The 288358-nt window shown below is 42.1% G+C and overlaps 1 protein-coding gene across 4 annotated transcripts; it reads right to left on the reverse strand.

The window, feature by feature from the left end:
- Positions 1-12046: 12046 nt before the first annotated feature.
- LOC144479676 (guanine nucleotide-binding protein G(I)/G(S)/G(O) subunit gamma-7-like) lies at positions 12047-228057 on the reverse strand. 4 transcript variants are annotated; one of them, XM_078198686.1, is made up of 6 exons: positions 227964-228057; positions 204615-204662; positions 195062-195126; positions 121633-121704; positions 47314-47434; positions 12047-33290 (listed from the first exon to the last, which is right to left on the reverse strand). In XM_078198686.1, exons 5-6 carry the CDS (start codon positions 47392-47394, stop codon positions 33165-33167), a joined length of 207 nt encoding a protein of 68 aa, XP_078054812.1. In that variant the 5' UTR covers positions 47395-47434; positions 121633-121704; positions 195062-195126; positions 204615-204662; positions 227964-228057; the 3' UTR covers positions 12047-33164. The 4 variants fall into 4 exon arrangements, with proteins under 4 accessions (XP_078054812.1, XP_078054811.1, XP_078054810.1 ...); XM_078198685.1 differs by lacking the exon at positions 121633-121704 and adding an exon at positions 226466-227014; XM_078198684.1 differs by lacking the exon at positions 121633-121704.
- Between the last annotated feature and the right edge of the window lie 60301 nt (positions 228058-288358).

Here is a 288358-nt window from a genome sequence, read left to right on the forward strand (position 1 = left end):
ACAACACTTGCTCCAACAAAACAACATTGTTCTGTGCTGTCATCTTTTTTTTTACAAGCCCAATAGGGGACCCCGAACACCTGTTAAAACAAATCATTGAGTTTTTGAAAACTTTCAAAATATAATTTCACTGTATTTTTAGTGAGGAAGTCAGCAGCAGGATCTGCATCTCCAAGGTTCAAGATTGTGGTTCTGGGTGAGCAAAGCTTCATTATCCATGTGGCTAATGAGTGAAATGTGGCTTCAGAGTTTTGAATCAATGTGAAATCAATTATAATGCATCCTAACATCCTTGAAACGGATTCTTTTTTCATTAAATCATCAGACGGGTTCATTCTTTTTTAAAATCGCAGACACATGAGGTGGGTTTTATGAGCAGTTTCGTCTGTTGATGACTCACAGAGTCAGTGGGACTGCCTTCTCATGTGCAACTGCATCGGTGTGTGAAAGCAAGGCGTTCCAGCCCTGTCCCTCTTGACCCAGGATTCTCAGCAGTGGAAATTCCTAGCATTTTATCCATTGCTAGCCTCTTGCTCATTCTGACTTAATCTAGCTTGGAGAGCTTTTGGAATTTTTTTTATATCAAAAGCTTTCAGGAAATTACCTTTCTTTCCTACACAAGAGATTCTCATCTGCTGTCTTTCACTCAAATCCAGATTTCCGACCAATCCTGAAACAGATTCCAGGCTTTCTGGAACAGACAAAAAAACATTCCATGTGTGCTTTCAGCAATGTATTGTTTTTGGCACCTGTACTTTAAGTTATACAACTATTTTCTTACATTCCTGACAAAGATTATCCTGGACAATAAACAAACTAAAGAAAAACCAAGGTATGTTGCACGTGGGAGAGGAAACACCAGAGAATCTCCTACATTCTGTTTTCTCTGAAACTTGCATTTTTAAGGAACCCTGCAAGCTGAGTTTGTGCCAGCAGTTCTAATCAGAATCTGTCATATAGTCAGACCACCTGCAAGGAAGACCTGGAAATCTCCAGCAGTTAGCTAATGTTAGTCTTGACAATGACATAACGCAATAATTATGTATAAGCCCCTATCTGTAGCAACAATGAATCTTTCTTAGAATTTTCCTTCCGATTTTTCCTCACTTCTCCCTCCTGTCTGATTGGCACTGATTCTTGCTGGCATTGGTTGCACACAGTCATTCCTCACAATAGCCTCAACATTGGGCACCAGGAAGCAGGGTAAACATGTGTGTGAAGGTATCCAGATGCTGCTACTTCACCTCCCGTGTTAGGAGAATGTTTAAAACTGCACCTCTGAATGCTATTAAAGGGATGTTCCATGCACTCTAAAACAATGGCTTGATGGATAGATACATCTTCTGCTATGGCTGAGTCTCACCGATTCAGGACTGCACCATGTTTAATCTCCAGTTCACTATCTGATCTGAGCTGTGAATATTAATTTGTCCTGAATGTTACTGCACCAGAAATGGGATCCTGTTCCTGATCTTTATCTACTTACACCTGTTGAAAATTGAGAGACTCCCCTGAAGGCTCTTGCAGGCAGATGCACCTGTGTGGTGAACCATAGATGGTTACCACTATGGGTACTTGTACATATGTTACTCTTGTTATTGTTGGGGTTAGGGTTGGGGTGTTCCACCTGTTAGCATTGTTCTGTGGTACACTCCGGTTGGCTCCGCCTTCTTACAGGAGTATAAAGGTCACTGCTACTTCCTAGTAGCCCTTAGTCTGGGATAGTATTGTTAAGCAGTATGCTCTATTCTTGTTGTGAATAAAAGCCTTTATTCCCGGGTACGTCCTAGCCTCCCGTGTGAATTAATCGCGCATCAACCTGTTGCAGTACCAAGCCACAGCTATCCAAAGTTCCCAACTTCACTGAAAGGGCACAACAATCAGGCTTTGCCGAAGGTAGGAAGAAAAAGATCTGCCAAAGTTCCCATTTCTAATCAAGCAAAAATCTCTTAGCCATATCCCAATCTGACACCAATCACCCAGGTACCTGCTCAAACTCTTCAGCGTCACACACCCCATAGAAATCATAGAAACCCTACAGTACAGAAAGAGGCCATTCGACTCATCGAGTCTGCACCGACCACAATCCCACCCAGGCCCAACCCCCATATCCCGACATATTTACCCACTAACCCCCCTAACCTACACATCTCAGGACACTAAGGGCAATTTTTTTGTTTAGCATGGCCAATCAACCTAACCCGCACATCTTTGGACTGTGGGAAGAAACCGGAGCACCCGGAGGAAACCCACGCAGACACGAGGAGAATGAGCAAACTCCACACAGACAGTGACCCAAGCCGGGAATCGAACCCAGGTCCTTGGAGCTGTGAAGCAGCAGTGCTAACCACTGTGCTACCGTGCCGCCCTCCCCACCTCTGTGACCGCCCCAGGCCTAAAACCTTCCTAGAGCCCTCCATTCCTCCAATTCTAACTTCCTTTGAGCTATCTTTCAGCTAAACTGTGGCCATCTACTGTTCCTAAACATTTCTGTCACTGCACCTCCTATAAGACCTGTCATAAAGAGCCCAAACCTCTTAATTAAGTTTTTAGACGCGACCTCATAGCGAGGGGATTCGAGTACAGGAGCAGGGATGTCTTGATGCAATTACACAGGGCCTTGGCATGCAGTTTTGGTCTCCTTATCTGAGGAAGGATGTTCTTGCTCTAGAGGGAGCGCAGAGAAGGTTTACTAGACTGATTCCTGGGATGGCGGGACTGAAGAGAGATTGAGTCAGTTAGGATTGTATTTGCTGGAATTCAGAAGAATGAGGAGGGATCTCATGGAAACCTATAACATTGTAACAGGACGAGACAGGGTAGATTCAAGAAGGATGTTCCCGATGGTGGGGCAGTCCAGAATCGGGCGTTACAGTTTGAGGATACAGGGTGGACCATTTAGGACAGAGATGAGGAGAAATTTCTTCACCCAGAGAGTGGTCAGCCTGTGGAATTCGCTCCCACAGAATGTAGCTGAGGCCAAAACATTGAATGTTTACAAGAAGCAGTTAGATACAGCATTTGAGGAAAAGGAGATCAAAGGATATGGGGGAAGGTGGGATCAGGCTCATAATGAATGGTGGAGCAGGCTCGAAGGGCCAAATTGCCTCCTCCTGCTCCTATTTTCTACGTTTCTCATAGTTCCTTCTTGGGTTCATTTTCAAGTTTGGCTGATTAATATTCTGTAAAGTGCCCTTAAGATGTTTTTTGCCCAATGTTTCAGGTCCTATCTGAATACAAGCTGTTGTTGTCTAGATTCACACATGTAGACTAGTCACTTGGGCAAAGTACTGAATGACTGCCAGTGACTGTTAATTGCATTCCAGTAAAAGACATCACTATAAGTAAAGAGATTGGAAAAGAGGGGAAACCAGAAAAGAAGTTACCTCCTCCCAGTAAAAAAAAGAGCATGTTTACTGGAGTATGGGTGAGGAGGACATGATCCAGCTCAGCTGTTTTGTCCCTTGTGTTACATGGAAATTGACATTAATGAAGAGCAAACATTTGGACAAGAACAGATTGTCTCTCTGACATTAGATAGAATTACATAAATCTACAGAACAGAAAACAGCTTAGATAGCCCAACTGGTCTACGTTAGTTTGAATTTATCACATGAGCTCCCACCTACCCCTTTTCACTTAACCCCATCAGCATATTCTCCAATTTCTTTCTCTCTCACATGTTCACCTGCTTCTTCATAAATGAACCTATGTCAGTTGCCTCAACTACTCCTTGTGGCACTATTTCAAATAACTGGCACCAATCCAAGATTGCCAAGCCAGGGAAACCTCTCAGCCCATCCAACTACCACCCCATCACACTACTCTCAATAGCATACAAGATCCTGGAATGCCAGCTGCTAAACAGACTGAGCCTCATCTTGGAAGCAGCAATGCATCTTCCCGCCCCAACACCCACCTTAATTGGGCAGTATTTTACATAGGCTGCCACTGCTCCAAGTAGGTCCTGACACTGACCTCACACAGTGAGGTCCATAGAGGTCTGGAGACAGGAAGCACCTTTGTTGACCTATTCTGTGCATGTGGCGCAGTGTGGTACACAGGAATGCTGCAGAAGCCTCCAATATCATGTGTGAAAACCCAACTGGGATGCACCCCACAAATGGATGACAACCCCATCTCTTGATATTGCACCTCCTGGTTGACTACAAAAAATACCAATTGCAACCTGGTAACTAGCCACATGAGGAGAGGCCAGGGCAGATGTGGCACTCGCACGACAAGAGGAACATGAAGAACAGCCCAAATTGTGACTGTCAGGCAATCGCCCAAATGCTGAACTCCTATCCTGAGAAATCCATTCCTGGTGGCATCACAACCATTCACATTGCATCAGCTGGGAAACCACTGAAAGATTCATTGATCTTGACATTAAACCATTTCCCCAGCCATGCAAACAAAATATTTATCCTCCTCTTGCCCACTCACCCAACCTGCAGCCTCTTGGGGTCCTCATCATTTACTTGCCCACCTAACTTTGCATTGTCGGAAATTCTGGATATTTTAGACTCCGTCCCCTCTTCTAAGTAATTCATATAGATTATAAATAGCTGAGGCCCAAGTACTGATCCTTACTGTACCCCACTGGTTACAGCCTGCCAACTCGAGAATGTCCCCTTTTTCCAAATCTCCATTTTCTGTCTATTAACCAATCCTCAATCCATGCTAATATATTATCCCCAATGTAACAAAATGTTTCCTCATGTCACCACTGGTTCTTTGCCAGTCATCTTAAATCTGCAACCTCTAGTAAACCAACCATTCTGCTTCTGGAAAAAGGCTCTTTATTCACTGTATCAAAGCTATTCACGGTGTTGAACACATCTATCAAATCACATCTTAAGCATCTCTGCTCGATGGAGAACAGCCATAGCTCACCATGTAATTAAAGTCCTCAGTTCTGATACCATTCTAGTGAATCTATTTTGCACTGTCTCAAAGATAGTGACATCCTTCTTAAAGTATCTGGAACTGAACACAATACTGCAGTTGAGGCCTTACCAGCGTTTCATAAAGGTTTAACATACTCTATTCCTTTATTAATACCAAAGATCCCATATGTTTTTAAAAAAAACTTATTTTGTGTTGTCACCTCTAAGGATTTTTGTACATAAATGTCAGATCTCTCTGTTCCTGCATTGCCTTTAAAATTGCATCACTTGTAGCTCACATCGTTTCTCCTAATTCCTCCTACCAAAATCTATCACTTTGCATTTCACTGTATTAGATTACACCTGCCCATTTCACAATCAGCATTTTCTGGATGGAAGGGAATTAAAACAAATGAAATGTATTTGCAAATGTAAAATGTAAAAGCTTCAAGTTTTTAGGTGTCCAGATCATCAACAACCTGTCCTGGTCCCCCCATGCCACCACTATAGTTAAGAAAGCCCACCAAAGCTCTACTTTCTCAGAAAACTAAGGAAATTTGGCATGTCAGCCTCGACTCTCACCAACTTTTACAGATGTACCATAGAAAGCATTCTTTCTGGTTGTATCACAGCTTGTATGGCTCCTGCCCTGCCCAAGATTGCAAGAAACTACAAAAGGTCGTGAATGTAGCCCAATCCATCACGCAAACCAGCCTCCCATCCATTGACTCTGACTAGACTTCCCGCTGCCTTGGCAAAGCAGCCAGCATAATTAAGACCCCATGCACCCCTAACGTTCTCTCTTCCACTTTCTTCCATCGGGAAAAAGATACAAAAGTTTGAGATCACGTACCAACCGACTCAAGAACAGCTTCTTCCCGACTGCCATCAGGCTTTTGAATGGATCTACCTTGCATTAAGTTGATCTTTCTCTACACCCTAGCTATGACTAACACTACATTCTGCACTCTCGTTTCCTTCTCTATGAATGATATGCTCCCTCTGTATAGCGCGCAAGAAACAATACTTTTCACTGTATACTAATACATGTGACAATAAATCAAATCAAATAAAATATAATCCTTCAGATAGGCAAGGCCTTTCTTTGCACTGACACACGTTGGATACAATTCAATGTGCATCTTGCTGAAGACATCATTTTCCTGAATAATTCTAAACAGCGAGTGTTGCCAGGCTACTTATTCAGGTTACATTGCAGGTGGCTGTGTCCTACCTGATGTGTATTAATCAACAGAAGTTATTAGATTACAATCAGGAATGGAACTGCAATTGATTTTCCCCTCCATTCCTAAACCAGAAGCACAGAGGCTAATTGCAGCACCACAATTGAGATTATCTAACAGTACCAATTGGTGATTTGATCATCTAGCACATATGACATAATGGCCGTGTTTTTCCCAAAGTGTCATAATGGCGAGAATACCGGAGCAAGACCGGTGCTGTCTGGACCACAATCATTCCACACTTAGTAATTCTTTTAGCAAATGAACAGGATGCTTCACTAAATAATCAGTAATGCTCAGCCTCACAACACACTTTTGAACTCCTATCTCCTGTATTCTTTCTCAAATTTGGAGTTGATTAGTCCTTTAATTGCCTTACTAACTCCTTAGGAGTTCGCATGTTCTCCCTGCCTGCGTGGGTTTCCTCTGGTTTCCCCTCTCAGTCCAAAGACGTGCAGGTTAGATGGATTGGCCATGGTAATTTGTCCCTTAGTGTCAGGGGGATTAGCAGGGTAAATGGGAGTATGGTCTGGGTGGGATTGCTGTTGGTGGAGGCTCGCTGGGCTGAAGGACTTCCTTCTGCATTGTAGGGATTCTATATAATAGGAAACACATCTCCAAACTCCATGGCCTGGGCCTCAGTTCCTCCCTCTGCAACTGGATCCTGAACTTCCTAACCCACAGACCACAATCAGTAAGGATAGGCAATAACACCTCCTCCACGATCATCCTCAACACCAGTGCCCCACAAGGCTGTGTTCTCAGCCCCCTACTATAACCCCTATACACCTAAGACTGTGTGGCCAAATTCCCCTCCAACTCGGTTTTCAAGTTTGCTGACGACACCACCATAGTGGGTCGGATCTCAAACAATGACGAGACAGAGTGCAGGAATGAGATAGAGAATCTGGTGAACCGGTGCAGTGACAATAATCTCTTCCTCAATGTTAACAAAACGAAGGAGATTGTCATCGACTTCAGGAAGTGTAGTGGAGAACATGCCCCTGTCTACATTAACGGGGATGAAGTAGAAATGGTCAAAAGCTTCAAGTTTTTAGGTGTCCAGATCACCAACATCCTGGCTCCCCATGCCGACACGATAGTTAAGAAAGCCCACCAATGTCTCTACTTACTCAGAAGAGTAAGGAAATTTGGCATGTCAGCTACAACTCTCACCATTTTTTACAGAAGCACCATAGAAAGCACTCTTTCTCGTTGTATCACAGCTTGTATGGCTCCTGCTCTGCCCAAGACTGCAAGAGACTACAAAAGGTTGTGAATGTAGCCCAATCCATCACGCAAACCAGCCTCCCATCCATTGACTCTGTCTACACTTCCCGCTGCCTCGGCAAAGCAGCCAGCATAATTGAGGACCCCACGCACCCTGGACATTCTCTCTTCCACCTTCTTCCATCGGGAAAAAGATACAAAAGTCTGAGGTCACGTACCAACCAACTCAAGAACAGCTTCTTCCCTGCTGCCGTCAGACTTTTGAATGGACTTCCCTTGCATTAAGTTGATCTTTCTCTACACCCTAGCTATGACTGTAACACTACATTCTGCACTCTCTCCTTTCCTTCTCTATGAACGGTATGTTTTGTCTGTATAGTGCGCAAGAAACAACACTTTTCACTGTATGCTAATACGTGGCAATAGTAAATCAAATCAAATCCTTTAATTGACTGCGGGTGTGCCTCTAACATTCATGCACATCTGCCTGGCGGAATCTCACAATGCGACACAATTACATCAGTCGCCCCTCCCAATGTCATCACATGCAATTTAACTCTGCATTGGGACTGCTGAACACCTGGACAGTTCGTGTAAAAGTTTGGCCCATGTTTTATAATAAATTTAAAAAGAAATTTACTGGAGAGATTGTTTAATATAAGAAAACAAAAAAACATGTAAAATTTGTCACACCTACAGTACTTCACTTGAGACTGGAGGTGGACTATGATCAGCAATTATAAATTATATTGCAATAGCAAAGAACATCCATATGCAATCACCGGGAGAGAATGCATGCACAGTGCACGCTTACTACTGCAGGAAGTGTGTCACGGACACCTTCCTTTTTTAAACTTTATTTAGTTTTAAAAAATTTTTTGGCAAAGTTATTGGCCCAATTAGGGTGATTTTCCTCGTCACTGGTAAAATGCCATCAGGGAGCTCCCCAGGAAGGGGTGGTTGAGGGATGTGGTGAAGCCACAGGCTCCAGCATCCAGAGAAGAGCATTGCCAGTAACCAATGATGTCCCTGTGGCCCAGACACTGCCACTGTTGGTGTTTCCCCTGTTCTCTGGGTACTTCCTGCCTCAGCCACATAAAAATTTATGTAATACACATACTTCCATGGGCCCTCAAAACAACATCCTTAAATTGGTCGTCTCCTTCATCTGTCAGTTCTTAACTACATTGTCCTGGCAATATAGTGGGGCAAGTCCCACCTTCCTCCTAAACATGCCAGCCTCCTGAAAGTCACCCCGACAATGGAACTTTGCATTGCCCCAGCAAAATCTCATCCAATGTCTCTATCCATTGGACAAGCTTAAACGTCAGTGCTTAAAGTCCTTTTAAGCTTTCCATTGTAAAGCATTTTATTTTACCTCCTGCTTTGAAGACAATCACTATTAAGAAAGTGGTGGTGAGCTGCCTTCTTGAACAGTGCAATACATGTGGTATAGGTACACCCACAGTTCAGTTAGGGAGGGGGGTGGTTCCAGGATTTTAATCCAGAGACAATATACTTCCATGTCAGGCTGTTTGGAGGGGAACTTCTAGATGGTGGTGTTCCCATGTATCTGCTGCCCTTATCCTTTTAGATGGTAGTGGTTATAGGTTTGGAAGGTGCTGCCTAAGGGGCCTTGGTGAATTCCTGCAGTGCATCTTGCAGATGGTACGCACGGCTGCTACCGTGCGTCAGTATTGGAGGGAGTAAACATTTGTGGATGGGATGTCAATTAATGGGCTGCTTTGTCCTGGATGGTGCCAAGCTTCTTAAGTGTTGTTAGAGCTGCACTCATCTATACAAGTGGAGAGTATTCCATCATACTCCTGACTTAAGCCTAGTATGCTTTGGGGGTCAGGCGGCGAGTTACTTGTTGCAGGATTACTAGCTCTCACCTGCTCTTGTAGCCATGGTATTATATGGCTAATCCAGTTACGTTTCTGGTCAATGGTAACCCTCAGGATGTGGATAGTGGGGATTCAGCAATGATAATACCATTAAATGTAAAGGGGTGATGGTTAGATTCTCTTTTGCAGGAGATGGTCATTGCCTGGCACTTGTGTGGCACAAATATTACTTGCCACTTATCAGTTCAAGCCTGTATTTGTTTGGATTTTGCTGCATTTTGACATGAGCTACTTCAGTATGAAGAGTCATGAATGGTGCTTAATATTGTGCAATCATCAGCAAAAATTCCCACTTCTGACCTTATGATGGAAGGACATTGATAAAGCAGCTGAAGATAGTTGGGCCTGGGACACAACTCTTGAGGAACTCCTGCAGTGATGTCCTGGAGCCAAGATGGCTGACCTCCAACAACATCAAACATCTTCCTTTGTATTGGTATTACTTCAAGCAGCAAAGAGCTTCCCCCCCCCCCCAATTCGCATTGTCGCCAGTTTTGTTTGTAACATCAAGGTGCCCTCCCAGTCAAATTCAAGAGCAGTCACTCTCACCTCATCTCTGGAGTTCAGTTCTTTTGTCCATGTTTGAACCAAAGCTATAATGAGGTCAGGAGCTGAGTGGCCCTGGCAGAACACAAACTGAGTATCCGTGAGCAGGTTATTGTTAAGCAAGTGCCGCTTGATAGCACGGATGATTATGCCTACCATCACTTTACGAGAGTAGATTGATGGGGTGGTAATTGGCCAGGGTGGATTTGTCCTGCTTTGTGTGTACAGGACCTACCGGTGGCAATTTTCCATATTGTTGGGTAGATACCAGTGCTGTAGCTGTATTGTAACAACTTGGCTAGGGGCGCAGTAAGTTCTGGTTCTATTTCTGGCACAGATCTTCAGCATTATTTCTAGAATATTGTTAGAGCACTTAGGCACTGGATACTGTCCAGGCTTTGGCGGTTTTTTGATACCACATGGAGTTAATCAAATTGGTTGGAGACTGACATCTGTAAAGTTGGGGACCTCTAGAGGAGGCCCAAATGGATCACTCCTGGCTTAAGATTGTAGCAAATGCTTCAGCCTTATCTTTTGCACAGATGTGCTGGTCTCCCCATCATTGAGACTGGGGATACCTATGGAACCTCTTCCTCCAGTGAGTTGTTTAAAGCTTCACCTCCATCTAAGAAAATCCAGGTCTGTTCAGGAAAGAGACAGATAATTATAAGCTGCAATTGTAATGATTTTGTCTTCAGCTGTACCTGATCTTTGTGGGTGCAAGTGATGTCATGTTTTAAATTCCAGGGCAAGTGTGTGATAATAAATAACCTCCTATTTTTAAACTCAGAAAGAACCTGCTGCTGGGAATTTTTAAATTGGGATTCTCACGCCGAGGGTAAGAAGGTACAGCCCCTCCTAAACAAACACACTGTTCATGGACAGTGAAAGGAAACAAATTTTGCCTTGACAAAATCATCCAGGTAGTTCATGGCTCAGTCTAAATCTAGGTTACACTTATCATTTATTTATTTTTGAGATTTGGGCAATCCAGAGAAATAAGGTTGTATATATTGGGCAGTCAGTTTTCCTGAGAATTGTGGGCAATTTTACTAATGAGGTTTCAAAATCGAAGCAGCTTGCTAAATCATTTCTCTTTCTTCATATAGCACCCTTGGATGCTAATCATGGTTCGCCTCACATCTCTATTTCTCCACAATATCACAATTGGGCAAGAAGAGGTAGGCCCCAAGAACCACCTCAGCCAGTACTGTGCTGTCAGCATCATTAAGCACTGCACTCTACCATCAGAGCTAACTGACCTTAAGTAACTTCAGAAAACATTTAGGAGTTAACAAGACACTGACGACTAATCACATGTAGGAAATATAGGAATGGAAAATTAATGTTTTTACAATAGAAGCTTTTGTGGTTAATTTTCCTCTGCTCCCAACCCATAAATTACCTAATTTATGAAACTAATTTCACAACTTGTTATAGGATCTGTACTTCGAACCTCAGTATTACAGCCAATACACCATTAAACCCATTTGCACAGTACCATATCTAGTTGTAGATATAAGCATAATATGAAGCATAGATAATATTTAAAGATGGCAAAATACTAGCACAATGTAGCGAGGTGTATTATATACAAGCTGAACAACAGCAACTTGCTTAGGCTCCTTCGACTTCTTACTGACAGATCTGAAATTGGAATTCCGCCATACCGTAGCACTGTGCCATTCTTTAACCTCTAACCGGAAGTTCATCATGAGTGTGTGTGGAGGGTCAACTTCATCTCTTTCCCTGTGAATTTACAGTTGGTCCCTCCTTCGCCACTGACCAACATTTAAAACTTGCAGAGGCAAGAAACAGTGGAAAAAGCTGCATTTGTAGCAGTCCACAACAGTTCCATTGGCCTAACCCGCTGTGCACCATCATCATAACCCGCTGTGCACCATCATCATAACCCGCTGTGCACCATCATCATAACCCGCTGTGCACCATCATCATAACCCGCTGTGCACCATCATCATAACCCGCTGTGCACCATCATCATGTAACCCGCTGTGCACCATCATCATAACCCGCTGTGCACCATCATCATAACCCGCTGTGCACCATCACCATGTAACCCGCTGTGCACCATCATCATGTAACCCGCTGTGCACCATCATCATGTAACCCGCTGTGCACCATCATCATGTAACCCGCTGTGCACCATCATCATAACCCGCTGTGCACCATCATCATCATGTAAAGAACACCAAGCTTGAATAGAAGATTGAAAATGTGAAGATTTTATTGTGTTATCAATCCATTTTGTTACATTTCCACAAAAATAATTAAACACTGTAACAAAGTAGGCTATGGCACATTCGAAACAAAATAAAGAATAAAGCCAAATTAGAGAAAGAATGCTACACACACTTATTACAGCAGTAAGAAATTCAGACAGGTTTGGCAACAAGATCAGAATTTGGCAAACAATTTTGCTACAAAAACATTCTTAAATAATTTTGAAGTGGTTTATTTAAATGCACTTTGCGAATCTGGTTAACATTAATTGCTGAAGCTTTAGATTATCTGCAAAGGGGTAACCAAAGTGAGACATGTACATTCCTGTATAAAATAAAATGATTTGTAGTTTCCTCCATTAATATAGCCCCACAGTCTGGCAACTATCATTCATTCATACAGCATGTGATCTTAGTAACAAGCAAATTCTAAACATTAACTTTTAATTTTCATTGGACAGAAAAAAGGTAACAGTGTTACAATAGACCCATGTACTCCCTAGCAAAAGGGAAGTGGAGAAAACAACTCGGCTTTTGTCCTCCTCAACTTCAGATAGTAAATAGTCTGAGTGAGAGTTTGAATCACTTGCATATAATCTTTATCTCAGTTCACACAAGAAGAATGATCTTTGATGGAGATAATGAACCAATAGAACGGTGTATTAGCAGGATTTTCTACTGCCTGAACAGAAGGGGAGAAAATAGACCAAAGCCTGTCACATGTAGCAAGGAGTAGATTTGCTGTCCATTGATGATGAATAGATAAAACCTACCCCAAAATGCATAACTGAAGAGACTGGAGCAAGGAGTTGATAATTAAAACACATTGAAATAGGATTAACTAGATGCGAACAATGCATGAGGTGATCAGGGGAATAATGCACAATTTGTACTTCTTAAAAAATGTTGACAATATTTCTGACTTCAGGAGTTACAAAAGACTTAATTTCTTCCAGTTCCCCCACAGACAGTAAATATCACAAAATAAATCAATACAGAAGAGCTATAGCCAATAAGACATCAACTTTATGTCAAATAGGAACTGGATGACAGATTTATCTGAATTCTCAGGAAGGTGGTCCCAAAGAGGTGTGCAGAGTTTGCTGACTCGTGAGATAAGAAAACTGCATACAGCTAATGATCAGACTATCAGATTAACTCACACCACTGCCAGAAGAATTTAGGAACATTTTCTGATCATGCTTTAATGGGATTACTACTGCACTCGTCAAAACTCTCCTGAAAGAAATAATCAGCTTAGTATCTCTAGTAGTTTAAAGTTTAGAGTGCATGACATTCTCATTAATGACTATGTAAATGTGCTACCATTTATATTGCATTGCTGCCTGTGTGGGTACAGTATGCCATCTTGCAGTATCTTCACTTGCTCTCTCTGCTAGAAATACATATCCATTGTTATTGAGTAAATTTAAGAGGATCAGGACAGTTTCTTTTGTGGAGTAGCTTGCTCTCACTTAGTCATTGGATGAGATCCCAGAAAGTGAGACTGTTACCTAACAACATATCAGCAGTCATTAGGAGAGATGAAGGAAGAAATCGGCTGATCGAGCAGCCATCATCTCCACAAAGCAAAACAAAATATACCTGTTAATTTTGTGAATGGGAAATAAACTACCTTCTCTCATCACACTATGCCAAGTAAAAACTAAAAGCAATGATTTTTATGTACAGTTAATTTTGATTTATCATCAGTAACCAATTCCTCACGCCATCCCAAGATCAACCCCACAGTGACCAGTTAGCTTGAAATTATTTTCAAAACCAGATGTCTACAGGTTGGGTTTCTCAAGGGGTCTAAATGCTGTTTAGATAGCAATCCTTTGATGTATAGATGCCAGTAAAGTTCAGAATGATTTCCCAAACTGTGCTGAGGATGCCAATCTGTAACCCTGGCATCAAGTGTATACTACGACTGATCTCAAGATGGTGAAGCTAGAGACAGTAAAAGTCAAGCAGAGTTCCTGAAAAAGTGCACATGGTTTGATATTAAGTGAAGAAAGGATTAGGCTCGGCACTAATTCTTCTGCAGATTAGAAAAAGGTGAACAGCTATATATTAAGATATTGAAATTGTACTTGTCACGTCTAAAGAAAAACACACTTTAAAAACCCACCATCATAATGAATTATGGCAGTCATTAAGAAAGTGCAAATTTTTGGGCGTCAGTTAGGCATGGAAATCCAATACTAGTAGTTTTATTTTAACTTTATTCTTTTTATTTTGTTTCTTATTATTTATTCGCTCCTGGGATTAGAGTGTTGCTGGCGAAGCCAATATTTATTGCCCATCACTAATTGCCCTTGAGAAAATGATGGTGAGCTGCCTGTCGTCTTGAACCAGTGTGGACCACGTGCTGTTAGGGACAGAATTCCAAGATTTTGACCCAGCGATAGTGAAGGAATGGCAAAAGAATTCCAAGATGTGGAGATGCCGGCGTTGGACTGGGGTAAACACAGTAAGAAGTTTAACAACACCAGGTTAAAGTCCAACAGGTTTATTTGGTAGCAAAAGCCACACAAGCTTTCGAGGCTCTGAGCCCCTTCTTCACCTGAAGAAGGGGCTCAGAGCCTCGAAAGCTTGTGTGGCTTTTGCTACCAAATAAACCTGTTGGACTTTAACCTGGTGTTGTTAAACTTCTTACTAAAAGAATTCCAAGTCAGGCTTGGAGGGGAGCTTGAAGGCGATGGTGTCGAAGACATTTGCTGTCTTTGCCCTTCGAGGTGGTCGAGGTCATGGGTTTGGAAGGTGTTGTTGAAGAAGCCTTGGTGAGTTGCTGCAGTACATTTTGTAGATGGTACACACTGCTGCCACTAGGAGTGAGTGTTTAAGGTGGTGGAAGGGGTGCCAAACAAGCACACAGTTTTGTCCTAGATGTTGAGCATCTAGAGTGTTAATGGAACTGTACTTATTCAGGCAAGTGCAAAGTACTCCATCAAACTCCTGACTTGTATCTTGTAGGTGATGGACAGACTTTGGGGAGTTAGGAAGTGAGTTATTCACTGCAGAATTCCCAATCTCTGACCTGCTCTTGTAGACACATTATTTATATGGCTGGTCAAGTTTAGTCCCTGGTCAATGGTAACCCCCAGGATAGAGAGGTATTCAGTGATGGTAATGTCATTGAATATCAAGAGGAGATTATCATTGTCTGATACTTAAGTGGCAAGTAACATTTGCATGACATATCAGCCCAAGCCTGAATCCTGTCAAGCTCTTGTTGCATATGGACAGAGCTGGCTTCAGTATCTGAGGAGTCTCAAATGGTGCTAAACATAGTGCAATCATCAGTGAATATCTCCACTTCTGACCTTATGATGAAGAGAAGGTAATTGATGAAGCAGCTGAAGATGGTTGGGGGGTGAGGACATTTCCCTGAGGAACTCTTGGAGCGATGTTCTGAGATTGGGATAATTGATTTCCAACAATCACAGCCATCTTATTTTGTGCTAGGTACAACTCCAACAAGTGGAGAGTTTTCCCTAATTCCTATTGTCTCCAGCTTTGTTTGGGTTTCTTGAATGTCACTGTTGTTCAAACATGGCCTTGATGTCAAGGGCAGTCATTCTCACCGCACCCGAGTTCAGCTCTTTTATTAAAAGTTTATTTATCAGTGTCATAAGTAGGCTTACATTAACACTGTAATTAAGTTACTGTGAAAATCCTCTAGTCGCCACACTCTAGCGCCCGTTTGGGTACACTGAGGGAGAATTTAGCATGGCCAATGCACCTAACCAGCACATTTTTCAGATTGTGGGAGGAAACCGGAGTACCCAGAATAAACCCACACAGACATGGGGAGAACGCGTGGACTCTTCACAGACAGTGACCTAAGCCAGGAATTGAACCCGGGTCCCTGGCACTGTGAGGCAGCAGTGCTAACCACTGTACCACCCAGACCAAGGCCTTAATGTGCAGTTTCATGACTTCAAGGTTTAGCATGACATTGCATTCGATAAAACCTGTGGCGAGGGCAAATGTGCTAACTTGCCTCAACCTAATGAACGATAAACTTCTCCACAAAATTCTGCAGGAACTCGATTCAGGCCATATTTAGAATGTGAATGAAATAGCTTTGCTCTTTTATGTTCACCCTAGTCAAGGTGGACAGCATCAAGAGTATAAACAACATAGAGGCTTTGTTTCAATGTTACTGCGACTGAAAGGTTATAGCTTCTCATAATAGAAGCACAGTGCTTCAAAAAAAAAAAGTGAAACATCTTTCCGTTGATTATGAAACCAACTAAACCTGGATGATGTGATATCACAAGGTGGATCCAACAATTCTATTGGAAAATGAGGTTTGGGCAGAAAATAATTTCAAATAATCATAACTGCTCTGTCCACTCTCATACCAATGCCACAAAAACCATTAAGCTACTTTTTCTTCCTCCATCCACCATGTCCTTAATCTAATAGATCCCCATGTTTTAGCTCAGTAAAAGTTGACAGCCATTGACACTAAGGAATAATTTGCAAAAAACCTGCTTGGGAGATCTCCAATCGTTTAAAAGAAAAAGACTAGTAAAACAAGAAACAAATATTGTTTCATACTTGTGTTTTTCTACAATCCAGCTGATTTAGTATAAAATAATAGAATAGTTACAGAACAGAAGAATGCTATTTGGCATTTTATGCCCATGTGACTTCTGTGGATTTAAAGCAAATGGCGCTGAAGAAACATGTTGTTCAGGTTCTGTATTAAGTTCTTGGTTTACAAAATGAGAGGTTCACAGTAGTTAAGTATTTGGATAAACTACAGATGCTAACCTGAAAAGAACAAGCATCATGTTTGAGTTAGTGTGCTCACTCATTTTAGAAAAAATAATTTCAGGAAAATTCATGTAAATAATTGCACAGAAATTTTAAATAAAAAATGGCAGTGATATTACTTTTATATTTATATATGTCTTCTTATTTTGGCAAACCACTTATGTGGCCAAAACTAGAATAGCACCCAAGATGTCAATACAAATGGGTAGGAACACATATGAACACAATATTCATGAGTGTTTCCATTAAATTTTAAGGCAGGTAGCAGAGCCTGTTGCAGCATGCGGTAGGTATACAAATTAAGTTTTTGAGAGATTGATTTATTGCCAAAGACTCTTATTCATTCATGGCATGTGGACATCTCTGACAAGGCTAGCATCTATTGCCCTTCTCTAATTGTCCTTGAGAAGGTGGTGCTGAACCACCTTCTTGAATCATTGCAGATTATGTGGTGCAGATACTCCCACAGATGGATAGAGTGTTTCAGGATTGTGACCTAGCAATGACAAAGGAACGACAATGGCCATAACTTACTCAGAGTGGCAATCAATGTCAGATTGCCACTCCGTACCCACTAACCTGTGCCAAATTTCTTCCGTGCCCATCTCACCTGACCTTCCAACTGAGCCTGGGCAAGATCCAGGCAGCGCAGTTGTCTCTAAAGCCCAGCATCTAAGTCTAAGAGAGTCAGAGTGAAAGACAACAATTTCCCATTTTTATGGCACTAGCTGTGTGGGTGGGGGCTCGGGGCAGAATCGCATGTGGGGATTGGTCTCTGCCATGCAAATGATTACCTGGGAATTTCCAAGGGGGATTCCCTAGCACTGGCGTACCACCCAAATTCGACACTGGGGAGTCTGGAGGTTATGGCCTGATACATTTCCAAGTTGAGATGACGTGCAGCTTGGAAGGGAACTCGCAGGTGATCGTGCTCTCATTCAACTGCTGCCCTTGTTCTGCCATATGATGGAAGTCAGTATTTATCTAATTCCCTTTAAAGGGTACTGCTGAATCTGTTTCAACCATCCTAGAAACAATGCATTCAAAATCCTAACCACTTGGTGCACTAAAAAGTTTTTACATGTTACCTCTGGTTCTTTTGCCACTCGCCCTAAATCTGTCTCTTCTCATCAATCCTTCAGTCATTGGAAACAGTTTCTTCTATCTAATCCCTAATGCTTTTAAATGCCTTTTTGCCAGGATCTGAGTGCCATAGGGTCCCCTAAAAATGACCTTCCCCTATAATCTAAAGGCTAACAGCCAAGCTTACCGTACAGCATTAATTTTCTACTCTTTTCAGTCCTGGGTGTCCTGCCCATTACCTCACTTTCTCAGTAAAAATAATGGAATGCCATTTCTTTTACTCTGCAAAAGAAATACACATTTTAAACAGGATAGGCATTGCTGCAGATCATATAATTGTATTTACTTCAAGTTGCACATGCTGGGGATGGAAGCATGCACATTTCATTCCCTACAAAAGCCAATCAATAGTTTGCTTTAAAAAGTAGTTGAGAATACATTTTTCCCATTATCTGTATCTCATGAGTACTGATTTCTGAAAAATTACTAGCCTATAGTTTATTTCCCTCAATTAGTTTAGCAGTACATGTTTTAGCAAACAGGACAAATGAAGCGTTTTTGAATACCCAAACTACAAAGGAGTCTAAAATAATTCTTAAATCCTCAGCCAGTCTGGCACCAGCTTATGCAACGAACAGTTGGTCAAGTTTGTACCCGAAAACCTTATTCAGGTTGATGGTTCCATAATAGGAGACACTTCATACTATTGTGGGAAAACATATTTACGGGGTGCTTAAACGGTTAATCAGGATTGTGTGCTTTTGGCAAACCCACTATATTGTATTATAATCATTGTTGTCAGGTACCAACAATTGATTTCAATTCGTTATAAAACTTGTGAATCACAAATCAACTTCAAAACTTTTTTGGAAAGATTAAAAGATTTATTGATCCTGGTTGGATAAGAGGAACTGCAGTATTTTTATTGCAGTTCATCCACGGTACAATCAGTTATTTTCCTGGATCAGAATGCCAGGAATAACTTATAGGAATGGAGAACTGAGTCAATGAAAAAGCCCCTTTCATCGGTGCCACTATTGTTCAATGAGATAAAAAACAAAATGGGAAGACCAGGAGGAAATAAATTACAATACAACTTCCACTGTATTTCCCCATCTTACAATTTACCGATTGTTGGTTATGGCATGATTGGATGAAGATAGGCACAAAGTTTGCTCAGATGGAAAGAACCCGAGAATGAGTTCAGCTGGCTTACTCCTGCACATTCTGGTGGAATAGGGGCATTTTTAGAGGCTTGGGAGAAGGTTACCCTTTTCATTTAAGAATGGTGCACACATGGGCACAGAAACTGCTCAATACCCTTCCTTATATTACTCTTTGCTTTAGAAAAGCACCAAGTCTGGGAAAAATCTGAAACCAAAGACATATGTAGCATTCTTAAACTCATCATTTTGGAGTTAACTTTGAGGTTGGGTCTGGTTTGCCAACGTACAACTGTCTGAACTTTGGAACTTGATTTTTCACCCCATAAATGATGGTAATCAAGGTCACTGCAACGTTATTCAACACATTATTGTAGGAATTGGAATATCTTGCCTCAAGAGGCACATAATTCTTGGAATTGTTTGAATTGCAGATTTTTTTTTGAAAACAAAAGTTTTCACTTGGTGAAATTACCACAAAAATTGGATCAGATTTGGATCTTTTGAGAATTTGTCAAACCTATACTTTAAAACTTAATGATAAATTCTTTTATTAAACTAATGAAATTTTCTGAGAAAACAAAATTGACAAGAATCCAATATTAACAATGTAGAATACATTTTAATATAAAAGATTTCTCATCCTGAATACATAGGTGGCAATTTCTGGGTAAGTGAATGCTTTCTTGGTAAACTGCACATTCTATCTCCTACTATCTTTTTAATTTCGAAACACACATTAACTGGCAACATTTTCAAACTTGCACCTTATCCAGTTAAAGTCATAATTGTGTCAAAGTAATATGCCAAACTGTCTATAGTTGTAAAATGAACTAGACAAACAAGTTTGAGTTGCCAAATCTGATAGGAAGAATGGGAACTTTTCCTTCTCAAATTAGAAATTTAAATAAAAACATTTGGGTCACTAAGACTCAGATTGATGCTATCTTCAATTCTCATGGGGACACAGCAGGTTACTCCAATGGTTGCCCTTTAAGAACAAGGATTCAAAATTGGCCATCAACGTTGATGGGGCCATCCAAGCCCCATCAACGTGTCCCACGAAGTCCAACAAAATCTATTCACAATTAGGTTTTCTTTTTACAAGTTATAACATTTATCGTTTACATTGTATGGTTTTGAAAGTGCTATCCTAAAAGACCATTCCAATCAGAAAACCTAAATCTACATAAATCTTGAGATGTTAACAATGGGTATAAGGATTTAAACTGGAGATGTTGCCCTGAAGATTTTGCACATGCCTCTTGCACAGAAAAACATAATTTAAATAACTGTCTTACATATGAAAATCAAAAAAGAATCTGCACTTCAATTTTTCTGACTTTTTGGCATCTTTTGTATCCTCCCCACCTCAACTTCATTTTCTCTCCACTCCTCTGAAAGACACTGATTCAGCAACTTTTAATTATTTAGCACTCCTCATGTGAAAGATAAAGGGTGGGATTTTACTGCCGCTTTACGCCCGTTTTGTGGCGGAAAAATGCCATAAAATCAGGCGCGTAAAGCGGCTAGGGTGAATAACACCAGTTTTATGACACCAGGATTTCTGGCGCGGTCAGCCTCTCATTGGAAATGGGCGAGAAGCTGGTTAATTAATTGAAATTGTGCTTTGCATCTATTTAGCGAGCCCGGCGCTCCATTGTCCGGGCTCACTCGCCTTTATGGCCTCGCTGGGAGAGGTTCTCTCCAGTGAGGAAAACACCTGCTCCTCATGAAAGGGGAACAGCCGTGTTGGCTTCGCTGGTGAAACCGGAGGCCATTGAGGCCCCCCCCCCCAGGGAGGCAGAGGTCAAGGCATTACCCTGGCACCTGGGCTATGCCCAGAGGGCACCTGCACAATGCCATGGGTCCCCACTGCCACTCTGCATGTGATTGGAGGAGAGGACAGCAGGACCGCAATTGGGGGGGCCGGGGGGGGAGCAAGTTGAGGCTGTTTGCAGTAGCAGGGGCCTAATAGTTCTCTCTTTGTCTGTCAGACCCCTGCTACTGTTAATGCGCATATTCAGCATCAGAGGTCTACACATGCGCAATACATTCCTCTACAGGCTGTCTAGCACGTTAAGCCCCGCCCACTGCCTTCTGTAGTGAGAAACAGACTAGCCCAAAATTTTAAAGACAGGATGCATAAAATTGGGCTTGAAAATGCACCCAAAAATCGGATCTGGAATTCTCCCAGTTTCACATCTGCCTGACACTTAGAAAAAAATCTCGTAAAATTCCGTCCAAAGTGTCTAAATATGCTTTCTGACAAGAAGGAAAGGGATGTAGTGGATTTTGAGCAAAAGAGTGAATAGGAGTGGTTATGATGAAAAAGTTGAAACAATTGAAGATGAGATTTTGAGAACAGTGAATGGGTAGCAAGAGTGAAAGAATAGGGCAGAGAATTCCTGAGGACAGGAACATATCAGTTGAGCAGCTGCTCATGCCTAAATGGAGGGAGTAAATGCCTGGGATAAGGTTTCATAGGCACCAGCTGCCTATTTAATAGCATTGCACCCCACAATGTCAGCAGGTGATTTAAGAAATGGGCATCACAGCATTTACATTATTTCCTTAGCTAAGGACCAGTGAGCCTGCGCACGCCAGTGGGAGAGAGACTGCAGCCAGAGTGAGTTTCAGCCAGAGTGAAGGCTTCGGGAATTTGGTGTCGAGGGGAAAGAGGTACTATTCTTCGAGAGAGGTGGACCTGCGAGGGAGACTCGAGGGCAAGTGTGAGGTAGAAGGAAATTGAACCGTACCGTCACAGTCAGCAGGTAAGTGACTGTTAAGTAATTTTTTTCTTTTCTTTTTACTCTTGGCATTGTAGTTGTACACTACAATAGTGTTTCCGTGGTTTATAGTTGGTAAAAGTTATATTCGGTAGTAACGAGGAGCAGTAAAGAAGGGCCCCAGAGAATTGGATATAAATGAAAAAAAAATCTTTCAAAATTCAAGGGATAAGACATGACAGGAGAGCTCCAAGCCGTGGTTTGCTCCTCTTGCTCCATGTGGGAGGCTGGGGACCGTTGCAGTCCCCTGGGTCAGCATGTGTGCAGGAAGTGTCTCCAGCTACAGCTCCTGGAAGCTCGACTTTCAGAGCTCGAGCGGCAGCTGGAGACGCTGTGGAGCATCCGTGAGTCAGAGAGTATCGTGGATAGTACGTACAGAGAGGTGGTCACACCGCAGGCTCAGACTCTGCAGGCAGGAAGGGAATGGGTGACCACCAGACAGAGCAAGAGAGATAGGCAGGTAGTGCAGGAATCTCCTGTGGCCATTCCCCTGCAAAACAGATATACCACTTTGGATACTGTTGAGGGGAATGACCTCACTGAGGAAAGCAGCAGCAGCCAAATTCGTTGCACCACGGTTGGTTCTGCTGCAGAGGGGAGGGGTAAAAAGTATGCCAGTACAATAGTTATAGGGGATTCAATTGTAAGGGAGATAGACAGGCATTTCTGTGGCAGCAAACGAGACTCCAGGATGGTATGTTGCCTCCCTAGTGCTAGGCTCAAGGATGTCTTGGAGCGGCTGCAGAATATTCTGAAGGGGGAGGGCGAACAGCCAGTGGTTGTAGTACACGTTGATACAAACGACATAAGTAAAAAAGGGATGAGGTCCTAAAAGCAGAATACAGGGAGCTAGGAAGAAAGTTAAGAAATCAGACCTCAAAAGGTAGTGATCTCAGGATCACGGTGCCACGTGCTTGTCAGAGTAGAAATGACAGGATATATCGGATAAATACGTGGCTGAAGAGATGGTGTCAGGGGGAGGGTTTCGGATTCCTGGGGCATTGGGACTGGTTCTGGGGGAGGTGGGACTTGTACAAATTGGACGGGTTACACCTAGGCAGGACTGGGACTGATGTCCTAGGGGGAGTGTTTGCTAGAGCGGTTGGGGAAGGTTTAAATTAATATGCCAGGGGGGTGGGAACCTATGTAAGGAGTCAAGAGCAGGAGGGAGCAAGGACAAAAACAAAAGATAGAAAGGGGAATAAGAAAAGTGATAGGCAGAGAAACCAAGGACAAAGTTCAAATAGGGCTTTAAGAGAAAAATACTGGGATCAAGACAAACAATGTTAAAAAGACAAGCTTATAAGGCTCTGTACCTTAATGCGCGGAGCATTTGCCGTAAAGTGAATGAACTAATCGCCCAGATAGATATAAACGGGTACGATATAATTGGGATTATGGAGACATGGCTGCAGGATGACCAGGAGTAGGAATTGAATGTCCCACGGTATTCAATATTTCGGAAGGACAGGCATAAAGGAAAAGATGGTGGAGTGGCACTGCTGGTTAAAGAGGAAATTAACAGAATAGTAAGAAAGGATATTGGTTCTAACAACGTGGCATCTGTATGGTAGAATTGAGAAATACCAAGGGGCAAAAAACATTAGTGGGTGTCATATATAGACCTACAAACTGCAGTGGGATGTTGGGAATGGCATTAAACATGAAATGAGTGATGCACGTGATAAGGGAATATCGGTGATCATGGGTGATTTTAATCTGCACATAGATTGGGCAAATCAAATTAGCCACAATGCCGTAGAGGAGGAATTCCTGGAGTGTATATGGGATAGTTTTCTTGACCAATATGTGGAGGAACCAACGAGAGAGCAGGCCATCTTAGACTGGGTACTGTGCAAGAGAAGGGAATCATTGCCAATCTAGCTGTACGAGACCCCTTGGGGATGAGCGACCATAACATGATAAAAAAAATTCTATCAAGATGGAAAGTGAAGTAGTTGATTCAGAGACTAGGTGTTGAATCTTAATAAAGGAAACTATGAGGATATGAGGCGTGAGTTGGCCTTGATAGATTGGGGAGAGTTAGTTAAAGGGATGACAGTGGATAGACAATGACAACATTCAAGGAACGCATGGGAGAACTGCAGCAACTGTTTATTCCTGTCTGGCATAAAAGCAAAATGGGTAAGAGGGCCAATCCATGTCTTACAATGGAAATTAAAGTGTGTATTCGATCTAAGGAAGCAACATACAGATTGGCCAGGAAAAATAATAGGTCTGAGGACTGGGAGCAGTTTAGAATTCAGCAAAGAAGGACCAAGGGATTGATTAAGAAAGGGAAAATACAGTACGAAAGTAAGCTTGCAGGAAACATAAAGACTGACACTAAGAGTTTCTATAGATACATGAAGAGAAAGGGGTTGAAGACAAATGTAGGTTCCCCTACAGACAGAAACAGGGAAAATGTATAATAGGGGACAAAGAAATGGCCGAACAACTGAATACATACTTTGGTTCTGTCTTCACAAAAGAGGACACAAATCAGATGCCAGAAATGTTGGAGAATGCAAGATTTAGTGAGAGGGAAGAACTGAGGGAGGTCAATGTTAGTAGAGAAATAGTACTGGGAAAATTGATAGGATTGAAGGCGGATAAATCCCCAGGGTCTGATAATCTACAACCAGGAGTACTTAAGGAAGTGGCTCTAGAAATAGTGGATGCATTGGTGGTCATCTTCCAGGATGCTATGGACTCTGGAACAGTCCCTGCAGATTGGAGGGTAGCGAAATTCACTCCAATATTCAAAAAGGTAGAGAGAAAACAGGGAATTATAGACCAGTAAGCTTAACATCGGTAGTGCAGAAAATTCTCGAATCCATTACCAAGGACTTTATAGCAGAGCATTTAGAAAGCAGTGGCAGGATCAGACAGAGTCAGTGTGGATTTGTGAAGGGGAAATCATGCTTGACAAATCTGTTGGAATTCTCTGAAGATGTAACTAGCAGAGTTGACAAGGGGGAACCAGTAGTTGTGGTATATTTGGACTTTCAGAAAGCGTTTGACAAAGTCCCGCACAAAAGATTATCGTGCAAGATTAAAGTGCATGGGATTGGAGGAAGTGTATTGAGATGGATAGAAAACTGGTTGGCAGAGAGGAAACAAAGTAGGAATTAATGGGTGCTTTTCAAATTGGTAGGCAGTAACTAGTGGGGTGCCACAGGGATCGGTGCTGGGACCCCAGCTATTCATAATATATATTAATGATTTGGATGAGGGAACAAAATGTAACATCTCAAAATTTGCAGACGATACCAAGTTGGGTGGGAGGGTGAACTGTGACGAGGATGCAGAGATCCTTCAGAATGATCTGGACAGGTTGGGTAATTGGGCTAATCAATGACAGATGCAGTATAATTTGGATAAGTGTGAGGTTATTCACTTTGGAAGCAAAAACAAGACGACAGATTGCTACCTGAATGGCTATAAATTGCGAGAGGGGAGTGTGCAGTGATACTTGGGTGTCTTTGTGCAGCAGTCATTGAAGGTAAGCATGCAGGTGCAGCAGGCAGCAAATGGCATGTTGGCCTTCATTGCGAGAGGTTTCAAGTACAGAAGCAGGGATGTGTTGTTGCAACTTTACAGGGCCTTGGTGAGGCCACACCTAGAGCACTGTGTGCAGTTTTGGTCTCCTTTGCTGAGGAAGAATGTTCTTGCTCTCGAGGGAGTGCAGCAAAGGTTTACCAGGCTGAATCCAGGGATGGCGGGACTGATGTACGAGGATAGATTGACTAGGGTAGGATTGTTTTTGCTGGAGTTCAGACGAATGAAGGGGGGGGGGGGGGGGGGGATCTCATAGAGACTTATAAAATTCTAACAGATCTAGACAGAATAGATGTAGGAAGGATGTTCCCGATGGTGGAGGAGTCCGGAACCAGGGGTCACAGTCTGAGGATTCAGGGTAAACACAGTAAGAAGTTTAACAACACCAGGTTAAAGTCCAACAGGTTTATTTGGTAGCAAAAGCCACACAAGCTTTCGAGGCTCTGAGCCCCTTCTTCAGGTGTCATGATTCAGGGTAGACCATTTAGAACGGAGGTGAGGAGACATTTCTTCACCCAAAGAGTGTTGAGCCTATAGAATTCATTACCACAGGAAGTAGTTGATGCCAAAACAGTGAATGTATTCAAGAGGCGGCTGGATATAGCACTTGGGGCAAATGGGATCAAAGGTTATGGGGAGAAAGCAGGATTAAGCTTTTGAGTTGGATGATCAGCCATGATCTTAATGAATGGCGGGAGCAGGCTCGAAGGGCCAAATGGCCTCCTCCTGCTCCTATCTTCTATGGGTCACAAAATGCACTTCTAGTCGGGGCTCCGGATAATTTCCCTCTTTCAAACTCAGTACACAATGGGGTCAATCATGTTGCCACTCCCAACATCCTGGCTGATGACAGCTAATTCAGTACAGGAATTGGATGTAACCCAAGAGCTCCCTGCTCCAGCTCACTGGATAAACTCCCAATCAACTGGGGGATTAAGGGAAAGAAACTTAACACCTCTTTTTATAAAGCTAATGAGCAAATATTTCCAATTCATCATTTGTACTTAGTGGTTTCTGAACCCAACAGTATAAAATCCTTAAAGGTCTGACAGGTAAAATAATGCTTCCCAATCAGGAAAGTGCCAGACTTGGAAACAATAGTTGTTAGTGGACTGAAAAATTGTTGTGTTGCTTGTTATTCTTTGCAACATCTAAACATTTGTGCTTGCTTTGGGACCACATTTCTGTTACCTCTACTGTTGCTAATTAAGGACATAAAAGGTCAGATTTCTAATATGATTTTGACTATATATATTAAAATTATTAAGAGAACAAGTCCATCCCAATCCGTTTTTAAAAATTCATATTCAAGTATCATTTTGTAAGAATTATGTTATGGGAAATGAATATTCAAGCTTTTAAAATAGGACAACCTTGCACTGATCTGGTGCCTTTCATGATGACAGCCACTTTACAGCCAATGAAATAATTTTACAGTGTAGTATTTGTGCACACCAAAGTCCCACAAACAGAAATGTGATAACGACTAGATAATCTATTTTTGTGATGTCGAGAGATAAATATTGACCAGGACATGAGGGATTACTCTGGATAAAAGCAAATTACTGCGGATGCTGGAATCTGAAACCAAAAGAGAAAATGCTGGAGAACCTCAGCAGGTCTGACAGCACCTGTAGGGAGAGAAAAGAGCTGACTTTTTGAGTCCAAGTGACCTAGCTTTGACAAAGGGCATTTGGACTCGAAACATCATCTCTTTTCTCTCCTTACAGATGCTGCCAGGCCTGCTGAGATTTTCCAGCATTTTCCCTTTTGATGAGGGATAACTCTCTTGCTCTTCTTGAAGCAGTACTCCATTGGGAATTCTTAAATCCATCTGAGGGGGCATACAGAGCCTCCAATTCATATCTCATTTCAGAAGGCACTTCCGACAGTGCAGTACTTCCTCAGTACTGCATTGGGAATGTCAGCCTTGATTTTTATACCCAATTCCTTTGGATTAAAAAATCCTTGAGTGGAACTTGAACCTGCAATCTTCTAACTCAGTGGTGAATGTGCTACGGTTCAATTTAACAACGCTTTTAACAGTAACTTGAAATAAAATGCATTTCTTTACTGTTTAGAAATAAATTGTAGTACAATATATATCTATCACACTACATAATAATCTGCAAAAAACTGTCCTTTAAGTTGTAAACATTAAATACAAGGATGCAAAATATGATGAATCCAAGTTCACACATGCAATTTGCCACAGGTTGAAGTCTCAATCTTAACTGCTTTAGTTGAATTGGAATTGTTTGGAATATTTACATAAAACCTAATCTTTGATCAAGATACTGAATTGATCCGTTTTCTTACTTTAGTAAATGACATTGTTCCTTTGATTCAATCTGGTCTATTCCATTGTGAAAATTTATATATTCAATGGAGTTGTGCAAATGTTTATATATGTACATAATACTGTTTAGTTTTCCTGGAAACCTCTGGAGAGTATTAACAGAGGTGTTGCATTCGAACCAAAGAAGGGATTTGTAACAGCAATGGGATTTATTTTGAAAGCAGTTATTTGCGGTGAACAAGTGGTCACAAACAAAGCTTGAAGAAAGATGAAGATAAGAGAATGAACAAAGAGGCATATTAAAATTACTCCTCATTATTAGAAATTATTGGACTCAGTAAGAAGACATTCTTAGTGTAATTCTGCATCATAATTTTAGATATACCTTTTTTTGGAACTTTCGTTGGCTAGAGAAATTTCTGTCATATTGTTTTGCAGGACTGTTTTGCAAGACAGATTTTCATCATTTATCAGCTGGGCAGCATAATCATTGCCTGAGAAGTGAGCAGAGAGGAAAACAGGGTGGGGAGGATTGCATGCTTCTTACAGTAACCACATAATTTTCCGACCATTAATTTAAATGGAAGGAAATTCATGCAAATTCTGTTACCAGTGTATAATCTTTCCTGCCCAATACTTGATGCTCTGTTCAGGAGGCTTAGCAGTAGGAGTAAAGAAGAATAAATAAACTGTTTCTTTTTAAAACCTATTGTTTGTGTGTTGGTATATGACGTTATCAAGAGAATTAGGTAATGTGTAGGTGACTACTTCCAAAAAACATATCACTGGAAGTGGAGTCATTGTTGGCCATTCTGCTTCATCTTTGCAATGCAAGGTACAGCACTGGTATCAAAGGTGACTGCACATCCAAAGGGATTCATTAGTTTGCAAAATATTGTCCAGGTATATGAATCACGAAAAGTTAGTATGAGGGAACAGCAACTGATTAGGAAGGCAAATGGAATGAAGTTAATGCAAGGAGAAATGAATATAAAAGTAGAGAAGTTTTACTGTAGCTGGTTTTGTGAAGGGGAGGTCATGTCTCACGAACTTGATCGAGTTTTTTAAGGAATTGACGAAGATGATTGATGAGGGTAGGGCAGTGGATGTGTCTACATGGACTTCAGTAAGGCCTTTGACAAGGTCCCTCATGGCAGACTGGTGCAGAAGGTGAAGTCGCATGGGATCAGAGGTGAGCTGGCAAGGTGGATACAAAACTGGCTCAGTCAAAGAAGACAGAGGGTAGCAGTGGAGGGAGGTGAGTGGAACTAAACCACTATCAGATCAGCCATGATCTTATTGAATGGCGGGGCAGGCTCGAGGGGCTAGATGGCCTACTCCTGCTCCTATTTCTTATGTTCTTACGGAAGGGTGCGTTTCTGAATGGAGGACTGTGACAAGTGGCGTTCCTCAGGGATCAGTGCTGGGACCGTTGCTGTTTGTAATATATATAAATGATTTGGAGGAAAATGTAACTGGTTTGATTAGTAAGTTTGCGGACGACACAAAGGTTGGTGGATTTGCGGATAGTGATGAGGAGCATCAGAGGATACAGCAGGATATAGAACAGTTGGAGACTTGGGCAGAGAGATGGCAGATGGAGTTTAATCTGGACAAATGTGAGGTAATGCATTTTGGAAGGTCTAATACAAATAGGAAACATACAGTAAATGGCAGAACCCTTAAGAGTATTGATAGGCAAAGGGATCTGGGTGTACAGGTACACAGGTCACTGAAAGTGGCAATGCAGGTGGAGAAGGTAATCAAGAAGGCATATGGCATGCTTGCTTTCATCGGCCGGGGCATTGAGTTTAAAAACTGGCAAGTCATGTTGCAACTTTATAGAACCTTCGTTAGGCCGCACTTGGAATAGAGTGTTCAATTCTGGTCACCACACCCCCAGAAGGATGTGGAGGCTTTGGACAGGGTACAGAAAAGATTTACCAGGATGTTGCCTGGTATGGAGGGCATTAGCTATGAGGAGATGTTGGAGAAACTTGGTTTGTTCTCACTGGAACGACGGAGGTTGAGGGGCGACCTGATAGAAGTTTACAAGATTATGAGAGGCATGGACAGAGTGGATAGTCAGAAGCTTTTTCCCAGTGTGGAAGAGTCAATTACCAGGGGGCACTGGTTTAAGGTGCGAGGGGCAAGTTTAAAGGAGGTGTACGAGGCAGATATTTTACACAGAGTACTGGAAACTCGCTGCCAGTGGAGGTAGTGGAAGCGGATACGGTACTGACTTTTAAGGGGCGTCTTGACAAATACATAAATAGGCTGGGAATAGAGGGATATGGTCCCCGGAAGGGTAGGGGGTTTTAATTCAGTCGGGCAGCATGGTCAGTGCAGGCTTGGAGGGCCGAAGGGCCTGTTCCTGTGCTGTAATTTTCTTTGTTCTTTGTACAGGGCTGTCATGAGACCGCGGAGTACTCTGTACAGTTTTGGTCTCCTTATTTGAAAAAGATATATTTGAATTAGAAGCAGTTCAGAGAAGGTTTATATGACTCATTCCTAGGATGAAGGGCATTTTTTATGGAAAAAGTTGAACAGGTTGGGCATACATCCATTGGTGTTTAGCATAATGAGGGGTGATCTGATTGAAATATAAGGTGGATACCAGGGGATATTTCCTCTTTTGTGGGAGACTACAACTAGGGGACACAATTTAAAAATAAAGATGGAAATGAGGAGAATTTCTTTCTCTCAGATGGTTGTTAATCTGTAGAATTCTTTTCCCGAGAAATTGTTGGAACTTGGGTCATTGAATTTATTGAAGGCTAAGTTGGATGGATTTTTGATACACAAGGATCGGGCGTGAGGGTGCAGACAGGAAAGCAGAGTTGAGACCACAACAGATCAGTCATGATATTACCAAATGGTAAATAGGCTCAAAGGACAGAATAGCCTACTCATCCTCCTAAGTGCTATGTTCCTGTACATACCAAGGAATGTTTAAGGAGCTATATAAATGCAAGTTTCTTTCTTTCCAGGGAAAAAGGGATCTGTTTACTGATGTTAAGACAGTAGAGAGGTGATGACATTAAAAAACACAAAACATTAAACAACCACAGTGGTTGAAGATGGCATTGACTTGAAGCTTTGGCAGGAAAGGGCACAATGAAGCTGTAAAAATAAATTCCCTCAGACCGCCACCAGAAGTAGCAATGTCCTGTTGGCTAGTTTGGAACTGTCCAGATATATACACTTATGTATTTTGCAAAATATAAAAAATGCTGAGCGCTAAAATAATTCAATAATTTCAGCTTAGTGTTTCTGAGCCATATTCACCATCAGAACATGTAGAATTATTACCTCCAACATGCTCGGTGTTGAGAAAGTTTGAGTCTGTTGTGAATCTAATATGGACACTTAATTAAGAAGTTAATGAAACCCTGTGCATAATGCAAACTGGAGGGTTAGAAGACATTGCAAATTTTAAACTTGGGCATGAGTTTAACCCTGAAACTGAACTAACTGTTAGAAATTTATGTACTGTACACAGATTTTGGTTATTATTTATATTATATACATACACAAGACAGTGAATTTCCATTTCAATTTTCCCTTACTACTGCAGTCCATTCCTTTGATGTGGAAGCCTTCCAATATTGATAGGGTATAGGCTCTTCCAAGTTGTATGAGGTAGGACCTGAAGGTATATTAAGATCATGCAGCATCACCAGGTAGTTGTTTATATCCTATTGGAAAATTCACTATCTGGGTAGATTCACATTTGGCAGTTGTGATTAGAAGGTAAACTCTTCATAAAAGGTACAAGAAAACTAACTTACAAATGCATGTAACTACTACCACTGCATAAATATTACACTTTCAAATTAGAAATTGAAAAATGTTTATAGTTTGTCAATGAGGAAAGTACAGAATAAAATCCCAGTTGCCACTAGTACTTTCCTATCCCACTTGGTGTTGTGTGCAGAATCAAGCGGCTCTTAACATAGTATGTAGATTTTAAATCACTTTACCAACATGCATTCTCACTCAAGACAAATGCGTTGGGATTACATTCCTGTAGTTTTCTGCGAACTCACATAACAATCAGGAAGCAAGCACTGCTGTGTTGGCCAACTAATTTGTATTAGAAATATGGGTCTGAGAACTTTACTATTTTTTAAAAATCTATTCCGAAATATAATTGGTTGTATTTGCTGCCTTCATTTGAAGACTGTATTTTTCAAAATGTTAACAGCTTGCTCCATAAAAATGATGGATTTAATAACTTCCCCCAATCAATAATTCAGTCAAATCTTAGCCAACTGAATAGCAGAACATCTATGTCCAAAAATAGGCAAGAGATAGCAACGCTACTTAAAGGTTTACATTTATAATTTTCAGTATTTCAGCAATTTGAGGGTCACCAGAGGAAAGTAGAAAATAAGTTAGGTGCAAAAGGCATTATTCACCTACAGTCTTAGCCATCAGTGATTAATTTATAATGCCTCTCTCCACCTCTGCAAAACAGCCAAATATATTATAGCATTGTGAATATAATTTTGTTAACTGATACTGATGCCAATATATGTAGTGTTCAATATAAATTAGCAGTTGTCAGTGTAGGTTAGAATACACTGCAACAAATTCTATACCACAAAACCTAAACCAAAAATGTTAACACAAAGGCTTAAACTGCTTCTGATCTACCACACGCACAAAGTTATGTTCTGGGAAACCTTGCTGCACACACAGTACTAATTTAACAATGTTCAATTTTCTAAAACACATTTTCTGACATATACTCGATTGAAACAGATGCAGATGCTGGAGGCAAAACAATTTCGCGAAAAACTCTCAATGAACAAAATTAATCGAAGTACTAACAAAACTAAAGCACATATTATTGATCAAATATAATAAACTGAATAAGCAGTGAAACTTAAACGTGCCCTTATTTACAACACCCCGTTAAATATTAGTAATGGATAGAAACAGTTTCCTCCTTGCTTTATTTTTGAAATACTTAGACATTTAATTTAGGTTCCCTATTTTGTGTTAAGTATTCCAAAATTTCTTAATACCAAATGGCATTCACACTGTACAATTTCATTCAATCGGGTTTTCTGGTTGAGATAATTTGAAGATTCTCTTCTTCCACCACATCTCCCCAAAAAAGAACAAATTTATTAACTGATAAGTCAACCTTAGGCAAATTAGAAAGCACACCAATAACAAAACATACCCCTTTAAAAGCCCACCCTTGCTTGATCTGGTGAAGTTAATCCCCATTGGCTGAAATTTCGAATTCCCCTTTGCTAGGTTTTCAACCATTGGTTCAACTGTAATGTTAAAAAAACAAATACAATCCCTATTTAGACACCTGTATTCATTGATTTGAGTATTTCTTGTTGTTGGTAATCATTAATCGGGTTCTAATGCACTGTGCTTCATCCATCTGTAGGCAAAGCTATAGGATGATGCAGGGTTTTTTTTCCTTGAAAGGGTTCTCAGACGTCGGGACTCCAAGAATCAGCGGGTCGCTCCGGGCATGCTGCTCGCAGTAATTCATAAGGTCTACAGCAGCTTTGGATACCTGTTATAAAAAATAAAAGTTATACAAAATTGTAACTGATTGCATATTCCTCTCCCTTTTCCAATTTCCTATCTTCTACTTCCTTGGCGCTTGCTGGGAACCACTTAACAGACACCACCAGCCGTTTGGTGATTTGTTCACATGCAAGGCTAGAAAGTCAGCAAGCTACGCAACTGGCATCAGTCACCTTCTATACCTCACTCTTTCTGTGTGAACCTATGCAGCAAATACCAGGAAGCTATTCATACTTGATGACATCATGAAGGAGCACAATGTTCTTGCTCAAGATACTGATCACTCCCTGCAGTAGCTTTAATAAAGAGAACAAAACTCCAGATGATTTGCCCCCCTTAATCCAGGGGTGCAAGAATTAAAATGTAGTGCCTCTACCTGTGTCACAATAGAAATCAGCTAACTCAGTACGAAGTATTGAGTAATGATATTCCTGCTTCATATATTAGCTATTTAACTTGCTTCAGTGAACACAAATGGACATGGATGAATCCAGATTTGCATGTTGACAATTTACCCGGAACTGCAGAAGAAAAGCAATCTGCAATCAAAGTGGTAATCATCTTTTTTTCACATGTATTTGTATGCGTACATAGTTCATCAATGTATTGTTGACAATCATGTGGAAAATGTGGTCACGTGTACTCATGGTTGCATTTGCTAAGTCTCAGTATATACAGAGCAAATATTTCACTGTGCTTGCACATAACAACATCAATTTTACAATGGAAGAGCTGAGATATTGGAAGTTTATAGATATGTGGGTTAAGCTGGTGAATAGCTGAGTCATTAAAAAAAGGAAAGTGTCAAATATAAGTTAGTTGATCTGATTTGAGTGGTAGTAGTGGTGCTACAATCAACCTCAATGACCTTGACTTGCCTGAGATTCCCTAATGGTTGGCAGTCTTCTGAAACTTGCAGTCAATAATCACACATGAATAATGGTTACTTGGTAGTGGAAGGTGATTGGCACAGAGGGAACCATATCCTTGGAGTCTAGAAGGAACTGAATGCCTTCAGGAGGGAGAGGAGGAATTCACAAGATAGATAGATTTGGAAATGTTTGCATAATAGTTTGTATTAAAGTTCCAATTATTAGTATAGATAATCAAAACAATTTTTTATAGGAGGCTGTAAATACTTCTCAAATATTAGCATAAGTGATTACTGAAAATGAGCTCAGTATGACTGAAGTTGAATTTAAAACAAAGTTTAGCTTAAACAGAAACAGCCCTACCCTTTAGAAATATGTCTCCGGTCAGCTCATCATGGGCCAAACTGATCATCTGATAAATATTCCTCCGCCCAGACATCCAAAGTTAATGCAACAAACATGGTGGCAGGAGAAAGCAACAGAGAACTGAAAAAACATCTCGGAAAAAAAAACTATACAAATCTAGACATGGAACTTTCCTGTGTTCTTGATGCAGATTCAGTATTGTAATACAGTAGTTAAATGTTTTATAAAATCACCCCAAGAATTCAGTGATCTAAACAGGAAATTAGTCTTTCACCACTGAAACTGGTTAGTCTGGTGCTTGCCCAGTAAACAGACAATTATTTTAGCGTATAACTGTTGTGTAATAGTAAATAAAAACTATTAGAAATGTTTAGTCAAGTTTTTGTTAAAAGTGCTAAAATAGATATTGATTGAAATTTTCTTCTAGAGGTCTTCTAGGGATGGGTACATGAATGAATAGGGAGAGAATAGAAGGATATGGACCAAATAAGGGCAGAAGATTTTTAAAAATCTAGTTCGGGCATCATGATCGTCACATGATTGGAGGGCCGAAGGGCCTGTTTCTATGCTGTCCTTTTCTTTGACTCATTCAAGAAAAGAAGTTGTGTTAATGATCCATACAAAAGAGGTCTTAGTTTTGACACCCAGTATATGTAGATAGTTTATCCTAATCAAAATGATAAAAGTTTTTTTGGGGGGTGGGGTGGCAGAGGTGTCGGTCTGGAAAACAGCCAGGGTTTCTCTTGCTGACTTGGCTGGATTGCAATTGCTCCATTGTTGAAAAGTAGAACATCGCTGGTCATAAAGGCTTGCATGCAAATAGTCTAGAAGTGGGTGAAGTACTAGAGTGTGTTTGATGTAGTGGAAATGTATTCAGCAGGGAAGATGATTCTGCCATAACTCAGTGGTAGCAAGTCACATTTCTGAGTCAGAAGATAATGTGGTCAAACCAGACTATGAATTTAGCACATAATTTAAACTGATAATTCAGTGAAGTACTGAGGATGTGCTGCACTGCCAGAGGTGCTATCTTTCAGCTGACATGTTAAATTGAATCCCCTCTGATTCCATAGTATAGAATGGGGGAACTCTCCCAGTATTTAGGTCAAGGTTTATAAACTCTGGTCATTTATCTCATGGCTGTTTGCGCCACCTAGTTATGCAAAAATTGGCAGCCAAGTGTTTCTGTATCATAAAAATGACTATGCTACAAAAGTACTCACTGGCTGTGAAATGCTTTGAGACAACCCGAGGATGTGAAAGGATCTATATAATCAATTTTTAGTTACATTTTGCTGTTTTTGTATCTGCAAATCTGCAGATTAAAGTAGTTTCTCAAAGTGCTTTTTGTCTTCACAGGTTTGAACAGTATTTGCAGGCACAAGACGGAACATATCACCACAGGGTGTTCTGAATTGTTCTTCAACCAGACAGAAAAGAATCTTAGTAGTAAACATGTCTGCCAGACTCCAAATTTCTCGGTCTGGCAATGATGATTCACTTGTATATTGAATTTGCCTATGTGATGGTCCAAGTAATTTTTGCTTGATGTAGGAACTCATGAATGTATGGAATGTATGGAGTGGGTGATCGTAGTGTCTGTAATAAATTGCAAATTAAAAGGAAATATTGATCTGGCTACCAACCAGTCTGACTACAGTTATGCATTTCCAGTCTGGAAAACCCCTTAAAAATACCGTAGCCAACTCAAATCCAATATCAAGTATCGATTTAAAAAAAGTCAAAATGGTAGGGGGGTTATATTTGAAATAATGAATAATGGCAGCAAGATTAAATTAGTTAATGCTATCCTCCAAGTTGCTGGAAATAGAAACAGTGCTGTAAAACATACAGTCCACTTCAGCTTTCTTAATTTGCCATGTTCACCTACTTTTTGTCTTCCTGTTCAAAAGCTCCAAATTTTGCTGGGGTATAGAAAGACAGACTTGCGCATATATAGCATTTTCAAGACTTAATGATGGCTCAAAGCACTTTATATGCTTTTGAAATACTGTTGTAATATAGAAAATGCAGCAGCTAATTTTGTGTACAGCAAGGTCTTGTAAACAGCAACCTTATAATGACCAGATAATGTTTTAAGTGATGTTGACTGAGGAATAAATATTATGTGGAGATGCCGGCGTTGGACTGGGGTAAACACAGTAAGAAGTTTAACAACACCAGGTTAAAGTCCAACAGGTTTATTTGGTAGCAAAAGCCACACAAGCTTTCGAGGCTCTGAGCCTGAAGAAGGGGCTCAGAGCCTCGAAAGCTTGTGTGGCTTTTGCTACCAAATAAACCTGTTGGACTTTAACCTGGTGTTGTTAAACTTCTTACTGAATAAATATTGGCCAGGACACTAGGAGTACACTCCTGCTCAAAATAGTACCCTGGGATTTTTTATGCCCATCTGAGGGACAGACAGGACTGGTTTAATGTCTCATCTGAATGATAGCACCTTCAACAGCACAACACAGCCTAAATACTGCACAGGGGTGTTGAGTTTTGTATTCGCAACCCACAACCTTTTAATCCAGATTGAGAGTGCAACTAACTGAGCTATGGCTGATAACATTTTCAAAGGTTACAGTAGGCAATGAGTGTCAGGAGGTTATTTAACTCTGTATAGCCCTGCAGCCAAACACGATCCTCTCTTCACCTAACATTCATATATCCATTTTACATTTTACAATCAGGGCCAGAGAGAGAAATCATTGGCCCTGGTACTTCTCCTGTTTCTGGCGCCATATTCCCACTGCAACACCCCCACCCTCAACTTTCCCCCTTAATTAAGTGCAGCCAGTTGACATAAAGAACAAAGTACAGCACAGGAACAGGCCCTTCGGCCCTCCAAACCTGCGCCGATCATGATACCTGCTTAAAATAAAACTGTATGCACTTACGGAGTCCGTATCCTTCCATTCCAATCCTATTCATGTATTCGTCAAGCTGCCCCTTAAATGCCACAATCTACCTGCTCCCACCACCTCTCCAAGCAGCGCATTCCAGACATTCATCACTCTCCGTGTAAAAAGACTTGCCTCGCACATCACCACTAAACTTTTGCCCATGCACCTTAAACCTATGTCCCTTAGTACTTGACCTTTCTACCCGAGGAAAGAACATCTGACTATCCACTCTCTCTTGTAGACCCCTATCAGGTCACCCCTCAACTTCTGTCATCCCAGTGAGAACAAACAGAGTTTATCCAACCTCTCCTCATAGCTAATACCCTCCAGGCCAGGCAACATCCTGATAAACCTCTTCTGTACCCTCGCCAAAGCATCCACATCCTTCTGGTAGTGTGGCGACCAGAATTGTACACAATATGTAGCTGCTTCAACAATTCTTTGAACCACGACTGCACTAGTTGAGTCAATTGGAATGACTCAAGTCAAAAAAGGATTTCCTGACTTGAGCAGTTCAAAGAAAAATGCCCCTGGTTGTGACAACTCTCTTTGACAACAAAATCACAAAATGATTCCCCCCACAAAAACAAAATATCACCTTATTTACAAATCGATATATTCTGAGAATTACAAACCTCAGGAACCATGCGGAGAGGAAATAAAGTTCTAAGTGTCTATTGATGACTTCACTCTCTAATTAAAAACCCATTCACTACATTTATATTCCTCCAACAATTTAATCTCTTATAAAAACAAGCATTTGTGCTCATAGCCCCACAACAGAAACTTAACTATCTGGAGCAGTCAATCAAATTAAACTGATAGGCACCCCACTGTGATAATGATAGGTTATGGAATCAGTCATGCAGCACAAATCCTTTGATAGTTCTTAGACTTCTATCAACAGACACAGTAATACAGTAAGCACTTATTCAGACTTTTAAAAAATGAAGGCCAGTGGATTTTAATGACAGTCTGACAGCTCCTAAGGGATTTAAACACTGATAGTTTGAGAGATTCAGTGAGTTTATTCACTTTTTATGCTACATTCATATCTACTTTTCACAACCCCAAAGGGCACTTGATCTCTCCCAAAATGGTACCCTATTTCTTCAAACAACTCCAGTAAATTTAATCCTTTGCTTAAAAAATGTAAAGCCTGCAATCTGACGAATGAAAATTGGATGTTTGCAGGCAGCTGCCTCTGTAAATCACAGATATGCAAACTGCAACTTGCCCCGATCCCTCAATCCCATGAAAATGGCAGGTGCTGGGTTCAGGCACTTCTATATTTGGGGCTCCGGCTCTATTTTGGCTAAGCCTGAGGAGATGCTGCTCAACTGTGTGAAAATTCAGGTCCAAAGTATTTGCTTGGTTAAAATGTGTTTTTTTGCTTGGCTTAGTCATAAATATTGTATTCTAGTGTGGGTTTATTATCTTATTTTCAGATAAAGAACAAAGTGCAAAGGAAATCAGAATTAAGAAAGGAACAATTTGAGGGTCATCATATCATCAACAGCTAGGCTGCTGTCCAGTTACAAGGGTGTAGTAATAAACCCAAAAGACCAAAAAAGTATTGGCCGCGATTCTCCCGAGCTGGAACTAAGCACCCATGCCAACAGGAAACCTGGAGGGTTTCGCGCTGGCATTAGCAGTGGAGAATGCCAGCTGATAGGTGCTAATTTCTGCTTAGCATCAGGTTCCCACCTGCTATGAGTGGGAATCTGATTGAGGCCAACACAGTCTGGGAAGATTGCAGTGGGTTTGGTGCTCGGCGCTAAATCCACTTTTCCACTGACTCCTGCCTCTCTAGGCCATCACGATTCATGATCCGAACTAGCAGATCTGGAGAAATCCCTCCATTATTTAGTTCCTAGATCCGTCGAGCAAATCACTTTTGGCCCAGCTGAATGTGTGTGTTGGGGTTAGCACTAAAACCCACTCTGATGGTCTCAGGGATTGGGAGAGGGGAAGTATCAGCCAGGATTCCTGTTCCTAATTGCTAACAGGTACCTCCTACTGGAAGTCTGTAGAACTATCTTGGAGGTTAGATTGGGGTTCAACTTGGATGGCTCCAAATCGAACAGCAAGTTGATATAATCTGACCAATTTAATAGTTGGTTGAACTACCGGACAGCCATCACTATGCATAGAACCAAACTCCAGGATCGGTTGCCTTATTTAGAAAATGAGGAGGAAAAGTGATAAAATTAGATTAAAAGTTAGCAGGTTTCAGAAATCAAACTCTGAAAGAGAAGAGCAAAGTACAACTGGGACTTGAAATGGTATTCCATGATTCTTTGTTTTATAAACCTGTCCCCACCACCCCATGCCAACCCACTTTGCCTTGATTTGAACTACAAACACTGATGTTAACTTTGTCTCTCAACCTTATGTTCTGATTGATGTGATTGTAGTATCTGGTTAGCAGTTTTTCAAAATGGACAGAATATAATTTCCAAAACACGAATTTCTCAACAACAAATGAGTAAACATAATTCTAAGGAAGTTAAAACTAGAGGACACAGCCTCAAAATAAAGGGGGGTCGGTTTAAGACAGAGTTGAGGAGGAACTTCTTCTCCCAGAGGGTGGTGAATCTCTGGAATTCTCTGCCCACTGAGGTGGTGGAGGCTACCTCGCTGAATATGTTTAAAGCGCGGATGGATGGATTCCTGATCGGTAAGGGAATTAAGGGTTATGGGGATCAGGCGGGTAAGTGGTACTGATCCACGTCAGATCAGACATGATCTTATTGAATGGCGGGGCAGGCTCGAGGGGCTAGATGGCCTACTCCTGCTCCTATTTCTTATGTTCTTAAATGAATGCAAATTATAGAATGCAAACAGCAATAAAATTTTAAACACATTGCCAAATTATAAATAAAAATGGACTTGTTAATCGCTTTAAACACATGGCTGCAGTGTTCAAGCAATAACTTTGCCGTTTACATATTAATACATGCAGGGAATACAGCGAAGCGAGCAGAATTATTCTTAAGGCTTGATCTGAAATTTTAACTTGCTTCTGCTCAGTTTTTCATTGCTTTGAAAGTTCCAAAGTCAATCCTGAAAAGCTTTTCCAAACATAGCGACGAACCATGAAACTGAGACTGGATTCGGTGCATAACAGGAAAAGTATTCTGGTCCAAACAAGATCAGCTGTTTCTTGTCGATTATAACTGCACCTGCTAGTACACCCATTTAAATCTTCTGACCCACTTGAAACAAGCAGTCACAATAAATCAATAACATCCTGTACGTGCCAGTGATGTTTGCGCTGGTGATATTTTCATTCTTGTAAATCATATTTAATATTGTCTGAAGTGAAAATATTAGCTCACTGTAACCTCTAATAGCGGAGAGCCACTTCACAGTAAACACAGCACCTAACTCCCTCCCACACTACATGATTTTTGCTTCTGGGAAACAAATGACAGCATCACTTCAAGCAACTTTTATGTTGATAATGCAGCACCAGGAGAGTGACATTGGGTATTATTTTTTGACTCCACCTCCCCCACCCACCACTCCTGCAGTCAGTTGTCCCATGATGGATGTGGCAAGCCATTGGCTGCTGATGGATTTTGCATGGCTCGTCCATCTTGCCGCCAAGGAGTCACTGACTTTGGTATGACTGGGAGATCCCACCAGCTGCAGCAGCTGGACAACCCCGCCCATTAAGTGGAATTCCATGGCATTCAAGCATCACACTCCACATTTTATTAGAGTAATATGTGTCTGGTCATGCCTGGCCTTGGTAGTAGCCCAAACCTAAGAGCTGCACACTTTCTGCTATCTCACTCAGTCAGTCTTGAAAATTCAAGTTGTCTAGGAGGCAGACAGCTTATTTCTTATCACTGATAATGTACTGTTGCTGGGAGAGGAGAAGGGAATGCCTTCTTAATTTTACACATCTCTGCATCATAGTACCCAGCACAATTCATAAACAGTCAAAAGTAGTCAAGTATTTGCTAAGTCCATCTCCAACTAGCATTTCAATAGTGATCATAATTCTTCCAGATCTTGGATCCCAATTGTGTATCGCCGTGAATGTCACCTATGTTTATTGTGAAGTGACTTTTCTCTTGAAGGTGTTAACCAAGGAACTGAAGAATGTAGATTGGGGGCAGGTGTTTGAGGGCAAATCAACATCTGGCACGTGGGAGGCTTTCAAGTGTAAGTTGATAGGGATTCAGGACTGGCACATTCTGTAAGGATGAATGATAAGTTTGGCAAGTTTTGGGAACTTTGGATAACGAGAGATATTGTGAGCCTAGTCAAAGAGAAAAAGGAAGCATTTGTCAAAGCTAGGAGGCTGGGAACACAGGAAGCAAGTGTGGAATACAAGGAAAGTAGAAAGAAACTGAAGCAAGGAGTAAGAAGAGCTAAAAGGGGTCATAAAAAAGCATTGGCCAGCAGGATTAAGGAAAATCCCAAGGCTTTTTACACATATATAAAGAGCAAGAGGGTAGCCAGGGAGAGGGTTGGCCCACTCAAGGACAAGGGAGGGAATCTATGTGTGGAGCCAGAGGAAATGGGCGAGGTATTAAATGAGTACTTTGCGTCAGTATTCACCAAAGAGAAGGACTTGGTGGATGATGAGTCTGGGAAAGGATGTGTAGATAGTTTGAGTCATGTTGAGATCAAAAAGGATGAGGTATTGGGGTTCTTGAGAAATATCAAAGTAGACAAGTCTCCAGGGCCTGATGGGATATACCCCAGAATACTGAGAGAGGCAAGAGAGGAAATTGCTGGGGCCTTGAGAGAAATCTTTGTATCCTCACTGGCTACAGGGGAGGTCCCAGAGGATTGGAGAATAGCCAATGTTGTTCCTTTGTTTAAGAAGAGTAGCAAGAATAATCCAGGTAATTACAGGCCGGTGAGCCTTACATCAGTGGTAGGGAAATTATTGGAGGGGATTCTTCGAGACAGGATTTATTCCCACTTGGAAATAAGTGGACGTATTAGTGAGAGGCAACATGGTTTTGTGAAGGGGAGGTCGTGTCTCACGAACATGATTGAGTTTTTTGAGGAAGTGACAAAGATGATTGATGAGGGTAGGGCAGTGGATGTTGTCTACATGGACTTCAGCAAGGCCTTTGACAAGGTCGCTCATGGCAGACTGGTGCAGAAGGTGAAGTTGCATGGGATCAGAGGTGAGCTGGCAAGGTGGATACAAAACTGGCTCGGTCAAAGAAGACAGAGGGTAGCAATGGAAGGGTGCGTTTCTGAATAGAGGGCTGTGACAAGTGGTGTTCCTCAGGGATCAGTGCTGGGACCTTTGCTGTTTGTAATATATATAAATGATTTGGAGGAAAATGTAACTGGATTGATTAGTAAGTTTGCGGATGACACAAAGGTTGGTGGATTTGCGGATAGTGATGGGGACCATCAGAGGATACAGCAGGATATAGAACAGTTGGAGACTTGGGCGGAGAGATGGCAGATGGAGTTTAATCCGGACAAATGTGAGGTAATGCATTTTGGAAGATCTAATACAGATAGGAACCCTTAGGAGTATTGATAGGCAAAGGGATCTAGGTGTACAGGTACACAGGTCACTGAAAGTGGCAATGCAGGTGGAGAAGGTAGTCAAGAAGGCATACGGCATGCTTGCCTTCATCGGCCGGGGTATTGAGTTTAAAAATTGGCAAGTCATGTTGCAGCTTTATAGAACCTTAGTTAGGCCGCACTTGGAATATAATTTTCAATTCTGGTCGCCACACTACCAGAAGGATGTGGAGGCTTTGGAGAGGGTACAGAAAAGATTTACCAGGATGTTGCCTGGTATGGAGGGCATTAGCTATGAGGAGAGGTTGGAGAAACTTGGTTTGTTCTCACTGGAGCGACGGAGGTTGGGGGGAGACCTGATAGAAGTCTACAAGATTACGAGAGGCATGGACAGAGTGGATAGTCGGAAGCTTTTTCCCAGGGTGGAAGAGTCAATTACTCGGGGGCATAGGTTTAAGGTGCGAGGGGCAAGTTTTAAAAGAGATGTACGAGGCAGATCTTTTACACAGAGTGGTGGATGCCTGGAACTCGTTGCTGGGGGAGGTAGTGGAAGCTGATACGGCAGTGACTTTTAAGTGGCGTCTCGACAAGTACATGAATGAGATGGGAATAGAGGGATATGGTCCCTGGAAGCGTAGGGGGTTTTAGTTAAGACGGGCAGCATGGTCGGTGCAGGCTTGGAGGGCCGAAGGGCCTGTTCCTGTGCTGTAATTTTCTTTGTTCTTTGATCAATGCTAGGTTACCTCCGTGGTCACTAGTAGAATTCTGCTACCTTGTCCAGAGGTCACATTCATGCATGAGTCAAGACAGCGAATGTAGCTGGCTACTGAATACAAACATCATAAACATCTCTTCATATACACTTCAATCAGGGGACATTAGATAATCAGGAGCAGTTACTTCATTGTCCACTCCCTAGTCCAATTAAACCATTCCTATTGCTTACCCAGTTGAAATCAGCTATTTCTTTAAATCTGAGATCTTAAATCTGAGAGAGCAATGAGTGAACCTGGTTTGCATTGCCCAAGTACTTGATAGATAGACAGATTACCAATTATAAAGCACCTTTTGTGGCTTCATGTTCTGAAGCATTTTTCAACCAATTAAGCACTTGCAGTCACTGTTATAATGCAGGAAATTACAGCGCCAATGTGCACATAGTAAGCTCCCACAAAAAGCAATGAAATAAATTACTTTATGTTATGTTTTTGTTGGTCTTAGTTGATGAGCAATTGTGAGAGCTGCCCTGCTCTTTAAAAAAAATGCTGTGTAATTTTTACATTCACTTAACCAGCTAACTCTTCAGCAAAGAATGAACTTTCTACTTCAATTTAAATCTATTTCAATTTAAACAGATTAACGTTAAGGGATGGAACTGAGTGTGCAATGACATCCTTATGTCACTGGAACTGCATGCTGTTCAGTTTACATGTTTGGTCCACACCAGAAGAAAACCGAAGAGTTAAAACTTGCAAAATTCTGCAGTTAAAATGGCAGTAAAGCTGAAGGATTGCCAGAATCCAGTCTCCTTTTTTTTCCTTCTTGGAAAATATCCATAATTAAGATTTATAGAAGCACATTTATAAGAATAATCTTTTGCAGAGCCGGAAGAAGTTGAATTTGAAATAATTTGCATGATTCAATGGGTGGGATCTAGTGTCTAGTTCAGAACACACACTGTTCAGAGTTTGAGTGTTTACAAGTCATTAACTGGCTCCAGACTCCAGACTGTTATGTGCTACGCCTGCGGGGCTTTGATTTAAATAGACAAATTAAAGTACAGAACCTCAGGAGTCAGGCAATAGGGTTTAAATAAATGTAAAAAAAACAAAACAGAAGCTAAAATAAAAAAGACACATTGCCCTATGATTGCTAAAAATATTACTCTGAAGAGCATTTCTGGTGACTGGAGTAAACATTAATCTCTTGTGACTGGCACTGACCCAACCAAAGAAACAAAGACTCCTTCATGCAAAAGCTGCAGAAAATACAAGATTGCATTTGAAGAAATGCAGTGTACGTGGAAGGGGGCTTCAGCAAAATGCAATACTTGATTGTGCAAAAATACAGTTTGCACTCAAATGTACTGTCTGTAAATGTGATTTAATTGTAACTTTCAAAAAATAACTATACTTGAAAATGAGAAATATTTCAGGGCCACGGGAAAAAAGAGCATGGGAGTGAAACTAATTGTATTGCTCTTTTACAAAGCTGGCAAGGCATGATGGGCCCAGTGGCCATTCCAATGCTGTATGTTTGCACGATTCTAAGTCAGGATTCAATTTGTGCCCATGCACTTGGAAATTAATTCAATCATCTATTTATCCTGCCATTCTCTGGCATACCTTCCTAGTTTCTTCTGATTCTCTTATTGCATGCATGAGTAGATACTGAGTCCTTGCATAAATTAAATCCGCACTGGGGTGGAACTCGACCTACGTGAAGCAGCAGAATATTGCAGAAACTGATATTCAGTGGGTGAAAAAAAGTCTGCATCAGAACTGCAATTCAGTTTGCATACAAAAAAATCCATGGTTCAGATCTCCGGTTTCCAGGTGGTCTGTACCCTCGAGGTCCCCAAAAGATGTGTTGGCGGACTGCTCTAAAGTTCCAACCCAAGGACTCTGCAGGAATTGCTTGGGAAGTTTCAACTTCCATTGGGAAATTACCTTATATCTGAGACCCTCAAACACTGAGTTAGGGTCAGAAACTTTGCTGGTTCCGACTCATTCAGTAAAATAATTGCCCAGGAAAAGTTGTAAGGTTTAAAACTAGTTCTAACTCCTGGGAAACTGTACCAGTGATCTCTGACTCCCCACTGGACCTGCTGATACTCACTTTTTTCCCAAGCTCCATCCCCGACCACCCACTTGATGCTTTCAACTACCCGACCCCCATTACTAGCACTCTCCCTTGATCGACTGCCACCCCAATCTCTCAACTGCCCCACCAACCCCCTACTTCCCCCACCATTCTACTAGCAATATCGCCAAAACCCACTCCTCTACTACTCCTTCTCCTCACCCTGACAAAACTCTTGAATACACCCTTCCTGCCTACTCCGCAACTACTCCCTCCTCTCTGCCCAACCACTCTGCAAGTGCCCCCATTAGTCTCCCCAGCCCAACTACCTGACCCATCATATGTCCCAGTCCACCCACCTTTCACACTTAGTTTCTCAAGGTGGTTTCAGGACATTTAAACGTATGGTACACAGCAGTTGATGCTTTAAAAAAGGGGGTGTGACTTGGCTTCCCTGAAGTTTCTGCACTACGAGGAAGGAGTCTACGTTCCACATTTTGGAGATCTGGGTGAGGAATGTGGAGCTCTGGTGCAAAGAAAGAAAATAGGAGCAGAGTGGCAATCCAATGATCATGGCCACTTCTCAAAAGATTTGACCCAATGGTTTAGCTAATGTGCAATTCAAAGTGAAGAACTGAGCTAAGCAGACAAGGGAAGCTCCATGCTCCATCCTCTAACCAAATACCATTCCTGAACCATTCATCAGCGCGAGTTAGTTACCAATAGAGGGGGCTTGGATTTTGGGGAGAAAAGAATGAAGAGTGCAGTGAGCACAATAATCACTCATTTCAATTCAAAACTGTTTGAGCAGTAGGCTCTATTAATGACTCCACCCACTCATCCAATGAAGATCTGAGCCATATAAATCAGAAAGGCTGCCAGGTTGATCCTCACCTCTGAATTAGCAGATCTCAATCGTAACATAGGCTCTACAACGGACTTTTAATTTGACAATAATAATGAAAATTAGCCTGGATTCCACTTTGATTATTATCCAGTGCTTCTTAATTGGAAGCACAGGTGCAGATCTCAGGAGAGCTTGATTACATCTCAGCTATGATATTCCTGAATTCTATTGTAAAAATTGGCATATTAATAGTGGCCATTGGATAAAATACTAACAGTACATGAATAAGAGCAGCATTCCAACAGGGCTCTGCGTTAAGAGGAGGAAAATTGATAATAAAGACAAATAAAAACCACAACGTATTTTGCTCTCTTTCTACAAGAAAAAAGTACTTTGAATGCTTGAAATCTGCAACAAAAATGAGGGAAATACTCAGCAACTCTGGCAGTATCCATGAAGAAAAAAACAGAGTTCATGTTTCACGCTAATAACATGACAATGGATTACAGATTTGAAGAAGGGTAATCAACCTGAAAGGCTTACACTGCTTCTCTTTCCATAGCTGCTGCCTGACCTATTGAAGATTATTTCCTGGGATTTATTTGCTTTTATTTCTCTTGCTCAAATTCACTGCATCTTGATTCTTTTAACTTGATCTAATACATTCATAAGATCCTTCCTGCTCTCCTTAAACCATCTCACCTTGATTCTCTCAATGCCTGCTTCAATCCTCAGCTGTTCCACCAGTTTCCGTGCTTGTGCTATATTGTTAGTTGTTGACATTGTTTGCCATCTATTCTAGGCCAAGGCCAAACCAAGGTTGCTGTTGGAGAGAAACAAAAACATGTCAGATTTTTCTAGCAGATTTAAACCACCAGAGCTTCTAAGATTTGCAATCACAGTTTTCAGTTCCATTGCCCTTTTTTTGAAAGAAACACCCAATTTGAAAAATTGTCAAAATATCAGAGTTGCAGTATTTGATGATTAATTTGATTCAACTTAATAATCCTATTTTTCCAGAAGTCCTTGTGATGATCCTAAATAATTCCTCTTTAGCTCTTTACTGGCCAATTATGCTTACTAAAAATCTCATCAGCACTGCATTCAAGCTGTATAAAGGTTTACTTCAATCAAAACAACAGGCTGAATTTAGTGCAGGCAGAAGTCCCAATGCTCGAACTGAAAGCAGGAGGTGATTCTGCTTTGACTGGTGGTAAGACTCAGGGAGGCATATTCTTGGTGATGGCCAATGAAGTAGCTGCATCCAATTAAGGATAATGGCTTGCCACCCAGTGTCCAGAGGGCCAGCAGTTCGGCAATTCTGTGACTGTAACACCAAGAGAAGGCAACTCAATGCTTGTGAGAGGATGGCCCCGGCGATCGGTGGGGGGAATCACGGTCCGTAGGCAGCACTGTTATCACATGGACGATCATTACCTTCAGGAAATGGGGGTGGACAAGGAGATGCCCAAAGAAGGAGTGCCCTGCCCTGCCCCAGAGCCCAATAGGAATCTCCCTGGTTTCACTGTGCAGTCTCTCTATGGCAGTGGGTCGCTGGGCAGGCAACCAATTTGCCAACTTTCCCACCACTGACAAAATAGTGGGAAGGAATTGGGTTGGCCCCCATTTTTGTGTCATCCTGCCAGCTTTCCTGTTTCTCAGCCCACTGCCAAAGGAATGGTAAAATGACAGCCAACACCTTTTGCTTCCAGAAAGCCAGGCTGGTCAAGGCCTCAGATTGCTATTTGACATTGCCAAAATAGCCCAAGATGGTCAGAAAAGGCACCCAAATTCCATTCCTCTCTTTCACCCATGATAAAGTATTTGTTCATCTCATTTTATCTGCCTCAGCCTCCCCGGAATAATAAATACAATCCTTTGCCAGGTTGAAGACAAATTGAAAAAAAAGAATTTGCAATGGTTGTGTAACTTTGGATTTAAAAGTAGCAACTCATCCCAGAATCTAATCTACTAGGCCAGCCAAGCACTTTTGTACCTAAAGACGTTAAAGAATCCTGTTTTTTACTTGAACAACAAAAACAAAAAATGTTGGTAAATCTCAGCAGGTCTGAAAGCATCTGTGGAGAGAGAATAGAGCCAAGAATCAGGATTACCCTTCGTCAGAGCTGAAGACGAGGCAAAAAAAACCCAAGATTTATACTGAGTGGCGGTGGTGGTGGGGTGGGGTGGGTTGGAGACAAGTTAAAGGAGAAATTGCTGAGTGAGAGAACAAGTTCAGGCAGACGGAGGAAAGTGGTGGTGGATGGGGAATGTAGGTGTAGAGGGATTGGACATCCACGGTGAGGAAGAGGCAGTTTGGGCCAGGGCACTGGAAGTTGCATTGGGCATCAGAGGAATCATGGGTGCAGGTGGGACTGGACAAAAGGAAAGAGGATGGAGTCAAGAAAAGATGAAACAAACAGTGGCTCTGTTCTTTCTTCACAGATGCTCTCAGACCTGCTGGGATTTTCCAGCATTTTCTGTTTTAGTTTCAAATTCCAGCATCCGCAGTATTTTGCCTTTACCTGTTTTTTTTTAAAAAACTTCATTTGGAATATTCTACAAGCCGACAACTGTAACTGAATACGTTTCATTCCACTTTCTAATCATAAATGATCAAAAAGGCTGTCGTAAAGTCTTGCTATGAGCTTGTTAATATAGAGTAATCAAATGCTTCTAAATGAACCAATATTTACTTGCATGATTTTTAATGCAAATAAGTGACTGGTGCCATTTTAATTCAGATGCCATGATATGGTTAATTGTGAGCCAGCACTTGGGTTTGCACTGTTAAATCGAGTTCCCGCTTCCTTGCAGCAACCTCGTAAAGCCAGTCTTCATGGGTCAACCTGTCTGCCACTTTAATAATTAAGGGAGCCAAATAAAGTAATGCCAATGTTGGAAGCATTTAATGAACATCCAGTGTCCCAGGATCCGACATGTACCAACATAAAAGCAGCTGATAATAAAACTCTCCCTTTCTTCCCCACTAAAGAAAATTCTAACACTGGGATAAAGTAATTTTTAAGGTTTGGTGTGGTATTGTAATGTGTTGAAAATGGAATGCCAAGCGGTGGCAATCCTCCAACTCTGTTGAACCCATAGTCTAGGGGCACTGTTGCAGAAAAGACGGAAATAAAGAGACTTGATTATCCTTGGACTGCTGTGTCCTCCTAGAATAGTGAAGGACAACCTAGGTGAGTGAGTGGGTCGTATGAATGGTCCTCCTTCATCTCAACGGGCTGCAAGATTGAAATCGGGCTTGTTCACTATGCCCCTTGAATAAGATTGAATACATGTAATGCACACTGAATACTTCATAAGTTACAGAAAATGCTGAATCATTCATTAATTAATAATCTGTCTTCAACTTCGTGGCAAAAGCAAAATAAATATTTACACTTGATTGGATGCAGATGGAGTGCATGGCTCTCCCAGTCAATGTGTGTACAATGAGCACGCACCTCACTTCACGATCCCTTGCTTTAATGTGTATATCACTTCAGTCACACCAGTAGGAAAAACAGCTATGCGGATGGAAACCATTAGAATGTGGCAACTCTGCATGTGGGCAACAGTCAACAAAGCGTTTCATGGGCCATACTCAGAACTCTGATGAGCCGTATGTGGCCCCTCTGTTGCAGGTTGCCTACCACTGTCCTGGAAGCAGATTTACAGTAGCAATGTAGAGACATAGATTATTAGCTGGCTGGACAAAGTATGTAGCCTGAGGAAGCCAAAGGAGCTGGGGAATAAATGAAAGACTTCAGATTGTAATAAGTCATCTCTCCACTAGGCTTCATATACAAAGTAATTAAATATATGCTATTAAATTGGGTGCAGTGGAGCACTTGACCTACTATTAACTGTGTTATCTGTTCAAATACGTTTGGTATTTTACACAAATTCCCTGGTTTTAAAAGTCAAAAAATTCTTTTTAAACAGAAATCAGAACATTGAAATTTGCACCTTCATATTATTGTACCTTGTGCATAAATACTACCACAACTGGTTTACAGATTGAACAGTCACGTTGACATTCCTGTTACTATGGCAGCCTTAGTTGCCCTGAGCAGTTTTATAACCAAGAGAAAAAACAGTATAACAGTAGAATTGATTTGATTTCTTTTTAAACAAAATGTGTTGGGCACATTACCCTATATAGAGTCAGAGGTTTACAGCATGGAAACAGGCCCTTCAGCCCAACTTGTCCAGCCACCCTTTTTTTAAACTCCTAAGCTAGTCCCAATTGCCCACATTTGGCCCATATCCCTCTATACCCATCGTACCCATGTAACTGTCTAAAGGTTTTTTAAAAGACAAAATTGTACCTGCCTCTACTACTACCTCTGGCAGCTTGTTCCAGACACTCACCACCCTGTGTGTGAAAAAACTGCCCCTCTGGACACTTCTGTATCTCTCCCCTCTCACCTTAAACCTATGCCCTCTAGTTTTAGACGCCCCTACCTTTGGGAAAAGATGTTGACTATCGAGCTGATCTGTGCCCCTCATTATTTTATAGACCTCTATAAGATCACCCCTCAGCCTCCTACGCTCCAGAGAAAAAAGTCCCAGTCTATCCAGTCTCTCCTTATAATAATATCCTTTCTTTAATAGGGTGACCAGAACTGTACACAGTATTCCAAGTGTGGCCTCACCAAGATGTCCCAACTCCTGTATTCAATGTTCTGACCAATGAAACCAAGCATGCCAAATGCCTTCTTCACCACTTTGTTCATCTGTGACTCCACTTTCAAGGAGCTATGAACCTGTACCCCTAGATCTCTTTGCTCTGTAACTCTCCCCAACGTCCTATCATTAACTGAGTAAGCCTTGCCCTGATTCAATCTACCAAAATGCATCACCTCGCATTTATCTAAATTAAACTCCATCTGCCATTCGCCAGCCCGCTGGCCCAATTATCAAGATCCCACTGCAATCTGAGATAACCTTCTTTACTGTACACTATGCCACCAATCTTGGTGTCATCTGCAAACTTATTAACCATGCCTCCTATATTCTCATCCAAATCATTAATATAAATGACAAATAACAGTGGAATTCAGTGGAGTACAATTCAGTTGGTGTTGTAATTTTGCTTGAAGAAATATGTCAGGATATAATGGTCTCATCCCTGAGTATTTATGCATCAACTGAAAAACTGTTGAAATACAAAGTCTTGAGAAACCAGTTATATTTTACATTTTTCCACTGGAGCAACAGCTGGAGATGCAATTGGGAACCCTCAAGTTATCTTGGCCAAGTGACCACTGTTCATTTGTGGGTTTCAACAGTGAACAACAGGCTATTCATAGGATCATACTGGACAGAAAGAGTCCATTCAGTGAGGAGCTCAGCGAATCCCATGATGGGGTAGACAGGAAGTCACCTGCCCTGCTTTTACCTCATGGGGTTGAAGTTCCTAATGTCATATTTAAATGGAACCCAGACAGCCATTCAATGCAGGCCAGTAATTATGTATTACTCCTCCAGAGTCCGTGTGGCTGCAGCTCTACTGGAGAAGCTGGCACATGAGCAACCACATCCTGGGACATAAGAAAGTGCCTGTGGCATTGCATTTCACTCATCTCTAGATAAAAACACTGTCTGCAATACATCCATGGTGGAACCAGTGCACACACTTTGCCAACATCTTGACCTTCTTGATGCCCTGTTACCTCTTTCTGCCCAGGACCTTGCTCTGTGCTGACCTGTAATGCACCCTCCTCCTCAGCTGGATGACAGCCATCACAAAAGCAGGGTTGTCTGCTGCCTGCATCATTGATGCCTTTTTGGATATGTGAGCGAATTGAAATATACATTAAATGAGTGCGTCCTTTACAGGTTTTCCTCCATCTCAAAGCCAACAGACAAGTGTTAAGCCCTTCACCTGACGTCCGTCTAGACATGGCATCCCCACCGGTAAAGAACATCCTGGAGGATGAGATGAGCGTTCCTTCCATTCATATATGAATGCCTAAAAAGACATTGCTCTTTGTGCAGGGTTATGAAAGCTATGTGCAAGAAACCTCAAATGGATACCTTGCTGCTTGTCTTCCCTACTCTCGAAACTCTATAGGCCATTGCCTTGGCAGTACAGAAAGACTAACTGCATGATCACATGTCAGCCATGGCCAATCACCCAGAAGGATTAATGTTTGGTGTTGTGAGTTAGCTTCCCTCCACCAACCATGCCCCTTGGAGGCACCCACCTCAGTTCCTGCCTCTAGCTGTAACCGATGACAAATGGCACAGAATGAATCTTGCTGGGATCTCGATACGATGGGATCCATGAGTTAAGAATGCACCTGTTGCAATCCTACTTCACCACAGCGAGATCACAAGCGAGCATCGCTGACCTTCAGTTGTCTCATAATTAGAGTGTCCCTTTAGTCAGCCATTTGTGCTGATCTTGAATTTCAAGAGAAGACTCGAAAAGACTCTCCATCCATTTTGAGGGATCTGACTGACTAACTGCATGGTCAAAAATGGTGCACATCACCTTTCAAACTCACTCCACAATCTTCTACCCCTCCTCTTCCATCCACCAACTCCCCCATCACCATAGACAGACCCTATATCACCCTTCACCCTCCTCCCATTACCCTGGACCCTTTCACAATCCACCTCCACATGACTTTCCTCCCCTCAGAGCTGTCCCCATGCCCGCCCTGACCCCACCTGTTCTTATCTGAGCCACTTGTCTTGTCCCCCTCTGTGACCCTTCTGATGAGACCTTCACCTACCAGGCTCTCCACCTGGAACTACCACCATATCACATCCCACTCCTAGGCAGGAATCGAACCCAGGTCCTTGGCGTTGTGAGGCAACAGTGCTCATGTCAATCTCTCCTGTCCAGCTTTGTTGCAGTGATTGTTAAAGACTCAAATAAAGTTTTGCGATGTCCCCAAGAAGGAAAATGCAACAGTTACGCTCCTCAAAGCCATGGAAGAGATGAAGCTTGCCAGGTGTATGCCACTTTTGTAAGTGTAAAGCTGAACTTCCTAATTTCCCGCTGGTGGCAACTTAATTTGGAGGGGGAACTTAATTCTGGCAAGGTGACCTTTTAATGAGCATTCATGAGATTCTAATACGTGCAAACGGAGTTCCTGATATTGTTCGTTAGGATGAGCAACCTGCCTTTAACCTGTCTTGAAGGTCTGGAAAACAGAATTCCCGCCATCAGGAAACATTTTTTTCTTCATGCCAAATTAATTGCCCCCACCTGCCAGGATTCCCACTGCTGGAAGGAGTGGAAAATGCTGCCATACGTGTACTCGATCCCATCTGAGATCAGATAAATTACCAACTGCCAGAGATACAACTTCCTTGTCTCGACCATTGTTCAGATTAAGTGTGTGAAAGATGTTTTTAGTTCGAGAAGTCTTGCGTCATACTCCTCTTAACTATAGTATTTAATAATTTCTTCATGAACAAACAGGATAATGTGCCAGATTTTAAAAGTGACTTGTTTTAAAAATCAAGTTACATAAAAATACACTCGTCTTGATTTCCGAGAAGAAGCTGCAGCTGTTTGTTAATACTTTCATTGCCATTCTTGTTTAATTAATGAATAGATATTAGTGTCCAGAAGTGTTATGGAATAACTCATGCCAATAAAAACAAATGTTCGTTGTGACTTAAAATGTATTAAAGCCACAAATCAGCACTTAAAACTGCAGAGTGATATTCTAGTTTTTCTGTAAACATGTTTTTTTCCAAAGGCTCCCAACTGTTTTTATTACATTTTCATTTTGAAGAGAACATTTATCAACTAACCTCCCCCAGAGGCAGTTATAAGACACACTCATCTCTCCTTTGGAGATACTTGTCCATGCATAGTTCTGGGAAGAAAACTGAGCCACGGGTCCTATTAATGAAGATTGATCCCAACTAGAAAGCATGCTTGCATGATCAGGTTAGATCAGGATCAAGTTGAGGTCAGATGCTCCTCCTAGTCATTTCAGTTAGCAGTTGTGTATTCTTAATGCTTTGTCTTACGCACTTGGGCAAATTCTGTGGAAGAGGTTCCTTACAGTTAACGCTTTCAGAAAGATTAGAAAGAGATTGGTAGTTTTAAAAGCTAAATATAAATGAAAAAACCTGGAGGATTAAATGCCTTAATGAAGGAAGGAGAAAAGGCAACCAGAATACACTGCCTCTTTTGAGTTTCTCAGTATGATCAAAACTAGCTTTAAAGTAGGATGCAATGCTGTAGCTTTAATGCTTATTTGAATAAGCATAATTTTGAAATAGTGCTTATTGATTACAAGTCACTAAAGAAAAAAAAACTTGCATTTTTATTGTTCCCCATCCAACATCATTACTTCTCAAAGCACTCTATATATAACCAATGAAATGCTTTGCAAGTATAACCATTGCTGTGATATAGGCAAAATATAGCAGCCAATTTATGCACAAGATTTCAGTGTCAGAACACTCACCTGACTGGAAAGAGTGGGTCTTGGTTTACCCACAGTCCTCTCTCTGACTCAAAGATGAGAGTGCCACCACTACACTGAGGCCGAAGTAACGACATTGCTTTCATTCCCTCACAGGCTCCAGTATTAAGAACAGAAAGTGCGTCAAAAGAATGCTGAAAGTTGCAAATTTAGGCCTAGCAATTGAAGCACCGACTGCAAAAAAAAAAGCCTATGAAATGTGTGTATATTTAATTTAATGAAACATGCCAAAATGCTTTAATTTTTTTATTCCACCCAAAAAAAAATTCAAATTGAATCCAATTCATGGCCCCACGATGGGGACAAACAAGATCCAAGCTGACATTATGAAGCATTGCGCCCTATCCTGGGCTTGATCCGACGCTTCAGCTTAGCCAAAAGGCCGAGATAGCTTTGAAAAATTGCATCAGGCGACGCCACAGTTGAATCTCATTGGCTATTCCGATCATTGATTACCCTAGCCTGGGAGATCAACCTGCCCAATCATTGACTTTATCCCAACCTGGGAGATCAACCTGCCTGATCATTGACTCTCCTAAAATAAAGACACCGAGCCACAAAGAAGATATCAGGTCAGATGACAAAAAGGTTAGTCAAAGAAGAAGTCTTAAAGGAGGAAAGCGAGGTGGTGAGGTAGAATTCCAGAGCATGGGGTTGAGATAAACTGAAGGCACAGCCACCAATGGTGGAGTATTTATGATTGGAAATGCCCAGGAGACCAGAATTAGAACATAGATAACCTGAAGTATTTTGGGGTTGGTGGAAATTACAGAAATAGGATTGGACGGGTCAAAGCCATGGGAGGATTTGAAAAAAAGGATGAGAGTTCAAGGATAAAAACAATGGTGAGATGTCGCTGAGTCAAAATCCTGGAACTCCCTTTCTACACCTACACCACATAGACTACAGTGGCTCAGAGAGGTGACTCACCATCACCTTCAAGGGCAATTAGAAATGGGCAACAAATACTGACCTACTCAGCGACATTCTTGAAAGAATTATCAATATGTCCTAGAGTGGGAGCCAATGTACATCATCAAGCACAGGGATGGTAGGGGAATGCAACATGCTGTGAGCTAAGACACAGGCAGCAGTGCTTTGGATGACGTCAAGTTCAGAGGGTAGAATGCGGGAATCCAGACAGGGGAATGTTGGAATAGTCAAATCCAGAGGTAACAAAAGCATAAATGAGGCTTTCAGCAGCAGATAAGCTGAGGCAATGGCAAAGTCGAGCAATGCTACAAGAGGTGGAAAAGAAAGTCTTGGGGACTGTATGAATATGAGGTTGAAGTTCTTCTCAGAATCAAATGTGACACCAAAGTTGCAAACAGACTGTGACAAAGGTAAACTTTATCCTCCTCATCCTTCTTGCCCTGTCTGCAGCCTTTGATGTGGTTGACCACGCCATCATTCTCCAATGCCTCTCCACTGTCACCCAGCTGAGTGGAGCTGCTCAAATCATTCCATTTATCGAATCTTTAGCCAATCACTTGCAATGACTTCTCTTCCTGTGACTGCACCATTGTGTCATGTCCCCTAAGGGTCAATCTTGGCCCCTATTTCTCATCCACATGCTGTCCCATGGTAACATCATCTGAAGGCACAATGTTAACTTTCAACGTATGATACAGAGTTCTATCTCACCACCACCTCTCTCTACCAAAATCCTATAACTCCCTTTCTAACAGCATTGTGAGTGCACCTACACCACATGGGCTGCAGTGGTTCAGAGTGGTGGCTAACCACCATGTTCAAGGGCAACTAGAAATGGGCAATAAATACTGACTTAGTCAGCAATATTCTTGAAAATATTATTTCATGTGATGTTGGTATTGCTGGTAAGGCCAGCATTTATTGCCCATCCTAATGGTCATTGACAAGGTGAGAAGGTTTTATCTTAAACTGTTGCCAGGGAGAGGGATGAAGTCAGTAGGTAGGGAATGGAGTTCTTCCTTCTCACCTTGTCAATGACCATTAGGATGGGCAATAAATGCTGGCCTTACCAGCAATACCAACATCACATGAAATAATATTTTCAAGAATATTGCTGACTAAGTCAGTATTTATTGCCCATTTCTAGTTGCCCTTGAACATGGTGGTTAGCCACCACTCTGAACCACTGCAGCCCATGTGGTGTAGGTGCACTCACAATGCTGTTTGAAAGGGAGTTATAGGATTTTGGTAGAGAGAGGTGGTGGTGAGATAGAACTCTGTATCATACGTTGAAAGTTAACATTGTGCCTTCAGATGATGTTACCATGGGACAGCATGTGGATGAGAAATAGGGGCCAAGATTGACCCTTAGGGGACATGACACAATGGTGCAGTCACAGGAAGAGAAGTCATTGCAAGTGATTGGCTAAAGATTCGATAAATGGAATGATTTGAGCAGCTCCACTCAGCTGGGTGACAGTGGAGAGGCATTGGAGAATGATGGCGTGGTCAACCACATCAAAGGCTGCAGACAGGGCAAGAAGGATGAGGAGGATAAAGTTTACCTTTGTCACAGTCACATAGGATGCTTGAGAGTTTGAAAAGAACTGCTAAATCATGCTGTATTGGAAACTGAAATATTTGATTTTAAATGGCTCTTGCACAATAGGTCAGAAAGCTTCAATCAAAAAATAGTTAAGTTAGAGGCTGCCTTGGAAGGGGGAGTATTTTAGACACTAGTTTGGTGATCAACAACCCACACAAAGTGCTACTCGCAATTGATAAGCCAATCATTTGGGGGAGGGGGGGGAGAGATGGTATTTCAACTTCCGTGAATTGGCTTCTTAAAGCATTATCATTTGTTTCCTATTCTTCATATTGAAGAAATGAAGCCATCGTAAACAATGATTTTGATTGGTATTACTGTCATGGGATATAATTGCTCCTCAAATGTCTAATGCAATAAAACATGATTGGCTATATCACCTGAAAAGAAATTGTGAATTTTGAAAGGGAAAATGTATTTTTTTAGTGCTCTTAATCCTCATGTCAATCAATCTGCAAGCAAGACAGCAGGATCAGTATTTGGGCAGTCTGAAATAAACAGCACAACGGAAGTTCAGAGGGAAGAAAGTCGCTGTTAATTTTAACAACTGGGTCTCATTTTAATACTCCAAAGAAATTACTTACCTCAGCCTCTTCAGTTCACTTTCTGCTACCCACCAGACTTCTCCTTCATATTTATACGTTAACATTTATTTGCCACTTAACTGTCCAGTTTTCTTACATTTCACAGTATTAATTATAAACCCCAGTTATCATCTGCAAATTTTGACACTGAATTACTTGTTCCCATATCCAAATAATCAGAGGTTATTGAAGATGTAAACAAGAAACTTTTATAATGGTGTTTTGGAAATGGCAAAAATATTGGCGAGTCTGGACAATATTTGGTATGCTTGGCATATATTTTACAAACTTTGATAAAAACTTTATAACAGGGGAAGTTAATTGGAGCCCACCCACATGTCTGGCACACCTTGGTAAGACTCTCACACGCTAATGATTGAATGTCATTACATTCTTATCGTTTTGCCCCCCCCCCATAACAATTTTTGTTTTAAAATTTAAAGCACAATTTCTTTGACTACAAAAGTGCACATTTACAAAAATCTATTTTTGCACAACTTGCTGTAGTGTACAAAATATTTCTAGGCAGATCAACTAACCTTAAAAACAAATTGCAGTTAGCTGCCTCAATGGTGCAGTTCATAAGCCCACTATCCAGGGCAACTTGCTCCACTAAATAGTACAAGATCTCAGTTTTCACTTCTAGGGCAGGATTTTTAAGTTTATTAGTGTCACAAGTAGGCTTACATTAATACTGCAATGAAGTTACTGTGAAAATCCCCTGGTCACCACGCTCCATCGCCTGTTCGGGTACACTGAGGGAGAATTTAGCATGGCCAATGCACTTAACCAGCACATCTTTCTAACTGTAGGAAGAAACTGGAGCATCTGGAGGAAATCCACGTAGGGATGGCGGGGGAATGTGCAAACTCCACACAGACAGTGACCCAAGCCAGGAATCAAACCCGGGTCCTTGGCACTGCCACGCTCACCCTGAAACCGGAAAATCCAGCCCGAGGTCAACAGACCTTTCCATGGTCCGCCCCTCACCTGCTAGATTCGCCCCCTAGTCTGTGCTGGACCAGCTAGTGTAAGCTTTGAAAATAAAATCAGCTATGATGCTTACTCATTATCCAATGACACTTGCTTATAGCTGAAATGCAGAAGATGGTGCAGAATCAAGGCTCAGTGATTCCATTCGTGGTGGAATTCACTGGTATCACGGAAAGAAAACCAACTTGTACAGGATACTGGAAGGTCACCTACTATAAGCCAACTTTTTAAGAAGACAATAGAGGAGAAAATTGACAGGAGAAAAATGCTTTCAGAAACATTCAATCACAAAAATAGGTTTCATGCAGTGTGCCAATAAATTTTGCACCAAAATAGACAGTGAAGAGTGGTTCTTTTGCTTGTACTCTTTTCTGACACAGATGGTATATAATCACCATGCTGGAATGTGTTTTTCTTTTTCTCTGGGATTTTACAAGTTAAAACAAGTGTAAGTATTTTTTCCTGAAGAGAGTTAAGGTGTATTTAATGTTTCAGCAATCAAACACAGCACAGATATGACATAGTAGAGCCCAATTGTCTTTGAGGTATATACGACTGCTTGGAATAGTGCTTAATTGCTGTCTTCAAGGAAATGAGGATAGCAAACAAAAAGAAAATGAACAGAAAAGATTTCTGGAACTTGTAGGGAACAAGGGGAGGAAGTAGCATAGTGGTATTGTCACTGGACTAATAATCCAGACACCCAGGATTTGAATCCCACCACACAAGATAATGAAATTTGAATTCAATAAAAATCTGAAATTAAAAGTCTAATGATGGCTAATGTCCTTTCGGAACCCGCTGTCCTTACCTGGTCTGGTCTACATGACTCCAGATCCACAACACTGTGGTTGACTCTTAATGCCCTCTGAAATGGCCTAGCAAGCTATTCAGTTCAAAAGCAAATAGCCAGCGAATTGGGAAAAAAATGCAAATTGTATTTAATCCTAGCTATACCAAATTAAGAGCTTTTGGTACTGGGGAGTGGGATTGATTGGACAATGACCTCCTTCTAGATCACATCATCATCAATGCTCCATTCTCAGTATTGAAATTTTCACAAAACCAATTGCCAATCCCCAAAAGTGCTAAAATTCAAATTAAGAATATCTGACATTTACTACATTATATTTATGCATGCAGCAATAAAGCAGATAGAACAAAACAAAAAGGAAAATAACATTAAAAATAATTATAAACTTGTCTAAGTTATACGAGAGTAAACAAGCCAGTTCAGGTTTGAATGCTACTGTGGTTTGGAGCTATGGAAACAGGGAGGATAACTTGTCCAGGCCAGAAAAAACAAGAAGAACTGGGTGGAAAGAGCATTACGGCTAAAATAATCTTCAAAATAAGATGAGGGAATAGAAATCATGGTCCCTGAGCCAGTCTCCTGTAAACAGTAAATAGCTATGTATTTAGAACTACTAACAACACTTCAGCTCCAAAAGCACTCCACCTGAACAATTTACATAAACTTTGCAGAGGCAAACTGATTTGTTCTCTCCATCCCTCCCCTCAAAGGTCAATTCAGTAACGTGAAGGGCTAAATTTGTATCCCTGACTTGATCCTCAGCTTTGAAAATGTGTTTTTAAAAACATAAAATAATACAAGATAGCAAATGAGAGCTTGAAGCTTTTTGAGCATTGCCAGGGTTAACGACTGGGGACCAAACCACAAACTCTATCTCTAAAAGCCTAGTAGTTAGTGGTTAAAGATGTAGACAGCAGACTGCATGCACGTAGCAGTAAATAGACAGTTGCCGCAGGATTTCTGCAGTTTAACTTCTGTGATTACATTTTGTAGAAATACTGGAAATTTAGTTGGGGAAAGGAGTTCAGGGAGACTTGTGTGAAAAGTACAATGTTACATTGACTAACTTTTTCACACAAGTGCACAAGGATGGTCCCACAATAGTGGCTTTGGACACATCTGCACCTCTCAAGTGCCAAGGAACTTCTGGGGTAAGGGTATAGTTAAAGGGATAATGCTTTTCAAGGGGAAAACAAACTTGAGTAATTAGAATAGACATTACAATGTTTGTACATGTTAGGGTGATGATAGATTTCAACATAACTTAGTCTCCTGATAATTTGAAGTTGAAATTTATTGCAAGCAAAACTGAATCATTAAGTTACTCGAATGAAGTGACTTCAAACTAACAATTTGTTTTTATAAACTGTACTTCAGTGTTTGAAATGAAAACGAATGGAACTGAAAATGAATGAATGAAAGTAAAACACCTTTTCCAGAACAAGACATCACTTGAATATTTTATCATCTTTGCCAATTTTCTCTCCCTTCCTGAGGGAAGGTGTTAGCATCCAGTGCAGTCTGGTGAAATGGGCGACTGATTTTCACTTTTGGATAGCCGACTGGTAAGTGCACCTGCCGCCTGCTCATCAAGTGAGCAGGGAGATCAGTTATTTTGAGTTTGAACATCTAAATCATGCTCTGAATGGGGATCCTACTGCATTTGCCAATGCAATATGTGGATCTGGATGAGACACAGGATGGGGTAGAGGGACGGGGAGGTTGGGCAGGAAACGGGTGAGGAAAATATGCCAAGTCAGCAGTATTTTATGGAATTAAGTGCAGCACTCCTGTTTTTCCTGCCTCAATATATAATGTACAAACGTGTGTGTGCATGTTGCACCCTCCATTCACATCTGGGCTCTAACTATTCTATAAGATTCTAATTTACATAATCAAGGGATCTAAAAATAATCCAGAATGTAATTCCTCATGCCTTATCCAACAGCTTTGAGACTTAATTGTAGCATTGACTGGTGTTGTTAGCTGATATCTGAGATTATACAAGGAAGCTTTCTGATTTGCCCGAGTTGAACTACACACCAACTGATGGTTGTGGTGACAACTTTGAATTGGCCAAAAAGATTCTGAAAGTACCAATCTCTGTGATAGCACTTCATAGGCACAAGAGCAAATTGCATTATTGAATCCATCACAATATTAAAACATTAAGTTGCGAACGAGAGGCCATTTAATCCCTCTCATTTATACTGCATTTAGGTCGGTGTGCAGACGACTACTCCATATTTCCCTTCCACTTCATCTAAAAATGCACATTGAGATACCAAGAAATTTTTGTAAAAGCACCAACAAAAATAATCGATCTCGAATCTACAAAGCATTACTGCTACAAATTATATTGGTGAATCTCAAATTTTAAGTCACATTGTAACAGGTTTGTATTATAACGCAAGAAGTCACATGGCTAAAATTCTTTGAAAGTTATTTACATATATTTCTTGTATACAATATTACAGAGACCATGCAGGAATAAAAAACTCTCATTGTGCCAGCTAATTTTCTTCCTGCTCTCCTGAAGGAGTTGATTCTTTGCTGAGGTTTGATTCATTACCAGCTAAGCTCTAGTACTTCACCAACTGGCCATTAATCATGTGATACTGAACAGTATGAAAAGATTATTGAATCACAGGAGACATGACAACCAAGCTCAGGCACAGGGTATCCTAGCTATGTTCCCCTCCTTAAGGTAACAGTGCTGGGACACCTACTGCTGTCCATGGTTATGAGCAGTTAACTAAAACTCAAATCAAGAACTGAACCTGGAAGCTTTGGTGTGTTTGCTTCAATTACACACTTTACCAAATGGGCGCTGAAGGTCAGAAATCTGAAGTGCATACCTTTTACAATCATTTGTCAAATAGGAGGTAGTTCTAGTGTCAAAGCAGTTCATTATCCTCAGTAATTTATCAAAGAAACTGTTCAATATGGCATGAATTACTACCAAAACAGCATTGACATTTTCACTTCACTTAAACAAAGACATCTTGGACATTGTGATTTAGGGGTGAGTGTGCTGACAATAACTAAGGTTGAAGTTCCACTCTGGGGCTTGAGTGCAAAAGTCAAGGCTGACATTCAACTGTAGCATTGAGGGAATGCGGCACCCTTGGAGGTGCACTGTCTTTCGGGTGAGATATTTATGAACAGCCCCATCTGAGGATGTAAAGATTCCATGGCATTACATTGAAAAGGAGTAGGGGAGTTTATTCCTGATGTCTTGGCTAATTTTTATCCCTCAAATCAACATCACAAATAAATTATCTGATCATTGATGTTTTCTGAGAGTTTGTGGAGTACAAATTAGAAATTACATTATTAATTACAAATTAGTACCAATATTACAACAATGACCATACTTCAAAAAGTGCTTCATTGGCACTAGAGCACTTTGAGACATTTGGTGGTTGTAAAAATCATTATATAAATGCACATCTTTCTTTCTTAGAGAATCCCTCCAAATCAGAAGAAAGAAAAACTGAACATCAAGCTGAAGGGAGACAGAATGGGTTGGCAGGGCAGTGGGTGAAAGCAAGATTGAAAGCAGTTTATGGGAAAATGGAAGTAAGGGTGCAGTGAATTGCAGAGAATTGACGGAGTATCATGATTGATTAAAAGAGCAGTCAATGACAACAGACAGGAGACAGCAGGGAATAAGGTGGTGCAAGAGAATTGAGTGTGAGAGAGTGTACAAATGGAGAAAATCATTTACATAGGTTTATACGAGGACCTGAAGAAATTTGAAGATAATAAAAAGAAATTTATTAGGATACAAGGAACCAAATGAGTTTCACATGGGTAGAGATGTTTAAAGTTCAGGCCTTAGCTGAAAATAGTGTTTCAATTTTTCTTTTACAGGGTCAGTGAGGCAAAAGGTTCTAGTAGTATTTTACAGAGCTGGTAGATCATTATAAATGGATTTAGAGCTTCCATTCTGAAGACAGGCACTGATGACACAATACCCTGTAAATCAGGCATTGCAAACCCAAATTAAGTCTACTAACTTGCATTCTACAAAAATCTCACTGGCACAACAACAGCACCAGTCCCCAGCTGGATTGCAAGCAAAAAAACATGAGAATTAAATACAATTTAGTGTCTGAACTACAACTAAAGTCACCTGAAAATGATCATCAAGAAACAATTTGATATCTTTCTCTGTTGCAATAATAGCATGATTAAGAATAGACATCACCAATGGCTCTATAAGCTTATCAAGTGATTCATTGAAGCTTCATTTGTATTGTGGCCTTCAGAAAGTAAACAGGTTACATTGCTCTGCCATATTAAGCTTTCTAATGTGTAGTTTTTGTCTTTGCTCCATTGCAAAGGGCTGCTTCTGACACGCGTAGAATAAGTGTGAGATAAATGCCAGTTAGCATACATCAAAAGCTCATGATGATGCATCATGGTATGGCTGTTTGTTTTGTGGACTCTGCACTTTTAAGTTCTGGCAACTGAACAAAATGAAAACAGTTTGTTATATATAAATCACTATGTTCCAAAATTCAAACAGTTGTACATGCTAATGTGGCACTATAATTGTATTAGTGCATCTTGCTTATGCAGAGGAAAACCAATGGTGCTATTTGTTCTCAGTGGCTGTTCAGTATTACCTGTTGGATGTGTGCATGGGTGAACATTGCATGAAGACAGAACCGGGCTCAGCCCTAACACCAATATTTACCATAATGACTCGCAAATGGGTTATGATCACTTGGTGAGGTGATAAAGAACAAATAATGCCTATCAAAGCATAACCTATTTGGCAGTCAAAGAATTCAGAAAGGATGGGAAAAGTTCCCATAAAATGTTAGGATTTGGAAAAATTAAAGAAAAAGTAGTGTTCTACTTGTACACTTCCATTGCATAGTCTCATCAGCCAAAACATACAAGGGAAATTGCACGCAATGTACAATTTTTCATTTGTCGCAACATTTGCCTATGTTACAACAGTGAATGCACTTCAAAATTACTTCACTGCTTTTGTAGAGGTTTGATACATAGTAAGGTTGTGAAGCATTGGGCGCGATCTTATCAGCTCGCAGCACCAGTCAGTGTGATGAGCCGGGAAGATCGCAGGCGCGGATTAAAATAACAATTCACGCCGCCCAATGCAACGGTGCCTGAGCAATCTGCAGCCGGTTTCACCGGCTTACTTAAGCTCCACCCCCTTCCTACCACTGCAAATCTCCCTACTGTCAGAAAGACAGTATGGGAAGATTGCAGTGCCGAACTTGCCCCAAAAATGTGTGAAACACTCCCACTTTCAGACTTTTAGGACAGTTAGTGAATTTTTTTGGGAAGATTGCCCCTATTATTTTTATCAATAGGTGGCAAATCATTGACGGCAAAAATTTCCCAACACAGCTTCTGAAGGATAAAGTTCCAAACTAAGAATGCAAAAACTAATAATTCACTCATCCCAAAACATTGGATCCACTATAGATGCACACATTCGTATGTTAACTCCAGACTGTGATTATAAACACAATTACACTGCACTTTTTATTGATTATGGAGTAAATGTCAGTGGAAACTTGATACAGATACATTGCCTGCTGGCACTCCGATGAAGGATAGTTATTTGGGCAGGGAATTGAAAAGCACTGGTGCAAGAAGCAGGGGGTCAAATATCTTGGCAGGAGAAGGGAAAAGGAAGCACATTTGCCCGAATAGAGAGGAAGGGCAAGAACCTGCGTCAAAATTCTAATGATGTAACTTGCAAAGATCTAAAGCGGAACAAGAATAATGGAACTCTATAGTAGGAGAAACCGTATCTTTTAAGTGTCATGCACCAGGTTCTGAATGTTACCTTCTCTCTTTCAAATTCTGATCAACATTGTGTTTCTAGAATTTTCTACTTCTATTTTTGCGGCATTCATTTTAGCCGAAAGCTATGTTGATTTTAGGGAAGCTTTGCAGTTTCCCATTTGTAGGAGGCCACAGAATTAAGATTATGCTATTTCAGATCAAACACTGCAGAATTTTGAATTTTCATGGCAGATACAAATAAAGCAACTGATATTTGACCTGGAAACATAGAAATGTTTCTCTCTTCTGAAAGCAGCAACCCTTTCTAGGATATATCCACAGGTGACAACTCTCTATTATCCCACTGCCAACATATATCATCTAGGCTCATGTGATTTGATCATCTGACTGTAGTAGACAAAATTGAACGCAAAATGCAAGTTTCTGTCAGAGTTTCTGGATATTGATTGGAGCAGAAACCTGGACAATTCTTGTTCCCTCACCTGGAGGGCACAGAGGTAAATTGTAGTATTCCTACTATTGCCCTGAATGAAATGACCAAGCTCTGGACAGACTAACCGCATATACAAATTTTACTTTGCCACTGACATTGTATATCTGAGGCTCAAGATGGACAGAACAGGATTCCCCCTTCTCTGTTGGCACTTTTCTACTTCATTTAATTTTAGGTAATGGACGGGACTTTGCAATGGCTTTTTCTGCGACTTGCACTGGGGGGGTCACCATCATCAAGACCAGAAGATCCCGCTGGCAGGACGGCTAGAAAATTTCAGTCAAATGTTCGTGATGTAAAGTCAAAACACAAAGTAAAAAATTTTTTTTTTAAATTGGCGATACGACAGAATTCAAAGTGGTGCAACAGGTTAGCATGCAGCTCCAAAGAGTTATTACTTGGCCTTGAGGATATAATCCTCGCCAGGATGAATGTCGCATTTTAGTCATGTTGTTGGTACAGGGGATTGCAGGTTAGATATTTCTTCTCTGGAGGAAAATGAAAAAAATAATGCCTACAGAGAAACAATTGTGCAATTCACCTATCACAGTTCAGAATAGGAAGCTAATTTCTGAAACTCAACTATGGAAGTATCGTAGCCTCCCACATAATGTGGAGATGCCGGTGTTGGACTGGGGTAGGCACAGTAAGAACTCTCACAACACCAGGTTAAAGTCCAACAGGTTTATTTGGTAGCACAAGCTTTCGGAGTGCTGCTCCTTCATCAGGTGAGTGAAGAGTTGGGTTCACAAACGGGACATATAGGCACAGACTCAATTTACAAAATAATGGTTGGAATGCAAGTCTCAACAGTAATCAGGTCTTTACAGGTACAGATAATGCAAGTGGAGAGAGGGTTAAGCACAGGTTAAAGAGGTATAAATTGTTTTAAGCCAGGGCAGTTATTGAGGTTTTGCAAGTCCAGGCATGTCGTGGTGGTTACAGATATAGTGTGACATGAACCCAAGATCCCAATTGAGGCCGTCCTCATGTGTGCGGAACTTGGCTATCAGTTTTTACTCGGCAATTCTGCGCTGTCGTGTGTCGTGAAGGCCACCTTGGAGAATGCTTATCTGAAGATCAGAGGCTGAATGTCTTTGACTGCTGAAGTGTTCCCCGACAGGAAGGGACCACTCCTGCCTGGTGATTGTTGAGCAGTGTCCATTCATCTGTTGTCATAGCATCTGCATGGTCTCCCCAATGTACCACACCTTGGGACATCCATTTCTGCAGCGTATCAGATAGACAACAATGGCCGAGTTGCAAGATGAAGAACTGGTTGTTGAAGGTGAAGATGTTGTGGTCCAGGATGAAGCGGATGAATTGTAGAATTGTCTCTGGCTACGTCGAAAGCATTCTGAAACCTATTGTACAAAGAACCCCCAGCTTCTGTCGTGACACTATGGACTCAGCACGCATGGAGCAGTTGAACCAGGAGCACTCCTCGTTACAATGGATGTCCTGGCACTCTACACCAGCATCCTCCACGATGACGGCATTGCTGCAACTGCCTCAGTACACAACGCCGACAACTGCCAATCTCCAGACGAAATTCTACAACTCATCCGCTTCATCCTGGACCACAATGTCTTCACCTTCAACAACCAGTTCTTCATCCAGACATACGAAACAGCCATGGGGACCAAATTCACATCTCAATATGCCAACATCTGGTGTGGCTTTCGCTACCAAATAAACCTGTTGGACTTTAACCTGGTGTTGTTAAACTTCTTACTGTGTTTACCCCAGTCCAACGCCGGCATCTCCACATCACATCTTCATGCACAGGTTTGAACAAGACCTCTTCACACTATACACTAGATACATCGATGACATTTTCTTTCTTTGGACTCATGGCGAACAATCACTGAAACAACTATATGATGACATCAACAAATTCCATCCCACCATCAGACTCACCATGGATTACTCTCCAGAATCGGTTGCATTCTTGGACACACGCATCTCCATCAAGGACGTTCACCTCAGCACTTCACTGTACCGTAACCTCACGATGCTCGACTTCTCCAGCTTCCACCCTAAACATGTTAAAGAAGCCATCCCCGACAGGCAAGCCCTCCGTATACACAGGATCTGCTCAGATGAGTAGGATCGCAACAGACACCTACGGACGCTGAAAGACACCCTCGTCAGAACAGGATATGGCGCTCGACTCATCGATTGACAGTTCCAATGCAACACAGCAACAAAATTGCACCGATCTCCTCATGACAAACACGGGACATGGCGGACAGAGTACCCTTTGTCGTCTAGTACTTCCCCAGAGCGGAGAAGCTATGACGTCTTCTCTGGAGCCTTCAACATATCATCGATGAAGACAAACATCTCACCAAGGCCATCACCACACCCCCACTACTTGCTTTCAAACGACCATGCAACCTCAAATAGACTATTGTCCACAGCAAACTACCCAGCTTTCAGGAAAGCAGCGATCACGACACCACACAACCCTGCCACAGCAACGTCTGCAAGACCTGCTGTATCATTGACACGGATGCCATCACCTCACGTGAGAACACCATCCACCAGGTAGATGGTACATACTCTTGTGACTCGGCAAACGTTGTCTACCTGATACGCTGCAGGAAAGGATGTCCCGAGGCATGGTACATTTGGGAGACCATGCAGACGCTACGACAATGAATGAATGGACACAGCTCAACAATCACCAGGCAGGAGTGCTCCATCCTGTTGTGGAACACTTCGGCAGTCAAGGGCATTCAGCCTCTGATCTTTGAGTAAGTGTTCTCCAAGGCAGCTTTCACGACATACGACAATGCAGAATCACCGAGCAAAAACAGATAGCCAAATTCCGCACACGCGAGGATGGCCTCAACTGGGATCTTGAGTTCATGTCACACTGTCTTTAACCCCACGACATGCCTGGGCTTGCAAAATCTCAATAACTGTCCTGGCTTAAAACAATTTCCACCTCTTTACCCTGTGCTTAATCCTCTCTCCACACACATTATCTGTACCTGTAAAGACCTGATTACCTGTTAAGACTCGCATTCCAACCATTATCTTGTAAATTGAGTCAGTGCCTATACGTCCCCTGTTTGTGAACCCAACTCTTCACTCACTTGATGAAGGAGCAGCGCTCCGAAAGTTTGTGCTACCAAATAAACCTGTTGGACTTTAACCTGGTGTTGTGAGACTTCTTACTGAGCCTCCCACATAAACAGAGGGAAATTACAGAGTTGCTCCTCACACCCTTTATTGTATACCTTACACTGAAACAACTTAAGGTTGGATTCTGAGAAAATGGTGTGTTTGTTTGTGTATGTTGTCATGACAGTGGACCACAGCTCCAAATTACTTGTGGACATATTGAACTTTTAAGTAAGACATGTTTTTTAAAAAAGTCATACAAATAAAAACTGGCCGACATTGTAAAGTTACCACTTGTGGGAATTCCTATGTGGATTACACTTAACTAACTAGTCCAGAGAGAACAAAATGTTGTATGTTTTTCAGACAGAGACACTTCAAAAGGAAGAGGTGCAATGCAAAAACTGAACTGTAATCTATTGCAGAGAGAATGGAGGCTGATTATCAACTCAGCAGAAACTCTCTCCTTTGAGTTATATCCCAGACTATGACTGTGAGTTGAAAGAAAGCAGTTCTGAGCGGAAGTCACGTGTGTGTATCGCATAGAGTCATAGAGGTTTACAGCATGGAAACAGGCCCCTTTGGCCCAACTTGTCCATGCCGCCCTTTTTTTTTTGAAAACCCCCAAGTTAATCCCAATTGCCCACATTTGGCCCATATCCCTCTATACCCATTTTACCCATGTAACTATCTAAATGCTTTTTAAAAGATAAAATTGTACCCGCCTCTACGACTGCCTCTGGCAGCTTGTTCCAGACACTCACCACCCTCTGTGAAAAAATTGCCCCTCTGGACACTTTTGTATCTCTCCCCTCTCACCTTAAACCTATGCCCTCTAGTTTTAGACTTCCCTACCTTTGGGAAAAGATATTGACTATCGAGCTGATCTATGCCCCTCACTATTTTATAGACCTCTATAAGATCACCTCTCAGCCTTCTACGCTCCAGAGAAAAAAGTCCCAGTCTATCCAGCCTCTCCTCATAATTCAAACCATCAAGTCCTGGTAGCATCCTAGTAAATCTCTTCTGCACTCTTTCTAGTTTAATAATATCCTTTCTATAATAGGGTGACCAGAACTGTACACAGTATTCCAAGTGTGGCCTTACCAATGTCTTGTACAACTTCAACAAGACGTCCCAACTCCTGCATTCAATGTTCTGACCAATGAAACCAAGCATGCTGAATGCCTTCTTCACCACTCTGTCCACCTGTGGCTCCACTTTCAAGGAGCTATGAACCTGTACCCCTAGATCTCTTTGTTCCGTAACTCTCCCAAATGCTGTACCATTAACTGACTAAGTCCTGCCCTGGTTCAATCTACCAAAATGCATCACCTCGCATTTACCAAATTAAACTCCATCTGCCATTTGTCAGCCCACTGGCCCAATTAATCAAGATCCTGTTGCAATCGAAGATAACTTTTTTCACTGTCCATTATGCCACCAATCTTGGTGTCATCTGCAAACTTACTAACCATGTCTTCTATATTCTCATCCAAATCATTAATATAAATGACAAACAACAGTGGACCCAGCACCGATCCCCGAGGCACACCGCTGGTCACAGGCTTCCAGTTTGAAAAACAACCCTCTACAACCACCCTCTGGCTTCTATCATCAAGCCAATTTTGTATCCATTTAGCCACCTCACCCTGGATCCTGAGAGATTTAACCTTATGCAACAACCTACCATGTGGTACCCTATCAAAGGCCTTGCTAAATCCATGTAGACAACATCAACTGCACTGCCCTCATCTACCTTCTTGGTTACTCTTCAAAAAAATCAAATTTGTGAGACATGATTTTCCACTCACAAAGCCATGCTGACTGTCCCTAATCAGTCCTTGAGTCTCTAAATGCCTGTAGATCCTATCTCTCAAAATACCTTCCAACAACTTACTCACCACAGATGTGAGGCTCACCTGCCTGTAGTTTCCAGGCTTTTCCCTTTTTTAAACAAAGGTACAACATTTGCCACCCTCCAATCTTCAGGCACCTCACCTGTTACTATCTCTGCTAGGGGACCCGCAATTTCCTCCTTAGCCTCCCACAATGTCCTGGGATACACTTCATCAGGTCCCGGGGATTTATCTGCCTTGATGCGCTTTAAGACTTCCAGCACTTTCTTCTCTGTAATATGTACACTCCTCAAGACATCACTATTTATCTCCCCAAGTTCCCCAACATCCATGCTTTTCTCAACAGTAAATACTGATGAGAAATATTCATTTAGGATCTCACCCATCTATTGTGGATCCACACATAGATGACCTTGTTGATCCTTACTCTCTCCCTAGTGACTCTTTTGGTATCTCTCTCTGATTTCTAGAAGCAGGCCACAAGTCAGCAAATCAACAGTTGAAAAGGAACCAACTCCTTTCAGCTGACATGCAGAACCAAGAATCTATAAACCAATTGCTTCACTGCCAAAGCCAGGGCTACCAGAGTCATCCAACTTAACTGCCACATTGTTTTACCATCTACTCCTCACTGACAATCCAAAGACTGATTCGTATATCTTTTGAATATTTATTTTTGACACACTTCTCATTTGTAATTTGTCTGTATGCGTGTTGTTTTATTATTTCCTTCTTGTGTTTTAGTAACAAATAAACTCACTCTTTAAAGTTTATTTATTGGTCACAACTGAGGCTTACATTAACACTGTGATGAAGTTACTGTGAAATTCCCTCAGTCGCCATAGTCCGGCGCTTGTTCGGGTTAATGCACCTTACCAGCACGTCTTTCAGAATGTGGGAGGAAACTGGAGCACCCGGTAGAAACCCACGCAGACACGGGGAGAACGTGCAAACTCCACACAGACAGTGACCAAAGCCGGGAATCGAACCCAGGTCCCGGGTGCTGTGAAGCAGCAGTGCTAACCACTGTGCTACCGTGCCGCCCCAAGCCTAGTTAAATTGGCTTCTTTAAAAACAAACACATTCGTACTGGGAAAAGGTAACTGGAGGGAAGGGATCCTTCTTAAATTAAACCTTGTTGCGACTAAGGGTATTAAATAAAGAGGGACCAGTTCATCCCTTCTCACCCGGGAGCATAACAATTTGGGACGCATCTTGCCCAGAATCAAAACAAATTGGGCATCTTGCCTGTGGACCAGTCATAACAGAATGTGCACGTGATTTATTGTCACACGTATTGATATACAGTGAAAAGTATTATTTATGTGCTATGCAGACAAAGCATACTGTTTATAGAGTACATAAGAGATAAGGAAAGGAGTGTGCAGAATGTAGTGTTACAGTCACAGTTAGGGTGTAGAGAAAGATCAACTTAATATAAAATAGGTCCATTCAAAAGTCTGATGGTAGCAAGGAAGAAGCTGCTCTTTGGCTTTGGACTGGTCACCAGAGATCGTGCTAGCATTGATCTGGTAATTGCTAGTATAATTTAAGTGAAATAAATGATGGTACCATGCTGAATCCTCCTCAGCATCTTTCCTGAATTTCCCAAGTAAATTCAATATATTAGGTGGATTGGGTGGTTAGGTGGATTGACCATGCTAAATTGCCCCTTAGTGTCCCAAGCTGTGTAGGTTAGGGGGATTAGCAGGCTAAGTACATGGTATTACGGGAATAGGGTGGGTGGGTCTGGATAAGATGCTCTGTCGGAGAGTCGGTGCAGACTCAATGGGTTGAATGTTCGCCTTCTGCACCAAGTATTCTATATTAAATACTGATCACTGTTCAAAGTCTCTAACTGTAATATGTAATCCAAGTTTCTTGTTTTGACTTTTTCTGAGACTGTTTTCTACCTTTCTCCCCACCCCATAAGTTTCTCCTTTTTCTTCCCTGCTGTACCCAAAATAAGTGCCTCTTATTAGGGCACTGTTTCAAAGATACCAGTTACTCTCTGGATCATCAAAGATTTCCATTCTTCAAAAATGGGCACTAAATGGCTACTAATCATGGGGCAGCACACTTCCTAGCAGGGTCAGTGGATGGTGATTAGGGACAGGGATCCTGGAAGGTGTTTTCCCTGCCTTACATAGGGGCATTGAAGCCAATTGTACCACTTCAATCTAAGCCTTAATGCCTGCAAGGTTTAATTCCACTGAGGCGGTGCTTTTACTCACTTGGAAATAGAGCTATCAGCAGAAAGGATATTGAATGCAAAACCACAATATTTTAGCCTTAACAGACACTATTGTACAGAATAAAGTAGAGTTCTAGTTTACCATCCAAGACTTCAAAGTATTTAGGTTTTGTGTTGCATTGTTTTGTTCCTCATTAACAAGAACTGAACATTCATTGTACCTGGAATTAAGTTGGACATAGAAAAGGGGATTGGCTCTATCTACAAACACAATAAATTGGCACGCTATTAAAAACAAAGTACCTGGAGGGCAAAGAAGGTGACTGTGGAATGAAAATAAAGCTTGTCACTGCCTACTGAAAATTTCTCTCAGGCACGCGATTGTCTTTCAGTTCACATTCCAGCTTTCACCTCAATGAAGTTTCTGCAACTATTACTTACCAACTTTCATGAGTCATCTTTAGACAGCTTTCAAGGTTAAGGGAGAACTGGATTTTTTGCAGTAGGTGTAACATAGAAATTAATTAAACGTAAACAATTAACACTGAATTTATAGTTTATCTTCTGAATTTGCTTCTACTTGGTAAAGGAGGTTGGGAGGGTGGATGAGAGAGTGTGGTCACCATTTGACTGTTTTTCTAATTTCCCATTCAAATATTTTCCTTCCACCCTGAGGGTGCACAATATATGTTGGAATAAAATTTATGGAGGACACAGAACATGGGTTGGAAAACTGTGCTAAATACATATGGATGAATCTGGTCACTTTGCAATCGAGCATAATTTTCTAGCCGCTCTTTCAGGCAAGCCTAGTATTTGCCCCCAAAAAGACAGCCATAGTTTTCTTAATTATAATGCATTTCAATGTTTAACATGACTTTCCAATTACTTAGGGTAGAATTGAGATGGGTATTCCCTGTGCCCACCTGAGGCTTTCCTTTTATTAAATTTTACAGCACATTTATGATACAAGACTTTTAAAAAAACAAAAGTCCCAACAAAAAATAAGTTCTTTTAACAGTACATTGTTTGCTAAATCTAAAATGCAACACCTCTACCAATCCACTTGCCAACCAATCAACACACACCTCTCATACAGAATAAACTGTTTCCTTTACAACTGGTATTTTTCTGTCCTGATGAGTGCAAGGTGAAAAGCTTCGACAGTGTCTCTCTTTTCAGCAAAGTTCTCTACTATCAAACAACTAAATCTAACATGGTCAACTATCGTCAAGTATTTAATAAGACTTCAGAATAGGAAGAACAGAAAAAAGGTCAAGCAAGGTGCTCATACACTGTGCTAACGTTTGAGTGCGCGCATCAGGTTAAGAATTCTGAAAAGAAATATATACCCCTTTGCACTCCCTATAAATTAATTTCTTGGACATTTGCTTCAGTCCATTATTTTCTGGAAAGTACTAACACACCACAGCAAAGCTTCAATGTTCTTCACGGGCATGTAGCAGCCCTTTAAAATTGCCACCTCAATAGATTCTCCCTTCTCTCTGACCTGCATTTATAGCCCATCACTAATTGCCCTCGAGAAGGTGGTGGTGAGTTGCCTTCTTGAACCACTGAAGTCCATGTGTAGTATGCACACCAACAATGAAAGGGAGTTCCAGGATTTCAACCCAGCAACAGTGAAGGAACATGGTTCAACTCAAGATGATGTGTGGCTTGGAGGGGAACTTACAGGTGGTGGTGTTCCAATGCATCTGTTGCCCTTGTCCTTCTCGGTGGGAGAGGTTGAGAGTTTGGAGATGCTGTCAAAGGAGTCTTGGCAAGTTGCCACAGTGCATCTTATAGATGGTACATACTGCAGTCAGTGTGTGTAATAAACCACCTTCATGAACAACTGTAGTCCATGTGGTGTCTGAAGACCCAGCCAAACCAGTTCTTTTTAATCATTGGCCCCATTCCATTATCCCAACACCAATTTTTAAACCAGGACTATAAAATTAGAGTTGAGGAACTCAAAATTTGAAGTGTAGTTTAAATCCACACCTTTGAGTGAAAAGATGGAAGTGCTACCATCTATGCCTGCCAAGTTGACATGTATCCAATAATAGAAAGCATAACAGCTATATTCTGTCTTAGATCCTGATGTATTGCCATGGGGTGGGTATGTTAAACAGATGGAGATTAGGAGCAGGAACACCAGCTGAATAAACCTCTCTATTGATCAGCTGGTTCGATCTGACTTTCTACTGTCTCACACAAAAAGTGTGATCTGGGTAAGTTTACACTTTTAAATGCAACAGATTGATTTCCCAACCAGTTTAAATGCACACATATTGCTTGCACTTTGCAAACTATGCCCTCTTGTCCATAGCCTTAATGACAATCGTCCCATGGCTCTGACATCCATCATTATGAAATGCTTTGAAAGGTTAGTCATGGTACAAATCAATTCCTGTCTGCCAGACTGCCTGGGTCCACTACAGTTTGCCTATCACCACAACAGGTCCACAGCATCTCCCTGGCCCTACACTCAACCCTGGAACACCTAGATTACAAAGACACCTACGTCAGACTCCTGTTCATAGACTACAACTCAGCCTTTAACACGATTATTCCTATGACACTCATCTCCATACTTCACGGCCTGGGGCTCAACTTCTCCCTCTGTAACTGGATCCTAGACTTCCTAACCCACAGACCGCAGTCAGTAAGGATAGGCGACAACACCACCTCTACGATCGGACCTCAACACCGGTGCTCCGCAAGGCTGTCTCCTCAGCCACTTACTATACTTCTTATACACCTTTGGCTGTATGGCCAAATTCCCCTCCAACTCAATTTTCAAGTTTACTAATGACACTACCGATGTGGATCAGATCTCAAACAATGATGAGACACAGTACAGGAAAGAGATGGAGAATCGGGTGAGCTGGTGCGATGACAATAATCTCTCCCTCAATGTCAATAAAATGAAGGAGATAGTCATTGACTTCAGAAAGTGTCGTGGAGGGCATGCCCCTGTCTACATCAATGGGGATGAAGTAGAAACGGTCGAGAGCTTTAGGTTTTTAGGTGTCCAGATCACCAACCTGTCCTAGTTCCACCATGCCGACACTATAGTTAAGAAAGTCCACCAATGCCTCTACTTTCTCAGGAGACTAAGGAAATTTGGCATGCCTGCTACAACTCTCACCAACTTCGACAGATGCACCTTAGAAAGCATTCTTTTTGGTTGTATCATAGCTTGGTATGGCTCCTGCTCTGTCCAAGACCGCAAGCAACTACAAAGGGTTGTGAATGAAGACCAGAACATCACTCAAACCAGACTCCCATCCATTGACACCAGCTACACTTCCCGCTGCCTTGGAAAAGCAGCCAGCATAATCAAAGACTCCAGACACCCCGGATATTCTCTCTTCTACCTTCTCCCGTCAGGAAAAAGATACAAAAGTCTGAGATCACGTACCAACTGACTCAAAAACAGCTTCTTCCCTTGCTGCCATTAGACTTTTGAATGGACCTACCTTGCATTAAGTGGATCTTTCTCTGCACCCTAGCTATGACTGTAACATTCTGCGCTCTCTCCTTTCCTTCTCTATGCACGGTATGCTTTGTCTGTATAGTGCACAAGAAACAATACTTTTCATTGTATACTAATACATGTGACAATAATAAATCAAATCAAAATATGGAGGTCCTCTTAGCCAATTACAATTACAGTGAAATCCATCTTCTGTAAAACTAGCATGTACATGGAGCTATGTGGCTATTGGTACTGGTACTCAACAATATGTTTGTTACTGGATATACAGCTAGTGGAAAGCCCAGGTTTGATCCTATCAAGGCTGTGTTATCTGACCTCTAGTAATACATTTGAAGGTTTGTTTGTAAAGTAATTGAAGTTTCTATGTCAAATGACCCTGGCTGGAGGTTATATGCATGTGAGAAATCAAGGGAGGGATAGCATTGGGGTTTGAAGAGATGATTTTATAATCAAATATTCCACCACATTATTTAGGTTTACATAGGAATATGGCCACACAGGCAAAACAACAGCTGGTGGTAGAGAAACTGCACTCTAATAAACAGGGTGGTGTAATGTTATTGTCACGGGATTAGTAATCCAGAGACCCAGGGTAATGCTCTGGGTACCTGGTTTGATACCTACTACAGCAGATGATGAAATTTGAACTCCATAAAAAAACCTGGAATTAAAAGTCTAATGGTGACCATGAAACCATTGTTGATTCCCGTAAAAACCCATCTGGTTCACTGATAGCTTTTAGGTAAGGAATCTGCTACCCTTACTTAGTCTGGTGTACATGTAACTCTAGACTCTTAAATGTCCTTGGAAATGGCCTAGCAAGCCATTCAGTTCAAAGGGATGGGCAATAAATACTGGCCCAGCCAGCGACACCCACATCCTCTGAACAAAAATGTCACCAGCTTTGAAACAGCATGTTCACCTTTACTATATGTTAGCAACACCCATCATGGTATGCAAGTCTAAGCAAGTGAAAGTGGCTTTGTTCATTCAGAAGGTTGTGGACTTGAGCCGTACTCTAGAAACTTGAGACACATAAACTATGCTGACATTTCAGAAGAAATTCCCCCTTATTTGGACCCAAAAAGGGTCTTAGAAGTATTCAAAGAATGGCAAGAGAGTTGTCCTGATATTATGGACACCATTCAATCCTCAACAAACATCACAAACTGATTATCTGGTCACTTATCTTAGTACTACATCTGGAAATTTGCTCTTTGCAAATTTTCTGCTGAGTTTCCCTACAATACAAAAATGACTACACTTCAAGTATACAGGGTACTTCATTGGAAATTAAGCACTTTGGGATATCCGGAGGTGAGACGTGTTTTAAAAATGTGTGTGTTGTGGCACTGAAAATGCCATTGCATTGGCTCAAAGCCTTTGGTAATTTTATTTTAAGCAATGTTTTAACCTAGTGCTGAATAATCAGGGCTGTACCGACAATGACTATTATTGCTGGGGTGTGACCCAACCCATTGATACTCCATTCATCCCTGCTGCAAGTTTCACAGGCAATTCTGCATTCTTTATTACAGTAATTATATCAATAATTATTCATTCTTGCATTCCACTGCAACATTCTGAACATTCTTAATGGTACACGATAACCAGAAAATAGGAAGTGAAATCTGCAAAAGGTTTGTACTTGCATTTTCATGGCATAAAATGTAAAGCTTAATTTTTTTATATTTTGCCAAAGAACTACATTTTTATGCAATTTATGATATAACAAAAGTTCAAAATTAACCTGCGAGAAGAAAAACAGAGCAATTCCTTTTCAAGAACTCTTCAGAGTTAAAAATGCATGTCAAGCACAGCATTAATAATCAACAATGAAATAATTTATCAAATTAAAAATGTTCAGTTTATTGAAATTCAAAACAGAAATTGTTTTATAATTTTCTTTACATTTCTTCAAAGTCATTTTCATGAGAATGCAGGCTGGAATCATGTTGCTGGACATTCCCTAAAGCAACTCTGAATGCACCTGGCCTCTGAACTGTGCCTGCATGGATGTCACAACTGGGATGCTAAATGTGCAGTGAGGAAGTGGGGGACAATGCCAGGGCAATGCTAGAATTCTTGAGCACCGATTTACCAGCACTCTGCAGCACAATTCACAAGGAAATATTCCATGAAATTTCAATGATTTAGTTGGTAAATGGACAGTGAACTTAAAAGGTTAAATTGTGGTAGGTTTCATAAATTTGGCTTGAACTCCCTTAAGGTTAAAAGTTTGATAAGTGATCGAATTGAGGTATTCAAAATGATAAAAGGATTCAAGAGCGTACACAAGAAGCTTTTCCTCTGGTTATGGAATCCAGAACAACGCTTAAAATTAGAACTGGGTCATTCAGGAATAGCATCCGGAAGCACTTTTCACACAATCTGGTATTCCGTCTTTCCAAAAGACTACGTATGGTGGATCAATTGAGATTTTCAAGAGAAAGCAACAAATTTTAAATAGGTAAGGGTATTAAGGCAAATGGAGTTGGGGTACAAATCAACCATGATCTAATTAAATGGCAGAATACGGTTGAGGGGATGAATGGTCTACTCTTATGCTCTTATATCAAATCATCTGGACTAGAAAGTCCAAAATTTGATCCCAGGTTAGTGCTCAGTTGGCTGTCAGCCATGTCAGCAGTTGGACTGCAATTGTGGGACACAGGAACATCAGCTAGAATTTCACTCTTGAATACTACTCTGAGACACCTGATGTGAAGTGAAAATAGGACCAAACTCAACAGTGATGCCAGTGACACTTATCAAACTTTAATAGACAACCAATATTTACTATTTGGGATTCAAACATGAAAAAAGGCTGCTTGGGGGATAGTGCCGAGTTGCTGGCTGGGCCTGCAAGAGTCAGTTCCGTCAATAGAGGAGTAAATGTCTCCTACAACCAAAAAGTCACAAGCACAGCACCATGTATTCAGCCCAAGTATTCTTCTTGAAGGTCCTAAACGCAAACATTTTTCCACATTTACCATGATTTCATTTGATCAGTAAGCAATTGCACCCAGAAAATGTTGGCAAGAGCTGCGGAGAGAAACCACAGCTGACGTGAGGAGTTTAGATGGCCTCCCTTTCCTTTCTTTTTTACTTGTCTCTGGATAAAGAGCTTGTTCCATTTTTAGCTTCATCCAAGTTACTGAATAGCTGAATAAGCTATTCAATTTGGCAACCACAGCAATTAGAACTGAATTGTACAGGAATGAGAGTATTGGTCACTGAGTTTTTTGGTATATATCTATATTTGGTGAACTAAGAATGTTTGCATTCATGTCAGGAGAAAACAGTTTACTGTTTAACAGATGACATTGAATCATTAAATGTGAAAAACATTTTATATTGTTGACATGTAAAAAATGACTAATTCACAGAAGAGACAGAATCATAATCCCGATTGCAAGGATATTAAAAAGCTAAAAATAGATTTCTGAACACGCCACACATCAATCAAATGCCCACATCAATGGTAGCTCACAAAGGGCAACCATTAACAGCTTAAGAACATAACTTCAAAACAAATCTCCAAGCTTAGAGCACTGATTATCGTACAGAAGAATTGGAGAATTTTGTGAAACCAAACAGTATTGCTGAATTCTTATGGTAAATAAAAAAAATTATAAACCTGTGTTTGGCGGTTCAGTGGTATGATGTGATAAAAACTGGGTTGCAGGTTCCAATGGAGGTGTGGCCAAAGAAAAGAGGAACAGGTCAACGTCATCATAGAGAGGGGCAATGAGGAGGGTGGATCACCCATATATAAAATATAGCCATGGAGCATCATTAGCAGAGGCCTATCCTTACAGCAAGTGAACAAATGTCATATATAATGCAAAAAGGACAAAATTAAATTTGCAAGCTGCAAATTTTAAGACAGTATTTGATTACTCATGACACCTCTCAACCAAGATGTTGTACCCATCTTACTGTTACCTCCACTCTAATTGTGTGCACATTGTCTTAATATTCAGCTCTTTGTACATTTTTTATTTCTACCACTCTCCTTTAGTTCTCCTTCTTGTCACTCTTCTAAATATTATTTCTAATTCTGCCCTCAAGAGGAAAGAAGCCAATGACTCGGAATAGTCATAGAACAGTAAGGCAGAATTGTTGCAACTATCCTGATAACTACATAGCTAATATTACATTTATTGACAAATGATTAACACAAACCAAATTTGCTAAGGTAATACATCACATGACTGCCACAAGCTAAATAATAGCTATTACTGAAACTGAACAATGCAACCCTAAGATTTGTAAAATTAGACCTGCAATTAGGAAATTGTGCAGAAATCGATCCAAGTCCAGAATGGAGAAACCCAGGAAGAGCAGGCAGGTATTCCATGTAAAATCCTATAATACACGCTTTTGGGTTTTTAGTCCATTTTGTGTACCTCACTGACTGCTGACTTTTGTTTTTATTCATTAATGAATGAAAGTGTTAATTGAGCAAATGAATCTCGTTCAACTAAATAAGGTATGTGATTAAGTAGCTTTTCATCTATATGACAGTTGACATGAAAACACTTGCAGTTTTGCAAAAATTTCAAGAGTAGATTTAACATTTGACAGACTGACAAATGATACGTGCAAACATTTTAACCTCATGAAATAAAATATATTACACATTAATAAATGGTTATTAGAATTTTGTAGTAGAATAATAATAAGAGATAGATGGGCTTAGAACTGGGAGGCAGAATAAAGGATTCCCGGCTTGGGTCACTGTCTGTGTGGAGTTTGCACATTCTCCTCCATGTGCTCCGGTTTCCTCCCACAGTCCAAAGATGTGTGGGTTAGGTTGATTGGCCATGCTAAAATTGCGCTTAGGTGTCCTGGGATGCGTAGATTAGAGGGATTAGTGAGTAAAATATGTAGGGATATGGGGGTAGGGCCTGGGTGGGATTGTGGTCGGTGCAGACTCGATGGGCCGAATGGCCTCTTTCTGTACTGTAGGGTTTCTATGATTTCAACATGGGAAATTGTGCAGAAATAGATCCAAGTTCAGAATGGAGAAATCCAGGAAGGGCAGGCAGATATTCCAAGACGTTTGGGAAGCATACCAAAGAACTGAAATTCTTATTGGCCCTCGGTTGGTGAGGTGGATGCTGATACAATCTTCTTGGAATTTTATTTTTCTTGCACAAGGGCAACAGATAGCCAAAGCAAAGCTTATTAAGTTGTAAGCTTGTATAATGCTAGTGGTCAAGGACTTGTCAATTTATCTTCTTGCAATGTTATTTGTTGAATTAATTTTAGTTGTATTGTAAATGGAAGCTTTTTTGTTACAATGCAATGAGGAAAAAATAATTTGCACAATGACAATTGGTGAACATTTGGGGGGCAGTGATCATTGTATCATACATTTGAGACTGACTATGGAAAAAGGACAAAGAACATTCCAGAGTAAGAAAACTTAACAATAGGAAAGCCACTTTCAATGAAGCAAGAATGGATCTGGGCCGATTAAATTGGAGTCAAAGGTTGGCATGCAAAATGATTGATGAACAATGGACTACCTTCGAAGAAGAGGTGATTTGAAAACAGTCAAGGTACATTTCCTTGAAAGAGCTCCCTGGATGACACAGGAGTTAGAAATTAAAGTAAAGGAGAAAAAGTGTGCTTAAGGCAGATGTGCTTAAGGTCAAAAATACAATTGAAAACTTTGCTGCATGTAGAAGGTTCAGAGGATAGGTGAAAAAACAAATAAGAGAAGCAAAGAGGGAATATTAAAAAAGATTGGTAGCTAGCAAAAACAGGAAACCCAAAGTCTTCCATTAGGAGTTGAGCTGATTAGGGACCAAAAAGGGGATTTACAAATGGGGAGAATGTATAACTGAGGTACTAAATTAATATCTTGCTGTTTTCACGAAGGGAGTAGATGCAAATCAAGCCATGGTAAAGAAAACACAATTCAGACACTAGATGGGTTTAAAATTGACAAGGAGCTGGTATTGGATAAGTTTAATGTACTTAAAAGTTGACAAGGCACCAGGGCAGGGTAAGATGCATCCATGGACACTGAATGAAGTGAGAGTGGAAATTGCAGAGGCACTGGCCATAATTTTTTAGTCTTCCTTAGACTTAGGGATGTTCCTGGAGGACAGGAGAATTTGCAAACATTTGCACTCTTGTTCAAAAAAAGGTGTAAAGTTAAGCCCAGCAACTATAGGCCAGTCTGTTTAATTTCAGTGGTGGGGAAACTTCTAGAAATATTTAGGGACAAAATTAATAGTCATATGGGCAAATCCAGATTTATTAAGGAAAACCAGCATCTTAAGGAAATATCTGCCAGAACTCTGTTTACATTGGTGAGATCTTCTGGTCCCGCTAATGATGCACCCCCACTTGCAAGTTTCCCAGCAGCATGAAGTGGAGTCAATGGAAATCCCATTGACAGCGGCGGGACCAGAAGATCCTGCCGCCGGCCAATGGGACAGTAGCAACATGGATGCGGAACTGGCAAAGCGAAAGGAAACAGACAATATTGGCTAATATATGTTTTTGTGTTGGAGGGAAGTTTGTATTGGGAATCTTGCTTTTCCTGATATAGATTAATGACCTAGACCTTGGTACGTAGGGCATAATTTCAACAAAATTTGGAAGCATTGTGACCTGTGAGTAGGATAAGTGTAGAAAAAAAGGACATAGACATGTTGGTGGAATGGGAAGACAAGGAGGCAGATGAAGTTCAATCCAGTGAAATGTGAAGTGATTCATTTTGGTCGGAAGAACATAGAGACTATAAAAAAAGGTGCAACTTTAAAGGGGGAACAGTGGGTGTATATGTGCATAAATCATTGAAGGTGGAAGCACAGGTTGATAAAGCAGTTAATGATGCATAGTCTCTGGGTTTTATTAATTAGGGGCATAGAATACAAAAGCAAGAAAGTTATATTGAATTTGTATAAGTCACTAGTTTGACCTCAGCTAGACTAATGCATCTCATTCTGGAAGCTGCACTTTAAGAAGGATAAGGCGGCATTGGAGAGGATGCAGAAAAGATTCACGAGAATAGTTCCAGGGATGAGGAACTTCAAATATGAAGATGGATCAGGAAAGCTAGGGCTGCTTTCCTTCGAGAAAAGATGATTAAAAGGAGATTTGATAGAATTATTCAAAATGATGAGGAATCTGGACAGAGTAGATTGCAGAAACTGTTAGCTACTCATGAAAAGGTCAAGAATGAGGGGGTACAGCTTTAAAGTAATTAGTAAAAGAAGTAAAAGTGAGAGGAGGAGAAACCTTTTTTTAACGCAGCGAATGGTCAGGGTTTGGAATGCAACCCTATGCAATCTCTGCCTGAGACAGTGGTGAAGTCAGGTTCAATTGAAGCATTCAAAAGGGAATTAAACTTTTATCTTAAAAAGGAAGAATGTGCAGGTTTATGGGGAGAAAGCGAGGGAATGGTACAGGTGAGTTGCTCATTTGATGGGCCAGTACAGGCACAATGGGCCTCCTTTTGCACCATAACAATTCTGTGATGACTGCGGAATAACACACTAAGAAAGCAACCAGTATAGAAAAGAGGAAAAAGCTTGACTAAGAAGAAAATAGTTTGCATTTCAATATTCCTTTCAGGTTCTCAGAATAACTTAAAATGTTTCATGATCAATGAACAAAAAGAGGGTTGTGAATGTGTGGAATTCACTACCATAGAACGCAGTTGAGGCCAAAACAGAGTGATTTCAAGAAGAAATTAGATATAGCTCTTGGGGCTAAAGGGATCAAAGGATATGGGAGGAAGAGGGGATCAGGATATTGAATTTTTTTGATCAGCCATGATCAAAAAGAATGACGGAGCAGGCTCGAAGGGCTGAATGGCCTACTCCTGCTTCTAGTTTCTGTGAATTGAGCATGGCCACCGTTATGTAGTAAATCTAGCTACTAATTTTCACATAGCAAGGGGCTACAAACAGCAAGGAGATAAATGACAAATTCCACAGATGCTGCCAGGTCTGTTGAATATTTCTGACATTTTCCATTTTTGTTTTAGATTTCCAGCATCAGCAGGGGTTTGCTTCTGCACCAATCAATCTGTTTTGGTGGTTTTGGTTGAAAGATGAATGTTGGCAAACAATGGAAAATTCTCTGTACATCTTCAAAGAAGTGCCATGAGAGCATTTATATTCACTTGACTGGGGCATCAGTTTAACATCTCATCCAAAAATACAGCACTCCATTAGCTCTGCACTGAACTTAAGTCTTTTGAACCTTCAACTTGCTCCCCCAAAAGTTAAAGTGCTACCACTGAATGAAGTTAATGAACAATAATTGTAATGTAAATAATTGGCTTTACTTATATAGGAGTTAAAAAGTGCTGGAAGATGCTTTCATTAATTGAAACAGAACAAAATGTGCAATTATTTATCAAAGCACATTGATTCTTTGCTGCATTCTTAATAGTCGTCCCTTTAGTCAGCTATACAACAGAAATTTAATATATGTTAACAGTTGAAAAGTAGTTAAGAGTTTGGATATGTGAAGAATGATCTCAGTAAATGTAATCCTAAGCAACCTTTAAAATGCTGTAATACACAAAAGCCATTGCATCAGTGTTGCCAGGTTCTACTTCAGTCTGTTTCAAACAAATGCTTGGAATTTTCCTCTTATGTTGGTTGACAATCTACCAACATTCCCCAAAATACCACGCTGCTAAATCCAAGTTAAAATGTGCTGTTAAAAGGTTTGTGAATAAATGCTGCTGAATATAAAAATGTAGAACCTCCACACCCCATAAATACAGTAATGATCTGAAGATCACTGCCAACGTGTGACTGATGTTGCCAAGCACAGGGCAACAGCTGCTGTATTACAATGAATCTCACTGCACCATTTAAAATCTGAGTGAACAGCAATTACATCATTCAGAATGCCACAAGAATGTCAGCACAAAGCCTTTGAAAATTCTTCTTGTTGCCCCACACAGAGGCAGCATTCCCATGTACACTGCTAAGCATGCATTACACTGGAGCCAAATGGAGGCGGGATAGAATGCTGGCTCTTGCATACTTACAGTAACTAGAGGCAAGATGATCCAAAAGTGTGCAATGCCTGCTTAATAAGGAAACCTTACACAAAGACTGCTGTTGTAATCAGGGCACAGCATGAAACTCAGAGCATTAAAGTCTACAAGTTGCCGAATTTGAGTAAGCAAATGTTAATCCTCTCATGCACATGCTGATTTCAGCAGATCTCAAATTCGATCATCCGTGAAAATGGTCTTAGTACAAAAACTACTTTTAAAGTAAGTTTTGCCAAGACCAGTTTGAAGGATAGAAATGTTTGGTCAGTTCACATTTACAATTCAGAATCCTATTTAGGGAAATACTGATTATGCTCTGACTTTAGATAGCCTGTGGAAGCTGGACCTTGGAAAGAAGAAAAAGGGACAAAATGCTGGAAGCATATAGCTGGATCATTAGCATTTGGAAAATAAGTCAGTTAAGATTTACTTTAAGGTCATTCACCAGATCTCCATCCAGTGACCTAGTTTTGCTTTCCCTGTTGCTGACAGACACCTTGTGTATTGCAAGTGTTCTCAGTTTTGATTTCAGATTTCTTCAATTTGCTTCTAAACTCTGCAGGTCAAAGACGGGAGGAGGGATGGGGCGGAAGGTGGCAGGCAAAGCTGCTGGATGTCACATGAGGCTCAACTATGATTGACAACTGTTGTCAAATGACTTGCTAACATTTATTTTTACTATTACTTCTAGGTAAGAGAGGTAGATTCACCAAATATATAACCATCCTATGTGTATTTACTCACTGTGCAGACTACACAGTGCACTGCTATTACTGCCTGTGGTGGAAGAAACACAAGCATAAAGCAAGCATATAGTATTGTGATTTGATTTATTATTGTCATATGTATTGGTGTAACAGTGAAAAGTATTGCTTCTTGCGTGCGATGCAGATAAAGCATGCCATTCATAAAGTACATTGGGGAGAAAAGGAGAGGGTGCAGAATTTGATGTTACAGTCATAGCTAGGGTGTAGAGAAAAACCAACTTAATATAAGGTAGGTCCATTCAAGAGTCAGATGACAGCAGGGAAGATGCTGCTCTCGAGTCGGTTAGTACATGATTTTAGACTTTTGTATCATTTTCCCGAAGTACGTACGTACGTCTGGGGTGCGTGTGGTACTTGATAATGTTGGCTGCTTTTCCGAGGCAGCGGAAAAAATAGACAGAGTCAATGGATGGGAAGCTGGGTTGTGTGATGGACTGGGCTACATTCACAACCCTTTTTAGTTTCTTGTGGTCTTGGTTAGAGCAGGAGCATACAAAGCTGAGATACATCTGGAAAGGATGCTTTCTATGGTGCATCAGTAAAAATTGGTGAGAGACGTTGCGGACATGGAGTTTCCTCAGCCTACTGAGAAAGTAGAGGCATTGGTTGGCTTTCTTAACTACAGCATCAGTGTGGAGGGACCAGGACAAGTTGTTGGTGATCTGGACACCTAGAAATTTGAAGCTCTCGACCATTTCCACTTCATTCCCGTTGATATAGAGAGGAGCATGTCCTCCACTCCGCTTCTTGAAGTCGATGACTATCTCCTTCATTTTGCTGACATTGAGGGAGAGATTATTGTCGTCGCAGCATTTCCCTAGGTGTATGTGCAAACATGACTTGCAAAGCTTACAGTCCCCTTATTAACATTGAACAAGTGTTCAGAAGATAGATAGCATTGCACCTTTCCACAATGGTACAGAGAAGTATTTGATTTGATTTATTGTCACGTATTAGTATACAGTGAAAAGTACTGTTTGTTGCGCACTGTACAGACAAAGCATACCGCACAGAGAGAAGAAAAGGAGAGTGCAGAATGTAGTGTTACAGTCACAACTAGGGTGTAGAGAAAGATCAACTTGATGCGAGGTAGGCCCATTCAAATGTCTGATGGCAGCAGGGAAGAAGCTGTTCTTGAGTCGGTTGGTACGTGACCTCATTTTTGTATCTTTTTCCCGACGGAGAAGGTGGAAGAGAGAATGTCTGGAATGTGTGGGGTCCCTAATTATGCTGGCTGCTTTTCTGAGGCAGCGGGAAGTGTAGACAGAATCAATGGATGGGAGGGTAATACTGTACATAAGTACCATAAGTAGTAAAATGAGGAAATAAGAATACTGGTCCAAGCTGGTCTTGTTTACATTAAAATGGAACACGATAAGATGGGGAAAGACGAATACTGGTCCGACCTACTGTTTCCTTCTGGATATGACTGGAGGAATAATTTATATTCAACTCTGCTTCCCAATGGAATGCCGCCTCACATTCAAAAGAGAAACATTTTAACATGACTAATGCATGAACTCAGTACAAAGGAAGGCACCATGTCTGCACTTCATTTTGTCCTGATGTGCTTCAGTTAACTAGTTAATATTCTTTAACACCAGTTCATTTAAAAATTAGCAGGGCCTGAGAAGTTGCATGAGAGTTGTGATGTAAGAAGAATACTTTAAGGAATGATGATGGTAGGGCAGCAAAGTGGCACAGTGGTACGCACCGCTGCCTTACAGTATCAGGGACCCGGGTTTGATTCCAGCCTTGGATGACTTTCTGTGTGGGGTTTGCATGTTCTCTCATTGTCTGCGTGGGTTTCCTCCAGGTGCTCCAGTTTCTTCCCATAGTCCAAAAATGTGCAGGTTCGGTGGATTGGCCATACTAAATTGCCCCTTAGTGTTCAAAGATGTGTAAATTAGTGGGGTAAATACATGGAGTTACAGGGATAAGGCCTGGAGTGGGGGTGGGGTGGGGGGATTGTGTGGCTAGGTAAGATGCTCTGTTGGAGAGTTGATGCAGACTTAATGAGATGAATGGCCTCCTTCTGCACTGTCGGGTATCTATGATCCCATCAAAGCATCTCTTCATTTCACATTTTCACACATACAAAAGTAGTGCAATTTAGGATTCTGAAATTACATTTCATCACCAGCCAAAAGAGCAGCTCAGCCATAGATATTATCTATGGCCATCATTTTTAGTGAATATTTTTGACTTACTCACCATAAAAGTCCCTCAAATGTTATTGCTCTTCTATTGTGCGCATCACCAGCACCAGAAGAACTGCAGCAGTGCAACATAGTCAACCATCTTCGCAGAGCAACTAGAAATGGGCTACTAATGTGGTTTTGCTAGCCTCCCCCAATCTTGAACCGAAAGAAAGTCAGGTAACAATAGTGCTGCATTGGTGTGCAGCAAAAACCATCCGACTTGATATGCACAAGCTATATGGCAGTGGTCTTCAAATAAGTCAATTGCAATCATCAGGTCAATCTTCGAGTCTCAAAGTCAGAGGTTTACAGCATGGAAACAGGCCCTTCGGCCCAACTTGTCCATGCTGCCCTTTTTTCAAAACCTCAAAGCTAGTCAAAATTGCCCACGTTTGGCCCCTATCCCTCTATATCCACCATATCCATGTAACTGTCTAAACGCTTTTTAAAAGACAAAATTGTACCCGCCTCTACTACTACCTCTGGCAGCTTGTTCCAGACACTCACCACCCTGTGTGTGGAACAATTGCCCCTCTGGACCCTTTTGTATCTCTCCCCTCTCACTTAAACCTATGTCTTCTAGTTTTAGACTCCCCTACCTTTGGGAAAAGATATTGACTATCTAGCTGATCTATGCCCTCATTATTTTATAGACCTCTGTAAGATCACCCCTAAGCCTCCTACGCTCCAGAGAAAAAAGTCCCAGTCTATCCAGCCTCTCCTTATAATTCAAACCATCAAGTCTCAGTAGCATCCTCGTAAATCTTTTCTGCACTCTTTCTAGTTTAATATCCTTTCTATAATAGGGTGACCAGAACGGTACACAGTTGTCAATTGTCATTGGCTGCTGAACCATCGTCAAAAATGTACGGGACTCGGGCTTCTCGTGATAATCAGCAAATCAGCATTGGCTGCCAAACCATTGTCGAAAATGTGCCAGACTCTGCCTTCTTGTGATGACGAGCCAATCAGCTTATTGACTGCCAAACTACACCAAAAATGTGCAGAATTCGGGCTTCTCGGGATGTCGAGTGAATAAGCTCATTGACTACTGAACCACACCAAAAATATGCAGAACTTGGGCTTCTCGTGATGACCAGCGAATCAGCTCTTTGCCGAATTCTCAGGTGCCAAAACATGGACTCGGCTGGGTGAAGACAAAATGACAAGCGAGGAGCCAGGGACCTCCAAGGCAGCAAAAATTTCCCATTTCCACTAGGAATGGGAAAGTGAATTTATTTTTATGAATGTCAAAGGCAAGACCATTTGTCTCATTTGTCAACAGAGTGTAGCCTTGAGTAAAAGAGGTAATTTGGAACTTCATCACAAGACAATAATGCAAAGTTTCAACAAAATTTCCACTTAAACAGTGCCATTCAGACAAAAAAAGTACAGGAATGAGATCTGGTGAACTGGTGTGGCAACAATAACCTCTCCCTCAATGTCAACAAAATGAAGAAGATTGTCATCGACTTCAGGAAGCGTAAGGGAGAATATGTCCTGTCTACATCAATGGGGACAAAGTAGAAAGGGTCGAGAACTTCAAATTTGTAGGTGCCCAGATCACCAACAACCTGTCCTGGTCCCCCCATGCCGACACTATAGTTAAGAAAGCTCACCAACACCTCTATTTTCTCAGAAGACTAAGGAAATTTGGCATGTCAGCTGTGACTCTCACCAACTTTTACAGATGCACCATAGAAATCATAACTTGGTATGGCTCCTGCTCTGCCCAAGACCGCAAGAAACTACAAAAGGTCGTGAATGTAGCCCAATCCATCACGCAAACCAGCCTCCCATCCATCGACTCTGTCTACACTTCAATGCCTCGGCAAAGCAGCCAGCATAATTAAGAACCCCACGCACCCCGGACATTCTCTCTTCCACCTTCTTCCTTCGGGAAAAAGATACAAAAGTCTGAGGTCACGTACTAACCGACTCAAAAACAGCTTCTTCCCTGCTGCCGTCAGACTTTTGAATGGACTTACTTTGCATTAAGTTGATCTTCTCTACACCATCACTATGACTGTAACACTACATTCTGCACTCTCTCGTTTCCTTCTCTACGAACAGTATGTTTTGTCTGTATAGCGCACAAGAAACAATCCTTTTCACTGTACGTTAATACATGCGACAATAATAAGTCAAATCAAAAGTTGGGGAGTTAGAAATCATAGAAATCCTACAGTGCAGAAGGAGGCCATTCGGCCCATCGAGTCTGCACCGACCACAATCCCACCCAGGCCCTAGAGTTAAAAGGAATATTGCAAGTTCAACAGCTACTCTTTTCAAAACTTGCAGCTAAAGGCAAGGCTAGCAGAAAGGCTCTTTTCGTATTAGTCAGCTGCTGACAAAACATAAAAAACTGTTCACCGATGGCAAAGTTATCAAGGTTATGATGGTTGCTGCCAATACCTTGTGCAAAAACTTTAAAAACAAAGATGAAATGACAGCCATCAAGAGCATGCCACTTGGTGCTTTAACAGTAGCCAAAAAGGTGGAATTGTTGTCCGAGGATGCGTCTCAGCAAATACAGCAAGACCTATCAGACTGTGAATGTTTCTCACTGCAGTTTGATGAGTCAGTAGGCACGATGGACACGACCCAACTGATGAAACAAAGGGGGACTTCCTCACTTTTGCCACTGAGACGATGTCTAAAACAAATGGCACGGTAGCACAGTGGCTAGCACTGCTGCTTCACAGCTCCAGGGACCTGGGTTCGATTCCCGGCTTGGGTCACTGTCTGTGTGGAGTTTGCATATTCTCCTCGGGTCTGCGTGGGTTTCCTCCGGGTGTTCCGGTTTCCTCCCACAGTCCAAAAGATGTGCGGGTTCGGTTGATTGGCCATGCTAAATTGCCCGTTAGTGTCCTGGGATGCGTAAATTAGAGGGATTAGCGCGTAAAATATGGAGGGTTGTGGGGATAGGGCCTGGGTGGGATTGTGGTCGGTGCAGACTCGATGGGCCGAATGGCCTCCTTCTGTACTGTAGGGTTTCCATGATTTCTATGAAACTTAAAAGGTACTGAGTGACTGAGAAAAACATTCTGATCAAGAAACTGGTTTCAATCACAACTAATGGTGCACTGTCAATGCAGGCAGAAATGATCCTGAATTCCTGTCCTTTGTCAATTACCAGTGTGTTATCCACCAACAAGTGCTAGCGAGCAAGGTTATTGACTTTTTCTCATGTAATGACAGTTGCTGTCAAGATTGCTATTCCAATTTGTGCCAGAGCTCTGCAACATTGCTTGTTCAAATCATTACTCAATCCTTCATGCAGATGTGAGGTGGTTAAGTAGAGGAAAAGTCCTCAAGATTTTTAGATCTGCTCCCTGAAATTATTACCTTTCTTAAATCACAAAACGAGTTGTACAGCGAGCTGTCAGATAATGTGTGGTTGCTAGACTTGTTTCTTACGGACACAAGTGCAAAATTGAATCTGAACCAAGAACTGCAAGGGAGAGACAGAGACTTGTCACACATGATCAGTGCAGTGAATGCATTCAATTTGAAACTGGGCCTATGGTCCCCCTAGTTAAAGAACAAAACCATTAGAATTTACAAAATGCTTGAACCTCTCAGAAGACTAAAGCACATACACACCTCATTCAAAAAATTGCTGAGGTATCCTTTTTGAAGCTCAATCTGAAAAGGATTTTTCAAAACCTGATTTACATAGCAAAGGTAGAAATTAAAGTGATATTTGGAAAAATATTAATGTTGGCATTAGGAAAAGTTCACTGGTGCACAGGTACATGCCTTGTAAGAAAAGGGAATAGCAAATTAGCACTAACGTTAAGTGACAATGTTTTTGATCTGCCAAACAAGCATATCTCTCTGGAAAAAACTTAGAAGAATCAGGTTGCTGCAAGGTGTCAATGTCGAATGAAAAGAATGCAAGACACTTCATAGAAATTCTAGTGATTATATAGATATGTTCCACAGAGACACTATCAATCCAGAGCGATTTACTAAATCTGCTTCTTGATCATTGTACATTTGACTAGCAATATCGAGATAATAAATTGCTCACAGGGTTTTGAACTAACCTCACTTGCTAGGCATGATGCAATGTGCAGTAAAAGTAGGGAAAGCTTACTGTATGATCTTTGCAAAAGAGCTGAAGGCATATGCAGAAAAAATGAAACAAAACAGGTTTCCTAGAATGATGAAATCATACAATGCTATTAAAATATTAATATCTGAACAAATGTATTCATCCTTATGGACTCAGAGGATGTCAGGCAGTTGTTTACCGATCGATCTCTCTTTGGGTACCATGAACTGAAAAAGAGTGTAGTGAACATGGACTTCTCTCATTCATCCATGGTTATGCTTGGCAAGGTGGCAGTGGTTTTCTGCTGCCTTCTGCAGATAGCCAACTAGGAAACCAGAGTGACAATCAACCTGTTTGGCCACGCCTTCCTTGGCCATCACGTCCTGAAGTGGGACTTGAACCATAGTTTCTAGCCCAGAGATAGGTTAACAAATATAACATACTTAAAAATGTTTTCAATGTCAATATTTTAGTTCTTACATTTGTACCCAAGTGATTTTTAGCAAGTAATTTGTGTCTTGTTGTGAGTGTTCTGCCAATACTGTTATGAACTCCCATACACTGGTATTTGATCTCATGAATTCATATCCTTAAAGGCTTCATTGCCAGAATGTAGAAATGCAAAATCTTTCTATTACTTTACAAACAACTCTATATTTGTAATTTACTTGGGTGGCACGGTGACTAGCACTGCTGCCTCACAGCGCCAGGGACCCAGGTTCAATTCCGACCTCGGGTCACTGTCCGTGTGGAGTTTGCACTTTCTCCCCTTGCCTGTGTGGATGCTCCGGGCGCTCCAATTTCCTCCCACACTCCAAAGATGTGCAGGTTAGGTGGATTGGCCATGCTAAATTGACCCTCGTGCCAGAGGGATTAGCAGGGTAAATGTGTAGGGTTATGGGAATAGGGCCTGGGTGGGATTGTTGTAGGTACAGACTCAATGGACCGAATGGCCTCCTTCTGTATTGTGGGGATTCTATGATTCTGCAAATTAACAAGGGTTTTCTCTCAGCTTCTTTACAATTTTCTGCTTGCCTCTCCAGCCTGAAGATTTATGCTGTGAAGTCTTTCCAGCGCAGCTATTATCAAGACCAGTCAAGCAACAGCCTGACATGATCACACTCAAATAATAACTTTCAGAGAACATCCCAGATTTCTCCATCACCATCACTGGATGTATCTAACCCTACAGATTCACCAGACGTGGTGGCACAGATAGCTAGTTGGGAGGGAATGACCCTGTGGTCCCCCACAAAGTGTCATTGAATCTGATAAAAAAATGGGGAGAATACACTCCATGAATATTTCAATCTTCAATGCTGGCAGAGCGCAGGTTGAAGTGTTTACAATCATCCTCAGCCAGAAATGTCAAGTGAAAGATCCATCTCGACTTCTTCCTGAGATCCCGTCAGCATAGAAGTCAGTCTTTAACCAATTTGATTCACTCCATGTGAAATGAAGGAATGGCAGACCATACTTCATTCTGTAAAGATTATAGGCCCGTATTCCAACTCTGGAGTACAGTGCAAGCCAGGTTTCTAGCCAAGCTGTTCCAGTCAAGCTGCAATATCGGCATCTACCTGACAAAGTGCCCAGATATGTTCTGTCCACAAAAAGCAGGACCAATCCAAACCAGCTAATATTGTGTCATCAGTCTACGCTCAATTAACAGCGATAGAAGTTGTCATTTACAGTACTATCACACAGCACATATTCATTAATAACCTGCTCACCAGTACTTAATTTGGATTCCAACCAGCTCCAGGCCTTAAAATAAAAACTGTGGTTCAAGGCTGAAATTCAGAGGTGAGGTAAGAGAAACTACTCTTGGCATCCAGGTGGAAATTGACCAAATTTGGCTGAGTAGTTTTATAAAATTGAAGTCAATGGGAATTGTGGGAAAACTTCATTAGTTAGAATCATACCTAGCATAAAAGGAAACGACTGTTTGTTAAAGGTCCATCATCTCAGCCCAGAACATAGCTAAATGAGTTCCTCAGGGCAGTGTCCAAGGCTCAACCAACATTGCCCATTTCATCATTGACCTTCCCTTCATCATAAAGTCAGAAGTGGGGATCTCTGATGATTGTACGGTGTTCAGTTCCACTCCGAATTCCAAAGATACAAAAGTAGTGCATTCTGCACTCCAGCAACAAAACATGCAAGTTCAGGCTGATAATTGGCAAGTACAATTTGTGCCACTTGAGTGTCAGGCAATGACCATATCCAACAAGAAAGCATGCAACTATCTCCAAATTTTCTTTCAACATTCATCAGGAGCGTGATGGAATACTTGTCAATTGCCTGGATACATGCAGCTCCAGCACACAAAGCTGAATACTACCCAGGACAAAGCAGCCCACTTGACTGTCACCCTATCCACTGACTTAAGAATTCACTCCCTCCACCATCAGAATACCATGGTTGCAGTGCATACCATCTGCAAGATGCACTGCAGTAACTTGCTAAGACTCTTTTGACAGCAGTTCCTCTACCACATAGGACAAAGATGGTGGCCATTTGGGAACACCATTAGCTCCAAGGTCCCCATCTTGTCCTGGAAATATATTGCTGTTCCTTGAGCAATGCTGGGTCAAAATTCTGGAACACCCTCTCTAACAGCAATGTGGGAGTAGTTTCATCACATAGACTGCAGGTTCAAGGCAGCAACTCCATCCCAAAGGCAATTAGGAATGGGAAACAAAAGCAAGTCTTGCCTGAGATGCCCACATCTCATGAGTGAATAATAAAACTTTTGGTTTTTTAATACCTTTCAGTAAATTTCAGCTTCTGGGGGGGTTAGCTTAGATGGTTAGTGTGGCGCTTAATAACACCCGAGGTCGTTGGCTGAGATAGTTCTTTGGATCTGCCTCCTCTATTTGCCCCAATGAGATATCATGGCATCATGGAAGAACTGTGAGAGATAGAGATGAGTGCAGAGTCCTGATTCAGCAACTGAGGATACTACTATACATGGAGAGAGGAAAAGATTACTTTCCCCAAATTGAAAGTTTAAAAAAATTCCCTTCTGTTCCACAAAACTCAATTTGCAAATATATTGCATTTCACTACAACTCATGTGACTCAACTCGTATTTGCTTCTCATTATTGCTCTGCTGTCTGAAAAGCATGACTAATCATCATGTGAGTCCCCGTGTCCCAGAAAACTCCTACACTTCCCTTCAGTATCTGATCTAAGGAAAGAAAACACACCATAGACATGATTTCACCTCATTGTCTGCCTCTGCCAATTAAGTATTTTTTGAAATCCAGCTGTACAGCAATTCAAAGCGTTGTATTGAAGTCACTCTTTATAACACTCAAGATCAGTGACATTATTGTTTGAACTTCATTCCCATAAATAGAAACATGTTGTACCGCACATCATGTGCAGCATTTTATGACATTAGGAAAGGATATATGAGACTATTATTTTTGGACTAACCCTTTCTCCAGTGTTTCAGACACTAGGGGGACAGCATTCCCGAATTTCAACAGAAAAATAGATGGAAGGAAAAGGTGACAAATAGGAAACTAAAAAAGACAGTAATGATCTATTCATTTGGGTCTATTATTACTCTTTATATTCTTACCTCTTCAAAAATAAGTTAACACTCATCAACAAAACAAAGGGGAAAAGCTGACTTGCTTGTTAGCAAGACTAACAAGCCTTTGTTAAAATCACATGCAGTTTCTTTTCCAGTGGAGTCAATGAGTTTAGTGAACAGGAATATTTGAAAGCTGCACAGCAGTAATAGAGTATGCTGAAGCACTTGTGTTATGGTATTGCAGCTATTGACGGAAATTCATAGCGCGGTAGTGGGAGGGACAGGAGGACTGTTTCAGCATGAATCTTCGACACAAACAAGATATTCTCGTAAGCAGTGGCACACTGCAAGAATCAGCAGCCTAGACATCATGGAGGAACACTGCACGTGGGCTGGCAATCAGTGGGGAGTGATAGCTGGCCTGTATGAATTTGCCACGACAGCCAGCTATTTATATTTACACCATCAGTGCAAGGTCACTGTTGCCTTTAATTCAACTTAAACAAAGGTCTTTAAAGATACCCAAAAAATATTTGAAAGTGAAGTATTGTCTTCAAATGATGTTTCATAAATCCCAGATATTAACAGTGATTTTTTTTCCAATTATGTCGTAGCATGTGCACAAATTTAATTTAGCGCACTGGTCTCTTTGGTCCCTGAATTTTTGTGTTGGTTATTCACGATCAACCACTGTTAGGTGCTCAGGAGTAGCATTGATGGGTAGGTTGATGATTGCAAATCTAATAAGCTACAGGGAAGCAAAGGGCCTGCTTTTTGATGCATCACCATCAGTGTCTGGATTTCTTTTGCTTCAATCATTACAAGCTCACTTATGTAGAGCATTATGATGTCTTAGGTCTACTGTGGATATGAATGATAATCAGCTATTCTGTGCTACCACTAGTAGACAAAATGAGGAAATGCATTCTACTTCTGCATCAGGAGATCACAGAGTTCCTGCTCAGCTATCTAAGTGAAGTATCACCTAAGGCTGCATCATGGGATCTGGACCCTAAAGAAGCAGGGGCAGCATTTGAGATGCTATTGCTGTACCTATTGGTTCTCTTACTGAAATCTCTAGTCCTACAGATGATGAATGTGTTCACTGGCAGACTGAAATTCAGACTATTGTTCCAGTGCTACTGAACAAAGATAACAGCTTGTGTATAGACGTTGGACTTCTCCATATTAGATTATGTTGCAACCATATACAAGGACACAAACGACCTCTCCATACAGTCTAGTGCTGAACCATCTTCTGCTTCAAGCAGATACACAAAGGTCTGTATGTCAATAAAACTCAGGATCAGGGATCAATGCAGGTTTCCTTCTTGAACAGCAAGATCCTCATGCATTACTGCTATCCATTCCTCCACAGTGCATAGTACCTCACCTTTTAATTCCCCATAATATTTAGATTTCTGAAGCATATGTATTTTTGATGATAACTATTGTACTTCAATTATGGGTTGTGATTAATATTACCTTTTGAATTTAGTTGCCTAACAACAGTTCTCTTTTCTCTATAGATAGCAGGCAGTTCACATACAAAGTCACATTTACCCACATGGACCCATGTATTATGCATTTTGATAATTATTGCCCTCAGACATAAATTAGATTACCATACATCACAAATTCTGCACAGTCTTCCAATCTTAAAAGCACAGCTATGTTTAAAGTTCCGCCTTTTGAACATAACAGCTTTCTTGTATAGAATCATGGTTTAGGATGTGGAGGCTCCCATCTCTTCTGTACTCCCCAAACTGAACACAAGAACAGTAGGAAATTGATGAATGATGATTTGGTCCATGGAAACTTCCCACAGCGAGTTCACTTGCCCACCATTACTTGGTGAATGCAATTTACACTTCCAATGCAATATCTGCTGTGTTCTTAATATTTGTCTTGACAGTTTTGTATGTATTTTTAATTACAACTTAATATGCATATACTTTGGAGTTCATTTTAGGTTGTGTAACTTTTCTTAGTTCCAACATTCCTTCAAATGGTTCTTTCTAGTGTTACCTCACCAAGAAGAGGCTTTGAGATGATTTTTAACAAAATATATCAGGTTAAGCTATAACAAAAACTGAAAATGCTGGATAAACTCAGGAGGTCTGACAGCATCTGCGGAGAGAGAAACAAAGTTAATATTTTGAGTCCAAATGACTTCATTTATTTTGTGCCCTAGATTTACACAGCTGCTACTGTTTTCATTTCTCTTCCTCTATTTTTTTTTGCCAGTCTCAACTCCTGCTTTTGTCATCATAACGTCTCCCCGCTCAAAGAAGGAAAACGCCAGTGCAGTCCATTATGCCTCCTGTTTTCATTATTATCACATTAAGGAGGAGGTTCTGCAGTTGGCTCAACAGAACAATACCCTGTTCTGCAAAAGCTTTTATTTTTCTGGATTTCACTGCGGTGGTTACCAAGAGCTGTCTTTGTGGAGGTAAAGGGTCTTCTACAGAAATATCCAGGAGCAAACTTTAGCCTGCTCTACCATGCCAGACTAAGGTCATGGATATCAACAGCTTTCAGAAAATATTCCTTGATCCAGAATCAGCAAAAGACTATATTACACAAAACTTGGCTCCTGGTTGACTGTCTGATAGGTTGTAATGACTGCTGACATTTGGTCAGATTTCAGTCGTGGGAAGCTTCTTTCTTTCCGAGTTTTTTGTTTTCCATTCTACAGCCACCCACCGTGTTGTTAATGTTGAATGCTTGATGGTAGAACGATATTAACGGCGACTGTGACGGTTGAAGGACTCCAATTATGATGTTGCTAATTGCAGTAACAGTATTTTACTGCTGTCGCTGGGCTATTTGGTATTTGTAGCTGAGGATGATAATTGTGTTTTATTTTCTCTGGGTGGGGTTTTGGACCCAAATTCTTTTGAGTTATCCTTAAGATGCTATGTTGATATCTCACTATAGAAGAGAGAACGGAGTGGGCACAGATTTTTGTTTGGGCGAGGCTGGCATTAGGAACTTTTTCTATTTTCATTCCTTTTCTCTTATCTTGCCTATCTTTTTCTATCTTTGGTTGCTGTTTTAAGTAGATGTTATCAGCTGACAATTTGATTCAACTTGGTTGCCTCAGTTTGGTCAGTTAACAACTTAGTGTAATGACATCCAAGAATGTTTTATCTAACATGTCCAAAGTTTCTACAAATTTTGTTAGCTGGAATGTAAAATTTCTGAATCATCCTGTGAAATGCAGCAAGGTATTTTCTTACCTGCAGAAGTTTAAGGCTGATATTGTTTATCTTCAGGAACCCCATTTGCGCACTTAAAATCATTTTAGACTCAGGAAGGGGTGGGTGAGACAGGTCTTTCATTCTAAATCACGGGGTGCTGCAATTTTGATTCATAAAAAATCCCATTTGTCTCTTCTCATTTTACAGCAGATCCTAATGGCTGTTATTTGATTGTTTCTGGTAGTTTATTTAATAAATAACTCTGGCCAACCTGTATGCTCCTAATTGGGATGATGCTCAGATTTTTAAAAAAACCCACATTTCTCCTATGTGCCTAACTTACACAATTATCTAATTCTGAATGGAGACTTCAACTGAGTTTTAAAGTAGTCTCTTGACTGCTTTAAAACTGGTTCATGCTTTTTTGCTGGATCAGCTTCCATTATTAATTCATTTTTGCAAGTCTACATAATTACAGATCCTTGCCATTTTCTTTTCCTTACTACAAGAGATTTTTCCTTTTTTCTCTCCAGTTCATCATTCTTTTTCAAGAATGGATTTCATTCTTTTGAATAATAAACTTCTTTTGCTTTTAGACTCCAGTGAATATCCTAGCATTGTTATATTTAACCATGCCCTGAAAATGTGCTCTCTCAATGTACTTGGAGTTTTGACCATGTTCTTTTCACATTATTTAGATTCCTCTTCGCCTAGATTAATTTGTTCTTAGACACAACTGCATCCACCACTTAGGAAGCATTTAAGGCTTATATCTGTGGTCACGTAATTTCAAACACTGCAAGGATCAATACACAGCACTCAAAACGCCTATCTGAATTGGTTGACCTTAGATGCCAAATTGACCAGCAGTACACTCCTGCTCCAACTCCTGAGCTTTATATGAAAGACTTAATTTACAGACAGAATGTAATCTTTCATCTACCAGCTAGGCTGAGCAACTTTTTTTCTGAAATCAAGACAACAGTATTATGAGTATGGTGAAAAGCCAGTAAAATTCTGTCCCACCAATTTCATAAGTCAGAGACCTCCGATCTAAGAACAGTAATTCACGCTGGTCATTCCACACTAGTTCCCAAGCGTATAAACATCAATTCAAAACTTTCTATTTTACCCTGTATTTCTCAGAGGCCATGATGTGGAGATGCCGGCGTTGGACTGGGGTGGGCACAGTAAGTAGTCTCACAACACCAGGTTAAAGTCCAACAGGTTTATTTGGTAGCACGAGCTTTCGGAGTGTCGCTCCTTCTTCAGTGAAGCAGGTGTTTCTCAGAGGCAGCAGGCACTTCTAATTATCATTCATTTTTTGATAAGCTTGATATTCCTGTTAACAGGTCCACCTTAGATAATCCCTTCAAATTTAGATCTAGATCAAGCCATCAGGATGTTACAAAGTCATGAGGCTCTCAGACCTGATGGTTTTCTGTTGATTTTAAAAAAAATCTCTTCCTGTTTATCTCTTCTGCTTAGTTTAGTCTTCTCATCACTTTCTCATGGTAATTTTCCTTTTACTTTAAATCAGGCAAACATGTCGTTATTGCTGAGTAAGGGCATGGACCCCCTTTGAGTGCAGCACCCTATTTCTCTGCTGAATGCAGGTTACAATATACTAGCCAAAGCCCTAGCCCCCTGTGGAGCCCACTTTGCCATCTAGTGCCCTGATCAATCTGGCTTTATTAAGGGTCGACAATCATTCTCCAATTTAAGGTGGCTTTTAATGTTGAATGAAGACTAATTCTCCTCTTCCAGAAGGTATAATTTCCTTAGTTGCTGAAAAAAATATTTGACCGTGTAGAGATTATTTATTCAAAATTTTAGCAGAATTTGGTTTGGTCCAGTTTTTAATCTCGTGGATTAAAATTTTATATTCATCATCTGCAGCTTCAATCCGTACTCATCTTTCATTACCTATTTTTCCCTCTCACAGGCACCAGACAGAGCTGTCATTTGTTCCATTTCTTTCCAACACTGCTATTGGATCACTTGCTGTGTCCCTTCGATCTAATAAGGATGTCTTTGGAATTAACAGAGGTGGTTTATGTCATATGGTCTCTCTTTATGCCAATGATCTTTTGTTGTACATATTGGACCCTTTTATGTTAAGCCCCAATGCTCGTGACAGTCTGATAAGTTTGTTAAGTTTTCAGGCTACAAACTAAATCTTGAAAAAAGTTTACTTTTTCCGATTAATCTTTTTGCATTAGGCATACCTTTTGGCTTATTCCCCTTCAATTTGACTTCTGATAATTTTAGTTACTTCGGAATATTTGTGCCACATGATTTCAATAATCTAAGTATAACTTCAAACCTTTGATAGAATGTACAAAGCAAGTCTTTGCATGTTGGTCACTGTGGTCCTTACTGCTTGCTGGTCATATCAATTTTGTCAAAATTATGATTTTACCCAAATGTTTATACTTATTTCAGGCTATTCCTATTTTTAATTTTAAAAATCTTTTTAAACCAGTTGACCAATTGATTCCTTCTTTTATGTGGAATAAAAAACACCCTGAAATTTGTGAAGTCTTTTTGGAAGGCCAAAACTTCAAGAAGGTCTTGCTTTGCCAAATTCTTTGCATTATTATTGGTCTGCCAATATTCATAAGCTTATCTATTGGGTTCAGTTATTTTTAGGCAATAACATCCCTGTTTGGACAACTATGGAACATTATTCTTGGCCTCCCTGTCTCTTCTGTTTCCTTATTATGGTCACAGTTATCAGCTTGTATGAATTGCTATACACAAAATAGCATTGTGTTGAGCTCTCTCAAAATATGACCACAACTTGGAAACCACTTTGGATTCAATTCTGCTCTTCCCTCTATCCACTCTAATTCATTTCTCCATCTTTTCTAATTGATTCAGCCTTCCACCTCTAATCTTTTAAAAAGCTTTTCTTTGAGAATACGTTTACTTCCTTTAATTATCTAGTAAGGGAGCATCGTGTTCCCAAATCTTTTTTTTTTTAAAAAAAGGTACCTACAGGTTCACTGTTTTGCCAGTAAACATTTTGCTGCCTTTCCTTCTCTATCTCCTGACAGTCCTGTTGGTCTATGTTTAAGGGTTAATCCTATTTTAAAGGGCTCAGTTTCATGCACTTATATCATCCAAAAAATCTTTGGTCCGTCTTTAGCTAACACTAAGGCATCTTGGGAGTAGGTCTTGAATACTGAGATTTCTGGCGGTCTATAGCAGTTGATTCTTTTCAAAGGGCAATCTTCATCATTGTATATTAGACATGGTCTGTTTCATTTTAATGTTCTTCATCAGCTCTATAAATCTAGAGCTAGACTTGCTAGAATGTACACTGGACTGGATCATGTCTGCACGAGATGTCATTTATTTCCTACAATGTTTCATGTTTTCGTCAAGTCCAAGGCTAGCCAATTTCTGGTCCTATGTTCTCCACTCCCCCCCCACCCGCACCAAGTGTGGCAAATCTATTCATATTAACCCTGTTATTTTTGGGGTAATCCCTGATGAGAGAGCTGTAGATCACCAGTCAGATGCCTTGGCCTTTGCCTCATTGCTTACATGTCAAGTTTAATTTATTCAATTGGAATTTTGTGGCTCCACACTCCCATTTGCAAAGGGGCAAAGAGGTGATGGTGTTTCTTAAACTTGAAAAGATTAAATACACCTTATGTAGATCAATTCAAAAATTTGATTCAGCCTGGCAACTTTTTATTTGTTATTTCAACAACCTTGCTTTTTCCTCTACAAGTTGAATAATTGCCTATTCCTCTTTTTTTTAATCCCTTTTCTTCTAACTATTTCCTTGCCTGTATTTCAAGATGCACTTTTTGGTAAAAACCAATAAATAAAGTTTGAAAAAAAGACATTACTGCACAAGGGCAGCAACCTATTTGCAATTGATTGCCCAATATTGTGTATCTAGGAGATTGTATCCCAGTATAATGGATATTACAGTAAACTGATTAGAATGTGAATGAAGCCCAGTCCATCACGCAAACCAGCCTCCCATTCACTGATTCTGTCTACACTTGCCGCTGCCTTGCAAAAGCAGCCAGCATAATCAAGGACCCCACGCACCCAAGAGATTCTCTTTTCCACCCTCTTCCATGGGAAAAAGATACAAAGTCGGAGGTCACATACCAACCGACTCAATAACATCTTCCCTGCTGACATCAGACTTTTGAATGGACCTACCTTGCATTAAGTTGATTTTTCTCTACATCCTAGCTATGACTGTAACACTACATTCTGCATTCCCCCCTTTCCTTCTCTATGAACAGTATGTTTTGGCTGCATAGCACACAAGAAACAATACTTTTCACTGTTTTCTAATACATGTGACAATAATAAATCAATGATACAAAAAAAAACTGCAGGTGTTAGACATCTAAAAATTAAACACCAGCACAAATGCAAAAAATACTGCAATCCTGGAAATCTGAAAATTAAACACTTAAACATAAAAGCAAAATAATGCAGCTTCTGGAATAGTTCTGATGAAGGGTTATCGACCTGAAAAAGTAACACTCTCTCCACAGATGCTGCTGAGTATTTCAAGCACTTATTTTTTAAAAATGAAATGATATTTGGACTGCAAAAGTTAAATTACAACGCAAGATTACACAAATTAGGGTTCATCTCCTGAAGTATCTTGGAAGAGGGTGACTTATCCTAAAAAATTAAAGTCAAGCCTCTCAGGAGTGAAGTGGGACAATATTTACATAAGCAAAGGGTGGTAGAAGTTTGTAACTCTCCTGCAAATGATAGACTGCTCAGTCAATTATTGACATTCAAAGATTCAAATAATTTTTTGTTAAAATAAAAAAGGGGTATAGGACAAAAGAAGGTAATGGAGTTAAGTTATAGATCATCCATTATCGCATTGTATGACAGAATAGGCTTGCAGGACTAAATGGTGTGTAAATGTTCCTACATCTGGCTTAGAAAATCATACTAAAATGCAAGATCACAGTGAAGAATGAAAACATTAAACAGGTACCTGGAATCTAGGAAGTATGTTAATGTCAGAGTGTGTGCGATGAAGGATTGGAGTGGCCAACGATCCATTCCAAAAATGAAAAAGATTATGACCATCTCAAAATTTGTCATGAAATCAAAGTTGAGAATTTTGGAATGCTATAATCACATCAATTTTGACAAGCAGTTAAGCAATGCAGAGAAGAATTGCAAAGTTGTGGTTTTTGAGGCAAATTCTGAAGATATCTTGGTCAAGTCACACTGCCAGTGAAAAGGTGCGAGCAAAATCTGAGACCAGAAGAATTCTGCTGACCAAGATCAGAAGAGACAGTTGGACTTTGTTTTCCAAACTTATTTTTCCTGGGACCCACTTTTACCAACTGGCCAACCTTTGGGACCCATGCCATGTTCACCTACCTTTAATGTGACAGGTGAGCCAGCTTTCCTCACGATCTCACTCCAATCAGGTTCAGTAACATAAGAACTAGGAGCAGGAGTAGGCCACGTGGCCCCTCGAGCCTGCTCCGCCATTCAATAAAACCATGGTTCTTCTTTTCGTGGACTCAGCTCCACTTACCCGCCCGCTCACCATAGCCCTGAATTCCTTTACTGTTCAAAAATTTATCTATCCTTGCCTTAAAAACATTCAATGAGGTAGCCTCAACTGCTTCACCAGGCAGGGAAATCCACGGATTCACAACCCTTTGTGTGAAGTTCCTCCTCAGCTCAGGCCTAAATCTGCTTCCCCTTATTTTGAGGCCATGCCCCCTAGTTCTAGTTTCACCCACCTGTGGAAACAATGTTCCTGCTTCTATCTTATCTATTCTCTTCATAGTCTTATGTTTCTATAAGATCTCCCCTCATTCTTCTGAATTGCAATGAGTATAGCCCCAGTCTAGTCAGTCTCTCCTCATAAGCCAACCCTCTCAATTCCGGAATCGACCTAGTGAATCTCCTCTGCACCGGCTCCAGTGCCAAGTATATCCTTTCTCAAGTAAAGGAGACCAAAACTGTACACAGTACTCCAGGTGTGGCCTCACCAGCACCTTATACAGCTGCAACATAACCTTGCTGTTTTTAAACTCCATCCCTCTAGCAACGAAGGACAAAATTCCATTTGCCTTCTTAATTACCTGCTGCACCTGCAAACCAACTTTTTAAAATTCATGCACAAGGACACCCAGGTCCCTCTGCACAGCAGCATGCTGCAATTTTTTAATTCATAGTCCATTTTGCTGTTATTCTTACCAAAATAGATGACCTCACATTTACCAACATTGTACTCCATCTGCCAGACCCATGCCCACTCACTTAGACTATCCATATCCCTTTGCAGACTTTCAGCGTCCTCTGCACACTTTGCTCTGCCACTCATCTGCAAATTTTGACACATTACACTTGGTCCCCAACTCCAAATCATCTATGTAAATCATAAACATTTGTAGTCCCAACACTGATCCCTGAGGCACACCACTAGTCACTGACCACCAACCAGAATAACAACCATTTACCCTCACTCTTTGCTTTGTTAGTTAACCAATCCTCTATCCATGCTAATGGATAAAGTTCTTATGTTAATCCAGAATGATGACAACCACACGGATTGTGGAGTGTTTTTAATGCACTGTTATAGGTTAGGTGCTGCAACTCGGTCTCTTCATTGGAGTCAATTGTAAGTTACTAACTTGCTCTGGGGTCTCACACTCAAAGGGATTTTTCATCCCACCTCTTCTCTTTCAGAATCTGAAACTTCTCTGGAAAGAAGCGACAGGAACGGTTGATCATAACAGCCAGATGTGACTGAATACAGCTTGTCAGTCTATTGGCAGTTCCCTTACTAACACGGTTTTCTTTAATGTGCTGTAGCAGTATGGGAAACGTGTAGTAGTTTTGGCTTTTTATTTGTACTTGCCAAACTTTCAATGACTTTTGGAAAGCATCTATTTGTTCCCAGTGCTGAAAATAATCACCACCCTTTCCTTGCAATTTTAGGTTCAATTTGTTCAGAATAGAAAAGATGCCTGCATGCAAAGACAGAGTTAGCAACCAATTTTCATCACCAACTGAATCAGCCAGAGGGGGATGATTTCTCAAAGAGGAAAGTGTGGATTTCATACCTCAATTCGCAAACTTTGCCAAGCATCTAACCCTTTGATAGCCAACATACCTGTGTGGAACAATAAATGTGTGCGTTCAGCCTCTATTTTGGAACACAGACTCGAAAAGCTTGGTATTCAATACGCTGCGTTTAACAAAATTCATGGCTTTCACAGTTCCTTTCAATATCACTTCAGGGTCGGATGGAATTCCTTTCGATGCCAATGCCTCGTAGTGAATGAAGCAATGATTCCAGACAATGTCCTGACCAGTGGCTTCCTTAATCCTTATTATAACTCCACTGTTCTTCCCAGTCATGTTGACTGCCCTAATGCTTGTGATTCCTTTGCAATTAACCCAGTCGAGCCCTCACTTTCCAACGACGTAACTATTCAACACTTCAAAGATATGTGCACCAGTTGCGTTGGTTGGTAATGTCAAACAGCACAATATATCCTCAATAAATTAATTGTGCCAAACATATCTAATGTAAACTAGCAAGGTTGCACAATCTGTAATGTTTGTACTTTCATTCAGCAGCATTGAGAACTCCCGAGCTGACTTTAAACAAGAACTAAGTTGTACTTCCAAATTCTCAGCAATATCACTAATTTGGCGAGTCACTTAGTATCACTAAGTGGGATGCATTTTCAGTTTTACAGCTGGCTTCTCATCGAGGACCATGCGAGCCATGTCTAATACTGCAGGGAGAATTAGTCTCTGCAACACTATGGGGCATTTTCTCTTTAGCTACACGCTAGGCTACCATGTAAGAGGCGAATTGTGTTTTGTCATTCAATGTTAAATTTTTGAGAACTTGAGCTGATGATTTCAGTTCTTGCTACATCCTATGAAAAAATCCAAAGGTTTGTTCTCGAGATCGCTATGCTTCGTCTTCAGATGTCTTTGCAGTTTTGAGAGTTTTATAAACTCTCATTTGCCAGTATTTACCCACATATAACACACATGGGCTTTGCATCCTAATTTGCATTGGCAGAATTAACAAAATCATACCTCTCAAGAAATCATCTTTATACTACTTTGTTCCTAATTTTAGTTTTTTCTTTGTGGGCTGTTCACCAGAGGTCCTGGCATAGTGCTAACAGTAGCATTGCTCTGTCCTGTTGTGGACTCTCCAGAGCAGCTCTCCAACAGATTCTGATGCAAGATCCTTGCCAGTAGGTACACAGCCTATTGGTGTCACTGGCTGTCCCTTTCTAGTCACAAAACGATTCATGTCCAATTGTCTTGTCTAGCTCGCACATGAAAGAAGCTCACCTCTAAGTGAATTCGCACCAAAAGCATTTACGTACAGCGTGCTGACATGCTCAATGTTGCCTCTTATGGTCAGAGAATGCTATTAACTATGTTTCTTTCATAGAAATCATAGAAACCCTACAGTACAGAAAGAGGCCATTTGGCCCATCGAGTCTGCACCGGCCACAATCCAACCCAGGCCCTACCCTCATATCCCTACATATTTTACCCGCTAATCTCTCTAATCTACGCATCCCAGGACACTAAGGGGCAATTTTGTAGCATGGCCAATCAACCTAACCCGCACATCTTTGGACTGTGGGAGGAAACCGGAGCACCCGGAGAAAACCCACGCAGACACGAGGAGAATGTGCAAACTCCACACAGACAGTGACCCAAGCCGGGAATCGAACCCAGGTCCCTGGAGCTGTGAAGCAGCAGTGCTAACCACTGTGCTACCGTGCCGCCCTTTCAACTCTTCAACTTTCAACTCTTGATACACAGAAATTGGTTCCTCCAGCCAGAAGGTGTTACACTTCTGCTTGAGACACGTACCCAATGGTCTCAGTGCTTCAGTCTATCCATCCTCTGTATGGCTCATTAACATAATTTCCAAAAATTGAGGCAGTGGGGTTTGGTCACATTTAGAGTACTGAGCAGTTCTTGGCAGCCAAGTCACGCAATTTTTCAGAGAACACCATGATCCTTTTTACACCGACCCACAACCCAACTGTGGGTCGTAACCCCCATTTTGAAGAAGCCCATCTTAGAATCATAGAATCCCTACAGAACAGAGGAGGCCATTCTGCCCATCTGCACCAACTCTCTGAAAGAGCATCTTACCCAGGACACCCCCCTCTCCCCCCCCGACCTACTAGTAACCCCATGCATTTACTCCACTAATCCCCCTAACCTACACATCTTGGGACACTAAGGGGCAATTTAACATGGCCAATTCACCTAATCTGCACATTTTAGGACCGGAGAATCCATAGGAAACCCATGCAGATACGGGGAGAATGTACAAACTTCACAGAGTCAATGTTCAGTCAAACTTCAGTCACACCCAAAGCAGGAACGAACCTGGGTCCCTGGTGCTACCATGCCACCCATTGAGCATGTATTTGAAGCGATCTTGCTTAGATGCAATGCAATCCCATACTAATTGGCTGCGCTTTAATATCGTGGTAGTGGAGCAAGTCATTCAGTTCTCAGGTTGACTGTGAAATAATTGAAAACGACCAACCCAAACTCCTTTCATCCTTCAGTGAGACATTATAATAAACTTTCCTCATTCTCAGCAGTTGTATTTTATTTGCTGCCTGGTGTTACCAGTAATAGCATACAGGCTAGGCACATCTAATTTCCCTGAAGCAAATCCTCAAGATCTAGAAAAACTGTCAATTAGTAGGCAACTCAAATCATGTGACATATTCACCCATGGTTATATGGAATAACAATTCTTGTCCATTTTACAGTTCCATTCCTGTAATTCTTTTTTAAAAACTCAATCTGTGGCCAAACAGTTCTTTATTTATTCCTTCCTCACTCTCACCTGAACTGTGTGCTTCTATCATGACAGCTCCATTTCTCTATGTACTTCAAGTGTTTGGATTTCCTATCCAGTGTGTCCGAATTCTTTGAGTCTGAATACTGATTTTCTGAATTCTTCAGAGCCATCCCCTTCAATGTCTATCTCGTCCGAGGAGATGTCTAGCTTCATAATGGCTCTCAGGCAATGCATCTCTTCCCACCACCACCAGGGGCAGCAAACAACGATCATGTCGGACACATTGGACAGTCCTGCCTGACCATTCCAAACATCAGAAACACATTTTCAGGTGGTCATTAGTTGCTCTACTAAGGACCTAATGGCAGAATGTGCTGCATTGTATCTCTCTTCTAATGCACTATGTGGAAGAAAAGATGTCATTAGCCAAGTCTTCTAGGGATATCCTTGGTTACCAAGCAGCCAACCCTTTAAATGTCGAGGTCCCTCTAAAGATTGGGAGGTCTTGTGAGTGAGTCAAGGTTTAAGAGTGATGAGCGCTACCTGGAAACTTAGCAAACACATGCAGGATTGTTTTTTGTGATCACAGATTGGCTGGAGTTAAATCCTTTCCTATTTATTAATCTCTCAGGTTGCAGCCAGGGAGCTCTCAAGGCCACACATGCAGAAGATGGTGCCTTGGACTTGCGGTAAACCTGAGATTGCCACAGCTGTGACAACCTGGTTTGTGTTATCCATGTGGAACTGCAGCATGCATTCTCCAATCCTCCTTGTATTTGTGAACAGATACAATTGAACAACCATTCATACATCCCCTTGGATGATCTCCATCCCCAAGCCCTTGGCCTACTCTCAGTATAGAAATGGCCACCGCAAACTATCCTTTGCAGCCTAATAACATCTTGGAGGTCCAGAGATAGCTGAGTATCCTCCTCAGACATAACTACAAGGATCTGGATTTGGTTCAACAAACTGTGTTTATATAACATTCTTGTCAGCTCACCTCCAGTAGTCCAGGCTATAAATATTGCTGCCCAAGCTTCTTATATATGCCCTAGGTCAACATGGCCTCAGCCCCAGAATGGACTCTGAAACTTCACCAACCTTTTAACTTTTGCCCTGGACAGTCTTTCACTCTTCACTGAACAGTCCTTTAACTTTAACACCAGGCAGTCTTTCATCCTTCTCCTCTGTCCCTGCCCCATCTCACCCACCCGTCTGGTTATGCCTCCCGTGCCCAGCCTGGGTGCAGCTTGTGTTACAGGTGCCTGACATATAACAGTGATGGTATTAAAAGGTAAAAGCAGTGTTATTGAACTCCAGGTTGTGGACGGAATGAAACACACCATGCGTGCATCACTAATAATTAAAAGTCTGGTTTTAAGACTAAGTTGGGGAGCATTTTGGAAGAGAAACACGATTCTGAGTTGGCCTTTTAATGAGCATCCATGAAATGCAAATTAATGCAAAGGCGGATCCCACGTTGCTCAGTAGGAAATTTGATCCGCTTTTAACCCAGAACAAAATTTCAAAGTATTTTTCTACCAGCGGAAATATTTTCATTCACGCCCATGTTGGTGCTCCCATGTGGCAGAGTTCCCGCCACTGGTAGCTGTGCACATACAGGAAGTGTTCCCTCTAGCGTTGCTGCGCAGATAAACACAGCGTCAATATAACTAATTTGCAATTACACACATTAATTGCACTGTAATGCTGTATTTTATTCTATAATACTATTACACATTTTCTTTATTTTGCAAGTAAATATAAAAGCATGAAATAAGAGCTATTAACCTCATTTCAAGAGACTGAGCTTTTGCCATACACAGCCTGCAGACTTGGATGTTCCAGCTCTGAATTGCACTATTAGAGCATTGTAGCGCTTTGTAGGTTCATTATGTACTTACGGAGAATTATTGTTTCAAACTTTGGAGCAGTAAAATTCTGAATGTGAAGAACTCTGATTTGTAGGTTATGTTTACCAGCAACTGGATTAACATTTTAGTAGCAAAATTGTTAAAATCGTAATTTATTATTTCCATTGCAACCCCTGGCCTTGGGCTGACACAAGATTTATGTTTATTACAACTGTGTAAAATCGAATGAACTAAGCACAATAAATTGGTTATAAGACAGTGGGGCCTAACATTACCTTTGATATAATGGAAGTAAGAGCTCTACTGGAATTATACGAACAGCTGTATTTCTTTTAAAAAAAGATTAATTTTGCTGTGTATATTTCTGGAAATCCTAGACAGACTGAAGTGAAATTAGCTCTCAACAGTAGTTTTAAATGTACTGTTGCTAATATTTAATGTTACTTATTTGGGATTGTGTAACATGATTGCAACAAATTATGGCATTTTGTCATAAGTTTAGTTATTGTCCAGTGTATAATAGTACCATGATAGCCCATGAAGTCCTGGGTTTGATTATTGGTCTGTACCATCATTTTATTTTATCCAACTGCAGATGGGCAACAATTGGTCTCAACCCAAGGTAGAAACAGAGAAAGTTAAGTGAGACACGGTTCTCACTCCTGACTGGTAGCCACTGTTGTAATACCCTCCATGACACAGCATGCCAACAGACAAAATTTAGTCTCAAAGAAAACATACTTGGCAAGGTACCAAAAAGGTAGTTGGCACATATACAAGCAGAATCTGCACGAGTTAGCACCTTATGGAAAATTGGGGCAAAAAGTATTTAATAAAACTTGAGATTTTTCACTCTGGTGAACAACTTAATAGTCATGCTTGACGCCATTATAAAATAATTCACAAAAATAATAAATTATCAACTCATTACAGAAAGCCTATTTTTTTATTTAACCACTGCGCTGACAATCAGATATTAAAGCAGCTGCAATGAGGTTGTGGTGAAAAGAGGAAAGAAACTATTTTTTGTCGAATGCATTGACTGACTATTTAAAATATGAAATATATCCAGTTTCATTAAACCAAACTTTGCCCTCAGATGCTTCATCTGGATTTGAATGTTTAGTTTGCGGTTCTGTGCAGAGGGCTACATATAACAGACATGCAGTATTAAAGATAGAATTCTCTGCACCTCCTATCCTATCTAAATGTCAAACAACATGGTGCATTGTAATATTTAACTGTTGCTGCACTCTGAACTCAAGTCAAGATTACAATTATTCACGGCAAGCAACATTTCAGGAATGTGAAGAATGCTGCATTGTTTGAAAGGCGTTAGGCAGTTTACTGGAAATTTTTGGACAGTTTACATTTCTCTTTTATACTGTTACTATAGAAACGAGCTCTCCCTATCCTCTTCCAAAACTAAATTTCTGCAAAATGTATAATGTTCTGCAGAATTTCTTCAGAAACAACTGCAAATTGTGCACTTCTGTAAAGAAAAACTATTGCAGCAAATGAAGATCACTAGATATAGCTAACATAATACTTGTTCATGTAATATGTTAAAGACTGCTTAATTGCTTGACTGCGTTTTTAAAAATTCATTCATGGGATGTGGGCGTTACTGGCAGGACCAGCATTTATTGGCCATTCCTAATTGCCCTCGAATTGAGTGGTCTGCTGGGTCATTTCAGAGTTTAAGTTTATTTATTAATGTCACAAGTATGTGAGGGTTAGATGCATTGGCCATGCTAAATTGCCCCTTAGTAGGGATGCGTAGGTTAGAGGGATCAGCAGGGTAAATATGTGGGGTTATGGGGTTAAGGCCTGGGTGGGATTGTGGTCGGTGCAGACTTGATGGTCCGAATGGCCTTCTTCTGCACTGTAGGTTTCTACGATTCTATGATTTCTATAGGCTTACATTAACACCGCAATGAAGTTAGTGAAAATCCCCTAATTGCCATACTCCGGCACCTGTATTGGTACACTGAGGGAGAATTTAGCATGGCCAATGCACCCAACTAAAGTAAAAAAATAAACTTTATTTATTAGTCACAAGTAAGGCTTACATTAAACACTGCAATGAAGTTACTGTGAAATCCCCATGCCTTTTGGGCTGTGGGATGAAACCAGAGCACCCGTCTGCACATTCTCCCCATATCATGTAGACACGGGGAGAATGTGCAGACCGACATGGTTGTTAGCACTGCTGCCACACAGTGCCAGGGATCTGGGTCTAATTCCGGCCATGGGTGAATGTGTGGAATTTGCAAATTCTCCCCCGTGTGGGTTTCCTCCTGGTGCTCCACTTTACTCCCACTCTTATTGTCCAAAGATGTGCAAATTAAGTGGATTGGCCATGGTAAATGTGTGGAATTATAGGAATAGGGTGTGGGGGTGGGTCTGGGTAGGATGCTCTTGCGGCGGCTTGTTGCAGACACGATGGGCTGATGGCCTCCTTCTGCACTGTTGAGAATCTATGGCACTTAAGAGTCAACCACATTGATATGGATCTGCAGTCACATGTGGGCAAGACCAGGCAAGGACAGCAGGTTTTCTTCTGTAAAGGACATTTGTGAACTAGATGAATTTTTACAACAATCAACAGTGGTTTTGTGGTCATTATTAAGCTATTAATTCCAGATTTTTGTCGAATTCAAATTTCACCATCTGCCATGGTGGGATTCGAACCTGGGGTTCCTCAGAACATTACCCTGAGTCTCTGGATTACTAGTCCAGTGACAATACCACTACACTACTGCCTCCCCACATTGTATAGATAAACAAACCAATTTTCATAGTTCAATTTAAGACGAAGATGGGAAGGAATTTCTTCAGAGGGTCTTAGTGTTTGGGATTCTCTCCCCCAGCTAGTTGTGCAGGCTGGGTCATTCAAGTTAGATTGATTTTTGATTGATAAAAGGAGACAAAGGTTAATGGGGGCAGACAGTTAAGGGGAGTTAAGGCTACATCAGACTAGCTATGATCGTACTGACTAAGGGAGCAGGTTTGAGCGGCTGAATGGTCTACTCCTGCTCCTATTTATGTTCTTAGTGGGTGAATTGCTTGATTTTTTTGTAATCAATTAGCTGACTTCAGCTGGGGCCACATTTGGGGGTTCCAACAGGCTTCAGTTCAGAGGGATTTTGTGCCTGATCATTATATAACACTGATTACAAGTTTGCATATCCAGACTTAGGATGAGAGCAGATTTTAGTAACGCAGTAATTCTTTACATGGCTGAAGAATGACTATTCACAAATTACTAGAATCCTGCTGCAATGTTAAGACTGTGATATAAAGTTCAGCAGTCACAGAAATATTAGGGAAAAAGAAAACTACTCCCACCAATTTCTCCCCCATTCTCCCCTCCCCTTCTAAAGATATAGATTCCTTGTTAAAATTCAGTTCTATGGTAGCAACCCTCAGCCACAATACTGTCCGAGTGCTGCAGGCTATTTGATTGGGGGGACAAAAACGCAAGTTCCATTCAAATTTGATTTCAAATAATAACACGGGTGAACCTTTAACAGGGATTCCAGCATTTGGAAACAGAAACACTGACTGATTTTCTACTTCCAAAACTCGGAGTACTGAGACTAATTTTTGAGCCCCGTAGCCATCATGGCTGAGACCAGTTTACTCAGCTCGATATGTAGATTGTGTCCTGGCTTCAGAGGTTCAGCTATTCTATTGAAAGACTTGAGTAATTTAGGAGCTAAATGACTTCATTTTTAAAAAAATGAACCAACTTCGTTCCCTTTCTCTTTGGTTGTGATGTTATATGGCAACAGAAAACCTATGTGGCAGTTGACCCAATTAAGATTGTGCGAGACAGCAATTAGACTTTCCTTCAAAATTGCTCCTCTACTCTCACTACAATAGTACTGCAATCAAGATTCAATGTGTAGGAACTGATGCAAACCTACACCTCTCTTATTCCAAAGTGCAACAACAGAATCTTTTGACATCACCCCCAGAGCACAAAATACACATATATTAGGTAACAATGATTTAGGGCTGAATGGCATATTTCATCATGTATGTTATTATTTTTCTTTTTCCAAAAGAGGAAAATAGATACTACGGTTTCCAGTTTGTGACTTGCCACAAAATGGCTTCCAAGCAATTTTTGAATGTAACAATAAATTTTCACTTCCCCAATCATACACGTGTTGACTTAGAAATTTCTTAGGCAGTTCCTCAGTACTGAAGATTACTTGTTTCCACTCTGGCTCAATGTGTTCCCAGATGGCTGAAGTCCAATGTGCAATTGGGCAGGTGATGTTTGAAGGGCTGGGTAGGCAGATTATTATTTGGAAGTTTGTGCATTCTCACCGACACCTTGCATGTTATTGTAATCTCTCCATGCAGATGGTGCCTTCCTGAATGAGCCTTTTCCATTTTCATCAGTCATACGATAATCTCATGAGTTGGCAGGTATGTTTGACCTCTTCAGGGATGTTTTGAGGACATCTCAAACATTTATACTGTTGTCCTGGAAGTCTCCTGCCAAAACTGAGTTCAGAATAAACCAATTAATTTGAGAGTCTTGTGACAGGCATTTGAACATCATGCTGTGCCCAATGGTGCTGGTTTTGAGTAATTAACGCCTCTTCACTGAACAAGTTGATCTGGAGAGAATGCAGCTGTTGGACCATCTTTCTTGCCCCTGGATTTGGCAAATTTTGTGAAGGCACCACTAGCGGTACTTCTCATTCAATTTACATAACATTTAAACTGACTTGTGTGTTTTAAGAATCCTTAATTTAAATGCTATGGAAGGTTAAAAGCACAACTTGGAACAATGTTTGTGCCCAGAACATTGCAATTAAATCAAAGTGTGATAAGGAAACAAATTATAATACAATGACTTTCTGCTAATGCAGTTGATTTGAATAGCAAGAAATAACATTTTGACTAATTTTCTTGTAATGTAGACAGATTTCTGCATACAAATCAAGAGACAAATATTTCACAGCATAGGAGTTGGAATGTTCAAGAGATTTTGAAACTGGGCACCTGGAATGCCAGCCTTCTCCAGAGGCAACAACAAATTTGTAGAACTGATTAATTGAGATTAGTTTGTAGATTGGTATAAAATTGTCCATCAATAAACTGTTTTGATTTCTTCACTCTGGTCTTGATGGTCTGGATTTTTTTTATTTGATTGGATTTATTGTCATAGTATACAGTGAAAAAGTATTGTTTCTTGCGCACTATACAGACAAAGCATACCGTACATAGAGGAGAGTGCGGAGAATGTAGTGTTACAGTCATAGCTGAGGTGTAGAGAAAGATCAACTTAATACGAGGTAGGTCCATTCAAAAGTCTGATGGCCTCAGGGGAGAAGCTGTTTGAGTCAGTTGGTACATGATCTCAGACTTTTGTATCTTTTTCCCGATGGAAGAAGGTGGAAGAGTGTATGTCCGGGGTGTGTGGGATCCTTGATTATGCTGACTGCTTTTCCAAGGCAGCGGGAAGTGTATACGGTGTCAAAGGATGGGAGGCTGGTTTGAGTGATGGACTGCTCTTTCACAACCCTTTGTAGTTTCTTGTTGTCATGGACAGAGCAGGAGCCATGACCAAGTTGTCATACAACCAGAAATAATGTTTTCTATGGTGCATCTGGAGAAGTTGGAGAGAGTTGTACCAGACGTGCCAAATTTCCTTAGTCTCTTGAGAAAGTAGAGGCGTTGGTGGACTCTCAACTTTAGTGACCGCATGGAGGGACCAGGACAGTTGGACACCTAAAGATTTGAAGCTCTCGACCATTTCTACTTTGTCCCCATTGGTGTAGATGGGGCATGCCCTCCACTACGCTTCCTGAAGTCGATGACTATCTCCTTTGTTTTTTTGGCATTGAGGGAGAGATTGTTATCGCACTAGCTCACCAGATGCTCCACCTCTTTCCTGTACTGTGTCTCATCATTGTTTGAGATCCGACCCACAACAGTGGTGCCATCAGCAAACTTGAAAATTGAGTTGGAGGGGAATTTGGCCATATAGTCAATGTTGATAGGGTATGGCTTCTTGTTCATGGTCATTCTGTTTCAACTAGACCATAGAGGGCATCGCTACTAATCCTCATCATGTCTTCATCCAGAGTGCATGCACATACTTTCCAGTATAGCTTGTTATGCAGCAAGCCCACGTTCATTTGTCTCTTGACAAATTATAGCACTCAACAGGTGCCACAACTATATCAGCAAATTCAGCAGACATTTGGAGTCAAATCTTTTCATCCATTTTGTTTAGTGATATATCAAATTGTAACCTTTACAATAAGCTTGGTTCATTTTACAAGTTATGCTCCTGATCATTAATTTGTAAATCCTTATGCAAATTTCTAAAAATTGTACAAATGAAGAAAAAAACCGTACAATCAATCATTCACAATAAAATAATCAAAATAAAACTAAGGGAAGAAATTCATTTCACAATGTTAATCCATAATTGAAATTTTGCACAATGGTGGAAACAGTAACTAACGTGCTACTTACACCTTGCATATTCGCTTTACTTTTTTTTTTATATGGGCCTTACAGGAGGAGCTTTGCAAGAATAATCTCTTTAAACAAGTCCATCAAGTAACTCACTCATTCTGTTTAGCTGTTATTCTTTCGCTCCTTCCTGCTGCCATCCCCACTCTTCTCATACAATTGATGTATTTTTGTATGCACGTTTTCCTTCAAGGGCTCCATTTTCTCATCCTTGCAGTTTTTGATCTCTCCAGATATTTCTTCCTCCTAACTACAAACCACACTATTTCCATCTTACGATATGCTTGAAGTAAAGGACTTGGAAATAAGAACAAGACTCAAAACTGTAAACAATTTACACGGTTACATCATACATGGGAACATGAACTTGACTGAAGTATTTTTTTTCAAGCTACATTTAATCAAATCTTGTCCTAATTTTGCATTCATTAATGAATGTTATGTAAATATAGCACACTGGAGGAAAAAACAAGTGCCCTCACTTCTATATGGTATAACCCATCCTGAGATTTTTCAGTGCAGCATAGCTGGTTGGTTCCCACAGCAGAGACAAAACTACTTGTAATCTTCATTCTATTTTAGCAACCTGTAGTAATAAATTTTCAATAAAGTGCAGAATCGATGGACCGAAGGGCCTTTTCTGCGCTGTATGATTTTATGACTATTGACTCGAAATCTTTCCAGTAACCAGACTGTTGGTCCATATGGGCCAACAATGAAAAAGCTGCGATTTAGGAAAACCAGGTGAGGAGAAAGTGTCACTTGTGGAAACAACATTTGCTACATTGTTGCCCCTTGTTGGAGACAAAAGGCCACCTTTTGTTGTGGTAGTAGCCCTGGTAGCCTCAACGTAATGCAAATAGATAAATCTAGAAATTTGCATGTCACTGCATTTGTGGTTTACTCAAAGAATCTGATATGCAATTTGCATACGTGAAGCCTACTATGTAAAGTTAAAGCACACGGGATTGCAGGTAATGTCTTGAGATGGATAGAAAGCTGTTAGCAGATAGGAAGCAAAGAGTTGGCATAAATGGGTCTTATTCTGATTGGCAGGCAGTCAGTAACTAGTGGGTTCCGCAGGGATGTGTGTCAGGACCCCAATTGTTCACATTATATATTAATGATTTGGAAGAGGGAACTGAATGTATTAACTCCAAATTCACCGATGATACAAAGTTGGATGGGAGGGCGAACTGTGAGGAGGATGCAGAATTGCTTCAGCGTTATTTGGACAGGCTGAGTGTGTGGGCATCTGCAGTATAATGTGATAAATGTGAATGTAGCAATAATAGGAAGACAGATTATTGCTTGGATAGGTGTAAATTGAGAGGGGTGGATACTCAACAAGCCCTTGGAGTTCTTATACATCAGTTGCTGAAAGTAAGCACGCAGGTACAGCAGGCAGTAAAAAAGGCAAATAATATGTTGGCCTTCATAGTGCAGAGGTTCATCCCAAACAAAAGAAAGGTTATCAGAGGGGGGATTAGGCAGCCATGGCTGACAAAGGAAGTCAGGGAATGCATCAAGGCAAAAGAGAGAGCCTATAATGTGGCAAAGAGTAGTGGGAAGTCAGAAGATTGGGAAGGCTATAAAAACAAACAGAGGATAACAAAGAGAGAAATAAGGAAGGAGAGGATCAAATATGAAGGTAGGCTAGCCAGTAACATTAGGAATGATAGTAAAAGTTTCTTTAAATACATTAAAAACAAACGGGAGGCAAAAGTAGACATTGGGCCGCTCCAAAATGACGCTGGTAATCTAGTGATGGGAGACAAGGAAATAGCTGAGGAACTTAATAAGTACTTTGCGTCAGTCTTCACAGTAGAAGACATGAGTAATATCCCAACAATTCAGGAAAGTCAGGGGGCAGAGTTGAATATGGTTGCCATCACAAAGGAGAAAGTGCTAGAGAAACTAAAAGGTCTGAAAATTGATAAATCTCCGGGCCCAGATGGGCTACATCCTAGAGTTCTAAAGGAGATAGCTGAAGAAATAGTGGAGGCGTTAGTTATGATCTTTCAAAAGTCACTGGAGTCAGGGAAAGTCCCAGAGGATTGGAAAATCGCTGTTGTAACCCCACTGTTCAAGAAGGGAACAAGAAAAAAGATGGAAAATTATAGGCCAATTAGCCTAACCTCAGTTGTTGGCAAAATTCTAGAATCCATCGTTAAGGATGAGATTTCTAAATTCTTGGAAGTGCAGGGTCGGATTAAGACAAGTCAGCATGGATTTAGTAAGGGGAGGTCGTGCCTGACAAACCTGTTAGAGTTCTTTGAAGAGATAACAAATAGGTTAGACCAAGGAGAGCCAATGGATGTTATCTATCTTGACTTCCAAAAGGCCTTTGACAAGGTGCCTCACGGGAGACTGCTGAGTAAAATAAGGGCCCATGGTATTCGAGGCAAGGTACTAACATGGATTGACGATTGGCTGTCAGACAGAAGGCAGAGAGTTGGGATAAAAGGTTATTTCTCAGAATGGCAACCGGTGACAAGTGGTGTCCCGCAGGGTTCAGTGTTGGGGCCACAGCTGTTCTCTTTATATATTAACGATCTAGATGACGGGACTGGGAGCATTCTGGCCAAGTTTGCCGATGATACAAAGATAGGTGGAGGGGCAGGTAGTATTGAGGAGGTGGGGAGGCTGCAGAAAGATTTAGACAGTTTAGGAGAGTGGTCCAAGAAGTGGCTGATGAAATTCAACGTGGGCAAGTGCGAGGTCGTACACTTTGGAAAAAAGAATAGAGGCATGGACTATTTTCTAAACGGTGACAAAATTCATAATGCTAAAGTGCAAAGGGACTTGGGAGTCCTAGTCCAGGATTCTCTAAAGGTAAACTTGCAGGTTGAGTCCGTAATTAAGAAAGCAAATGTAATGTTGTCATTTATCTCAAGAGGCTTGGAATACAAAAGCAGGGATGTACTTCTGAGGCTTTATAAAGCACTGGTTAGGCCCCATTTGGAGTACTGTGAGCAATTTTGGGCCCCACACCTCAGGAAGGACATACTGGCACTGGAGCGGGTCCAGCGGAGATTCACACGGATGATCCCAGGAATGGTAGGCCTGACATACGATGAACGTCTGAGGATCGTGGGATTATATTCATTGGAGTTTAGGAGGTTGAGGGGAGATCTGATAGAAACTTACAAGATAATGAACGGCTTAGATAGGATGGACGTAGGGAAGTTGTTTCCATTAACAGGGGAGACTAGGACGCGGGGGCACAGCCTTAGAATAAAAGGGAGTCACTTTAGAACAGAGATGAGGAGAAATTTCTTCAGCCAGAGAGTGGTGGGTCTGTGGAATTCATTGCCACAGAGGGCTGTGGAGGCCGAGACGTTGAGCGTCTTCAAGACAGAAATTGATAAATTCTTGATTTCTCGAGGAATTAAGGGCTATGGGGAGAGAGCGGGTAAATGGAGTTGAAATCAACCATGATTGAATGGTGGAGTGGACTCGATGGGCCGAATGGCCTTACTTCCGCTCCTATGTCTTATGGTCTTATGGTCTTATGGATTTGAGTATAGGGTTAGGGAAGTTTTGCTGCAATTGTATAGGGTGTTGGTGAGGCCACACCTGGAGTATTGTGTGCAGTTTTGGTGTCCTTACCTGAGGAAGGATGTCCTTGCAATAGAGGGAGTACAGCGAAAATCTACCTGGCTGATTCCTGGGATGGTAGGTCTGTCATACGAGGAGAAACGTAGTCGGTTAGGATTATATTCACTGGAGTTTAGAAGAGTGAGAGGGGGTCTCATAGAAACTTATAAAGTTCTAACAGGGTTAGACAGAGTAGATTCAGAAAGAATGTTCCCAATGGTGGGGGACAAGGGATAAATCATTTAGAACTGAGGTGAGGAAAAGTTTCCTCACCCAGAGGGTGGCGGATGTGTAGAATTCACTACCACAAAATGTAGTTGAAGCCAAATCGTTGTCTGATTTCAAGAAGAACTTAGATATAGCTCTTGGAGCTAAAGGGATCAAGGGATATTTGGAGGGGTGGGGGTGGGGGGGGGGGGTTCTATGTTTCTAATTTTACCTAGCCTTCCTGATGTTGATGCTAGTGTTAACCAATGTCCTTGTGTTAATACAACCAATCAGAAGATCTAGGCTGCTGTGCTAAAGAAAGGCTTAACACAAAAATACTGAAAGTCCAGGATAAATCAGGCAATAGGGAACTAAATTCTTCAACAGAAATGTTGAGAGAGCGATTATTAATTACAGGCTATGAATGCAAACTTGTGGAATACATTTCCCGAAAGGCATCCTAAACCACCAGCTGAGACACCTGAAAGCACAATAAAATCTTTCACCTCTGCAGTTCTGACAGCTTAAAACTCTGACCGGCTTTTTGTGGTACCAGACCTTGTGGTAACAAACAGGATTAACAGATGAAATGCAGATCTACTCTGTCCACTCTTAATTCTAGAAGTTTGCTGGCTCAAAAGTATTAAATATCGGGGGAGATAATGAGAATTCCTCAAATTGAGAGAAATTGCACCTAATTTACATGTCATTGAAGCACTACGCTTAAACTACTGTATTTCAGCGCAACACAAGCTCAAATGAGCTAGTCAATCTCAGCTGGGAGACCACTCGAGTATTACACTTACTTTTAGCATACCAGGTTTAGGAGGAAAAAAATCAATTGACCAGATTCCCCCTCATGGTCATTATCCAGTGATACCTGTTGAAAAGTACTTTCAGCTAAGGACAGGATTGGGACATGTGATTGTTTGAACTTTCGAGGCTTCTTTTAAAACTAAGAGCTTTATTGAAAAGATATTAACACTACAGATAGAAAATAGAATGCCTGTTTGCCTGCCCGAACGGCATACGATGTAATCAGTGATGTCACATGAATTGTCTCTTAAAGTGGCCCTTGTTCCACTGCAAAGCTGCAATATTTCTGTATGTCAGCAGGAATTGGTTTAATTGTTCAGACAATAAACTTTGCTCTTTAGTTACCTTCAACGAATGTCTGTACAAACCATTCTGCCAGCCCATTTGTGGCGGGAGAATAAGGAGCGGATCAGATGTGTTGAATCCTGTTCTCTTTTAAATTGTTTGAGAGTTCTTTTGAAATGAACTGTGACCCATTATCGCTCAGGAGTTGTTCAGGTTAATGGAATCTGTTGACAAATTCACCCAGTCCTTCAATTGTTCTCTCCGAGGACATGGATTTCATAATGGCAACTTCAAGCGGGCTACAATGAGAAATCTAAGCTCTTCGAACAGTCCAGCATTATCGATATGTACACTGTGCCAGGCCTCTTCTGGCCATTCCAATGGGTTTACTGGAACTAATGACGGTTGGTTTCATACTTTTATACGAGATGGACACATTCCCGCCTTCTCCTTTATTTCAACATCGAGCCCTGGCCCCTTTCCATCACTAAGGTGAACGTAACCGAATTGTGGTCACTATCACCAAAATGCACACCAACTTCCAAGTCTAGCACCTGGTCTGGCTCATTTCCCAGCACCAGATCCAATATAGCCTCACCTCTAGTTGGCCTGTCTACATACTGAGTTGAGACAGAACATTTGGCAGACCATTTAAAGATCCACTGAGCTTGGGTGGGAATTTTCGGTTTTGGGAGAATCCTGCCCTACATCTTGTTCTTCTGAATTAAGATTATTTCACACTACTATACTAATCTCATCCTTTAATAACCAACATCTTTTTCTTTCTTCCTGCCCTTAGAATGTCAAATACCCTTAAATATTCAGGGCCCAACCTTGGTCACCTTGCAACCATATCTCTTAAGTGTCATAGCTATAAGGTCATACTTGTGTATTTCTACTTGTACTACCAATTCATCTGTTTTGCTATGAACATGGCATGCATTCAGATGCAGAGCCTTGAATTATGCCTTTTTACTGCCACACTGACTCTTAATTACGTACCCTCTTCCTGTCACATTGCGGCCATCATTGCTTGTATTGCTACCGTGCTCTATTGCCTTGTTTTTTTTTCTTTAACTTAGCAAATCTATGCCTACAAGATATCTTTCCTCCATCCCCTATTGCACCCTCCCCAGTCCCCTTCCAATTTGTGAAAAACCCTCTTTCCAGCCCTAGTTATATGATTTGCCAGGACAGTGGTCCCTGTGGGGTTTCACGTGAAGACCGCCCCACTGGTACAACTCCCTCTTCCATTAGTACCAGTGCCCCATAAATCAAAAGCCATTTTGTCCACAGAGTTTTTGGGCCTCACTGATCTTAGTTATCCTATGCTAATTTGCTTGGCGTAAACAAGAGATTATTACCTTTGTGGTTCTGCTTTCTAATTTAACTCCTAGCTAACTGATTTTAATTAGTAAGGGAATCAAGGGTGATGAGAATAAGGTGGGTAAGTGGATTATCTGATCAGATCTTTCACGATCTCATTGAATGGCGGAGTAGACCTGATGGGCCGAATGGCCTACTTCTGTTCCTATGTCTTATGGTCTAACTCCTAACCCCCAATTACCTAGTCCTATCTACATCATGGGTAACAACGCGGACCACAACAACTGGATCCTTCCCACCACTACTTCAGCCCGAAGCAGATGTCCCAAACCGCGAGACCAGTCAGGCAATACAGCCTTCAGAGAACATTATCTACCACTCCAGTTATACTGTCTTATACTATTATACATTCTTTGTTACTTTACCCAATTGATTAGCTCCCTGCACCAGTTGTTACAATTAGTTTGCTCACCTTCTTTGTGATCACTGGTTCCACCCACACAAGCTACAAGAACCTCAGATCTGTTGGGACAATTGTAAGGGCTGAGGCTCCTTCACTTCTACCTTCTCGGTCCCCATACCACCTCACTCAATCTCACTAAACCTGAACCTGACCACGTACCAAATCTGAAGAACATAGATGAAGGATGTAACTGCCAAGGGCCTGGGTATCTCTTCCCCTCCCTGATGCATCACAGTGCCTAGTTCAGGCTCCAACTCATCAATCCTCTGAAGTTTAGGCGAAAGAAATTTATTCCAAATGTGGATTACACTGGTAGTCACCAGCTCCCATGCCACGTAGGACAGAGTCGAGAAGAAGTATTTACTTGAATGTCCATGAGTCATTGGACCACTGCATCATAAAGCAGTGGAAGCAGAGTCTTTAAAATATTTTAAGGCAGAGGTAGATAAGATTCTTGACAAGCAGCAAGGGGGTGAAACATGATTGGGGAGGCAGGAACGTGGTTTTGATATTACAAACCAGATCAGCCATTATCTTAATGAATGGCGGAGCAGGCTAGGGGAGCCAAGTGGCTTACTCCTGTTCATTGTTCGTACATCTGACAGCTGCAACATCACCAGCTCTGCCATCCTTAATGTTTTATTTAACTAATTAGGTTTCAAATACTTTTAACTTCTTACTTTCTTTACTTTTAATTTCCTAGCTCCTAATTTGACTGACCGGTCAATTACTTTTTATTCCTGTTTCTTCACATTTTGATTTTCTTCAAAATGCAGACAATCTGTTCTGAATCCACAGATTCACCCCCGTCTCTCTAAATTCTCACTGCTATACCACTGCTCCCTCTCAGGCCTTCTCACTACTGTCTCGTACATGAGACTGTGGGTCAACGAGCAAAATCATACATGATGGCAAATAATTTTTAAAATAATTTTTATAAAAACATAGGTCCAGAATTAAACAATGAATACTGGAAAATAATAGGTAGACTTTTCATTTACACTATCTGGCTGCTAGACCAACACATTCTTGATATGCACAATATTGAGATCAGAGCAACGGTTAGCTTCTATTTTCCCTGAACTACGTTTACTACAATCATAATGAAAATGCCCATAGATCATAGGTCACCCTCCTTTTTTCTCATTGATACTGTATTTTCAATTGTTGGTTGATAGTATTTTTTTTAAAAAAAGGTTCCAAGACATTAGTGAAAGCACCGTCACTCCACCTCCCATGACGGGCACGTTATGTAAATGAAATGATGCAGTCGCTGCATCAGAGATCCGGCCTTTATGCAGAGGGATCCCTCCCACACAGTTTCACACCACCTACACAATGAGATGCTAATCAACCTACATCTAAGCTCGAGTTGTACTGGCACATGGTGTATAGTAGCTGGCTTGGTGTGCAACCCAATTGAAAAGACAGCAGTGAATCACAGTGATTAAAAAAAAATCAAGCCTTTGCACAAGAAAGGGTAAGGACTAGGGATTCTTCAGTACGTCTTTACAGAACAGCAGATTCACATACACGTCAAATGATGATTAGGGGATGCATGGAGGCTGCACTGTACAATTAACCCTCAGATGGCTGCAATAAATGTGTTGGACACAAAAATATTTGTTTTATAACAGATTTTATGCTAGAATTATAATATTTTCCAGATCAAGCCCAGGGGAACACAGAGTGGGACTGTAGCAAAAGTAGCCAGGAGGGAAAATATTGGCATGCAATGTAATGAGGCAATTCTTTTTCAAGCGGTCTGTATTTTCTTGGCATTTACTACCAGGGATTTGATATCATACGACTGAAGTAGGTTGAGACAGTTCATAAGATGGCACTGGTCAGACAAGTTTGTTTCCAATAACCAGTCTTCCACTTGTGTTGGTTCAACTTTGCACGAGAATTAAAACAAATGGTAACAGAGCTAGGTATATATTTTTTTAAGTGATACCTATGTGTTCTTTTACTGATGTTGTCCCTCCATTCAAAATGAAAAATATGGATTGGCATATGGGACATAATATTATTTTCCAGTTTATCTTAAATATGGAAAATCATTTTGAATATTTTTTGTAAGTTTATTTATTAGTGTCACAAGTAGGCTTACATTAACACTGCAATGAAAATCCCCTAGTCGCCTCATTCCAGCACCTGTTTGGGTACACAGAGTTTAAAAAAAAGGGCAGCACAGTGGCAAGCACTACTGCCTCAGTGCCAGGAACCCGGTTTGATTCTTTGGGTCACTGTGCGGAGTTTGCACATTCTCCCCGTGTCTGCGTGGGTTTCCTCCGGGTACTCCGGTTTCCTCCCACACGTCAAAGATGTGCGGATTAGGTTGATTGGCCATGCTAAATTGTCCCTTAGTGTCAGGGGGACTAGCTAAGGTAAATGCATTGGGTTATGGGGATAGGGCCTGGGTGGGATTGTGGTTGGTGCAGACTTGACGGGCTGAATGGCCTCCTTCTGCACGGTAGGCTTTTATGATTCTATGATAATTTAGCATGACCATTGCACATAACCAGCACGTCTTTCAAATTGTGGGAGGGAACCAGAGCACCCAGAGGAAACACATGCAGACTCCTCACAGACAGTGACCCAAGCCGGGAATCGAACCTGGGTCCCTGGTGCTGTAAGGCAGCAGTGCTAACCACTGTGCCACCGTGTGGTTGATAAAGCAACAATTTGGTTGCAATTTCACTGTACATCATACACCATTCACTCAGCATTGCAGCTATGGCAACTGCAAGTGTTAGTCCTTCCTTAATGCTATCCTGTAAAATGTTGTTTTGTATAAACTTTGCCCTCCAAATGCAGAGTTCTCTTTGTATTGTATTGCAATTATTTCACATGTTTACAGCCTGTCTGGGCTGCATAACTCCTCTGTCAAGCCAGCAAGAACTGGGTCTTGGATAAGGTAAGGAGCAGTCAATCTTGAGGGCTTATGAGCCGTAACAGGTTGTTTTGCAAAATGTTTAATTGGTTCCTGGAAAATGTGACAATGTTAAGCAAGGACTTCCTGTATCAACGATATGATAGCCAATAACAACTTTGTGGACAGTTCTCTCTACTGTACTTGCTTTTTTTAGACATTTACACTAAACACTGCTATTTTTTACTTATGCGTCCCAACATGAAGAATAAAAGCTAGAGTACTTGTGATGAGTCACTTTTCCGTGGACACTATTTCCCTGGGGAAATAGAACATAGAACATTACAGCGCAGAACAGGCCCTTCGGCCCACGATGTTGCACCGACCAGTTAAAAAAAAAACTGTGACCCTCCAACCTAAACCAATTTCTTTTCGTCCATGAACCTATCTACGGATCTCTTAAACGCCCCCAAACTAGGCGCATTTACTACTGATGCTGGCAGGGCATTCCAATCCCTCACCACCCTCTGGGTAAAGAACCTACCCCTGACATCGGTTCTATAACTACCCCCCCTCAATTTAAAGCCATGCCCCCTCGTGCTGGATTTCTCCATCAGAGGAAAAAGGCTATCACTATCCACCCTATCTAAACCTCTAATCATCTTATATGTTTCAATAAGATCCCCTCTTAGCCGCCGCCTTTCCAGCGAAAACAATCCCAAATCCCTCAGCCTCTCCTCATAGGATCTCCCCTCCATACCAGGCAACATCCTGGTAAACCTCCTCTGCACCCTCTCCAAAGCCTCCACATCCTTCCTGTAATGTGGGGACCAGAACTGCACACAGTACTCCAAGTGCGGCCGCACCAGAGTTGTGTACAGTTGCAACATAACGCTACGACTCCTAAATTCAATCCCCCTACCAATAAACGCCAAGACACCATATGCCTTCTTAACAACCTTATCTACTTGATTCCCAACTTTCAGGGATCTATGCACACATACACCTAGATCCCTCTGCTCCTCCACACTATTCAAAGTCCTCCCGTTAGCCCTATACTCAACACATCTGTTATTCCTACCAAAGTGAATTACCTCACACTTCTCCGCATTAAACTCCATCCGCCACCTCTCGGCCCAACTTTGCAACCTGTCTAAGTCTTCCTGCAAACTACGACACCCTTCCTCACTGTCTACCACACCACCGACTTTGGTGTCATCAGCAAATTTGCTAATCCACCCAACTATACCCTCATCCAGATCATTAATAAATATTACAAACAGCAGTGGCCCCAAAACAGATCCCTGAGGTACACCACTTGTAACCGCACTCCATGATGAATATTTACTATCAACCACCACCCTCTGTTTCCTATCCGCTAGCCAATTCCTGATCCAATTTCCTAGATCACCCCCAATCCCATACATCTGCATTTTCTGCAGAAGCCTACCATGGTGAACCTTATCAAACGCCTTACTAAAATCCATATATACCACGTCCACTGCCTTGCCCCCATCCACCTCCTTGGTCACTTTCTCAAAAAACTCAATAAGGTTAGTAAGGCACGACCTACCTGCCACAAAACCATGCTGACTATCACCTATCAATTCATTACTCTCCAAATAACTATAAATCCTATCCCTTATAATTTTTTCCAACATCTTGCCGACAACAGAAGTGAGACTCACCGGTCTATAATTTCCGGGGAAGTCTCTGTTCCCCTTCTTAAACAATGGGACAACATTCGCTAACCTCCAATCTTCTGGTACTATACCAGAGGCCAACGACGACCTGAAGATCAGAGCCAGAGGCTCTGCAATCACTTCTCTTGCCTCCCAGAGAATCCTTGGATAAATCCCATCCGGACCAGGGGATTTATCTATTTTCAGACCCTCCAGAATATCCTGCACATCCTCCTTATCAACTGTAATACTGTCTATTCTACTCCCTTGCAACCCAGTGTCCTCCTCAGCTATATTCATGTCCCCTTACGTGAACACCGAAGAGAATGTCATTTGAGGATCCTCAGATGAACAATCGACACTGTTCCCGGAAACCGGTAAAGCATGGTTGTCCTATTTTGCATATGAAACTGAAGTAGCAAAGACAAAAGCTGTTCTGTGCTGTTAATTTGATTTAAATTCACAGTAGGTTTACTGAAAGTCATAAGTAGATATTTTGGCCCCAGCCATCAATGTCACTCTGAAATCAGCTAACTCATTACAGCTCAGTGAATAAGTCCAAGGACTTCCTGGTTTTATGATTGACTTACAAATGATAGTGTATTTATTCACTTAAATAAGAGTTCTTAAAGCTGCCTTCAAAAAAAAAATTCATGTTTCTGCCCACCATTGACAGCACCCGAGCCTCTGGGCAAGGATAAGAAAAATGCATCAGAGATTCCATTCCTGATCACTATCCTTTGATCCATTATGTAAATGTTGTGAGTCTAGCACCAGCTAAAAAATTGTCTAGCAGTAACCCCGAAGGTTGAACAGGCCGGAAACAGTCACCACCCATCTCTATTCTACTTTTCTATTGAAAAGAATGTTCCCAATGGTGGGGGAGTCCAGAACTAGGGGTCATAGTTTGAGGGTAAGGGGTAAAAGTTAGAATTGAGGTGATGAGAAATTTCTTCACCCAAAGGGTGGTAAATGTGTGGAATTCTCTACTACAGAAAGTAGTTGAGGTCAAAACATTGTCTGATTTTAAGAAATTAGATATAGCTCTAGGGGCCAAAGGGATCAAGGGGCATGGGGTGTAAGGGGGGGGGGGGGGGAAATCAGGATATCGAATTCGATGATGATCAGCCATATCAAAATGAATGGCACAGCAGACTCAAAAGGGCTGAATGGCCTACTCCTGCTTCTAGTTTCTATGTTCTATCTCAGACAGTACATTAAGACCAACCTTTTTCCCAGGGTAGAAATGTCAATTACTCGGACATAGATTTAAGGTAAAAGGGGGAAAGTTTAAAGGAGATGTGAGGAGCAAGTTTTTTTTAAAAAAACACAAAAGGTGGTAAGTGCCTGGAATGTGCAACCAGAGTTGGTGGAAGCAGATACGTTAGCAACGTTTAAGAGGTACCTTGACAGATACATGAAGAGGAGGGAATAGTGGGATACGGACCATGTAGAGGCAAAAGGTCTTTAGTTTAAAAAGGTGCCATGTGTCGGTGCAGGTTTGATGGGCTAAAGGGCCTATTCCTGTGCCGTACTGTTCTTTGTTCCTTTATTTAAGTCAGATTAGAAACACAGAAAAACTATAGCACAAAACAGGCCCTTCGGCCCCACAAGTTGTGCCGAACATATCCCTACCTTTTAGGTCGACCTATAACCCTCCATCCTATTAAGTCCCATGTACTCATCCAGGAGTCTCTTTAGACCCTATTGAGTTTGCCTCCACCACCACTGACGGCAGCCGATTCCACTCGCCCACCACCCTCTGTGTGAAAAACTTCCCCCTAACATTTCCCCTGTACCTACCCCCTAGCACCTTAAACCTGTGTCCTCTCGTACCAGCCATTTCCACCCTGGGAAAAAGCCTCTGAGAGTCCACCCGATCTATGCCCCTCAACATCTTATACACCTCTATTAGGTCTCCTCTCATCTTACGTCTCTCCAAGGAGAAAAGACCGAGCTCCCTCAGCCTATCCTCATAAGGCATGCCACTCAATCCAGGCAACATCCTTGTAAATCTCCTCTGCACCCTTTCAATCTTACATAGAACATAGAACAGTACAGCACAGAACAGGCCCTCCGGCCCACGATGTTGTGCCGATCTTTTCCACATCCTTCCTGTAATGAGGCGACCAGAACGGAGCACAGTACTCCAAGTGGGGTCTGACGAGGGTCTTATATAGCTGCATCATTATCCCCGGACTCCTAAACTCAATCCCTTGATTGATAAAGATCAGCACATCATACGCCTTCTTAACCATCTCCTCCACCTGTGGGGCTGATTTTAGAGTCCTATGGACCCGGACCCCAAGGTCCTTTTGATCCTCTACAGTACTAAGAGTCTTTCCCTTTATATTGTACTCCTTCATCCCATTTGACCTGCCAAAATGGACCACTACGCATTTATCTGGGTGGAAGTTCATCTGCCACTTCTCCGCCCAGTCTTGCATCCTATCTATGTCCCTCTGTAACTTCTGACATCCCTCCAGACTATCCACAACCCCACCAACCTTTGTATCGTCAGCAAACTTACCAACCCATCCCTCCACTTCCTCATCCAGGTCATTTATGAAAATGACAAACAGCAAGGGTCCCAGAACAGATCCCTGGGGCACACCACTGGTGACCAACCTCCATTTAGAAAAAGACCCATCTATACACACTGCCTCCTTTGGGCAAGCCAGTTCTGGATCCACAGGGCAGCAGCCCCTTGGATCCCATGCCCTCTCACTTTTTCTAGAAGCCTTGCATGGGGGGCCTTATCAAACGCGTTGCTAAAATCCATGTAAACCACATCTACCGCTTTCCCTTTGTCAATGTGTTTAGTCACATTTTCGAAGAACTCCACCAGGTTCGTAAGGCACGATCTGCCTTTGACAAAGCCATGCTGAGTATTCTTGAGCATACTAAACCTCTAAATGCTCATAAATCCTGTCCCTCAGGATCTTCTCCATCAGCTTACCAACCACAGGTTAGACTCACTGGTCGGTAATTTCCTGGGCTATCCCTATTCCCCTTCTTGAAAATAGGAACCACATCCGCAATCCTCCGGCACCTCTCCCGTCTCCATCGACGACGCAAAGATCATCGCCAGAGGCTCTGCAATCTCTTCCCTCGCCTCCCACAGTAACCTGGAGTACATCCCATCCGGACCCGGCGACTTATCTATCTTGATGCCATTCAAAGATTCCAGATAAACCTCTTTGTTAAAGTCCACATACTCAATCTTTTCAGTCCACCGCAAGCCCACAGTACATCCACCCAGGTCCTTCTCTGTGAAAACAGAGGCAAAATACTCATTGAGCACCTCTGCCATTTCTACTGGTTCCGTACAGATTTTCCCGCCTTCACCTTTTATAGGCCCTATCCCTTCACGTCTCATCCTTTTACTCTTCACATATTTATAGAACGCCTTAGGGTTTTCCTTAATCCTACCTGCCAAGGCCTTCTCGTGACCCCTTCTGGCTCTCCTAATTTCCTTCTTTAGTCCCTTCCTACAAGCCGTATACTCATCTAGATCCCTATCTTCGTCAAGCTCTCTGAACCTTTTGTACGCTTTCCTTTTCTTCTCGTCTAGGTCCCGCACAGCTTTCGTGCACCACGGTTCCTTTAACCTACCAACTCCTCCCTGTCTGCTCGGAACGTTGTCCTGTAGAACTCTAGACAGACTTCAGATTCTGAAGTAACTGCAAATAAAATTTAGGAAACTATTGATTTTTGAAATTGGTTAATGACATTGTACTCTGCTGGTTAAATGTCAGCTCAGTACTAGTTGTTCATGTGCCTTCAGTTGTGACAAAAAAAACTGATGCAATGAATCACAAATTGGCATTTTAAAACATTTTTACTAGTTTTTAGCCTAAATTTACCCCTCCTAATTAAACACCAAAATATAGTCAGGTCAAGTAGGATCTCTTCATCCATGTAATTTGTGTGCATCAGCTCTCCTAAATTCAGGTCTAAAAAGATGCATGCAACTTTTGTTAATACACAATCTCGCTTACTGAAATCGTCAAGATTGAACGAGGATACGTTCAGTTTTAGTTTGCCTCATAATTAGGTACTTGCCGACATTTTCCCTTAAAAAGCACATTCTGGTATGGTCAGTAATAATCTAATCAAGCACCACTCCCAAAATCCAATATTTATGCAAAACTTGAAAAGGAAAAAATTGGTTAGAAGCCATATACTCAAACAAAGCAGGAAGCAGAAGTTCATGGTTCATTGCAAGTAATTAACCCCAAATAAGATCCGGTTAATGATGCCACAAGCAGGGAAATTAAACGTTAAAAAGTGTTACCACTCTAGCAGAAATCCTAATAGTCAACTCAAGGACAATATCAAGAGCTCATATCTTAAACTATCCCTCATAAAATGTAATTTAACTTATTAACGAGTGATAGTAGCAAAGTGCACACATTAAAGAGAAATGAATAATATAGCACTTGGCTTTCTAATCACTTTCTATCATTGATAACTAAGATATGACACCAAGCTAAGTTGAAGGAAATACACATGCATACAACATACACTATGCATGCCCAAACAAGGAGGTTCCCACTCCACAGACACGCCTCCACTGCCCACAAGGTAATCCCCACCACAAGGTTTCGTCAGCATGTTCCAACCACACAGTTTCTGTTCCATTGCTCATTCAGCCTGATGATCACTGTCACTGGAGAATTCCATCAAGTGAAATTGAGACTGTGTCCATTAACAATTTAAATGCTGGAAATAAAAATATGAAGTTGCTATGCCAGTGTTCATTTTAAAAACAAAGCACCTTTCAATTTTGTAAATACAATTTTCCACTCAACTTTCATTCCTCTTCCATAAGTGCTGACTAAGGATAGGTTATAGTCCCACAGACATCAGTAGCCTCCAGTATCTTATCTGAGCAGCCATTTTTCCACCTTGTAGCCTCAGAGAACATCTTCCATCATAGACAGCATCACATCTAAGCTGGACATTCAGTCAACATCTATGTATGTGTTTTTCAACAAGAGTTATTTAGGCTATCCACTACTAATGTGTTACTTAGCTTCTATAGAAAATGTGGCCTAGTGCGCATCAGATAGTCCGTCGAATCATTCTGTGAATATAATTTATTTGCATTTCATTAATACAAGAGCAACATAGTAAGGAGGTTTCAAATATGAGAAATTTTCCAAATATCAATTTCTTTAGCAGCATGGAACTGTGATGCTGTCAAGTCGATGTCCTTGTCTGATGCCACCAATGTTATCTTTAAGCTGCGTGGATGCATGGTTGCACAGAAGTTGGGAACATGCCACACAGGGAACCATGATGTGGAGATGCCGGCGTTGGACTGGGGTAAGCACAGCAAGAAGTCTCACAACACCAGGTTAAAGTCCAACAGGTTTATTTGGTAGCAAATACCATAAGCTTTCGGAGCACAGCTCCTTCGTCAGATGGAGTGGATATCTGTTCTCAAACAGGGCACAGACACAGAAATCAAATTACAGAATACTGATTAGAATGCAAATCTCTACAGCCAGCCAGGTCTTAAATGTACAGACAATGTGGGTGGAGGGAGCATTCAACACAGGTTAAAGAGATGTGTATTGTCTCCAGACAGACCAGCTAGTGAAATTCTGCAAGTCCAGGAGGCAAGCTGTGGGGGTTACTGATAATGTGACATAAATCCAACATCCCGGTTTAGGCCGTCCTCATGTGTGCAGAACTTGGCTATCAGGGAACCAACAGGAAGCACAGAGGCAACGTTCCCTTTAAAATGCATGTATGTGTGGCCCTGTATCAATCTTAAAGAATACAACAAGCTAACTGCACACAGGTTAGGGGGAACATTATATACTCAGTGTAAACAAAGTCCACTAGTCAAAACTTTGATCAAATGGAGATCCAATTTCAATTTTACTTCCATGCATGTGCAAGGCATGGATACAACTATCCTAACAGTCATTGTCACACTTTTATATAAACTACTGGCACTTGGGCAAAGAAAGCCAACAATGCATTTGAAACCACTATAAGCTTTTAAATAAGAGAAAAGTGAAGTCAGAGAACATTTGCACAAGTTGATTTTAGCATGAGGTGATATTTTCAAGTGACATTATTTTAACATCCATATTGGACTGGCTGGAGGACCGTGACTCATGGTGTTCCACAGGGATCTGTACTGGGACTGCTGCAGTTTGTGATATACATAAATGACTTGGACAAAAACGCAGATGGATGGGTTAGTAAGTTTGCAGATGACACAAAGATAGGTGGAGTTGTGGGTAGTGTAGAAGGTTGTCAAAGGATGCAGCGGGATATCGATCAGGTGCAGATATGGGTGGAGTAACGGCAGATGGAGTTTAATCCAAGTAAGTTTGAGGTGCTGGGGAGATCAAATGTTAAGGGCAAGTTTCCAGTTAATAGCAGGACCTTGAACAGCATTGATGTACAGAGGGACCTTGGGGTTCAAGTCCATCCCTCCCTAAAAGCAGCCACACAAGTAGATAGAGTGGTAAAGAAGGCATATGGCTTGCTTGCCTTTATTGGTCAGGGCACTGAGTACAAGAGTCAAGATGCCATGTCTAGCTTTATAAAACTTTGGTTAGGTCGCATTTAAGAGTATTGCATTCAATTCTGGTCACCACATTAGAAAGGACAAACTCAGGTTGTTTTCTCTGGAACAGCAGAGGCCGAGGAGAGACCTGACAGAAGTCTATAAAATTATGAGGGGCAGACAGTCAGTTTGACAATCAGAATCTTTTCCCCAGAATAGAAATATTTAATACTAGGGGGCATGCACTTAAGGTGAGAGGGGTTAAGTTCAAAGGAGATGTGAGGGCAAGTTTTTACATAGAGCGTGGCAGGTGTCAGGAACGCTCTGCCAAGGGTGGTGGTAGAAGCAGATGCAACAGGGGCATTTAAAGGGCTTTGAGATAAGCACATGAATATGCAAGGAATAGAGGAATATGGACCAAGGCAAGGCAGAAGGATTAGTTTAATTTGGCATCACGTTCAGCACAACATCATGGGCTGAAGGGCCTGTTCCTGTGCTGTACTGGTCTTTGTTCTAAGAGTGGCAATAAGACTTCAAGGTATTGTTCTGCTATTTGCAACTCATTTATATTCACTGTAAAGAGAAATGGTCCTCGGGTGACAGTGTCTTTCTGTAGTGCTAAACTATGTTACACGAGTGTATGCCTAACCCTATTCTTAAATCTACATCTAAACAGATGCACTTTCCAGCAAGAGCCATTGGACAGCATTAGGAGTGGGACGTTTGCATGCTTTTTCTCCTCCTTAATGGTTAAGTGCAGCTATAGCTCAACATAGATCAGGCACTGAACCTGAAATTTATTTTCAGTACACTTCACAAGGGACAACTAGGGCAACTACAGTCATAATGCAGAATTTGATTTTTGCATGTGTATATTTGCATTAATGTTTTTATTTTCACTAGTAGAGATAATGTTAAGGTCATTAAAAATAGCAGCGGATTGATCAGATAATCTGATAAGTAACACTTCCTGTTTTTGCTAGCATAAGCCTCTCTTGCATAGCAGCTTGGAAAGTGTACGTTACTGTGCATTTGGTTCCAAAATGATGTGTTGAGTTACAGTTTACAATCCAACCCTATTCCATTCAAAACAACACTTCTGGATTTAAAGAATCATATTTCCCAGGATATTTTCCTGCTCCTCATACTGAAAGAATTTTCTCCCTCCCCTCTTGAGCTATACACTTGTAAGCATTCGCACCTTTAGTCTTCTGGTACCTTGACTCAAGTGGACATTCCAGTTGTGAATGGAGGAAAGCAAATATCAGCAAGCTTTACTGTGTAGTGAATGATAGCAAACGTACAGACAAACCCGGTCCTGCTGTAACATGATTTCCATATACATCTTTTCAAGTCACAGAGTCGCAAATTGGTGACCCAAGCAGCTCACTCCCTCATGGCATGGAAGCACACTATAGAAGCTACTAGTTTTGCGAAAGGGAAATCAGCTTTAACGAATTTATTGGAGTTCTTTGAAGTAACATATGTTGTGAATAAAGGGTAACCATTGTACTGTATTTAGACATTTGATAAGGTGTCATAGCAAAGGTTACAACAAAAAAAAGCTCATGGTGTAAGGATAACATATTGGCATGGATAGATTTGCTAGCTAACAGGAAACAGAGGGTAGGCATAATGATTCTTTTTCTAATTGGCAAGATGTACAAGTAGCTTGTCACAGAACAGTGCTGGGGCCTCAAAACTTATAATGTATATAAGTGACATATGAAGGGACTGAAGGCGTGGTTGCTAAATTTGCTGATGACACAAAGACAGGTAGCATAGTAAGATGTGAAGAGGACAAAAGGAGGATATAAATGGACTTGATAGGCAAAGTGAATGGGTAGAGTCCTGGCAAATGGTGTATTATGTGGGAAAGTGTGAAATTGTCCATTTTGGCAAGAAATAAAAGCATATCATTTAAATGGTGAGAGATTGCAGAGCTCTGAGTAGCAGAGGGATCTAGGTGTCCTCGTGTATTAATCATAAAAAACGAGTATGCAGGTACAGAAAATAAGTAGGAAAGCTAATAGAATATCATTCATTGCAAGGAGAATTGAATTGAATGTAGGGAGGTTATGCTTCAGTTATGCAAGGCATTGGTGAGAGCACATCTGAAGTACTGTGTACATCATTAATCTCCTTAGTTAATGAAGGATGCAAATACATTGGAAGCAGTTCAGTGATGGTTTAAAACTAATACCTGGATTGAACAGTGTCTTTTTCAAGGAAAGGTTGGATAGACTAGGCTTGTATCTGCTGTTTGCCAAGTGGCCTACTTCTGTTCCCAATTTGTATATATTTGTATGTAGTGCTCTAACTACTGTCTTATTCTACTGCGAAGTGTCAAATCCTACTCCAGCTAGTTCAGTTAGTAAATAGCATCTAATGGCATTTTTGTGACAATTTAGTACACACTAAGTCATACATTTAACCACAAAGCCAAAATATTAAAACTTTAAAAAAAGTATAAACAACTTACATCCCTTTCTCCAACCCCAACCCAGAAAACTACCATATGCTTTAAAATGTCATGAAGTCCCAAGGTTTGATTACCACATTGAGTTTATCTCAACCAGTGCAGCAGCAGAGTGCTCCAACTGCCACTGCACTGGCAGATTAGGGAGAGGAAAAGAAAAACATCAGTAATTTGGAGCAGGAACATTGTTAGCTGGACTTCTACTGGAAACAGCATACATGGCTATTGGGTGAGAATATAACTGGGGCTCTCTGTAATGCCCTCATCAAAACACCATCAGTTCCAAAAGGACAACATTCAGGGTTGGTAGTTCTGTAACTTGATTTTGTGTCTCTGTGCTCTGTTTGAGAGCACATTTCCACTCCATCTGACGAAGGAGCAGCGCTCTGAAAGCTAATGGTATTTGCTACCAAATAAAACTGTTGGACTTTAACCTGGTATTGTTAAAACTCTTACTGTGTTCACCCCAGTCCAACGCCGGCATCTCCACATCATGAAAATCTGTATGCCAGGAGGTTCTCCTGCCTCATATGTTGCATACATAGTGGCACTATTTTAAATCAGAATTCAAGGAGACTGAAAAATTGGGTGTACAAATCCAGCACTGGGAGGACGAGCCTGATGCAGCAGTGCAAACTAGGTGCTGACTCAGACTGCTGGAACTAAAAACAAGCCTAATAAAAATGCAACTAGAAAATCGAGTTTCTGGAATCTTGTTTTAAAATTATAACACAAAGAAATTCCTGGTAATGTTATTTGCCTGCAAGACAACACACCCATTATATGTACTAAAGAGAATATCGCTGGAATTCTACTGTCCCGCCTGCCATGGGAATCGGAGTGGGTGAGGGGTGGACAATGGGAAAGTCCATTGACCTCGGGCAGTACTTTCCACTCTCGGGTCAAGCGAGGCCAGAAAATCCCACCCTATATTTTAGGATTTTCATGGTCCATCCTATGTGCAATTCTGAACAGAGTGCATTACAAGTTTCCTGAATACTCTGAACTGACGCAATTGGTCAATTATTTGTACATAAGAACATAAGAAATAGGAGCAGGAGTAGGCCATCTAGCCCCTCGAGCCTGCTCCGCCATTCAATAAGATCATGGCTGATCTGAAGTGGATCAGTTCCACTTACCCACCTGATCCCTATAACCCCCAATTCCCATACCGATCAGGAATCCATCTATCCGTGATTTAAACATATTCAACGAGGTTGCCTCCACCACTTCAGTGGGCAGAGAATTCCAGAGATTCACCACCCTCAGAGAAGAAGTTCCTCCTCAACTCTGTCCTAAACTGACCCCCCTTTATTTTGAGGCTGTGCCCTCTAGTTCTAGTTTCCTTTCTAAGTAGAAAGAATCTCTCCACCTCTACCCTATCCAGCCCCTTCATTATCTTATAGGTCTCTATAAGATCCCCCCATAGCCTTCTAAATTCCAACGAGTACAAACCCAATCTGCTCAGTCTCTCCTCATAATCAACACCCCTCATCTCTGGTATCAACCTGGTGAACCTTCTCTGCACTCCCTCCAAGGCCAATATATCCTTCCGCAAATAAGGGGACCAATACTGCACACAGTATTCCAGCTGCAGCCTCACCAATGCCCTGTACAGATGCAGCAAGACATCTCTGCTTTTATATTCTATCCCCCTTGCGATGTAGGCCAACTTCCCATTTGCCTTCTTGATCACCTGTTGCACCTGCAGACTGGGTTTTTGCGTCTCATGCACAAGGACCCCTAGGTCCCTCTGCACAGCAGCATGTTGTAATTTCTTTCCATTTAGATAATAATCCAATTTGCTATTATTTCTTCCAAAGTGAATAACCTCGCATTACATACTACTAAGAATAACATTTCTACAAAGTTTCATTTAAATTCACTTTCAAGACGAATTATTGCACACACATTCAGCACGACTTTAAATGAGCAACTGTTGCGTGCAAAAGAAATCAAAAAAATGTGCTACTCATTACAACTGTTCTCTTCTGAAACAGTGTGCTGTGGAAGAATCAGACCTTGAGGCATACTGTAGAAATGGGGAAGATTCACTGGAACTATAGCTCTTGAACATTCTGTTAGGGACTCTGTGGTATTCACAGAAACAGAAGCACCATGTTCAATTGGCAATGAAATAATATTCTCTCCCACCCCACCCAAGTGCAAAAAATAAGTGAAGTTGTGAATGCACAGTTTACTACCTTACCAAGTACAACAACATGATAAGCATAAACAGCTTTATTTTTCACAGATTGGTGACATTTTAGAAGCTAAGGGCCAAAATCAACCAAAGCTGAATATAACAAGCTTGCTCCTATAACAAACAGCCCAAGGGAAGTGGAAGAACGGATATGTCAGGAGATAATGGATAGGTGCAGGAAAAATAGGGTTGTTGTAGTGGGAGACTTCAATTTCCCTGGTATAGACTGCAAATCGCATAGGGCTGGGAGTCTGAATGGGGAGGAATTTGTAAAATGCATACAGGAAGGTTCTTTGGAACAATATGTAGATAGCCCAACTAGAGAGGAGGCTATACTGGACCTAGTACTGGGGAATGAGCTCAGTCAGGTCTTCAAAGTTTCAGTAGGGGAACATGTGGCAAATAGTGACCACAATTCTGTTAGCTTTAGGATAGTGATGGAAAAGGATGAGTGGTGTCCCAAGAGTAAGGTGTTGGATTGGGGGAAGGCTAACTTTAGTGGGATTAGGCAGAAATTGGCAGCTCGATTGGGAAAGGCTGTTTGAGGGTAAATCCACATCTGGCATGTGGGAGTCTTTTAAGGAACAGTTGTTAGGGCTGCAGGATAGGCATGTGTCTGTAAAAAAGGATAGGAAGGGTAGGATTCGAGAACCGTGGATAACCAGGGAAATTGAGGGGTTGGTCAAAAAGAGAGAGGCGTACGTTAGGTCCAGGCAGCTAAAAACGGAGGGAGCTCTGGAGGAATACAAAGAAAGTAGGAAAGAACTCAAACGAGGAATTAGAAGGGCAAAAAGGGGTACCGAAATGTCTTTGGCAGATAGGATTAAGGAGAATCCCAAGGCATTTTATTCATACGTTAGGAACAAAAGGGTTGTCAGGGAAAAAAATTGGACCTCTCAGGGACGAAAGTGGGGAATTATGCTTAGAGCCCAAAGAAGTAGGGGAGATCCTAAATGAATACTTTGCGTCGGTATTCACAAAGGAGGGATGTGTTGACTGGGAGTGTCTCGGAGGGGAGTGTTGACCCGTTATTTCCCAGATTTTTTTTTCCCCATATTGGCCCTGGGGTTTTCACTCTGGGTTTCACTCTGGGTTTTCGCCTCTCCCTGGAGATCACATGGTCTGGAATGGGGGGGTGGGGGTGAGTTAATAGGTTGTGATGAACAAAGCATCGTAGCTGTGAGGGACAGCTCGGTGGATAGGATATTAGGATGTAGATAGGCTGGAAAATTGGGCGGGGATCCTGGATTCAGGATTCAATCCTGGACCGGGGAGTGGCGCGGGCTTGGAGGGCCGAAGGGCCTGTTCCTGTGCTGTATTGTTCTTTGTTCGCGAAAATCTCCATTACAAGGGAGGAAGTGTTAGGTTTTTTAGAGAATATAAAGACTGACAAATCCCCAGGGCCTGATGTAATCTATCCAAGGCTGCTCAGGGAGACGAGAGATGAAATCGCTGGGCCTCTGACGCAAATCTTTGTCTCGTCACTGGACGCAGGTGAGGTCCCAGAGGATTGGAGGATAGCTAATGTGGTCCCGTTATTTAAGAAGGGTAGGAAGGATAACCCGGGAAATTATAGGCCGGTGAGCTTGACGTCCATGGTAGGGAAGTTGTTGGAGAAGATTCTTAGAGATAGGAGGTATGCGCATTTAGAAAGGAATAAACTCATTAACGATAGTCAGCATGGTTTTGTGAGAGGGAGGTCATGCCTCACTAACCTGGTGGAGCTTTTTGAAGAAGTGGCTAGAATGGTTGACGAGGGAAGAGCCATGGATGTCGTCTATATGGACTTTAGTAAAGCGTTTGACAAAGTCCCTCATGGTAGGTTGGTGCAAAAGTTTGGATCTCATGGGATAAAGGGGGAGGTGGCTAGATGGGTGGAGAACTGGCTTGGTCACAGAAGACAGAGGGTGGTAGTGGAAGGGTCTTTTTCCGGCTGGATGCCTGTGACTAGTGGTGTTCCGCAGGGCTCTGTATTGGGGCCTCTGCTGTTTGTGATTTATATAAACGATCTGGAAGAAGGTGTAACTGGGGTGATCAGTAAGTTTGCGGACGACACGAAAATGGCTGGACTTGCAGTTAGTGAGGAACATTGTCAGAGGCTACAGAAGGATATAGATAGGCTGGAAATTTGGGCAAAGAAATAGCAGATGGAGTTCAATTCAAATGAATGCGAAGTGATGCATTTTGGTAGAACTAACGTAGGGGGGAGCTATACGATAAATGGCAGAACCATAAAGGGTGCAGATACGCAGAGGGACCTGGGTGTGCAAGTCCACAGATCCTTGAAGGTGACGTCACAGGTGGAGAAGGTAGTGAATAAGGCATATGGCATGCTTGCCTTTATAGGACGGGGCATAGAGTATAAAAGTTGGGGTCTGATGTTGCACTTGTATAGAACGTTGGTTCCGCCGCATTTGGAATACTGCGCCCAGTTCTGGTCGCCACACTACCAGAAGGACGTGGAGGTTTTAGAGAGAGTGCAGAGGAGGTTTACCAGGATGTTGCCTGGTATGGAAGGGCTTAGTTATGAGGAGAGATTGGGTAAACTGGGGTTGTTCTCACTGGAAAGACGGAGGATGAGGGGTGACCTAATAGAGGTGTATAAAATTATGAAAGGCATAGATAGGGTGAACGGTGGGAAGCTTTTTCCCAGGTCGGTGGTGACATTCACGAGGGGTCATAGGTTCAAGTTGGGGGGGTGGGGGGTGAGGAGGTTTAACACGGATATCAGAAGGACGTATTTTACACAGAGGGTGGTGGGGGCCTGGAATGCGCTGCCAGGCAAGGTGGTGGAGGCGGACACACTGGGAACATTTAAGACTTATCTAGATAGCCACATGAACGGAGTGGGAATGGAGGCATACAAAAGAATGGTCTAGTTTGGATGAGGGAGCGGTGCGGGCTTGGAGGGCCGAAGGGCCTGTTCCTGTGCTGTATTGTTCTTTGTTTGTCCTTGGAGGAACCGTCAGTTTGACATGCTATACACTGCTTTGCAAAAAAACAAGTTTCTAACACTGCATGATACCATTGCATTCAAACTTTGTACTAACAGGACTGCCTTTTCATTGATGGTGAACTTGTGCTACAATTAAACAGAGTACTGACACTAAATCAGAGGTCCAGATTTTGTGATGTCAGTAATGGCATTGCATTCAGTGCAACTGGATGCCGGAGAGGGTGCATAATATCTGGGATGTGCATATGCACACTGTAGCGTGCAAAACCAATAGAACCAGCAGGAATTTGGGCTATTTGTCCACTAATTATGAATTAATTACACTTTAAAATTTGAGACCTGTGTTTCTAGGCACAACAAGGCTCTCCTCAATTTCTGAATACTTAATGAGGAGGCCCAACCCAGAAAGGATCTTTGAAAGTTAAAATTATTTTTTCCCCCCCAAAACATGAAACCTTAAGTCTTACAGGATGACTTTTTAAAAATCTGACAAAGCGATTATATTGTAAAACTCTTTAATTTTGTAAAAATCAACATTTACCAAATTTGATTTCCCGTTGCTTTATATTTGACAGCAACTGCATCTTTTATCTTGCTTGTGATACAGTGATGGCCACAATTGCCTTTATTAACTTCTGGGCCACACCAAGATGAACAAAATTCTTGCCATGGGGATTGCAGAAGACTCATACATGGAATAAAACAATGTTAGCAGGAGAGAGCACAGTTGCTAATTGCATAAAACTGGGCCCTATTGCCCAGACACCAAATATGAATTTATTAGCATAATCTAAACAGGCTAATAACACATTGCACTGAACCTCAGTTTTTTCCAAATTGGTACAGATAAAAGCAATCCGATCATGGCTGTTGTTTAACTCCAACAATTTGGTTCACAAAATTATGAAGTTTGGGCAAATTAGACCCACGTGCAATTTTCTTTCAAGGATAGAATTTAAAGTTATACTTCCAAAATAGCTTTGATTTACACAGCATCTTTCAGAAACTCAGAATATCTTAAACTGCTTCACAAACAATTAAGCACTTTTTAAATATAGTCACAACTGTAATGTAAAATTTACCATGGCCAGACTGCACAAAGCACAGTCCTACAAACAGCAATGAAAGAATAATAGATCTGTTACGTAACCATGTCTTTATTGCACAAATACCATCAGACCTGCTGAGTATTTCCAGCATTGTCTGTTTTTATTTTAGAATTACAGCATATGCAGTATTTGGCTTGTGTACAGGAGGAACTTTTCTTCTTGGGCAGAAAGAACATGGAGCAGATCACCAGCAAGAGTGCAGAATGAGAAAAGTTACTGGGTTTGAAGAAGGAATAAGACAGGTTCTTGTGGAATGACTAAAGAAGTTGGATTGTTCTAAGGGCAGAGAAAAGGTCAAGGGGAGATTTAGCAGTGATGGTCAAAATTATGAAGGGTTTGATTAAAAGGAAAATCAGTTTCTACTGGAGGGTGCAGATTTAAAGTAATTTGCAAAAGAACCAAAGGGGAGACTGGGAAAATAAAAACAAATATCCACAATGTTTGGAATTTGCAATTCATTGCTTGAAAGGGAAGCAGATTCAATAGTAACTTTCAAAAGGAAACTGGATTCATACTTGAAAGTAAAAATTTGCAGGGGCAGCAGGAAAGAGTGAAGAGTGGGGTTAATTAAATAGCTCTTTCAGAGCAAGAAAACACACAATGAGCCAAATCTCTTATTATAGAATTTTATGACATTGAACTCAGGATTTAGAATGCATAAGAGGATATTGTGGATAGGTGGCTACAAGGAGTTTATAGAGTCCTGACACAAAATCGGAGCTCAAAGTTTGCAATGTCTGTGATGGCAAAATGTTCAGTACAACTGGATGCTGGAGAGAAAGTATAACTTCTGGGGTGTGCACATTCACTGATATAAGGCTTCTGTAAACCAGGTGTCATCATCACACCCAACTTTGATGCAATTTTCAAAAGAAAGTTTCATGGTGTCTCTCACAGCGTGATTATTGTTTTAGTTTAAATTAGAATTGTTTTGACAAGCTGACTAAAAATACGTTTACAACAACTAGCAGAGAGTCACAAAACTAACTGTATACTTAACAAATTATCATCATCTCATCTGCCATGCCACTTGCTCCCACTCCTGCTGTGCCACTCGTATGCCATCCCTTTCCTCCCATGCCACTTCATCCAACATATTTCTATTACGATTCTTATCCTATAGTCAAATTATACTTGAACAATCCCTTCATTGCATTGACCTCTCCCTGTAACAATCAAGGCTGGGGGTTAGATGGGACAGATTTTCCTTAATCAGTGATCAAATGCAACAAAACACATGCATGTGCACAGACACATGCAACCCATCTTCTCACAATTAAGTTATAATATTCAAATTTTGCAAGAACAATTTGAAGTGGCTTAAAAACAACGCTAAATCCACTGACTGGTATGGTCACAGCTTTGACCCATGTGATGCGACACTAACAGATTTCAGCATAGGCCGCAGTGAAGGTACTGAAATTGGTTTTGAAATCCATTGGCTTTGGAGGAAACAAGATTTAGCAAGGTTCTACAACTGACTACATCACTAACTTGTATTAACTTTGTACACGTGGATGATTGGGTCTGCTATGGTGATCCTCAGTGAAATATAAATTCTCACTTCTCAGGTTTACGTGTGAAAAAACTTGAATGAACTGAATTTTAAACACGATTTTATTAACTTCCATTATGATGTTACACAAACAATGAAGGAATGCTACCCGAGCCACTGGAAGAAGTCAGTGTTCACTTGAAACAAAACCATGGAACGTTTAACTTGTCCGTACTAGCATATGGGGCCTTATTTTCAGTACTGCACTGAAATATCAGCCTAGATCAAATGTGTTCAAATCAAGTTTTAACCCACAATCTCTGACTCAGTGGTATGGTGCAACCAACTTAATTAACCTGACATTTGTGCTTTCTGAAAGAAAAATTTGGCCCATTAAGTGGAGTCCAAACCTTGTGTGGTTTTGGTGGTGAAGGTCTCCCCAGCACAAATAACATCACGGGATTTTAAAAAATTATATTGACAGTTTCTACCCCTTCTTGACAGCAAGCAGGGGTGTAACAAACCACTTGGCTTTGGTTGAAAATGCTGACGTGATGGACTTCCCCCACCTACTTCCTACAGCCTTACATACAGACCTCACCACAACAGTATGCCCGACAGTTTCCCCCTACACGTTTCACACTTCTGCATTCTGCAAGTGCCCACAGTACTTCAAGAAAGACAAATTATATGAAGGTACAAATTCAAAATATTATGTACCTTTCCCCAATTTTCTCCCCATCTCTCTCGAGTTTGTTTGGTACAGTTTCACAGACACCCTCAAGATGCAATCATGCAAGAATCCTGTCTTTGGGTCCTATTCCTGGATCTGTAAATGCTGATATAACTTCAGCGATTTGAACTTTTTTTGGAGTTAAGTGGTTCAGGAATTAAATTTTATCTTGGTAGTAGTCACACATTTAAGCAAACATGGGAGCAGCAAATAAGATGAACAACCAGCTGCCTCGCCTTTCTAATGTTGGTTGGAGGAAAATCTTAACAGGATTTCAGGATAAGTTTTCTCATTCTTGAAATATTGCTATGGAATCTTTTACTTTAACTTAAGACAGTCACGTGGGACCTTGGTTTAACACCTCATCTGTTAGAAGGCACTTCAGACAATGCAACATTTGCTCAAGATGGTGTTGAAATGCTGGGAAAAAACCTACAATCCACTCAGTTGAGCAAAAAAAAGTACATCAATATCATTAAATAATGGTTCTGTCACGTTTGTGTAACTCAAAATATAGGTGTGTTTCAAGCAAGGGAACTGAAAAGCACTTCTACAAATACCCGAAATAAAAACTGAAAATGTTTGAACTACTCAGCTCAGATAGAATCTGTAGAGAGAGAAACAGAGTTAACACTTCAGATGAGCTTTCATCAGAACTGGAAAAAGTTAGAGTTGCAACCAGTGTGAAGCATGAATAGAGACAGAGAAAGGATGGTGAGTGTGGATAGTCCGAAACAAGAAGCAGAGATTAAATGACAAAAAGGGATGATAGCAATAAAATAAAGAAACAAAAGATGGATCTAGAGGTGTTGTGGGAACAGCAGAATCATCAACAGCTGCCATCCAAAAAAAGGGGCAGGAATTATAATTTTAAGTTGTTAAACTCAATACTGAGCCTGAAACACAAGAGATGCTGTTCCTCAAAGTTACAACTGGAATAGTGTACGCGAAAGGGGACAGCGGGGCAAGAGTAGGCTTGGGGTGGAAAACATAAGTGACAAGTAACTGGAAGCTAGGGGTCACCTAATCTAGGTGAATATGGGCTGTGCCTGCGTAGGTCAGACGCGTCTGTCTGTCTGTGTGTGTACAGAAGAACGGAGGAGATTTTGCTAAGGTCAGGCAAGCCTCAGCGAGGGAAGGGAGGAGTGGGAGTAGGGCCCACTTGAGAGGCCTTGGGGGAGGATGCCTCCAATGGAAACAGGGGACCCAGTAAAGGAGGGTAATTGCTAGCAAAACTTCAGACTGCTGCCTCTATTGTAATTTTACTCAGGAAAAAAAAAGACGACAATAAAATACTACCCAAACGATCAATAAATTGGTAGTATCATTGGTGAAATTACTATGCTGCTCATTATTTACTACATTACTAAAGTTTTGTACCATCTGCAAACTTTGAACTTCTACTTCCAATACCCACGTCCAGAGCCACAAAAAAGAAAAACAATGGTCTTAATACTGACCTACGGGAGCACACCACTGCCACAGTTTTACCCCTGCCAACATACTTCTCCCCAGTCAGTAAAACATACATTTACCATTACCCAATAATGTACCCAAGTTATCACCTTCCCTTGTGCTTCTTTTTTTCCCCAAACAGGTCCATTATGTGATGCAATTTTTGCAAGTCTTTATATGCATCATCTACTGCACTCGTTTCATCAGCCTCTCTGTATTTCAACATCAATTTGTTTTTTTAAATAAGGACAGAGAATGCTGGAGATACCAGCAGGTCAGGCAGTACCTGTAGAGATGGAAATATTTCAAGTCAATTACTTTTCATCAGTTCTGTTTTACATTTCAGATTTCCAGTTATCTGCAGTTTTGTGCCTTAATTAAATCTATGCTGATTGTCCATTATTAATTCTCACACCTTCCAGTGTGAATAAATGTTATCCTCAACAATGATTTCTATTGTCATTATAAGTCAGGTAATAAATGGTTTATCCATGCCCTGTATTCTGGGAATAACAGTGCCCCCACCACATGCACTCAGAGTAACAGCGCAGGGCGTACGTAGCACACAAACTTCGAGAATTTAGCCAAAGAAGCCATGGAGACGCTGTTCAATTTGCAGTTATATTTCTTATTCCTTAGGTTCCCAATTTAAATTTAGTAGGTTCCGCAGTTTAGAAAGTTTGTGGTACTGATTGGGTGTTCTGGTTTATCATTGACTCACCAATCAGTACCACAATGGTTAGCACTGCTGCTTCATAGTGCCGGGGACTCAGGTCACTGTGTGTGGAGTTTGCACATTCGTCGTGTCATAGAGTCATAGAGGTTTACAGCATGGAACGAGGCCCTTCAGCCCAACTTGTCCATGCCGCACTTTTTTTAAACCCCCAAGCTAGTCCCAATGCCTGCATTTGGCCCATATCCCTCTATACCCATCTTATCCATATAACTGTCTAAATGCTTTTTAAAAGACAAAATTGTACCTGCCTCTACTACTATCTCTGGCAGCTTGTTCAAGACACTCACCACCCTCTATGAAAAAATTGCCCCTCTGGACCCTTTTGTACCTCTCCCCTATAGTTTTAGACTCCCCTATCTTCGGGAAAAGATATTGACTATCTAGATGATCTGTGCCCCTCATTATTTTATAGACCTCTATAAGAGGTCTACAAAATAGCCTCAGCCTTCTACGCTCCAGAGAAAAAAGTCCCAGTCTATCCAGCCTCTCCTTATAACTCAAACTATCAAGTTCCGGTAGCATCCTAGTAAATCTCTTCTGCACTCTTTCTAGTTTAATAATATCCTTTCTATAATAGGGTGACCAGAACTGTACACAGTATTCCAAGTGCGACCTTACCAATGTCTTGTACAATTTCAACAAGACATCCCAACTCCTGTATTCAATGTTCTGATCAATGAAACCAAGCATGCTGAATGCCTTCTTCACCACTCTGTCCACCTGTGGCTCCACTTTCAAGGAGCTATGAACGCAAAAGCCCAGTCTGCAGGTACAACAGGTGATCAAGAAGGCAAATGGGATGTTGGCCTATATCGCGAGGGGGATAGAATATAAAAGCAGGGATGTCTTGATGCACCTGTACAGGGCATTGGTGAGGCCGCAGCTGGAATACTGTGTGCAGTATTGGTCCCCTTATATGAGGAAGGATATATTGGCATTGGAGGGAGTGCAGAGAAGGTTCACCAGGTTGATACCGGAAATGAGGGGTTTGGATTATGAGGAGAGGCTGAGGAGATTGGGTTTGTACTCGTTGGAGTTTAGAAGGATGAGGTGGGATCTTATGGAGACTTATAAGATAATGCGGGGGCTGGATAGGGTGGAGGCGGAGAGATTCTTTCCACTTAGTAAGGAAGTTAAAACTAGAGGACACAGCCTCAAAATAAAGGGGGGTCGGTTTAAGACAGAGTTGAGGAGGAACTTCTTCTCCCAGAGGGTGGTGAATCTCTGGAATTCTCTGCCCACTGAGGTGGTGGAGGCTACCTCGCTGAATATGTTTAAAGCGCAGATGGATGGATTCCTGATCGGTAAGGGAATTAAGGGTTATGGGGATCAGGCGGGTAAGTGGTACTGATCCACGTCAGATCAGCCATGACCTTATTGAATGGCGGGGCAGGCTCGAGGGGCTAGATGGCCTACTCCTGCTCCTATTTCTTATGTTCTTATGTACCCCGAGATCTCTTTGTTCTGTAACTCTCGCAAATGCCCTATCATTAACTGAGTAAGTCCTGTCCTGGTTCAATCTACCAAAATGCATCACCTCGCATTTATCCAAATTAAACTCCATCTGCCATTTGTCAGCCCACTGGCCCAATTAATCAAGATCCTGTTGCAATCGGAGATAACTTTCTTCACTGTCCATTATGCCACCAATCTTGGTGTCATCTGCAAACTTACTAACCATGTCTCCTATATTCTCATCCAAATCATTAATATAAATGACAAATAACAGTGGGCCCAGCACTGATCCTTGAGGCACACTGCTGGTCACACGCCTCAGTTTGAAAAACAACCCTCTACAACCACCCTCTGTCTTCTGTCATCAAGCCAATTTTGTATCCATTTAGCTACCTCACCCTGGTAGGTGTGAGTTTCCTCCCGCATGCCAAAGATGTGCGGGTTAGGTTGATTGGCCATGCTAAATTGCCCCTTCGTGTCAGGGGGACTAGCTGGGTAAATACATGGTGTTAGGGGGATAGGACCTGGGTGGAATTGTTGTTGGGTCAGGCTCAATGGGCCAAATGGCCTGCTTCTGCACTGTACGGATTCTATGAAATGTGTTTGCACCTGTATGCAAACTAGTCTGATTGATTTAAAATTAAATGCGAACCAATCTGCTCCACGCAAAGCATTGGAGATTTATTTAATAGTAAGTATAAAGGAATAGAGAGATCAATTTAATTTGCTTTCAACCGACCTTCAATTCAGTGGGGGTCTTAAGTGTATTTTTGTGTAGTTTTTAATAAACATCTTTCTCTGGTCTTGCACCAATTCCGAATTTTTCCAAGGTGATACATTGCCACTCAGTACCAGACTGAACCTCAAACTCAGCAGTGTGAACCTTTTCAGTTTAACACTACTTGGTGGTGGTAGAGGAGGCAGGTGATATGCTGGTCTTGATATGGCATAATCTCTCTCTTCCTCTGTCCCTCAGAAGTTAAATTGTTTCTTCCTATTTCTTCTGTCAACAACGGAATCACAACATCAGCAATTTCCTGTTGCTAGCAGCTCCAGTCAGATTGTTCTTTAGGCGTATTTTTAATGATATTACTAGTGGACTTTGCTATTACTCTTATGGTCAAATGCCCATCGGAAATATCTAGTTTGAGCAATTTGAATATTTGAAATGCTGGTAATGTGTATTACTTCATCTCAATTATTAAAAAGACGAAGGGAAACTACAAAAAAGGTTTCAAGCCATGTACTCAATTGGAGTGCAAAACTAAAAAGATTGGACACTCCCACACTAGTGAATAGGTCTTTTCTTTAAATCGAAAGTCTGCAAAAATCTGGTTTGATTGATGTAGTGGTGGAATAGAATTCAGTTAGCACGATTATTATCAGTTGGTTAATTTAACTAACTTTTAAGGAAGGCCACTGATTGAAACATCAAGTTTGGGGGGCCTCGCTTACAGGGAGGAAAAGGTAGCATGCAGAAGCCAACTTCCTTCAAAGTCAGCATAGAGAAGCATCAAGAGCAGCTGTGGAGGAGGCCACAATCACCAACAGTCCCTCTCAAGAGGGATCATAGCCATCAAATAGTACAAACTAAGTTTCAGGAATCCACCAAAAAGGAGAGCAAAAAACAAGGATTATAGCTTTTTAAAAAGTCCAACCCGAATCTACAAGATTTATTCCCCAATACCACTGTGGGAATCTAAAGCAGGAAAACAAGAGGGTGATAAGCTGAAATGTCACTTTAGGAAATCAAGTCTGGTCTGTATTTATGCTCTCATAGCTCCTATTAAGTTAGTGCAAATGAGGCATGAGAACAGGTCAGGCCAAACGCACATTCTGGGAGTGCGGCACCATAGAGGGGTGCTGGATTTGAACATGTGTTCAAATCCATATAAACATATTCAAAAATGCTTATGGAAATCACATTAGACATTTCAGTGAGCTAATCCAAAACCAAAAGTCCAAATTTCCCTACCTATTCTCACAATCAACTGGCGTTCAATGGTCAGATTAAACAAATTTTTAATCTTTTCTTGGGAGTCCTTTCTGGTTGTGTAAAAATATGCTTCTCAATTCTCCTCTGAACTATTTCTACTGGAAGTCAAAACCTAACCAGTCCAGAACAATGCATTTTTGAGGTTTTTATAACCTGATCATTTCAAAACTACAAATTACCCAAATGAAAAAAAGATAGCTGGTGAATGATTCATACATCTACAGGAGAAGCACACAGACCTTACTGTAATTTCAAGTGTTTTGACATTATGGTTACACTTTGTAGCTGTGTACTTTCCTTTCCAACTATTTTCACAAGTCATAATCAGAAATGGAGAAAACACCTGAAAAATGATCACAAACCTAAAAGTTAAACCCAAGTATTAATTCACCTAAACAAAAAAAATCAAAAAAAGGATAATGACAAATTGAAGTAAATTATCCAACTAGAATTTGGTTATAAAAGGCATAAAACCATAACAATTTAGAGTTCAAAAGGAGGCCATTCAACCCACTGCATCTACAGTGGCTAAAGCAACCAAAAATTACTCCCATTTCCATGCACTCATAATCCTGTACCCTCAGTTTCAAACATTCATTTCTCTCAAAAGTGGCTATTATCTCATGTACATTGGGAGAGGATAAGGGAGAAATTGTGCAAAGAGGGAGGAGTTAAAGAGAATGTTTAGTTATAATAAATCATAGTCGTGCATGGAGATGGATTGTCCAATATATTAACCCATCATCTACAGAAAATATTATAAAACTGTGATAAATAAGTACGTGAATATGAAAATAAATGAATAATGAATTGTCATATCAATCCTGGATCACTGGTAGCACTCTGGCCTATAAACTGGGCCAATTAAAGATCCGTTTACTAAGGGGTGGGGGGGTGGGGAGGAGAGAGAGAGAGAGAGAGAGAAGAGAGAGAGTTGTATATTCAAAAATTTAAAAAAGTTGTCAGTGCCATGAGCAACATTTATTTATTGGCAAACACCAACAAAAAATATCCAATCACCTCATTTGCTGTTGGTAATTAGTTGCCATGTTTGGACACAACAATGCCAATACTTAAAAAGTAAGTCACTGTGACACACAGGTGTTCTGCAGATATACAAATGCCAGCTTGTTCTTTTTACAGTTATGCCAATTCCTAAATTTTAAATTTTAGTGGTTTAGTGCTACCACGGTCAAACTACAGTCAATATCTGTCATTTTAATTCTCTACTTTGCTCCCACTTTGATCTCTCTGTCCTTGGCTTGCTAGTGTTCTGCTGCCCTCAAACCATCAGACCTAAACCGTTTGTCCTTCTTCTTACATTCACCCCATTCACTTGTTCAAAACCTATTATATTTTGAACTTTTCCCAGTTCTGATGAAAGGTCAGCCTAGATCTGAAAGATTAACTCTATTTCTCTCCTCACAGATGCTGCCAGACCTGCTGACTAATTCCAGCATTTTGATTTCATTTGGTTTTGCATTATCAGCACTGGATTAGTTAGTGAGTCAGTTGATGCACTACTTCATGCTGCGTGCACAATGGCCACTGATATATGAATTATGTGTAGCTATGCCAAGGAATACAGCTCTGATAAAGGGACATCCAGACTTGAAACATTGGCTCCATTCTCTATCCACAGATGTCGTCAGACCTGCTGAGATTTTTCAGCATTTTGTGTTTTTGTTTCAGGTTCCAGCATCCACAATAATTTGCTTTTATACAGCATACCATGTTAGGATTGTGTTCCGAGAGAGCCAAAAAATTGGGTTGCAAGGGAAAAACTAAGAAGTCAGTTTGCTAGTAACAAACACCTGAAAAAAGCTACTGACAAAAAAAGGGTGCAAGAGTTCTCTGTGGGAAAGGTAGACGGCATTAGCAATTAGAGTAACCGAGGAAAGGACTGGGGTGATGGAGAATTAAATTTCCTCTATGTTCCAGAAAATGATTTCTCCAACTGGGTCCCGGATTATATCAGAAATTTCCTTAGCAGTGAGTGAGGTGAGGGAAGGGAAAATTGCTGCCTTTGGAGAAGCAACAGGCAACTATGGGTCTACCTTGGAGAGCAACCTTCAAACCTGAGGCAGGTAAAATGAAAAGATAACCGAATAAAAAAGTGAGATATAGTGCAACCCTGAAGTGTTACAAAAAATAACTACTGCACTTGCAGAAATATAACAGAACTTGCACATCAATTACTAAAATCCAATTCATTTTTTCCTTTTTGGAGCCCGTGGTTCATGCCGAGTCCTACAAATCCATTTCCAATGCCACTATAGGTACTTTTACAAAGCAAAAGTGCAGCTGACAGAAAATCAAAATCCTCTCACACTACAGCTTGCATTTGGAAACATAGGTCCGACTTATGCTGTTCATTGGCAGTGCAAATCAACTTTTTCGTGGGTCTTGTCAAGTCCCACCTGAATCAGGAACTCGATTCTGGCCAGTTTATGATTAGCACAAAAGAGTAAATAGGGAACAATGTTGCAATAGTATAGAAGAAACTTATTTTATGGCTGACCGAGACTCCCAACTATTTATTCCTGTCACTGAATTGAAACATCTATTCTTCACCACCTATGGAGGACTGGAGACTGAAATTAGTGCCACCAATGAGTGATGGATGAGTGCATCTCCTGCTGCTCAGTGGTGCAGCAACAACATGCTGCATAGCTATGCCACTGAAGCCTAAACTTCCCATTTCTAAAAGTTCATTAATGAAACAATTCAGACCTTATTAAAATAACCAATTCATGCTCTATTCATCTTAAACTGCATAAGGCCAGTCCTCCTGTCTTTACTAACAATCGAGTGTACATTTCTTCTACAGCATATACCAGAGTATTAGTTGATCTTGTGTAAAAGTTGACCCCTGGGTGGAACTCAGAAACAGGAAGGGTGCAGTCACTATGCTGGGGGTGTACTACAGACCACCCAACAGCCCACGGGAAGTGGAGGAAAGGATATGTCAGGAGATTCTGGATAGGTGCAGAAAAAGTAGGGTTGTTGTAGTGGGGGACTTTAATTTCCCTGGCACAGACTGGAAAGTGCTGAGAGCTGGGGGTCCGGACGGGAAGGAATTTGTAAAATGCGTACTGGAAGGTTCTTTGGAACAGTATGTAGATAGCCCGACTAGAGAGGGGGGCTATACTGGACCTAGTTCTGGGAAATGAGCCCGGTCAGGTCGTCAAAGTTTCGGTAGGGGAACATGTGGCAAATAGTGACCACAACTCTGTTAACTTTAGGATAGTAATGGACAAGGATGAGTGCTGTCCTATGGGCAGGGTGCTAAATTGGGGGAAGGCTGACTATAGCCGGATTAGGCAGGAATTGGTGGATGTTGATTGGGAGAGGATGTTCGAGGGTAAGTCCGCGTCTGGCATGTGGGAGTCTTTTAAGGAACTATTGATAAGGCTGCAGGATAGGCATGTGCCTGTAAAAAGGAAAGATAGGAAAGGTAGGATTCGAAAGCCGTGGATAACCAGGGAAATTGAGGATCTGATTAAAATGAAAAGGGAGGCGTACGTTAAGTCCAGGCAACTGAAAACAGATGGAGCTCTGGAGGAATACAGAGAGAGTAGGAAAGAACTCAAACGGGGAGTTAGAAGGGCAAAAAGAGGTCACGAGATGTTCTTGGCAGGCAGGATTAAGGAGAATCCTAAGGCATTCTATTCATACGTTAGGAACAAAAGAGTTGTCAGGGAGAAAATCGGACCTCTCAGGGACAAAGGAGGGGAATTATGCTTAGAACCCAAGGGAATAGGGGAGATCCTAAATGAATACTTTGCATCGGTATTCACGAAGGAGAGGGGCGTGTTAACCGGGAGTGTCTCGGAGGGAGGTGTTGACCCGTTAGAGAAAATCTCCATTACAAGAGAGGAAGTGTTAGGTTTTTTAGGGAACATTAAAACTGACAAGGCCCCAGGGCCTGATGGCATCTATCCTCGACTGCTCAGGGAGACGAGAGATGAAATTGCTGGGCCTCTGACGGAAATCTTTGTCGCTTCTTTGGACACGGGTGAGGTCCCTGAGGATTGGAGGATAGCGAACGTGGTCCCGTTGTTTAAGAAGGGTAGCAGGGATAACCCAGGAAATTATAGGCCGGTGAGCTCGACGTCCGTGGAAGGGAAGTTGTTGGAGAGGATTCTTAGAGACAGGATGTATGTGCATTTAGAACGGAACAATCTCATTAGTGACAGACAGCATGGTTTTGTAAGAGGGAGGTCGTGCCTTACAAATTTGGAGGAGTTTTTTGAGGAAGTGACAAAAACGGTTGATGAAGGAAGGGCCGTGGATGTCGTCTATATGGATTTCAGTAAGGCATTTGACAAAGACCCACATGGCAGGTTGGTTAAGGCTCATGGGATACAAGGAGAAGTGGCTAGATGGGTGGAGAACTGGCTTGGCCATAGGAGACAGAGGGTAGTGGTCGAAGGGTCTTTTTCCGGCTGGAGATCTGTGACCAGTGGTGTTCCGCAGGGCTCTGTACTGGGACCTCTGCTATTTGTGATATATATAAATGATTTGGAAGAAGGTGTAACTGGTGTAATCAGCAAGTTTGCGGATGACACGAAGATGGCTGGACTTGCGGATAGCGAAGAGCATTGTCGGGCAATACAGCAGGATATAGATAGGTTGGAAAATTGGGCGGAGAGGTGGCAGATGGAGTTTAATCCGGATAAATGCGAAGTGATGCATTTTGGAAGAAATAATGTAGGGAGGAGTTATACAATAAATGGCAGAGTCATCAGGAGTATAGAAACACAGAGGGACCTAGGTGTGCAAGTCCACAAATCCTTGAAGGTGGCAACACAGGTGGAGAAGGTGGTGAAGAAGGCATATGGTATGCTTGCATTTATAGGACGGGGTATAGAGTATAAAAGCTGGAGTCTGATGATGCAGCTGTATAGAACGCTGGTTAGGCCACATTTGGAGTACTGCGTCCAGTTCTGGTCGCCGCACTACCAGAAGGACGTGGAGGCGTTAGAGAGAGTGCAGAGAAGGTTTACCAGGATGTTGCCTGGTATGGAGGGTCTTAGCTATGAGGAGAGATTGGGTAGACTGGGGTTGTTCTCCTTGGAAAGACGGAGAATGAGGGGAGATCTAATAGAGGTGTACAAGATTATGAAGATTATAGATAGGGTGAACAGTGGGAAGCTTTTTCCCAGGTCGGAGGTGACGATCACGAGGGGTCACGGGCTCAAGCTGAGAGGGGCGAAGTATAACTCAGATATCAGAGGGACGTTTTTTACACAGAGGGTGGTGGGGGCCTGGAATGCGCTGCCAAGTAGGGTGGTGGAGGCAGGCATGCTGACATCGTTTAAGACTCACCTGGATAGTCACATGAGCAGCCTGGGAATGGAGGAATACAAACGATTGGTCTAGTTGGACCAAGGAGCGGCACAGGCTTGGAGGGCCGAAGGGCCTGTTTCCTGTGCTGTACTGTTCTTTGTTCTTTGACTTTTAGCCAAAAAATCCTAACTCTTTCTTCTCACCACTCTCTTATCACCTCTCCCACAGATAGATTGTTGCTTGCTGCTTTCTCCCTGAACCCTCACTGAGTGAGGGCTCAGAATAATGGAAAGAAAGTGAAAAGATGAACAGGAAAGTAAGCAGTGCGAAAGAAAGAGAAAAATCACATTGCAGGAGACCGTCTTGGGGAATGGGTGAGGCTGCTCCAAAATAGCACCAATCGGGTGGTGCAAGCTCCATCAGCCCAGCGCAAGACTAAGTGGAAGTCCCAATATTAAGTACATATACTAGCCTCATTATATCCATGACGTTAAAGCTAAATGACCCCTCGAAAATATTATTAATGTACAAGTCGATCATCTACGTTTTGCCTAAAAAATTGGTCTCAAAAACTCAATCTTTTATGTATATATATATTATAGTATTTTGCTTGTGGCAGGCATTCAAATGAGCAAATAGTGTCATGACTATCCCAACGGGTAAATTGTCATGTCTGAAAGTATGCATCGTATGCAGTCAGCTACCAAGATTTTGGATTCAATCACTGCACTACTTTAGCTGACCTCAGTTGGCAAGGAAATAGAACCACTAAATTGATCTCCACATCCTGATTAGGAAGGTGTAGTAGCTAGCTCCTTTAAGAGTGTACATCAGAAGAGTTGTGACCCGATTGCCCAATAGAAAACAAGTGTGGGAATCTCAGGGCAGAGCGTAGGCTTTTGCAGCTAGATTGATCCTAGAGCCGAGAATGAACACATTGATTATTGTACTCTGTATATAGCTGTAAATAGTAATAAAGCCATTGTTTTGTTAGCTAACTGGTGGTCACCAATTATTGCATTTACTAACTTGGCGACGAGGAAAACAACAGCAACTCAAGACTACAACTAAAAATTTGAAGGAAAGTTCATTTGCAAGAGTTGCAGAACAAGTCTAAATCGAGTCTAGCCTGCAAAAGAGGAAAAAGCAGACATGCCTTTCTTTGGATAATTAGAAGCTTTCAAGCTACTACAGAAGACTGGGTACAGTACATGGAGCATTTGGATTACTTTTTCCACACTAATGAAATAGAGGAGGAGGATAAGAAAATTATAATACTAAGTACATGTGGGTCGTATAAACTTGATCTGAAATGTAACATCCCCGAATGCTCCCAACATGAAAATATTTGCATAGCTCGTTGAGTTAGCAAAGCGACATTACCACCCTAAGACCTTAATAATAGTACAAAGATATAAAATTAACTCCATGGGGTGAGCCCCAGTGAAGATCATTTCAGCCTTTGTTGCAAGGCTAAGACTAATCACAGAGCATTGTGATCTTGGGTCAGCGATGGATGACATTCAAGGGACCAATTGATATGCAGTGTAAACGGCGCAGCTATAGAGAGAAAATTGTTGGCTGAATCAGAGAGAACTTTAAGTGGAAAGCACCACGAAGGGCACCCAGGAGCTACAAAGTGCACAGAATGACAAGGTCCACCAGTTGACAGGAAGCTGTGAGCAGTAGTGGTGTCAGGAGTGAAGGCACTGGTTTTAAGTAGAGAACTAAAAGCAGAAGCCGATAGAAACAGCCTAGGAATAATAGAGCATGCTATCGGTGCAAGAGAAGTAATGCCCATGAAATGTGTAGATTAGAGAAGCAGAGTGCTTCACGTGCGGAAGAAAAGGACATTTGAGGCACGTGTAAAAACAATCAGGGCCTGCCCAGTACCAGCAGAGTAAATAATACAGCCCCAGTGCACAGTATGGAAATTTGCCCAGCAGGTGAACAGAACATTGTTGCTAAATAATGTGAAAATGGGCAAGGTAGCCCCCATTACAGTGGTGTTGTCAGTTAGAACTGGGCAACGCATCAAGAGGATGTGTCACCATAAATACACAAAGGGTTATACCAATATACACAACTATCATTTGGTGTTTTGTTGGCTTAAGCCATCTTCCAAGGAACTATGCAGAGTTGCTGCAAGGTTTGCCCAGAGTTGTCATTGATTTGGACAATGTTTTAACAGGATCCACTGAAGTGTAACATTCGGCCAATTTGGATGACGTTTTGAAGGATTTCAGGAGGTAGGAGTGTGATTAATGAGGTACCGGCTCCTAGGAATACCTCTGAATTCTTCCTTTTGGATGGTCAACTATTATGGGCAGTTCCTCCCAAATCTATCGACATTGCTAGCACTGTTGCATGTGCTGTTAAGAAGTGCCAGAGATGGTGTTGGAAAGCACCACAAAAGGAGACTGTTAACCAAGTTCAACAGGCACTTCATGCTTATTACTGAATGTTGCCCCTGTAAAAAGATAGTACTGACATGTGATGCACCCAAGAGACCCATTGGATATTTATGATGAACCCCATCAGACATGGAAAAAGATACTCCCAGATAGAAAAAGGCGGCCTACCTGCTATCTACAACACCAAGAAGTTTAATCAATACATGTACAAAAGACATTTTACCAGTATTACAGGCCACAAGCCACTTTTCGGGCTTTTCAAGGAAGACAAAGCTATTCTACCAATTGCTTCTGCTAGAACACAACAATGGGCACTTTTCTAGTCAGCCGACAAATATACCTTCGAACATAGGCCAGGGGCTCACATCTCCGGAAGCATGCGCTCAGTTGTGAGGATGGTGTCATCCTTTGGAGAACGAGAATGGTTGTCCCATACCAGGAAGAGAGTTATTGTTTGAGGAGTTGTATAAAACATTGATTAGGCCACATTTGGAATACGGTGTCCAATTCTGGTCACCACACTGCCAGAAGGACATGGAGACCTTGAATAAACTGGGATTGTTCTCCCTGAAAAGACGGAGGCTGAGGGGTGACCTGATAGAAGTTTATAAAATGATGAGAGGTATAGATAGGGTGAAGAGTTGGAAGCTTTTTCCCAGGCAGAAATGACAATTACAGGGGAGGGGGGTGCTTGGAGGGCCGAAGGGCCTGTGCTGTACTGTTCTTTGAATTGCATAGTGCCGAATTCCAGAAGTTCATTATGTTTAATGGAATAAAGCACAACCGAACTTCACCATATCAACCCTCACCCGAAGAACTGGCTGAGCACGCTGTTTAGACTTTCAAGGCTGGTACGAAGAAAAATAAAATCACCTGCATCACTAGAAACTAAAGATAGCAGAGTTCCTGGACCACCCCGCATACCACTACCGGAAATGCTCCAACTAATCTATTGATGGGTCGATGCTGAAGAACCAGGTTGAGACTGACAGTTCCAAATTGGCAGAGAGGGTGGAGACAAGGCAGAGTTGCCAGAAAAGGAACCATGATTCATCAAAAATGGAGAGAAATTTGAGACAGATGATCAGGTTTTTGGAAATGGACCAAGTTGGGTTCCAGGAGTTGTTGTGGCCAAAACAGGGCCACTGCCCTATGAAATGAAAAGTGCAGGACAAATCTTTGAAGAAACACATAGATCATTTGCAGAGGTGGGAGCCATCCCAAGAGCCAGTGTTACTGCCTGATCTATCTGTGCCACTAAGTAGCATTGTTGTTTGTCCAAGGAATGAAGTGGCTGAGCCAGTAGTAGGCAAAAGTGCTACTCCCAATGAAACCGAGAGAATACTGGAAAGTGATATGCTGGTACCAGGCGACAGTCCTGGTAAAGCAAGTCTAACTGAAACTCTCTCTCTACAGTTGAACATCAACTAGCTGAGCTACTTTGCGCCCAAACAAAATCCCCTAACAGGCTTGAGTTTGTGATAAAGTGTTTATAATATTCATTATTGCTAATGTTCAGAAAATTGTACATGTACTATGTAATAAGGGACTTAGAGAGGGATATAGTAGAGAGCCCCTTTAAGGGGTGTGCATCTGAGGGTCATGAGACCCTGATCGCCCAATGGGGAACAAGCACAGGGATCTCAGGGCAGAACATGGGCTTTTGCAGCCAGATTGATCACAGAGCTGTACATAGTTATAAATAGTAATAAACACATTGTTGTTTGTTAGCTAACTGGTGGTTGCCAGCTATTGCATTTACTACAGTAGGAAACTCCAGGATTCCCACTCCGGTGCTTTTAATAGCAGCGCTACTTGCAAAGGGCGAGATGGGGCTCAGCTGCGATCCCATAGACTACAATTCTGACCCATGAGGTTTACAAATGAATAATGACAATTTAATGGAATCAAGAGGATCAGTAAACGCGTTAAAGTTTTATTCATCTTAAAGGAGAGAAGCAAAATTAAAATTCAGACATGAACAAACAGATTTTTAATCATGTGAATGATGTCGAAACAATGGAGGTTTGTTTCTTCCAATTAATTGCACACACACCTTCTGCAGATAAAAGAGTTCAGTAGTTATGTTGATGGCAGTGGAGAGCAGGAAGGAGGCTGAGTAGATTTGATTAAAAAGGCACTGAAGTCCAGGCAGCTATAAACTTGCGCTGTTGGGAAATGTATAGCCGTACTCACTTCCTGCAGTTTCTCTATCACCTGACTCCACCTCATATTCTGCTCAAGGAGCCTCTTTTAGGTTACTAGGCCAAGGTCAGAGAAAAAAAATTATTTCTGTGGACGGTTAGCTCAAGCTGCTTCCTACAAACCACAGCTCAAAAACACCAGATACTCTTATATACTGCAACTCTGATATTCTGTGTAGAAAGGTCACAACTGGTTCAACCTACTTCCCATAGATAAAAATCTGGTTGATGTTGCATACATTCACCTTGTTACTACAAACCACAAATACACAAACTTATTTCCAAAGCTCTGAGCTGGTTTTACTCTCTCCATTATAGCCCAGCTCCAGTTATGGGATTTATTTTTCTCCAATATATCAAGTCCACAAAGTTTTAACAGAAAAAACGTTTAGGACCACATGATTTGGAAAAGACAGGTGTGTTTGTTGCATTCAAATTCACTACAGCACTCAACTACGTTCCAACATCAGTCTTCAACAGTTGGGGCATCGAGTATAGGAATTGGAAAATCATGTTGCAGCTGTATAAGACTTTGGTTAGGCTGCATTTGGAGTATCGTGTACAATTCTAGTCACCATACTACCGGAAGGATGTTGATGCACTGGAAAGGGTGCATAAGAGATTTACCAGGATGTTGGCTGGTTTGGAGGATATGGAATATGAAGAAAGGTTGAACAAACTTGGATTGTTTTCATTGGCGCGGAGGATGAGGAGGGGACCTGAGAGATTTACAAGATTATGACAGGCTTGGATAGAGTGGATAGTTAGAATCTTTTTCACAGGGTTGAAGGATCAATTACTCGGGGCATAGGTTGAAAGTGAGAGGGGGAAAGTTTAAAAGAGATGTAAGGGGCAAGTTTTTCACAGTGGGTGATGAATGCTTGGAATGCGCTGCTGGAGGTGGTGGTGGAAGCAGATTCTCTAACAATGTTCAAAAGGCAGTTGGATAGATACATGAACAGGCAGGGAATAGAGGAATATGGACAATGTAGAGGCAAGAAAATATTAGATTAATGGTACATTTGTGTTGGCCGAAGGGCCTGTTCCTGTGCTTTACTGTTCTTTGTAAATCATTTACATTGTTCATAGAATCATAAAATTATAGAATCCCTAGAGTGCAGGAGGCTGCTGTTCGGCCCATTGAGTCTGCACCAACCACAATCCAACCCAGGCCCTATCCCCGTAGCCCCACATATTTACCCTGCTAATCTCCCTGACACAAAGGGGCAATTTATCATGGCCAATCAACCCAACACATACATCTTTGGACTGTGGGAGGAAACCGAAGCATCCAGAGGAATCCCAAGCAGATACAGAGAGAAAATGTGCAGATTCCACACAGACAAGCCAGGAATCAAACCCAGGTCCCTGGTGCTGTGAGACAGCAGTGCTAACCACTGTGTCACCATGCCACCCAAAACTTCTCTGGTTTCTTCCCACAATCCAAAGATTAGGTGGATTGGCCATGCTAAATTGTCCCCTAATGTCCCAAGATGTGTAGATTAGATGGATTAGCCATGGTAAATGTGGGGGGTTATGGAGATAGGACAGGGGAAGGGGTCTGCGTAAAATATTCTGTCAGAGAATGGGTGCAAACTCAATGGGCCGAATGGCCTCCTTCTGCACTCAGGATTCTATGATTCTATATTTCTACATGTTGAAAATTTGCATTCCTTTAACTGCTCATCTCCCCTACTCTCCTTTGGAGGCATTGACTTTTGCTGAAGTATTTTTCCAAACACAACAGACATCAGTAAGGAATGCCTATTATGGACAGTGAAATGTGCACTCCATTTCAACTTTCTCAGCAAGCCAGCCTAAAAGGCAGATTGCCCTAAAAATGCTAGTAGTTTTGAACATCAGCATGGCACATAGGCGCACCTAGACAAGGAATGTGGGAAAATAAAAGGTGATGTGTGTAAAAATAACCACCAAGCCAATTTCTGCCCTGATTCAATGCCCATATGTGCACCTCATTTCCCAAAGCATCAGATAGTGAACAGTATTAGAAATCAGGATCAATTTTCACTTTTCCCTATCCCATGTTCAAAGGTCAATTTTCTGTCCCTTCACCACTGACTATATAGGGGTTTCACTGGAGAATTAAAATAATTGCAGAGATGTGAGAATTGCTAACTTTTAGTCTCCTATATGGCACTGGTGAGCTGCCTTCTTCAGCTGCTGCAATTAATGTAATGTAGCGAAGGTATTACCACTGTTATGCTAGAATTTCCAGGACTTAACCGAAGTGATGATGAAGGTCCATGTCATTTTAGATGGTAAAAGTCTTGGGTTTGGAATTTATTGCTGAAGATGCTTTTGCAAGTTGCTACATTACATACTATGATCATAGTGAACCAGGAAATGAGGGAGTGGATTTTTAGGCTAGTTAATGAGGTGCGACTCAAACATATGGCCCTAATGATCACGAGTTTAGAATGCTGTTTCAGCTGCCTGCATACAGACAAGTGAAACAACACCAGGTTAAAGTCCAACAGGTTTATTTGGTAGCAAAAGCCACACAAGCTTTCGAGGCTCTGAGCCCCTTCTTCAGGTGAGTGGGAATTCTGTTCACAAACAGAACTTATAAGACACAGACTCAATTTACATGAATAATGGTTGGAATGCGAATACTTACAACTAATCCAGTCTTTAAGAAACAAAACAATGGGAGTGGGGAGAGCATCAAGACAGGCTAAAAAGATGTGTATTGTCTCCAGACAAGACAGCCAGTGAAACTCTGCAGGTCCACGTCCAACGCCGGCATCTCCACATCATGACAGACAAGTGGACAGTAATACATCACACTCCTGATTTGTGCCTTGTAGGTGAGAGATAAGGATCTGGAAAGTCAGATCATGAATCACTTGGTATAGAAAACCCAACCTCTGACCCACGCTACTAACCACAACATTCATGTGATTAAAGATGATTACTCGGAATGTTTATGGTAGGGAGCTTGGCGATGGCAATGCCATCTTATTTCACAGATAAGTGGTTACATTCCTTCTCATTGCTCATCATTTGTTGGCCACAAATGGATTTACTATTTGGCCAAGTTCATTTCTTTCTGCATGTGAATATGGACCGCTTCATTATCAGAGCAACTGAAAAGTGAAAATGGAACTGAACACTGTGCAATCAACAAATAGTTCCACATCTGACCTGATGATGGATAAAAGGTCACTAATGAAGCAGCAGAAGCTAGCTGGGCTTAGGACACTAAATTTGGGGTGAAAGCAGTATGTGTACATTTACTAGAATCTAGAAACTGAACAGCCCAGGTTTAATGTCTGGGATATAAAAAATTAGATAAACCCAGGCACATTAGGCAAAGAAAATAGTGACAAAATATGATTTGCATTCTCCTCGGTTTGTTCAGAGAAATGACAGTCATGGCTCAGCTGGTAGCACACTCATCTTAATCAGAAGGTGTCCCATCCCAGAGACTTCAGCACAAGAATCTGCACTGATATTCCCAGTGCAATACAGAGGGAGTGCTGCACTGTCAGAAACGGTGTCTTTATATGGAGATGTTACCCAAAGTTCCATCTGCCCTCTCAAGTGGATAATAAAGATCCTATGGCACTATTTAGAGGAAAACTAAGGAAATTTAATTCCACTGTCCTGGGCAGTGTTCATCTCTTAATCAGCATCAAAACAAATATTCTGGTAATTCTCATATTACTCTTTGCGGGAGCTTGTGTGCAAGGTGGTTTCGGTGTTTCCCACATTACAAGTTCCACCAGCTGCACTGGGACTTGAACTCCTATCCATAGAGCATTCAGCTCACCAGTGACATCACCACTACACCATGACACTTCTAAAGTCTTTCATCGGCTATTAAGCACTTTAGAATGACCCAAGTTTGTGAAAGGCATTACACAAGTGCAAAGCCTTTTAAAATTATAGATAATGGTAGCAAAAGTTGTGTTACAAAACTATTCAAAGCTGTGTAAAAATGTTTTTTCCAGCATCCACAATGTTTTGCAAGCTGATCAAGTACAATCTTATGAAATAAAAACAGAGAATGCTGAAAAGACTCAACAGGTCTGCCAGCATCTATGGAGAGAGAAACGGAGTCAGTGTTCGGGTTGATGGCCTTTCATCTGAATTGAACAGCACCCAGTATTTTACGTGTGTACAATTTTTAAATTCTTAGCAATGAGCTGATAATTTAGTGCAACTTGGCCAACAGAATCTCTGAACAAATCTAGGAGAATGGAAATCAGTTTGGGTCACGCTGACCAAATTGATCACAATCTCAGAAACATGATCAAAACCAAAAACACAGCTTGGTTATTCTTGCCAGTTTTTGCTTTTATATCAGCCCAGGAGTTAGGACAGAGAAGAAAGGTGGCACACCAGCCTGTGATAAATACTCATATCAAAAATCATTAGTTCATCAACAAGCTGAGAACCTTGAATATCCTATCCACTCATTCCACACACACTCCACATTTCCAGCAAACTTCTTGAAAATGTCAGCAACTTACTCATTCTGATAAATATCAGCTTTTCAGTAAATACAAATTAGGTAAATACATGTTAGCAAGCTAACCATCTTACTACAATGCAGTCAAGCCTCCTCCACTTTTACCAACCTACATCTTGCTTTTGATGAGTGTGATCACTCATTAACAATGGTATAACAGTGCATCCCAGTCATTTTTATTTCTAAAGGCAACTGGCGCAAGGTTGTTCTAGGTTGCTTGGCACCTCCAGCACAGAATATTTTCCTGCTTTGGTCATCTGCCTGAAAATTGATTAGGCAGAAAATTAACAGACAATCATAACTACTTACTACATTCAAAAGGGGGTCAAGATCATTTACAAATTATGCTCAGACCATTGCAAGTTTTACTGATGCTCAGTGAATGTTCCATTGCAGTTAGAATAATACTTATAATTAATTAGGCAATAATGCGTATTGTTGACTAATGATTAATAACAATGGCATAAAGCTGTGCTTTACATCAATCTTGAGGAGTAGGATAACAATCTCAGTGTGGTTTGATGGTCAACAGCAACAAGAGTCAAGCATGCTGGGAACTTTGGTCAAGGTACAATTAAACACAGATGCAGGTCAGAGAAGGCTGCAACAAGTCATGACCTGTCCTATGAGATGTGACCTGATACTTCCTGTGTTGACCAAATATGGATGGTTGTTTGGATTATGCTAGACATCCCAAAGCCATTGTTACTATATATGGTGAGGCTATGTAATTTACATGCAACTTGATATAAACAATTGGGAGTTCTTTATGAGTAACTCCATTGGTTTTAATCGAACGTTGCGATAATTTGCTGGTGATATCATTGGCTGAGTGCCAGAGAACTTTCTGGAAGAATGAGAAGTTTAAGATGTGCTTTAAAGTCTTTATCTTCAGTGAAAACTCAAGACCCACATTCACATTGTGTGCCCTGAAGATTTTCTTCAAAGACAAAGAAACCATGAAAAATATTCCTACCAGAGACCAAGCCTGGCCAGTTCGCTCAAGCGGGTAATACTTGTTTCACTTAAAAAGCTTAAGTTAGAGTTAAAAGGGTTAAAGTTGAATGAGTTAAACCAAGTGTTGCAACGAATGTAAGTTTACGGTGAATACTGGTACCTGAATTATTGAATAAAGAAAAAGGTTTTAATTTGCGTCGACTCCGTCCTTCGATTTGTCACACACACAGAAAATATCTGTGGAAAAAGTGTTAAGTTTACAGTCGAATAGCAACAGTAAAAGGCGGCCTCACTGATGAAGGGTTAATTACTTATGTAGCAATTATCCAAAGCTTTTAAAGGTATGTATGCAATTTTCTATCGCCCTATCCAATTATGCTTAGAAAGAGGCATTGCTAATGGGACAAAGGCAAAATACAGTAGATGTTGTAAATTTGAACTATAAACAGAAATGCTCAACAGATCAGACAGTATCTGTGGCAAAATCTGAAAGAAATAGAGTTAATATTTTAGGTTGATGAGCTGTCATCTGATCGAGAGTCAGAACGCATTTCTGTTGCTGTTGGTTATTCAGTGACATCCTCACCACGCAAGAGATGCTCCTGTTAATATTAGAAGACTAAATTGGGCTCGGGAGTGGATTAGCTTGCTAAGATTCACCGTCCAAGCTGGAACAAGGCAGTTGGGTGGTTGAGATATTAAACTGCACCCAGCATTTGTACAACCATAGCACAATATCATCCATATCCTTCCAACCATGAAAGATGATGGACATGCAGCAAACAGTCTATTTCAGATGGGATGGCTTCATATGGCACACAGTTGCTGATAGCTAAAGAGGCTAATATTTGGGGCAGGTTCAGCCACAAATGAAGTGGATTGTTATTTTCTATACTGGCATCTGTTCCCAAGCCACTGTAGCAGTGCACACCAACCCACAGGTGGTGTTGCCATTTTCCTGTGTCGTCAACTGATGACTCCTAGGTGCAATAATGGGTATAGAGGGCCTTCATGGCATGCCTGCAAATATTCTTGAAGCAGAGGTTTGGGTGTCCAACTAGTTTTCTGGCTCCTTTACCATACAGAGAGTCCTTGGATATGCAACTGTCATCCATCCTGCGGAGATGCCCAAGCCTGCTTGATGAATGCAACAAATTTGGGAACTCGACCTTTGCATTCATGATTTTCCTACCATACCCCAGCAAAAGATCAATAGCGTTCCTACATTACAAACAATGCCTACACTTCAAAAAGTACTCCGTTGGCTGTAAAGCACTTTAAGATGAAAATCACTTTATAAATGCAAGTTCTCTTTTTTTTTCCTTTTAAGGGCATGATAGAAGAAAAACATCTTCTAAACTACTCAAATTCATCAACAATCAGATATGCATGGATCATCACTTATGCAGAAAATGCATATTTACAACCTTTAACCTGCACATGCCATCTTTAGTTCAATGCAGCATTCACCTTGAAGCAAGGTTTTAATTTATTCTTTAATTGGGAACGGCTCACTGAAGGTCTACTCTGAAAGCCCTTTCTGTACTGCCAGCCTTAGATCGCCCTTTAACAAATATTTCATCTTGTGTTAAGTGAAATCTTGAGAATTGCCAGAATTATTGGAACTGTACGCCAGTGAGTGTGCCTTGAAGGGAGTAGGAGTAAAAGATGAATCTGTGGTTTTTAGTGACTTGGTTACTTTCTTGAGTCATAAGATTCTCCTCCTGTGTAATTGCCATTTTCTGTTTCTCTCCTCAAATACTATTGCTCATCTTTTTTATATAATGGGAGAAATCCAGTTAGTAGTTGCTCTCCTGTGATCCTCGCAGTAGGATATGCAAGCATGCACGTTGGGTGAAGGCAAGATTGTTCTTGACTGCAATGCTCCCTTAAGTCACATATCGCTAATGCAATCTAGGGTCATGCATAAAGTCAATTTAGTTGGGTGACTCCATCAGTTCTTCTCACTGATTTAAGTGAGGCTGTGCATGGCAGAAAATAATTCCAGAGGAGAAATGGAAGGCATCCAAACTTTCTGAACTACAAAGGGGAACTGAATCTTCAGACTCGTGTGAGGTTTAGGTGGTCATTTACAAAGCTGCTTTTAACATTTAATGTCTTTTTTAAAAAAGTGTTAATCACTGTGCCACCAAACCGCCCTGCAGAACTATGCAATGCCAGCACTCTGGGCGGCACGGTAGCACAGTGGTTAGCACTGCTGCTTCACAGCTCCAGGGTCCCGGGTTCGATTCCCAGCTCGGGTCACTGTCTGTGTGGAGTTTGCACATTCTCCTCATGTCTGCGTGGGTTTCCTCCGGGTGCTCCGGTTTCCTCCCACAGTCCAAAGATGTGCGGGTTAGGTTGATTGGCCAGGTCAAAAATTGCCCCTTAGAGTCCTGAGATGCGTAGATTAGAGGGATTAGCGGGTAAATATGTGGGGGTAGGGCCTGGGTGGGATTGTGGTCGGTGCAGACTCGATGGGCCGAATGGCCTCCTTCTGCACTGTAGGGTTTCTATGATGATTTCTATGATATATAACTATTTCCGAGCCTGACCAATTTCCTTTCTTAAATTCCATCTGGACTTTCTTCTCTCTCAAGCTTCAAATTGACTTGGGCAAGAGGGTTCGACCTACCACACCCAGTTCACATGTACCCCCAAGTCCTGGAACTCTCCCTTCAAGGCACAAGCAACTCTACTTGCTGGCTTCTGTGCTTGGTGGCTGGAAGGTCTGCATTTAAATCAGAACGTGATGTGGAGATGCCGGCGTTGGACTGGGGTGAACACAGTAAGAAGTCTCACAACACCAGGTTAAAGACCAACAGGTTTATTTGGCAGCAAATATCATAAGCTTTCGGAGCAGACTGCCCATTAAAAGCACATTTCCACTCCATCTGACGAAGGAGCAGCACTCTGAAAGCTCATGGCATTTGCTACCAAATAAACCTGTTGGACTTTAACCTGGTGTTGTGAGACTTCATAGAATCATAGAAACCCTACAGTGCAGAAAGAGGCCTTTGGGCCCATCGAGTCTGCGCCGACCATAATCCCACCCAGGCCCTACCCCCATATCCCTACATATTTACCCACTAATTCCTCTAATCTACACATCCCAGGACATTAAGGGGCAATTTTTAGCATGGCCAATTGACCTAACCCGCACATCTTTTGGACTGTGGGAAGAAACCGGAGCACCCGGAGGAAACCCACGCAGACACGAGGAGAATGTGTAAACACCACACAGACAGTGACCCAAGCCGGGAATCGAACCCAGGTCCCTGGAGCTGTGAAGCAGCAGTGCTAACCACTGTGCTACCGTGCCGCCCTTTAGTTCTTACTTTAAATTTCTTACTTTAAACCTCTTACTTTAAATCAGAACTGCAGGATAGATTATCCAGCAAACAAGTGTGTGCAAATCAAAAACAAGATATATTTTACATTTTATACCTTACAATGTCCCAGATATCACCATCGTCATTCGGGTATTTCCTGTCCCACCAGCAGGATAGACCTATCAGAGGTGGCAGCACACAAGATATACACTTCCAGATCCCATGAAGTTACACATCAGGTCAAACATGGTCAAGGAAACCACCTGCTGAATTGAAGGAGGATGGCAGTGCAGTAGTAATGTCACTGGGTAATCCAGGGGTACAGGCTAATCTTCTGGGGCATAGTTTCAAATCCTATCACAACAGCTGATGGAATTTAAATTCAATGAAATTTGAAATTGAAAGCTAGCTTCAGTAATGGCAACCATAGAACTATCAATTTGTGGTAAAAACCAGTTTGGTTCACTAATGTCCTTTAGAGAAGGAAATTTACCCTCTTTACTCAGTCTGGCCTACTTGCGACTCCCACTCAACAATGTGGTTGACTCTTAACTGCCCAGCAAGCCATTCAATTCAAGGGCAATTAGGGTTGGGAAACAAATGCTTAGTCACATCCAATTAAAGAATAAATTAAAACCTTGCCTCAGCTGATGAATCAATACAACACAGAGGTGGTAAGAGCACAGAATACACAGGTGGGGGACATCAATGTTTCCATAGAGACATTGCTTAGGTTCACCACCCTCTGGCTGAAGAAATTCCTCCTCATCTCAGATTTAAAGGGTCGTCCCTTTACTCCGAGGCTATGCCCTCAGATCCTAGTCTCTCCTACTATTAGAAACATCTTCCCCACATCCACTCTATCCAGGCCTTTCATTATTCTGTCAATTTCAATTAGATTTCCCCCCCCCCCCTCCCCTCATCCTTCTGAACTCCATCGAGCATAGACCCAGAATCCTCAGACCCTCCTTATACTTCAAGCTTTTCATTCCTGGGATCATTCTCGTGAACCTCCTCTGGACCCTCTCCATGGCCAGCACATTCTTCCTTAGATACGGGACCCAAAATTGCTCGCAATATTCTAAGTGTGGTCTCACCAGAACCTGAAAGCCTCAGCAGTACATCCTTGCTTTTGTATTCCAGTCCCCTCAAAATGAATGCTAACATTGCATTTGCTTTCCTAACTACCAAGTCAACCTGCAAGTTAACCTCAAGAGAATCCTGAACTAGGATCCCAAAGTCCCTTTGCGCTTCAGATTTCTGAATTTTCTCCCCATTTAGAAAGTAGTCTACGCCTCTATTCTTCCTACCAAAGTGCATAACCTTACACTTTCCCACGTTGTATTCCATCTGTCACTTCCCTAACCTGTCCAAATTCTTCTGCAGCCTCCCTGCCTCTTCAATACTACCTGTTCTTCCACCTATCTTTGGGTCATCTGCAAGCTTAACCACAATACCCCCAGTTCCTTCACCTAAATCATTGATGTATAGAATAAAACATTGTGGTCCCAACACTGACCCCTGATGACATGACAGTATTGGTAGGAGTGACTACTTCACAATCCTTCTGGGGATATCAAGGACAATCTCCATCGTGCTGTGTGGATAGTAATCTCAAATCTGCATCCCGCCTACTCCTTGATAACCCATCACCCCCTTGCCTTATCACGAATTGATCATCTCAGCCTTTAAAAATATTCAAAAACTTTTCAGAAAGGAGAGTTCCAAAGACATTCAACCCTCAAAATTAATTTTGCCTAATCACCATTTTAAATACAACAGTGATCCATAGTTCTAGATTCTTCAAGAGAAAACATCCTCTCCACATTCACCCCGTCAAGACCCCTCAGGATCTTGTGTTTCAATCAAGTTGTCTCTTACACTTCTAAACTCCAGCGGATACAAACCTAGCCTGTCCAACCTTTCCTCACAAAATGACACACCCATTCCCGGTATTAGTCTGATGAACCTTCTTTGAACTGCTTCTAATGCATTTACATCCTTCCTTAAATAAGGTGACCAAAACTGTACACACTACCCCAGATGCGGTCTCACTAGTGTCCTGTACAATTGAAGCATAACCTCCCTACTTTTGTAATCAATTCTCTCTCCCAATAAATGATTACATTCTATTAGCTCTCCTGCTGTTCCCACATACAAGCCTTCTGTGATTCATGCACTAAGACATCCACATCCCTCTGCACCTCAGAACTCCGCAAGTTATTTACATATGCTTTTTTTCTTTTTGCCAAAATTAACTTCACATTTTCCAACATTATACTCCATTTGCAAATGTTTTACCCACTCACTCAACCTAGCCATATCTTTCTATAGTTTTCCCACATGTCCTCTTCACAACTTGCTCTCCTACCCATCTTTGTGTCATCAGAAAATTTGGCAACCATGCCTTAAATCTGTAAAGTTGATGTCCCAGCACTGATCCCTGTGGCACACCACTCATTACATATTGCCATCTGAAAAAGGCTCATTTATGCATACACTCTGCTTCCTGACAGCCAGCTAATCTTCTATCCATGCCAATATGTTACCATCCCCCCCCATTTGCTATCTTCCAATCTAATGGGACCTTCCCTGAATGTAGGATGTTTTGGAAAACTAAAACCAATGCGTCAACTATCTCTTGGAACACTTCTTTAAGACCCTAGGATGAGTCCATCAGGAACCAGGCTCGTCAGCCCACAGCTCCAGCAACTTACTCAGTAACATCTCACTGGCGACAGTAATTTTCCTAAGTTACTCCCTCAAAGAACAAAGAACAATACAGCACAGGAAACAGGCCCTTCGGCCCTCCAAGCCTGTGCCGCTCCTTGGTCCAACTAGACCAATCGTTTGTATCCCTCCATTCCCAGGCTGCTCATGTGACTATCCAGGTAAGTCTTAAACGATGTCAGCGTGCCTGCCTCCACCACCCTACTTGGCAGCGCATTCCAGGCCCCCACCACCCTCTGTGTAAAAAACGTCCCTCTGATATCTGAGTTATACTTCGCCCCTCTCAGCTTGAGCCCGTGACCCCTCGTGCTCTTCACCTCCGACCTGGGAAAAAGCTTCCCACTGTTCACCCTATCTATACCCTTCATAATCTTGTACACCTCTATTAGATCTCCCCTCATTCTCCGTCTTTCCAAGGAGAACAACCCCAGTCTACCCAATCTCTCCTCATAGCTAAGACCCTCCATACCAGGCAACATCCTGGTAAACCTTCTCTGCACTCTCTCCAACGCCTCCACGTCCTTCTGGTAGTGCGGCGACCAGAACTGGACGCAGTACTCCAAATGTGGCCTAACCAGCGTTCTATACAGCTGCATCATCAGACTCCAGCTTTTATACTCTATACCCCGTCCTATAAAGGCAAGCATACCATATGCCTTCTTCACCACCTTCTCCACCTGTGTTGCCACCTTCAAGGATTTGTGGACTTGCACACCTGGGTCCCTCTGTGTTTCTATACTCCTGATGACTCTGCCATTTATTGTATAACTCCTCCCTACATTATTTCTTCCAAAATGCATCACTTCGCATTTATCCGGATTAAACTCCATCTGCCACCTCTCCGCCCAATTTTCCAGCCTATCTATATCCTGCTGTATTGCCCGACAATGCTCTTCGCTATCCGCAAGTCCAGCCATCTTCGTGTCATCTGCAAAGTTGCTAATTACACCAGTTACACCTTCTTCCAAATCATTTATATATATCACAAATAGCAGAGGTCCCAGTACAGAGCCCTGCGGAACACCACTGGTCACAGATCTCCAGCCGGAAAAAGACCCTTCGACCACTACCCTCTGTCTCCTATGGCCAAGCCAGTTCTCCACCCATCTAGCCACTTCTCCTTGTATCCCATGAGCCTTAACCTTCTTAACCAACCTGCCATGTGGGACTTTGTCAAATGCCTTACTGAAATCCATATAGACGACATCCACGGCCCTTCCTTCATCAACCGTTTTTGTCACTTCCTCAAAAAACTCCACCAAATTTGTAAGGCACGACCTCCCTCTTACAAAACCATGCTGTCTGTCACTAATGAGATTGTTCCGTTCTAAATGCACATACATCCTGTCTCTAAGAATCCTCCCTTCCATTCCCTGGTTTATAGCTGCTTCTCTAAAAACCTGGTGAAGCTACAATACAGGACTGGGGGTCATGATCCACATGTTCTGAACCTCTGACCCAAAAGGACAAGGGCAGCAAATGCATGGAACACCACCAGCTGTAAGTTCCCCTCCAAACTATACATCATCCCGACTCAGAACTATATTGCCATTCTTTCACTGTTGCTGGATTAAAATCCTGGAATTTCCAATCCAACAGCACTATGGGTGTAGCTATACCACATAGACTGTAGCAGCTAAGGCAGTAGCTTACCATCATCTTTCACATCCTGCTGTGAAAGAAAAAAAAGCTGTGCTTCATAAAAAAGATGCTTTTGACACCTGAAAAAAAGATCACCCAATAGCAACTCTTAAATTTCAGGTACATGCTTAGACAGAAGACACCGAATAGCAGCCAAGATCAGTAATTTGGGTCAGTTTATCTTTTATTTAACCCAGGACACTGTAGCCAACTTGACCAAATGTTGTCCACCAGAGCTCAATTGGTTCACATAGCAATATTCAAACCGTCCTGTATGGCTTAGTGTTGCAATGGACAGTACTTTTACCTGCTAGGCCATAAGAATTAAGAATACAAGCCTGGGATCTTAATGCATGCGGAGTTGGTGGTAGAGTGTTAATCTGCCTAAACTAGTAATAAAGAGACCCAGGTTAATGATCTGGGACATGGGCTCAATCCCACCATGGCAGATGGCGGAATTTAAATTAATAAAATCTGGACCTGAACTATCATAGATTGTCATTAAAAACCTATATGTCTCACTAATGTCCTTCAGGGAAGAAAATCTGCAATTCTTACCTGGTCTGGCCTATGCATGATTCCAGATTCACAGCAAAGTAGTTGACGCTTAACTTCTCTCTGAAATGGCCTAATAAGTCACTCAGTTCAAGGGAAATTAGGGATGGGTGACAAATGTTGGCCTTGCCAACAATGCCCACATCCCAAAGAATAAAAAAAATTAAGTTATGTCAGACTACCACAGAAACAATGGTGTTTCTTGAGTAATTCAGTGTTGAAAAAAAAGTTTAGGATCCAAATAATAAAGATTTGATGCGGATGATCTTTACAAATCTAACAAATATTGTAATTAGAAGCTGCAAAATAGAAAATGTACCAAATGGTGGGAAATACAACAACTTGCATTAAGTGTCTTTAAGAGTCTAATATCCCAAGGTGACGGACAAGATCAACTAAATTTGATTAGGACAGAGGAGACAGGTTTTAAGAAGGTGTGAAGGAGTTAGAGGAAGAGGTTTTAAGGAGGGAGTTGTAAAGATGCTCGTTCACCAGCTTTGGGAAAAAGCAACTCATTTATTTACAGGTTAAAATGGGAGGTTTGCAGCCTCATGGCCGCAATCAGCTCCCAGGATGGTTGAGTACAGAAGTCGTGCTTACCAGAGTGATTCCCCCACACTGCTCCCTGTTTAGTTCCCTGTGTCATGTGACCCTCACTCAGGAGATTGATCCTTAAAGGGACAAACACCATATCCCTTCCCTGCTAAGTCCTTTTATACAAATGTCAATACTCAATTTACACAGCCCCAGATGATTAAACATTTAATATATGAATTTAGTCAAAATCCGCGTGGAGCAGTGTAACTCCTTTCTGGGGCGCTTCCACATCTTGCTGTCAGTGAACATCACAATGACAAGTGCCTCTTCAGGCACAGGATGTTCAGTTCTATCTGCTTCCATGGTGACATTGGTTGTGCCTGCCACAGGACAACCAGCTACTTCAGTGCTAAAACAGTCAGTAACATTTCCTGATGGTAAAACTGGCTGCTGGGGCATTTCTCCCTTTTTCAAATGATCATACGAGGTGTCATTTAAGGCATAGATGCATAGCCAAGCCCAGTCTACTGAGTAGCCAATTAAACAATGTATCACCAGCATACAATGAGGAAGAGTCAAGTACCAACAATTTAAATATTTGCTCATTGTTTAATATTAAACAATGGGCGGCACGGTAGCACAGTGGTTAGCACTGCTGCTTCACAGCTCCAGGGACCTGGGTTCGACTTGGGTCACTGTCTGTGTGGAGTTTGCACATTCTCCTCGTGTCTGCGTGGGTTTCCTCCGGGTGCTCCGGTTTCCTCCCACAGTCCAAAGATGTGCGGGTTAGGTTGATTGGCCATGCTAAAAATTGCCCCTTAGTGTCCTGAGATGCGTAGGTTAGAGGGATTAGCGGTTAAATATGTAGGGATATGGGGACAAGGCCTGGGTGGGATTGTGGTCGGTGCAGACTCAATGGGCCGAATAGCCTCTTTCTGTACTGTCGGGTTTCTATGATTTCTTCTATGATTCTAAAGTGAGCAAGATTGCTCCTATTATTGTAATGCTCTGGTTAAATGGGAAGCCTCTTAAGATGGAAATTGATACAGGAGCATTAGCTACTGTGATAGGTGAGCATACATATCAATACTTGTGAGGAGTTCAACCATTGCATTTGACGAGTACTCTGGCCAAATTAATAACTTTTACTGCAGAAGTGATAAAAATAGTGGGTACTGCAATGGTAAGCTATGGCAAGAGTCTGCCCAACTCCCAGTGACCAAGCCTACTTGTGACACTAATAAAACAAAACTTTAACTGGGTGAACAGCGCCATTTTGGGCGCTCTAACTCTTGTGCACCCTTTCTGATGCTTTCCATTGCCTGCTCCATCTCCATTGCTCATTTAAAATTTGGATTGACCTCTGCAAGTATCTGTGTCATTCATCCTGCAGACTAATTTGTCCCAATAACATCTCATTCAAGGTGGCTCCAAAACCGCAATACTCTTGATAAGTAATAAAAGTCGGAAGAGTCAAATGGATCTCTGTCCAAAGAGGGGCATCTTAGTAAGCACTCTACTTTTCTCAACTTCAATGTAAACTGGATACTCAGCGTCTGAGGACTTTTTGTTCTTGGTCACCAAATGTAAAGATGTTCGTTCACCAGTTTAGGGAAAACATAACTCATTTATTTACAGGTTAAAACAATACAGAGATTTTCAGCCTCATGGCTGCAATCAGCTCTCAAGATTGCCAAGTACAGAACCCCACGCTTACTAGAATGATTGCCTACCCTACTCCCAGATTGGTTCTTTGGGTCATGTAACCCCTACTCTGCAGATTGATCCTTAAAGGGACAATCACCACAGAGTTCCAAAATTTCAGGCCTAGGCAGTTAAAATGCATGGTCAACGCTCGAGCAATTACAAAATTAGAAGGATGGATCTGCCAGTAGAGGAACTCAAAAATCTGAGGTGGTTGTAAGGAAGAAGAATGCAGCAGAGATAAGATGAGAAACAGCAATGGAAGGATTTGAAAACAAGGGCAATAATTTTATAATCAAAGCATCGTCAGATCAAGGGGCAAATGTAGATAGGGATAATGCCCAATCATGACAGTGAGAGTTAGGATACAAGCAGAACAGTTCCGAGGGAGTTCAAGGTTACGAAAGGTGGAAGGTGGGTGCTGCATGGAACAGCAAAGTGTAACAAAAAGACAGTGTGGGTTTCAGCATCAGCTTCTCAACCTTTTGGCTAAGATCAAGTGTAGTTATGCGGATGCTGCAATTAGTCGAGGTCATTAGGTTACATTTAAGCTTCATTTTCATATGAAGCAATTTTTAAAAGCGGCATCTTGGCCTTTTGGCTAAGGTGCAAATGAGATCAAGCCTTGGAGGAGGAAGACCTCCGCCTACTCCAATCAGCTTGGCTCATGTAGATCAGGCCCAAGACAGGGTAGAGGATTGCATACCCTGTCTTGTCAGCCTGGATCGGAAATGTCTCAACTTGTTGAGACTCTGAATTGGACTTGATTTGATTGAATTGGAAAAGTATAAAAAAAATAAGCTAGGGTAGGGTCAGAAATGGGTAACATTAGGGAGGGAGAAGAATACAGTTTTGGGGATGGAGTATATATGTAATTCGATACTCTTCTCAGGTCAAAATAACAAACAGTCTGGTTAAAATTCAGACAATGGTTGGAAGAGAAATGGAATCAACTACTGGAAAATTGAGTTTGTAGCCAGAACAAAAAAAACAACAGCTTCAGTTTTCCTAATGTTTAATTGGAGAAAATTTCTGCTCATCCAGTACTAGATGTTGGACAAGTCGTCTTTCATTCCTTTCATAACCTGAGGACATCCCAAAGTGCTTTACAAAGTGTAATCATTGATGCAGGAAATACAACCTCCAATTTGCACACAAAGATCCCCCAAACAGCAATATGATAAATGACTGGATAATTTGTTTTGAAATGTTAATCGAGAGATGACACTGGGGATAATTCCCTTATTCTTCCACATAGTACCATGGGGCCTTTAACATCTGTGAGAGCAGACAACTGGTTTAACAAATCACCCAAAAGATGGCCACGCGGACATTGTAGTGCCTCTTGGTATTCATAGAGTAGAGTCATAGAATCCCTGCAGTGCAGGAGGAAGCCCATCAAGCCTGTACTGACAACAATCTCACCCAGTCCCTATCCCCATGATCCCACATATTGACCCTGCTTGTCCCCCGAAAACTAAGAAGCAATTAGTCATGGCCAATCAACCTAACCCACGCATCTTTGAAGTGTGGGAGGAAACTGGAGTACCCGGAGGAAACCCATGCAGGCATGGGAAGAACGTGCAAACTCCATTGAACAGAAGTGGCAACCTACACTTTAACGTTCAAGTTCTGGAGTAGAACTTTATCCACAGCCTCTTGATTTGGAGCAGTAGGTGCTATCTGCTGAACCATCAGCTGAAGTTAATTTTTAAAAGCTCAACAGGGAAGGAAGAAAACTGCTTTATGTTTTTCAAATATTATGTAGTTATAAAACTGGAACAAAGCAATGTTAAAATATCACTGCTAGCACCTTTGCTATTAAAGAAAAATGTAAAAACTCAAGTAAAACCATAGTTAAAAGATTAGGTTGTGCAAGGGTGTATATGCATGCGTGGGGGAGAGAAAGGGCACACTGAATCAGCAGTGGTCACCCCCGCATTTATCTGTCATCAAGATGCTCTTGATTCTCAGATTCTTTAATAAAGAAGCATTTTAAGTGTTAAGGCCACAATATCACAAAATGCATTTGATAAAATAGATTTGAGATTGGTTGTGGTTGATACTCTTACCAACCATCCTTATTAAGCTTTATAATTTCAAAAAGCTTTATACTAAAACTGCATCTAATTCAAAGAATCTAATGCTAAAACTGTATCAAATTAATTCCCAATACATGACCTAGGAGATTTTAAATAACCACAAATTACTGCAATACAACAACCCTACGTACTAGCTAAGTTCTTTAAAACCGTTAGGTAATAAGTTATTGCGTGGAACCCAGCCATTGTAATGTTAGCACAATTACTTTTAAGTTTGTAGAAACGGTGGAAAATGGATTGCTGCTTAGATTTCCACTCCCACTCTACCCGCTGGACAAAACCCACAGGAGCCAAAAGTCACTAGAGAAATTTGCACCTCCAAGCAACCAAAACAAGACTGGCTGTGGCCACTCCAGGTAATCACCTGTACTTCCTTCTTCAGTTACAAAATGTTGTACATCGTCGAGGAAACCAAACTGGCAAAATGTATTAAGATGTCATGTTTAAAATAAAACTTAAAGTTTTATTTTTTCATTAGAAAATGAACAATTCTAATTTAAAATATATTAGATGTTGATGATATGTCACAACTGATGGGAAAATGAATACGGTGTCAACAACAAGTTATTGCTTAAAACAAGTTTCAGAAGAGGAAAAAATGGGGGGGCATTGGGGGTGAGAAAAAGAGAGAGAAATACTTTGTTACCTAGACATTTGTCATTAAATTGAAAATAAATATGCAATAAGCCACAAAGTGAAGATGTCCATACAGTTACTTGTAGAGATTGCTAATGTTTGACTAGACAGACCTAGAGAAACTATAGCTGGCGGATTTAAACATGACAAATGCAAAACAAGAGAGGCTGGAAATCTGAAATCAAAACAAAAAATGCTAGAAATACACCAGGTCAGTGGCCTTAAGAGTTCTGATGATGGGTTACAGACTTGAAGAGTCAGGTCTGTTGTGTAGAAACACAAGTTTTTCTATCTTCACGGATGTCACCAAATCGGAGTATTTCAAAAACTCAGATTTAAATGTCAATTTCTAAATGATTATTTTCTGCAATATGAAGCAATAGCACCCTCTAATGGTCACAAAGTAAAATTATAATTAAATTAGTTATTCCTGGCTTGGAGCAAGTTTTAATAACCTGTTTTTAGTTCAAAGCAGTTTTAAAATGTAGGGAAATTACCAAACACACTGCCCGTCATGACCTCCAGTTTCACTATAGCCTGATTATTGCACACGCATCAAGCACAATGTTGACAAGTTACCACTGTGCATGCAAAGAGCATGCCAATACTACTGTATTCAATGATAACACAACTAAAACATCATTTTGTGCTTTACTTTCACTTAATTTACTAATTTAAAACTGTACATCTAGCACTGTGATGCAAACGCTCAGTAGAAAACATATCAACACGTAAAAATAGATTCTTTAAAAAGAATCACAGGTCAAGAATACAACCCACATGCTTTCATAAAGGAAAAATGATTTTCAATTAGCTTCCCATTTTTCAGGAGCATATTAGGAATGCGAAATGAGGTATTTCAGCACATTAAAATTTAAGAAGTTAAAAATGGAACAAAATAGTTGATATAGGAAAATAAAATCGGAAACACAAATTGGGCCAGGCAATATCCATAGCGGTCAACACTTCAAGCCATTGGCTCTTCCTGAAGACCATTACATATGAGTATTGGACAGGATGTGAAAGTGATAATCTGAATAAATAATAGATCCCATGGCACTATTTGATAAAAAAAAAAAATTTCTTCCACTAGTGATTCAGTGGCTTGGTGAATACATTTCTTCCCCAAACAAAACACAAATGGTTAACTGTTTGATCTCTGTATTGGCCACGCAGCTTCTGACCTCCTTACAGCCTTGGTCCAAACATAAACAAAAGAGCTGAATTCCAGAAGTTAGGTGACATCAAGGCAGGCACCAAGGAGCTCAAGCAAAACTGGAGTCAATGAGAATCAGAGGGAAAATTCTCCACTGGTTGGAGTCATGCCTAGCACAATAGAAGATGGTTGTGGTTACTGCACAAGTTCTTAAGGGCAATGGTCTTAGGCCTAACCATTTTCAATGGCCTTCCCTCCATCCTAAGGTCAGAAGTGGGAATGTTCTCTGATGGTTGCACAATGTTCAGCACTGTTCGCAACTCCTCAGATACTGAAGCAGTCCACATCTATATGCAGAAAGACGTGCCTGGAAGGACCATCTCCAAAAAGAGCAAATCTAACCATCGCCCCTGACATTCAACGGCATTACCATTGCTGAATGTCCCCCTTTCAACATCCTTGTGGTTACACCACTGATCAGTAACTGAACTGGACTACCCAAATAAATACCAAGACAACATCATAGAAATCATAGAAACCCTACAGTGCAGAAGGAGGCCATTCGGCCCATCGAGTCTGCACCGACCACAATCCCACCCAGGCCCTACCCCCACATATTTACCCACTAATCCCACTAACCTATGTATCTCAGGACTCGAAGGGGAAATTTTTAACCTGGCCAATCAACCTAACCCGCACATCTTTGGACTGTGGGAGGAAACCAGAGCACCCGGAGGAAACCCACGCAGACACGAGGAGAATGTGCAAACTCCACACAGACAGTGACCCAAGCCGGGAATTGAACCCGGGACCCTGGAGCTGTGAAGCAGCAGTGCTAACCACTGTGCTACCGTGCCGCCCTTTCTTTGATATACACGAGGAAGTCAGAGGCGGGAATTCTGCAGTTAAGTCACCTCCTGACTACCGTCTATCTACAAGGCACAAGTCAGGCATATGATGGAACACTCTCCATTTGCCTGGATTAGTGTAGCTTCAACAACTCAAGAAGCTCAACACCATCCAGGACAAAGAAGCCTGCTTAGTTGGCACCCAATCCATACATTCAACATTCAGTCGCTCCACTATCGACAGTATGAACCAACTAAAAGATCCACTGCAGCAACTCACCAAAACTCCTTCAACAGCACCTTCCAAATCCACGACCTCCACCATCTAGAAAGACAAGGTCATCAGATGCACGGGAACATCACCTGAAAGTTCCTTTCCAAACCCCACACCATCCGGACTGGGAACTGTATCGCCGATCCTTCACCATCACGGAGTCAAAACTCTGGAACTCCCCCAAAAGCATTATGGGTGTACTTACACCACTTGGTCTGCAACGGTTCAAGAATGCAGCTCACCACCAGGGAAATCAGGAATGGGCAATAAATGTGACCTAGTCAGTGACACCCCCATGTCCATAAACAGCAGTTTAGTGGGCTGCAGTTACTACTTGCATTCATATGAAATACTTGAGACAAAGTGATATATAAACACTATTTATTCTTCTTGCTTCTTGACATTTTTCAAAACCATGTTTAAGTAGCTTCAATTCAACTGATAACTAAAACACTTATTCAGTTCCAGCATAGGGCAAAGTTTCTGGAGCAGTGCTCTACCAGACTGGAAATGCTGAGTTTAAAGTATGTCAAGTTCAGGTTTCAAGAGCAACAAATTCTCAAACAACTGTCTGAAGTTAAGCAAGAGTCCTTACAGAAGTTCCAAAACACAGCTTAAGCACATGTTTGATATACAGCAAATGTTTTACGTGTATTATATTTCTAAGTCCTTAAATATAGAAAAGATTGTACACAACAGCCTCATATGCTTTGTTAAATTCACCATGTGGAAAGAAAGTTACATCTAGACCACTCTTGACTGTAAATGGAGTGAATAAATCAGCAAGAGTTCAAGCTTCTGATCACTATTTCATTACATCTTTTGAGCAAGATGTGGGCTCAGGAGAAGTTACAATGTCATTTACAGCTAAATAACCTTCCAACGCACCAATCTAAATTCAAGTCAATACAAGCTCAAGTAAATACCCATGATTAAAATCCCAGAGAGTTGCCAACTCCAAGCATTAGCATCTATAGAAGAGGGTCGAGAGAAAAGGAGGGAGGGGATTTAAAAAAATATTGGTCACACAAGGAGAGAAAGTAGCCAGCAGCAATTTCAGCTGCATTATTAGGGGACGATCCTGGAGCATTCTGCCCAGAATGTAATAGTTGGGTTGAGTGCATATCAAGGTCAGGCTTCAAGGACAGCAAGTGCATCCATTTTAGCAATGCTGGCTAAAAATGTCTAGCCAAAATAAAAGTTACAACTTCATATGGTATGTTTTTTAAAAAATGAACACAAGTTCTAATTTGAGGTTCACTCAATAGCTCTTAATAAGTGCACCATGAGGAAGCAGTGAGCTTTATATGAAGTCAGGAAGATCCATATTTAATACTTTTATTCCTCCATGGGTTGTGCCATCATTGGAAAGGCCAGCATTTATGACCAATCCCAGATTGCCCTCAAGAAGGTGGCAGTGATACAGCTTCTTAAATCACTGCAATCAATCTGGTACAGATACATCCACAGTGCTTCTGGGAAAAGAGCTCCCACATTTGATCCCACAGTGAAGGAATAACATTATAGTTCCAAAACAGCATGGTGCGTGGCTTGGAATGGAAACTTTCAGATGGTGATGTTTCCATGCAGCTGGTGCCTTTGTCCTTCTCAGTGGTAGAGTTCACGGGTGGTGAAGGTGTTGTCAAAGGTACCTTGCTGGATTGCTGCAGTATATCTTGTAGATTACACATACTGCTGCTACTATGCACTGGTGGTAGACAGTGTGAATGTTTATGGGCGCCAGTCAAGTGGGCTTTTTCCTGGATGGTTTCTCAAGCATGCAGCTGCACTCATCCAGGTATTGAGAGTATCTCATCACACTCCTGATTTGTGCCTTGAAGATGGTGGACAGGCATTGGGGAGTTAAGTGGTGAGTTACTCAGGTTAGTGATGAAGCAGCTGAAGAGGATTTGACCAAAATACGCCTGAGGACCTCCTGCAGGAATGTCCTGGGACAGAGTTAATGGTACTCCAACAACCACTGTGTGCTAGGTATGACTCCAACCAGTGGAGAGTGTTTCCCCTCAATTCTCATTGTCTTCAATTTTGCCAACACTCCTTAATGCCACCCTCGATCAAATGTTACCTTGGTATCAGGGTAAACGCTCATGCATCCCCCTCTTGAATTCAGCTCTTTTGTCCATGTTGGGACCAGGGTTGTAATGAGGTCAAGAGCCGAGTGGCCTTGGCAGAATCCAAACTGAGCATCAGTGAGCAGGCGCTGGATTAGCTGACCAGAATCAGAGCAGCAACTGGGAGAATAATTGACAGAAATGCTCTCAGGATGAAAAAGAAAAGTGTAAACACATTTTTGTGATAACTTTTATGATTACTGGAATAGAGATCAGTTTAGGGGATAGCATCCCCACACACAGTGCATTAAGCACTTTGGATAGGTTTAAACAAAGAGCAACAGCATGCTGGGTGGCTATCTGCAAAACCTTCTCCCAGCAACAATCGCTTTCTTCAGGACAGAAGGGAGAAAGATGGATGGGTGGAGGCTTAAGAGGAACTTTGATACCAAGCTCTACTCATCAAACCCCTACTAAATAGGGCAAACATATGATCAATATAAAAATGAGAATTACCCAACCAAAAGGAACTTAACAATAGTTGAATGAACAATTTTACTCAATCTTCAAGCAAGCCACCATTAACAGGATGGGAGGCTAATAGACCGCCCTACTTCCCTTTGCAAATTTGTATCTTCAAAATTATAGTGGTGGCGAGTTTGCACACGTTATTTTAATGGACATAAATTTAGAAATTGTTGCTAAGCTTCAGCCCAATAGCAGTTCTCAGCAATTCAATGAAATCCAGAATAAACAGCTTGAAGAAAAACAAAGGGGAACTATTTACCAGCACTGTGATAACGAGGATGCTGTCGGGAAGGCGTCAGCTCTTTTACTGTTCCGGCATATTATTTAATTCAGAAAAGAGGGAATGGAAGCTCTCAGCAAGAATTGCCTTTTCCAGTTGTGATAGTATTGTCTCGTGAAATAGGAATTAAAGTTCATATTTAATCTGGCAGAATGCCAGCATAATAGAGGAAATCATCTTGCAGCAAAACGAATGTGCCACTTGTCCTCGTTTTTTATTTGTTCACGGATGTGGGTGTCATTGGCTACGCCAGCATTAGTTGCCCATCCTCAATTACCCTGGAGAAGGTGGTTGTGAACTATCTTCTTGAACGGTGGCAGTCCATGTGGTGTAGGTACATCCATGTGCTGTTAGGTAGAGGGTTTCAGGCTTTTGAACAAGTGACAGTGAAGGTGAAGGTGAAGAGATTCAAAATCAGGATGCTGTGTGACTTCAAGGGGAACTTTCAGGGGTGCTGTTCTCATGCATCTGCAACCCTCGTCTTCCTAGGTGGTAACGGTTGTGGTTTAGAAGATGCTGTCAAGGGAGCCTTGATGAGTTGCTGCAGTGCACCTTGTAGCTGGTGCACATTGCTACTGCTGAGTCAGTTGTTGAGAGAGTGAAAGCATAAGGTGATGGATGCGGTGCCAATCAAGCAGACTGTTTTGAGAATGTTGACAGTGGGAGATTCAGCAATGGTAATGCCATTGAATTTCAAGGAGATGGTTAAATTTTCTCATCCTTTCTTGACATAAATGTTCATCTACAGTAAAATACCATTCTAGAAATGAAACCAGTGCCCATTCTCTTACTGTTTTTATTGCTGATTTCCAATGATCTACTGGCCATTTATAATTGGAGAATTCACCTAAATGATCCTGGGGCTACATGACACTAAAGTCCCCGTTTTAACATTGTTTTGTTTAAATGTCAGTCTTTCACTTAAACTTGAAACTGGAAAGGGGGAACTATTTTATTTATAGTACTAAATAATTCATTTCTTTCAATTTCCTGAAAGTGCCATGTTAACTGTACTTCCACATATGGAGAGTGTTATTTCCTTATTCAAATCACATGGCACACTTGCAAAATTTAAATCATGCAGACTGAATAAGCACTCCTCAGTTTCAGCACTTGGTATTTTCCAATTAGTTTTTCCCCCTTCCTCTAAAAATGCAAACATTTATGGCAAGACTTCACACACTGGGTGCCCTAATTTCTTGATTCTGTGTGCCCATATAACTTTGACAAATTCTTTAACTAGAGAGGAATAACAGCCCATTTTCAATACTTTCACCATCGAATTACAGATGAATTCTCCCTTTAAGGATCATAAGTAGCAATCAGGAGCAGCAACACTGGTAAGATCTAACCCAAGAAAAACTAAGGCCAATTGAAGCATGCTTTGAATCAGCAAGAGGTGAATAATCAAAGCTGGGACCTCCTGTTTTGATATCAACAGGCAATTCATTAATGCACAAGTTTATTTGGAACAAATACTCAGAAATGCATTCATCTTAAGTTATTACATGCATTGTTATTTCACGACATTGGAGATAAACCAGATTATCCTAAACATGTGTGGAAATCAAAGACATGGGAAGGCTGAAAAGGGGTGGATTACAGCTCTGACATTTCACGCCCGTTTCCAGCATTGAGAGTTTCAATTTCAATTTCTACCATTTGCTTCAAACAGAAAAAGAATGTTTGTATACCAATCATTTAATTTTGATCAAAAATAATTTGCTGTACATCATTATTGGCCACATTACCAAAGGTTGGGGAGGGGACAGGAAGGAAACTACTGTCCAATATTAATGTGCCTAGTGATCTTAACCATTTGACCAGCTCTACGATCCTTGGTACTGTCATATATCCGAGGACACTTTCAAGTTTGTAATAAGCTATCAGATTGAGAATGTCACTATTGCAATTTCTTTTAAACCTAGAACCAAGATTGAAAGCCCCTCCCAGAAGATGACTTCTTTGCCCCAATCACAATCAGTTTACTGTACAAATCCAATTTGAACACAACTGCATAAATTTTGGAAATTGCATTTTATTCATTGCAACAATGAATAAACAGCATTACCCAATGTAAAAACCTCAATGCAAATATGAAATTGTTCATTACAACAAAATCCACCTGTACGCCAATTTTCAAGTAGCCAAAATCTTTCTAGGACAAAACCTTCTACAAGGCATGGCCTCGTTTCCATCTGTCAAGAATAAATCTACTACACCGTCCAGTTAAGATCAACTTTTCTTTTGTATTTACCTTTATTTCTGTGCCTAGGGTATTTACATGCGTGTCAGGCCAAGATTTGTTGACTCAATTATCTACCAGTTTGTATTGTTCTGTTCGGGTGGGGTGCCATTACAGCAGATAGAGAATGGAAATCCAAATGTTTTTAATAGAAGATTTAAGGCCCTATCACAAAGAACAGAAAAATACACCAATATACATCAATGGAATGGGATAGCTTCAATCCCTTAAAAAAATTCCAAATGTAAAGGAAAGAACAGCCTTTCAGTTTGCCACACTAAAACGAGAGTCACCAATTGAGAAAAAAATTTGACGACACCACAGGAACATTTTTAAACAAATTAATATTCAGAGTGCTGTTTGTTATATGGAAACATCTTGCAGTGAACAGACAAACATACTGGAACTAAGAAAATATGACCACATGACCAGGTCAATTCGACTTGGCTCGTGTTTCATTGAACATTTTCCAACTAATAGACCAGCAGTTTAGGAAGTAATTAGATTTTTTAAAACAGGCATGCTTCTAAATCAGAGAAGTAGACTGGCATCTGGTTGAAATTATTTTTTTAAAACTATTCTACAAACATGCACAATATCCATCATGGTGTTTCATGAAGTATTCATATTTGGGGTACAGAACATGCCTATTGCTGATATGCTCTGCCCTCATGGAGTTTTGTTCTATTCATCTTGAATATAATTCACCTTTTTTCTACTCATCAGCCCCTCCCCAGGTGTAACAAATGCTCAGTGTAAACACACACATTTTTAACCACCACTCAAAGTCTTGGTAAAATACTTTTAATATTCAATTAATAATTTCCATAATCAATAAATTACACAATGGCCATGATTGGAACAGCCAAAATCACATGACCCAGGGTTTACTGTAATTTCAGTCAGCAAGTCTCACCAGTCTAGGTTCGATTTCCAGGAAGAAAAGCATGATCCACTGATGATGTGATAACTTCCCTTCTGCCACATGACCAATAACTTTTGACAATGACACAGCAAATTTTGACTTATGGAATTGAAGCAAGATCAGAGGTGCCCAGGAGTGCTTCCAGCTCATGGGCAGGTCATTTTTACTGAACTGGAACCTGCATTCAATGCAGAACAATTATCTCTTAACCATTTTATTAACCCCATAACATTTGCAACAGCATTTCAGATATCTGTTTGCCTTCTAAATTAATCCTTCCTTGAAAGGGTTGGGGAAGGAAAACAGACGACAGAAACATGGAATGGAGAAGCCAAATATAGGTGAACAAGGCTTGTTAGGGAAGGAGGGCAGGAGATGTTGCTGATTTACACATTCCTGAAGAGATAAGCAGCAGCATTTTGGGAGAAGTGATGAATGGAAGGTAACTGCAAGGGTATGAGGGATATCGAATTGATTTTTCGAAATTGCGCTCAAGCACCTGCTGCCCAATTTGACTGGTGGAATAATTCTAATATACAATATAACATTGTTCCAGAAACCATCCCCCTTATAACCTCCCCCAACCCAAAAAAAATGATTCATCACAGAATCTCACTGCAATTGTCTCGGCAAAATGGGTATTGTACATCATGTTTTCTTTAGAGCAGAACTACAGGTCAGGTGTCTGTCCTGATCCAGAAGCAGTGTATAGGTGTATAGGAAAGTGCAACTTTTCTAGCAATTTTTAAAAACTCAAATGAAAGATAATGTAATAAATAGAAATTCATCTATATAGCCAACAAAACAAACTGCTTTCCAAAGCAGCAGTTCGGTTTACCCATTACAGGACATGTTATTCTGTACTAATTATGGAACATGCACAAAAGATCCTCATCAATAGCAACTAAATCTTTACAAAGTGTCCCAATTGATTCACAATATTTCATTGTTAATTAATTGGGACACTTTGCCACTAAATTCACAACAGCACTGTACAGTACAATTTTCAACATTAGCTCAGTAAAAAAAAAACACATTGGGTAACCAGCAAGTACATCTAACCGATTTACCCCCAATTTGTGCTATGTATTGTAATGAGTATTTAAGTCAGCTAAGCTTATTTTTATAATTATTACTGGTTAGCTACAACAGTGACTATAGACTACTACTTTAAGAACATTCAAGCCAAGTTGATTTCTGTACAAGTTCCATGGTTAAAGATTACAATACAATTTGCCTCTTCCCTTTCTATGAAGGCATAAAGCAACTAAAAACACTTCTGGCGAGTGTCAGAAGTAGCTTTGGTACACAAATTGTAAATGTGTAGCCTACGATTCTGTGTTGATAATACAAACTGTTGCGTTCTCTAGATTGTCACAACGTGTGGATGGATTTATTTATTAAAAATCACTTCAAGAGCACCATCTTCTGGCTAACTTTATCAGTGACACACACAACCCATTTTAAAAAGAATACAGCATCGGAACAGGCCTTCAGCCCACCATATCTGTGCCGACACAGATTCCTCTTTAAATCTAATATTTTCTTGCCTCCAAGTGGTCCATATCCCTCCATTCCCTGCCTATTCACGTATCTATCCAGATGCCCCTTGAACATTGTTGTAGAATCTGCTTCCTCCACCTCCCCAACAGCATGTTCCAGGCATTCACCACCCTCTGTAAAACATCCCCCCCCCCCCCCCACTTTCAACCTGCTGCCACTGTGCATCAGTAGTGATGGGGGTGAATGTTTGACCCTGGGAAAAAGACTGACTATCCACTCTATCCAAGCCTGTCATAATCTTGTAAACCTCCATTAGGGCCCCCCTCATCCTCCGACGCTTTAATGAAAACAATCCAAGTTTGTTCAATCTTTCTGCATAGCCCATATCCTCCAAACCAGGCAACAGCCTGATAAATCTCTTCTGCACCTTTTCCAATACAGCAACATCCTTCCGGTAGTGTGGCAACCAGAAATATACACAAATCTCCAAATGCAGCCTAACCAAAATCTTATACAGCTGCAACACGATTTCCCAATTCCTGTACTTAACGCCCCGACCGATGAAGGCCAGCAAGTCATACACCTTCTTGACCACTTTGTCCACCCGAGTTGCCACCTTCACAGAACTGTGGATCGGTACGATGGGTTAAATTCCATCTGCATCTTTCGGCCCAGGTCGCCAGCCAATTTATATCCTATGTATCCTCTGACAATCCTCCTCACTGTCCATTACTCTCTCAATTTATCACCTGCAAATTTACTAATCAGACCACCTACATTTTCCTCCAAAATCATTTATAAATATTACAAAGAGCACTAATCCTCGTGGAACACCTCTTGTCACAAACCTCCAGTTAGAAAAGTACCCTTCCACTGCTACTTTCTGCTTTCTATGCCTAAGCCAGTTGTGTGCCCATCTTACCAGCTCACCTTGGATCCCATATGACTTTACCTTCTGTATCAGCCTGCCATGAGGAATCTTATCGAAGGCTTTACTAAAGTCCATGTATGCAACATCCACTGCCCTGCCCTAGTCAATTTTTCTCGTTACTTTCTCAAAGGACTCAATCAAGTTTGAGAGACATGACCTCCCCTTCACAAAACCATGCTGCCTATCGCTAATAAGCTTATTCTCTTCCAGATGCGAGTACATCCTGTCCCCAAGAATCTTCTCCAATAATTTCCCTACCACTGATGTAAGGTTATAATTTCCCAGATTGTCTCTTCTGCCCTTCTTGAACAGAGGAACAATGTTAGCTAATCTCCAATCCTCTGGTACCTCACCCATGGCTAAAGACGATATAAAGATTTTGGCCAAGGCCTCAGCAATTTCTTCCCTCACCTTTCAGTATTCTGGGATAGACTCTATCTGGCCCTGGGGAACTTGCCCACCTTAATGTTTTTCAAAACCTCCAATACCTCCTTCCTTTTTATCTCAAAATGTCCAAGAATGTCAACATCCTCCTTTCTACACTCATCATCCACCACATCCTTCTCCTTTGTGAATACTGATGCAAAGTACTCGCTAAGGAAAATAATATAAAAATTAGCCTGAAAATAACTCCTTGATTGTGCTGTAAAACAGTCTGATGCATCACCTGGCAAAGGTTTTCAGAGCCTACAATCAGTATTTACTGGTCTAGAGTTTCCTTTTTGGGCACAAGCCAGATGTTACACACATTGTACCCACTACAAGCTTGCGATCATTCAAAACTCTGCTACTCATGTCTTAACTCGCAGCAAATCCCATTCCCCCTATTATCCTAGTACTAACTGAGCTAACTGCCACCTTAAACATTCACCCCCATGACTACTGATTCCCAGTCAAGCAACATCCAGATTTAAAATTTCTCACCCTCGTTTTCAAATTTCTCGTGATCTTATTCCTCCCTTTCTCTGTAATCCCCTCCAACCCTAAAACTCTCAAGTCATCGGTGTTCCTCTAATTCTGCATTCTTGTGCACCCCAATTATAATTGCTTCACCTTTGGTGGCTTTGCCCTCAGTTGCCTGGGCCTAAGCTCTATAACTCCTTCCCTACACCTGTCTCTCTACATCACTTTTCCCTTTTAAGACACTTAAAAAAAACATACCTCTTGACCAAGCTTTTGGCCATCTGCCCTAATATTGCCTCATGTTGCCCAGTATAATTGTTTTATAATGGTCTTGTGAAGATTAGTTCCTCAAGTCACAAGAGAGAATAACTATCGCTCTTTGACATTCAATGGCATTATCACCGAATCCCTCACTATTGACATCTTGGGCATTTGCATTGATCAGAAACTGAACTTGATAAGCCACATAAGTACTACAAGAGCAAGTCAGAGGATGAGAATTCTGCGGCAAATAACTCCTCTCCGAACTCCACAAAACCTGTCCACTATCTGCAAGGCACAAGTCAGGGTGTGATGAATACTCTCCACATGCATGGATGAGTGAAACTCTAACAACATTCCCAAGAAGCCTGCTTTATTGGTGTTCCATCCACCACCTTAAACATTCACCCCCATGACTACTGATGCACAGTGGCAGCAGTGGGTACGAACTACAAAAGGTACTGTAGCAACTCATCAAGACTCCTTTGACAGCATCTTCTAAACCCATGACCTCTACCACTTAGAAGGACAAAGGCAGCAGATGCATGGAATCAGCAACGCCTGCAAGTTCCCTTCCAAGTTACACACCATCCTGACTTGGAAATATATTGCCTTCACTGTTACTAGGGTAAAAGCCTCGAACTCCCTTCCTAACAGCACTGTGGGTATATGCATACCACATGTACTGCAGCAGTTCAAGAAGGCAGCTCACCACCACTTTCAATGGCAAATAGGGATGGACAATGAATGCTTGCCCAGCCAGCAAAGTCCACATCCTTTGAATAGTTTTTTTAAAAAATGCCACACAAGTAGTTGTTACTACAGTTGAAATTGCGTCCAATGTAGCCCTAACTTTGTAAGTGTTAAGTTACACTCAAGTACCTTCCCAAACTCATTAGAATATGCCCAGACTTAAATATGGAAATTTGGTGAGTTTGGTGAGATAAACGGGCATAAAAGTTGGACATGATAGTTATGTGGGTAACACTGACTCAAATTTTAAAAGCTTTGAAGCCTCTTAGTTGACTTGTGCCTAGATTGCAAGCCACTATTTCAAGGGTACTGAACAATTTCAACATGTATAACGTAGTTATTCCCTTAGTGAAATTAAAATAACTTCCTCACACTAAGGCACCAGCTCTAGCCAGAATACATGAACACCAACTGCTGTACAGTTCCTTTTCCTATGGCTATTCTTCGTGCCTAGTTGAGATGGTGAGACAATCTATTTGTTTATGCAATGTATAGCAATTCAATCCAATCCAGGTTTCAACTGCCTGCCATACATTTTTCAGCAGATACTTTGGGCAGGAACAGTTAATGAGGTCCCTCTTTTGCCCCAAGATTGTAGGTTTTCAACAGTCAAGAATGGAATCTAGTTGCCCATGATTTAATGCTTCAACAGGCAGTAACATAGCTGAAGCACCACACAAGGTAATTTCTTTCCTGTCCCCATCACTTTACTCCTTTCCCTACTCTCCTGAAAGAACCAACTCCTTGATAGAGCACTTGGTGATTTGCCCAAGAAGCTTGACTTCATGCATGATCTTAATAGGTCTCAGCAGTCTATACTTCATGCATTACAACAAAGCCAGTTGACATCTCACATATGCAGCATTAAGTGCCGCTAGACAAAGAACAAACCCGGTCCAGCCAATTTTTTCCCTAGCCAGAGGCACTCAAAGTAAATATTGTAATCGATCCAAGATCAGAAATCAACCAGCTCAAGCGATGATCAAGTCCAGGATCTTCATCTGAAAGCTTAGCAACTCATTGAGCTATCAAGGTGACTTCATATATGATGCAAAAGGCAGCAGTGCAATAGAATCTGAAAAGCAACAGTATTCACGATTTCTGAATTTCACAGATGTAGTAGTGAACCCTCTTCTGGTTATGTTTACTGAAGGATGTTGTCCATGATCATAATGGTAGCTAGAAAAGTGAACTGACTCCACCTTGGTTAAAAAAAAAAAATCGGCATAGGAATTCTTAGTCATACCCAATGGGATAACAGCTACAACAGTTACAGCCATTTATTTTATAATTAAGCATGGCATTTAAAGACACTTTTTTAAAAAAGTAGCTTTAATAAAATGTTACTTTAAATACTGACCTTATTAGCTGATCCAACTGGAACAGTGATGCTATACTTAATACTCCAACAGAAATGTTCACTTCCTGGAAATGGCAAAAAAAATTATTAAAAAACAAAGCATTTCTGTAGTTATTTTAAAGTATATATTAAAGTATATTTGGTGCATGTGTGAAAAGCTAACATGTTGAGCTCCATTATATCAACATATTCATTCACACAAACAGTAGATCATCATGTGTAGGAGTCACTGTATAGTCATTAGGAGCAGGATCTCAAGCCTAGTGCCAATGGACTAATTCATACCAGATCAACCACTTGCCTACTGCCTCAGGTACGATTAGCTCAGTATACACTTAGGATAAACTCATCCACTTGTGAGCTGTAATACTGAATAATGCCATGCAGAGCGTCATAATTAAAATATGGTCAAATTCATAACCATATACATAAATTTTGTAGCATGACTCTTGTTGTTTGTCATCTATATCAATGATCTGGATGATAATGTGGTAAATTGGATCAGCAAGTTTGCTGATGATACAAAGATTGGAGGTGTAGTGGACAGTGAGGAAGGTTTTCAAAGCTTGCAGAAGGATTTGGACCAACTAGAAAAATGGGCTGAAAAATGGCAAATGGAATTTAACGCAGACAAGTGTGAGATATTGCACTTTGGAAGGACAAACCAAAGAAGAACGTACAGGGTAAATGGTAGGACTCTGGTGCAGTTGAACAGAGGGATCTGGGAATACAGGTACAGAATTCCCCAAAAGTGACGTCACAGGTGGATAGGGTCGTAAAGAGTGCCTTTGGTACATTGGCCTTTATAAATCGGAGTATCGAGTATAAAAGTTGGAGTTTTATGGTAAGGTTATATAAGGCATTGGGTGAGGCCGAATTTGGAGTATTGTGTACAGTTTTGGTCACCCAGTTACAGGAAGGATGTAAATAAGGTTGAAAGAGTGCAGAGAAGGTTCACACGGATGTTGCCGGGACTTGAGAAGCTGAGTTATAGAGAGAGATTGAATAGGTTGGGATTTTATTCCCTGGAGCGTAGAAGATTGAGGGGAGATTTGATAGAGGTGTATAAGATTTTGATGGATATAGATAGAGTGAATGCAAGCAGGCTTTTTCCGCTGAGGCTCGGGGAGAAAAAAGCCAGAGGGCATGGGTTAAGGGTGAAAGGAGAAAAGTTTAAAGGGAATATTAGGGGGGCTTCTTCACGCAGAGAGTGGTGGGAGTGTGGAATGAGCTGCCGGATAAAGTGGTAAATGCGGGGTCACTTTTAACATTTAAGAAAAACTTGGACGGGTTCATGGATGAGAGGGGTGTGGAAGGATATGGTCCAAGTGCAGGTCAGTGGGACTAGGCATAAAATGGTTCGGCACAGACAAGAAGGGCCAAAAGGCCTGTTTCTGAGCTGTAATTTTCTATGGTTCTATGGTTCTTAAAATTGCATTCATAAAACTTTTATATTTCTACTTTTAAATATTATGTAACCATCCCAGAAAGTAATCATCCAAAATTGACACCAAGCCAAAGAATTTCCATTTCCTAGTTTAACAGTGCAGAATTCAATTGCAATCTTTGGAAAATGCTACCCTAGGTAAGGCCAGTTAATTCAGCACAGTGAATGAATTAAACTAAGGCCTTCTGAAGTGACAGTTTTACCCACTAGCCTATCCAACTATAATTTCGACAGATCGATTATTGGATCAACAAATGGACTTACAAGCAACTGTGTAATTCATCAGTTGTCTGAAGGTAACCATTTGTAACCTGTCTTTACATCTAGTGTGCAGTGCAACAAAGAGATTTATCGCCACGGTGAGGCAAGAATATGAATTACACTCACTGACAACTTGTGCACCATTTTTTTCCTCTCCCACAGATCACGAGTGCATAATTTAAGATTTACATTTAAAAAAGGATTTATGAAAAAAATGACTCATTACATCTAAAGTCTAAAAGTTAGTAGAAACTAGTTTGTAGATTTGAGACCAAATACCTAGAACTGTAACGGTGAAAAAAAATTCGGTGGCTTTCAGAGCTAAGATTAGTTGCACTTTCCTAGTGAATGGAAGGCAAAGGTCAGGATCATGGGGATAGGGTTCATGGAAAGATGAGACTTGAGGACAGGCAATTTTCCCCAAAATTTTGTACAGTCCTGCTCTGCTGCCCATGTCGAATGCCTTAGTGAGACAGCCCACTTTGTGGATGTACTGATCCTCAAAGTCTCCACAACACTATCTTCCACAACTTGCTCTGCCCGAGCTAAGTGCAGTATGATAGTCATGTTATTTCTACTATTCTTCTGACACCTCTCAATGCATCACCTTGTTATTTCTACGCTTTTCGTTGGTACCCAAGAACTCGTCTGCCAACCTCTCAACCACCAAGGCCTGCCAAGTTCCTTTCAAAGATATCCTCCCTCAGCTTCTACAGAAAAACTTCATCCTCCATCTCATCTCATTTTCCCCCACCTCTCTGAATTCTCCACTCTGTCTGCTCTAAACCTCTCCAACTACTGGTTCTCTCACCTATCCACATGTCAGCATCCTTCCATCTACAAAAAAATAGGATGGATACACAGCAAACAATCCATTTCAGATGGGGTATCTTCATGTGGTTCGCCTCTGCTGATAGCTGAAGAGGTCATTCCTCTAGAGGGGGGTCCTGCCACAAGTGCCAGTAAGGAAGCTTCCAAATGTTGCGGTGTATTGTTTTCAGCATTGGCACCTACTGTCAAGCCACAGTGCCACTGGTCATCATGGTGGTATACATCAGCCAGAGGTGAGGTTATTTTCTTCCGACATCTGCTAGTGACTCTCAGGCACAATAATCAATTCTTTTTTGCAAAAATATACTTTATTCATAGAATATCTAAAAGAACATTACAGAATGCTTGTTACAGAAAGTGTAATAATATTCAAATGTTCTACACAGATCTATTGCATTGAGATGCTTCAATTGTGATACATGTAAAATTTACTGTATACATTCAATGAGAATCCTATGGCCCAAGGAACTATACATTTTCTAGCTTCTCATTGTATTACCCCCTTAGAGAGTGATCATTCCCCATTGCACATCTATGGCTGCCTCAGGCTTTAGTGCATCCCTCAGCATGTAGTCCTGGACCTTAAAATGTGCTAGTCTCTTAACACTTGGTCACAAATAACTCTTCGCACTGAAATACAAACACATTTCAGGCAGACCAAAGAGCATCCTTCATCAAGCTGATGGTTCTTCATGCCACACTTACAGGCACCCTTGAATCAGAGCTTTAGGCATCCCACTGGAGGTCTGGCAAGGGCCATTTCACCATAAAGAAAATCCTTTGTTTGTGGAAGTTTCCAAGCCAAAGTCATCTCTGTTTGGTGAGTGCTGCCTTTGAGATTTTGTTCTTCCACATTATACCAATAATGCACCAGACAGTAAAGATGCAAATTGTTCAGCTTTCCTGGATAGCGATGTCATCCATGCCCAAAATCTTTTCAAACTTTAGTCGATTCTCCACCAGATTTCAGCATCAAAACAATCCCAAGATCTCAGTCTATGACTACAATGCATAAGCTCCGTACACCCCCAGTTAACATCACGCACAAACATGAGGTCAGCTCCTACATTTATGCTAATGACATCCAGCTCTACTTCCGTTGTCAGACATCTAATAAAAACCATTGCTTTCTTTGTCACAAACTTAATTAGTCTCACTTTTCTGAATCATGGACTAAACACCCACATCCTTTCTGACCCCAAGCTGAGCTTCCAACCTTGCCACCTCTCCATACAATTGTAACTTACATATTCAACTACTCTGGCATTCTACCTCGTAGCATCACATTCTCCACGCACTAAACTTCAGTTCTTCAATTACTATTCAGGAATGCTGCATCATCAGGTTCATCTGAAGAATGGTTTCTGAAATATTCCTGCTGCTCGAGCATAAAAGGTTATTAAATTACATGGACAAATTTAGTTTGCATTTCTATTAGTTTAGAAGGCAGGGATCAAATCTTTAAAACTAACTGAAACAATAAAAATTACAGAAAATCTTTGAGTGAAGGAATACAGAACAGAGCAATGATCTTAAATTCCCACAAGATGGCCAAGGATGAAGCATCACAAAATTTAAGACGTGATTGACAGGTGGCAAGAAGGGACACAGATCAAAGACAGAATTAAATGGTGTTGTGGTACTGATAAGCCGTAATTTCAATGAATGGCAAAGCAGGCTCAAAAGGAATTAACGGTTTACTCCAGTTCCTATTTAACTGTCTTAAGGCACCATGCATTCTGTGCTCTGGCTGAACTTTTTTCAACCACCAAAGAAAAACTGGTCATATAATCACATTACTCGCTGTTTGTCTATCATGCGCAAAACAGCCACTGTTTGCACCACAGTGCAGAAAGAGGCCCTTCAGCTCATCAAGTCTGCACTGACACTTTGAAAGAGCAGTCCACCTAGTCCCACTCCCCTGCCTTATCTCCATAACCTTGCACCCTCTTTTCAGATAGCAATCCAATTCCCTTTTGTATACCTCGATTGACCCTGCTTCCACCACTCTCTCAGGAAGTTTGTTCCAGACTCCAACCATCCTCTGGATGCAAAAGCTTTTCCTCATCACTTCTACTTCCTTCATTGCCCTCCAATCCTTTATGTATCCTCAAGAGGGAGTAAGATTTCTCACTATTTACCCCAAAAGTCTGCATTCAAAGCAATTCATAGTGTGTGCAGTACCCAAAGAAAAAAGTGATATGGTGCCATATTAATGCAAGTTTCAAATTTAAAGCCCTAGTTATCATATTCTTTTGAAGAGGGAGAAAAATGTTTAAAGTATGAAATGTATATACATAAACAAAGAAGGGAGCAGGCAAAAGTATAAGCACAAGCTTCAGTGACTAAAATAAAAATGTAATTTACATCCAATAATGTTCTAATAGCACTTGATACATTTTAAAGAAACTATCAGGGTGTTTGCTCTTTATTTTTACAAAATATTCTCCAAAGTTTGAGCTGGAAAAATGAAATAATAAATTTGGGGTGAGAGGAGAGTCGCAGAGTGATAAAAATGGAATGGCGATCACCAAGCTTCCCTTCTTTTGTGCAACAACCCAACTATAACCAAAGAAGTTACAAAATTAAAAGAAGAAAAACATAAGTTCTGACAGCTTCTCTATAAGCACTAACTTGCAAAAGGTCAAAACTAATCAATAAATCACAATTTCATTCAGCTGGTACTTTTGGGTACAATAAAAAAAGGTCCAAATACAAGCACCAAGTTCCAGGATTATCAGCTAAATTTACCACAACAAAATATCCTGCATTATTGTAACTAACTTGTATGAATCTGCAATAAGCTCCCAAAAAATGCCAATTTATTTAAACAGTATTGTAGTGAAGGACAGCTGATACAGCTTCCAGTAGCTACATAATCAGGACTTTATGATGAAACAAATTGAGCTCTTAAAATGATTCAGAATGTAACACACCATGTTTGGAGTTACAGAACAAATTAGCAATCCAGGTAGCATCACAGCCAGCAGCAATGAAGGTCAAGTAATTTATACAATCATCTAACTTCTGATTCATTTACCATTTTGCAGTACTCTCATGAATGGAGAACAAAACTCATGCAGAATTTACTCCCAACATGTTTCATCCTACAGATCCATTCACTGTTGGTTAGCAAGACAATGGGTTTTTTTTACAATGAATTGCAAGGACATTGTGTACACAAACTAAAAGAACAAATCAGCTATATCCACTCCCACATATTTGATTACTGGAAGTAGTAATGCCAAGGTATGTACAAATGGAGCCTAACATTTGGTGGATCAGAATATCTCAGTGGTCAATGTGCACAGTAAATTGTACTATTGTACAATCCAATAAATCATGAACATATAAAATTCATGAATACTTAGATCTTTCAAGTATAATATAATTCAACTCTTATTTCCAGTATATTCCCATTACATTCCCAGCTGAAAATGCCTTCCACTCATTGCCATTACATCATTCAACGACACCACCCTCAGTCAACTTCCATGAAATACAAACCTTTCACTATCCTTGACCTCAAGTTGTCAGATCAATTTTTGTACAAACCCAACACTAGCAAAATTGAAGCTCTCTTATTCTGTCTCGACTAGAAACATGTTTCAGTAAAGTGTTAATTCTATCCCCATTTCTGATACATAGTTGCATGCCATGTTTTTCTTAATACCAAGATAAAATACTTTTAACCCAAAGTCTAATCTGTTGCCAACATTATTTATTTTCTCAGCACTGCAACCACTGTCACCAATACTTTCACTCATGCTTTACTTCTTTTCCAATTTGTTTATCTTTATTACATGTCATTTGCCTCCCCAGCTCTACCGATACAAAATAGATAATTTGATAGAGACATCTAGCACTCATTCTATTCCATGCCCCAATCATCTCCCCAAACTTCAGCACGGACTTCAAAACAATATTTTCAATCCCCTCTAACTTTCTGACTCATGTAATCTTCACCACCCATACACATTTTACTTCACAACCTTTAGTTCACTGTTTGCTACATCATAAAACAGCCTTAACCTAACACAGCCTTTCACTCAAGTCTTCTGAAACAACTCTACCGTACTATCTCTCCCCCATCTTCAGCTGCCTCAGTCTACTGGTAATGGAGGAAGTAAATGTTTAAGGTAGCAAGTGGGTTGCCAGTCGAGAAGGTTGCTTCATCCTGGATGGTGTTGAACTTCCTGAGTATTGTTGGATCTCATCCAGCAATACTTAAACACACTCCTGACTTGTGCCTTGTAGGTGGTGGAAAGCTTTGGGGAATCAGGAGTTATTTGTTGCAGAATATCTGGTCTCTGACCTGATTGCATAGCCACAATATTTGTGGCTGGTCCAGTTCAGGTTCTGGTCAACAGCGACTCCTGGGATAGAAATCATAGAATCATAGAAACCCTACAGTGCAGAAGGAGGCCATTTGGCCCATCGAGTCTGCACCGACCACAATCCCACCCAGGCCCTACCCCCACATATTTACCCACTAATCTACGCATCCCAGGATTCTAAGGGGCAATTTTTAACCTGGCCAATCAACCTAACCCGCACATCTTTGGATGTGGGAGGAAACCCACACAGACACGAGGAGAATGTGCAAACTCCACACAGACAGTGACCCGAGCTGGGAATCGAACCCGGGACCCTGGAGCTGTGAAGCAGCAGTGCTAACCACTGTGCTACCGTGGATGTTGTGTGGTGGACGATTCAGCAATGACAATGCTGTTGAATGTCAATGAGGAGTCGCTAAGACTTTCTCCCATTGGAAATGGTCATTGCGTAGCATGAATACTTGCTGCCACTTATCAGCCCAAGCCCAAAATGCAGGCATAGAATGTTATTATCTGAGCAACTGCAAATGCAAAAAGAAAAATACAGCACAGGAACAGGCCCTTTGGCCCTTCAAGACTATGCCGATCATGATGCCCTTGCTAAACTAAAGAACACTAATCATCAGCAAACATTCCTACTTATGACCTCATGATGATAGCAAGGTCTAATACTGAAGCAGCTGAAAATGCTTGAGCCTAGAACACTATCCTGAAGTACTCATGTAGTGATATCTTGGGGCTGAGATGATCAGCTCCTAATGACAACCATCTTTCTTTACTCAAGATGCCACTCCAAGCAGTGGAGTTTTTTTTTTCCCCCAATTCCCACTGACTTAATTTTGCTAGGGCTACTTCATACCACACTTGGTAAAATGCTGCCTTGACGCCAATGACAACCACTCACCTCACCGCAGCTCTTTTGTCCTGGACAAAAGCTCTAATGCAATTTGCATCCGAGTGAACATACAAATGTACACTTTAAGAACAGAATAATAAGATTTGGCCCCTCAAGCCTTTTCACCATTTGATAAGATCCTGGCTAATTGGATTCTGGCCATAATTCTACTTCTACTCTCGTCAAGATTGTCCTAACTTAGCCTTAAAAAGTATTTAATGACCCTGCCTCTGCTGCTCTATTAGGAAGGAAATTCCACAGACTAACAATCCTCTGGAAACAAAATGTTCTCTTTTTCTCCAGCTAATATGGGAGATCCTATTTTTTTTTTAAAAACTGTGCCCCTTAGTTCTGGTCTCCCCCACAAGAGGAAAAATCCTCCCATTATCCACCCTGCAAGACCTCTCAGGATGTTATATGTTTCAATAAAATGAACTCTTAACAGACATAAGGAGAGGTTGGTCCCAAGTCCTTCGTCCCAGGAATGAGTCAAGTGAATCTTCTCTAAACTGCTTCTAATGTTACTATATTCTTTTTCAAGTGGGGAGACCAAAACTGTGCACAGTACTCCAGAGGTGGTCACACCAAGAGCCAGCACAAGTGTAACAAAACTTCCTTTTTATATTTGATTCCCCTTGCAATAGACAACAATGTTCCATTTACCTGCCTGATCACTTGCTGTATCTGCATACATTTACCAGGTTACCCAGATATCTCGTGCTAGAGTTCTGCAATCTCTCTCCATTCAAATAACATACAGCCTCTCAGTTATTCCTACCAAAGTGGCAAGTTCACATTTTCTCTCATTATACACTCCAACTGCCAAATTTTTGCCCATGAGATGTGGAAATTATTGAAAGGGTGCAGAGAAGATTTACGAGGATGTTGCCTGGATTGCTTGGCATGCCTTATGAGGATAGGTTGAGGGAGCTCGGTCTTTTCTCCTTGGAGAGACAAAGGATGAAAGGTGACCTGATAGAGGTGTACAAAATGTTGAGAGGTATAGATCGGGTGGCTTCTCGGAAGCTTTTTCCCAGGGCTGAAATGGCTGCTACGAGAGGACACAGGTTTAAGGTGCTGGGGAGTAGGTACAGAGGAGATGTCAGGGGTAGGTTTTTCACTCAGAGGGTGGTGGGTGAGTGGAATCGGCTGCCGTCAGTGGTGGTGGAGGCAAACTCGATAGGGTCTTTAAGAGACTCCTGGATGAGTACATGGGACTTAATAGGGTGGAGGGTTATAGGTAAGCCTATATATAAGACTAGGTAGGTAGGGACATGACCGCCGCAACTTGTGGGCCGAAGTTTGTGCTGTATTTTTTCTATGTTCTATGTAATTGTTTGAAGATTTAAGCTTGGTTGTTTTATCTCTCAAAAGTTACTTCATCACTCGGCACAACAGAACATTAGTCCAAAATATGCTGGCTCCAGGTCGGTAAAACAAAAACAAAGATGTCTTATTGGTAGATACAGAAGAGCTTGCAGCATTATTAGAATCGGGAGTTCTCATCTCTCGCTCATTCACTCAGCACCAAAAAAGGTTAATTGATCATTCATTTCACTAATTTTACTAATGCATTTGTATTTGCTTACACTTCAAAGTAATAAATCATAAAGCATTTTGGGATGGCCAAAAACAAAGGCAAGCTCTTCTATGTAGGAAGTAAAATTGGGGATTCAGCGGTGCATGCAGGAAGAGAAAAGAGCAATTTAGGGTTGGGAAATACGAGAACACAACTTTAAACTAGTGAGTGGCTTTAATTTTCTGTTCAACAATGCAACATACCTTGTCCCCTAGATTGAGAGTGAATAGAAATTTCCTGGGCAAACAATCCTGTCAAGAAAAATAACAGTGCATCAAAAAAAAGGTGAATCAAAGAGAAAGTAGCTGAAGAACATATTTAAGAACCACTGCTTAAAACAAGCTATTTCTCCCAATAGACGGTGCTGTCACACAAGAACAGAAGTAAATGCTTTACTCTAGACAATGTACTGTCTCAAAAATATACATGGCAATATTGTATCCCAATCACAGATGAATTCCAAAAAAAAGAAGATGAAATAAAGCAAGCAATGGATCCCATTGGTACAAACATGAATTTTGGTATGACTTCAGGCTTCAAAATAAGAGATGCAGTACTCTGTTCCCACCACTAAAGGGAGCTATTGATATATAGATGTTACAGGCCAAAACAAATCACAATGCATCAACAGGATTCATACAATAAATGGAAATTAGAATTGGAAAGTCCATTCAGTAGTTCTTTGTTTTGAGTGTAAACCCTATGCAGCTTTCTGTTGGTCAGCTAAATTTCATTTCCATCTCTCTACATAGCTTGTCAAATACCAAAAGATGAAGTTTCTTAATGAATTGCTTGTAGTTAAAAGTTTATTTCATACTTGAATGAGCAGAATAGATGAGCAGAGAGACTGAGCTCAAATCCATTCTGGAACTCAAGCCACATCTACTTGTACACTGTTTCACCCCACCCTTTTGTCATTTCTTTTTAAGAATAGGTACTCATTCCATTTAAGAAATTGAAGGAATGACTGCCATATTACTCAGTCAAGGCAATAGTAGTTAGATGTGAAAACACCTGGTGAGCTACTCCACCATATCATTAAAATTATACACAAAACACAATCTAATTTTACATGCTATAATCACCCAGGTTTGCTAGTTAACTCTTATACCCTGGTAACATACCAAGTCAAATACCAGTAATTTACTGGATAAAAACCTACACATTTTCTATCAGCATCCATCCACCTGCTAAAAAATAGACATGCAGCAAATCAGATGGGAGTGACTTCATATGGTGTACCTTTGCTGAAGAAATTATTCCTCGAGACCATTAGATCATATATAGGAGCAGAATTAGGCCATTCAGCCCATTGAGTTTGCTCTGCCATTCAATCATGACTGATAAGTTTCTCAATCCCATTCTCACACCTTTTCCCCCATGATCTTTGATCCCCTTACCAATCAAGCACTTATCTATTTCTGTCTTAAATATACTCAATGACCTGGCCTCCACAGCATTCTGTAGCAATGAATTTCATAGATTCACCACCCTCTAGCTGAAAAAATTCCTCCTTATCTCAGTTCTAAAGGGTCTTACCTTTATTCTGAGGCTGTGCCCTCGGATCCTAGTCTCTCCTACTAATGGAACATTTTCCCCAGGTCCATTCTATTAAGGCCTTTCAGTATTCTGTAGGTTTCAATGAAATTCTCCCCTCATCCTTCTAAACTCCTTAGAGTACAGACCTAGAGTCCCAAGAGGTAGGTGCTGGCACAAACAGCTACCTAGTGTTGCTGCAAGTTGTTTTCAGCATTGCCATCTACCTCCAAGCTGTTATAACCATCAGCCATCATGCTGATGCATGACAGTCTACAGGAGATGTCGCCATTTTACTGCCATTAGCCATGACTCGAACGTGTGATAATCGATGTTAAAGGCCTTGTTGTCACATCTGAAAGCATCCTTGAAGCAGAGCAGAGGTTGTCCCACAGTTCATCGTATTCCAGATAACACCCCATACAGAATGTTCTTGGGAATTAGGCTGTCTTCCGTCCCGCAGACATGCCAAGCCAAGGCCGCCTTTGGTACGAGGACTGCTACAAATCTTGGAGATATATGTCTTTGACAGGACTGCTGCATGTGATTCTGTACTGCCTAGAAACACCACAATGTGCCTCATACAGTAAAGGCTGACATTGAGCTTTTCTTGATAGCTGTAAATCATGCACATTTCAGTCATACAACTAGATACCGAGAACATGGGTCTTATGAACCATCAGCTTAATGTTATTCCATCTGCGAGTCAGCCAAAGATCCTTTTGTATCAAATTCTACATCAATGGACAGATTGCCTGTCACCTTAGACCAGAAATAGCAGAATTTGCCAACCATTTCTAATGGTCTGTTTAGTATGATCAGAAGTGGAGATGCCACACCTTGTCCTATCATTCTTATAGTCAAGGAGAGAAAATCAGATAAAAGGTATGGGAGAGATTCCACAAATCTGACACAGCTTGTTGTCTGACCTAGTGTGCAACTTCCATCCATTTTTACAGAGAAGGCAAAGGTCAAGAGCACGGAGAAAAAGATGCCAAACAGAATGAAGGCTGGGACAGAGTCCCATTTCATTCCATTCTTCATTTTGAAGCTGTCGGAAGTGGAAACATCCGACAGTGCATGTTGTCACAGAAGGATGAGACTTGAGCAGCTTTGGAGGACAGCTAATTTTTTCCAAAATCTTGTAGAAGCCTGCTCTGCGAACTGTGTTGAATACCTTAGTGAGACTTACGAAAGGTAAAGAGATAAACTCAGTTACCTATACTTTTCTTGCAGCTGTCAGAAAGAGATCATGCCCTCAGTACATCTGACACAGAAACTGCATTGTTTACAGGTACATGTGGTCTGCCAAGCTAATGGAATCTTTTAAGTATGGCGCGAGCAAAAGCTTGCCTTGTAACACTAAGGAGTGAGATGCCCCTGTACGAAGCAATCTCCTCCGTTGCCTGTGTGTTTTTGCACAGCGTGGTGAAGGGAAGGAGGTCATAAAAGGTGTAGCAACACAAGAAACTTTCCATGCTGGAGAGTTCAGCTTGGAATTCCATCCTTACCCAATGCCTTTTTGTTTGCCAAGTGGTCTCTGGCCTTCTTGAACTTAAGTGATGAGGGTTATTCATTGAACCCATGCAGGGCAGGCAACTGTAGGAGAGCGACGAGCTCAGACTGGGAGATGTCCAAATCATACATGTCCAACTTACAGTAGTGATCAACTGAGCAAGATCTCGGTTTACTTCAAAGTTTTCTTTTATGTAATAACATGGGAAAGGATAAACAGACCACGACAGGAAGGGTACAGAGGGTAGAAATCGAGTAAATCAGCTGCTACGGCTAGAAGTTGCAATAATAAAAAGGACAAAACTAAAAGCCCTGTATCTGAATACATGCGGCATTCAAAACAAAACCGATGAACTAACAATGCAAATAGAAATAAATAAGTATGATTTTGATTGCCTTTATGGTGACATGGCTACACGATGACATGGATTGGCACCCGAATATTGAAAGGTCCTTGACATTTAGGAAACGGAAGTTAGGAAAAGGTGGAGGGGTGACACTGTTAACTGACGATGGTATGAGCACAACAAAAGAGGGATGACCCAAGTTCAGGAAGCCAGGAGGTAGAAGCAATTTGGCTTGAGGCGAGAAATGATAAAGGCAAGAAGTCATTTACAGGCCCCCTAATTGTAACAACATGGTAGAAGAGTATAAAGGAAGTGATAATGGAAGCGTGTCAGAAGATAAAGCTATAATCATGGGAGTGTGGAAAAAATCAGATGGACAAAGGTAGCCTTGATTAGGTGTTCATAGAATGTTTTCAGGTTAGTTTCTTGGAACAGCACTTTCTGGAGCCAACAAGAGCATTGCGATGGGATAGGATTAATTGATAACCTCAGCAAAGGCATCCCTGGGTAGCAACAATCATAATAGAATTGAATTTTATATTCAATTAGACGAAGAGAAGAGTGGGTCCAAGACTAGTATTTTAAACTTAAATAAGGACAATTATGAGAGCACAAAGGCAGAGCTAGCAAACGTGAACTTGCAAATGGGGGATAGGTTAACAGAGATGCAGTGATAGACATTGAAGGGGATATATCAGAATGCACAGAATACATTTCAATGAGAAATAAAAATTCCAAATGGAGGGCCCACCATCCGGTGTTTAACTAAAAAAGTTAAAGGTAGCATGAAGCTTGAAGAAAAAGTATTGAGTTGCAGAAAGATAGGTGGCATGTCAGAAGACTGGACAGAATATAAAGAATAGCAAAGAATTACAAAAATAGAAAGAGAAAAATTAGAATACAAGAGAAAACTAGCTAGAAATGAAGAGTTCAAAATTTAAAGAAAAACATTAATAAAGTGAGCATTAGTCCTATAGAAAGCAAGTCTAGGGAATTAATCATGAAAACTAAGGAGACAGGTGAACTGATCAGGTATTTGGCATCAGACCTTCACTATAGAAGATACAAGTAACAGCCCAGAAAAAAAACTCTAAAATCAGGAATTGGTAGAGAGGGAGGAACTCAGGCCTACAATAACCAAGGAATTGGTACTGAGCAACTTGTTGTAGCAGCAGACTTACAAGTCCCGGGTTCTGATGGACTTCACCCTAAGGTCCTAAAAGCGAACAGAGAGATAGTTGATGTGTTGGCTTTAAATTTTCCAAAATAGATTCGGGAAGGTTCAATTAGATTGGAAAACAGGAAATGTTAGTCCTTTAGTCAAAGAGGGAGGGAGACAGAAAGCAGGAAACTACAGGCCAGTTAGCTCAATATCTGTCAGAGGAAAAATATTAGAAGCTATTAAAATTTTTTATAGCAGGACACAAAAAATTAACGCAATCAGGAAGAGTGAACATGGTTTGGTGAATGGGGAAAAAGATGTACAATCAATTTATTGGAATTCTTGAAGGACTCGTGTGTTGTGGGTAAAGGTGAATGTATTTATATTTTCAGAAGGCATTTGATAAGGTGCCACATCAAAGGTCACTGAAAAATAAAAGCTCATCGTTTAGGGGGTGACATATTGGCATAGATAGAAGATTGGCTAGCTCACAGGAAACAAAGTAAACATAAATGGATCTTTTTCTGGTTGGCAGGATGTAACAAGTGGTGTCTTTTTAATACATCCATGGGATGTGGGCGTCATTGGCTAGCCCAGCATTTATTGCCCATCCCCGAGGACATTCAAGAGTCAACCACATTGCTGTGGGTTTGGAGTCACATACAGGCCAGACCACATAAGGACAGCAGATTTCCTTCCCTAAAGGACATTAGCTTTTATAACAATCAACAATGGTTTCATTGGTCACATTTACAGATTTTTTTATTGAATTAAAATTTCACCATCTGCCACGGTAGGATTTGAACCCGGATCCAGAGCAGTACCCTGGGTCTCTGGATTACTAGTCCACCAACAATACCACTACATCACTGCCTCCCCTGTGCCAGAGACTCCAATTTTTACAATTTATATAAATGACTTCGATGAAAGGACTGATGTTATGGGAGGTTATGCTGCAGTTGCAGTTCAGAAGTGATTCACTGGACTAACAAGACAAATTCTTCTGTGGGAGAATCTAAAATGAAGGGTCACTGTTTAAAAATAAGGGTTCACCCATTTAAGACAAAGTGAGGAGGAGAAATTCTGAGGTACCGCATATTTGGAACTCCCTTCCCTCAAAAGGCAGAAGCAGAGTCTCTGAATATCTTGAAGACAGAGGTAGGTGGATTTTTGATAAGCAAATGGATTAAAGGTTATCAAGGGTAGGCAGGAGGTTACAATCAGATGAGCCATGATCTTATTGAATGGTAGCAAGGCTCAAAGGGCTAAGTGGCCTACTCCTGCTCCATTATGAAGTTCTTCAAAAGGTTAGTCATGGCACAAATCAATTCCGGCCTCCCAGATTGCCTGGATCCACTACAGTTCGTCTATCGTGGCAACAGGTCCACAGCAGATGCCATTGCCCTGGCCCAACATTCAACCCTGGAACACTTGGATAACAAAAGCACCCATGTCAGACTCTTATTCATTGACTACGGCTCAGCCTTCAACACCATTATCCCGACAAAACTCAAGTCCAAACTCCATGGCCTGGGGCTCAGCTCCTCCTTCAGCAACCGGATACTAGACTTCCTAACCCACAGACCGCAACCAGTAAAGATAGGCAACAACACCTCCATGATCCTCTTAAAAACCGACGCCCCACAAGGCTATGTCCTCAGCACCTTACCATACTCCTTATACATCTTGTGGCCAAATTCCCCTCCAACTCGATTTTCAAGTTTGCTGATGACATCACCGTAGTAGGTCGGATGTCAAACAATGACGAGATGGAGTACAGGAACCAGAGAGGGGATCTGGTGAAACAACAATAATCTCTCCCTCAAATGTCAGCAAAACGAAGGAGATAGTTATCATTTCAGGGAGTGTAACGGAGGACATGTCCCTGTGGAAATGATTTTGATTTGATTTATTATTGTCACATGTATTAAGTGAAGTATTGTTTCTTGCGCACTATACAAAGCACACTGTTCATAGAGAAGGAAAGGAGAGAGAGTGCAGAACGTGGTGTTACAGTCACAGCTAAGATCCACTTAATGCAAAGTCCATTCAAAAGTCTGACAGCAGCAGGGAAGCAGCTATTCTTGAGTCGGATGGTATGCGACCTCAGACTTTTGTATCTTTTTCCCAAAGGAAGGTGGTGGAAGAGAGAATGTCCAAGGTGCGTGGGGGTCCTTAATCATGCTGGCTGCTTTGTCAAGGCAGCGGAGGTGTAGACAGAGTCAATGGATGGGAGGCTGGCTTGTGTGATGGATTGGGCTATATTCACCACCTTTTGTAGTTCCTTGCGGTCTTGGACAGAGCAGGAGCCATACCAAGCTGTGATACAACCAGAAATAATGCTTTCTATGGTACATCTGTAAAAGTTGGAGAGAGTCGTAGCTGACATGCCAAATTTCCTTAGTCTTCTGATACATAGAGGTGGGCTTAAATATAGTGTCGTCATGGGGGGCCAGGACAGGTTGTTGGTGATCTGGACACCTAAAATCTTGAAGCTCTCGACCCTTTCTACTTCACCCCCATTGATGTAGACAGGGACATGTTCTCCTTTACGCTTCCTGAAGTCATGACAATCTCTTTCGTTTTGTTGACATTGAGGGAGAGATTATTGTTGCCGCACCAGTTCACCAGATTCTCTATCTCATTCTTGTACTCCGTCTCGTCATTGTTTGAGATCTGACCCACTATGGTGTTGTCAGCAAACTTGAAAATCGAGTTGGAGGGGAACTTGGCCGCACAGTCATAGGTGTATAAGGAGTATAGCAGGGGCTGAGAACACAGCCTTGTGGCGCATCGGTGTTGAGGATGATCGTGGAGGGAGTGTTGTTGCCTATCCTTACTGATTGTGGTCCGAGAATTAGGAAGTTTCAGGATCCAGTCGCAGAGGGAGGTGCTGAGGCCTAGGCCTCGGAGTTGGGAGATGAGTTTTGTGGGAATAAGAGTGTTGAAGGCTGAGCTGTAGTCAATAAATAGGAGTCTGACAAAGGTGTCCTTGTTATCTAGGTGTTCCAGGGTATGGTTGCAAGCTTTAAGTTTCCAGGTGTCCAGATCATCAATCTGTCCTGGTCCCTCCACACTGACACTATGGTTAAGAAAGCCCACCAATGCCTCTATTTTCTCAGGAGGCGAAGGAAATTTGGCATGTCCACTATGACTCTCACCAACATTTACAGATGCACCACAGAAAGCATTCTTTTGATGATCTGGACACCTAGAAACTTGAAGCTCTCGACCATTTCCACTTCATCCCTGTTGACGTAGATAGGCACAGTAGGAAGTCTCACAACACCAGGTTAAAGTCCAACAGGTTTATTTGGCAGCACTAGCTTTCGGAGTCTCAAGCTCCTTCATCAGATGAGGAGGTTTCCTCACCTGATGAAGGAGCGCGAGACTCCGAAAGCTAGTGCTGCCGAATAAACCTGTTGGACTTTAACCTGGTGTTGAGAGACTTCCTACTGTGCCCATCCCAGTCCAATGCCAGCATCTCCACATCATAATGTAGATAGGGGCATGAACTCCACTACTCTTCCTGAAGTGATAACTATCTCCTTCGTTTTGCTGACATTGAGGGAAATTGCCATGGCACAGGGTCGTGAACAAGGCCCAGTCCATCACGCAAACCAGCCTCACATCCATTGACTGTCTACACTTCCCGCTGCCTCGGAAAAACAGCCAGCATAAACAAGGACCCCACACACCCAGGACATTCTCTCTTCCACCTTCTTCTGTCGGGAAAAAGATACAAAAGTCTGAGGTCACATACCACCCACTCAAGAACAGCTTCTTCCCTGCTGTCATCAGACTTTTGAATGGACCTACCTCATATTAAGTTGATCCTTCTCTATACCCTAGCTATGACTGTAACACTACATTCTGCATCCTCTCCTTCTGTATGTACGGTATGTTTTATATGTATAGGGCGCAAGAATACTTTTCACTGTGTACTAAGATAGTCCTAGCTCATAAAAATCAGCAATTTATTGCAACCTGTTTTTGTTTTATGTCAATTTCACAAAATTAAAAGACAGATTCAGAGGCCTCAATTCTTTGCAGCACAAACCACAATTTTTCTCTCACCCATTTTAATGGGTGGAAAATCATGTGCTGGGACTGCAGAAGCTGGAAGTTTTCCCACACATTTTAGGACCACAATTAACATTTTGGTTAAAAAAAAAAATCTGAGGAGCAACAAGAAATGTTTACAACAGAAATCAACATCAAGCCTTAAAACAGTCTAACTGCTTGTATTTTACTTCCTATTGCTCCAAACTCAAAAAGAGAGAGATCAGCATTTAGAATTTATAACAGAGGCAGCACAAAATCAAAAGTTCCACTCCCAGTACAAGAACATAATTGTGCTTATGAGAAAATAAGTGTTGGATCAATGTATTCTTAGCATAAAACTGCTTTCCAAAAATTGATGTTTGCAATCAACCACTGCTACAGACATGTACTTGTCTAGAAGAAACTAGACTCAGGAGTACCCCAAATGGGTGTCACAAAAAGACCTCTACAACTGTCAAAGAGAATACTTTAAACTCAGTTTGGCTAAACAGGAAATTGAGGTGAAAGCAGTTAGCATGAAGCCACTTACCCAAAGCCTAATACATTTAAAAAAACACGCTGAATGTAAATAAATGCAAGGGAGGGAGAAACAGCAGATTAAGTCAAAAGAATATAAAACAACTTGCATTTATGTTGTGCTTTCAGCATAGTAAAATGTTTCAAATGCTTCACAGGAACATGAACAAATAAAATTTGACACATTCGCACCTAGTGTGCCAGGCAATGACCATCTCCAACAAGAATCTAACCATCTCTCCTTGACATTCAATGGCATCAAGTTAATGTCAACTCTTCCCAATGAAATATGACAGCATGAAATACAATTTACCTTCAAAAACTGATCAAGGGCATAAGATTTCACCTAAACTGATTTTCCCTTACTAACCATCTATACTCAGTAACTAAACACATCTTAATCCGGTGTTGAGCTCAGTGCCTAATTTTGTTAAATACACTGCCTCAAAATTTATAGTTCGGTTTTTATTAAAATAAACTGTATTTACCAAGCTTGATGTGGAGATGCCGGCGTTGGACTGGGGTAAACACAGTAAGAAGTTTAACAACACCAGGTTAAAGTCCAACAGGTTTATTTGGTAGCAAAAGCCACACAAGCTTTCGAGGCTCTAAGCCCCTTCTTCAGGTGAGTGGGAATTCTGTTCACAAACAGAACTTATAAAGACACAGACTCAATTTACATGAATAATGGTTGGAATGCGAATACTTACAACTAATCCAGTCTTTAAGAAACAAAACAATGGAAGTGGAGAGAGCATCAAGACAGGCTAAAAAGACAAGTCTCCAGACAAGACAGCCAGTGAAACTCTGCAGGTCCATGCAACTGTGGGGGTTACAGATAGTGTGACATGAACCCAATATCCCGGTTGAGGCCGTCCTTGTGTGTGCGGAACTTGGCTATCAGTTTCTGCTCAGCGACTCTGCGCTGTCGTGTGTCGCGAAGGCCGCCTTGGAGAACGCTTACCCGAATATCAGAGGCCGAATGCCCGTGACCGCTGAAGTGTTCCCCAACAGGAAGAGAACAGTCTTGCCTGGTGATTGTCGAGCGGTGTTCATTCATCCGTTGTCGCAGCGTCTGCATAGTTTCCCCAATGTACCATGCCTCGGGACATCCTTTCTTGTCTTTATAAGTTCTGTTTGTGAACAGAATTCCCACTCACCTGAAGAAGGGGCTTAGAGCCTCGAAAGCTTGTGTGGCTTTTGCTACCAAATAAACCTGTTGGACTTTAACCTGGTGTTGTTAAACTTCTTACTGTGTTTACCAAGCTTGACAGTCAGCTTGCTTTCCTCAGATTGAAAAAAGCGTACAAAAGACAAGGTGGTGCAATTTGGACAAATTCTAGTCCAGAAAGCGTATTGATGTGTCATGCCTACTGGTTTTAAACCAAACAGTTTCAACAATTCCAGGATGTTCAAATGGCCAAACCCAAAAACCTGGCCAAATGAAACATTTGTCTTTACTCGAATGATGGAAAGAGACAAAGTAACTAATGTTTCACCTTATATTTCAGTCGGACAATGTAAGCAGGATTTCCATTTGCAAAGAACCAACTCATCAGAATTCTGTACATTGATGTGTGTAGGAAGGGGGGTTACATTATCTTCAATGTTTGATTTGATTTATTATTGGCACATGTATTAACAATGAAAAGTATTGTTTCTTGCGCGCTGTGTCAGACATCTAAACTTATAATTGTGTAACTTATAGCATCACTGGGTTCACAACACGCAAGAGCTGAAGCAATATGTTGCAATGTTGTAACGTAACCACACACCAGGATTCTAACTCTTTCCTTCTTTACTGCTGTCCCCTCGCCACTTTTCCTCAGCTGTCACTGGAACGCCAAACAGCAATGGAAGGAGCATGAGACAATTCACCCACATCTTGGCCACAATTCCCAGGGAAAGGGAAAATAAAGCAAGCATGGAGAAAGCCATGGAATAGATGTTGAACAGAGCCTCGTTTGCCTGCTCCAGCCAAGTTTACCTTCAGGAGTAAAAGAATGACTAGGGTAAGATTAGGGCCAGTCAAGGACAGTAGTGGGAAGTTGTGCGTGGAGTCTGAAGAGATAGGAGAGGCACTAAATGAATATTTTTCAATCGGTATTCACACAGGAGAGGGACAGTGTTGTCGAGGGGTGTACTGAGATGCAGGCTGTTGGACTGGACGGGATTGAGGTTCATGAGGAGGAGGTGTTAGCAATTCTGGAAAGGATAAAAAATAGATAAGTCCCCTGGGCCGGATGGGATTTATCCTAGGATTCTCTGGGGGGCTAGAGAGGAGATTGCAGAGCCTTTGGCTTTGATCTTTCTGTTGTCATTGCCTACAGGAACAGTGCCAGAAGACTGGAGGATAGCAAATGTTCAAGGAGGGGAGTAGGGACAACCCTGGTAATTATAGACCGGTGAGCCTTACTTCTGTTGAGGGGAAAGTTTTGGAAAGGATTATAAGAGATAGGATTTATAAGCACCTAGAAAGGAATAATTTGATTAGGGATAGTCAGCACAGTTTTGTGAAGGGTAGGTCGTGCCTCACAAACCTTATCGAGTTCTTTGAGAAGGTGACCAAAGAGGTGGATGAGGGTAAAGCGGTTGATGTGGTGTATATGGATTTCAGCAAAGCATTTGATAAGGTTCCCCATGGTAAGCTTGTGCAGAAAATACGGACACATGGGATTGAGGGCGATTTAGTGGTTTGGATCAGAAATTGGCTAGCTGTAAGAAAACAGAGGGTGGTGGTTGATGGGAAATATTCATCCTGGAGTTCAGTTACTAGTGGTGTACCTCAAGGATCTGTTTTGGGGCCACTGCTGTTTGTCATTTTTATTAATGACCGGGATGAGGGCGTAGAAGGATGGATTAGTAAATTTGCGGATGACACTAAAATCAATGGAGTTGCAGACAGTGCGGAGGGAAGTGGCAGGTTACAGAGAGACATAGATAAGCTGCAGAGCTGGGCTGAGAGGTGGCAAATGGAGTTTAATGCGGAAAAGTATGAGGTGATTCACTTTGGAAGGAGTAACAGGAATACAGAGTACTGGGCTAATGGAAAGATACTTGGTAGTGTGGATGAACAGAGGGATCTGGGTGTCCATGTGCATAGATCCCTGAAAGTTGGCACTCAGGTTGATAGGGTTGTTAAGAAGGCGTATGGTGTGTTAGCTTTTATTGGTAGAGGGATTGAGTTTCGGAGCCAGGTGGTCATGCTGCTACTGTACAAAACTCTGGTGCGGCCGCATTTGGAGTATTGTGTATAGTTCTGGTCGCGGCATTATAGGAAAGATGTGGAAGTGTTGGAAAGGGTGCAGAGGAGATTTACCAGGATGTTGCCTGGTATGGTGGGAAAATCGTATGAGGAAAGGCTGAGGGACTGGAGGTCGTTTTCGTTAGAGAGAAGGTCAAGAGGTGACTTAATAGAGGCATACAAGATGATCAGAGGATTAAATAGGGTTGATAGTGAGAGCCTTTTTCCTCGGATGATGATGGCTAACACGAGGGGACATAGCTTTAAATTGAGGAGTGAAAGATGTAGGACAGATGTTAGAGGTAGGTTCTTTACTCAGAGAGTAGTAAGGGCATGGAATGCCCTGCCTGCAGCAGTAGTGGACTCGTCAACATGGAGAGCATTCAAATGGTTATTGGATAAACATATGGATGATATTGGAATAGTGTAGATTAGAGAGGCTTTAGATTGGTTTCACTGGTTGGCGCAACATCGAGGGCCGAAGGGCCTGCACTGCGCTGTAATGTTCTATGTTCATTTTTTAAAATTGCATTAATATAGTGTCTTCAGCATAGTAAAATGTTTCAAATGCTTCACAGGAGCATCAAAGAAACTTTTGAAACAGTTGCACCACAGAAGTCCCAGGCAATGACCATCTCCAACAAGAGAGAATCTAACCATCTTTCCTTGACATTCAATGGCATTTCAATCGCGGACCTCCTCCCACTCTTAACATTCTGGGGGTTATCACTGACCAGAAACTGAACGGGACCAGCCATATACATACTGTGCCAAAGGAAGCAGTCGCTGATACATTGACAACTCTATCTCGAAGGACCACCATCTGCAAGTTCCCCTCCTGGTCACACACTACCCTGCATCCTGACTTTGAACAATGTATCACCATTCCTTCACTGCCTCTGGTTCAAAAATCTGGAAGTCTATTCCCAACAGCACTGAGAATTCTACAACACTGGACTGTAGCAGTTCAAGGCAGCACACCATTGCCTTAGTGGGCAATTATGGATAGGCAATAAAATGCCAGCCTAGCCAGAGGTGTTCACATCTCATGAACAAAAAAAAACCAAGCCACATTAGGGGGCATCGCTGCTGGTACAACATTCAGGCTTGGACTGATAAGTGATAGGTATAATTTATGCTGCACAAGTGCTGAACAATGACGACCTTCAACAATGAGTCTAACCCACTCACCAGCATTACCATTGTTGAATACCATATTTCATCATCAGAATCCTGGGGATCATTAATAACACGAAACTTAGCCAAAAAAGCCACATAAATATTGTGGCTACAAAAGCAGGTCAGACATCTAAATAACTCACCTCTCACTTCCCCAAAACATTTCCACCATCTACAAGTCACAAGTCAGGAGAGTGATGGAGCACTCCATCACTGAGGGCAGCTCCATCAACACCATCCAGGACAAAGCAGGCCATTTGACTGACAGAGCTCTGACGAAGGGTTATCCAGACTCGAAACGCTGGCTCTATTCTCTCTCCACAGATGCTGTCAGACCAGTTGAGATTTTCCAGCATTTTCTAACTTTATGCTCATCAGCAAATGGAATAGAACTGGCAACAGTCATTACACAACATTGTAGTCTTCTGAGCAAAATCAACTTAGTACAGTAGAGTTTCACCAAACTCTGACTTATAAAACAGCAACTGTAAATCAGAAACTTGGGGAAAAAAACGTTGAAAATGTTTTATTAAACAAAAATTGCAGAAGATGTCAATTGCTGCCGCATGCAAGTGCACAGAATGCAAGCAGCTGATAATTAAATTGTAAAATACATTTAAAATGTTGATAACAGTAATAGACATAAAAATAAAGGATGTTGAAGGTATCAATGGAATTCAATCCAGCTGCCAACATAGGGTCTCTAGACAGGCTAGTAACAGACAGACAGTCTCACTTCGCAGGAAGGTCACAAATGCTCAGACAAGCCAGTGTGATAAGAAATTGCCAAGTCATCTGCTGCCCACTCACCTGTCCTGAAGAGTTTGTGGTCAGTATGATTCATTACCGTATGAAACAATTATTCCTAATTTATATGGAAGCAACAGAAAACACCATGGTCTTGATTCAGGGTTCTCTTGGCTGTTGCCCATATACTGGTTTGGTCAACATTAAGCATCAGACTCTGTTGAATTTAGGCTTTTTCTTCCCTTATGGGGCAACATCTAATATTCTGACCCACAAACTAATAAAATTCATCTACACTGCCTACTTCAATTGCACAAAGACAAAATAAAACAGACGTCAAATTACTTCATCTTAAGTCAATTCACAATTTAAAATATTTAACTTTTATGATTACATGATAGGGACAGAGGGAGAAAATGTAGCTTGCAATTCCTGCTGGAAAATGTCTACACAGGCATCATTTGGGAGCAGGATGAGGCTAAGATTTCACCCACAGTGAAATAGCATACCAACATTCACAATCTAGATTCACAAGAAAAGTCACTAAGTCAAGGTACTGAAAAGCTGTTTATACCTTTGGAAAATTACTTAGTGCCAAAAACGAAATATTTTTATTAGGCTAGTTTTTCCTTGGCTACAGTGCTTTCACAATATAGACTTTTTGAAATAAACTTTGGCTACAATGGTCTAAAATTCAGCATAATATAAATATTTTAAGTTCAGCTGTCCATAAAGCAGAGCAAGGAGCCAAATTTTCAAACAAAAAACAGACATTGCTTCAGCAATATCTGTGACAGAAACTTATTTATGAACATATATGAAATACCAATATTGCAGATGCTGGAAATCTGAAATAAAACCAAGGAATGTTAGAATACTCTGACCTTTCATCAGGACAATTCTGAAAAAAAAAGGTCAACAACCTTAAACATCAATTGCTTCTCTCTCCTCAAATGCTACCAGACCAGCAGAGTATTTCCAGTACAAAAACAGGAAATGCTGGAAAATCTCAGCAGGTCTAACAGCATTGACTCTGCCGAGGCAGCAGGAAGTGTAGACAAAGCAGCCAGCATAATTAACCTACCCAAGCACCCCCGGACATTCTCTCTTTCACCTTCTTCCATCAGGAAAAAGATACAAAAGTCTGAGGTCATGTGCCAACTGACTCAAGAACAGCTTCTTCCCTGTGGCCGTCAGACTTTAGAATGGACTCACCTTGCGTTAAATTGATCTTTCTCTCCACCCTAGCTATGACTGTAACACTACATTCTGCACACTCTCGTTTCCTTCTATGAACGGTATGCTTTGTCTGTATAGTGCGCAAAAAACAATACTTTTCACTGTATGCTAATACACTTGACAATAATAAATCAAAAGCATCTGTGGAGAGACAATAGAGCCAACTCTGACGAAGGGTCATCCAGACTCTAAACATTGACTCGTCTCTCCACAGATGCTGTCAGACCTATATAACATAACTAGGAATAGTAGTAGGCCGTCTGGCCCAGAGCTTGCTCCGCCATTCAATAAGATCATGGCTGATCTTTTCGTGGACTCAGCTCCACTTACCCACCTGTTCACCATAACCCTTAATTTCTTTACTGTTCAAAAATCCTTGCCTTGAAAACATTCAATGAGGTAGACTCAACTGCTTCACTGGGCAGGGAATTCCACAGGTGAAGAGGCTCTTCAACTCAGTCGTAAATCTGCTCCCCTTATTTTGAGGCCATGCCTCCTAGATCTAGTTTCACCTGCCAGTGGAAACAACCTCCCTGCTTGCTTCTATCTTATCTATTCCCTTCATAATCTTACATGTTTCTATAAGAACTCCCCTCATTCTTCTGAATTCCAATGAGTATAGTCCCAGTCTACTCAGTCTCTCCTCATAAGCCAACCCTCTCAACTCTAGAATCAACCTAGTGAATGGCCTCTGCACCCCCTCCAATGCCAGTATATCCTTTCTCAAGTACGGAGATCAAAACTGTACACAGTACTCCAGGTGTAGCCTCACCAGCACCTTATACATCTGCAACATAATCTCCCTGTTTTTAAACTCCATCCTCTAGCAATGAAGGACAAAATTCCATTTGACTTCTTAATTACCTGCTGCACCTGCAAACCAACTTTTTGTAATTCATGCACAAGGGCACCCAGATCCTTCTGCATAGCAGCATGCTGCAATTTTTTTACTATTTAAATAATAGTCCATTTTGCTGTTATTCCTACCAAAATGGAGGAGCTCATATTTACCAACATTGTACTCCATCTGCCAGACCCTTGCCTACTCATTTAGACTATCTATATCCCTTTGCAGACTTTCAGCGTCCTATGCACACTTTGCTCTGCCACTCATCTTAGTGTCATCTGCGAAGTTTGACTCACTACACTTGGTCCCCTACTCCAAATCATCTATGTAACATGTAAACACTGGTCCCTGAGGCACACCACTAGTCACTGATCGCCAATCAGAAAAATACCCATTTACTCTCCGTTACCCAATCCTCTATCCATGCTAATACATTACCTGTAACACGGGGCACCTTTATCTTGCGCAGCAACCTTTGGTGCAGCACCTGCTGAGATTTTCCAGCATTTTCTGTTTTTGTTTGTTACCAGCATCCGGTGTATTTTGCTTTTATCTTAGTATTTCCATCATTTTGTTTATATTACTTACTTTGAATGTCACAGATATTAAAAAATACAGCAAGATCCAGTGTCTGTTTTGGAGTTATTTAAGAAAAGAGCAAAGCTGAACAAATTGAGAGAATCAGTTGCAGAATCACAACATGCTCTAACCATGTTTCAACTCGAAGAAACAGAGACACAGCAAATCACATGACAACATGCCATGTAATTGACAACATGTTAGAGCCATTAATTTACCATGATTAAAAATGCATAATTGGATTTTAAATAAGCTCTATTGTGGGATAGTTTTTTTTAATGAACAAATTTAAGTTTTTTTAAATTAGTGTCACAAGTAGGCTTACATTAACACTGAAATGAAGTTACTGTGAAAATCCCCTAGTCGCCACACTCTGGCGCCTGTTCGCGTACACAGAGGGAGAATTTAAAATGGTCAATGCACCTAACCAGCACGTCTTTTGGACTGTGGGAAGAAACTCCAGAGCACCCAGAGAAAATCCACACAGACACGGAGAACGTACAAACTCCACACAGACAGCGACCCAAGCCAGGAATCAAACCCAGGTCTCTGGAGCTGTGAGACAGCAATGCTAACCACTGTGCTACCAAACTTACATAAAATCAAGCATCGTCATGCTCTATAGCCATTGAAGACTAAGGAGATTTAGCAGTGTAATTTAAGTTGCTTCAAACAGTTAACAAAAAAAAAGTTATTTTGTTAGTTTTGTTGAGCATACAACCAAAGCCGATCTACTGTTAAGACTCGAAGGTAATCTAAAAGCATGGGGTTGCGATTCAGCTATAACATTAATACAAGATATAGTTCAGGCCAGAAATGCACTGGATGCCCCCTCAGTGAACCAGGTGGCGAATGGCTGACTTGGTGATGCCCTGGATGTTGTTACAGAGCATTTTGCATGCAGTGCCACTTAGCTCCACCTTTGCCCAGCCCCATACCACCCTTCCCTTTATCCAACATGATCAGCACTGAGCAATCACCAAGCAAAGGCCTTCAACTCTGTCAATTGTGAAACATTCTCCTCAAATTCGGTTGCTAGCAGAAATTCATCACCATTCTCCGCCTGCCCCATGATGATATGCAAGCCATGAGCCTCACCAACTCATCCACCAATGAGTGCAAACTGGGGTCAAACAGGCTGTATCATCATATCTACACTCTTCTACATCTTCCTCACAACAACAATCCACCCCATCATCTTGAAGCTCTTCGCTGGAGTGGAGCTAACCTACCGGACAAGTGGGAAACTGTTCAACTTCTGATGCTTCCAGATCAGAAGCAAGACTACCTCAACTGCTGTCACTGAGCTGCAGTGCATAGACGATGTCCGTGTGCACATGCACTCAGAGGCCGAGGTACAAACCATTGTCGCATTCGCCAAGGCATGGGCCTCAGACCAAACATCCAGACAAAGGTTTTCTACCAGCCCACTCCAGCCACATAAAACTCCCCCCGACCATCAAGATTCATGGTGAGACCCTGGACAATGTGGACCATTTCCCATATCTCATGAACCTCTTGTTGCGGGCAGTTATGGACAATGAAATCCAAGGTCAACTTCAACCTGCCAGTACACTCTTTGGATGCCCAAGGAAGAGACCTCAAATCTAGCACAAAGCTCATGGTTTACAGAGCAGACATGGTCCCCACCCTCCTGCTTGCGTCAGAAACATGGACAACGCACAGCAGGCACCTCAAATACCTGGAAAGATATCACCAATGTTGCCTCTGCAAAATCCTGCAAATGTACTGGTAGGATAGGTGTATCAATGTGAACGTCCTCTCGCAGGCCAACATCCCTACTATTAAGGCACTGGTCACACTTGACCAGTTGTGATGGGAAAGTCACATTATCCACATGCCCAAATCAAGTGCTCTCCGCCGAGTTCTGCAAAGGCAAGCAATCGCGAGAAGGCAGAGGAAATGCTACAAAGACACTCTGAAAGCCTCCCTAAATAAATGCAACATCCCCATTGACACGTGGCAATTGTTTGCCTTAGAATAAAGTGTCCCATCCACCCACCTCAGAAAACACTAGCTGCCAAACCTGTGCCAAAGTCTGCGGCTCCAGGATTGGACTATTAAGCCACCGCAGAACCAAGCTCCCAGAATGGAAGCGAGTCAGCCTCGACCCTGAGGGACTGCCAAAGAAAGAATCTGGATCATTTCAATGTTCTCCTGCCAGTTTTCCATCTTCTACTCTAATGACAACTTGAGCTCATCTAAAGCTCTGCTGACAATATCCTAACTTACACCAAGTTCCTTTCACCCATCACCCTCATGGACTTTCACTGACACCTAGTCGAGCAATACATCGATTTTAAAATTCTCATGCTGGTCTTCAAACTTCTCTATAACCTCAGCCCTCTTCCAATTCCTTCAGTACTACAATCCTGCAAGAGCTCTGCAGTCCTCCAATTCAGGAAGTGCAAAACAATAGCTCTTACTGGTAGATAAAATTTCCATGGCTAACTAATTTTCCCCTCTTACATTTCACCAAAGCTGACACAATGGTTCTGTAATCAGTTTGTTAAAAGTGCCAAAAGATACTGTGCAAGCTTACATGAGGAATATCTGCTTGAAAGAAACACCAAAATATTGATCAAGGTGTGGAAATCGATCATTGTTCACCATTTTCAACACAAAAATCAACTGCTGATTATCACAAAAAATCCTTCAGTGGTTTTATCAAAATAGATCCCAGCATTACAAAGTGGTGAAATGTGGATTCAGGGAAAAAAGGGACAAAATGACCAATGCAAAATGGCAGAGTTAATACTTTCAACAAAATAGGCAAGGGGACAATATTGTTCAATGTAAATGTGCAATATAAAACTTGCACTATATTTGCCAAATGCATGCTGTATATTTATGTACACGTGAAAGGAATAAATTGTACCATGGAAGCAAAAAGATCCAATGAGAAAGACTGAAAGAACCATTTGTAATATTCCAGGATTAATTGCTCTGAAGTGGCATCGAGTCACATTCATCACTCAGATCTTAAGGATTTACACACACTATAACCTTGGCATCACATTTGACTCTGAGATGAGTTTCTGACCTCCTATTCATGGGATCACGAAGACCACCCATTTCCACCTCAGCGACATAGCTCAAGTTTGCCCGTCTCTGCGTATTTGCTTTATCTAGAACTCTCACCCATGCCTTTGTTACCACTAGATATGACTATTGCAAGGCATTCCGAGCTGGTCTCCCACATTCTACCCTCAATAAACTTGAGATCATCCAAACTCTGCTGTTCATGTCTTAACTTGCAGCAAGTCCCATTCCCCCATCATCCCCATGTTCGCTGCCCTACATTGGCTCCTAGTTAGATAATATCTTGATTTAAAAATGCTCATCCTGGTTTTCAAATGTCTTCATGTCCTTCTCACTCCCCATCTCTGTCACTTCTCCTAATTCCATAACCCACAGATATCTGCACTCTTCCAATTCTGGCCTTTTGTGCATTCCCAATCATAATTGCTCAACCTTCAGTTGCCTAGGCCCCAAGTTCTGGAATTTTGTCCCCACACCCGTCTACCTCACTTTCCTTCTTCAAGACAGTCCTTAAAAGCTACCTCTTTGACCAAGCTTTTAGCCATCTAACCTACTGTTCTGTTCCATATTTTGTTCTATAATGCTCATGTGAAGCACCTTAGAACCTTTCATTTCATTAAAGGTGCTTAAATGCAAGTTCAATTTGTCTAAATCAAGACACTGAACAGCAGTTTGGGCTTAAGAGTTTTGCACAAATCTTAAGTTGATGGAGTACAAAATAGACAATTTTAAGCCAATTTCACAACTGAGAATGATGGTTTTTCAAGGAAGTTGTCAGTAAGGTTTTATCTTTTTATATGTAATACATATACAATACTACTACTCCTCAGTAACAGCAGCATTGTTAAGAATACTGCAAAGGAATAAATCATCCTGCTTCTCACAATTGACCCCAAAATAAAATCAAACTAATACTTCTTGATAATCAAGCTTGCACAAGTCAAGTTAATAAACTTTCTTCACTCGATTTACAGAATTACTAGTCCATTTCCTCTGGCATTGCTCACAAGTAGTTCAGGGTACAGAAATGGTTGGTTGCAAGGCATTTGAGGAGAGGCACAATTAAAGAAACAGCTAGAAAGCAATGGCAGATAAGCTGAGTAGTGCAGCATTATCAGTTGGTGCTTTCAGTTGTGTCCAGGGAACATTTACAAAGTTATTTCAGCACTCAAGAAAACATTAAGAATAAAGGGTAAAACAGTTTCAAAAAGAAAGATTAAGAAAAAGGCTATATTTGTTATGGAGATTCAACTGCCTAATTGTGTTGAATTACTATATTGATCAATTGCCTACCAGGTACCATAGTCAGGAAAGTTACAGCTTTCAAGTGCATTATTTAAAAACACAAGAATTTGCTATTTAATCACTTCTTAAATAAAATATGTAGATAGCTGTACCAACCAGCAATAATTCAACAATGACTTACATTACATAATAGACACAAAAATAAAATTGAATGTTGTGCAGATGAAGCGATTCAAAACACATAGCTGTCTCAATTTTACTGTTTTACTCGAGTTTAGTGCTGTTCCTATCATCTGTTATAAATAACACAATGTACTAAGACCATGTAAATATTAATGCAATTGTTTAGTGTTACATAGAACAAGATCAAGAGCACTAGTAAGCAAAGCTCAAACAGTTCACTAAGGTCACTTTAACTGAGAAATTATATCTGCAGCACCCGAGTAAATTTAGTACAAAAAAATTGAAAGTTTAAAAAAAAGACAGGGCACCAATGTCTAGTTAGGACATCACTGCTAATAGCAACAGGCCCATGAAAGGTACATTCATATATTATCCAGCACACGGGAAAATATGTTTTTAAACATATGCAGAATATGCAAACTAAAGGCTGAAGATGAATATTGAGCATCATCTAGCAAAGTTACATGGACCTCTTGTAGTTTCCATAAAGCATTTGAGCTCCAAGATTAATTACAGTTGTAATTTGATATATCTACTGTTTCTCCTCAGTCCAGAAGGTATGACTCCAGTAACGCTTGGTACCTCACCCAAATTATTGTTTATACGTTGGCAAGTTATTCCACTTCATACAATAGATACACACATGCACTGCTCAACAAAAAGGTCACTCAAAGACTGCAATCCAGAACAGGAAGGTGGCTGATTTTTCCACCTCCTAGCCAACTCCACATCATGAAGGCTGATAGTTGGAATAGCTGTTGGATTCAATTAAGAAGTTAATTCAGTATAGATCAGGACTTAAACCTGTTTTAGTGCTACTCTGGGAAGCACAGTAGGACATTCCACTATGTTAAGATGCTATACAAATGGAAGTAATGAATGGCCATCCCACAGGTCATTTAGGAACTCTGTAGTTTTACATTTTTTTATTTCAGGGTTCAGTTTTTCTAATCTCAGTGGAAAGCCCATGGATGTTCACTGAAGTCCATTACGCTCTTCTGCTGTATCGCTCTGGCAGATTATCAGAAGGTAATTTGCTGCAGACGACAAAGGAAACTCCTTGCACAGGACAGATCGCACACAAGATAACGTCTGCTGTGGGCCAAGTCCCTAACACATTTGGTGACATTATGTGCCTGAAAAGCACAATATATTCAAACTTCAGTGATTTTGCTTCAATTAAGCAAGCATCATACAGACAGGACCGAACTGAATCAGACAAGCTAAGCTATAATTACAGTTTAAAGTTATAACTCATGACTTATTAGCTTAATTTTAATAAACACCAAGTTTCTAGTCCTGTTAGCACTAATGTAGCTCCTATCTGTTGTCAAATTTTCAATGTACTAAATTTAAATAAATCCATGCACTGTTCAATCTTTTCCCCACTACATGATTAATACTATGCTATTTTAAGCCCACTATTAATAAAATATACATTGATGTAGCATGTGTGCCTCCCTCTGAATTGCAATGCATTTTGATAATAAGCACCTCAAACCATCCAACAAACCACCACAACCTACATGAGGTGCACACAAAATGTTTAGTGCCAGCTGCTGCAATTTTACAACTAAAATAAGGTAGCGCCCTACAGAAATGCATCGAAAAACATTTTCGAAAACAAAAATAAAATAAGACAGTTCCTGTGGCTTCCTTACTAGCTTGGCCCCGTCTCTGCCTTCAACACAAACGCACTGGAGTTGGATCCAAGAAAAAAAAAGCCTCGGCTATGACAGAAGGCACGAAATTGCGGCGACCCCAGCAGCCATGACAAACCACCACCCACCCCTCAGTAAATGGCGCCTTTTCTTCACCCACCATTTCACACCTCCTTTCCCTCAAGAGTTAAGAGGGGAATAATCCAATTGAAAATAACTAACCCCAGGGCGTCCTTCATGCCACAGCCCCCCTCCCCTCCTCCGTCTCGGTCAATAACCCCCCCCCCCCCCCCTTTTAATCCCCCCCGTCACTGAAACCTCGCTTGACAGTAGATCCGTCGCCCCCTCTCTTGTCGCCGCGCTCCACCGCCGCCCCTCCCCCCGCTCACCCTCGCCAACCGCCACTTCCCCCGCGTGCACTTACCCCTTGGGTTTAAAAGGCCCGCACGAGACCCAACCAGAGAGCCAGAGTCAACCAACCTTCCCAGCGCCCGCCCCGCCTTGACAGACAGCAGGGCTGCTCCAATCGGAGCCACGGACCCGCCCGGCTGCGGCCAATGGCCGCGCAACTGGGAGGCGGGACTCCGAAGGCGCCAGCAGGTTCGGCTGAGGCGGAGACCATGACGTCACGGCCGATGAGACATTGATTGATACAGGCTAAACCAATCAAGGTCCGAACCGTGTGCTTGCCCCCGCCCCGTATCGGAAGAGACCAATCAAAGCAGGGGTGAGGCGGGACCTGAGTTGTTTCTCTTGATCCACAAGCAGAATGCAACATTATCATGACAATTGTGCAAGGGATTCCATGATTCTAAGTTATACTGTTTAAGAAGGGGTGGAGCAAAATAGAAGGTCAGAGTTTTTATTTTTTATTATTATCACAGGTAGGCTTACGTTAACACTGCAATGAAGTTACTGTGAAAATCCCCTAGTCATCACACTCTGGCACCTGTTATTGAACAGGCTGTTCATGAACTTAGCATGGCCAATCCACCTAACCAGCACATCTTTCAGACTGTGGGAGGAAACCAGAGCACCCAGTGGAAGCCCATGCCGATATGGGGAAAACATGCAGACTCTGCACAGACAGTGGCCCAAGCCGGGATTCAAACACGGGTCTCTAGTGCTATGAGGCAGTAGTGCTAACCACTGTGAGCTAGGAGAGATTTGACAAAGTTGCCATGGGCATAAGACAAGGGGAGTTTTAATGGCAGTGTGAAAGTCTAAAGAAGATGTTAATAGCGGCACAAAGGTAAATGTTAATGGCAAAACAAGGGTCAGTGCTCTGTGAAAGCAAAACTTAAGGACAGATAGCCCTGGGTGGGATGGGGTTGAGGAGGATAGGGAAAAAAGAATGGGGAAAAAATGGATTATAAAAGTGATCAAGATGGAGGAGAAAGTTATTGGTCCAAAGTTGCTGAACTCAATGTTAAGTCCAGAAGGTTGTAAAGTGCCTTATAGCAAGTTTTGAATATGGAAAGAGTATGAATACTGAAAAACTAAAAAAAGTGGTAGCTAGAAGGAATACATTAGAAGAAGCTAGAATGAAGATTGAAGTGGATGGTATCACATTGAAACAAGTAGATGTGTTTGCATATTTACAACAAATTACTAGAGGAGATGGCAGATGATACAGAAGGATGGAGATATCCAGAATTTTGTAAAGATGAGGGATGTGTTAACAAGAAAACTCAAGCTGGTAATAAGGAAAAAAAACTTAATAAGACACTACTTTCCCATATACCTCAGAAACCTGGACAATAAATAAAGATCTGTGGAAGAAAATAGAGGCCTCTGGAAGGTGGATGCTAAGACATATACTTAAAATTCCACATACCCCCACACAATTCCCATAATCTCACGCATTTCCCACACTAATCCCCCTAACCTATACATCTTGGGACACCAAGGGGCAATTTAGCATAGCCAATCCACCTAACCTGCACATTTTTGGACTGTGGGAGGAAACCAGAGCACCCAGAGGAAACACACACAGACACAGAGAGAACACGCAAACTCCACACAGCCAGTCATCCAAAGCTGGAATCCAACCCAGGTCTCTGGTGCTGTGAAGCAGCAGTACTAACCAATGTGCCACTGTGCCACCCATTATACTGCACTATTCACAAATACAGAACAGTCCAGCACTTTACAGCCCACAAAGTACTTTTGAAGTGTAATCACTATTGTAATGCAGGAGCATGGTCGCCAATTTGCAGACAGCAAGATCCCATAAAAAGCAATGCGATAATGACCCGATGATCTCCTTCTGTGATGTTGATTGAGGGATAGGTATTGGCCAGGACACCAGGGATAACGTCCCTGCTGTACTTCTTTGGAATAGTACCATTGGATCTTTTACACCCTCCTGAGAGTAATGTTTTCTCTCAAAGGGTTGTGAGTATTTGAAACTCTCTTCCTCAAAAGCCGGTGGAAGCAGAATCTGAATATGTTTAAGGCAGCTAGATAGATTCTTGATTAACAAGGGGGTAGAAGTTTATTGGGGGTAGATAGGAATGTGAAGTTGAGGTTGCAGTCAGATCAGCCACAATGTTATTGAATGATAGGCTCAAAGGACCAAGCTCAATGGGCCAAACATGGGGAATTGGGACTAGCTTAGAGGTTAAAAAAAGGGGCGGCATGGACAAGTTGGGCCAAAGGGCCTGCTTCCATGCTGTAAACTTCTATGACTCTATGACTTTAATTCTGTACACTATATTCTGCACTCTCTTCTTTCCTTCTCTATGTATGGTATGCTTTGTCTGTATAGCGTGCAAGAAACAATACATTTCACTGTATCCCAATACATGTGACAATAATAAATCAAATCAAATCAAATCAAAGCTGCCTATTCCTGCTCCTAATATATGTGTTCACATGAAGGAACGGAATGTATTGTAGCTAAATTTGCTGATTACACCAAAGTACACTGAAAAGTAAGTTGCTTGAGGAGGTAAAGAGACTACAAAGGAATATGGATAGGTAATATGAGTGGGAAAAAATTGGCAGATAGAATGCAATGTGGGAAAACGTGAACTTGTCTACTTTGGCAAGAAGAACAGAAAAGCAGTATACTATTTAAATGGGAAGAGATAGCAGAGCCCAATGGTACAGAGAGATCAGGGTATCCTAATAAATGAATGACCAAAACGTTAGTATGCCAGTAGAGCAACTGATTCGGAAGGCAAATGAAATGTTAGCATTTATTGCAAGGGGAATGGAACATAAAAGTAAGGATGTTTTGATATAGTTGTATGGGACCTTGGTGAGAGTATATTTGGAAGTACTGTGTATAGTTTTGTTCTCCTTATTTGGAAAACAATATAATTGTGTCAAGCAGTTCAGATAATGTTCACTTGACTCATTCCTGGGATGGTATACATATCTTATGAAGAAAGATGGAACTCCAATGGGTACAGGTCCAACCTGTACCCATTGAAGTTTAGAAAAATAAGAGATGATCTTGTTGAAGTATATAAGACCTTGAGGGGACTTGATAGGATGGATTCCAGAAGGATGTTTCCACTCGATTGAGAGACTAGAACTCGAAGATGCAGTTTAAAAATAAGAGATCTCCCTTTAAGACAGAAACGAGGAGTCATATTTTCTCTTAGAGAGTTGTTAGTCTATGAAATTCACTTCACCACAGAACAGTGGAGGCTGGTTCCTTGAATTTATTCAAGACTGCAGGTAGACTTTTGGCAGAGAAAGGTGTCAAGGGTCATGGGGGGGCAGACAGAGAAGTGGAGTTGAGACCTCAACCAGATCAGCCATGATCTTATTGAATGGGAGAGCAGGCTCGAAGGGCTGAATAGTCTACTCCTGCTCCTAATTCTTATGTTCCTAATTTGAAACACATTCGTTGTGTCTACACTACCAAAATCTTTCATATTTTAAAGATCTCTATTAGGTCATCCCTCAGACTTCTCTTTTCAAGGGAACAGAGATCCAACCTGTCCATCCTTTTCTGATAAGATATACCTTACATTTCTGGTCATCCTTGTGTCTTTTATTGCACCTTCTCCAATGCCTCCCTATTACCACACTTGTTTCTGAGGCAGAATGCTATACAGTGGTCACCTTTATGTCCTTTCCCTTTGTTTTGCTAACTATTGTAAGGAGAGGATATAGAAACACCATTAGAAAATAGATAGATGCTCAGCAAGAAAGAACTTGCATTTATATAACATAACACCTTTCATGACCTCAAGACTTCTAAAAGCACTTAACAACCAGTCACTGAGAAATGTCTGGAAATACAATAGCTAATTAGCAGTAACTTCCTACAAATAACAATGCGATAAAAGGACAAGACCATTTGTTTGAGTGATATTGGTTGAAGGATAAAAATTGTTCAGGACACAAGGGGAACTTTCCTGCTTTTCTTTAATATGTGCCATGGAATCTTTTACACACATGGTGTAAAGGGCAGGCAGAGGCCCAGATTTTCTCTATGATGGAGAGGCACTTTGACATAGCGAAAATCTGCCAAATGGCTGGAAATTCTAAGTTCCACCATGAACACAGCATATTCCATTTTCACAGGGCAGGAGTTGAATCAGGTCAAGGTTCATGCGTGCATGATTCACAGAGGTAGCTGGCCATTTAAATCTCCAGGTGCCTCCACTGAAGCGGATTTTGGAAGGCCATTAGTGTGAAACCCAGAGTGTGGAGATTACGCCAGGTAACAGGAGGCCTGCATTTGATGAATTCATTTGAATAGCCAGAGTAACCCTTTGGAGAGGTAAGGTACCCCTTTGGATAGGGTCCCAAGGCACTCTCTATGATTGTTAAAAGTGAACATGATTATGCACTTTTTAAGTACAAACTAATTGAAACAGTTAAACTGTCAAAGAATTGTCCAGCTGTCTAACAATTGTCCAGCTGTCAAAGAAATGTTAAAGAACTATCCAGCTTTCAAAAACCTATTAAAGAACTGTCCAACTGTCAAAAAACTGACTAGCTGTCAAAGCTGTCAAGGAACTATCAAGTGCCCAAGCAAGCAAGTGTCCAAGATATTAGGCAAATTGACATGGAGGAGGCAATGGCAAAGGAGGTGGGTGGGGAGATGTGGGTTGACATAAGTTGGCATGGGGGAATGTGAGGGGGCATGGGTAGAGGGATGTGGGCTGGCATAGGTTGGCATAAATGGGGCATAGAGAGTGTGTGAGAAAGTGAGGAATGGAGGGAAATCTTTTGTTTTATTATTATTTTGTATTTATTTAAACACAGTCCAAGACCACAGATGCAGGCCTCCCACCTGGCCTGCTCCTGTGCACCTGACAGCCTCCACACACGCATTCCTTCTGGGGTCACCAGCCCCTACACCTAATTCAGCACCCCCCCTCCTCCCGCCCCGCACCCCTACACACACACGGGCAACCAAACATCCAACCTGTGGGTGGAAATTTTTTAAGGTTGGATTCACAGAGCCAGGAAATCTCCCATCTCTGTGCACCCAATCCGGGGACGGAAATCTGGGCTGGGACCAAATCTTTGGTTCAATATTTAGTTTGAAACACTGTACCTCTGAGATGCAAGGCTCACTTAAGTGTCATCTTAGATTACGTGCTGAACTTCTGGTGTGGAGTTTGAACCAACAGCCTTTTACTCAGAAGCAAGTGCGGTATCAATAAGCCAATGCCTGTGCTATAAAAACCCTGGTGTGGAGATGCCGGCGTTGGACTGGGGTGAGCACAGTAAGAAGTCTCACAACACCAGGTTAAAGTCCAACAGGTTTATTTGGCCCTCTCTCCACTCACATTGTCTGTACCCTTAAGACTTGATTACCTGTAAAGACTCGCATTCCAACCATTATCTTGTAAATTGAGTTTGTGTCTATATATGCCCTGTTTGTGAACAGAACTCCCACTCACCTGATGAAGGAGCGGTGCTCTGAAAGCTTGTGCTGCCAAATAAACCTGTTGGACTTTAACCTGGTGTTGTGAGATTTCTTACCATAAAAACCCAATATTGCTGTAGTTCATTTCAAATCTCATCAACCCTAATCTTATGGACAATAACACTTTAGTTCAAACAATATAATTTGATTGCTGAAGGCTGGTTCTTCATTTTATCTGTCACAATGCGCTGCACTAAAGAAAATGAATCAAAAACAGGATAAAATTGCTGCTCGCAGGTTCCATTTGTATATATATATATTCTATGCACAGCACAGCCTGCTGTGTGTGTTTCAGGGACATGAGGGATTTTCAGACAATGCTGAAAAACTGTTCAAATTTAACTCCTGTAGCTAATGATGTTATTCTGATCTCTCAAGTTGTTGGTGCGTTACAAGATTCTCAAGCCCATTTGACACTCTGCTGTGATAAAACAGAAACTTGCATTTATATTGCATCTCGCATCTCTTGTCTCAGAAAAACAAAAGCGCCCTGCAATAAATAAGCTTGACTTTTGTTATGGAAGCAGGATTGCCAACTTTGTGGATGGATTCCTGGAGGATTTTAGTCACGGGACCTCCAACCACCTTGAAAGGCCGTGGATGCTGCGATGATTGGAACGTTCAAGACTGAGAATGATAGATTTTTGTTTGGTAAGGGGAACAATGGGATCTGGAATTACAGTCGGTAAAAGGAAGAGATCACCTGCCATCTAACTGATTGACTAAGCAAGTCCAAGAGGATGACCTACTCCTGTTCCTGTGCTTTTTACAATTCTGGTGAGTTTGCAACCCTTTATGTGGGCAGGTTTTGCAACTGTTTAGTTAAACTGTTTTTGATAGTTTTATTAAAGGAGGAAAGGTGGAAATTGAAAAAATTCCTTGCTGTTCAGGTACTGCTGTTGGATTTTTAACACCCAGCTGAATTGTCAGAATAGGTAGGCTGAGCCTTTGTTCAACACTTCCTCCAACAATGCAGCTTCCCCTCGGTACTATGCTGGACTGTCATTCTAGACTGTATGATCAAATTCTGCAGTAGGACTGGAATCCAAAACCTACTGACTCAGGATACATGAGTGCTACCAACTGAACCAAACAAGTATATATGAAGTAAATCTGCAGAGCCATGCTTCATAACCATCAGAACAGTATGATGTATGATTTAGCAACATTTCCAGAGGAGCAAATGGCGACATTTAAAGACAGACCTAAAGGTTTACAGATGATAGAGAAAGAAGCCTATTGAGATTTAAGGAACATCTTACAGGGGGGAGAGAAGTAAAGAGGCAAATGGAACATATCAAGAGCTGTGTATTGTACAGAATGATTCTATTTATCTGGTTAAATCTCTCCCAAGTGTCAAGTCCTTCTTGTCATAACTGTCACAGGAAAATATTCTTTCAGAAATTTCTGTCTATTAAAATTACATAAGGCTGGGTGATCTGGTGCTGTGGCACATTGTTCCCTCAATGCAGTTAGCTAAGTTGTGGCAAGGACACAAGCTCTTCATCTGACATTCTACTCATAACAACAACTTACATTGCACTTTTAATATCACAAAACATCTCAAAATGCTTTATCGTCAGAATTCAGATCTGGCAAGGATTAAGGAGGGAATGAGGGAAGGTGGCTAAATACACTATTGAAGGAGCATTTATAAGGCAGCACTTCATAGAATCTCTACAGCCAGAAGAAGGCCATTCTGCCCATCAAGTCTGCTCTCCACCTCCCAATCCCCATATCCCTACCCATGGCTAATTGATCTAACCTATACATCTTTGGACACTAAGGGGCAATTTAGCATGGCCAATCCACTAACCTGTGCATCTTTGAAATGTGAGTGGAAACTGGAACACCCAGGGGAAACTCACATTGACACAGGGAGAACATGCAAACTCCAACAGATAGTCACCCAAGGCTGAAATTGAATCCAGGTCCTTGGCACTATGAGGCAACAGTGCTAACCACAGTGCCACCATGCTACCCACATGAACTTGAACATGGTGAGAGAATGTAGTGAACCAGAGGAACTTGAGCAGAGTTCCAGAGTGTAGGGTTGCAATGGTTTTCCATGGCAGTAGAGCAGGGGGAAGAAAGGGCACACAGTTGACTGGGTACAATTGACCTAAAGTTTATTTATTAGTGTCACAAGTAGGCTTACATTCACACTGCAATGAAGTTACTGTGAAAATCCCCTAGTTGCCACACTCTGGCACCTGTTCGGGTACACTGAGGGAGAATTTAGCATGGCCAATGCACCTAACCTGCACAATCTTTGGACTGTGGGAGGAAACCAGAGCACCCGAAGGAAACCCACGCAGAAACAAGGAGAAGGTGCAAACTCTACACAGACAGTGATCCAAGCCGGGAATCGAACCCGGATCCCTGTAGCTGTGAGTAGCAGTGCTAATCACTGTGCCATCGTGGCGCCAGCTCAGCTATCCCATCAGATGTGGCTCAGAGTAATACTTCCCCCAGAAGTAGAAATATCACTGGACAAATGACCACAAACCTCTGCTACATGTCCTTTAGCGACTGCAACAAGATCCATATTGGTGAGGTTATTTCCAGTGAACCACACAATATGTGACTGTGCTTTTCGGATCAAAAGGCCCTGGGGCAATTACCTGTCTACTTTTTTCACTAAGCAATGGCATATTTTGCAGGGACCAGAAAAGATGAGAAAGCAAGCAACAATCAACTTGCATATGCATGGCACCTTTCACATAGGAAAGTGTCCCAAGGTGCTTCATTGAGGCTTAATCAGACAGTAATGGATGCTAAGGCAAACAGAGCAATTGGAGGAAGGGTGGCCGAAAGCTTCGTCAAAACACACCTGTTTTAAATAAAACTTTGAAAGATGATAGAGAAGTGTCATGGTGGTGTGATGTAAATTCCAGTGCATGTGGTCCACACATCTGTAGACATGGCCACAATTGGTGGGATGAACAGAGGAGAAATGTATAAAAGGGCAGTCAGTGTACCGGGAGAGTTTAGTATGGTCTGGGGGGTGGAGCGGGAGGGAGGTCGTTATAGGAAATATTCTCTCTCTTTAAAAACAATTCAGATTGTAACATATTATCCTGGATATGCAGTGTTGAATGTGCTGGAAACAATATCCAAGGCAGTGGGTTATATTAAGCCTTGTGCTGTTTTTGGCAAAATACTGACTGAAATTATTAAAATTATAATTGTGCTATTTTCTTTCAGACCACACAGAGTCTCGATTTGTCTATGGTTTATAAAAGTCACAAATCAGATACCCGCAGCATAAAGCTTTCAAGCTAATAACCTATAAAATCACTTTTAAATGACTATTCCCATGGATCACATTAACAGTTGACTGGTACATCAGGAGATTGTAAAACAGAAAACAAACCTAAGACTATAAAATATTTAAAGGGACAGTATTGGAAAATTCCTTGAGAGCTTTTTGTTGCTTAATCTCCTCCAGTGGATCAGGTAGTAAAGGCAATATGTAACTGAACCAAACAGACAGATAGTTCCAGATGTAATTCTTAGTCTGCACTGAATTTGCTCAGGGACCTGTGTGTGTGTTTATTGAATTGAATTGATTTATTATTGTCACATGTTTTGGGACACAGTGAAAAGTATTATTTCTTGCGCGCTGTACAGGCAAAACATACTGTTCATAGAGTACATAAGTGAGGAGGAAAGGAGAGGGTACACAATATAGTGTTACAGTCATAGCTAGGATGTAAAGAAAGATCAACTTAATATGAGGTAGGTCAATTCAAAAGCTTGATGGCAGCAGGGAAGAAGCTGTTCTTGAGTCAGTTGGTACGTGACCTCAGACTTTTGTATCTTTTTCCCGACAGAAGAGGGTGGAAGAGAGTATGTCTGGGATGTGTGGGGTCCTTGATTATGATGGCTGCTTTCCCAAGGCAATGGTAAGTGTAGACAAAGTCAATGGATGGGAGACTGGTTTGTGTGATAGATTGGGCTATGTTCACAACTCTTTGCAGTTTCTTGCGGTCTTGGTTAGAGCAGGAGTCATACCAAGCTGTGATGCATCCAGAGAGGATGCTTTCTATGGTGCATCTGTATAAATTGGTGAGAATCATAATGGACATGCTGAATTTCCTTAGCCTTCTGAGAAAGTAGAGGCTTTGGTGGGTTTTCTTAACTATCGTGTCAGCATGGAAGGACCAGGACAGGTTGTTGGTGATTTGGACACCTGGAAACTTGATGCTCTCGACCATCTCCACTTCATCAATTTTGATGTTGTGTGTGTTTGTGTGTGTATGCATGCGTGCGTGCGTGTGTGTGCGCGTGCGCATGTCAGCAATATTGCCTGTCCCTCTCTTGCAAAATTGAATAGGCATAGGGTAGCATTTTAGTTATGTTACAGGAATACTGTAGAGACACGAGTTCAAATTCCACCATGGCAGCTAGGGAATTTAAATTTAATGAATTGCTGTAATTACTGTAATTTTCCTGATATAATGTGCATTTTAATGTGCATATTGTCCATTAATGAGCAATAAATGCTGTTTCTAGTTTGTTATGATGGTGGAAAAAAAAATCCATGGAATTACCAGCAGAAATAGTGGACTTCAAAAAGGCCAGAACTGTATATTTTAAAATGGACACTACCCCAAAGATGGCTGAGAATGTATGGTTTGTCAGTGATAAGAATGGCTGCAGGGTACTTCTCTAATGAACCCCTCCCTGTGCTTCCAGACGAGGTATTTCTAAAAGCATCATAAGGCTGATTGCCATCTCTGGTAAAGACAAAGCAACATAATGGCTGTTTCATCTAAAGGACCCTGTGTGATTGCCTTCCTAGACTGACTTGTGGATTCTGAGTTGGAATACACAAAGAAGGGTTACACAAAGCCTGCTGGTTTGCCTGCCTATTGGTGTCTGTCCTGCTGATCTGTCTGTATGCGTGTGTGCTGTGAAGAAAAGCAGATGGAAAAACTCTCTCTCTGACTGTGGAAGTCAACCAACAGCTGGAAAAAAGAACTGAAATATCTCTACCAAACCATAGACCACCTGAACCAAAGAACCAACCTCTCCCTAGCAGAAGTCAATTATATTGGAATTCATTTGTAACGGCCTTGAAACTCAAGGATTGCTCCATGTAACTTTTTATTTATATTTCCTTACTATTGGACTCAATTCTTACTTCTAATCCCTATGAATGTAGATTCATATGTCTTGTCATTCCTCTTAACCTTTTTAGTAGTTAATAAACTTACTCTGCCTTAACTCAAGAAAGCCTGGTTAATTTGGCTTCTTTCTGAACATAACTATTAGGTCCGGAAAAGGTACCCAAGGGAAAGGGAAACTTGTTAGATTGAACAGAGGGTGGGTTTAATAAAGACAAGGAACCAATCATCTCTCATCACCAAGGTTTGTAACAATTTTGGGAGTATTCAGCTGGACAGCGACAAATCAAGGGATTTCACCCAGATCAACAACTTCTGTGGAAACTCACCTGGGGATGGTTGTGACACTTTACAACTCACTGCTTAGGCCTTACCTGGAATATTACACAGCATTATGAAATATTTACAGCCCAGAAACAGGCCACTTAATGTGATTCTTTATGCAAATATAGCTGTATTTGATTTGATTTATTATTATTGTCACATGTATTAATGTACAGTGAAAAGTATTGTTTCTTGCACACTATACAGACAAAGCATACCTTTCATAGAGAAGGAGAGTGCAGAATGTAGTGTTACAGTCATAGCTAGGGTGTAGAGAAAGATCAACTTAATGCGAGGTAGGCCCATTCAAAAGTCTGATGGCAGCAGGGAAGAAGCTGTTCTTGTGTCAGTTAGTACGTAACCTCAGACTTTTGTATCTTTTTCCCAACGGAAGAAGGTGGAAGAGAAACTGTCTGGGGTGCGTGGAGTCCTTAATTATGCTGGCTGCTTTTCCGAGGAAGCGGGAAGTGTAGACAGAGTCAATGGATGGGAGACTGGTTTGCATGATGGATTGGGCTACATTCACTGACATGCCAAATTTCCTTAGTCTTCTGAGAAAGTAGAGGCGTTGGTGAGGCTTTCTTAACTACAGTGTCGGCGTGGGGGGACCAGGACAGGTTGTTGGTGATCTGGACACCTAAAACCTTGAAGCTCTCGACCCTTTCTACTTCATCACCATTGATGTAGACAGGGGCATGTTCTCCTTTACGCTTCCTGAAGTCTCCTTTGTTTTGTTGACATTGAGGGAGAGATTATTGTTGCCGCACCAGTTCACTAGATTCTCTATCTCATTCCTGTACTCCGTCTCATCGTTGTTTGAGATCCGACCCACTACGGTGGTGTCGTTAGCAAACTTGAAAATCAAGTTTGAGGGGAATTTGGCCACACAGCCATAGGCGTATAAGGAGTATTGTAGGGGGCTGAGAACACAGCCTTGTGGGGCACCGGTTTTGAGGATGATCGTAGAGGAGGTGTTGTTACCTATCCTTACTGATTGTAGTCTGTGAGTTAGAAAGTTCAGGATCCAGTCGCAGAGGCAGAGCGGAGGCCCAGGTCATGGAGTTTGGAGATGGGTTTCATAGGAATAATGGTGTTGAAGGCTGAGCTATAGTCAACAAATAAGAGTCTGACATATGTGGCTTTGTTCCCTAGGTGTTCAAGAGTTGAGTGCAGGGCCTGGGAGATTGCGTCTGCTATGGGCTTGTGCGGCGGTAGATGAACTGTAGTGGAACTGCCAACTTAAACTGTAGCAGTCCGGGAGGCTGGAATTGATTTGTGCCATGACTAGCCTTTCGAAGCACAATTAGGAACACAAGTGGCATGATAGCCTTAATTGTAAGGGAATTGGAGTATAATGATGGATGTCAGAGCCACCAGCCGATTGTTATTAAGGCACGCTGCTTGGCTTCTCTTTGGTACTGGGATGATGGTCATCTTCTTGAAGCAGATCGGGACTTCAGATTGTTGTAAAGAGAGATTGAAAATGTCTCTGAATACTCCCACCAGCTGATCCGGGCAGGATCTGAGTGCTCATCCGGGCACCCCATCCGGGCCAGTCACTTTCTGTGGGTTGACCTTCGAGAAAGCTGCTCTGACATCTGCAATGGTGACCCCAGATACAGGTTCATCCAAAGCTTCCAGGGTGGAGGGATGCTAAGATTTCCAAAAGACATTTGATAAGGAGTCACACAAAAGGTTAATAAGCAAGATAAGGGTTCATAGAGTTGGGTGTCATATATTAATATTGTTTGAGGATTGGTTCATGGACAGGAAGTGAAGAGTAGACATAAATGGAACCTTTTCAAGTTGGCAGGCTGTGATTAGTGGAATGCCACAAGGATCAGTGCTGGGGCTTTACAATCTATGAGGGGGCTGAAGGGTGGATCAGTAAATTTGCTGATGACACCAAGATTGGTGGAGTAGTGGATGAGGTGGAGGGCTGTTGTAGGCTGCAAAGAGACATAGATAGGATGCAAAGCTGGGCTGAAAAATGGCAAATGGAGTTTAACCCTGATAAATGTGAGGTGATTCATTTTGGTAGGACTAATTTAAATGTGGATTACAGGGTCAAAGGTAGGGTTCTGAAGACTGTGGAGGAACAGAGAGATCTTGGGGTCCATATCCACAGATCTCTGAAGGTTGCCACTCAAGTGGATAGAGCTGTGAAGAAGGCATATAGTGTGTTAGCTTTTATTAACAGGGGGTTGGAGTTTAAGAGCCGTGGGGTTATGCTGCAACTGTACAGGACCTTGGTGAGACCGCATTTGGAATATTGCGTGCAGTTCTGGTCACCTCACTATAAGAAGGATGTGGAAGCGCTGGAAAGAGTGCAGAGGAGATTTACCAGGATGCTGCCTGGTTTGGAGTGTCGGTCTTATGAGGAAAGGTTGAGGGAGCTGGGGCTGTTCTCTCTGGAGCGGAGGAGATTGAGGGGAGACTTAATAGAGGTTTATAAAATGATGAAGGGGATAGATAGAGTGAACGTTCAAAGACTATTTCCTCGGGTGGATGGAGCTATTACAAGGGGGCATAACTATAGGGTTCATGGTGGGAGATATAGGAAGGATATCAGAGGTAGGTTCTTCACGCAGAGAGTGGTTGGGGTGTGGAATGGACTGCCTGCAGTGATAGTGGAGTCAGACACTTTAGGAACATTTAAGCGGTTATTGGATAGGCACATGGAGCACACCAGGATGGTAGGGAGTGGGATAGCTTGATCTTGGTTTCAGATGAAGGTCGGCACAACATCGTGGGCCGAAGGGCCTGTTCTGTGCTGTAATGTTCTATGTTCTATGTTATTGACTGAGATGAAGGGATGGAGAATAATGTATGTAAGTTTGCTGACTATACAAAGATAGATGGAAATGTGAGCCATGAGGAGGACACAGAGAGGTTGTAAAGAAATAAAGACAACTTAAGTGAGTAGACAACAAGATGGCAGATGAAATATAATGTGGAGAAGTGTAAGGTTATTCACTTTGATTGAAAATTATAGAAAAACTGAATATTTTTTAAAAGGTACGAAACTTGTAAATGTTGAAGTTCAAGGAGATTTGGGTGTGCTTGTACAAAGAACACAGGAAGTTAACATGCACATACAGCAAGCAATTAGGAACACAAATAGCATGTTAGCCTTAATTGTAAGGGAATTGGAGTACAAGAATAAAGAAGTCTTGCTACAATTGTACAGAGCTTTGGAGTCACCACATCTCGAATACTGTTTGCAGTTTTGACCTCCATATTTAAGGCAGGATATACTTGCATCTAAAACAGTACAGTGAGGATAGGTTTTGTTCTGGTGTTGTAACCGGACATAAAAGGGATGGTGATGCAGGTTTCTGGGACATTGACTTATGCAACACTACTTTAGTAATGTTTTTATCTCCACCCCAAATCCTTTTGTTCTTCTAACCTTAAGACCCATCTTGGGCACAATGGGGAGTTCCTTCACACCTAAAGTATCTAACATAAATCATCCCCGTAGAACCTTACAGCTCAGAAAGAGGTCATTCGGTCCATTGCACCTGTGTTGGTTCTATGAAAGAGTTGTCCAATGAGTCCCACTTCCTTGTTCTTTCCCCAAAACCTTAAAAAAAACTCTTCACAAGTATATGCCCAATTGACTGTTGAATGTTACATTGGAAACTGCTTCCACCACATTGAGAGACAGAGTTGTCAGATCATAACAAGTCCCAGCACAGTGGTTAGCACTGCTGCCTCACAACGCCAAGGACCTGGGTTCAATTCCTGGCTTGGGTCACTGTCTGTATGGAGTCTGCATGTTCTCCCTGTGTCTGCATGGGTTTCCTCCCACAGTCCAAAAGACGTGCTGGTTAGATGCATTGGCCATGCTAAATTCTCCCTCAGTGTACTCGAACAGGTCATGGAGTGTGGCAACTCAGGGCTTTTCATAGTAACTTCATTGCAGTGTTAATGTAAGCCTACTTGTGACACCAGTAAATAAACGTTAAACTAAAAAAAATTCTGGTTACCAACCCTCCTGCTGGAATGATTTTGTATTTTTTAGCAATGTTACTTTCACTTCTTTGTTCAAATGTTGCACAGACATGCACTTTCTACGAATGACATTCTCATCCCTGTAGCTATCGATCCAATCAATTTGAGTCACTTGAAAGGTCAAACATGATGCAAACATGATATTAACAATCTCTGCTGATTCGGCTCTTTTCACCCTGTGTCCATAACATAAAATCTAAGCTAGAACTGATGAGGATATCTTGTGGCTGTATCCATACCTCTGGCCAAGAAGCTCAGGGTTCAAGCCCCTGATGGCCATGGAAGGTGTTAGCATAATGTAGCCAAACAGTTTGGTTATCAGCCCCTAAATCTTTACAATATGCCTGATGGTAGGGCGTGGGAGAGTTTCCTGGACAACCATACCACAGAAGAGAAAAGCAAACCACTACAGTCCTTTCCCATGGATAGTCATGGGCCAATCTAATGGACACCTATAATTGCCAATGCCATCTTAGAGCATAGTACCTGAAGGAGGAAGAAGCTAGAACTCCCAGAATGTAGCAGAGCTCCAGTTTCCCAATCTCAGAAAGAAAAATATATAGCTTTTCAGTGTTGTTTCCTGTTGTTCCTGATTGATAGATGAGAAACAACTCCAATAGTTTCTCACAACTATCTTTGCAATCAATGCAGGTTGTTGGCTTTCATCATCCTCACTACTCTGACTGCAGCCTAAAGCCCCATCTTCATAAAACCTAGCAATAGAGTGTTCTAATGATGGGTGTTGCCAATATGTTTGCCCATGTGTGACCTACGAATTGAAGACATTTGAAGAGCTTCACCTGATCTAGAAATGAATGAGTGGCTTATGGATAAAAATAAAATTCTGGCCTCTTGGACATCCTCAGTTTTAGAAACATAGAAAAACGACAGCACAAACAGGCCCTTCGGCCCACAAGTTGTGCCGAACACATCCCTACCTTCTAGACCTACCTGTAACCCTCCATCCTATTAAGCTCCATGTACTCATCCAGGAGTCTCTTAAAAGACCCTATTGAGTTCGCCTCCACCACCACTGACGGCAGCCGATTCCACTCGCCCACCACCCTCTGTGTGAAAAACTTACCCCTAACATCTCCCCTGTACCTACCCCCCAGCACCTTAAACCTGTGTCCTCTCGTAGCAGCCATTTCCACCCTGGGAAAAAGCCTCCGAGAGTCCACCCGATCTATGCCTCTCAACATCTTATACACTTCTATTAGGTCTCCTCTTATCCTTCGTCTCTCCAAGGAGAAAAGACCGAGCTCCCTCAGCCTATCCTCATAAGCATGCCACTCAATCCAGGCAACATCCTTGTAAATCTCCTCTGCACCCTTTGAATCTTTTCCATCACATCTTTTTAATCACATCAACATTGGTGGCTGTGGACTCGACAAACCACAAGCAGGTACAATTAGTACTGAGCTCCTTGGGCTTCAGGAATGGACTGTTGGAGTTTATTATCCATCAACCACCAACCCATCCCAAGTATAGTTAAGCCCGCATTCTCTAATTTAAAGAAAGTTGTCCCATTTTTTTCTTATGCAAAACCTGCCACCATTTAGTCTGTCATTTTCATATCAATAAGCCAGATTTTAAAAGTTGATGGCAGGAATTCTCCAATGTTGTATGCCCCACCACCACTGCTCGCGAGAAGGGAGAATTTGGCACTCAGCCAAATCTCCATTCACTGCAGCAGGACTGAAGAATCCCAGCTGCAGGTGAGGTCAAAGAATTCTGGCTGATGTCTATCTGGGATGTCCAATTTCTAAACATTAATTTCTGCTCCAGCAGTGAAGCTTTTGTGTTACGGAAGCTTTATGATCTAAGACCCTCAAGCACAAAAAGCTGCCATTGTCATAGGATTGCCATTGTGCTTGGTTCCCGCTCCTTTGAGACAAAGGATGAGACTACATACTTTAAGTGTAAGATGTGCTGCTGGCTATAAAAACTGCTGCTTTAGTACTCCGAGTTTAAAATGAAAGAAAGAGGCAGAAAACCAGAAGAAAAGAAGAAAAAAATATTTCCATTCACACACGATGCCCTGAAGAGATTGCATTCAATACACATAAGGATGACCTGAATTGAATGGAACCTCCCAGAGATTTTGTGAGGGTTTTCTGTCTCTAGTCGATCCATTGTGCGCAAGTAATTTTCCACAGAGACATAAACTCAGCTTTGCTGAATAAACTGACAAGGGAGACATATTAAGCAATCACACCCTGATTCACTCCTCTATCACCGCCAACACCTCACCTCCTTCCCACGGCACCTTGCCATACAATCGCAGGAGGTGTAACACTTGCCACCTTACCTCCTTTCTCCTCACCACCCAAGGCCCTAAATGCTCCTTCCAGGTGAAGCAGTGATTTACTTGTGCCCCTTTCAATTGAGTGTGCTGGATTCACTGCTTCACTACATTGGGGAACCCAAACACAGATTGAGCGACTGCTCTGGGGAACACCTCTGCTCAATTCTCAAGCATGACCATGAGCTCGCACAGCGCAGTCCCTCTACCCCCATACCATCTCTGTCCTTGCCTCTACCCAGCTGCTACTGAAACCCTCATGTTGGCCTTCCACCTTTAGTCCACCATAAACTTGAGCTCATCCAAAATTCTGCTGCCCTGTATCCTGACTCATACATAGTCACATTCACCTATCACCCCTGTACTCACTGATCTACAATAGACCCCAGTCCAGCAATGTTTCAGATTGAAAACGTTGATCCTTGTGTTCACATTCCTCCAGGACCTTGCCCCACCCTATCTCTCTAACCTTCTCCAGCCCAACACTTGGAGATCTTTGCATTCCTCTATTCTCCATCACTAATTACCATTCTTGTGCATCCCCAATTATCATGTCCCACGGCAGTGTTCTCAGTTCACAGAATCACAGGACTGTTACAGTGCAGGAGGAGGACATTTGGCGCATCATGTCTGCACCAGCTCACCAAATCGACATCATGACTTGGTGCCATTCCCCAGCTTTTTCCCTGTATCCCTATACATTGTTTCTATTCAAGTAGTCATTAGTGCCCTCTTGAATGTCTTGATGGGACCTGTCTCCACCACATTTCCAGGCTGTGCATTCCAGATCTGAGCCACTCACTGTGTGAAAAAGTTTTTTCTCACATCACATTTGTTTCTTTTGAAAATCACTTTAAATCCATGCCCTTTTATTCTCGATCTTTTTACGAGGGGGATCAATTTCTCCCTAACTACTCTGTCCAGCTCCCTCCTGATTTTGAACATCACTATCAAATCTCCTCTTAGCCTTCTTCTCTCCATGGAGAACAGTCCCAACCGCTCCAATCTATCCTCATAACTCAAGTTTCTCACCTCTGGAATCATGGTTGATTCTGCACTCTCTCCAATGTGTTCACATCCTTCCTACAGTGTGGCTCCCAGAACTGTACAGAATATTCCAGCTGAGGTCTAACTAGTGTCTTGTATAAGTTCAGCATAACCTCCAAGCTCTTGTACCCTACGCCCCAATTCATAAAGCCCAGAATACCATTCACTTAATTAACTGCTCTCTCCACCTGTCCTGCCACCTTCAATGATCTATGCACATATGCACCTCTGCTCCTGCATCCCTTTAAGAATTTTACCCCATTAATTTAATGGGGTGGCACGGTGGCACGCACTGCTGCCTCACAGTGCCAGGGACCCGGGTCACTGTCTGTGCGGAGTCTGCATGTTCTCCCTGTGTCTGCGTGGGTTTCCTCCAGGTGCTCTGGTTTCCTCCCACAGTCCGAAAGACGTGCTGGTTAAGTGGACTGGCCATGCTAAATTCTCCCTCAGTGTACCTGAACAGGTGCTGGAGTGTGGCGACTAGGGGATTTTCACAGTAACTTCATTGCAGTGTTAATGTAAGTTCACTTGTGACAATAAATACATTTTAAAAAAGTTGCTGAAGGCTTAAGCTCTGGAACTCTTTCCCTAACACTCTCCATCTCTTCCCTTTAAGGAGCAGTTTAAAACATACCTCTTTAAGCAAGCTTTTGGTTATCTGAACTAAAATGTCATTATGTGGCTCAATGTCAAAATTCTGCTTGATAATGTTCCTGTAAACCACCTAAGAATGTGTAATGATGGCTCAGATGATATATAACTGCAAACTGTTGTTATTTTGCCTCCACCACTTGAATGGGTCAAGAACTCTTTCTGAAAAAACCTTCCCAATTTCAGTTCTAAATTTATATTTTATTCATTTTCTAAATTTATATTTTATTCATTTGAACCTGCACCCCTTTATCATCATCTCATAATTTAGCCTCAAGTAATATTTTTGCATCCACATTTTCCGTTTTGTCTATTGCAATCAACTGTGTAAATGGGGTAAAGTAGCAGAGGGAGAAAGTTAATGCATAAACATCTTAGATACACTTTTTCACCCACATCAGCACTCAGAAGTTGGAAAGAAAATAATAAAGGTATGCAAAAAAGCTTGGCTAGTGAGAGAGGAAACACAGACAAATGGAAGGAATGAGAGAGAAAGAGAAATGAATACGCAGACAGAAAGGTAGAAAGGCCAAGGGGAATGCGAATGGAAAAAATGAATGGAAGAGAAAAGAGTGAGAGAGAAGACAGGGTAAATGAGAGAGAAAAAGAAGGGAAGAATAACGAGGGTGTGGGGCAAAGGAAGGGAGGATTGATAAACAGAGGAATAGAGCAGAGCGAGAACGACAGAGAATAAAGGGAAAGAGTTAAAGAGAAGAAGAGAAGGAGCAGAACTTAAATTAAAGAGATTGACAGCTGATCACTCCCTCTAGGCCAGAAATTTCCAGCTACTTCAATGATGTGAACTCAAGTGTCTGCAAAGCAAGCTGTTCGGAAAGTATTTTGTGTGGTGCCTGAAGTGGAACATTGCAGACAGCTTTTCAATCTGTTTCCTTAGCCCACGGTACATTCCTTTTTCAATCAAAATATTTATCAGATACAATAAAATAACATTCGAAACATTTTAATGAAGAGTCCAGTCCCATACATCGGGGTAAATTTTATTTCATGGGCATAAGCCCAGTGAACAGTCGGCCTGCCTGGGAGCAGCAGCAGTGAATCTCAGCAGATTTTAATTGTCAAGACATCATCACCCTGTCCCTTGCTGGTGTTCTGATCAAAAAAGTCAGGAGGTCAGTGGGAATCGGTTTGAATGCATATCCGGGCATGTATATCAACTTGGTATATGTGTGGCCATGTAAATCTGTGCAGAATGTGTTTTTTAAAAATTCATTCTTGCAATGTGGGCACCCTAGCAATACTGCCATTTATTGCTAATTCCTAATTGCCCTTGAGAAGGTGGTGCTGAGACATCTTCTCTACCCACTGCCGTCCTTGTGTTGCAGGTACTGCAACGATGCTGTTAGGGTGTGAATATCAGCATGACCGTAAATCAGTGTACATCAGTGTGGTTGTATTCGTGGGAATGTATATTAATGTGGAGGTATTTGTGGGTATGCACATCAGTGTGCCTTTGTATGTCGGTACATTTGTACACTTTTGTACACTGCGCAGTATTTTATTCATCGAGGTGAGGAATGCCCAGTGTGGAAATAATCAAACATTTTTCACACTATGAAAGCACTAGCAGGTAACCCAGGCCCATGGGGTAGATGTAACGCACAGCAACCCATAAATTATCTTGACAGGAGAACTCAAGTGTAACATCAGAAACATGAAGACTCCTTCCTATTCCATTGTTATTTCCATTTCCCAGTCTCTCAGCAGTACCAACAAGTTCAGAATCCACAGGAAATGGATGTGCTGTGCACTTGTATCCACCCTGAGGAGTAGCCAAAATTAAGCTCTGCCAAGACCAAAGTTTCCATCCATAATCTTGGACGTGAGGTATGAAATGATGCTGTTTACTAACTCCTCCGACATGAGTCTTCCTTCCTCCTCCTCGCCCGGCACTCCCAAAGTTCAAGTTCCAGTGCATTCAGATTTTAATTTACATATTAAAAAGAAACACATTGCCGCATTGCCAATGTTTACCTATTCCTGATGGCCAATTACTGTGCCTAATGAACTCGAGAAATACTGTATTTGTTTTTGAAACGTAATTAGTAAAGGCAGTCTGAAATACGAAAGGGAAACTCTAAAATGTTGTCAACACAAGTGCAAGTTCCAGCCTGGAAAGCAGGGGGATTGAGGTTCCACAACAAAAATAAAAAATGATGTCCTCCAAAAATGTTTGACCTATCTCCAGATTCACCAAAATGATGCCAACTGGGGTTGAAAGGGTTAAATTATGAGGAGCAGTTGCATAAAGTTGGGCTCATATTTCCTAGAGTTTAGAAGTTAGCTGGGTGATTTAAGAGATGGTTAACATTGTAAAGGGATTTGGTGGGGTAGATAGAAAGAAGTTATTCCCTCTGGCAGTTGAATCCAGAGCTAAAGGACATAATCCTAAAATTATCAACAGGTAGAAATGTGGTAAACACCACTGTTATCTGCTATCTGTTACCTGTATACGTGGCACATCCTGGTCGGTTCCGCCCAAGTCTCCCCCCCCTGATCTGGGTATAAAGGCGGTGGCTCCTCCCCCCTTGTTCTCTGTTCAGACCAGATCACCGACAGGGATGGCTCCAAGTTCTTGCCAATAAAAGCCTATTTGTCTTGCTCACAACTAGTCTCGGCTCGATTGATAGTGCATCAAGAAAAAACAGGAAAATCAGTTTCCCACAAAGGGGGGTGGAGATATGGAACTAACTCCTTTAAAATGCTGTTGATGCTGAACCAATGGAAATTTTCAAAACAGATCATTAGATTTATTTTGTCCAGGAAAGAAGGCGGGAAGCCTTGGACAGAAAAAGCCCAAAGCTTTTGCATTGGGTTTAGAGACGATTTAAAATTAAAGTCAATAGGATCAGTACTGGAAGTTAAAGTCTCCTGCCCCATCTTAATAGCCCAATTGAGTAGTTTGGTCACTCGTTATTTTGTTAGGAGATAAATCATCAGAGCAGCATATCCTGCCCCTTTACTGACAACAACCCCCTTCTCTCCTCCTCTCAAGCCTTTTCCATCATTCAGTTAGATCATAGCCCATTTGTACTTCACTTGGGATGGCATGCCTTTAGTGGTAATTATTGTAGACGTGATGGGCCGAAAGGCCTTTTCTGCGCTGTATTGATCTATGACTATCTCCATTTACCTGCCTTTCTTCCATACCTCTTGGTGTCTCACCCAACATAAATCTGCCAAACTCACTCTTGAAAATTTCAATTGATCCCCCCCATGTTTTGTGGGGAGAAAGTTCCAGATTCCCACCATCCTTTTTCTGAAAACACGTCTTCCATTGCGGGTGAGAAGTCAACGAGTGGCAGCTTAATGAAGTCCAGCCTGTTAATCAGCTGGGCCTCCCCACTGCTGCTCCAAGTTACTGGTCACCCATAGACCACATTATTACCTTGAAGTTAAAATTGACACTAGTTATCTAGACTGACAAGCCTATTGCTGGACCTTCACAGATAATTCAACAAAAAACAGCCAATGAGATCTTCCTGAAATAAAAATAGATTATTAAAACACTATTGACAGGGGATGTAAAAAAAAAAGATTTATGTGCTATTTTATTCACATTGAGTTGTTTAATTTTATTCATGCACTGAGCTCTTCTCAAGAGAACTGAAATCCTGCGAAAAGGACTTCGGTGAGTGTACCAGTCCATTTTAATCTGAACAGATTCAGTCAGCTGTACACTACCAGGCAGTAGATATTAATCATCCATTTTTAGAGTAAAAAGCTAACACATAAGTGTTAAACTTGCAGGCAAGCACACTGCATCATGAAATGATTGTTAAAGCATTTATAACAGTGTGCCGAGAGACAGGGACATAGAAAGAGATGGAAAGGAACAACAACAGCAATTTTTATTTGTATAGCTCCTGTAATACAATAAAGGTTCCCTTGCACTTCACAGGAGCACAAAAGGAAAAACATGATGCCAAGTCACACAAAGCAATATTAGGGCAGATTTTCACTGGCTTGGTCAAGGAGGTAGATCTTAAGGATCCTCTTAAAGGTGGAGAGGTAGAGAGATTGAGGAAGGGAATTCCAGAACTTCACAACTAGACAATTGAAAGCATGGCCACCAAGTGCAAAGAATTGTTTTATTCATTTGTTGTACATGGTTGTCGCTGGCTGGCCAGCATTTATTGCCCAATCCTATTTGTCCTTGTTCAGAGGACAGTTGAGGATCAACCATGTTGCTGTGGCTTTGGAGTCACATGTAGGCCAGACCAGGTAAGGATGGCAGATTTCCTTCTCATCAGTGAACCAGATGGGTTTTTCTGACAATCTGGCAAGTAACATTCACGCCACACAATGATCATCATCAGTAAGAGACACTCTAACCACCGCCCCTTGACATTCAGTGGTATAAACATCACTGAATACCCCACTATCAACATTCTTGGGGTTACCATTGACCAGAAACTCAACTGGACTCACCACCTAAACACAGTGGCTACAAGAGCAGGTCAGAGGCTAGGAATACTGCGGCGAGTAAGTCACCTCCTGACTCCCCAAAGCCTATCCACCATCTACAAAGCACAAGTCAGGAGTGTGATGGAATACTCCCCACTTGCCTGGATGGGTGCAGCTCCAACAACACTCAAGAAGCTTGACACCATCCTGGATAAAGTAGCCCGCTTGATCGGCATCACACCCATTAACATCCATTCCCTCCACCACCGATGCTCAGTAGCAGCAGTGTGTACTATCTACAAGATGCATGTAGCAAAGATCCTTAGACAGCACCTTCCAAACCCACAACCACTTCCATCTCGAAGGACAAGGGCAGCGGATACATGGGAACACCACCACCTATAAGTTCCCCTCCAAGCCACTCACCAACCTGACTTGGAAATATATCGCCGTTCCTCTGCAGTCGCTGGGTCAAAATCCTGGAATTCCCTTCCTAACAGTATTGTGGTCAACCCACAGCACATGGACTGCAGCGATTCAAGGAGGCAGCTCACCACCACCTTCTCAAGGGCAACTAGCGATGGACAGTAAATGCTGGCCAGCCAGCGACACCCATGTCCCACAAATGAATTTAAAAAATCAACAATCATTTCATGGTCATCAGTAGATTCTTGTGTGGCAGGATTTGAACACATAGTCCCAGAACGTTAGCTAAGTTTCTGGATTAAGAGTCTAGCAATAATACCACTAGGCCATTAGAGAAGCTCAAAAGGCCAGATTTGGAAGAACACAGATACCTCAGAAGGTTGTAGAGATGGGGGGAATTATGGAAAACAAGAGGGACAAACCATGAATACTAGGATAAGGATTTTAAAATCAAGGAGCTGCTTAATTGAGTGCCCCTGTAGAAAGGGTAACAGAGAGATGGGAGATGCAGAGCAAGAGGAAAAATAGAACAACAGAACAACACAGAGACAGATAATTTGATAATCAAAATGCGGAAATGATATAGAGTCAGCAAAGATTTATTCTCCAGGAATCAATTACAGTATATTATTTTAATGAACTGGTATTGAAGATGTTACATTTTTCAATCCTGTTATACAATCATTATCCAGTCCTAAAGTCATAAAGCACATTCACAGCAAAAAACAAATTGACCAAAATTCCTCACATTAATAAACACCTTCTTTATGCTAGGTGATAATTCCGAAGCCGGAAACTCATTTCAGGATATGGCTGGTAGGAACAAAGTTCTTTGATGTTTGCCCAGCTCTGGCCAATCACAGCCTACAGACCTGTGGGAAAAACTCCTGCTCCTTCCTCTGTGCTGGGAAGGTGATTCAGAATCAGAGGGTGGAATTCCCGCAACCAGCCTGTGGCAGGATCAGTGATGAGCAAGTTACAATTATCCCCATTGGCGGGCTAATGGTGGATCACTCATCCCACTGATAGGTGGCCTCACATGAATGCTCATTAAAACAGCGGCCGGCGAGAATCCTGTCAGGCTTTCCAATCTTGTGCCACACCAGCGGGAAATCACATTTGTGTCAAACCCGATTGATAAAGGCTGGTCCTCAGTTCACCAGAGATTTCAAAATGAGTGCGGCATGTAAAGGGGGCATAGGTTTAAGGTGAGGAGTGCCATCCATCATCTTCTGTGTAAAAAAACTACCTGCGCTGTGCTGCTCCTGATCTGCTGAACTCCAGCCTATTGAGGCACCCCGATTCATAGAGTCATAGAGGTTTACAGCATGGAAACAGGCCCTTCGGCCCAACTTGTCCATTTTTTTTAAAACCCCGAAGCTAGTCCCAATTGCCCACAATTGGCCCATATCCCTATATGTCCATCTTACCCATGTAACTGTCTAAATGCTTTTTAAAAGACAAAATACTTTCTCTGGCAGCTTGTTCCAGACACTCACCACCCTCTGTGTGAAAAAATTGCCCCTCTGGACACTTTTGTATCTCTCCCCTCTCACCTTAAACCTATGCCCTCTAGTTTTAGACTCCCCTACCTTTGGGAAAAGATATTGACTATCGAGCTGATCTGTGCCCCTCATTATTTTATAGACCTCTATAAGATCACCCCTCAGCCTTCTACACTCCAGAGAAACAAATCCCAGTTTATCCAGCCTCTCCTTATAACTCAAACCATCAAGTCCCGGTAGCATCCTAGTAAATCTTTTCTGCACTCTTTCTAGTTTAATAATATCCTTTTTATAATATGGTGACCAGAACTGTACACAGTATTCCAAGTGTGTCCTTACCAATGTCTTGTACAACTTCAACAAGACGTCCCAACTCCTATATTCAATGTTCTGACCAATGAAACCAAGCATGCCGAATGCCTTCTTCACCACTCTGTCCACCTGTGACTCCACTTTCAAGGAGCTATGAACATGTGCCCCTCGATCTCTTTGTTCTGTAACTCTCCCCAACGCCCTATCATTAAGTCCTGCCTTGGTTCAATCTATCAAAATGCATCACCTTGCATTTATCTAAATTAAACTCCATCTGCCATTCGTCAGCCCACTGGCCCAATTGATCAAGATCCCGTTGCAATTGGAGATAACTTTCTTCACTGTCCACTATGCTGCCAATCTTGGTGTCATCTGCAAACTGATTAACCATGCCTCCTATATTCTCATCTAAATCATTAATATAAATTGTTCCTGCCCTGAATCTGCATGCCAAGCTTGTCTTCATGGACAGCACTGTGCTGCTGGACCCGTGGTGGACTCTTCTGTGTCACTGGTGGAACTCTACCACCTTGCCCGCCATGGAATTGGAGCGGGCGAAGGTCCAACAATGGAAATCTTCATTGCCCTCGGACGGGAATTTCCAGTCTTGCCCGAGTGAGGCCGTAAAATTCCACCCATTGAGTCGGATCAGCGCTGCTCCTGTGGTTGGGGAGTACTGGGGTCTCTTTCCCTCCTGGTTCCACACACCAGTGTCTGTTTGGACAGCACTGTGCTGTGGGACTCATGCAGCCACTGCAACAAAGGTCTCAAGTTTGACTGGGGGTGGGTTACGAGATGAGGCATGGGGTGGGCAGACGAAGACAAGTGGGGAGCAATGTGGAAGGAGTGTTGTAGAAAGAGTGGGGTGGAGGAAGGGTGAGGGCTCACGATGGCAGGCAGAGGGGTAAGGAGCTGGATGAAGAGGACAAGCAATGAAAGGCAGAGGGAAGACCGAGGGAAGGGAAACTGGACCCCAACAAGGCTGCACGACAGAGACAAACAAGCGGGTTTCAGAGTTAACATGTGTAATACTGGAAAGAGATGCAGGTTGACTGCAGATTGTGGGATGGGTGTGTGTTGGTGTGGCACGTTAGGGATGGTTCACATGAACACTAAACAGGTCAGGGCTGCAGTGTTTTGTGAAGGTTACTGGTGTCCATAGATTTCTTTGATTTGATTTGATTTATTATTGTCACATGTATTAGTATACAGTGAAAAGTATTGTTTCTTGCGTGTTATACAGACAAAGCATACCGTACATAGAGAAGGAAAGGAGAGGGTGCAGAATGTAGTGTTACAGTCATAGCTAGGGTGTAGAGAAAGATCAACTTAATGCAAGGTAGGTCCATTCAAAAGTCTGGTGACAGCAGGGAAGAAGCTGTTCTTGAGTCGGTTGGTACGTGACCTCAGACTTTTGTCTCTTTTTCCCAATGGAAGAAGGTGGAAGAGAGAATGTCCGGGGTTCGTGGGGTCCTTGATTATGCTGGCTGCTTTGCCGAGGCAGTGGGAAGTGTAGACAGAGTCAATGGATGGGAGGCTGGTTTGCCTGATGGATTGGGCTACATTCACAACCTTTTGTAGTTCCTTGAGGTCTTGGGCAGAGCAGGAGCCATACCAAGCTGTGATACAACCAGAAAGAATGCTTTCTGTGGTGCATCCAGAAAAGTTGGCGAGAGTCGTCACTGGCATGCCAAATTTCCTTAGTCTTTTGAGAAAGTAGAGGTGTTGGTGGGCTTTCTTAACTATAGTGTCGGCATGGGGGGACCAGGACAGGCCTAGACACCTAAAACTTTGAAGCTCTCAATCCTTTCTACTTCGTCCCCGTTGATGTATACGGGGGCATGTTCTCCTCTACGCTTCCTGAAGTCGATGACAATCTCCTCCGTTTTGTAAGTTCAGAGGCTGGCAGTCAGGAGTCACAAAGCGCAGACATTTGTGCTGTGAAAGGGAAAGGAGTCATCGACGATAGGCAATCCGGGGCTATGTGGACCTCAGTCTGAAGTCTGAGACAGGAGACTGTTCAGAAGAGCAGCGGCCATGCAGCAGGAGCAGTCACTGGGAGCATGATGTACCCCAGCTGTAGAGAGGGGCAAGGGCTCCAGAGGGGAAAAACACCGTCTGGTACGCAGGGCTGACCTACAGTCAATGTGCCTGAGTGTGGCGGGCTCTGTATTGGACTGCAGAGGGAATGGTGATGGCCACAGGGGCATCTGCAGCCTGTATTTAAGGAACACGTAGTACTGCGGGTGGGGGCGGTGGGGAGGGGGGCTGGAGAATTACAAGTGGCAGAGTGAGGCGCCAGGTAAATCAGAGACACGCACACAGTGAGGGAGGGAGGATCAAACTCTGTCCTGTAATACAGGTGTAGCACCACCATATCGACATTCACGTAACATGGTGTCTTTCAAAATTGAAAGTAAGTTTGGTTATGTCTGGGAGGGGTATGATGAAATGTGGGAGGACTGCAAAACTGGACTCTGGTGCACCCGCTTGCAAGACATACTCACTTGTTGGTGCCACTAAAGTAGACATGGTTCAGGTCAATTACTCAGAGCCCGCTGCCCAGGAAGCAAGAGCAAGCCAGATTTCCAATTTTGTGCAGCATAACTCAGAGTTGGAGGGGAACTCACCTGTGCACAATTATTGAGGTTCCAGGCGCTGAATGTGGCGTGGGATCCCATCTTTCCGGCCAGTGAGAAAGGTACCGTCAATGTCAACCCCTACCGCACTGAGACTCAAAATGGGAGGATTCCACCTCTGGCTCTTATTGGAACACAGTTCAAACAACACCAATCTAGAAAACTCCTACCTCTGTCATGACACAATTATTGTTCAAATCCTGTAAATCAGCCTTCTTCTTAAAAAAAATACATTTTAGTGCTGGAATTTGGAATCTCCGCCATTTCAATCATGTCATGTTGGGCCGTGCGCTCTCAGGCCAGGGACAGCACAGGTTAGATGGCCCAACAAGAAGTTTCAGCTTTTATCACTACCCCACTCTGGCATTCATCCCATTTTTTAATGCAGTTTGAGTGGTATTTCTGATGAGTGAAATTGGGGATGGTAGTCGGATCATGTAACACTGAGCAGTTCCAATGAATGGACACCTACACAATGCAATCGCTGATCATTGCTCTCTCCTGTGCCTCAACTTTGCCTCTGAGAGATCCCAATGAAACTTCTCAATTCAGTGCCTTTTTGAATGAAACTTCTCCACATTGGTCAGTCATAGGCCAGGAGCTCCCATGGGTCGATGGTGATGGTACTTCCTCAGGAATACTTTGAGCACATCCCTAAAGTGTTTTTGCTGTGCTATTGGGAGTCTCCCGCCATGACTGAGTTCCAGGTATATCAACTGCTTTGGTTCTGGTGTCAGGCTGGTGTCCTGCCCAGCATAGCTGGTTTCGATTGATTAGTGCCTTACTGTGACCATGTTGCCTTGGAGAGGAATTGCTGATGGACCTGCCTTTCTTGCCACTGGATTTGGAGGATACTGTTGGTGGTGCTTCTCCAGTGTAGGTTGTCCAAGGCTCTGAAGCATATAAGGATGCAGGAATCACTGCTGCCCAGTAAATCATGATGTTAGTCTCAGGTTTGAGATCCTCATCCTCAAACCTGATCACAAACAGCACTGTGATAATGGCAAGGCAACTTGATTTAAGAATGTTGGTTATTGAATGTTACCAGGACATCAGGAAGAACTTCCTTACCCTTCTTCAAAATAGTGCATAGGATATTTTGTAAATATCCACCTGGGAGAGCAGACATCGCCTCGGGTTAATATCTTACCCAAAGGAGTATTGGATTTCCGAAACTATTGCACTGGGAGGTCAGCCTAGATTATGTGCCCAAGCGTCTGGAGTGTAAGGCTGAGGGATGACGGTTCAAACAAGGTGTGAGAGAAGTGACCAGGGTTGGTGCAACAACTAGGTAAACGAGGTGGATACCTCAAACAACAATACATTGTGATGGTAAAAAGCTGGATGGACAATTTGTGAAACTACATAAGTAAACAAACAGGCTTCAGCAATGGGAATGAAATCTAGATCTACTGATTTACATCCACATATACTGACATACATATAGCTTTAAGAACATAAGAACATAAGAAATAGGAGCAGGAGTAGGCCATCTAGCCCCTCGAGCCTGCCCCGCCATTCAATAAGATTATGGCTGATCTGATAGTGGTACTGTAGATTGGGCCTGTACTCCAACAAGTACAGGCCCAATCTACTCAATCTCTCCTCATAAGCTAACGCCCTCATCTCCGGTATCAACCTGGTGAACCTTCTCTGTACTCCCTCCAAGGCCAATACATCCTTCCGCAAATAAGGGGACCAAAATTGCACACAGTACTCCAGTTGCGGCCTCACCAGTATCTTGTACAATTGCAGCAAGACCTCCCTGCTTTTATACTCCATCCCCTTCGCGATAAAGGCCAACATTCCATTTGTCTTCTTGATCACCTGCTGCACCTGCAAACTGAGTTTTTGCGATTCATGCACAAGGACCCCCAGGTCCCTCTGCACAGTAGCATGTTGTAATTTTTCACCATTTAAATAATAGTCCATTTTACTATTATTCCTTCCAAAGAGGATAACCTCACACTTGTCAACGTTATACTCCATCTGCCAGATCCTCGCCCACTCACTTAGCCTATCCAAATCTCTCTGCAGACTTTCCGCATCCTCCACGCAATTCGCTTTCCCACTCATCTTTGTATCATCCGCAAACTTTGTTACCCTACACTCGGTCCCCTCCTCCAGATTGTCTATGTATATGGTAAACAGTTGAGCCCCCAGCACTGATCCCTGCGGCACGCCACTAGACACCAACTGCCAACCAGAAAAGCACCCATTTATTCCGACTCTCTGCTTCCTGTTAGCTAGCCAATCCCCAATCCATGCTAACACCTTACCCCCAACTCTGTGTACCTTAATTGTCTGCAGCAACCTTTTGTGAGGCACCTTATCGAACGCCTTCTGGAAATCCAAAAACACCTCATCCACCGGTTCCCCTCTGTCAACCGCACTCGTTACATCTTCATAAAAATCCAGTAAATTCGTCAAACACGACTTTCCCTTCATGAATCCATGCTGCGTCTGCTTGATCGAACCATTTTTTCCAGGTGTCCTGCTATTTCTTCTTTAATGATGGATTCCAGCAATTTCCCAACTACGGACGTTAAACTAACCGGCCTGTAGTTACCCGCCTTTTGTCTACCTCCTTTTTTAAACAGTGGTATCACATTAGCTGTTTTCCAATCAGCCGGCACTTCCCCAGAGTCCAGCGAATTTTGATAAATTACAACCAACGCATCTGCTATTACTTCTGCCATTTCTTTCAGTACCCTGGGATGCATTCCATCCGGACCTGGGGACTTGTCCACCTTTCATGTATTTACATTGCTTCTAGTCTTGTCCTTCATTTGTCCTTATTCTGAGGGTTGGCCATACAATGAACAATCCCTCTCCATTGATTCAGAATGTCAGCTGCCCTCACAACCCGTACCAAACAGAGGCCACTCCATGTTCCGGTGTCATCCACCCATGCTATCTTGGGCTCTCCTTGTGCACATTTTCCAGATGCTTTGCTTTGCATGACCTTTGTTTCCAAACACGTCTCTCCTGCTTGTACCACGTAGAGCCATAGAAAAGTTACAGCACAGAATGAGGCCATTCGGCCTCCAACCAGCCTGAGGACGCCCTGGTAGCCTTTCTAATCTCACCTTCCTGCACCTGGCCCATAGCCCTGAGGCTCACAGCACTTAAGGTGCAGATCCAGGTACCTTTTAAAAGAGTGTAGGATCTCTGCCTCCACCACCAACTCGGGCAGTGAATTCCAGACACCCACTGCACTACAGGCCTGATTTTACCATTTTCATCCTAAGTGCTGAATCTGGCCGTAATTCAGATCTGACTTGGAAATCTGCTTTCAGGAGCCCCCATACGCACTTAGCCTGGAAAAAAAATCGCGGGTCTGAATCGCGTTGTGGGCGGGGCTAAGCGCACCTGAAATGATTGGAGCTCTGAACTGCGCATGCACAGTTAGAAAAAAAAATTGAAAATCGCACCACTGTCACATCGCTCCTGGGTCACAAAAAGCGGGTAAAGTGGCCTGGGAGCAATGGCCCCCACAGACATCACCCCAACCCTACAACATAAGTGTCCCCCTTATTCACCCAACCCCCCCGCTACCCATACTGATAGCGACCCCCTGCCCCCCTTCCCCCCCACCGATCGCCCGCAGAGTGGCAGCGGACCCCCTGAGATCCATTTGGCCTCCCCCCACCCCCCCAGAGAAAGTTCAGGCCTCCCCCCCCACCTCCCCCCCCCCACCACCAGACAACAATCTGGCCTCCCTTCCCCCCCCCCCCCCCCCCGACCCCACCGGACAACAATCTGGCCTCCCTCCTCCCTCCCCCCCCACCAGAAAATGATCGGGCCTCCCTTCCCCCGCACCCCCCTCACCAGAGAATTATCTGCCCCCCCCCCCCCAACCACCGAGCTGAGTCAGAGAGCCGTTGGAAGCTTTGAACTTACCTCTTCAGCAGCTGGAGTGCCCAAAACAGACCTTTTGCCAAGCATGTGTTTCACGCCGAATCTGGATGGGTGAATGCGATGGTAAAGGGGGAAATGCTGATGAAGTTGGGCGGGCAGTTCGTTAATTCAATTTAAATGCATGCAAATGGATCGCGTTAATGGCCTCACGCCTGACTTTACCACGTTTTCGTGCAAAAACCGGGCCCTACATGCCAGAAATATATGAGATACCTTGATATCACTGCCTCAAATAAATTCCTCTTAATGTCTGCTTTCTCGAGCACCTGCTCATTTGTCTACTTAGCCTTATCCAGCACTATGGACAATGGGTTTACATCGCAATCTTCCCCTAAGTTTCATATATTATCCCTCATTCTGTTTATGCAACAGTTTTACAAATTTTGCATCCTCATGACTTTTTCAAAACTGCAAACCAGTAAATAATATCAAAGAACTTAATTGAATCTAGCCTATTCTCTCATAATGATTATTGATTGTATAAATTGGACATAAAATCATATAGTAACTGTTGCAGGAATACAAAGTATTGCATCATGTGAGCTTTACTACACATTATAATGTGTAATTCTCCCAGTAAATATACAGGAAAGGTGTAGATCAATGAGACTGTACATATTCTCCTAGGTTTTAACCTAAAATAAATCCGCAATTATAAATGCAGAATTTTTATTCATACTTATTCATTCATTCATTCAGGGCACAACCTCAGGCTAAAGAGACGATCCTTTAAAACAGAGATGAGGAGGAATTTCTTCAGCCAGAGAGTGGTGAATCTGTGGAACTCTTTGCCACAGAAGGCTGTGGAGGCCGGGTCATTGAGTGTCTTTAAGACAGAGATAGATAGGTTCTTGATTAATAAGGGGGTCAGGGGTTATGGGGAAAAGGCAGGAGAATGGGGATGAGAAAAAAATATCAGCCAAGATTGAATGGCAGAGCAGACTCGATGGGCCGAGTGGCCTAACTCTGCTCCTATGTCTTATGGTCTTATTTTCTCAAGTTAATGGGAAGCGGGGTGGGTGCTGGGAGGTAGGGGAACGGGGGGAGGAGGCTGGGAGGTAGGGGAACGGGGGGAGGAGGCTGGGAGGTTTAATACTCTTGCTCCAGCCCTGACAGTGACAGTCTTTGTAATTGTAGCCCGTTCAGAGGTCTTCAGGAGAGGAGAACATTGGGAGGGCAGGGCTGGGATTAAAAAATTTTAAAAATGCAAGCTATACTTAAAACAAAGCTGAGGGTGTGAGTGTAAAATCATTCTATACCTCGCCATTATCAAAAATGCCTTTCATGCGAGATAATAACGCATCATAATAAGGCCAGATCTGAGCTGCAATTAGAGCGTCATGAGGCTGGGATTTCGAAAGAAGATTGGATCGCTTCTCCCAACCCTGCAACAAAGATCACCTCTGGTCACGACGTGTGCAAAAGGTACTTGAAAGGATTCATAATTTCTCACAAAATCCATTCAGACACTTGGCAATAAAAGAGGTTTTTTTTTAACTAGGGAAAAGTGATGGGGTTAAAGAAGCCGTTAAGAGCGAGCCTCCCGTTGTCTGTGAACAGGGAATGAGCTGTTCCTGCTGTAACCGACCGACAAACAGCCCTGATATTTCTAATTATATATTACACTCTCGTCCCAAGCTGTAGTGTTTTCCGTCAGCGTTGCAGTGCGAGAGTGGGGAACTGTCCCTCGAGTTTGGTAAGTTTTAATCACCTATTTACACTCATTACTCTAACAGGATTCCTCCTGGAGAGTCTCAACACTCACAGCTGGGGGAGGAGATGCAGTTTCTTTAGCTCCCTTCAATAAATGAATTTCACAAACTGTATACCTATAAATAACACACCAACATGGTCCAAATCTCCAGCCGGAAAAATGTAGCCTCCAGTTCTGTGCAGCTCAGTTACGTATTGATTTCATCAGCCAAGACAATGAAGGGATGTTGGAGTTGGCAACGTGAAAATCTGTACAGCAAAAAAAACCCCACTGTGATGAGCTTAAGGTATCACATCCAGAGAGGAACCTTATAATGATGGAGAAAAGTCACAAGTAGGTTTCCTCCAGGTGCTCCGGTTTCCTCCCATAGTCTGAAGGACGTGCTGGTTAGGTGCATTGACCCGAACAGGCGCCGGACTGTAGCAACATGGGGAATTTCACAGTAACTTCATTGCAGTGTTTATTGTGACCAATAAATAATTTTTTAGCTTTAAGATTTCACGGTGTAGACTGAAACATTGTACCCATTTTTAACCAGGGGTTGAGGGCCCAATCCTAATTGCCCTTGAGAAGATGGTGGTGAACCCACGGAGCCGCCTTCTTAAACAGCTGCAGTCCATAGAAACATAGAAGATAGGAGCAGGAGGAGGCCATTCGGCCCTTCGAGCCATTCATCACGATCATGACTGATCATCCAACTCAATAGCCTAATCCTGCTATATCCCCATAACCTTTGATCCCATTCGCCCCAAGTGGTATATCCAGCCGCCTCTTGAATACATTCAATGCTTTGGCATCAACTACTTCCTGTGGTAATGAATTCCACAGGCTCACCACTCTTTGGGTGAAGAAGTGTCTTCTCATCTAATCCTCAGATTGTGACCCCTGGTTCTGGACTATCCCACCATCGGTAACGTTCTCCCTGCATCTATCCTGTCTAGTCCTCTTAGAATTTTATAAGTCTCTATGAGATCTCCCCCTTCATAGTGAAAACAATCCTAACCTAGTCAATCTCTCCTCATACATCAGTCCCACCATCCCTGAAATCAGCCTGGTGGCCCATGTAATACACCAAATGTGCTGTTATGTAGAGAGTTTGAGGACTTTAACCCAGAGACGCTGAAGGAACAATGATGTATTTCCAAGTCAGGATAGTGTATGACATAGAAGGGAACTTGCAGTTGGTGACCTTCTTATGTACCCGTTGTCCTTGTTCTTGTAGGCAGTAGAGATCATGGGCTTGGAAGGTGTTGTCAAAAAAGCTCAAAAGGTTCTCCAGCTCTCCTGTGGCAAATAGGGTTTTTTGAAGTCTTGAGAAATCATTATATCTTTGGTAACATTCAAAGAATAATGCAGAAGGGATGCCTTGTGCTCAATTATTACATGCAATTGTAATGAGAGGTGTTGACAGGGTGGATGTGGAAAGGATGTTTCCTCTTGTGGTAGAATCTGGAACTAGGGGTCACTGTTTAAAAATAAGGGGTCACTCATTTCAGACAGAGATGAGGACCAAGTCAACAGTGGGTGGAAAACCACAATTGAGGAAGAAGGAAGACACATCAGCAGCACCATTTTGGAAAGTGGCATCATCAGAACAGATGCAATAGAGGCAAAGGAACCGAGAAAATGGGATGGAGTCCTTACAAGGCGTAGGGTGTGAAGAGCTGTAGTCGAGGGAGATGTGAGATTCGGTGGGTTTGTAATGGATACTAGTGGACAGTCTACTGCCAGAAATGGAGACAGAAAGGTAAAGGAAGGGAAATGCCAGAGATGGACTATATGAAGATGATAGAGGCATGGGACTTGGAAGCAAAGTTGATAAATTTTCCCAGGTCTAGACAAGAGCATGAAATGGCACCAAAATAGTTGTTGATTACCGGTGAAAGAATTGTGGAAGGGGGTGAAGTAGGACTGGAACAGGGAATGTTCCACATACCCCATAAAGAGACCGGCATAGCTGGGACCCATGTGGTGCCTATAGCCACATCTCTTAATTAGAGGAAGTGAGACAAGTTAAAGGAGAAATTGTTGAGTGAGAGAACCAGTTTAGCCAGACGGAGGAGCATAGTGGTGGATGGGGATTGTTCAGGCCTCTGTTCGAGGAAGAAATGAAGAGCTCTCAGGCCATCCTGAGGGGGAATGGAGGTGTAGAGGGATTGGACATCCACGGTGAGGAGGAGATGGTTTGGACCAGGGAACTGGAAGTTGTTGATACGACTTAAGGCATCAAAGGGATCTTGGATGTAGGTGGGAAGGGACTGGACAAGAGGAGAGAGAGTGGAGTCAAGATAGGAGGAAATGAGTTCAGCGGAGCAGGAACAGGCTGACATGCTAGGCCTACCGGGGCAGTCCTGTTTGTGGATTTTGGGAAGGAGGAAGAAGGGGCTGTTCTGGGGTTGGGAGACTAAGGTTGGAGGCTGTGGAGGGAAGATCTCTGGAAGAGATGAGGTCATTGACAGTCCTGGAAACAATGGCTTAATGTTCGGTGGCACGGTCATGATCCAGGGGGAGGCAGGAAGAAGCATCTGAGAGTTGGCGCTCAGCCTCTGCGAGGTAGAGGTCAGTTCGCCAGACAACAACAGCACCACTCTTGTCAGTGGGCATGTCGACAAAGCCAAGGTTAGACCGGAGAGTGCGAGGTGCAGCAAGTTCAGAAGGAGACAGGTTCGAGTGGGTGAGAGGAGCAGAGAAATTGAGACAGCCAATGCCACGTCGACAGTTCTCAACGAAAAGATCAAGAGCAGGTAAGTAGCCGGAGGGAGGGGTCCAGGTCGAGGGAGAATACTGGAGGCAGGTGAAAGAATTTGCTGAATGGAGGGAGGACTCCTGACCATAGAATTGAGCATGGAGACGAAGGCGGCAGAAGAAGAGTTCAGCATCATTACCATGTTGCTGCTTGTGGCATCTTTCTGAGCACATGTTGGCTCCTTTGTTTCCTATTTTGCAATACTGATTAAGCTTCAAAAGTATTTCACTGGCCCTGAAGTTCTCTGGAACGTCCCCTGGTCCTTGAAAGGCAGGCATGATGTGGAGATGCCAGCGTTGGACCGGGGTGGGCACAGTAAGAAGTCTCACAACACCAGGTTAAAGTTCAACAGGTTTATTTGGTAGCACAAGCTTTTGGAGTGTTGCTCCTTCTTCAGGTGAGGAGTTCTGTTCACAAACAGGGCATGTATAGACACAAACTCAATTTACAAAATAATGGTTGGAATGTGAGTCTTTATAGGTAATCAAGTCTTAAAGGTGCAGACAATGTGAGTGGAGAGAGCGTTAAGCACAGGTTAAAGAGATGTGTATTATCTCCAGCCAGGACAGTTAGTGAGATTTTGCAAGCCCAGGCAAGTCGTGGGGGTTACAGATAGTGTGACATGAACCCAAGATCCTGGTTGAAGCCGTCCTCATGTATGCAGAACTTGGCTATCAGTTTCTGCTCAACGATTCTGCGCTGTCGTGTGTTGTGAAGGCCGCCTTGGAGAACGCTTATTGCCTGTGGCAGTTGCCCTGAAAGGGGCAAGATGAGAGCAAGAATGGAGAAGTGGAAAAATGGAAGTGAGAATGGAAGATGATAAAAATGGGATGAAAAGAAAAAATGAAATAAAATGGAAATGGGGTGAAGGTGAAAAGGAGAGTTCATGCTCTGAAGTTGTTGAACTCAATGTTCAGTCTGGAAGATTGTGAAGTGCTCAATTGGAAGATGAGGTGCTGTTCCTCCAGTTTGTGTTGGGGTGCATTAGAAGTTTGCAAAAGGCCAAGGACGGACATGTGGACAGGAGAGCAGGATGGTGTGTTGAAGTGGCAAGCGACAGGAAGATTTGGGTTCCCTTGCGGACAGACCGAAGTTGTTCAGCAAAGCGATCACCCAGTCTATATTTGGTCTCTCCGATGTAAGGTAGACCACATTGGGAGCAGCGAATGCAATAGACCACTTTGAAGGAGGTGCATGTGAAGCTCTGCTTCACTTGACAGGAGTGGTTTAGGCCTTGGGATGGTGAACAGGGAGGAGGTGAAAGGGAAGGTGTTGCGCCTTCACTGATTGCCATGGGCAGGGGGTGAGATGTTGGGTGTGATGGAGGAGTGGACCAGGGTGTCCCGGAGAGAACAGTCCCTGCGGAATGCAGACAGGGAAGTGAGGGAAAGCTGGTTGAGTCGTGGCATCATGTTGGATTTGGCAGAAATGGCAGAGGATGATCCTTTGAATGCGGAGGTTGATGGAGTGAAAAGTGAGGAGCAGGGGCCCTATCCTGGTTCTGGGAGGGAGGGGAGGGGGTGAGAGCAGTGGCCCAGGAGATGGGTTGGACATGGTTGAGAGCCCTGGTGGAAAACATGATTGAAGAAGAAGGAAGACATATCAGCAACGCTATTTTGGTATGTAGCATCATCAGAACAGATGCAGTGGAGGCGAAGAACTGAGATGGAGTCCTCACAGGATGTGGGGTGTGAAGAGCTGTAGTCAAGGTAGTTGTTCGAGTCAGTGGGCTTGTAATGGATACTAGTGAACAGTTTATCACCAGAAATGGAGTCAGAGAGGTCAAGGAAGGGAAGAGAAGTGTCAGAGATGGACCATGTGAAGGTGATAGAGGGGTGGAAATTGGAAGCAAAATTGATAAATTTTCCCAGGTCCAGACAAGAGCATGAAGCAGCACTGAAATAGTTGTCAATGTACCAATAAAGGAATTGTGGGAGGGGGCTGGAGTAGGACTGGAACAAGGAATGGGACAGGCATAACCCACATGGGTGCCCAAGGCCACACCTCTTATGTGGAGGAAGTGAGACAAGATAAAGGAGAAACTGTTGAGTGAGGGAATAAGGTCAGCCAGGTGGAGGAGCGTGGGTGGTGGAGGGTGGGGATTGTTTAGGCTTCTGTCTCAGGAAGAAGCAAAGAGCTTTGAGCTCATACTGGTGGGGAATGGAGATGTAGAGGGATTAGACATCGAGGGGGCGATTCTCCCAAAGCGTTGAATTGGCAGCAAAACTGTTCTAGATTGCGGCCGTTCTGACAGATCAGCTTTTCACCCGAATCTCCGCACTCTGTGCAATGCAGAGTTCCCAGTCGTGAATCTCATTAAAAACCTGGTTGGGGAGGGGGGGCGGGTGGGGGGGGGGGGGGGGGGGGGGCTGCTATTCACGCCAGAGTTTGACAGTTCTGGAATTCTGCTCATCAACCTCCCGTTTGCTGCCTTTCCAGTCCCCCCACCCCCACGGCCTGATCGCGGCCCCCACAACAATTCCCAGGCCACCCTGACCCTCCCGTCCCGGAGCGCCCTGATGCCCAGGCCCCATCCCCCAGCTGTGGCGATCCCTCCACCCCCCTCACCCTGGCAGAACCCCCCCGTCCTGCTCACCCCCCCAGGGTCAGGCGCCCCCAGAGGCAGTCCCCCCCCGCAAGACCACCCCCCGCCAGCCCTCCCCAATCGCTGCCCTCCCTCCATCCCAGACCGATTCTGTCTGCAGAGTGGCAGCAGGACCCTCATCCCCACCAATCGTCCCCTAGGCCCTGCCCATAATTGGCTCCACCCCCTTGGCACTGGCCAATGCCTGGTGCCAAGGAATTGGCCAGTGGGCATGGGCACTTTGCCCCTTGGGCAGCGCCGGGGGCACAGGCCGGCACTGCCAGGATGCCCATCCCCATAGGACACCACCCCCCCCTCCGCCCGATCCCCTGGGGGGCCTTGATCGCCCCCCCTTTATTCCGGTGGGGTCTCCCGCTAGCTCCCCAAACATGAGGAGCTAGTCTGAACCGATGGGCCGAATGGCCTAATTCTGCCTTTATATCTTATGAATTTATCATTATATGGGCATGTGATTTCCTGAACCATCTTCCTCCAGCATACCTTCTCATCAGGAGCAATCTAATAGCAGTTAACTCTCTTCCGTGTGTTTAGCAAATGTCCAGATCCCAACAGATGTTCACCAGTTTCCCCTGTATGTCTGTGGGCAAATACATTGCGGGGTGTTGTAATGAACCACAGAGACCGGGAGACCCTGGGTCTAATACTTGGTCACAGAATGACGTACTCCTGGCGTGGTGGGAGATTCTCCCATCCGCGCCCGCCATTTTTCTGGCAGGTCCGGCCGGGAGATGCATGTCTGCGGCCTTGAACAGGAATTTGCGCATCTCCCAGAGCGGAGAACAGTCACCGGTCAGACCACAGAGACCGGGAGACCCTGGGTCTAATACTTGGTCACAGAATGACGTACTCCTGGCGGGGTGGGAGATTCGATCGGGAACCCGACTGGAGGACAGGAGGGTCAGGGCGGATGGGAGAATCGCGGCCCTATGGTGGGGAGGAGGCGGTTTGGAAGTTGTTGGAAGCAGTTTTCTCTTCTCGGAATGCCTTCCCTGAAGAAGTACTGCTTTTCTCTGTGATAGAATTTTCGTTGTGTCTCTTTCACCCAGTTCTTCTCTCCCATAATCTTGCCAATGTTGCCCACATCCCACAAACAGAGCTCGGTGAATGGAGTTGAAGTACAGATCGTCCACATCCTAATCGCATGGCAGAATAGGTTCAAGAGATGAAGTGACTTACTCTGTTCTCATGCCTGTCGGATTGCAGCACCCAGTCCTCTGATACTGCTGAATGTTCAACGTCTAATTTCTCATTGAGAAGGCAGTCACTCATTGGAGATAAATTGGTTGAGACGTCAAAACGACTACTAACTGGAAGAATGCACGCGCCATCACGGTACATTTACTTTGTCAAGATCTATTTCATCATGTTCAGCCGGACTAATTGACCGTGTGGGGGATCAAAACCAAGCCTGGTTCTGCTCTTCACTGCACCCTTATACCTTTTCCAATTAGTATTAGTGGACACTGAGTGGCAGCAGAAATCCTTGCTGAGTTTTCCTTTATCTAGTTCAGGTGACTCAAACAAATTGTAGGTCCCCACAGCACGGTGGCCCAGTGGTTAGCACGGCTGCCTCACAGCGCCAGGGACCCGGGTTCAATTCCTGCCTCGGGTCACTGTGTGGAGTTTGCGCATTCTCCCCATGTCTGTGTGGATTTCCTCCGGGTGCTCCGGTTTCCTTCCACAGTCCAAAGATGTGCAGTTGAGGTGGGTTGGCCATGCTAAACTGTCCCTCAGTGTCAGGGAGGTTAGCAGGGTAAATATGAGGGGTTACAGGGATAGGGCCTGGGTAGGATTGTTGTCGGTGCAAATCCGATGGGCCAATGGCCTCTTTCTGCACTGTAGGGATTCTATGATTCGATGTTTCCAATCACTGTGGTAGCGTGGCCCCTTGAAGGGGCCCTGAGGGCCATATGATCGGGCCGCACTCATATGATGTGTCAAAGTGGGAAGCCAAGCTAATCGGGTGCAAGGGCATGTATCCTGAGTCAGGGAGGATCCTCAGTTGGAGCTGGGGAGGAGTGTTGTATAATCGCTAAGTTAATTCTGTCTGACCCTTCACTGTAAATATCTATCTACCGTTGGCAATAAATGCTTTGTTATTTTGTGCCACATCGAATTGCCTCAATTTATTACAATTACCATTTAACTCAGTCCTGACCAAGTATTAGACCCAGGGTCTCCCGGTCTCTGTGGTTCATTACAACACCCCGCAATGTATTTGCCCACAGACATACAGGGGAAGCTGGTGAACATCTGTTGGGATCTGGACATTTGCTAAACACACAGAAGAGAGTTAACTGCCATTAGATTGCTCCTGATGAGAAGGTCACTGGAGGAAGATGGTTCAGGAAATCACATGCCCATATAATAATAAATTCATAAGATATAAGGGCAGAATTAGGCCATTCGGCCCATCGAGTCTGCTCCGCCATTCGACCATGGCTGATTTGCTCCTCATCCCCATTTTTCTGCCTTTTCCCCATAACCCTTCAACCCATTACCAATTAAAAATCTGTCTAACTCCTCCTTAAATTTACTCACTGTCCCAGCATCACCGCACTTTGGGGTAGCGAATTCCACAGATTCACAACCTTTTGGGAAAAGTAGTTTCTCCTCAACTCTGTTTTAAATTTGCGACCCCTTATCCTAAGACTATGATCCCATGATGTGCCATCAACCCTCACTCAACTCTGGAACATCTAGAAACAAGGACACCTTTGTCAGACTCCTATTTATTGACTACAGCTCAGCCTTCAACACCATTATTCCCACGAAACTCATCTCCAACCTGCCTGGGCCTCGGCACCTCCTCTGCAACTGGATCCTGAACTTCCTAATCACAGACCACAATCAGTAAGGATAAGCAACAACACCTCCTCCACGATCATCCACAACACCGGTGGCCCACAAGGCTGTGTTCTCAGCCCTCTACTATACTCCTTATATACCTGTGACTGTGCGGCCAAATTTCCCTCCAATTCGATTTTCAAGTTTGCTGACAACACCACCGTAGTGGGTCAGATCTCAAACAATGACAAGACAGAGTACAGGAATGAGATAGAGAATCTGTGAACTGGTGCGGCAACAATAATCTCTCCCTCAATGTGAACAAAACGAAGGAGATTATCAGGAAGCGTAAAGGAGAACATACCCCTGTCTACATCAACGGGGACGAAGTAGAAAGGGTCGAGAGCTTCAAGTTTTTAGGTGTCCAGATCACGAACAACTGTCCTGGTCCTCCCATGCTGACACTATAGTTAAGAAAGCCCACCAACGCCTCTACTTTCTCAGAAGACGAAGGAAATTTGGCATGTCAGCTACGAGTCCCACCATCGTTTACAGATGCACCGTAGAGAGCATTCTTTCTGGTTGTATCACAGCTTGGTATGGCTCCTGCTCTGCCCAAGACCGCAAGGAACTACAAAAGGTCATGAATGTAGCCCAATCCATCACGCAAACCTGCCTCTCATCCATTGACTCTGTCTACACTTCCCTCTGCCTCGGCAAAGCAGCCAGCATAATTAAGGGCCCCACACACCCCGGACATTCTCTCTTCCACCTTTTTCCATCAGGAAAAAGATACAAAAGTCTGAGGTCACATACCAACTGACTCAAGAACAGCTTCTTCCCTGCTGCTGTCAGACTTTTGAATGGACTTACCTTGCATTAAGTTGATCTTTCTCTACATCCTAGCTATGACTGTAACACTACATTCTGCACTCTCTCCTTTCCTTCTCTATGAATGGTATGTTTTGTCTGTATAGTGCGCAAGAAACAATACTTTTCACTGTATGTTAATACATGTGACAATAATAAATCAAATCAAATCCATTATAAAAGCCTATTATTTTTTAGACCATACCCCGTGCTGGATGACTAACCATAGAATCAGAGTTAAAATCTTAAACAGTTTCAGGTTGGACCACCAACAATAGAGGGAGGTGCCTTCATCCCTAGGATTACTGAACCTCCAAGATAGTCCTTGAGTCTCTCAGAAGTAAAAATAGATTTCTAGGTACTAAAAGCGCCAATGGGTATGGGAAGAGTGCAGGAGTATGGCGTTACATAGTGCAGTAGAAGCCGATTGAGTCTGCACCGACACATGAGAAACACCTGACCTACCTACCTTTTTTAGACATTAGACATTAGAACAGTACAGCACAGAACAGGCCCTTCGGCCCACAATGTTGTGCCGAGCTTTATCTGAAAGCAAGATCAAGCTATCCCACTCCCTATCATCCTGGTGCGCTCCATGTGCCTATCCAATAACCGCTTAAATGTTCCTAAAGTGTCTGACTCCACTATCACTGCAGGCAGTCCATTCCACACCCCAACCACGCTCTGCGTAAAGAACCTACCTCTGATATCCTTCCTATATCTCCCACCACGAACCCTATAGTTATGCCCCCTTGTAATAGCTCCATCCACCCGACGAAATAGTCTTTGAATGTTCACTCTATCTATCCCCTTCATCATTTTATAAACCTCTATTAAGTCTCCCCTCAGCCTCCTCCGCTCCAGAGAGAACAGCCCTAGCACCCTCAACCTTTCCTCATAAGACCTACCCTCCAAACCAGGCAGCATCCTGGTAAATCTCCTCTGCACTCTTTCCAGCGCTTCCACATCCTTCTTATAGTGAGGTGACCAGAACTGCACACAATATTCCAAATGTGGTCTCACCAAGGTCCTGTACAGTTGCAGCATAACCCCACGGCTCTTAAACTCCAACCCCCTGTTCATAAAAGCTAACACACTATAGGCCTTCTTCACAGCTCTATCCACTTGAGTGGCAACCTTTAGAGATCTGTGGATATGGACCCCAAGATCTCTCTGTTCCTCCACAGTCTTCAGAACCCTACCTTTGACCCTGTAATCCACATTTAAATTAGTCTTACCAAAATGAATCACCTCACATTTATCAGGGTTAAACTCCATTTGCCATTTTTCAGCCCAGCTTTGCATCCTATCTATGTCTCTTTGCAGCCTACAACAGCCCTCCATCTCATCCACTACTCCACCAATCTTGGTGTCATCAGCAAATTTACTGATCCACCCTTCAGCCCCCTCCTCTAAGTCATTAATAAAAATCACAAAGAGCAGAGGACCAAGCACTGATCCCTGCGGCACTCCGCTAGCAACCTGCCTCCAGTCCGAAAATTTTCCATCCACCACCACCCTCTGTCTTCGATCAGACAGCCAGTTACCTATCCAACTGGCCAACTTTCCCTCTATCCCACACCTCCTCACTCTCATCATAAGCCGACCATGGGGGACCTTATCAAAGGCCTTACTAAAATCCATGTATATGACATCAACTGCCCTACCTTCATCAACACACTTAGTTACCTCCTCAAAAAATGAGCGTTGAGATAGAGGATCAGCCATAATCATATTGAATGGCAGAGCAGACTTGTAGGGCTGAATGGCCTACTACTCCTCCTATTTTCTGTTTCTATGTTTCTTCTGTGACAGATGAAAGAAAAAGCACAGGACAAAAAAAGATTGGAGCTGTTAAAAAGGAAGCATTTTGTTAATTTTCTTTGAATATGTTAATTAATTAATTATAACAATATTAGAGATGGGCGAAAAAGGCTAATTATTATTTTAAAATGCAGCACTTGGTGTAGCATTGAGACACATTGATTGGTCTGATCCAGGCAACCCACTGTCTGCATTGTTAGCTGACCTCAAGAAAGGCAATGGTCAGGACAACTGGCCTCGGTGGCTCTGAGTTGGAGAGGGGTGAGCTGGCCAGTGTTCTTGCTTCTGATTGCCACAAGTACACAGTGACCCTGGGTTGGAGGGTGGTAAACTGGCCAGGGTTCCGACTCCTGTTCACGATCCAGTGACACCTATTGGAGGTACACACGTAGGTGTGGGATGGGACTTGGCTACCACTCACTAAATGACCAGACAACAGGGGGCGGGCGTCTGGTGCCCTTGGAAATGTGCCCCAGCAGAAGTCAATCCAGGAGAGAAAGGGGCAAAATGCAGTCAAAAGATTTTGAAAAAAGAGAAAAATGTTTTTTTTATTAAATCCCAGGCTCTCATTACACCTTTTGGCAAGAACACCGTGTCCTCAAAAACACAGAGATAACAATCCATTCTGTGGGCTCCTGCCTGGAACACTTGCTTATTTCCAGACCACATCAAAGTGCCATGTATGTCTTGTCAGCCTGAGCACTCTGTCAGAGCTAGTTCCCAGCAGGCGGAGAAGATACTGACAACAGAAATATGATGGGATTTCTCTTCACTTTGATGTAGTAATGATGAATAATTCATGCCCTACCTAATCTCCCACACACTTGGTATTTTTTTTGAAGATATATGTATTTCCGAGCTAATATTTTTAGGTAGTATTGAAGTGACATTTTTTTTAATCGTACAATGATTGGAATTAAATTTTAAAAATGTTATAGTATCTCATGCCATGGGAAATCACTGCCTCATTATATTTTGTAGCCATCAGTACAGCTCCAGCACCTTGAAATAAATAACTGTAAATCATAGAGGAGACGATGGCCTAGCGGTATTAACACTCGATTATTAATCCAGAAGCTCAGCTAATGTTCTGGGGACCCGGGTTCAAATGGCATGGCAGAATTTGAATTCAATAAAAAATATCTGGAATTAAGAATCTACTGATGACTGTGAAACCATTGTCGATTGTTGGAAAACCCCATCTGGGTCACTAATGTCCTTGAGGGAAGGGAATCTGCTGGCCTTACCTGGCCTGGCCTACATGTGACTCCAGAGCCACAGCAATGTGGTTGACTCTCAACTGCCCTCGGGCAACTAGGGATGGGCAATAAATGCTGGCCAGCCAGCGACACCCATGTCCCATGAATGAATGTTTAAAAATAGAATGGATACACTGCACAAGGAGGCTATTCGGCGTTGTGTGGGGGCTGGCTCTCTGCAGGAATAACTTCAGGTGCTTAAACAATTCCGTTTTGAGATTCAAAAGGCTGGTCCAGAATGCCTGTCTTTGGGCCTCTTCTCAGTCACATTGTCGTATAATAGAGATTGGCAGCTTATCGTGGGATTGGGAAAGGCGAATCAAAGGCATGAATAGGGTTGCCAAATCTAGTTGGACGTATTCCTGGAGGTTTATATGACCTCTGATTAAACAGCCCTTTTCTCCTGTTTCCAATATTGCTATAATTAATAAATGAACTTACTTAAAGAAAATTAACAAAATGCACAATTTGTCCCATGGTGTTTCTTGATGTGGTAACCAAGAGGGGAATCTTTATGTCTTGAAGACTCAAAGGCAATCTTTAGAACTGAAAGTTTCTCCTTCGACTGTGTCTTTTTGTTGGTGGCCCAGCCTGAATTAGTTTAAGATTTTAGCTCTGATTCTATGGTCAGGCATCGAGCAAGGAGTATTGGAGGAGCTTTTTAAGAGGCCAAGTATTAAGCTGGCTTTCACTTAATTTATGGCTCAGCTAACACAAAGACTCACGGAGACAGTATTCTGGTTAAGATGTTTCTTTGTTGTCCAGGCCTGGTCAGTGAATGCTGGAGGGTGATTTGGGACAGTTCCAAATCACTGAAATTACGGCTGCGATTCTCCCATTGCGACCCGCAACTTTTCTGTCGGGCCGCTATGGGACATGCACGTCTCCGGCCTTGAACAGGGATTTGCGCATGTGCTGGGAACGCATGCTCATCTCCCAGAGCCGGTGAACAGTCACCGATCAGACTGCGCTGGAAACCGGCAGGAAGGCAGGTAAGTCATTTAAATCTGCTTTTTATCTGTTTTAAATATGGATATGAGTTAATTATCGGGACCTTGAATCTCCCATATGCCTGGAGTACTTCATTCTGGCAGGGTTCAGACTAGCTCTCCACGTTCGGGGAACTAGCGGGAGACCCCACTGGAATGAAGGGGGGGGCAATTGGGGCCCCCCAGGGGGTCAGGTGGCAGGGTGGTGCCTCCTGGGCATGAGCAGGTAGTGTCAGCCTGTGCCCCGGCACTGCCCAAGGGGCAAAGTGCCCATGCCCAGGAGGCACATTGGCACTGCCCATTGGGCATCGGGCAGCCAAAGGGGCGGGGCCTATTGAAGGTGAGGCCTAGGGGCCGATCAGTGGGGGTGGGGAGTCTTGCTGCCACTCTGCAGACAGGATTGGTCTGGGATGAAGGGAGGGCAGCGATTGGGGCGGGCTAGGGGAGGAGGTTGTCTGCTGGGAGATGGCCTGCCTCCAGGGGGTCTGACCCCGGGGGAGGGGAGTCAGCGGGGGGGGGTCTGCCAGAGTGAGGGGAGTGGGGGGATCACCACTGCTGGGTGGGGGGGGGGGGGGAGGTGAGCTGGATATCAGGGCACTCTGGGCTGGGGGGGGTCATGGCTCGGGAATTATTGTGGGGGCCGCTATCGGGCCGTGCGGGGGGCTGGAGGGGCAGCACTGCGGGGTTCCTGGGCTGGCTAGCAATCAAGCTGGCCAGCAAATGGGGAGTCTGACAGATTGGGGCCACTGCGCATGCGCAGAGTTCCAGAACTGTCAGACCCTGGCGTGAATAGGCCCCGCCCCCTGGGTTTTTAATGAGACTGGGATCTCTGCAGTGCACAGAGTGCGGAGATTCAGGTGAGAAGTTGAACTGACAAAACAGTTGGGATCTAGAACAGTTTCCCGCCAATTCAGCACTTTCGGGAGAATCGCGGCCTACATTTCCCTCAGTATTCAATTATACAATTTTCAAAAGCCATTTGCCCGCCCTTCGACTCACCCCAGCTGGGTATGAGCCAATCATTATTAGTATGGATTACTTACCTCGGCCAATAACATTTACCTTCTGACAGCATGGCATTACGTGGATTTGTGAACTTTCAGAATCCTTCTCACAATGTTATGATGCATACTAGACAATTCTTGTCTGGTGTAATGTAAGACCTATTCATTCGCCTATCTGAAATCTCTAGGACTGTCTGGAGTCCACATTGATAAGAGTTGTTTTCTCCCTTCACTCAGTAGTCGTATTGTTCTGAAGAATGTGATCCTTTTCACTTGACTACATCCCATCATGCCCTAGAGCAGTGTGCTTTTAGCCAAGGTGTATGCTTTTAATACAGAATATAATATGTCTTCAAAACTGCATGTTTAAATTGTCTAACAGTGGTTATATGTGTCTCTATGCAAACAGTAACTTTGTAAAATATATTCCAGTCACTTTGTGACTTCTCTGTACTATATTCACTCTGATTGTTTAGTCCCAAGTTATTCTAAACTCCCTCCTACAGGTATGGTCTTGCTAGATGCTAGGGGAAACAATAGGCACATGATATTGGATGGCATGTCTGGGCTATGGGCATGTGATTCCCTGAAACACCTTCCTGCAAGCATATCTGCTCGCCTGGGGTCATCCGATTGCAGCCAGCTCTCTTCTGCATGTTTATCAAATATTCAGGTCCTAACAGCTGTTCATCGTCCCCAGTGTTCAGTGAAACCTTCTGCCAGTTTCTAACTGAAATGAGTTTTGTGATTCTCTCAGTCTAGTTCCTTAGAGCATTTTCCCACCCCACTTCAACCATTTCCCAGAGTTAAGCAGTCTCCTTCAGAGAAGATACAGGCTAGTTCATAACATAGATGGAAAACGTCACACTGATGAAGATGGAATGCTATTCTAACGTTGGGTTAGAGATACATAAACTACTTTAAAAATTTAATAGGGTAGCTACAGAAAAACAATTTCCCCTAGTGGGGGAGTACAGAAAAAGGGGGAATAATCTTAAAATTCGAGATAGGTTGTTCAGGGTGATATCAGAAATTACTTGCCCACAGAAAGGGTAGTGGAAATCTGGAGCTCTCTCCCAGAAATGGCTGGGGTGTCAATGTTAAAAATCTCAAAACGAAGATTGAGAGATTTTTGTTCGGGTTAGAGCATTAAGGGTTATGGAACCTGAATATTGCATAAAAGAAAGGCATTTTGCCAAAGTTTTTCATCTTGCACTCATCAGGTTGCCAAATTTCCATCTGTCCTGGCAGATTGTCTTTCTTTTCAGCAACATTCATAGAAAATAGGAGCAGGAGTAAATAGAGGGTCTAGAAATTCTGTACGACCCAGCGATTGCTTGGATAAGGAACAAAGGCTGGTAAATGAATTTCAGTTGTTGATTGGCCATGATCTAATTGAACGGCAGGACAGGATTTAAGGGCTGAATGGCCTACTCCCCTTCTATTTTAGTCGACATCTCATCATTATGTGTGCTCTGCCTGACGGCAGGTCCTTGGCTCACAGTAGTCTTTCCATATCTGTCTATCCATCCGGTACCATTCTCCTCATTTGCCAATAACGTCATTCAATCTTCAAGTCATCCCACATTGATATTCTCCTCTTTTCTCTTCCTCTTTTTCCTTGAAACCTTCCCTTCATGACGTCTCTCACAAGTCTGTTTCCTCTGAAGATTTGCCCTACTCAAACTCCCTGCCTTTTCCTAATTACATTCAATAAGTGTCAGTGTTCATTCACTCTCCACAGCACTTCATATTTGTTGCTTTTTCTGTTCAGCAGATCTTCGCATTCTCCTCCGAACCCACATTTACAAGAGTTACAAACCACATTGGTCTCCTCCTTCTGTCAGATCCAAGTCTCACATCCATACAAAAAAAGCACTCTTAATCAAGCTCCTCACTTGTCGCTTCTTGAGTTGTTTATTCAGCTCAACATCTAACAGAGATTTATTCGGGTACATTTCATACTGACAGTAGATGCTTCAAATATCTTGCTGAACACAACATTTCTGAAAAGCCCATTTAATGGCATGGATTGATTTGGTTTGGAGAGTATTTGAATACTGCGTGATAATGTTAATATCACTCACAAAGTACCCTGTCTGTTTTATCCTTTGTTAAAACAAAATCCTGGTGGATGCTTTGGAGAGGGTGAAAAGAAGGTTAACCAGGACGTTGCCTATTCTGGAGGGTTTTAGCTATGAGAAGAGGTTGGATAAACTCAGATTGTTTTCACTGGAAAGATAGAAGCTGAGGGGCGACCTGATAGAAGTCTACAAAATTATGAGAGGCATAGATGGGGTGGATAATCAAAGGCTTTTCCCCAGGATACAAGAAGGCACAGGTTTAAGGTGAAAGGAGGTAAGTTTAGGGGAGACGTGCGGGGAAAGTTTTTCACACAGAGGGTGGTGGGTGCCTGGAACGCACTGCCAGTGGAGGTGGTGGAAGAAGGCACATTAGCAACATTCAAGGTGCATCTTGATACACATATGAACGGGAGGTTGAACAGAGGGATAGAAACTGCTTATCGGCGCAGGCTTGGTGGGCCGAAGGGCCTGTTCCTGTGCTGTATTGTTCTTTGTTCTCTTTGTTCTTTGTTATTATTATATTTGGGATGCATGTATTATACTTGATATCCTGGAGCAGACGGAAAACTGATGGAATCTGGAAAGAGACCCAGATCCGATGCACAGTATCACAGGTAATGGGCACACTGCAAAACCTGCAAAAAGCAAAACAAGCGAACCACCGATATTTGCATAAAATTAATAATTCAAGCGATGTGGACAGTAATGCAAATTGAATATCTGCCCATCGCAATTGGTTAAAAATTGAATGTCAGAACACTTCTGTCCTTTCCCATCTCTGTTCAGAATACTAAAAATCTTGATCAGATGCCAGCCCTTCATGCAGAGCCCTGGGGAAGACAGGCACTGACAGCTGTTAGCGTGACTTGATGCATAGCCTGGGACTGCACCGTGATTGCTCCATTCATTGCAATGTGGAAGCTTGGTTTCAATTCATCTGCTTTTCGTTCAATCAGTTCCTCGCTGTTCTTTCCTACTGCTCTCCCCTCTTCTCACTTACTCCTCGCCATCAATAAGACCTTTAATAAAATCACACCATCTTTCAAACTTATTAGTCTTTGTAATTTCATATGGATGCTCATAGTCTAAGTCGGTGTTGGAAAAGCTCTCCCTGCTCCCTTTCCTCCCTTAGTGGCTGAGCTGATCTTTGTGCGGTTGAGGTGTTTGTTTGTTTGTAGGCACGGATACTGACCGTGTTTAATTTGGTTTTTGTGTGAACGTCAGGTTTATAAACTGGTTCAGGTGAAGGGAGGTTGTACAAGAGGTTGTATCAAAAGGAAAAGGACAGATTTTAAAACAGGAACATAGAACATAGAACAGTACAGCACAGAACAGGCCCTTCGGCCCACGATGTTGTGCCGAGCTTTATCTGAAACCAAGATCAAGCTATCCCACTCCCTATCATCCTGGTGTGCTCCATGTGCCTATCCAATAACCGCTTAGTGAACATTGTGAACATTGAAGATTTTCAAATTAAATAATAAATAAAATGAAGAAAATTTGATTTTTTAAAGCATTTGATTATATTAACATAGAAACATAGAAAGCAGAAGCAGGAGTAGGCCATTCGGCCCTTCGAGCCTGCTTGATCATGGCTGATCATCAAATTCAATATCCTGTTTCCCCCTTCCCCCATATCCCTTGATCCCCTTAGCTCCAAGAGCTATATCTAATTTCTTCTTGAAATCACACCATGTTTTGGTCTCAACTACTTTCCGTGGTAATGAATTCCACACATCCACTGGGTGAAGAAATTTCTCTTCACCTCAGTCCTAAAATGTTTACTCCTAATCCTCAAACTATGACCCCTAGTTCAGGGCTCCCCCACCATCGAGAACATGAATCTACGCTGTCTAACCATGTTAGAAGTGATAGGTATAATAATCAGGGGCCTAGATAGAGTGGCTGGAAGGATCTATTTCCTCTAGCTGAGGAATAACCAGGCATAAACCCTCCCCATGTTTAAAAAAAACCACTTGGATTGCTATAACCTAATATGGACCAAAAGCTGGAATGTGCAATTAGGCAGAATAGCTATTTCATTGCCAGCACAGATATGATGGATCAAATGGCCTCCTTTCTGGGCCATACTATTTCAATGTTCTATGTTTCTGTGTCAATAGAGTGTAGTGACTACTGTTTGGAAAAACAAAGCAGCAATTCTGCATCAGTAAGTTTCCACATTGTTACAGTTGTGGCTCAGTAGGTAGCACTTTCACCTGGGAATCAGAGGGCTGTGCTTTATTTATCTTTTTACTTATTGTTATTGTTTTACGGGATGTGGACGTTGCTGGCCAGGCCAGCGATTTGGTGTCCATCCTTAACGGCCCTTGAGAAGGTAGTGAGTCGCCGTCTGAACCACTGCAGTCCATGTGACATAGGTACAGCCACTGTGCTGTTAGGGAGGGAGTTCCAGGATTTTGACTCAGTGATAGTGAAGGAATGGTGATATATTTCCAAGTCAGGATGGTGTGTGATTTGGAGGGAACTTGTAGGCGTTCATATTCCCATGCATCTGTTGCCCTTGTCCGTCAAGCTGGTAGAGATCGTGGGTTTGGAAGGAGTTGTTGAAGGAGCTTGGATGAATTGCTGGAGTGCATCCTGTAGATGGTACACGCTGCTGTCACTGTGCATTGGTGAGGAGGGAATGAATGTTTAAAGCGGTGGATGAGGTGCCAACTGAGCGGGTTGCTTTGTCCTGGATGGTGTCAAGCTTCTTGAGTGTTGTTGGATCTGCACTCATTCAAGCAAGTGGAGGGTATTCCATCACACTCCTGACTTGTGCCTTGTAGTTAGCACTGCTGCCTCACAGCGCCAGGGACCTGGGTTCAATTCCCGGCTTGGGTCACTGCCTTTGCGGAGTCTGCACGTTCTCCCTATGTCAGCGTGGGTTTCCTCTGGGTGCTCCGGTTTCCTCCCACAGTCTTAAAGACGTGCTGGCTAGGTACATTTACCCGAACAGGCGCCGGAGTGTGGCGACTGGGGGAATTTCACAGTAACTTCATTGCAGTGTTAATGTAAACCTTACTTGTGACAAATGAATAAACTTTAACTTTTAACGTTAGATGGTGGACAGGATTTGGGGAGTCCCACTTATAATTCCGCTTGAGAGATTTAAGTTCACAGTCCAAGCTATTGCTCCAGTGCAGTAATGAGGAGGAGTGCTGAATTGTTGGAGGTGTTGTCTTTCAGAAGGGATGAGAAACCCAGGCTCTATCTGCCCATCTCAGGTGAATCTAAAAGATCCCAAAGTACTATTTAGAAGATCTCTCACCTGCCCCCTGCCATTGGTGCTGGCCAATATTTAACAATCAACTAATAAAATAGATTATTAAGTTGTCTGTTGTGGTTAGTAGTAGCACTTACCCCTGAGTCAGAAAGTTGTGAAGTCTCCAGAGATTTGAGTACAAAACTTTTGGCTGGCTGCTGTTGTACTGAGGGAGTGTTAGAAGTGCTGTTGTTTGCATGAAATGTTAAATTAAGGCCCCTTCTGCCCCACTGGGTGGAATAAAAGGTCCCATGGCGCGGCTTCAAAGAGGAGCAGGTGAGTTCTTTCCAGTATCCTGTCTAATATGCATTCCTCAACCCATTAAACAGCTGAACAAGGCATTATTGTAGAAGTGTTTGTGGGACCTAGCTGTGTGCAAATTGGCTGCTGCAGTTCCTTTAAAGCTTTAAAGTTTTTTTTAGTGTCACAAGTAGGCTTGCATTAGCACTGCAATGAAGTTACAGTGAAAATTTTCTAGTTGCCACACTCCAGTGTCTGTTCGGGAACACTGAGGGAGAATTTAGCATGGCCATTGCACTTAACCAGCACGACTTTCGGAAACTGGAGCACCCGGAGGAAATCCACGCAGACACGGGGAGAACATGCAAACTTTGCACAGAGAGTGACACAAGCTGAGGTAGCACAGTGGTTAGCACTGCTGCCTCACAGCGCCAGAGACCCGGGTTCGATTCCAGCCTCGGGTCATTCTCTGTGTGGAGTTTGCATATTCTCTCCGTGTCTGTGTGGGTTTCCTCCGGGTGCTCCAGTTTCCTCCCCCGGTTCAAAGATGTGCGGGTTAGGTCGATTGGCCATGCTAAAATTGACCTAGTGTTAGGGGGATTAGCAGGGTGGGTGTGTGGGCTTGCGGGAATAGGGCCTGGGTGGGATTGTGGTCGGTGCAGACTCGATGGGCTGATGAGCCTCCTTCTGCACTGTAGGGATTCTATGATTCTATAACCCGGGTCCTTGGTGCTGTGAGGCTGCAGTGCTAACCACTGTGTTACCGAACTGCGCCTAAATTCCACAGTGATAAATATTCAAAAAGGGTCATAATTGTGTAATGTATTGGAGATTGCAAAAAAAACACAATATAAATGCAGGTTTCTCCCACAAACAACAATGAATGAATGGTCAGTTAATCTGTGATTTATTTCGATGGTTTCAGTTGAGCGTTGCGAGAACTCCTTACCCTTTTTTTGGGAATTTCCATGGCACCTTTAACATTCCACTTGAACTGGCAGAGAGGAGAAGATTGTTTAGTTTTGTGTAGCATCTAAAGAAGGAAGCTCAGTAGATTCGTTGAACAGAAACTACAAATGATTAAGAAAGCAGATGGTTCTATAACAGAATGCCACAGGGGTTTTAATCATATTTTGATGAGACCCTGTTTCATTTTAGCCCAATCAAAGATTCTAGGTGAGAAGGTTAATAATTACCTGAACAGATTGAACCTTGTGCAATTATTGCACAGGATGCTGATGTCAAACCTGAAGCCATTAAAGTATGCAAGGTGGATTTCCCATGTTCGCGACAGACAAGGTTAATGTTGCCGGCGCTTTAGCAGAACTGTTCATCTCTATCTCCTCAACATCAGAATACTTTCGGGATATTCCCCGTTATCCTGAACATTTTGAAGGGCAACAATGCAATTGAACAAGCTCATCGTTCATCCGAACTGCTGCCTTAAGATTCTGGTCACCACCTTTGAGATGAAGTTGGAAATACTATTAACAAAGCTTATATATGTGAACGACATCACCTTTATTAAGTGGCAGGATTCGCCAATAGTATGAGGTGAATGCTTAATCCTTGAAACTGCCAGTAATTTAAAGTGACAACTGGTTTCATAAATCTCTTGCAGCCAAAGGGTACAAATCAGTGGAATAAAAGCTTTCATCAGAACTGGAAAATGTTGCACATGTGCAGCTTATAAGGAGAGACAGAACCAAGAGAAAAGGGCAAAGGGAGGGCAAAGGGAGGGCAACAGAAGGGCAGGGGGAGGGGGGGCTTTGAAATTTTCCATCAGCCTTTATATGCTCTAGAATCTTCTTATTTCGCTTCCAAATGACCCAGGTCTAATTTATGATTATCCCCCCTGCAGCAGGTACCGCACCAAAGGAAATAATCTCTTGGTATCTTATCCCATGAAGTTCCATAATCATTTTAAATTCTTTAATTATATTGCCTCTCAGCATTCTAAATCCGAGGCAAGTTAATGCAAACCACTCTTCATACTTGAACTCTTTTGTTGTGTTTTTCATCAGTTTGGACATCAGTATGGTGTGAGGAAGCCTTTTTCATTCCCCAGTTGTACATTGTCCCTCCAAAATTATTCTCGCCTCGTTCATTTAATTCCTAGGTTGCTTGCCTCAATTGCTTTGTCATGACATATCTTTCTGTAATTAACGTAATTACGTTCCAATTTAATCACTCACCCTAAGAAATTACTATTTTCACCTGTCACTTCACAGAATTCTTGGTTTAAACACTCTTCCAGAGCAGTATCATGGCGGACATCGCAAACACAGCAGTTTCTGGACTTGCTACAGTAACTTTCATGATTTTTAGATAAAGCAGCTCAGACATCATGTCACCAATGCTATTGCCATCAACACACAATGCTGCCAATGATACTTTGTCACAAATGATCCACTTGTGACTAAAAGCAGATGGCGGATTTCCCGGAATCCCCTGTGGTGGGTTTGGTAGTGGGCTCGGAGAATCTGACGGGAGTCACAAAGGTGAAAATCCGCCGGTGTAAAATTATGTTGCAATTCTCCGAATGGCGGGTCAATCTTCCCGCTGGCAAATGGTGTGAATGCAATTTGCATTCATTTGCATCTCATGAATGCTCATTAAAACAGTTGCTTGCCGTTGTCCCGTCGGGCTTTCCAGTCAGGGGGGAATCAAATTGGCATCAAACCTGGTCGATAAAGGCTGGCATGCACAGTTCATCAGAGACTTTGAGGTGAATGCAACGCTGCCATAGTGCTGTGCTGCTCCGGATGTACTGGTTACCGCTCTGCCAGAGCAGACCAGTTCCTGCCTCCATCTCCATGCCAAGCTGGCCTTCATGGACAGCCTCGTGCTCCTGGACTCATCGACCCTCCTGTGTCACTGAGTGGAATCAGTACTGTGCCTGGGGTTGGGGAGTAAAAGGTTTGCTTTACACCTGGTGCCACACAGTAGTGTCTATCTGGACAGCACCGTGCTGTGGGACTCATGCAGCCAAGGTCCAAGGTTCAATCATGGGTGCAATGCGAGGAGTGGGGTGTGGATTTCTGGTGGCCTGACAAAGACAAGAGGAAGTTTAACAACACCAGGTTAAAGTCCAACAGGTTTATTTGGTAGCAAAAGCCACACAAGCTTTCGGAGCTCTTAGCCCCTTCTTCAGGTGAGTGGGAATTCTGTTCACAAACAGGGCTTATAAAGACACAGACTTAATTTACATGAATAATGGTTGGAATGCGAATACTTACAACTAATCAAGTCTTTAAGAAACAAGACAAGAGGGACAGCGGAAGGAGGGCTGTGCAAGGAGTGGTGGGGAATGGTGAAGGCTCATGATGGCAGGCAGAAGGGTAAGGAATTGGATGAAGCAGACGAACAATGGAAGGCAGAGGGACGATTGAGAGGAGGGAAACTGGATCCCAAAAAGCCTGCATGAAAAGTTCACAAACAAAAGAGTCAAAGAGATACCACAACAATTTACCAGAAGGGGATGCACGAAGACTCCAGATGCGGTGGGTAGAGGCCCAGGTGGGGCATGGGCACGCCGCAGATGATGGGCTTAGGAGGAGTGTGGTTTCATCAAGGAACAGACTTCTTATTGAGGCTGCTATCCTTTTCCCTCTGGATTGCTGACATCCTGCACAGTCTGGTGAAGTCAGGTGGCTGGAGAGAGTGATACAAGTGCGCTGGACTGGTATTTAAATATGGCGCCGGGACATTTGAACCTACCAACTGACAGCAGACGGACGAATCAGCTGCCAGCTGCCAGGAGAGTTGGAGGGGAACTCTCCTTTGGATCATTAATGAGCTTCCAACCAGTGAACCTGGTGGGGGATCTGCCATTCTGGCCAATGGGATAGGTATGGCTGGGACCGTCTGCACCGCACTTAGTCTTAAAATGGGAGAATTCCGACCACAGTCTGCAATGCATCAGGAAGGCATCTGGTTTGATCCCTTTGATGAGTTAATCAATTGTCCCTGGTTAAGGAGTGGGCGGTAGTAAGTTGCTTGCTGCAGAATTCCCAGCCTCGGACCTGATCTTGTAGCCACAGTATTTACATGGCTATTCCAGTTAAGTTTCAGATGATTGACTAACCCCTAGATGTTGATGACAGGGTTTCAGTGATGGTAATGTCGGTGAGTGTCGAGGGAAGATGGTTAAATTCCTTTTTGTTGGAAATGGCCATTGCCTGTCACACAGACTATTTAGACTTTTAGTTTATTTATTAGTGTCACAAGTGGGCTTACATTAACACTGCAATGAAGTTACTGTGTCGGTCTGCACAGTCTGATGAAGACAGGTGGCTGGAGAGAGTGATATGAGTGGGCTGGACTGGTATTTAAATGTGGCACCCTAGTTGCCACACTCCGGCGCCTGTTCGGGTACACTGAGGGAGAATTTAGCATGGCCAATGCACCTAACCAGCAGGTCTTTCAGACTGTGGGAGGAAACCCACGCAGACACCGGGGAGAATGTGCAGACTCTGCACAGACAGTGACCTAAGCTGGGAATTGAACCCAGGTTCCTGGTGCTGTGAGGCGGCAGTGTTAACCATTGTGCCACCGTGCCGCCCATAAAGTTTAATTTTTTTAATTACTGTCACAGGTAGGCTTAAATTAACACTGCGATAAAGTTACTGTGAAAATCCCCTACTCACCACGCTCAGGCGCCTGTTCGGGTACACTGAAGGGAGAATTTAGCATGGCCAATGCACCCTAACCAGCACGTCTTTCGGACTGTGGGAGGAAACCGGAGCACCCGGAGGAAACCCACGCAGACACGGGGAGAACGTGCAGACTCCACACAGACAGTGACCCAAGCTGGGAATTGAACCCAGGCCCCTGGTGCTGTGAGGCAGCAGTGCTGACCACTGTGCCATCATACCACCACCCCCCCACCCCCCCCCAACTCCGGCAATAACATTTAAAAATCTTTTCAAGGCAAGAGCTACTGTAACCTCACACTGCAACTTTCAGACTGCTAGCTAACTGATGATCTGCGTTGTTGACTTCTGCGTTTCATTATTTAATCATTGGCCAGAATTTTACCGCCCCGCCCGCCTCGGGAATCGGAGCAGGTGAGGGACGGACAATGGAAAGGTCCATTGACCTTGGGTGGGATTTTACGGTTTCAGGATGAGCGAGGCTGTGAAGTCCCGGCCATTGTCTCAAAGCGTTAGTAACTCTGTTACCATCTGATTCCGGCCAATAAAGTGCTGAAAGCTTGGCCTCACTGGCTGCTGAGGTTATGTAGCGCCCTTCACACCCTCAGAATGTTTCGCAGCATTTTCACAGACAATGAATTATTCATGAAGTGTAGTCACTGTTATTTATGCAAAGACAACGAACAACCCATGAGGGTAGAAGATTGAGGGAGTGGCTGAAAGAGGATTTGATAGGGTGTATACAGCAAAACTACTTCCTCAGAGGGGGTATCACCAGCAAGATGACATAAGCTTAAAATTTGAGTTAGGCCATGGAGGAGGGAAATTTTCATGTAAAGGGTCGTAGATTATCTCCCCCAAAAGACTGTGTGTACTCAGACAATTGGAACATACAAGACTGAGATTGACAGATTGTTGTTAAGTAAGGATATTAAGGACAGGTCTTGTAGTGCAGTGATAGCTTCCCTACCTCTGGACCAGAAGATCCGGGTTTGAGTCCAACACCAGGACCTGTTGGCCGCAGAAGGTTCAACGGGCTGACAATCAGCCAGGGAATCCTTCCACCACTTCCCCACTATTCCCCAGAGGGAAAATCAACGTGTGTGTGAAGATATGCTAATGAAGATGAAGGACAGTAATCAAAGGTGGGTAAATGGAGTTAAGATGCAGATCAGCCATGATCTAATTCAATGGCAGAGTGAGTTCAAGGGCCGGTAAGTCCTAAGTATGTTCCAAATGTTCCTTTGAACTGATAAGTTCTCACATCCTGTACAGGCAGTTAACCAATATCCTGAAGAAGAGTTATACGGACTTGAAACATTAACTCTATTTTCTTTCTCCACAGATGCTGTCAGACCTACTGAGACTTTCCAGAATTTTCTGTTTTTGTTTCAGATTCCAGCATCTGCAGTATTTTGCTTTTATTAACCAATGACTCAAGAGACAGAAGTATAATCATTACCCATGCAGTTTTGATGAAAGATTAACAACCTGAAATATCAACTCTGTATCTCTCTCCACAGATGCTGTCTGACCTGCTGAGTATTTCCAGCATTTTTCTGTTTTTTATTACACGATGCTGTATTTATTCCAGATACCGTTGCTATTCTGCTGAAGCCTTATTAGTGAGGACAGAGGCTCAATTGGAGATGCCCCATAGGGTTCATAGGATCATAGAATCATAGAATCCTACAGTGCAGAAGGAGGCCATTCGGCCCATCGAGTCTGCACCAACCACAATCCTACCCAGGCTCTATTCCCATAACCCCATGCTAGTGCCCCTGACACGAAGGGGCAATTTAGCATGGCCAATCCACCTAACCCACACATCCTTGGTTCTATTTGTAAAACCAGTTGAACCAGCTATTATGAAGTATAACTAACTTCAGTAGCTACAGGGGAAGAAACAAAAATCCCTGGTGGAAAATCCATTTTGGAGGTGAACCTGATGACCGTCGCTAATGAGATCTGCGACTTCCGGAACTTGAGCCCCCATTGGCAAGAGTGGGTTCAAGGAGGCCTCTTCTAAGTACAAATAGTGTGATTCCACACTATATTCCTCGCTCCTTTGTGACGCAGTGGCATCATAGAAATGCACAATGACTCCAGCCAACCCCTTCAAGATTTCCCATGGTGCATCAGAACTTTCCGTCACTTTTATGAACATG

Source organism: Mustelus asterias, chromosome 26 (genome assembly GCF_964213995.1).
Source record: "Mustelus asterias chromosome 26, sMusAst1.hap1.1, whole genome shotgun sequence".
NCBI lineage: Eukaryota > Metazoa > Chordata > Chondrichthyes > Carcharhiniformes > Triakidae > Mustelus > Mustelus asterias.

Excerpts from the sequence above, each read along its gene's own strand:
- LOC144479676 (XM_078198684.1), bottom strand. The coding sequence starts at position 47,394 with ATGTCAACAACTAACAATATAGCACAAGCACGGAAACTGGTGGAACAG. Across the intron at positions 33,291-47,313 it reads CAGGCATTGAGAGAATCAAG|GTATCCAAAGCTGCTGTAGA; the intron begins GTGAGATGGTTT and ends TTTTTATAACAG.